Source organism: Haliotis cracherodii, unplaced genomic scaffold (genome assembly GCF_022045235.1).
Source record: "Haliotis cracherodii isolate W230 unplaced genomic scaffold, xgHalCrac1.p SCAF_4, whole genome shotgun sequence".
Taxonomy (NCBI): domain Eukaryota; kingdom Metazoa; phylum Mollusca; class Gastropoda; order Lepetellida; family Haliotidae; genus Haliotis; species Haliotis cracherodii.
The window spans coordinates 73158168-73375245 of record NW_027266297.1 but is presented as its reverse complement, the minus strand read 5'-3'; the positions used below and the strand labels follow the sequence as shown (position 1 = coordinate 73375245).

General features: G+C 41.8%; 8 protein-coding genes and 2 pseudogenes across 22 annotated transcripts; 4 read left to right on the top strand and 6 right to left on the bottom strand.

The window, feature by feature from the left end:
* Positions 1 to 893: 893 nt before the first annotated feature.
* Positions 894 to 31861, bottom strand: LOC139479683 (tartrate-resistant acid phosphatase type 5-like). The gene is made up of 7 exons (XM_071262527.1): positions 31682 to 31861; positions 30563 to 30768; positions 29482 to 29606; positions 28872 to 29072; positions 16732 to 16879; positions 1850 to 3513; positions 894 to 1705 (listed from the first exon to the last, which is right to left on the bottom strand). The coding sequence occupies exons 1-6, from the start codon at positions 31728 to 31730 to the stop codon at positions 3265 to 3267; spliced, it is 978 nt and encodes a 325-aa protein (XP_071118628.1). The 5' UTR covers positions 31731 to 31861; the 3' UTR covers positions 894 to 1705; positions 1850 to 3264.
* A 3990-nt stretch (positions 31862 to 35851) lies between these two features.
* Positions 35852 to 37265, bottom strand: LOC139479655 (uncharacterized protein KIAA1958-like; annotated as a pseudogene).
* A 7796-nt stretch (positions 37266 to 45061) lies between these two features.
* LOC139479654 (uncharacterized) lies at positions 45062 to 46237 on the top strand. Its single transcript, XM_071262494.1, has one exon. The coding sequence runs from the start codon at positions 45062 to 45064 to the stop codon at positions 46235 to 46237; it is 1176 nt and encodes a 391-aa protein (XP_071118595.1).
* An 8130-nt stretch (positions 46238 to 54367) lies between these two features.
* On the top strand, positions 54368 to 55543 carry LOC139479653 (uncharacterized). Its single transcript, XM_071262492.1, has one exon. It carries the CDS (start codon positions 54368 to 54370, stop codon positions 55541 to 55543), a length of 1176 nt encoding a protein of 391 aa, XP_071118593.1.
* Positions 55544 to 63667: 8124 nt separating this feature from the next.
* LOC139479652 (uncharacterized) lies at positions 63668 to 64843 on the top strand. Its single transcript, XM_071262491.1, has one exon. It carries the CDS (start codon positions 63668 to 63670, stop codon positions 64841 to 64843), a length of 1176 nt encoding a protein of 391 aa, XP_071118592.1.
* Positions 64844 to 71011: 6168 nt separating this feature from the next.
* Positions 71012 to 105509, bottom strand: LOC139479814 (uncharacterized). Of its 4 annotated transcripts, none has more exons than XM_071262697.1 (18): positions 105493 to 105509; positions 86113 to 86171; positions 84525 to 84715; positions 84056 to 84232; positions 82980 to 83617; positions 82148 to 82298; positions 80728 to 81543; positions 80361 to 80539; positions 79741 to 79909; positions 77879 to 77979; positions 77228 to 77261; positions 76834 to 76937; positions 76591 to 76746; positions 75783 to 75995; positions 75321 to 75409; positions 74628 to 74793; positions 73839 to 73984; positions 71012 to 72763 (listed from the first exon to the last, which is right to left on the bottom strand). In XM_071262697.1, the coding sequence occupies exons 2-18, from the start codon at positions 86118 to 86120 to the stop codon at positions 71857 to 71859; spliced, it is 4245 nt and encodes a 1414-aa protein (XP_071118798.1). In that variant the 5' UTR covers positions 86121 to 86171; positions 105493 to 105509; the 3' UTR covers positions 71012 to 71856. The 4 variants fall into 4 exon arrangements, with proteins under 4 accessions (XP_071118798.1, XP_071118796.1, XP_071118797.1 ...); XM_071262695.1 differs by lacking the exon at positions 105493 to 105509 and adding an exon at positions 104867 to 104957; XM_071262696.1 differs by lacking the exon at positions 105493 to 105509 and adding an exon at positions 89017 to 89112.
* Positions 105510 to 114377: 8868 nt separating this feature from the next.
* On the bottom strand, positions 114378 to 132375 carry LOC139479651 (uncharacterized; annotated as a pseudogene).
* Positions 132376 to 133106: 731 nt separating this feature from the next.
* Positions 133107 to 141855, bottom strand: LOC139480291 (putative methyltransferase DDB_G0268948). The gene is made up of 4 exons (XM_071263343.1): positions 141325 to 141855; positions 136553 to 136647; positions 133655 to 133786; positions 133107 to 133316 (listed from the first exon to the last, which is right to left on the bottom strand). Exons 1-4 carry the CDS (start codon positions 141796 to 141798, stop codon positions 133208 to 133210), a joined length of 810 nt encoding a protein of 269 aa, XP_071119444.1. The 5' UTR covers positions 141799 to 141855; the 3' UTR covers positions 133107 to 133207.
* Positions 141856 to 154956: 13101 nt separating this feature from the next.
* LOC139479649 (low-density lipoprotein receptor-related protein 6-like) lies at positions 154957 to 177000 on the bottom strand. The gene is made up of 18 exons (XM_071262490.1): positions 176919 to 177000; positions 174878 to 175046; positions 174426 to 174548; positions 173499 to 173622; positions 173057 to 173192; positions 172151 to 172374; positions 170635 to 170731; positions 169063 to 169216; positions 168397 to 168522; positions 167653 to 167767; positions 166195 to 166336; positions 165061 to 165183; positions 161249 to 161397; positions 160354 to 160441; positions 159097 to 159256; positions 158221 to 158378; positions 155742 to 155904; positions 154957 to 155137 (listed from the first exon to the last, which is right to left on the bottom strand). Exons 1-18 carry the CDS (start codon positions 176998 to 177000, stop codon positions 154957 to 154959), a joined length of 2514 nt encoding a protein of 837 aa, XP_071118591.1.
* Positions 177001 to 190769: 13769 nt separating this feature from the next.
* On the top strand, positions 190770 to 205470 carry LOC139478556 (uncharacterized). 12 transcript variants are annotated; one of them, XM_071261075.1, is made up of 3 exons: positions 195606 to 195681; positions 196272 to 196589; positions 202304 to 205470. In XM_071261075.1, the coding sequence occupies exon 3, from the start codon at positions 202340 to 202342 to the stop codon at positions 203441 to 203443; it is 1104 nt and encodes a 367-aa protein (XP_071117176.1). In that variant the 5' UTR covers positions 195606 to 195681; positions 196272 to 196589; positions 202304 to 202339; the 3' UTR covers positions 203444 to 205470. The 12 variants fall into 12 exon arrangements, with proteins under 12 accessions (XP_071117169.1, XP_071117177.1, XP_071117170.1 ...); XM_071261068.1 differs by lacking the exons at positions 195606 to 195681; positions 196272 to 196589 and adding an exon at positions 190770 to 190898; XM_071261076.1 differs by lacking the exons at positions 195606 to 195681; positions 196272 to 196589 and adding an exon at positions 190950 to 191261.
* Positions 205471 to 217078: the final 11608 nt, after the last annotated feature.

Sequence of the window (217078 nt, the reverse complement as noted above, 5' to 3'; positions counted from 1 at the left end):
ACCCTAACCCTAACCTAACCCTAACCCTCACCCTAACCCGCAATTTCGACCAAAATGGTCAAATCGCCGTAGGAGTCTCAGACTTTGCAGGACGACTCCTCAGGTCACGTTGAGCATTCTGAACTGAACATTTTTCGATTTGGAGCCAATGTTACGGTTGACTTTGGTGGCCCATAGCTCCGCCCCCAGAAGTGATGAGGGGTCAAGGACGGTGTAACCTTAACATGGACCATGGAAAGAGGAGCTGAAAATGAAATTTGAAAACCAGCGAGTTGAAGGAAAAATATCCACCACTGCCTTTAATAATCACTATCATGCATCATCCCTTCTGGTTATTACACTAAACTTGGCCCAAATCTAATGTATCCGGTTTAACTTCCTAACTGATGATCTCTGGCCCATTTTTATATTGTGATGTTAACTAATACTTTCTGTTTTTAAATATTCTCAACTAGTTTTAAATCGAATCTGTGATACTCTAGTTACTGTACTGTATTTGTTGACAGCTTTTTATTTAGGCTAAATATATGTATTATTAATGTATAACTTCTCGTCATGATATGGCTGAAATACTGCCCATGTGATGTTACATATTAACTCACCTTACACACTAACTCACCATCTCACACAAAGACAAACCATACTTGCTTTAAAAGGCAACTATGCTTGTGGTAAAAGGCAACCATGCTTGTGGTAAGAGGCAACTAACGGGATCGGGTGGTCAAGCTCGTTGACTTGGTTGATGCATGCCATCTATCCCAATTGCATTGATTGATGCTCATGATATCAATCACTGGATTGTCTGGTCCAGACTCGATTATTTACAGAAAGCCATTATATTGCTAGAATATTGCTGAGTGCAGCGTTAAACAACAAACCACCCAACAAAGACGAACCTAAATGCACATAAAATCTTTCTTTATTTCAACTTTTGAAAATATTACAAATTCATGAAAATAATAAATATGCTGCACCATCCCGATTCTAAGTATCTATTCTACAACTTGAATATAACTTACAGTCACTGATGAGGTATATTGTACAACTTCATGGAGTGTCAACAGAGAAACAAGCAATCAAACACACAATCTTCACAGCAGACATCCAGCCCCATCTTTGAACTTCCATGTATCCCCCTGTATTTGAAGCCTCATTGAGGTGTAGGATCAGATAGTTATTTCTTCACTATAGTAAAACGAAACACTTTGCTACATACATTTGTATTTCATATAAGCAAATTATTACAGTTATTTATTTGGTTTCTAACATGGGTGTAGTAAATTGGAAATATATAAAAAATGTCATGTTATTTATATTTTGCTATTTTGATGTCGGCAAATCCATAAAAAGTTAATCACCTGATGCAATACCAATATTCCAGATAATAATTGCATTAGTTGAATCCAACCAAGAATTTCTTTCCGAAATCAAATGCTAACTGAAAATAGTTACTTTGCCTGTGAGAGCTATATGAATGGAATGTCTACGAAAAAATAATATTCAAAATAATAATCATTATTGATTAAACTTTACTTGTTCATTGTCTTGTTTATTCACATGCAGAATGATAACAATTATTACCATATGACGAGGATATTTCCTTCTTCCCCCCCAGAGAGTGGAGGCAAGTCTACACCCTGCCTGCTGACAACTTCCCCCTAGAGAGTGGAGGCAAGTCTACACCCTGCCTGCTGACAACTTCCCCCTAGAGAGTGGAGGCAAGTCTACAACCTGCCTGCTGACAGCTTCCTCCTGAAGAGTGGAGGTAAGTCTACATCCCCTGCCTGCTGACAGCTTCGTCCTGAAGAGTGGAGGCAAGTCTACACCCTGCCTGCTGACAAATTCCCACCTGGAGAGTGGAGGCAAGTCTACACCCTGCCTGCTGACAACTTCCTCATGGGAAGTAAGGTTGAAACAATACATCTGTGCACTGGTGCATTGTGGGTTTTCATGCAATGATACGACACATGATACATTTTTTACTGTATCAATACAAGACAATACACTTGTTAAGATAAATTATTTACTACTCTTTTAATTACATCGTTTCACCTCTAATGGAAGACAAAAACAGTTATCAGCTGTCTACTTATGTATCATAAAGTCATTGTATATGTCAGTAATCTATTTCTTGTAACATAAAAACAAATCAAGTGAGTAGGATAAATCATTCTTATATAATTACTGTCTTCTCCAGTGTGATTGCAAAATCGCAATGCACAGGTCGACGTTAGATCATTTCCTGACTTCTGCGGTGAACAGGCTTGAGTGTATACCGGTAAGTTCAGGGTTACATCACGTTTCAGTCAATCTGTTTTATGACCTTTTGTGAATATATTATGTTGTGAACCAAACAAAATTGTTCTCATTGTCTGTCTGTCTGTCTGTCTGTCTGTCTGAGCCATCAGACTTGGGTCAGTTTAGTCTGGTACATACTATAGTCTTAAATCCCATTGCTCTAGGATTTAACTTGGCCTGGTGATCTATAGTTCCGAACAACACCTGCCAGCAAAGAGAGAACACCCCGTTGATAAATCCCTGTGGTGATAGTGAAATACCAAGGCAGTTTCAATACAACAATTTCCTGCCCGATATAATTAAACTTGCAGTCTAAAATCAACTCAGTACTCACCAATACTTTCATTTAAGTACAATAACAATAATTGTTTTTAAAAGCAATATTTTTCTCATCAAATAAATAAAAGCATGGGAAACTTAAATCTCCCCACATTCTCGATAATACAGAGTATTTTATCTCCATTCTGTTATGATATATATCTAAGACACATTCACCATCATAGCTTTATTTTGAACCATATTTGCGTCATTCAAACAGATTGCACTCACATGCGGCAATTTCCGCCGACCTCCCACACCATGAATTTCAAGACACGATTCACACAAAAGAATATGTATCCTTTCAGAGAGAAACTGGACCGAAATTAGAAACAGTTGACAAAATTGATCATAAGATCAGCGCAAAGACCGATATCCCTGAGGAAAAATGACATGGTTCACAGATTCGTTTTTCAGAGAATGTCAATTAAAAAGTGTAAATCTAACGTGAAATCCCGGGTTGCAAACATATTTTTTTTAAATTGTTACCTTTCACAAAGATCAAAATGAAAAGATACCAAAATTCTTATATAAATCCTCTGCAAAATTAGCACTGGGGATGGTAACAAGGCTTTAATGACAAATGGGTCGACGGTATTTATCAGAACAGAACAGAGATATGACAGACTGGATGATCCAGATTGACAGTTACTGTTTCCTGGGGAGTACAACAGTCTGGTACAGGACATCCCCATTGGCCTGGATGTAGGTCACAGTCATGTTCTGTGGGGTGGCCTCGGCGTACACAAACCCCCCCTTGGAGAAGGCATCAGCCCAGTGGAACTTGGAGGTGCTGGGGGGTACGGCATCCTTGTGGGCGGTGCTGGGGTCCACAAAGTTGGCGGAACCGGACAGGATGTAGTCCAGCGTCAGACCGTTCCTTGTCTCCTGAAGGTGCTGGAGTGAAGAGATTGGCAACATCAACCTCCACACAACATATATTGATAATGAGTAATAAAAAGCAGATTTTGTACAGGTGCTCAATCTATGTAAGCAAATGCAATTTATTGTGCAGATTTATGTCCCTTGCTTTGCCAGAATCTAGAAATAATAAAACATGTGCTTGTGTGTCTCATCCAAGCTGTAAACGTCTCAGACCTGTTCTACCGCTATTGTATTTTTCATCTTTCACTGGAATAGATCTGAGCAGAGTTGAAGGACTTTCTAGCTGAATATTATCCGTCGTACTGATCTGATCAAGATGGATGCACAACTCTTTAGAGCGAACTAAATCGGGTAATTTATCTCCATGTATTGTTATGTTGGATTGTATAAATACGGCGCGTGGATATCCAAGTGTAATTGCTAATTTATTGTAAAGAATTACACCTTTTTCTCCAGCGCTTAAAATCAGCATCCCATTTGACTCATTTTGTGTGAGACTAATTCCATTAGGCTTAAAAATTTCATTATTGAGTGAGCATATACTGTAATACCCATCAGGTATAATAATGGTTTTTTTCTACTTAATATAGACATCTCATTATTACCTCTCACAGTATTTATGTTGGTCCACCTCGGGTAATACGTTACATCACATAGGGCGACTTCGAGTTGACCAGCCGAGTTATCGATAGTATGAAGCAGTTGAATAGACTGACCATTTGTTATTCCCGGGAGTGTAACATACATATTAAATATACAATGATACTATATCATAACGTAAATATGGAATCGAGATACATTACTAACCAATCGATTATAGTAACTGCCTCTGGTTATGATTTTATCGTTAAATTCCCTGATATCTTTGAAAAATAAAGAGTCACTGCAACTAGCGATAAAATGGTGCATGATTGGTTTCACAATCCGATGCAATTTTGGCAGAATCAGTTAAACTTTGCCATATGGTGTGCCACAACGGGATGTGGCGTATCTCTTTATTCTCCAGTATTTGAACTAAATAAGTCTGTTATAACATTTCAGGTGTACTATCAGATTAGGCGTATACTTTAAGAAATTAGTGCTCCATTACCGCAGGATCGAGCATGGAATTCCACAAATAAACCGTACAATAGGTTCGCGTATGAGCGTATTTGTCAGGAATTTAATATTTCTAAGAGTAAAGATTGGCGTATTTAAGGAATTAACCATGGTCTAGGTGTTCCGTACAGCGGACAAAGAACTGTTAAAGAAATCAGCGATGATTTAATTAAAAAAACTCATCAACCATTCGATCCATTTAAGTTGTTACAGAAAAACATCTTTTTGTAAGATTGCATAATCTTAATCATGGCTGGGAACTTTCGAGTAACGATTGGAGAGGTTCTCTTATGAGTTTTAAGGGTGGTTTGGCTTATATTGTTACAAAATTTATACAAATGAACGATACCGCAAACGCTTGGAATGAATTTCTTAATGATAAAACGGAAAATAATTTTACTAACCCAGGAGTTGTAAGAGTTAATGAATCCATAAGAACTTATGTATGGGCAATTCTCTGTGCACAATCGTAAACCCGAACGTCCATTATCGGTTCTGGGACGGCGCTCGATGCGCAAAAACAGTTTGTCGCAAACGTGGAGGCCGCCATTAATTCACCAGTTGACATACCATTGTCTATAAAACGTTATCAAGATGTATTACAGTGCGCTCAATCCAAAGTGGACTACGTTTATGCACCAGGACTATACATGTCTCCGAGTAATATGGAACTTAAGATCGGTCAAGAATTAATAAAGCAAACAAACACAGGCGAAACGGGAATAGTCAAGCCACAGTAACCACAACCATCTACTAACGCACAACCACAAGTGCCACCGCATATTGCAGCTAAAAATCAACAACATATCGATGAAAAAACAGCGCTTGTATTAGGTGGAGTCGCGGCTGGTTTACTCATGATTTGGTTAGCGAACAGATTTGGTTAAATAGTTCTTAGCGGATACGTACAACAGACCTGCAATTGCTACGATCAGTGCCCACAAGTTTTGACTAAGCCAAGTGGTGGTCTTAGCTAATAAATTCAATAGCCAGGAAACTATACTCCCTATTATACCGGGAAGTGCAGCCGCGGCTTTCTCAGCCAGCTTTCCCAGTGCTGAACCTAATGCTTTTAAATGCTTTTTTATCCACTCTTTTATACCATCCCTATTAGTAGGTGGTGCACTACCACCTGTACTGCCACCGGTTAACGCGAGAGTCAAAGTCGATATAATAAATCCCAACACGGTTAAAATACTGGCAACGGTTATTCCCTGTTCTCTGAACAATGTTTTAATTTTATCGGCCAGTGTAGTGTCATCGTTGAGAAATTGATCGATGGTTTCTAGAATTTGACTGATTTGTGAACGAAGTGCCTTTCTATTACTGGAAGCAGCCTCTAGGCGGGGCGATCTTTCCTCTTCTAAGTTACGCAATCTTTCCGCTACGCGGCGTCTACTGAATTCATCGCCCGCCTGTTCAAGTTTTGTTTTCTCATAAGCTATATGCTTGTCGATCTCGGATAGCTTGGCTATATTATTGATGAGTTCTCCCCGCATTGTTCGCATTGCCTTGTCAAGACCTCGTAATTCCCTAATACTGAACTCCGAATACGTGGAATTATCATAATAGGTATCCAAGATTTCTCCGAGTCCGTCCGAGGCCACCTTCGAGGAAGCTTCCAAATTATCTATGTTACTGAGTTCAGTACGCACAGTACTAAGAACCTTAGTAGTCTTCGCGGAAAGTTTTGCTTCTCGTGAGTAGTCCACAAAACCTAATTCATCACGAACAGTGCTGATACCGTGTTTAGCGGCTATCGTAGGCAAGGCTAGGGGCTTACGAGTACGAGAATTCATAAGATCAATATCCGGAGCGCCACGCAGTCGCAATATTCCTTTTCTATCTATCTCAAACTTTGAATAGTCACAATCAATAGGACTATCATCTTTAAAGGTATCGTAATAATCATTGACGGTTGATTGTAAAAGTTCATCGTTAAGTTTCATGCCACCAAAGCTGGTTTCATCAGTACCCTATCGTAGGCAAGGCTAGGGGCTTACGAGTACGAGAATTCATAAGATCAATATCCGGAGCGCCACGCAGTCGCAATATTCCTTTTCTATCTATCTCAAACTTTGAATAGTCACAATCAATAGGACTATCATCTTTAAAGGTATCGTAATAATCATTGACGGTTGATTGTAAAAGTTCATCGTTAAGTTTCATGCCACCAAAGCTGGTTTCATCAGTACCCTATCGTAGGCAAGGCTAGGGGCTTACGAGTACGAGAATTCATAAGATCAATATCCGGAGCGCCAGGCAGTCGCAATATTCGTTTTCTATCTATCTCAAACTTTGAATAGTCACAAACAATAGGACTAACATCTTTGAAGTTATCGTAATAATCATTGACGGTTGATTGTAAAAGTTCATTGTTAAGATTCATAAAGCTGGTTTCATGAGTACCCTCTTCGATTGTACTAGGGTTATCAAAATCATCTAGATTGATATCATCCATTTTTATATTAAACATATGGTTATATAATTTCAATATAACAATGTCTTCGCAATACGGACGCAAGTTAAACCCACAACGTAGACTTCGAGATCCATTAGGGGTCAAAGCAATTCGTCAGTCTGTAACTATAACTAATAACCCGAGTACCATCGATCAGAATCAAAGGCTTCTGGTTCGCTTTCCTAATCTGGGCGCACACGATGTGTTAGTTCCAGGAACTGTCCGACTAGCATTTACGATTATTTTTACTTCTACCAACGTTAACAGGGAGCCCGTTTAGAACATAGGTCGTGCTAGCGTTAAGAAAATTGCCATTAAAATTAGCGGTAATGAGGTTTTGAGTATCGACGATAGCCATGTATACTATTGTTACATGGATCTCTGGAGAACGGATAAAGAGCGGGAAAAATTACAATACCAAGGTATTTGTAATCGGAACACATTAAGACTGCGTGTAGATGCTTCTAGTGGTGATGGTACCGTCGTAAAAGATCAGGCCGTTGCCGACGCATTACGTAACCGATTCTATATTCCCCTAGACTTTGAATTACAAGATTCCCACATGCCTTTTTATCAAGCATCCCTAGGCGATAGGTTAGAATACGAACTCACTTTTAATGACTACGGTAGAGTAATCAAAACCGATGGTGAAGATGCTAGCTATTCCATTGACAATATCTCGCTGGAGTACCATATGATAACAGATCCTGAATTAGCCAGACAAATTCGTAACCAGTATACCGGAAGTTTAGCCATTTTGTACGATCACGTGCTGCGACACCGAAAGATCACGAGGGACAAAAAAGATACGATGTGGAATATGAATCTAAACATCCCTACGAGGTCGTTGAAGGGTATTTTAATGTTGTTTTAGGACCCCTCCGATGCATTTAAAAGAAATACCGAGAAGTTCTACAATCCCAAGATTACAAAAGTAGAATTGACTATCGAGGGTGTTCCTAATCAACTATATAGCCAAGGAATGCTAGCGTATCACCAGTGGGATGAGATTAAAAAACTTCCTTCTATAAAACGAAGCTCAGAAGTTATCGCGGTCGTGAAAGATCTGTCTCTCGGGAGTGTATCGATGGGTGAATACCTCACCACGAAGTACGCGCTATGGCTCGACATGCGAACAACGGATGATGACCAACTACACGGCAGTGGTAGGAGAATAGAAAATGCCAGCGAGGGTGTCACTATAGAGAAAACGAAGCTCCAGGAATCAGCTGGTAAATTAAACTTACATTTGTACGTGATTATGGATGAGCAACTTAATATACAGAATGGACGATTCGTGCAAGCAATCTATTAATAATCTTTTACCTAAAAAACCACACTGCGCTATCATATGCGGGCAAACGGGTTGTGGAAAAACAGCTTTTACTCTAGATATTTTACAAAGTCATTATCGGAATGTTTTCGATCATATTATTATTCTGTGCCCGACTATAAGCGTAAATAAAACATACCTATCAAGAGATTCGGTAATGAATGACCACGGGGTACACAGAGTCGATCCGGGCGATCGTTTACAAGACTGTTTACGAGTATGTCACGAAAAATACAAAGGAGAATCAACCCTTTTCGTAATAGACGATTGTAGCGCGAGTAAAGACATCACAAAAAAGAAAGATATGCTTTCGTATTTAGCATTCTCCGGTCGGCATACTCAACATAGCGTTTGGGTACTTACTCAAAATTCAACTCTGTCCTGAAAGATCTAAGAGAGCAGACCAAATGGGTAGCACTGTTTCATTGCAAAGACTTAGATTCATTCGAGGAATGTTTACGCAAAAATGATGTCATTTATACCAAGCTCGAACGAGATAAGGTCAGAAAACTGTTAGTGGCAACGAAGCACTGTAAACTCGTATTAAAAAACGATCAACCAGCTGCTTATGCAATTGCTTAGCAAAATGTGGCAAAATTATAGCAAAACGTAGCAAAAAAGTAGCAAAATGTAGTAAAGTGTGGCAAAAATGTAGCAAAATTATAGCAAAATGTGGCAAAATTATAGCAAATATAGCGAAAAAATACGATAAATTGAACATTAGCGGTTAATATGACATAATGTGGTTTGAAATTCTCATTCTTTCACAACAGTTTATTATTACGGGATGTATTGGATATGCCATATTATATTATGTTAGACTTAAATATCTCCTTAGGTATTACATTATGGAATGCGACGAACTCATCTAACAAATGCTCAAAGATGAGCCTGATGAACATGCTGAAGTAGTTACAGATAAATCTTTAGATAAACATAGAGAAAGACTCGCCGCTTTGGTAGCCGGTGGAAAATGTTCCCAATATTTTGGGGAAAATTATACCAACGAAAAAATTTATAACATGACCGACGAAGAAATTAAAAAACTGTACGAGCGTTACGAGTCTAGACTGGGAGCTACCATGACTAAAACAATAGGTTCGGCTATATTACAACTATACACAGGCGTAGCTAGTACGTTTCTCCCTATCCCGGCAGAACATCGCATGTATTTATGCGAATCTCTCGAGAAAAACCCATTCATCGAACACGCTATAAGCTCAGTGAGCTGTGAGTTTTATCATAGATACGGAATGTTCATAGCTCCACTCACCACAGCCTTAATAACGGCTTGGTATTGTCAATTTAAACCTACGTGCCCACTTAATAATAATGGAGACTCAACAGGTGACACCACAACAGATTGCGGAAACGCAACAACAAGTGAACAAGGAAATAATAACCCCGACTGCACAACAGATAGTGAATGAGGAACCACAGATTGTGAATGCACCACAACCACAAACAAAAAAACAACCCAGAGTTACTAGGAAAAACCAAAGGATGGGAGGACTCGCGTGCAAAGCGAAACTAATAATAATTCAAATATTGATCCGATTAAAACATGGGCACTAATAGGAGTTGCTGGTATAGCTGCTGTATGGTTGTTTTATAAGACCGGAAAAGAGAAAACGTCATCCCCGATGCCGAACAACAAGTTCAATTAGAGGTTAGCCCCCATATGATGCTATAAGAAGCATGACTACTCCAGTTACAGACAGTAAAATGTTGGTAAACGCAACGTATCATTCAGTGGTGGTCACCGGCTTGGCCATTGGCTATGCCCGTATGGCTAAAATGATTACTAAAGCCACACCTCCCAAGCTAGATTTTAATGGTTATGATATCAGTATGTCCGTTCTTCATATAGGATTGGCTATGGCTACAAAGGATATGCTCATCAAGCAAGGGCTTATCCCAGAAGACATAATGAAGTAATTAAACATTTGAATATTTTATATTCATATAATATGGCATCAATTGCGATGATGGTCGGTGGAGCTATTGTTAATGCTCTTGCTTTTTCGGGGAGTAATTTTTTATTTTCTAGTATGAGAGGTTCGGAGCAGAAAAGACATAATAAAGCTTCAGAACAACAAGTATTTGTCACAAAGTGACGAAATGTCCCCCGCCTGTATATACACCATAGTACCAAATATGAAGACAATCCAGTGTTTAGTTCTTGAGATATCGCGGCAATAACGTTTTCCAACTCCAAAAGCAGATTTGCCTGCGGTGACCTTGAAAATGGGGTCAAGGTCACCAAAAGCGACCCAATACCGAGACCAACAATGAGTCAGTTTTATACACCGTCAGAGGCTCAAAAGAACCGCAAGGTCATATTCATCATAATCGGGTTGACTGGTGTCTGCAGAGTCTGTATATACACCATAGTTCCAAATATGAAAACAATCCAGTGTTTAGTTCTTGAGATATCACGGCAATACTGTTTTCCAACTCCAAAAGCAGATTTGCCTGCTGTGACCTTGAAAATGGGGTCAAGGTCACCAAAACCGACTGGTGTCTGCAGAGTCTGTATATACACCATAGTTCCAAATATGAAAACAATCCAGTGTTTAGTTCTTGAGATATCGCGGCAACAAACAGGTGGGACGTACGGACGTACGGACGTACGGTCGTGACTACTATATCCCCCGCTTCACGCTTTCGCGCGGCGGGGGACAACTAGAAAAAGCTCAGTCACAATGGGCCAGAAATAGGACATTAAGATTAGATTTTATTCATGAAGAACTGCGTAAGGAAGGACATTCAATTCAAACGTTTAAGGATGTCGAATCTGCCATGCATGACTACTTCCTCGTTTATGGGAAAAAACTTGACCCAATACGGAGACCAACAATGAGTCAGTTTTATACACCGTCAGAGGCTCAAAAGAACCGCAAGGTCATATTCATCATAATCGGGTTGACTGCTGTGGCTATTTATAGCTACACAATAACTACGCATAAACCATGACCTAGTTAGGAGAGTCAGAGTGACAGCTAATCAATAAATAACGTTGACTGCTTATGTTAGGCTTGGCATGCATTTAGACAAATTATACTAGAAGTGTATATTTATCTCAGAATGGCGAGAGGCACATCAACATGTAAATTCATACGCATTGGCCGATCACAAATTTGTAGAAAGAGCTGTATGTCGGATTTCCATTGCAATTAGAAAAGGGCACATTAATTATTCGTGTTCTGAATGTGGGATTGGGGTTAAAGGTAGTTACTGTTTATCTAAGAGTCACGGTGCTGACAAGAAACGGTTTCAAATTATTTATGAGAGGAAACAGGCTTACCGAAATGAGATAAACAGATTGAGTAAAATTCAAACCAATTAGACATTAGTTCACATGTACATGTATTTATATATCACAATGACTTATGTTGTCAGAGAGCTGAAAGCTTTAGCAAAGAAACGTGGTCTACGTGGATATTCTCGAATGAGAAAAGCTGAATTGATCGATTTACTCAGTTTGGAATACAACAAACCCCAGACTGTTAGAGAACTCAAAGCTCAAGCAAAAAACAGTGGGCTGAGAGGTTATTCTCGAATGAGAAGAGCTGAATTGATTGCTTTACTAGATAATAATGATGTTGATAATAAATCAGTTGACGATGTTGATAAAAAACAACAAGAATTAATATTTGTACCAACATCCGCCGCGTTGGTAAATATCTAAGAGGTTGGCAGATGGATATTAATTCCAACATGGATGTTAATGATGTTAAGCCCATCATATCGAGCATAATTAACGAGGAGTTAGATGATTTACATAGTATAAAATACCAGCTGACGATTAAAATGTCATTGAGTAAAAGTATCACAGACGATAACACCGAATATACCGAACCATATTTCCGAAGCAATCAAGAAGTTATAACCGAATCCGATACTATAAACACATCATTGGATACATCAATTCAGAGGATACAGGAAACTGGACTAATAGAGGTTCGGGTTGGGGTGTGGATAAAATCGATAGTTTATATTTAGATATAGCAAATTATATGCCCTTCAAAGGTGGACACCAATATCACAAATTGAAAAGGTGGAAAAGCAAAATAATTTGGCAAAAAATGTTTTCGGACATTCTAAAGGAATTGTTGTACACAGGATAAGCTCCGCTCCGGAACATATTCCCACAATCAATTCATTTCTGATCGAAAAAGATGGAAAATATCATTATACGTGGATAAAGAGTTTAAACAGGCTATTACACGATCAAACAAAACATGCTAGAAAGAAATATTTCTGCGAAAGATGCCTACATGGGTACAGCAGACAAGATCTATTAGAAGCGCATAAAGAAGACTGCAGAGGTGTTGGACAGACCGCTTATCAGGATCGATAGGCCTAAAGAGGGAAAAAATATATTAAGATTTGAACATTATTGTATTCAAATGCCAGTACCGTACGTAATTTACGCCAACTTCGAAGCATTATCAAACCCATAGAAAAAAATCAAGATAATAATACATACAAAACTCAAGAACATATTCCTTTTGGGTTTCGATATATAGTTGTAAGGTATGATGGGAAAACAAACCCGCCCGTGATTTACAGAGGTCGTGATGCAGCGGGAAAGTTCCTAGAATATCTACAAAATGAAGAGAGAATAATCAGGGAAAATTTATCGCGTAAGAAACCCATGCGTATGACGAGGGATGATTGGAGGGCCCACAAGAAGTCAACGAGTTGTCATGTTTGTAATAAACCCCTGAATGGGGATTCCCTAAGAGATCATTGCCACGTCACGGGTAATTATCGGGGAGCCGCGCATAACGAGTGTAACTTGAAACTAAAAATGAATTCTCAAACAATACCCATCCCCGTTGTGTTTCATAACCTTAAAGGATATGATTCTCATCTCATAATGCAAGCTATCTCAAAGACCGACAGCGGTTTAACGTGCATCCTAATAATATGGAAAAATATATATCGTTCTCGACTAAAACTATACATTATACGGACAAGGATGGGAAAGCTAGAATAAAGCAAAGTAATGGGCTTCGATTCATAGACTCCATACAGTTTCTGTTATCTTCCCTGGACAATTTAGCTAATGCAAACAATCCCGATGACTTTGCGATAACAAATCAATATACCGATAAGATAACTCGTCATTTGTTGCTGAGAAAAGGTGTATATCCTTACGAATATATGGATGATTGGTCTAGATTCCACGAAACTAAATTACCACCCCTTGAATCATTCTATAGTAACTTAACAGAATCTAAAATAACAGATGCCGATTATGAACACGCTCTAACGGTGTGGGATAAATTAGGTTGTAAGAATTTAGGCGATTATCACGATCTGTACTTAAAAACGATGTACTGTTATTCGCCGATATATTTGAGATATTTAGAAAGACATGTTTAAAACAATACAGTTTGGACCCGGCATGGTACTATTCCAGTACCGGACTATGGTGGGATGCATTGTTGAAGAAGACCGGTGTAGAACTAAAACTACTCACAGATTACGATATGCACTTGTTTATTGAGAAAGGATTAAGAGGTGGTATATCGATGGTAGTGAAAAGGTATTCTAAGGCTAATAATAAATTAGTGGAAGGATAAGATCCGAGTAAACCGCACACGCATATATTATATGTCGACGCCAACAATTTGTACGGATGGGCTATGAGTCAACCTTTACCCACGGGTGGTTTTGAGTGGGTCGATGATGTCGATGTGAATAATATTGAAGCGAATAAAAGGTAAATACTAGAAGTTGACTTGGAATATCCAAGTTCGTTACATAAAGACCATAACAGTTATCCGCTAGCTCCCGAAAGATTAATGGTTAATAAAGATTGGATGTCGGAATATCAACACTCCTTGATGGGTAATACAAGGTTAGCTAACGTAGAAAAACTTGTACCAAATTTGATGGATTAAACAAAATATATAGGTCACTACAGAAATCTCCAGTTATATCTATCGTTAGGTATGAAACTTAAGAAAATACACAGAGTTCGAAAATGATGATCAAAGCCCTTGGATGGAGCCCTATATAAGGTTGAACACAGATTTAAGAAAGATAGCTACCAGCAATTTCGAAAAGAATCTATATAAGCTCACGAATAACTCAGTATTTGGTAAAAATATGGAGAATCTAAGGAAGCGTGTTGATGTTAAATTAGTCAGATCTAATGAGGAAGAAAGACTCAGGAAACTTATAGCCAGTCCCGCTTTTAACAGAAGCAAGATATTCGATAACGACTAAGCCGTGTTTCATATGCAGAAGAGTAATATAAAATTCAACAGACCGGTGTACGTCGGTATGAGTATTCTTGACTTGTCAAAACACTTAATGTATGACTTTTATTACAACGAACTTAAGAAGCAATACGGCGATAGATGCGAGGTGTTATATACCGACACAGATTCTTTGTTGATGGAAATACAAACCGAGGATGTGTTTAAAGATATGGCAGAAAAAATAGATATGTAAGACACGAGCGATTACCCTAAAGATAATCCACTGCACAGCGTAGTAAATAAAAAGGTGTTAGGTAAGATGAAGGATGAATGTGCTGGGACTCCTATAGCCGAGTATGTTGGATTAAGACCTTAGATTTATTCTATAAGGAAGTCCGATAATGGAGAGATAAGAAAAGCTAAGGGTGTTAAAAAGTATGCGGTGAATAAGCATATCAAACACGAACAGTATAAAGAAGCATTATTCAACGGTAGAACGTTCAAACACGAGATGAACTCTTTAAGAAGTTACAATCATAGGATATATGGATTAAGAATGAACAAGACATCATTATCCCCCTCAGATACAAAGAGATGGATTGATAAGGATGGTGTAACTACCTATGCTTATGGTTATTTAGGGCGGTAATACCGTACCGTCGGGAACTATGAACAACTCTTCTCGTACAAATGCCCTGCCCGGTCCATCTTTTAGATAATAAAGAATAGGCTCTCCTTCCTTCATAACCAATCGACTAATGTTATATGTCTTAAGAGACCATATGGGATCGGTTGCGCGACGTAGGCCTCCTCTGAGTTCACCGGGCTGGTATAAATATCTTACCCTTACTCTATCCGGAAGTTTTTGTTCTTTGCCTCTCCTTGGTGCTGAAGATTCGGAAGTCACATATTTCATTTTAATCGCATCGCATGGTTTCTTCCCTATTAATCTTGTCACTTCATTATTCAGCGCTGATACAACGGCTGATAATCGTTTCACCCATTCGGTTGATCTCAATCGCTTGGATTTCATTTCGATCCCACACTGATAGCCAAACAAACGTTCCGCTAATGTCCAGTTAAATATTTCGACAATAGCTGACTACGGTGGGCCTCTCTTTCACCACGCCTGATTTTGACATCATGCTTTGTTAACAGTTTAGTTATTGATCCCATAAACTCGCAACCGGGATCTACTTGAAATAGCTTAGGCCATTTTAGTGGTTGATGTTTATATATGCGGCTCAGTGCATTAGCTACTTCTGTTGAATCTTTCGAGGTTAATGGCTCAGCCTCTTTGTATCGACTAGCCACATCCACTACGGTTAAAGCGTATTTATACGTTTTGCGTCTTACCTTATCATGGGGAAGAAACAAGAGGTCAGTCTGATGAACTTCATTCGTTGTAAAAATATCAAACTTCTTCCTCGGTATATAACGCGGTGCCGGCAAATATATTTTGCCACATCGCTTGTTTCTTTAACCAATCCTTGGCCACATCTTTAGATACATTAGCCACGACGGCTAATTTTTTTATTGCTCCTACACCTTTCCAATATCCTCGTGGGCTATAGTAAATTTTATTCATTATTAATCAATATTGTTATTTCTGTTAATATGACTTTCGTTAAATCGCATTGTCGTTTTTACATAAAAAATGCCACTTGTAGTAAGTATATAAATCCGGCTCCAGTGGAGTTGCGGCAGAACCATCATTACCTATAAAAATTTATATCCAGGTGGTGGTCAATTTCACTTAATCTCATGACTATCGTTGAATCGCATAATTATTTTGGCATAAAAAATCCCCCCTGTAGTGGTGGTATAGGTATATAAATCCGGCTCCAGTGGAAGTGAGCCAGAACCATCATTACCTATAAAAATTTATATCATAGACTCCAGGTGGTGGTGAGCTAGAGTCAATTTCACTTAATCTCCTGACTATCGTTGAATCGCATAACCATTTTGGCATAAAAAATGCCACCTGTAGTGGTAGTATTGGTATATAAATCCAGCTCCAGTGGAAGTGAGCCAGAACCATCATTACCTATACTACTCCTTATATGTCTTGTGAGTGTGTATGTGGTGTGTGTGAGTGTGAGTGTGTGTGTGTGTGTTACCTGCAGGTTGTGGTCATGCCCACACATATGTCCGTTAGCCCTGTACTTCTGTAGCATGGGCAGGAGCCCGTCAACCAGACAGCCCGTGGGGCCGTGCTCAGCGATGGAGTACACCGGGAAGTGGCCAGTAGTGAACAGGTAGGTGGCCCTGGAACACCGGCACGGTACATGATGTTCACACTTCTAACAGTCACAATATAACTGGCACATAATATTCATAAATATAATAACACATATATATATAACCCCTCTAGTCTTCCAATCAATTACATCCTAACACAAACCACCCCATGCTTGCCGTAAGAGGCAACTGTGCAAGTTGAAAGAGGCGACTAACGGGATTTGGTGGTCAGGCTTGCTGACTTGGTTCATGCATGACATAGGATCCCAATTGTGTGGATCGATTCTCATGATGTCAATCACTGAATTGTCTGGTCCAAACCGTCATATAGATGGAATATTGCTGAGTGTTGGGTTAAACAACAAACAAACCATGAAGTAATCATCCCCATGCATCCATCATAAACTGACAACATATTCCCTCACCCATGTAAGTATAATAATAATAACAACAACTGTTATAACCCCCGTCACTGGATCAGTGTGCACTCAAGTAACGTTCTCTGCTCCCTGGGGAGTATACAACCTAAGATGCCTGTTAGGCACTTAAAGTGTAACAACCACATTGCCATCTCATACTACCAAGTACCCATTCTCTGCTGTGTGAACAGAGGCACATTTCAAACAAAGTCACTTATCCAAGGAGTCTTAAACTGACAACATATCTTGTATGTTCTATGTTGTATATCACCCAGTCTTGAGTGTTCTATATTGTATATCACCCAGTCTTCTATGTTCTATATTGTATATCACCCAGTTTTGTATGTTCTATATTGTATATCACCCAGTCTTCTATGTTCTATATTGTATATCACCCAGTTTTGTATGTTCTATATTGTATATCACCCAGTCTTCTATGTTCTATATTGTACATCACCCAGTCTTGTATGTTCTATTTTGTATATCACTCAGTCTTGTATCTTCTATGTTGTACATCACCAAGTCTTGTGTGTTCTATGTTGCATATCACCCAGTCTTGTATGTTCTATGTTGCATATCACCCAGTCTTGTATTGTCTATATTGTATATCACTCAGTCTTGTATTGTGTATATTGTATATCACTCAGTCTTGTATGTTCTATGTTGCATATCACTAACTCTTGTATTGTCTATATTGTATATCACCCAGTAGTCCTGTATGTTCTGTATTGATATCACTCAGTCTTGTATGTTCTATGTTACATATCACTCAGTCTTGTATTGTCTATATTGTATATCACCCAGTAGTCGTGTATGTTCTATATTGCATATCACCCAGTATACGTAGTCGTGTATGTTCTATATTGTATATCATCCAGTAGTCGTGTATGTTCTATATAGTATATCACCCAGACTTGTATGTTCTATATTGTATATCACCCTGTAGTCGTGAATGTTCTATATTGTATATCACCCAGACTTGTAGTGTCTATATTGTATATCACCCAGTAGTCGTGTATTTTCTATATTGTATATCATCCAGACTTGTATGTTCTATATTGTATATCACCCAGTAGTCGTGTATGTTCTATATTGTATATCACTCAGTCTTGTATGTTCTATGTTGCATATCACTCAGTCTTGTATGTTCTATGTTGCATATCACTCAGTCTTGTATTGTCTATATTGTATATCACCCAGTAGTCTTGTATGTTCTATATTGTATATAACCCAGACTTGTAGCAATGCTTCACTAACTCTGCTTGGGCTGCCCATTGTTTGTTGATTAATCGGACGCTCAGTCAATCAGCACTGGTGCACTTGTGTAAGTTCTCCTTCACATTTCTACACATTTTGGACACTTGATTTTAAGCAAAACCCAATTCCATCTTTGTGATTCACTAACATGAGTCCATTGTAGGTATCCTCACAGTCACCTTACCTGATTTTTGCGTCACAATATCTGATAATGATACAGTAGTATAGGTAATGGGGGTTCTGCCGCAACTCCACTGGAGCCGGATTTATATACCTTTATCGCTACTACAGGTGGCATTTTTTATGTCAAAATGATTATGCGATTCAACGATAGTCATGAGACTAAGTTAAATTGACCACCACCTGGAGTCAATGATATAAATTTCTCTATTATTTTACAAGTAGGCCAGATTATATACTCTTCTTGGTAATTGATGATCGTATTTGTTTGGTTTACTGATATAATATTTACCTTGTGGTAATTCTCTCAATTTGATAATTTTGTCTATGAACATAAATGTTTTGTGTTCTTGATTTGTTGGTTTGACATTGCTGATATAATAATTTTGTCCATGAACATAAATGTTGTAATTCTCCATTTTTATATATTTATGTAAGCATTTGTCTAAATGTGATCTAATGATAGTAAGCAATCTATTTTTAATCTCCAACCAGTTCTTTGGTTTTGGCACGGAATAACTGACGCACTTGTTGCCTCCCCTGTTCTATGAACTTTTTTTTCTCGTCTTCGCTAATACCACTGGTCTTATGAGATTTTGATCGAATCTCCTGCTTCATTGCGTTGTATTTGGTGAGTTCCGACAACACTAAACGAAACTCCTCCTCTGATATCTTACAATCAGCCATTGCTGTTGAAATATGATCCTCAATGCTGTTCAACTTTGCTTTGGTGAGTATCCGAATACTATCGTGTTTTAATGCTTTTTTTTGCAACCTTCGAGAAATGAATTTTATCGTTATTCCTGCCAGTCCCGAGACTCCAGCCGCTATTTCCATGCCGAGCACAATAGGCGCGGCGATTATAGTTGATAATAAACCAACACCTGCTACACCGAGTCCCATGCCAGCTGCTACAAGCGCTGTGTCAACTCCGTCCAGAGCATTCACGGCTCTGCGATACTTTTTATACAATCCAAGTCTCAACTCTCCTTCTCTATTCGATGTTTTATGTCGCTTATTTGATGTAATCAAAATCCATCAACAGTATCCATCTTTTCAAATGCCTCATCGAGCGCCGGATATAAACTCATAGTGTATATTACGGTCATACAATAGTCTTTAATTGGTCTTGCTTAAATATTTTGAGAGTATACATCAACCATATCAAATTAATATTATACGGCAAGAATATCTTAGTAAGAGAAATACTACCACTTTTAATAATTTGGACCCCCTCGAGGGTTGCAACGGGTGATGCTCCAATATGAATAATACTGCAACATCGACGCTCGTGTTTCTTGATCCATTTAATCGACAGACCTGGTAATATTTTGAAGGCATCTTCCGGTGCATCTCCGAACAAGACTTCAATAATAAGCGTAGAAATATCATCGAATTCAGTAACCAAATTAAAACTAACATTTTTTAAGGCCGGACGACTATATAACATATGACCTGGGTCTTCTGGTAGGGGGGGTGACTAACAAACTTTTTCGTTTTAACGGGATATAAGCCGCGAGTATGATGCCACTATTTATTATCTTAGTTAAATTATGTGCCTTACCTGTCATCACATAAGGTGGGGTAATGACGATATTCAGTAGTTACTCGATGTTTGCTTCGACCATAGTCCATTTATCATCGCCATTGAGGATAATATTGTACGAAGTGTTTTTATGGAGTCTACTAACGTCGACATTGCTTAAATCTTCTAGATTACCCGTGAATGTAACTTCTTTCTGCTTGTATACATTATCGTGTAAGTGTAAAGCGTATAACTTACCATCAGTACCGGGTTTACCGAATCCTTCTGTGTCTCCGAGATCGGAAAGCGCAATTGTATTACATTGTCTGAGCGTTCCAGGGCCTGATGAATCAACCATTATTTATAATATGGAGTGTTACACTTAAGTATCCTATATGTACAGGTTGGTGTTTTACATCTAATACAGAAATTTTGAGGTCTGAAATAATACCCTGCTTTAATTTTTTATATTGTAATGTTGAGAAAGAGTCTGTTCTACCGCTATTGTTTTTTTCATCTTTTACTGGAACAGATCTGAGCAGAGTTGAAGGACTTTCCAGTTGAATATTATCCGTTGTACTTATTTGATCAAGATGGATGCACAACTCTTTATAGGGAACTAAATCGGGCAATTTACCTCCATGTAGCACTGTTTTGTTGGGTGGTATTACTCCTGCCCGTGCATATCCAAGTGTAATTGCTAAGTTCTCGTAAAGAGTTACACCTTTTTCTCCAGAGTCTAATTTTAGTATCCCATGCGACTCATTTTGTGTGAGACTAGTTCCATTAGGCTTAAAAATTTCATCATTGAGTGAGCATACCCTGTAATACCCATCAGGTATAATAATACCATTTTTTTCATATAATATAGACATCTTATTATTACCTCTCACAGTATTTATAATGGTCCACCTCGGGTAATACGTTACATCACATAGGGCGACTTCGAATTGACCAGCCGAGTTATCGATAGTATGAAGCAGTTGAATAGACTGACCATTTGTTATTCCCGGGAGTGTAACATACATATTAAATATACAATGATACTATATCATAACTTAAATATGGAATCGAGATACATTACTAATTAATCGATTATAGTAACTGCCCCTGGTTATGATTTTATCGTTAAATTCCCTGATATCTTTGAAAAATACAGAGTCACATCAACTAGCGATAAAATGGTACACGATTGGTTTCACAATCCGATGCAATTTTGGCAGAATCAGTTAAACTTTGCCATATGGTGTGCCACAACGGGATGTGGCGTATCTCTTTATTCCCCAGGATTTGAACTATATAAGTCTGTTATAACATTTCAGGTGTACTATCAGATTAGACGTATACTTAAAGAAATTAGTGCTCCATTACCGCAGGATCGAGCAGGGAATTCCACAAATAATCCGTACAATAGGTTCGCGTATGAGCGTATTTGTCAGGAATTTAATATTTCTAAGAGTAAAGATTGGCGTATTAAAGGAATTAACCATGGTCTAGGTGTTCCGTACAGCGGACAAAGAACTGTTAAAGAAGTCAGTGATGATTTAGTTAAAAAAACTCATCAACCATTCGATCCATTTAAGTTGTTACAGAAAAACAATCTTTTTGTAACAATGCATAATCTTTATCATGGCTGGGAACTTTCGAGTAACGATTGGAGAGGTTCTCTTATGAGTTTTAAGGGTGGTTTGGCTTATATTGTTACAAAATTTATACAAATGAACGATACCGCAAACGCTTGGAATGAATTTCTTAATGATAAAACGGAAAATGATTTTACTAACCCAGGAGTTGTAAGAGTTAATGAATCCATAAGAACTTATGTATGGGCAATTCTCTGTGCACAATCGTAAACCCGAACGTCCATTATCGGTTCTGGGACGGCGCTCGATGCGCAAAAACAGTTTGTCGAAACGTGGAGGACGCCATTAATTCACCAGCTGACATACCATCGTCTATAAAACATTATCAAGATGTATTACAGTACCCTCAATCCAAAGTGGACTACGTTTAAGCGCCGGGACTATACATGTCTCCGAGTAATATGGAACTTAAGATCGGTCAAGTGGTTATAATAATAAAATTGTTATTGCTACCGATCAACAAAATACAGGTAAAAATTCAGATATTAATGTCGATTTAATAACGCAAACAAACACAGGCAAAACGGGAATAGTCAAGCCACATTTATCTACTATCACTAAAATATCTACTGACGCACAACCACAAGTACCACCGCATATTGCGGCTAAAAATCAACAACATATCGATGAAAAAACAACGCTTGTATTAGGTAGAGTCTCGGCTGGTTTACTCATGATTTGGTTAAATAGTTCTTAGCGGATATGTACAACAGCCCTGCAATTGCTACGATCAGTGCCCACTTTTGACTTAGCCAAGTGGTGGTCTTAGCTAATAAATTCAAGAGCCAGGAAACAATACTCCCTATTATACCGGGAAGTGCAGCCGTGGCTTTCTCAGCCAGCTTTCCCAGTGCTGAACCTAATGCTTTTAAATGCTTTTTTATCCACTCTTTTATACCATCCCTATCAGTAGGCCGTGATTCGCCACTACCACCTGTACTGCCACCGGTTAACGTGAGAGTCAAAGTCGATATAATAAATCCCAACGCGGTTAAAATACTGACAATTGTTATTCCCTGTTCCCTGAACAATGTTTTAATTTTATCGGCCAGTGTAGTGTCATCGTTGAGGACTTGATCGATAGTTTCTCGAATTTGACTGATTTGTGAACGAAGTGCCTTTCTATTACTGGAAGCAGCTTCGAGGCGGGCCGATCTTTCGTCTTCTAAGTTATGTAATCTTTCCGCTACGCGGCGTCTACTGAACTCATCACCCGCCTGTTCAAGTTTTGTTTTCTCATAAGCTATATGCTTGTCGATTTCGGATAGCTTGGCTATATTATTGATGAGTTCTCCCCCCATTGTTCGCATTGCCTTGTCAAGACCTCGTAATTCCCTAATACTGAACTCTGAGGATGGTACCTGTAACGTGGAATTATCGTAATAGGTATCCAAGATTTCCCCGAGTCCGTCCGAGGCCACCTTCGAGGAAGCTTCCAAATTATCTATGTTACCGAGTTCATCACGCACATACCGAACAACCTTAGTAGTCTTCGCGGAAAGTCGTGAGTAGTCTACAAAACCTAATTCATCACGAACAGTGCTGATACCGTGTTTACCAACTATCGTAGACAAGGCTAAGGGCTTACGAGTACGAGAATTCATAAGATCAATATCCGGAGAGCCTCGCAGTCGCAATATTCCTTTTCTATCTATCTCAAACTTTGAATAGTCACAAACCATAGGACTATCATCTTTAAAGGTATCGTAATAATCATTGACGGTTGATTGTAAAAGTTCATCGTTAAGTTTCATGCCACCAAAGCTGGTTTCATCAGTACCCTCTTCGATTGTACTCGGGTTATCAAAATCATCTAGATCAATATCATCCATTTTCATATTAAACATAGGGTACATAAAAAATGTCTTCGCAATACGGACGCAAGTTAAACCCACAACCTAGATTCTTTGTTGATGGAAATACAAACCGAGGATGTGTTTAAAGATATGGCAGAAAAAATAGATATGTAAGACACGAGCGATTACCCTAAAGATAATCCACTGCACAGCGTAGTAAATAAAAAGGTGTTAGGTAAGATGAAGGATGAATGTGCTGGGACTCCTATAGCCGAGTATGTTGGATTAAGACCTTAGATTTATTCTATAAGGAAGTCCGATAATGGAGAGATAAGAAAAGCTAAGGGTGTTAAAAAGTATGCGGTGAATAAGCATATCAAACACGAACAGTATAAAGAAGCATTATTCAACGGTAGAACGTTCAAACACGAGATGAACTCTTTAAGAAGTTACAATCATAGGATATATGGATTAAGAATGAACAAGACATCATTATCCCCCTCAGATACAAAGAGATGGATTGATAAGGATGGTGTAACTACCTATGCTTATGGTTATTTAGGGCGGTAATACCGTACCGTCGGGAACTATGAACAACTCTTCTCGTACAAATGCCCTGCCCGGTCCATCTTTTAGATAATAAAGAATAGGCTCTCCTTCTTTCATAACCAATCGACTAATGTTATATGTCTTAAGAGACCATATGGGATCGGTTGCGCGACGTAGGCCTCCTTCGAGTTCACCGGGCTGGTATAAATATCTTACCCTTACTCTATCCGGAAGTTTTTGTTCTTTGCCTCTCCTTGGTGCTGAAGATTCGGAAGTCACATATTTCATTTTAATCGCATCGCATGGTTTCTTCCCTATTAATCTCGTTACTTCATTATTCAGCGCTGATACAACGGCTGATAAACGTGTCACCCATTCGGTTGATCTCAATCGTTCGGATTTCATTTCGATCCCTTACTGATAGCCAAACAAACGTTCCGCTAATGTCCGGTTAAATCTTTCAACGATAGCTTGACCACGGTGGGCCTCTCTTTCACCACGCCTGATTTCGACATCGTGCTTTGTTAACAGTTAAGTTATTGATCCCATAAACTCGCAACCGGGATTTACTTGAAATAGCTTAGGCCATTTTAGTGGTCTGCGTTTATATATGCGGCTCAGTGCATTAGCTACTTCTGTTGAATCTTTCGAGGTTAATGGCTCAGCCTCTTTGTATCGACTAGCCACATCCACTAAGGTTAAAGCGTATTTATACGTTTTGCGTCTTACCTTATCATGGGGAAGAAACAAGAGGTCAGTCTGATGAACTTCATTCGTTGTAAAAATATCAAACTTCTTCCTCGGTATATAACGCGGTGCCGGTAAATATATTTGCCACATCGCTTATTTCTTTAACCAATCCATGGCCACATCTTTAGATACATTAGCCGCGGTGGCTCATTTTTTTATTGCTCCTACACCTTTAAATATCCTCGTGGGCTATAGTAAATTTTATTCATTATTAATTAATATTGATATTTCTTTTAATATGACTCATGACTATCGTTGAATCAAATAATCATTTTGACATAAAAAATGCCACCTGTAGTAGCGGCATAGGTATATAAATCCGGCTCCAGTGGAGTTGCGGCAGAACCCCCATTACCTATAAAAATTTATATCATAGAAGCATTGATTGACTCCAGGTGGTGGTGAACTAGAGTCAATTTCACTTAATCTCATGACTATCGTTGAATCACATAGTCATTTTGGCATTTGTGTAGTGGTGGTATTGGTATATAAATCTTGCTCCAGTGGGGTTGCGGCAGAACCCCCATTACCTATACTACTTGATACAGGTATAAGATGATTTTGGTGGAGAAGACTTTTCACCGACTTGCTCTTCTGACGCCTGCACAGCTATATATATGTTCTATATTGTATATCACTCAGTCTTGTATGTTCTATATTGTATATCACCCAGCCATGTATGTTCTATATTGTATATCGCCCAGTCGTATATGTTCTACAGTGTATATCACCCAGTCATGTATGTTCTATATTGTACATCGCCCAGTCGTGTATGTTCTATAGTGTATATCACCCAGTCGTGTATGTTCTATATTATATATCATACAGTCTTGTTTGTTTTACATTGTATATCACCCAGTCTGTATGTTCTTTATCTATATCATGCAGTGTTGTATGTTCTATGTTGTATATCACCCAGTGTTGTATGTTCTATGTAACATATCACCCAGTCTTGTATGTTCTATGTTGCATATCACTCAGTCTTGTATTGTCTATATTGTATATCACCCAGTAGTCGTGTATGTTCTATATTGTATATCACTCAGACTTGTATTGTCTATATTGTATATCTCCCAGTAGTCGTGTATGTTCTATATTGTATATCACCCAGTAGTCATGTATGTTCTATATGGTATATAACCAAGACTTGTAGCAATGCTTCTCTAACTCTGCTTGGGCTGCCCATTGTTTGTTGATTAATCGGACATTTCTACACATTTTGGACACTTGATTTTAAGCAAAACCCAATTCCATCTTCGTGATTCACTAACATGAGTCCATTGTAGGTATCTTTACAGTCACCTTACCTGATTTTTGCGTCACAATATCTGATAATGATACAGGTATAAGATGATTTGGGTGGAGAAGTCTTTTCAGCGACTTGCTGTTCTGACGCATGCGAGGCTATATATATGTTCAATGTTGAATATCACGCAGTCTTGTATGTTCTATATTGTATATCGCCCAGTCGTGTTTGTTCTATAGTGTATATCACCCAGTCATGTATGTTCTATATTATATATCACCCAGTCTTGTATGTTCTATATTGTAAATCACCCAGTCTTGTATGTTCTATATTGTATATCTCTCAGTCTGGTAAGTTCTATATTGTATATCACCCAGTCTTGTATGTTCCATATTGTATATCACTCAGTCTTGTTTGTTCTATAGTGTATATCACAGAGTCTTGTGTGTTCTATATCGCATATCATGCAGTCTTGTATGTTCTATGTTGTATATCATCCAGTGTTGTATGTTCTATGTAGCATATTACCCAGTCTTGTATGTTCTATGTTGTATATCACTGTCTTGTATGATCTATATTGTAAATAACCCAGTCTTGTATGTTCTATATTGTATATCACCCAGACTTGTATGTTCTATATTGTATATCACCAAGACTTGTAGCAATGTTTCACTAACTCTGCTTGGGCTGCCCATTGTTTGTTGATTAATCGGACGCTCAGTCAATCAGCACTGGTGCACTTGTGTAAGTTCTCCTTCACATTTCTACACATTTTGGACACTTGATTTTAAGCAAAACCCAAAATCATCTTCGTGATTCACTAACATGAGTCCATTGTAGGTATCTTCACAGTCACCTTACCTGATTTTTGTGTCACAATATCTGATAATGATAAATGGTATAAGATGATTTGGGTGGAGAAGACTTTCCAGCGACTTGCTCTTCTAACGCATGCGAGGCTATATATATGTTCTATATTGTATATCACCCAGTCATGTTTGTTCTATATTGTATATCGCCCAGTCGTGTATGTTCTATATTGTATATCACCCAGTCATGTATGTTCTATATTGTATCTCACTCAGTCTTGTATGTTCTACATTGTATATCACCCAGTCTTGTATGTTCTACATTGTATATCGCCCAGTCGTGTATGTTCTATATTGTATATCACCCAGTAGTCATGTATGTTCTATATTGTAAATCGCCCAGTCGTGTATGTTCCATATTGTATATCACTCAGTCTTGTTTGTTCTATAGTGTATATCACCGAGTCTTGTGTGTTCTATATCGCATATCATGCAGTCTTGTATGTTCTATGTTGTATATCACCCAGTGTTGTATGTTCTATGTAGCATATCACCCAGTCTTGTATGTTCTATGATGTATATCACTCAGTCTTGTATGTTCTATGTTGCATATCACTCAGTCTTGTATTGTCTATATTGTGTATCACCCAGTAGTCGTGTATGTTCTATATTGTATATCACTCAGTCTTGTATGTTCTATGTTGCATATCACTCAGTGTTGTATGTTCTATGTAGCATATCACCCAGTCTTGTATGTTCTATGTTGTATATCACTCAGTCTTGTATGTTCTATGTTGTATATCACCCAGTCTTGTATGTTCTATGTTGTATATCACTCAGTGTTGTATGTTCTATGTAGCATATCACCCAGTCTTGTATGTTCTATGTTGTATATCACTCAGTGTTGTATGTTCTATGTTGCATATCACTCAGTCTTGTATTGTCTATATTGTATATCACCCAGTAGTGGTGTATGTTCTATACTGTATATCACCCAGACTTGTATGTGCTATATTGTATATCACCCAGTCTTGTATGTTCTACATTGTATATCACCCAGTCTTGTATGTTCTACATTGTATATCGCCCAGTCGTGTATGTTCTATATTGTATATCACCCAGTAGTCATGTATGTTCTATATTGTAAATCGCCCAGTCGTGTATGTTCCATATTGTATATCACTCAGTCTTGTTTGTTCTATAGTGTATATCACCGAGTCTTGTGTGTTCTATATCGCATATCATGCAGTCTTGTATGTTCTATGTCGTATATCACCCAGTGTTGTATGTTCTATGTAGCATATCACCCAGTCTTGTATGTTCTATGATGTATATCACTCAGTCTTGTATGTTCTATGTTGCATATCACTCAGTCTTGTATTGTCTATATTGTGTATCACCCAGTAGTCCTGTATGTTCTATATTGTATATCACTCAGTCTTGTATGTTCTATGTTGCATATCACTCAGTGTTGTATGTTCTATGTTGCATATCACCCAGTCTTGTATGTTCTATGTTGTATATCACTCAGTCTTGTATGTTCTATGTTGTATATCACCCAGTGTTGTATGTTCTATGTAGCATATCACCCAGTCTTGTACGTTCTATGTTGTATATCACTCAGTCTTGTATTGTCTATATTGTATATCACCCAGTAGTGGTGTATGTTCTATATTGTATATCACCCAGACTTGTATGTGCTATATTGTATATCACCCAGTAGTCGTGTATGTTCTATATTGTATATCACCCAGACTTGTATGTTCTATGTTTCATGTCATGCATTCTAACATTTCCTATGTTTTGCTTGTGTTGATGGTGCCATGCATGTTGTATTTCACCTACTTGCTGGTTGCTAGCGTCTTGTCAATCCACTGCCACTGTGTTTCCGCGAATGCAATGTCAACTGGACCCTGGGGCTGCAGTCCATGGAAGTCATCAGCGACGTTGCCGCACAGTGTCACAGTGTCGGTCATCACAAAGTCTATAGTGGCGTCACTGTTCGGGATGTTGAAACTCAGTGGGTAGTAAAAGTTGGGATAGTTCCTGAAAAGAAAACTTCATTTCAAGAGTATGATACTACCTCAGAATATTAAATTGTTACAAATATATTGATTAAGAATCATCATTATCATCATCATCATCATCATCATCATAATAGTTGATGAGATAAGATAGAAACAGTTATGGTTTGTTTTTGTTTTTTCTTGTTTAACGTCGCACTCAGCAATATTCCAGCTATATGACAGCAGTCTGTAAATCATTAAGTCTGGACCAGACAATCCAGTGACTGACGCCATGTGCATCAATCCACTCAACTAGTATATGATGACATGCATAACCAAGTCAGCAAGCCTGACCACCCGATCACGTTAGTCACCTCGTAAGACAAGCATAGTCGCCTTTTAATAGGTGTACATGTATTGCAAAGAAAGCATGACAATAATTCACACACCATCGTTTGGAGACTTGAGAGTAGGCAATCTGTGCTGACACGTTTCCATTGTGATCATGGTTTCCTGCCACAAAGTACCACGGGACTTGCAGAGATGGCGCTGTGTACACTTGCTCAAACGTGAACTGTTTCCAACAATGACATTCATGGTTATATTACTGTTTGGTCAGTGAACATTAGGCTGGCTATCGATATGTATCTTAGAGATCGGTAATTGGTAACAAAATAACGATCAATTATCAATATATATCAGAGAAGTAACTTTGAGCAAATATCCAAAAAGCTTAGAAACATAACAACATGTTTCACATCACTGGTGAATGGGGACACATTTATGCACGGATTACTTTGTGAACTATTAAGATATAACAAAATGAGTTGCTTCCCGCTTCTGGCAATGGTAAAAAATTTGTCTGCCTCGGTAAAATAAAACCTTATTTCATCACACTTTTCATATCGATAATCGTTAATATTTCTTCTCATCGACAATAATTCTGATTATCAATCTTTTTCGCCAGCCCCAGTAAACATGGTAAACATAGGACTGTTTCCTCACTTCTAAGCAAGTAAACATGTTAAATGGTGATTTGAGTGTGTCGAATATGATTTAAGATTTGTGTAAATTGTAATTAATAAAATGCTGCAGTTGCAGAAACAACTGCCCTAGACTAGGGCTGGGATGAGTAACTCAGGTACCTGGGTCAGGTGGGCATTGAGTAGGACCCGGGTACCCACAGGACTACCCAGACCCGTGGTTAGTCATGTGATGTATTTTTTTATGAGAAAAAGTATCTAGAACTCTGTGGTTACACTACAAGTCACTAATGTTCCCATTTCTTTCTGACTATGCACCCATTCCTTCTGACTTTTCATATGTTCAAATAAAGATATAACTTTAGTTAACTTCAGTGTATGCATGACCAGATTGTTTAATTCATGTATCTAACTATGTTTTGCCCATATTGGACATTTTGTACCTATCTCTTGAGACCTACAGTGGGTACACCCGGGTAGTATATTTGGACTTGTCCCAGCCCTACCCCAGACTGACAATAAGCTCGGTGCTGTGACTAAGTCTGACCTTGAACCGAGGGTCGTCAACAGTCTTCACCCCATCATAGTAGAAGTTATCGCCCAGCTCCATGATGAACGAGACTCCGTACTTGTCAGCAATAGTAGCCATCTCCACCGACGTTCCCAGTTCCACGGGAGTTACATATGGGTAGGTAGGGAGTCCCCCCATGTCACCAATCACCAGGAAGCGCAGGCTCTCAACAGCCAAGCTGCCTGTATTGTTACAAAACATCAATACACATGTTGACACAAGGACATACCTGCCATTACCATGTTGTAGTATTTCATGATCCATACATAGATAAAGCTATTTATTTACAGCACTCGTAAACATACACATAAATTAATATATGCTTTTGTTCTGTTTTTATAAAGAACTAGAGTTTGTTTATTCAACTCTCGCATGTTTGGGACTTGTGACAACACTCTCCTGTGCATTTCGATTTCCCCCTGATGCCAACACACATATTTTCAAAAAACATCATTAACAGTAATTATGTGTCCAAATTTACATTCAAACAATTTTAAACTTGTATTTCAGAACCATGACAGAATCAAAGTTGTATTTGTTGACGTTGTGAAGTGCTTCATGTTAAATTTGCTCACGTGATGCACTGTCTTCAACAGCTGAGAGACTTGTGAAATGACTAAATGCCAGCTTAAATAGACGCCAGGTCAAAATCAACATTTATTTCCCAACATAGATATTTCTTTTGGCACTCAATAAAGCTGTATTCAATCGAAAGCATTTACCTTACAAAATGCGAACCACACACGTTTTCTTCAAATTACAAGTCCCATACCATGTTATTTAAAAGGTGTTTACTGTAATCAACCAACAGACGCCAGTCTTGAATGAACGCTTGGATATTTTAAGTTGACAGATGACAAAGTAGACACAATTCATGAATAACGACTTCTTTATTTACTGTAAGGGCGATATTTCGGTAAAATATACAGTTGCCAAGCAAGGCTACTATCATTGCTAACACATCATTTCACTTTGACCAGTGCCAATTATGGGTTTGTTCCATGATACGACACACACACCCCTCGCTAAAAATAGCCACTGTCACATGTCACAGTAAAACTGTAGGCCTACATCTGAACGTCAACAAAAGCTTACCTGTGACACAGACAAAAATTATAGACACGATGCTAGTTATTCTTGCCATGGCGTCTCTTCAACTGCTTGTGTACAAGTGACACAACCCACACGCTATCACGATAACGGGCTGTCAATCAAACACTTGACCAAGTTCAAAATCCAAACTTGTTTATAGACAGTCACGTTACGTCCGCCATGTTGGACATCACATGACACGGTCACGTGGTACAGCATCACGCCATTTTTCAAACAACTTATGTTTGTGGTCGAAGAATGGATTATGTGGTTCTTGGAGTTCTCGGAAAAATTCAGTCGCTACTGATCTTCCGAGAAAATTTAATACAACTTCTACAAATAGTGCCACATAAAGGATTTAGATAAGGACAGCTTATTATACCTGTGGCGCAGCTTTTCTCCAACAAATCATTGATTGATAGAAGAATATTTTGGTGATTTTTAAGTTCGGCAATAAGGATAAAACTAAATAGGTAGGAATGTGTGATACCGTAAAAATCGTTTGGTTATTTTTATAAAATCGATTTATTTTCATATTTTGATAGGTACGTATGGGAGAATAGATCTTCCCTCTCCCGGTGTAAACATCCGTTCCGACATTTGGAAGTCCTGTTCTCAGTTATTTCATCCATACAGAGGCGAACAGTGACAACCAAAACTTTAAATAAGCCAAGTAAATAGCATCAAATGTCCGTACTTCGTGTTTTGCCTTGTAAAAGAAGCCAGATATCCACTATCAATCTATCTAGGTGGTAAGTCAGTATATGTCATTTTGAATATCGCAACGAAAATTCGTTGGATACGTCATATGTTCGCACCAGAAAGATGTCGTCAATTTTGACTTTTTAATTTTTTCGCTTTGTTAATATTAATTGTTACGCTTGTAAACGACGGAAGGTAATTTTAACTTATGCCTTTATCAATTCTGAAATGAATGTTTAAAGAAAACATACGTATATTAGTCAAATTAGCCCTGCTACTTTGGAACGTTTTACAACCACGTGGTCAAAACATGACAATGTCGTTTCTTTCTATGTACACTGGCGTTTCAAACAAATGGGAGTTAACTAAAGACTTGAGCAGCCATTGTACATGGTACAATTAATGATCTTCACGTCTTTATTTTATATCACATTTTGTTCAAATTGGGCCCCATTAAGAATCATTCGCGAAATTTCAGTAAAATGCCTGACATAGTATCTCATCTTGAAAGCAAAATACGACATTGTCGTTATATACAGATCTATAAAAGTAAATTATGCCATTCTCTCTCAGGTTTTTACGATTTGATGATTCGTTGTTAGATGAAGGAAATACAATTAATGTGCTTCATGACAAACGCTGTGACCTCTGATTGACTAATCAGAATCTAGTAATTTAAAACATCACGGTAAAATTGTTATTGAACGCCTGCTATATAATTCGGCCGCGTGTAAATAATTAAACCTGAATTCGACAATCCAGTATTGGATAGTATTAGTGACGATCCACGCAGCCGGGGCACAATTCAACCACGTCAGCGAGACGGTCACCTGATCCGGAACGTGGCCACTTTTTTCCATCATAGGCGGCCGGGACATATTGTATCCCAGAAACGCCGCGGTGTTACTGTATAATTATCATATAAGGGATAGGCTTCTCGGCAGGATAATGCCAACGGATTAAAACGATATCTGTTGGAGTCATATGCGGATAGAGATGCAAATATCAAAGGTCAAGTTGGGACTACTTTCAGTGTTTATAAACAAACATGGCGTCGCCCTTGTCATTCGGCAATCGAGTCAGAATTAACCATCGGGAATCTGGATAATCTAAATGGATAATTGCTATCATTATCAAAAGAACAGTCTTATATACTGAAAATCAGTGTCTAACTGTGACGTTGCTAAGGCATTTTATAAGTTTTAGCAACTCTGGAGATATAAATTTCGGAACAATTTTGCGAGGGCACGAGGCCTAGCTAAGCGGGATGAGTAGCTATATCTCTGCTTGTCGACCTCTGTGGCTTGAAACCTTTTCCACAAATTCAAATAGTTGATTTGGCCTAAATATATTTGAATTGTTACCTTGTTACGTTTTGTCGCTGTGTGTACATCTGACTGCAAGTAACGTTATGACCTGACAGACGTCAACAACGTCTGAACGTGGCCGTGACGACTCATAGACTAGGGTAAGAGTAGCTTCCCTTTGACAAAGGGCAGTTACTCTAGCGGACAGACCGGTTGATTGCCGCGAAAGACAAGTAAAAACAATTGTTTTGCGTATATCATGGTGCTTCGCCACTGTATAAGAAACCCATTTTAGTTGGAACTATATTGGCTACTGTCACTGTCCGACTGACACATGACTTACCCTCTGACGTAATAAATGAAACCTCGCAATGTTTCGGTAATGTTTGTGCGAGAGGGAAAGCGATTTTCAATCACAGAATTAAAGAATGACCTTATATGATAAGGACATTATCACGTTTGTGTTTTTGGGGGTGGTTACTTTCCTGTACTTGGAATAAACACTATGTATTTAGCTCGCCAAAGCTCGCTAAATACAATGTTTAGTCCTAATGCTCGCCAAAGCTCGCTAAATACAATGTTTAGTCCTAATGCAGGATATTTACCATCCCCAAACACACTCGCGTGATAACCTCTACCCACGTGGTAAAGATACAGGTGGTTGACCTTGTTTTATTCGTTTTGATTGGATAACCTTGACCTCTGTCACGCCGGGACCACTTTTTTCATTCATAAAAAATCGCCAGACGTCATTCATTTTGCAACTATAAGGCAGAACTTAAGCAATCTCATGAGTGCGAGAGGTATTTACAAACACTATATTAAACCAATTAAGTTAGTCACAGGCATCAAATTCGGTTTGCACTCTATATAGGTTATGCATAGAGCTTCTACAGACATAACATAATCGAGCTATTGCCTTCTACAATGTACGACTACCGATCCATAGATCGAGGGTCCAATGAGACTACATGATCACTCAAAGTGAACATTTCCGACACAGATCATTCGAAGTGTGCCTGACTTCTGATTATGTGGCCCAAAATATCCCAAATGTGAACATTAACATTCCCCATCTCTAGCGTAAAACGCTGTGAGTAGATTGTCTTTTCTTATTCCGGTGGTGACCTTGCCCTTAGTTTGAAGCTGTCACTGTCATGCACGCATACTTGAGTTTGTTGATTTTCACGTCTTCAGTATATAGGATGGTACAGTTAACATGAATGTCTTTGGCGAACACTCTAATTTCCCTCTTCCAAAATAGTACGGACAAGATATTAATTCAGCTGATAGATCAAGGAAACCGAACCATTTTGATTGCATTTTGAGACGGCAGTGCGAGTGACCGACTGTTGGTCCGATATTCAAATGTGACTTTTCAATTTTTCTTATAGGTGTCCTGCGTACTAACAACATGGCGCTTGAATTACCATACGTTGAAGAAATTCTTCCAAAAGGGTCTTGAGCGTCGGTGCTGTTTGCAAACACAACAGCAGGAACATAATGCATGTTGTTAATGCGTATGCACAGAAATGTCAACAATGCCCATGTTTGGCCATATATCAATATTCACGCGCAACCAGATTTTGCAACCGGTTTTAGTTTGGTCTGCTAACGAACGAGAGTTGTTATGTTTTTACACCTAAATATATATTTAACGTTGGTTATAAATAAAATACCACACTCATTCTCGTTAGATACCATAGAAAGTACACGAGTTTCGTATTATAGAATACTAAACGAGCTCCCGTGTAGTACCAATTTTATGAAACGAGTGAATAGTTCTGGTATCTGACGAGCGAAAGCGAGTCAGATACCAGAACTATTCACGAGTTTCATAAAATTGGTACTACACGGGAGCGAGTTTAGTATTTTATTTATTACTCGTCATTTGTACCTACGTAAAAATCAGCTGATTGACTCCGTACGTCGCATCCCGAGTTCAAATCAGGTCATGCGTATGAATACAAAGTCATGAAAATAGTCATCGTCAAGTGCATCTATAATATCAAAATTTTAGCAATTCCAATGGAGAAAACACCCGAACGCTCTTTTTTTCCACAATAAATCTACTTTAATGAACTTCCTGCGAAACTTCGAAACTGCGGTAATATTTCGAAAACAATAACAAAACAAGTTTAATCGTTCGTTGACAAGGCCAAGGTCACAACGTCACATGACCGCAGGCAGAGGGATTCCCCCGATGACAGTCTGTTTTCAAACTTTCTATCACTGGCGATTCATGTCTGACAGAATTGGTGATTGTACCGGCAAAGATAGAGCTGAGTGTGCGAGACTGGCTAGCTGTCACATTGAAAGTTTGGGATGGAGCAGAGACGGTCGACGGTTGGCAAGTCGGAACACAGAGCAGTGATTGTGAAGTGCAAGAATCACTAGGCCTGTCAATCAATGTACTGATGTGTTTGTGCTGCTCTTCAGAAATTTGTGAATAGTTATTGACACTCTGCACATTTCTATGGCCACTGATTTGCATTATCTGAGTAGGTGGAACATTTTTCTCAGAAAGAGTTTGGACCAGATACTTTCGGGCGGAATGATTCGTCAACCGTTTGGTAGATTCAAGTTTTGCATTCGCTGCCATGCGTTTCATTATGGACCCAAGCTTGTTGATGCCAACAGGTTGTCGCTTAAACCAAGGATGTGTCGGAGCGGGAGCAGTTTTAGAATTTGTTGCCAAGTAGAAGGGCGTGTCATGGCCACAGAAACCATTTGGTCTAAGGTTAGCATAGCGCTTATACGCAAGGACGGGGCAGCAATTGTCACCTGTCGCCCAAGCTTTCGGCGTGACAGTCCGTACATCCCGGATGTTTACACCAGTGCGTGTTTTGGTTTGCCGCTCAGCAAACTGCAGGTACTCCATTCCATTTCCATCTTGATTCAACATCACGTCTCCCCAGTGCATATTTCAATGGGGAGTAACGCTACGAAGTCCAAAATGTGTCGTGTTGTGCCACCAAAGTGTATTCAAAATGGACTCGGGAGTTTCGAGACCTAATTCCCCGGATTTCCATAATGTGTCAATTAATGTCGTTCTGACTTAATGACTGCGCACGCATAGGTAAGTTTCCGAGACCCTCTTGTTTTAGCATTTTTTGTTTGGCTTTCAGTACCTCCCTGACGTGTGTAAACTCTAAATCGTGCTTAATTGATTTCCCGTAAAATTTTGTTTTGAGGTGCCTGTCTATACTGGCAATCATCCCCCTCAAACTTGTGGGCTCATAATCGGACCCGTCTCCCTTTTTGACGTTCATAAAGAATTTGCATAAAAGTTAACAAAGTTCATGGGCAGGAATGGCTTCTAGTTGTCTGAAGTCATTCTGCTCGTGCATGAATCTAGTGATGATTTTCATGTCATACGCAGTCTTCCTGGAAGTGTTGACATTCTGATTTGTTGCAATGAAATTCGCAATTTCGGAATCGTCACAGTAGGTTGGCGGAACAGGTATTTCATCCCCCTTTAGAGGCACAGGCACAATATAAAAAAAGTCATCTTTGAATAGATCATTAAGATCGAACAAACTGTTGTCATTATCAACAAAGGTGGGTGGGGGTAACATGGCCGAAACTGTCTCCGGAATTCGTTGCGTTCGATAGCGAGGTACGTTTCATGGAACCATCATCCAGTTTAACGTTGAACATGCTGTATGTCCCTAAAGGTTGAACAACCGATAGCACCCGTCCCTTCAGCTGACCATCAATTTTGACACAAAATTACTTTTATAGCTTCGGTTGCCATTGTGATAGGATTATTCACTTGACGATAGATTCATCGTCTGCTATATGTACTTTAATTTTCATGTCGTTTATTATTTATTATTAATAAATATTTTCTCATCCATATATTTAGAACATATTATTTTTTCGATTTCATGATAATTCATCTGAAGAAAAAGTATTTGTAGTCACGCCCTGGTGAGAATCGGTACATTTTGACAGTAGCCATTTTGTTTGGTCATGTGATGTATCATATGGCCGGCCAAAAATAGTTCCGTGTGCACGTGATGTTATTAAACAATGTGTAATACCGCTGTATGTTTATTAAACGGGTGATCTCTTCACGGATGAGTAATAAAAAATGGTATCTAACGAGAATGAGTGTGGTATTCTCTACATTGTAGACATAGCAGCAATGAAATTGCATCACAATGCTAGGCAGACCATTTTGACGTCATTGTAACCATGACGTCACAATCAAATGACATCACTAATGGCTCAGCTACTGAGGCTGTCAGCAGTACTTTTTACACTTAGCCACTGCTTATTACTGTTTCCAAACTGAAATAGTTGGAAGAATGATGTTGGATGATAAATAAAATCTCACCTCATGTCTTTTGATACAAAATATAACAACACTCGTTGATAAAAGTGGGAAAACTCCCCGGCACAGCCTTGGAGTTTTTCCACTTTTATCAACTCGTGTTAATATATATATGATATCAAAAGACACTCAGATGAGATTCTCTATGTAATATAATGGTCAGCAGTGACACACAGCCCAACTGACCTAGTTGATACTGCCTGTATGTTGATGATCAATGTGTGGCAGTGTTGTATCTATGCATATTGTATGTATTTTATATATTTGTATACATATAATGTTTTGTAATGAAATGGTGTTTTAACCTTTTATTATGTTGAATTAAATTAAATAAACCTGTTTGGCTGCTGAATTTAACAGCTCTGTTTAACGACTTGTTCTCTGCGTGGAGTTTTCTTTTCTTTTAACTTCTACTGGTTGTGGGGTAGAGTAGGTAGCTTGGGTCGGTCCTTTGTTTAGTACAGCTTGCGCCTGATTGGCCTTGTTTCAAATACTAACACCCAGCATTTAACCTGCACACCAGCCACTACACCTTGCCATGCGGACAACAAATTTCTGCTCTGTGTAGTATTTTCATCTGAGACCGTCCAAATAGGTTAGTAATGTTTCTATACGTATTGTTATAATGTACTTGCATCTATTTGTGTAATCAGCTGTAGTGTTACACAGTCTTAATACATATTTAGGTAGGTCATTACATGTAGTCATATAATTGCAGCCATGTAAATGTTGTAACTAGGTTAGCACTGTATATCTTCACCTTTCCTAAATGTTTCATTTGAGAATGAATGAGCGAGTGGGTATGTATTTATGATGTATGTGTTTGCTTATGACAATGTTATTTATGTATAATGTAAAGCATTCATTGGTATGTTATGTGTAACACATAATTCATGTTTTCTACGGTAACCCGTTTTACCTAAGTAAGTATATTTGTCTTTGTATTTGTATTTAGATGCAGGCACCATAAGTCCTGTCACATTGCGTTGGTGAACACAGTTCCCGCCCCAGTTTCACCTACAGGGTATGCTTGTGTTTTCTTGTGTATTAATGAAATTAATTAATTGTATTTATCATATTATTACACATGTATAGGGATACAAATGTATATGTAGTTATTGTAAGTTATAACACATCCTTCAATGTATTTGTTGAAAGCAAGAGTTCTATCTATGTCTATGATGTCGTCGGTGTGACGATGCGAATGAATATAATGTGATGTGCTCTTATATATCTGTGTTTGTGTATATTAACATACATATATATTTACGTGTATATATATCTTTACATTTAATATGTTTCAGGGCGATTGTGTGTTCTGATAATAAATCCTCACGACAATTAACGACCTGTGTTATTCATAAACACCCCCGGTTACAAATGGAGCCCCCAGTGAGGATTTATCAGTGACGTACCACCAACGTTGGATAGAGGACGCACCTCAGATGTGATACTACAGACCTGGTCTACAGTGTACAGTACACAGCCAAGACCACATGAACTGTTGTTTGGTGTATAGACTTTGACTTCCTCTGCGGTCACAAGTGATTGACAAATCTGTAAATATTGATTTACGTAAAGGCCTATATACTGGAGAAATGCATATGCCGGCTTGTTTTTTCATGTTAGTTTAGTTTAGTTTAGTTTAGTTTAGTTTAGTTTAGTTTAGTTTAGTTCAGCTCAGCTCTGTTTAGCTTAGTTTAGTTTAGCTCAGTTTATATTTTGCGGGTACCCGTTCAAGGATAACATCAGCGCTCATCCCAGTAAACATGTATTAAGATTATTTAATAAATAAATAGGTTGTTTATATATTTTTTAGTTTGAAAGTTGTGTGTGAATCATTGATGTATGTGAAACCTTCCCCACTTGCTTATAGCACCCCCTTACCGAAAACAAACTAAAACCTTAAATTGTTAAGGCATTAAATCAATTTAGCTGACAGTTAATTTAACATATTTAACCATTAACCACACTTGGTTACCCCATTGAACCAAGTATTCTTCCAGGTCCTATTTGGTTATACCATTACCAAATACAGTTGTTACTTGTCATATAGGCAAAGTAGGATACATTTGCGTGTACTTGTAAGTTTATGACGAACTAGACGAGCACTTCACTTTGGCACCTACTATTGCATAATCCCCCTCATACTAACCAGATAAACATTTACCACTGACTCATTGCAGCGTAGCGTACCTAAGATACTTAGTCATTGTTGGGGAATAGTACAATTATCAGGTTGCTCATGTTTGTTTGTTTTTTTCTTCGTGTCCGCATTCACGCGTCCGTTACACATGTACACCGACATCCATGGCCGTAGGACAACGAGTAGTTGTCAGTATTTCTGTTGCATAACGTGCAAAGTTATTTGTCTATAGCCTCCATTTTTCCACGCTATTTTCTTCTGAATCGACATTTCTACCTTTCCCACTCAAGACAATTCGACTTCGTGGGTTTACCCATCTGCATATTTTTTTTGTACTTTATTTACTTTGCTACTCATGGTTCCTGTTCTCTGTGATCATGGAATTTAAGGAGGATGAATTGGAGCCTGTGGCTAATCTGTTCAGGAAGCTTGGTATGGAGCCCAAGGACCAATCACCAGAGGACCTGAAGGCATGGATCCAAGGAATGGCACAGCAAGGGGGGCCCTTGATAAAGGAAGAGCCAAGTCTACATGGACAGTCGGTGCCACCTCCAGGAGTGGAAGGCAAAGCCCAAGCTGTGGCTTATCACCAATTCCCAAAGTTACCTTTATTTAGTGGAGATGACACAGGAAAGGATGCTCCTTTCGACCTCTGGACCTATGAAGTTGATTGTTTATTTCAGTCCAAGTGCTATACCTCAGATGTTATAGATCAGGCTGTCCGCAGATCTCTCAAGGGGGAGGCTGCTAGAGTTGCGATGAGACTTGGATCTACAGCTTCTACCAAGGATTTACTTTCGAAGCTCCAAAGTATTTATGGCACAGTTAGGCGCAGGGAAACCCTCATGGCACAGTTCTATAGTGCAACCCAGACGGAGGATGAAGATGTTGCTAGTTGGGGCTGCCGCCTGGAACACCTCCTATCACAGATCACTGAGCACCATATAATTCCCATGAAGGAGCAGGATGAGATGCTGAGAAACATGTTCTGGAGTGGTCTGAAACCAACAATGAAGGCTATATCTGGACACAAGTTTGACTCACTAGCTAGTTTTGATGAGCTACGAATCTCCTTACGGGAATTAGAGTACGACATGAAGCGGGGACTATCCAAGTCGGAAACAAAGAAGTGCAATGTTTCAGCTAAAATGGCTATCCCAGTTGAACCAGTTTCAAAGAATGACCTTGAGACCCTGACATCCGCCATAGATCAATTACGAGTGGAAGTGTCTGACATCAGGAAACGACAGGACACAGCCCAGTTATATCAACACCAGACATTCGAACCAAGGCAAGATATGTCTTTTGGGAGCAACAGAAGAGGGAAGGGCCATGCCCGGGAGTACCCACCTCACCCAGCTCCATCAGGTAACAACGTCCATACCAGAAACACTTATGCAGGAAATGAACCACAGGATGAGTCCACGAGTGCTGCTTACCATGGAGACAGAAGGTTTCAAACAAGGTATGAGGATAGAAGAGGTTCATCCAGAGATTACCCAAGCTATGCAAAGGATACCCGCGTCGGCCAAGGAAGGACTAAGTCTACTGGAGCCTATTCCACACCACCATATTGGGATCAGGAGGACTACCAAGAACCGATATGCTATAGATGTGGGTACCCTGGCCACATAGCATCGGGATGTAGAGTCAGACTAGATCACCTTCGTCGACCTTTAAACTGGCAAGGGCCTATGGGAAGGGGTCACCATTAGGCTCATCGAAGAACCCCAAGGGACAAGCTGCCAGACGGACTTGTTGGACATGCAAATGAAGCATACATCACAGTTGATAATGTTCAGACCCGTGCCTTACTGTATACAGGAGCTACTGTCTCTGTGATATCAGAATCATTTTATGATGAACACTTAAAACACATTTCCTTGGAGCCACTTTGCGACATGTTGGATATTGAATGTGCTGGAGGAGAAAACCTACCTTACAAAGGCTTCATTGAAGTTGGGATTAAGTCTGTTGGAGGTGGAATAGATAATGCAGAACCAGTACCATGCCTTTTCCTAATAGTACCCGTCACCAGATATAATGCACATGTACCAGTACTGTTAGGAACAAACATACTGAATTGTCTGATGGAAAACTGTAAGCACACCCATGGAGTCAAGTACTTGCAAAAGGCAGCCTTACAAACGCCTTGGTACCTTACCTACAGGACCATGACCCTACAGGAACGGGAATTACTACGCAATGACTGGAGGTTAGGTCTGGTTAAGAGTGTGGAGGACAAGAATATATTGATACCGTCTAACAGCACAGCATCAATTAAAGGACAAGTTGCCAAAGGAGTTAGATCACCCAGACTTTGTGCTTTAATGCAGCCTACTCCAAAGTCAAGCATTAGCAAAGACATAGACATTGCTCCAACTGTCATTTCTTACGATGGTCGTCCGGATATTGTAGAAGTTCATCTCTTCAACGTGACCACACGTACTATAGTTGTTCCTCCCCATGCCCTATTGTCTGAGCTGCAACCTGTAACTCTTCAGGACCCACCTTGTGGTACATCTGTAGACTCTGCCTCCATATTGAAGAATATTGAGATGGAACAGGAAGGACTCTCTACTGATGAAGTTGGTTTGGGACTTGAATTAATTACAAGGTTTCAGGACATCTTCTCCAAAGATGATGAGGATCTAGGATGTACTTCTCTTGTTCGCCACCGTATAGAACTAGATGATGAACGACCATTCAAGCAAAGACATCGACGGATACCCCCAGCTATGTATGATGAAGTCCGGACTCACTTGCATCAACTGTTATCTGCAGGAGTCATCCGAAAGTCGCATAGCCCTTGGGCATCTAATGTGGTATTAGCTCGCAAAAAAGATGGAAAGCTGAGGATGTGCATCGACTTTAGACAGTTGAATAATCACACAATCAAGGATTCATATGCTCTGCCGAGAATTGAGGAGATGCTGGATTGTCTAAGGGGAATGAAATACTTTACAGTCCTGGACATGAAGAGTGGATACCATCAGGTGGAAATTGAGGAGTGCCACAAAGAACGGACAGCCTTCACAGTAGGACCTTTGGGATTCTATGAGTATAACAGAATGCCCTTTGGACTCTCCAACGCCCCGGCAACCTACCAGCGTCTTATGGAGCAGTGCTTGGATGGATTACATCTCCAAATCTGTCTCTAATACTTGGATGATCTGATCATATTTTCTCGTACATATGAAGAACACCTGGAGCGTCTTGAAAGAGTTCTAAAGCGCCTCCGTGACTGTGGATTAAAACTTGCACCCAAAAAGTGTAAGTTCTTCAAACGAAAGGTCAAGTATGTGGGCTACATTATCAGCGCTGATGGAATCGAGGCAGACCCAGATAAAGTGGAAAAAATACGAAATTGGCCAACACCTACCAATCCAGAAGATATCAGGAAGTTTCTCGGCTTCGCTGGATATTACCGGAAGTTCGTGCAAAATTTCTCTAAGATTGCAAGGCCTTTATCTATTCTGATGCCTAAGACTGCAACAAAGAAGTCCAAGAGACGGCAACATCAGCAGACCGAGTGGGAGTGGAGAGCTGCACAAGAACAGGCCTTCCAGGAAATCAAAGATCGTCTTACCATGCCGCCAGTCCTAGGATATGCCGACTTCCACCAGCCATTTGAATTGCACACAGATGCAAGCACCCAAGGTCTGGGAGCAGTTCTTTATCAACACCAGAACGATCAGCAGCGAGTCATAGCCTATGCCAGTAGAGGATTGAAGCCATCTGAAAGGAATTACTCTGCGCACAAGCTTGAGTTCCTGTGTTTGAAGTGGGCAGTATCAGAGAAATTCCATGACTACCTGTATGGCAATGACTTTGTTGTTATGACGGATAACAACCCATTAACCTACGTCCTTACATCAGCAAGACTTGATGCCACTGGTCATAGGTGGCTTGCATCTCTCTCTAATTACAACTTCTCCATCAAGTACCGGCCTGGGAAAGCTACTACTGATGCAGATACACTCTCACGACTTCCGACTCCATCAAATCCCTCACAACTGGACCAGGTCAAGTTGGACTCTGTAAAAGCCATCTGCAATGCGCTCACTACACCTAACTACATTGAGAGTCTTTGTGTCTCAGTCGATGATGATGTGGATGATGATGACAATCTGATGATCACTGATGATAAGTGTGAAGCCAATGTTAGAGAATGGAAGAGAGCTCAGGGTAAGGACCAAGCCCTGGCTACTGTCATTGGACACTTAAGGGACAAGACAAGGCGCGACAGAATACCATTTACAGATGATGCCAATCTCATAGCCCTTGTCAAGATATACCAGCAGCTAAGATTGAAGAGAGGAGTTCTTTATTGAATTACTATGAAAGATGGAGAAGAGCAGGACCAGTTGGTTCTTCCAATTCAGTGCCGCATCGCAGCATTACGATCACTCCATGACAATATTGGACATCCAGGAAGGGAAAGGACTACATCGCTGATACGTGAGAGATTTTACTGGCCTGGTATGACTCGAGATGTTGAAGCACATGTTCAGAACTGTGTATCTTGTCTACGAAGAAAGACTCCATCTGCTGGAAGATCACCATTGGTTAGCATTGTAACATCGCAACCCTTGGAGCTTGTATGCATGGATTTCCTGACCCTGGAACCGTCGAAAGGAGGCCAACAACATATTCTCGTGGTGACAGATCATTTTACCCGATATGCCCAGGCTTATCCAACAAAGAACATGACTGCAAGAACAACAGCAGAGGTCTTTTTCAACAACTTTATTGTTCACTACGGAATACCGAAACGCATACACTCAGACCAGGGAGCTAATTTCACAGGGAAGCTCATGCAGGAACTATGTCAGTTGCTCAAGATAGACAAGTCACAGACCACGCCTTACCATCCGATGGGAAATGGAATGTGTGAGCGCTTCAACCGTACTTTATGCAACATGCTCGGCACACTTGATCCTGACAGCAAAAGGAATTGGAAAGCCCATGTTGGACCACTGGTCCATGCTTATAATTGTACCCGACATGAGTCTACAGAGTTGTCTCCCTTCTTTCTGATGTATGGACGGCATCCTCGGTTGCCTGTTGATGTAGCATTTGGGTTAGACATGGAGCCAAGCAAGTCCAAGTCCATCAATAAGTACACCAAGGAACTTCGGGAAAGACTCAGTCAAGCTTACAACATTGCTTCCAGTGCAGCTACGAAGTCACGCAGTAAGCAGAAGAAGTACTATGACCTGAAGGCTAGAGCTGCTGTTTTAGCATTAGGCGACCGAGTACTTGTCAAGGTAGTGGCTTTTGATGGTAGACACAAGTTGGCCAACAAATGGGAAACAGATGTGTACATTGTGCTTGCCCAGCCGAATCCATCCATACCAGTGTATACAGTTGGTAAGGAGTGTGGAGAAGGACGGAAGCGGACATTACACAGGAACCTGTTACTTCCAATTGGATCCATCCCACAGCCTGAGAACCAAGAGCCACCCATACCGCAGCCAAGGAAAGTACATCCAGCAACTCCAACACCAACAGCAAGACCACGACAGAGGACTTTAGCACCGACTGTGACCATCCCAGTTGACGAGGCTGATGCAGACAGACCAGGATCTGATTGTGAAACAGAAAGTGAGGATGATTATATCGCATATCTCTCCCATGAATCCTCAGAATCTTCAGAGTCAGCTGTTTTTACAGCTGATAGGCCACCTGAAGCAGCAGCAGTAGAAGAGAATCAGAATGATGAGATGACTGCAGTCACTGAAGGAGATCAAGAGGAGGACACAGGGGATGCTCAGGAGGAACTACCCTCTGGTGAATCACTCGCTCATCCTGAAGATCCTAACTCTCATTCTGGTGTAAGGTCATCTACGCCACCTGTCCCCCAACCTCGACGGTCTAATCGACAGCGGACACAACCACAGTGGATGACAAGTGGAGACTATGTTCTGTCAGCCATTGCACAGCCGGACTGGCTAACGAGAGCCAATTATCTCAACACCCTCCGTGATACAGCAAGTTTTTCTGATCAGTCACATCGAGTATCTGATGCAATCCTGGATATCGTGACTGGTAGAATTAAATGATGAGGACATCATTTCGTAGTGGAGGGAAGTGTGTGGCAGTGTTGTATCTATGCATATTGTATGTACAGTGATCGCTCGCTATAACGCTACCAATGGGGTCCAAATAATTGGTGGGCGTTATAGACGATGAGCCGTTTAACCGAGGCCGAGGCGCGCGCTCGGAAAATCTCAAATCATCAATATGTGTTTATCTCACGTCACATCAAAATAGTATATATTTTTATGGACCTAGATCTACCTGTAATATCATTCATTTATTAAATCTGTCACATTTCACAATGTCTGAAATACGTATTCCATTTCAATTTATCATTTTTAATCGATAAATTAAAAAATTATTCACTATTTCCCGCGATGTTATTGAAAATAAAATTCTCGGACACACATTCGACAACGGGTCCACATCAAAGAGCAAAATAAAGACGTTTTAAACAAATCTTTAAATATATTATACAAAGTGATAAATAAAATCAACAAAAATATATCTAAAAGTTATCAAACTTACATCTAAGTTATTATTTCCATCGTTTCGTGCGATCGCGTGTAATGTAAGTCAAATGACATCTCGGCTTTCGTCGCCTTGAATTCTCGGCTCGGACAAAATATATGCATGAAAAATCTTTGTCACAGCTCGTAACCTAGCACGATACATTCGCGAAGTTCCATATTTTTAATATATATCGTGATTTCCTGCTTAAAACGTTCAGATTAACACGATTTAACAAAAAATCTTTCGCCAACTTCTGATATTTATCAAACACGAGCTTGGTATCACAGCTATAATTTGATTGGCTGCCTGAGGTCACGTGCTCAAAATTGACCAATCACGAAACTTGTAGTAGATTTCGGCAAGAAAGCGTCATTAGAAACAAATTTTAATCCAATGAAATCGCTTGTTATAACTACGGAAAAAACCAGGCGATGTTACGAAAGCGCGATTACGAAATGAATGACCGCCGTGTTGTGACAGCAACTACATGTGTGTGACAGTGTCGCCTCAAATTGGATTGCCCACTAATTAAGAATATAAACTTCGCTTGTGGTTCTCTTTTATTGCATGCATGCGCTCAAAGGTCGATAGTGTGAAAAGTTAACTAGTTGAACAATCGTATTTCCGGGACTTGCCGCGGATGTTTTCAAACAGATTATTAGAACTCCATTCAGCGATAAACGGTTGATTATGCAATGAGAAGCGTTAGGTGCAAATGAACAACGAACAACAATACAATTATGTCTGTGTAAAACTATCAGTAATAAAAGTGTACATAAATTTTGGGAGCCATGCGTTACCGCGCGTAGTAACCGAAGTAGCGCTTTATCGAAGAGCGCAATAGCGAGCGATCACTGTATTTTATATATTTGTATACATATAATGTTTTGTAATGAAATGGTGTTTTAACCTTTTATTATGTTGAATTAAATTAAATAAACCTGTTTGGCTGCTGAATTTAACAGCTCTGTTTAACGACTTGTTCTCTGCGTGGAGTTTTCTTTTCTTTTAACTTCTACTGGTTGTGGGGTAGAGTAGGTAGCTTGGGTCGGTCCTTTGTTTAGTACAGCTTGCGCCTGATTGGCCTTGTTTCAAATACTAACACCCAGCATTTAACCTGCACACCAGCCACTACACCTTGCCATGCGGACAACAAATTTCTGCTCTGTGTAGTATTTTCATCTGAGACCGTCCAAATAGGTTAGTAATGTTTCTATACGTATTGTTATAATGTACTTGCATCTATTTGTGTAATCAGCTGTAGTGTTACACAGTCTTAATACATATTTAGGTAGGTCATTACATGTAGTCATATAATTGCAGCCATGTAAATGTTGTAACTAGGTTAGCACTGTATATCTTCACCTTTCCTAAATGTTTCATTTGAGAATGAATGAGCGAGTGGGTATGTATTTATGATGTATGTGTTTGCTTATGACAATGTTATTTATGTATAATGTAAAGCATTCATTGGTATGTTATGTGTAACACATAATTCATGTTTTCTACGGTAACCCGTTTTACCTAAGTAAGTATATTTGTCTTTGTATTTGTATTTAGATGCAGGCACCATAAGTCCTGTCACATTGCGTTGGTGAACACAGTTCCCGCCCCAGTTTCACCTACAGGGTATGCTTGTGTTTTCTTGTGTATTAATGAAATTAATTAATTGTATTTATCATATTATTACACATGTATAGGGATACAAATGTATATGTAGTTATTGTAAGTTATAACACATCCTTCAATGTATTTGTTGAAAGCAAGAGTTCTATCTATGTCTATGATGTCGTCGGTGTGACGATGCGAATGAATATAATGTGATGTGCTCTTATATATCTGTGTTTGTGTATATTAACATACATATATATTTACGTGTATATATATCTTTACATTTAATATGTTTCAGGGCGATTGTGTGTTCTGATAATAAATCCTCACGACAATTAACGACCTGTGTTATTCATAAACACCCCCGGTTACAAATGGAGCCCCCAGTGAGGATTTATCAGTGACGTACCACCAACGTTGGATAGAGGACGCACCTCAGATGTGATACTACAGACCTGGTCTACAGTGTACAGTACACAGCCAAGACCACATGAACTGTTGTTTGGTGTATAGACTTTGACTTCCTCTGCGGTCACAAGTGATTGACAAATCTGTAAATATTGATTTACGTAAAGGCCTATATACTGGAGAAATGCATATGCCGGCTTGTTTTTTCATGTTAGTTTAGTTTAGTTTAGTTTAGTTTAGTTTAGTTTAGTTTAGTTTAGTTCAGCTCAGCTCTGTTTAGCTTAGTTTAGTTTAGCTCAGTTTATATTTTGCGGGTACCCGTTCAAGGATAACATCAGCGCTCATCCCAGTAAACATGTATTAAGATTATTTAATAAATAAATAGGTTGTTTATATATTTTTTAGTTTGAAAGTTGTGTGTGAATCATTGATGTATGTGAAACCTTCCCCACTTGCTTATAGCACCCCCTTACCGAAAACAAACTAAAACCTTAAATTGTTAAGGCATTAAATCAATTTAGCTGACAGTTAATTTAACATATTTAACCATTAACCACACTTGGTTACCCCATTGAACCAAGTATTCTTCCAGGTCCTATTTGGTTATACCATTACCAAATACAGTTGTTACTTGTCATATAGGCAAAGTAGGATACATTTGCGTGTACTTGTAAGTTTATGACGAACTAGACGAGCACTTCACTTTGGCACCTACTATTGCATAATCCCCCTCATACTAACCAGATAAACATTTACCACTGACTCATTGCAGCGTAGCGTACCTAAGATACTTAGTCATTGTTGGGGAATAGTACAATTATCAGGTTGCTCATGTTTGTTTGTTTTTTTCTTCGTGTCCGCATTCACGCGTCCGTTACACATGTACACCGACATCCATGGCCGTAGGACAACGAGTAGTTGTCAGTATTTCTGTTGCATAACGTGCAAAGTTATTTGTCTATAGCCTCCATTTTTCCACGCTATTTTCTTCTGAATCGACATTTCTACCTTTCCCACTCAAGACAATTCGACTTCGTGGGTTTACCCATCTGCATATTTTTTTTGTACTTTATTTACTTTGCTACTCATGGTTCCTGTTCTCTGTGATCATGGAATTTAAGGAGGATGAATTGGAGCCTGTGGCTAATCTGTTCAGGAAGCTTGGTATGGAGCCCAAGGACCAATCACCAGAGGACCTGAAGGCATGGATCCAAGGAATGGCACAGCAAGGGGGGCCCTTGATAAAGGAAGAGCCAAGTCTACATGGACAGTCGGTGCCACCTCCAGGAGTGGAAGGCAAAGCCCAAGCTGTGGCTTATCACCAATTCCCAAAGTTACCTTTATTTAGTGGAGATGACACAGGAAAGGATGCTCCTTTCGACCTCTGGACCTATGAAGTTGATTGTTTATTTCAGTCCAAGTGCTATACCTCAGATGTTATAGATCAGGCTGTCCGCAGATCTCTCAAGGGGGAGGCTGCTAGAGTTGCGATGAGACTTGGATCTACAGCTTCTACCAAGGATTTACTTTCGAAGCTCCAAAGTATTTATGGCACAGTTAGGCGCAGGGAAACCCTCATGGCACAGTTCTATAGTGCAACCCAGACGGAGGATGAAGATGTTGCTAGTTGGGGCTGCCGCCTGGAACACCTCCTATCACAGATCACTGAGCACCATATAATTCCCATGAAGGAGCAGGATGAGATGCTGAGAAACATGTTCTGGAGTGGTCTGAAACCAACAATGAAGGCTATATCTGGACACAAGTTTGACTCACTAGCTAGTTTTGATGAGCTACGAATCTCCTTACGGGAATTAGAGTACGACATGAAGCGGGGACTATCCAAGTCGGAAACAAAGAAGTGCAATGTTTCAGCTAAAATGGCTATCCCAGTTGAACCAGTTTCAAAGAATGACCTTGAGACCCTGACATCCGCCATAGATCAATTACGAGTGGAAGTGTCTGACATCAGGAAACGACAGGACACAGCCCAGTTATATCAACACCAGACATTCGAACCAAGGCAAGATATGTCTTTTGGGAGCAACAGAAGAGGGAAGGGCCATGCCCGGGAGTACCCACCTCACCCAGCTCCATCAGGTAACAACGTCCATACCAGAAACACTTATGCAGGAAATGAACCACAGGATGAGTCCACGAGTGCTGCTTACCATGGAGACAGAAGGTTTCAAACAAGGTATGAGGATAGAAGAGGTTCATCCAGAGATTACCCAAGCTATGCAAAGGATACCCGCGTCGGCCAAGGAAGGACTAAGTCTACTGGAGCCTATTCCACACCACCATATTGGGATCAGGAGGACTACCAAGAACCGATATGCTATAGATGTGGGTACCCTGGCCACATAGCATCGGGATGTAGAGTCAGACTAGATCACCTTCGTCGACCTTTAAACTGGCAAGGGCCTATGGGAAGGGGTCACCATTAGGCTCATCGAAGAACCCCAAGGGACAAGCTGCCAGACGGACTTGTTGGACATGCAAATGAAGCATACATCACAGTTGATAATGTTCAGACCCGTGCCTTACTGGATACAGGAGCTACTGTCTCTGTGATATCAGAATCATTTTATGATGAACACTTAAAACACATTTCCTTGGAGCCACTTTGCGACATGTTGGATATTGAATGTGCTGGAGGAGAAAACCTACCTTACAAAGGCTTCATTGAAGTTGGGATTAAGTCTGTTGGAGGTGGAATAGATAATGCAGAACCAGTACCATGCCTTTTCCTAATAGTACCCGTCACCAGATATAATGCACATGTACCAGTACTGTTAGGAACAAACATACTGAATTGTCTGATGGAAAACTGTAAGCACACCCATGGAGTCAAGTACTTGCAAAAGGCAGCCTTACAAACGCCTTGGTACCTTACCTACAGGACCATGACCCTACAGGAACGGGAATTACTACGCAATGACTGGAGGTTAGGTCTGGTTAAGAGTGTGGAGGACAAGAATATATTGATACCGTCTAACAGCACAGCATCAATTAAAGGACAAGTTGCCAAAGGAGTTAGATCACCCAGACTTTGTGCTTTAATGCAGCCTACTCCAAAGTCAAGCATTAGCAAAGACATAGACATTGCTCCAACTGTCATTTCTTACGATGGTCGTCCGGATATTGTAGAAGTTCATCTCTTCAACGTGACCACACGTACTATAGTTGTTCCTCCCCATGCCCTATTGTCTGAGCTGCAACCTGTAACTCTTCAGGACCCACCTTGTGGTACATCTGTAGACTCTGCCTCCATATTGAAGAATATTGAGATGGAACAGGAAGGACTCTCTACTGATGAAGTTGGTTTGGGACTTGAATTAATTACAAGGTTTCAGGACATCTTCTCCAAAGATGATGAGGATCTAGGATGTACTTCTCTTGTTCGCCACCGTATAGAACTAGATGATGAACGACCATTCAAGCAAAGACATCGACGGATACCCCCAGCTATGTATGATGAAGTCCGGACTCACTTGCATCAACTGTTATCTGCAGGAGTCATCCGAAAGTCGCATAGCCCTTGGGCATCTAATGTGGTATTAGCTCGCAAAAAAGATGGAAAGCTGAGGATGTGCATCGACTTTAGACAGTTGAATAATCACACAATCAAGGATTCATATGCTCTGCCGAGAATTGAGGAGATGCAGGATTGTCTAAGGGGAATGAAATACTTTACAGTCCTGGACATGAAGAGTGGATACCATCAGGTGGAAATTGAGGAGTGCCACAAAGAACGGACAGCCTTCACAGTAGGACCTTTGGGATTCTATGAGTATAACAGAATGCCCTTTGGACTCTCCAACGCCCCGGCAACCTACCAGCGTCTTATGGAGCAGTGCTTGGATGGATTACATCTCCAAATCTGTCTCTAATACTTGGATGATCTGATCATATTTTCTCGTACATATGAAGAACACCTGGAGCGTCTTGAAAGAGTTCTAAAGCGCCTCCGTGACTGTGGATTAAAACTTGCACCCAAAAAGTGTAAGTTCTTCAAACGAAAGGTCAAGTATGTGGGCTACATTATCAGCGCTGATGGAATCGAGGCAGACCCAGATAAAGTGGAAAAAATACGAAATTGGCCAACACCTACCAATCCAGAAGATATCAGGAAGTTTCTCGGCTTCGCTGGATATTACCGGAAGTTCGTGCAAAATTTCTCTAAGATTGCAAGGCCTTTATCTATTCTGATGCCTAAGACTGCAACAAAGAAGTCCAAGAGACGGCAACATCAGCAGACCGAGTGGGAGTGGAGAGCTGCACAAGAACAGGCCTTCCAGGAAATCAAAGATCGTCTTACCATGCCGCCAGTCCTAGGATATGCCGACTTCCACCAGCCATTTGAATTGCACACAGATGCAAGCACCCAAGGTCTGGGAGCAGTTCTTTATCAACACCAGAACGATCAGCAGCGAGTCATAGCCTATGCCAGTAGAGGATTGAAGCCATCTGAAAGGAATTACTCTGCGCACAAGCTTGAGTTCCTGTGTTTGAAGTGGGCAGTATCAGAGAAATTCCATGACTACCTGTATGGCAATGACTTTGTTGTTATGACGGATAACAACCCATTAACCTACGTCCTTACATCAGCAAGACTTGATGCCACTGGTCATAGGTGGCTTGCATCTCTCTCTAATTACAACTTCTCCATCAAGTACCGGCCTGGGAAAGCTACTACTGATGCAGATACACTCTCACGACTTCCGACTCCATCAAATCCCTCACAACTGGACCAGGTCAAGTTGGACTCTGTAAAAGCCATCTGCAATGCGCTCACTACACCTAACTACATTGAGAGTCTTTGTGTCTCAGTCGATGATGATGTGGATGATGATGACAATCTGATGATCACTGATGATAAGTGTGAAGCCAATGTTAGAGAATGGAAGAGAGCTCAGGGTAAGGACCAAGCCCTGGCTACTGTCATTGGACACTTAAGGGACAAGACAAGGCGCGACAGAATACCATTTACAGATGATGCCAATCTCATAGCCCTTGTCAAGATATACCAGCAGCTAAGATTGAAGAGAGGAGTTCTTTATTGAATTACTATGAAAGATGGAGAAGAGCAGGACCAGTTGGTTCTTCCAATTCAGTGCCGCATCGCAGCATTACGATCACTCCATGACAATATTGGACATCCAGGAAGGGAAAGGACTACATCGCTGATACGTGAGAGATTTTACTGGCCTGGTATGACTCGAGATGTTGAAGCACATGTTCAGAACTGTGTATCTTGTCTACGAAGAAAGACTCCATCTGCTGGAAGATCACCATTGGTTAGCATTGTAACATCGCAACCCTTGGAGCTTGTATGCATGGATTTCCTGACCCTGGAACCGTCGAAAGGAGGCCAACAACATATTCTCGTGGTGACAGATCATTTTACCCGATATGCCCAGGCTTATCCAACAAAGAACATGACTGCAAGAACAACAGCAGAGGTCTTTTTCAACAACTTTATTGTTCACTACGGAATACCGAAACGCATACACTCAGACCAGGGAGCTAATTTCACAGGGAAGCTCATGCAGGAACTATGTCAGTTGCTCAAGATAGACAAGTCACAGACCACGCCTTACCATCCGATGGGAAATGGAATGTGTGAGCGCTTCAACCGTACTTTATGCAACATGCTCGGCACACTTGATCCTGACAGCAAAAGGAATTGGAAAGCCCATGTTGGACCACTGGTCCATGCTTATAATTGTACCCGACATGAGTCTACAGAGTTGTCTCCCTTCTTTCTGATGTATGGACGGCATCCTCGGTTGCCTGTTGATGTAGCATTTGGGTTAGACATGGAGCCAAGCAAGTCCAAGTCCATCAATAAGTACACCAAGGAACTTCGGGAAAGACTCAGTCAAGCTTACAACATTGCTTCCAGTGCAGCTACGAAGTCACGCAGTAAGCAGAAGAAGTACTATGACCTGAAGGCTAGAGCTGCTGTTTTAGCATTAGGCGACCGAGTACTTGTCAAGGTAGTGGCTTTTGATGGTAGACACAAGTTGGCCAACAAATGGGAAACAGATGTGTACATTGTGCTTGCCCAGCCGAATCCATCCATACCAGTGTATACAGTTGGTAAGGAGTGTGGAGAAGGACGGAAGCGGACATTACACAGGAACCTGTTACTTCCAATTGGATCCATCCCACAGCCTGAGAACCAAGAGCCACCCATACCGCAGCCAAGGAAAGTACATCCAGCAACTCCAACACCAACAGCAAGACCACGACAGAGGACTTTAGCACCGACTGTGACCATCCCAGTTGACGAGGCTGATGCAGACAGACCAGGATCTGATTGTGAAACAGAAAGTGAGGATGATTATATCGCATATCTCTCCCATGAATCCTCAGAATCTTCAGAGTCAGCTGTTTTTACAGCTGATAGGCCACCTGAAGCAGCAGCAGTAGAAGAGAATCAGAATGATGAGATGACTGCAGTCACTGAAGGAGATCAAGAGGAGGACACAGGGGATGCTCAGGAGGAACTACCCTCTGGTGAATCACTCGCTCATCCTGAAGATCCTAACTCTCATTCTGGTGTAAGGTCATCTACGCCACCTGTCCCCCAACCTCGACGGTCTAATCGACAGCGGACACAACCACAGTGGATGACAAGTGGAGACTATGTTCTGTCAGCCATTGCACAGCCGGACTGGCTAACGAGAGCCAATTATCTCAACACCCTCCGTGATACAGCAAGTTTTTCTGATCAGTCACATCGAGTATCTGATGCAATCCTGGATATCGTGACTGGTAGAATTAAATGATGAGGACATCATTTCGTAGTGGAGGGAAGTGTGTGGCAGTGTTGTATCTATGCATATTGTATGTACAGTGATCGCTCGCTATAACGCTACCAATGGGGTCCAAATAATTGGTGGGCGTTATAGACGATGAGCCGTTTAACCGAGGCCGAGGCGCGCGCTCGGAAAATCTCAAATCATCAATATGTGTTTATCTCACGTCACATCAAAATAGTATATATTTTTATGGACCTAGATCTACCTGTAATATCATTCATTTATTAAATCTGTCACATTTCACAATGTCTGAAATACGTATTCCATTTCAATTTATCATTTTTAATCGATAAATTAAAAAATTATTCACTATTTCCCGCGATGTTATTGAAAATAAAATTCTCGGACACACATTCGACAACGGGTCCACATCAAAGAGCAAAATAAAGACGTTTTAAACAAATCTTTAAATATATTATACAAAGTGATAAATAAAATCAACAAAAATATATCTAAAAGTTATCAAACTTACATCTAAGTTATTATTTCCATCGTTTCGTGCGATCGCGTGTAATGTAAGTCAAATGACATCTCGGCTTTCGTCGCCTTGAATTCTCGGCTCGGACAAAATATATGCATGAAAAATCTTTGTCACAGCTCGTAACCTAGCACGATACATTCGCGAAGTTCCATATTTTTAATATATATCGTGATTTCCTGCTTAAAACGTTCAGATTAACACGATTTAACAAAAAATCTTTCGCCAACTTCTGATATTTATCAAACACGAGCTTGGTATCACAGCTATAATTTGATTGGCTGCCTGAGGTCACGTGCTCAAAATTGACCAATCACGAAACTTGTAGTAGATTTCGGCAAGAAAGCGTCATTAGAAACAAATTTTAATCCAATGAAATCGCTTGTTATAACTACGGAAAAAACCAGGCGATGTTACGAAAGCGCGATTACGAAATGAATGACCGCCGTGTTGTGACAGCAACTACATGTGTGTGACAGTGTCGCCTCAAATTGGATTGCCCACTAATTAAGAATATAAACTTCGCTTGTGGTTCTCTTTTATTGCATGCATGCGCTCAAAGGTCGATAGTGTGAAAAGTTAACTAGTTGAACAATCGTATTTCCGGGACTTGCCGCGGATGTTTTCAAACAGATTATTAGAACTCCATTCAGCGATAAACGGTTGATTATGCAATGAGAAGCGTTAGGTGCAAATGAACAACGAACAACAATACAATTATGTCTGTGTAAAACTATCAGTAATAAAAGTGTACATAAATTTTGGGAGCCATGCGTTACCGCGCGTAGTAACCGAAGTAGCGCTTTATCGAAGAGCGCAATAGCGAGCGATCACTTATTTTATATATTTGTATACATATAATGTTTTGTAATGAAATGGTGTTTTAACCTTTTATTATGTTGAATTAAATTAAATAAACCTGTTTGGCTGCTGAATTTAACAGCTCTGTTTAACGACTTGTTCTCTGCGTGGAGTTTTCTTTTCTTTTAACTTCTACTGGTTGTGGGGTAGAGTAGGTAGCTTGGGTCGGTCCTTTGTTTAGTACAGCTTGCGCCTGATTGGCCTTGTTTCAAATACTAACACCCAGCATTTAACCTGCACACCAGCCACTACACCTTGCCATGCGGACAACAAATTTCTGCTCTGTGTAGTATTTTCATCTGAGACCGTCCAAATAGGTTAGTAATGTTTCTATACGTATTGTTATAATGTACTTGCATCTATTTGTGTAATCAGCTGTAGTGTTACACAGTCTTAATACATATTTAGGTAGGTCATTACATGTAGTCATATAATTGCAGCCATGTAAATGTTGTAACTAGGTTAGCACTGTATATCTTCACCTTTCCTAAATGTTTCATTTGAGAATGAATGAGCGAGTGGGTATGTATTTATGATGTATGTGTTTGCTTATGACAATGTTATTTATGTATAATGTAAAGCATTCATTGGTATGTTATGTGTAACACATAATTCATGTTTTCTACGGTAACCCGTTTTACCTAAGTAAGTATATTTGTCTTTGTATTTGTATTTAGATGCAGGCACCATAAGTCCTGTCACATTGCGTTGGTGAACACAGTTCCCGCCCCAGTTTCACCTACAGGGTATGCTTGTGTTTTCTTGTGTATTAATGAAATTAATTAATTGTATTTATCATATTATTACACATGTATAGGGATACAAATGTATATGTAGTTATTGTAAGTTATAACACATCCTTCAATGTATTTGTTGAAAGCAAGAGTTCTATCTATGTCTATGATGTCGTCGGTGTGACGATGCGAATGAATATAATGTGATGTGCTCTTATATATCTGTGTTTGTGTATATTAACATACATATATATTTACGTGTATATATATCTTTACATTTAATATGTTTCAGGGCGATTGTGTGTTCTGATAATAAATCCTCACGACAATTAACGACCTGTGTTATTCATAAACACCCCCGGTTACAAATGGAGCCCCCAGTGAGGATTTATCAGTGACGTACCACCAACGTTGGATAGAGGACGCACCTCAGATGTGATACTACAGACCTGGTCTACAGTGTACAGTACACAGCCAAGACCACATGAACTGTTGTTTGGTGTATAGACTTTGACTTCCTCTGCGGTCACAAGTGATTGACAAATCTGTAAATATTGATTTACGTAAAGGCCTATATACTGGAGAAATGCATATGCCGGCTTGTTTTTTCATGTTAGTTTAGTTTAGTTTAGTTTAGTTTAGTTTAGTTTAGTTTAGTTCAGCTCAGCTCTGTTTAGCTTAGTTTAGTTTAGCTCAGTTTATATTTTGCGGGTACCCGTTCAAGGATAACATCAGCGCTCATCCCAGTAAACATGTATTAAGATTATTTAATAAATAAATAGGTTGTTTATATATTTTTTAGTTTGAAAGTTGTGTGTGAATCATTGATGTATGTGAAACCTTCCCCACTTGCTTATAGCACCCCCTTACCGAAAACAAACTAAAACCTTAAATTGTTAAGGCATTAAATCAATTTAGCTGACAGTTAATTTAACATATTTAACCATTAACCACACTTGGTTACCCCATTGAACCAAGTATTCTTCCAGGTCCTATTTGGTTATACCATTACCAAATACAGTTGTTACTTGTCATATAGGCAAAGTAGGATACATTTGCGTGTACTTGTAAGTTTATGACGAACTAGACGAGCACTTCACTTTGGCACCTACTATTGCATAATCCCCCTCATACTAACCAGATAAACATTTACCACTGACTCATTGCAGCGTAGCGTACCTAAGATACTTAGTCATTGTTGGGGAATAGTACAATTATCAGGTTGCTCATGTTTGTTTGTTTTTTTCTTCGTGTCCGCATTCACGCGTCCGTTACACATGTACACCGACATCCATGGCCGTAGGACAACGAGTAGTTGTCAGTATTTCTGTTGCATAACGTGCAAAGTTATTTGTCTATAGCCTCCATTTTTCCACGCTATTTTCTTCTGAATCGACATTTCTACCTTTCCCACTCAAGACAATTCGACTTCGTGGGTTTACCCATCTGCATATTTTTTTTGTACTTTATTTACTTTGCTACTCATGGTTCCTGTTCTCTGTGATCATGGAATTTAAGGAGGATGAATTGGAGCCTGTGGCTAATCTGTTCAGGAAGCTTGGTATGGAGCCCAAGGACCAATCACCAGAGGACCTGAAGGCATGGATCCAAGGAATGGCACAGCAAGGGGGGCCCTTGATAAAGGAAGAGCCAAGTCTACATGGACAGTCGGTGCCACCTCCAGGAGTGGAAGGCAAAGCCCAAGCTGTGGCTTATCACCAATTCCCAAAGTTACCTTTATTTAGTGGAGATGACACAGGAAAGGATGCTCCTTTCGACCTCTGGACCTATGAAGTTGATTGTTTATTTCAGTCCAAGTGCTATACCTCAGATGTTATAGATCAGGCTGTCCGCAGATCTCTCAAGGGGGAGGCTGCTAGAGTTGCGATGAGACTTGGATCTACAGCTTCTACCAAGGATTTACTTTCGAAGCTCCAAAGTATTTATGGCACAGTTAGGCGCAGGGAAACCCTCATGGCACAGTTCTATAGTGCAACCCAGACGGAGGATGAAGATGTTGCTAGTTGGGGCTGCCGCCTGGAACACCTCCTATCACAGATCACTGAGCACCATATAATTCCCATGAAGGAGCAGGATGAGATGCTGAGAAACATGTTCTGGAGTGGTCTGAAACCAACAATGAAGGCTATATCTGGACACAAGTTTGACTCACTAGCTAGTTTTGATGAGCTACGAATCTCCTTACGGGAATTAGAGTACGACATGAAGCGGGGACTATCCAAGTCGGAAACAAAGAAGTGCAATGTTTCAGCTAAAATGGCTATCCCAGTTGAACCAGTTTCAAAGAATGACCTTGAGACCCTGACATCCGCCATAGATCAATTACGAGTGGAAGTGTCTGACATCAGGAAACGACAGGACACAGCCCAGTTATATCAACACCAGACATTCGAACCAAGGCAAGATATGTCTTTTGGGAGCAACAGAAGAGGGAAGGGCCATGCCCGGGAGTACCCACCTCACCCAGCTCCATCAGGTAACAACGTCCATACCAGAAACACTTATGCAGGAAATGAACCACAGGATGAGTCCACGAGTGCTGCTTACCATGGAGACAGAAGGTTTCAAACAAGGTATGAGGATAGAAGAGGTTCATCCAGAGATTACCCAAGCTATGCAAAGGATACCCGCGTCGGCCAAGGAAGGACTAAGTCTACTGGAGCCTATTCCACACCACCATATTGGGATCAGGAGGACTACCAAGAACCGATATGCTATAGATGTGGGTACCCTGGCCACATAGCATCGGGATGTAGAGTCAGACTAGATCACCTTCGTCGACCTTTAAACTGGCAAGGGCCTATGGGAAGGGGTCACCATTAGGCTCATCGAAGAACCCCAAGGGACAAGCTGCCAGACGGACTTGTTGGACATGCAAATGAAGCATACATCACAGTTGATAATGTTCAGACCCGTGCCTTACTGGATACAGGAGCTACTGTCTCTGTGATATCAGAATCATTTTATGATGAACACTTAAAACACATTTCCTTGGAGCCACTTTGCGACATGTTGGATATTGAATGTGCTGGAGGAGAAAACCTACCTTACAAAGGCTTCATTGAAGTTGGGATTAAGTCTGTTGGAGGTGGAATAGATAATGCAGAACCAGTACCATGCCTTTTCCTAATAGTACCCGTCACCAGATATAATGCACATGTACCAGTACTGTTAGGAACAAACATACTGAATTGTCTGATGGAAAACTGTAAGCACACCCATGGAGTCAAGTACTTGCAAAAGGCAGCCTTACAAACGCCTTGGTACCTTACCTACAGGACCATGACCCTACAGGAACGGGAATTACTACGCAATGACTGGAGGTTAGGTCTGGTTAAGAGTGTGGAGGACAAGAATATATTGATACCGTCTAACAGCACAGCATCAATTAAAGGACAAGTTGCCAAAGGAGTTAGATCACCCAGACTTTGTGCTTTAATGCAGCCTACTCCAAAGTCAAGCATTAGCAAAGACATAGACATTGCTCCAACTGTCATTTCTTACGATGGTCGTCCGGATATTGTAGAAGTTCATCTCTTCAACGTGACCACACGTACTATAGTTGTTCCTCCCCATGCCCTATTGTCTGAGCTGCAACCTGTAACTCTTCAGGACCCACCTTGTGGTACATCTGTAGACTCTGCCTCCATATTGAAGAATATTGAGATGGAACAGGAAGGACTCTCTACTGATGAAGTTGGTTTGGGACTTGAATTAATTACAAGGTTTCAGGACATCTTCTCCAAAGATGATGAGGATCTAGGATGTACTTCTCTTGTTCGCCACCGTATAGAACTAGATGATGAACGACCATTCAAGCAAAGACATCGACGGATACCCCCAGCTATGTATGATGAAGTCCGGACTCACTTGCATCAACTGTTATCTGCAGGAGTCATCCGAAAGTCGCATAGCCCTTGGGCATCTAATGTGGTATTAGCTCGCAAAAAAGATGGAAAGCTGAGGATGTGCATCGACTTTAGACAGTTGAATAATCACACAATCAAGGATTCATATGCTCTGCCGAGAATTGAGGAGATGCTGGATTGTCTAAGGGGAATGAAATACTTTACAGTCCTGGACATGAAGAGTGGATACCATCAGGTGGAAATTGAGGAGTGCCACAAAGAACGGACAGCCTTCACAGTAGGACCTTTGGGATTCTATGAGTATAACAGAATGCCCTTTGGACTCTCCAACGCCCCGGCAACCTACCAGCGTCTTATGGAGCAGTGCTTGGATGGATTACATCTCCAAATCTGTCTCTAATACTTGGATGATCTGATCATATTTTCTCGTACATATGAAGAACACCTGGAGCGTCTTGAAAGAGTTCTAAAGCGCCTCCGTGACTGTGGATTAAAACTTGCACCCAAAAAGTGTAAGTTCTTCAAACGAAAGGTCAAGTATGTGGGCTACATTATCAGCGCTGATGGAATCGAGGCAGACCCAGATAAAGTGGAAAAAATACGAAATTGGCCAACACCTACCAATCCAGAAGATATCAGGAAGTTTCTCGGCTTCGCTGGATATTACCGGAAGTTCGTGCAAAATTTCTCTAAGATTGCAAGGCCTTTATCTATTCTGATGCCTAAGACTGCAACAAAGAAGTCCAAGAGACGGCAACATCAGCAGACCGAGTGGGAGTGGAGAGCTGCACAAGAACAGGCCTTCCAGGAAATCAAAGATCGTCTTACCATGCCGCCAGTCCTAGGATATGCCGACTTCCACCAGCCATTTGAATTGCACACAGATGCAAGCACCCAAGGTCTGGGAGCAGTTCTTTATCAACACCAGAACGATCAGCAGCGAGTCATAGCCTATGCCAGTAGAGGATTGAAGCCATCTGAAAGGAATTACTCTGCGCACAAGCTTGAGTTCCTGTGTTTGAAGTGGGCAGTATCAGAGAAATTCCATGACTACCTGTATGGCAATGACTTTGTTGTTATGACGGATAACAACCCATTAACCTACGTCCTTACATCAGCAAGACTTGATGCCACTGGTCATAGGTGGCTTGCATCTCTCTCTAATTACAACTTCTCCATCAAGTACCGGCCTGGGAAAGCTAATACTGATGCAGATACACTCTCACGACTTCCGACTCCATCAAATCCCTCACAACTGGACCAGGTCAAGTTGGACTCTGTAAAAGCCATCTGCAATGCGCTCACTACACCTAACTACATTGAGAGTCTTTGTGTCTCAGTCGATGATGATGTGGATGATGATGACAATCTGATGATCACTGATGATAAGTGTGAAGCCAATGTTAGAGAATGGAAGAGAGCTCAGGGTAAGGACCAAGCCCTGGCTACTGTCATTGGACACTTAAGGGACAAGACAAGGCGCGACAGAATACCATTTACAGATGATGCCAATCTCATAGCCCTTGTCAAGATATACCAGCAGCTAAGATTGAAGAGAGGAGTTCTTTATTGAATTACTATGAAAGATGGAGAAGAGCAGGACCAGTTGGTTCTTCCAATTCAGTGCCGCATCGCAGCATTACGATCACTCCATGACAATATTGGACATCCAGGAAGGGAAAGGACTACATCGCTGATACGTGAGAGATTTTACTGGCCTGGTATGACTCGAGATGTTGAAGCACATGTTCAGAACTGTGTATCTTGTCTACGAAGAAAGACTCCATCTGCTGGAAGATCACCATTGGTTAGCATTGTAACATCGCAACCCTTGGAGCTTGTATGCATGGATTTCCTGACCCTGGAACCGTCGAAAGGAGGCCAACAACATATTCTCGTGGTGACAGATCATTTTACCCGATATGCCCAGGCTTATCCAACAAAGAACATGACTGCAAGAACAACAGCAGAGGTCTTTTTCAACAACTTTATTGTTCACTACGGAATACCGAAACGCATACACTCAGACCAGGGAGCTAATTTCACAGGGAAGCTCATGCAGGAACTATGTCAGTTGCTCAAGATAGACAAGTCACAGACCACGCCTTACCATCCGATGGGAAATGGAATGTGTGAGCGCTTCAACCGTACTTTATGCAACATGCTCGGCACACTTGATCCTGACAGCAAAAGGAATTGGAAAGCCCATGTTGGACCACTGGTCCATGCTTATAATTGTACCCGACATGAGTCTACAGAGTTGTCTCCCTTCTTTCTGATGTATGGACGGCATCCTCGGTTGCCTGTTGATGTAGCATTTGGGTTAGACATGGAGCCAAGCAAGTCCAAGTCCATCAATAAGTACACCAAGGAACTTCGGGAAAGACTCAGTCAAGCTTACAACATTGCTTCCAGTGCAGCTACGAAGTCACGCAGTAAGCAGAAGAAGTACTATGACCTGAAGGCTAGAGCTGCTGTTTTAGCATTAGGCGACCGAGTACTTGTCAAGGTAGTGGCTTTTGATGGTAGACACAAGTTGGCCAACAAATGGGAAACAGATGTGTACATTGTGCTTGCCCAGCCGAATCCATCCATACCAGTGTATACAGTTGGTAAGGAGTGTGGAGAAGGACGGAAGCGGACATTACACAGGAACCTGTTACTTCCAATTGGATCCATCCCACAGCCTGAGAACCAAGAGCCACCCATACCGCAGCCAAGGAAAGTACATCCAGCAACTCCAACACCAACAGCAAGACCACGACAGAGGACTTTAGCACCGACTGTGACCATCCCAGTTGACGAGGCTGATGCAGACAGACCAGGATCTGATTGTGAAACAGAAAGTGAGGATGATTATATCGCATATCTCTCCCATGAATCCTCAGAATCTTCAGAGTCAGCTGTTTTTACAGCTGATAGGCCACCTGAAGCAGCAGCAGTAGAAGAGAATCAGAATGATGAGATGACTGCAGTCACTGAAGGAGATCAAGAGGAGGACACAGGGGATGCTCAGGAGGAACTACCCTCTGGTGAATCACTCACTCATCCTGAAGATCCTAACTCTCATTCTGGTGTAAGGTCATCTACGCCACCTGTCCCCCAACCTCGACGGTCTAATCGACAGCGGACACAACCACAGTGGATGACAAGTGGAGACTATGTTCTGTCAGCCATTGCACAGCCGGACTGGCTAACGAGAGCCAATTATCTCAACACCCTCCGTGATACAGCAAGTTTTTCTGATCAGTCACATCGAGTATCTGATGCAATCCTGGATATCGTGACTGGTAGAATTAAATGATGAGGACATCATTTCGTAGTGGAGGGAAGTGTGTGGCAGTGTTGTATCTATGCATATTGTATGTACAGTGATCGCTCGCTATAACGCTACCAATGGGGTCCAAATAATTGGTGGGCGTTATAGACGATGAGCCGTTTAACCGAGGCCGAGGCGCGCGCTCGGAAAATCTCAAATCATCAATATGTGTTTATCTCACGTCACATCAAAATAGTATATATTTTTATGGACCTAGATCTACCTGTAATATCATTCATTTATTAAATCTGTCACATTTCACAATGTCTGAAATACGTATTCCATTTCAATTTATCATTTTTAATCGATAAATTAAAAAATTATTCACTATTTCCCGCGATGTTATTGAAAATAAAATTCTCGGACACACATTCGACAACGGGTCCACATCAAAGAGCAAAATAAAGACGTTTTAAACAAATCTTTAAATATATTATACAAAGTGATAAATAAAATCAACAAAAATATATCTAAAAGTTATCAAACTTACATCTAAGTTATTATTTCCATCGTTTCGTGCGATCGCGTGTAATGTAAGTCAAATGACATCTCGGCTTTCGTCGCCTTGAATTCTCGGCTCGGACAAAATATATGCATGAAAAATCTTTGTCACAGCTCGTAACCTAGCACGATACATTCGCGAAGTTCCATATTTTTAATATATATCGTGATTTCCTGCTTAAAACGTTCAGATTAACACGATTTAACAAAAAATCTTTCGCCAACTTCTGATATTTATCAAACACGAGCTTGGTATCACAGCTATAATTTGATTGGCTGCCTGAGGTCACGTGCTCAAAATTGACCAATCACGAAACTTGTAGTAGATTTCGGCAAGAAAGCGTCATTAGAAACAAATTTTAATCCAATGAAATCGCTTGTTATAACTACGGAAAAAACCAGGCGATGTTACGAAAGCGCGATTACGAAATGAATGACCGCCGTGTTGTGACAGCAACTACATGTGTGTGACAGTGTCGCCTCAAATTGGATTGCCCACTAATTAAGAATATAAACTTCGCTTGTGGTTCTCTTTTATTGCATGCATGCGCTCAAAGGTCGATAGTGTGAAAAGTTAACTAGTTGAACAATCGTATTTCCGGGACTTGCCGCGGATGTTTTCAAACAGATTATTAGAACTCCATTCAGCGATAAACGGTTGATTATGCAATGAGAAGCGTTAGGTGCAAATGAACAACGAACAACAATACAATTATGTCTGTGTAAAACTATCAGTAATAAAAGTGTACATAAATTTTGGGAGCCATGCGTTACCGCGCGTAGTAACCGAAGTAGCGCTTTATCGAAGAGCGCAATAGCGAGCGATCACTGTATTTTATATATTTGTATACATATAATGTTTTGTAATGAAATGGTGTTTTAACCTTTTATTATGTTGAATTAAATTAAATAAACCTGTTTGGCTGCTGAATTTAACAGCTCTGTTTAACGACTTGTTCTCTGCGTGGAGTTTTCTTTTCTTTTAACTTCTACTGGTTGTGGGGTAGAGTAGGTAGCTTGGGTCGGTCCTTTGTTTAGTACAGCTTGCGCCTGATTGGCCTTGTTTCAAATACTAACACCCAGCATTTAACCTGCACACCAGCCACTACACCTTGCCATGCGGACAACAAATTTCTGCTCTGTGTAGTATTTTCATCTGAGACCGTCCAAATAGGTTAGTAATGTTTCTATACGTATTGTTATAATGTACTTGCATCTATTTGTGTAATCAGCTGTAGTGTTACACAGTCTTAATACATATTTAGGTAGGTCATTACATGTAGTCATATAATTGCAGCCATGTAAATGTTGTAACTAGGTTAGCACTGTATATCTTCACCTTTCCTAAATGTTTCATTTGAGAATGAATGAGCGAGTGGGTATGTATTTATGATGTATGTGTTTGCTTATGACAATGTTATTTATGTATAATGTAAAGCATTCATTGGTATGTTATGTGTAACACATAATTCATGTTTTCTACGGTAACCCGTTTTACCTAAGTAAGTATATTTGTCTTTGTATTTGTATTTAGATGCAGGCACCATAAGTCCTGTCACATTGCGTTGGTGAACACAGTTCCCGCCCCAGTTTCACCTACAGGGTATGCTTGTGTTTTCTTGTGTATTAATGAAATTAATTAATTGTATTTATCATATTATTACACATGTATAGGGATACAAATGTATATGTAGTTATTGTAAGTTATAACACATCCTTCAATGTATTTGTTGAAAGCAAGAGTTCTATCTATGTCTATGATGTCGTCGGTGTGACGATGCGAATGAATATAATGTGATGTGCTCTTATATATCTGTGTTTGTGTATATTAACATACATATATATTTACGTGTATATATATCTTTACATTTAATATGTTTCAGGGCGATTGTGTGTTCTGATAATAAATCCTCACGACAATTAACGACCTGTGTTATTCATAAACACCCCCGGTTACAAATGTGTGATATGGGAATATCGTATCTTTGTACTCGATCGGAGATGTCAGCAGTGCCTTTGGCGTGGTCCAAACGTGGCTAGATAGATACAGTACTCGTCTAAACTAACCTCCCTCGATAGTGATCCGGTCCAGACACGTCGTCACTATCCGATAGCAATACTATCCGATCATATTCACCCGATGACAAGTACCCCATCACATTGATCAGATCGCATTGGCCAGATCGCATGGTCCACATGATATGGACCGGATCAGATTTGCACCACATGATGTAGATTCGACACATGAACCCAAACACATTGATCAGAGCATATGGACCAGATGATTTAGAGCAGTTCAAATACAGCCGATTGTATGAACCTGAGTAGATGGACCACATTATGTGGTCCCGTGCACATGGACAATATACACCTGATCACATCGACCTGATCACAAGAACCCGATCACATGGACCAGACCATATACACCCGATCACAAGAACCCGATCACATGGACCAGACCATATACACCCGATCACAAGAACCCGATCACATGGACCAGACCATATACACCCGATCACAAGAACCCGATCACATGGACCAGACCATATACACCCGATCACAAGAACCCGATCACATGGACCAGACCATATACATCCGATCGCAAGGACCCGATCACAGGAATCCGCACATATACACCCAATCGCAAGGACCCGATCACATTTGGACCACATCATATAGATTCGTTCATATGAGCACAGAAGTACAGGGCTAACGGACATATGTGTGGGCATGACCACAACCTGCAGGTAACACACACACACACACACACACACACACACACACAGAGGGAGAGAGAGAGAAGTTAGAATAGATCCTCAGCAACCTGTGCTGAGAGGCGACAGCAAATAGTATCGGGTATGGTATCATGTCTTCGTACCTGCGCACAGTTCATGTTGCCATGACTACAATGCATGACTGTGGCTGTGGACACCCCCGCCTTCACTAGATTTGGCACCACACCATATTTCCACCTCAACCCAAAACTAGAAGAGAAGGATTATCCAAATGATGATGACGTCATTTCTACCGTGGAGGACTTTTTGCATTACAAGGATAAAGCGTTCTACACAAGATCCAGGCACTCCATAAATCTTGATATTAGTGCGTGGATGTCGGGGGAGGGGGGGGGGAATAATTAGCGACTTACTCCATCAAGGCAGTCCATTATAGAATTTTTCAGCTGCCCCTCGTACATTCCCACGACGTTCAATTGGGTAAATAACATCTCAGTTGTTTTCATAAAAGTCAATTTAAACAATTAACTGTGATATGGATTACATTGGGAACTTGGTATTCAGATGTTATTATCCTGTTAGAATTAAGAGTTACCGCAGAACTGATACTGTATTATCTATCAATTTCTTGTCACTGAAACCCCCCAGTGTCTAAGTGTCCAAAACAGAAGAAACAAACATGTTTCTGTGAGGGTTACAGTCAATCAGTGTAGCCAACTGGTTGTCTCTCAGGGGGGCTATGTTGGGTTTGTTGTTGCAGTTCGCTGTGACTTATCCACTTGTTTTGTGGCTACAATTAATGTCGAGGTTGGCATGTCTGTGCACAACAGAATTTCTGGAGGGTCTTTTTCTCATGAATCACACACATGACCCTTTCCGGACATATAAGCCCTTGGATTCAATTAGTTCCGAGGCATCATCTAAGTTGACCTCAGCCGCTGAACGACTAAGCTGTTGAACCCTTACTTTCAAGTGGTGTGTGCATATGCCCATTTCACCTGTGGGCACTAACTCAAAATTCAGCTGAGCTGTACTGTGGACAATTGTTTGACACAATCCTTGAATCATGTATCAATCCTCGATCTGGGGTTCAACATGATCACAGTCTAAAAATAGCAACTGCAACTATTTACCACAAGAAGAAAATCCTGGCCAACCATTAGAAACGTGTGGCAAGTACATGCTGTGATATGTACATCTATATGTCCAATGACCTCCATGTAAGAGACATGAGGATATCTAGCACCATATATTTATGAATTCGAATTATCAACTTTGACGAATGTTTAAAGGTGAAATTGTCAGTTTCTTATGGAAAGTCACAGAAGGAATGCATCAAGATCTATCAATGGAGACAAGAAGATAACTCGATAGTTGCTATTCAGTGACCGCTGAGGTGACAGAGGTCTGTCTGCCATCCACATGGTTGATACACCTACCCTTGAGACTCTCTCATTTTTTAAATATGGCCTCACACTGAATACTTTACAGAACAAATATTTCATTTATGTAGAAATAGATGTAATCTACTCTCTGTACGAACTGCAGTTTGGCCAAGATTTGAATACACAACAGTGTTTGTTGTCACCATACCCTTCCAACCAATGATCGTTGTCAAGCAGACCCATCAAATACAAATGACTTTTTAATTATTTTCCACCACAGCTAATAGAGGAGCTTGAAAACGAAAACAATAAATTCTGGTATGGTTGTTCATTTTGTTTTAATACAACGTTGAGGGCACATTAAATCAATCAATTGATAGACTGAATAACTAAAATAGAAGACTTTGCATATGATGTATATTATGTCCGATGAAGAGATAGCATGCCCTTACTTTAAACCTGAATGCTTCCAGCATATGCAGATAAACATAGCCAGCAGGGGTATCTCCCATGAACTCTCAATATATCTGTACATCATAATGGTAACATGACTTCCTCTGATATTTGAAGTTATGAACACACATAATCAATGTATACAGTATACCTATCTACTAATCACTTGAAATATCGTCAGAAACACAACTAAATAATTCATAGTTGTCAAAGACCTGTGACCTGACCTTGGTGATCATTTGTTTAATGCACCAAGTCAAAACTTTCAAATGAAAACTATATCAGCGTCTACGCTTCTGATACCCTTATAATGAAAATAGACATTGCCTATGATTGCCAGCTGAAAATAGTTGCCAAAACAATGCAAACCTGAGGCCTAAAACACAACCTGTTGGTTCAAAAGATGCATGTGCAGAATGAAAATTCGCTAAAGATTTTTTTCAGTTACCCGGGAGGAATTTGTGGTATCAAACGGCCGGAATTGTCAATAACTGTGGCAACCACAACAGTCAGATCTACAGGGATGGCGTCCCATAGTGTTACTGTGTACAGTGATCCCCATTTTCCTTTAAACGTCATGTCACCTATTGTGAGATACTCACTGATATGATGCATACATCCATATCAAATACATCACCATCGAATAACTATTTCTTGTTTATTTTAATTCCAAACACCATTAAACACCTGTGTATACTTTCTTTTGCCGCCGTGCAGGGTATTGAAAACATATTTGATTAAATGGGGTTCCTTACGCACTCTCTCTCTCTCTCTCTCTCTCTCTCTCTCTCTCTCTCTCTCTCTCTCTCTCTCTCTCTCTCTCTCTCTCTCTCTCTCTCTCTCTCTCTCTCTCTCTCTCTCTCTCTCAGAGTTCATGTCAGATACCGCTGTTGGCTATGTTTATCCAGGAAGCATACAGGTTTACAGTAAGGGCATGCTATCTCTTCACCGGACATAATATATATCATATGCAAAGTCGTGTATTTTAGTATATATATCAATGTGGACCTGGCATATTAGGCACTGATCTTATGATCATTAGTATATAACAAATGTTATATTTGGGATTACATTCTCTTTGTAAAATAGATTCTAGTACCTTTTGGGTTATTTGGTTATTAGTCCTATTCCGGACTCGAACCCACACTCTCAGAGTGAGGTAACTAATTGCCAGCACATAAAGTCATCGATCTAACCAACTTAGCCACCGAGGCTTCCACAAAAATGGTAGTCAAGATCACATACTTTGTGTACCCCTCTGACAAGTGTAAATTGGCACGGATCACATAGCCAAAAGCTATCAACCCAAAAAGTACTAGAATCTGTATTTTACAAAGAGAGTGTAAACCCAAATATAAGATTTGTTACATTTGACCACTTTCTAAATGGTATCATGTATTCATTATTAGTATGGCATGAGCAATTGATAGTGTAATACTTGGTTTGTTTATTTATACATTTTATATGCAGTGTAAATACGGGTCAACGATATACTTTATAACCTGTCAATATTACTTATTGCAGCAATTGTAGGAGCACTTGGATATTGATATTTGATATGTCATATTGCTTTGACTAATGCTATCAGGGTTAGGGTTAGGGTTAGTTTTGGGTATGTTACAATTTTTGTTGGGTTGGTGTTGACTAGGGATAGGGTTAAGGGTAGGGGTAGTGTTTGGGTTAGGGTTAGGGTAAGAGATAGTATCAGGGTAAGGGTTAGGCCTAGAGATAGGGTTATGGTTAGGGTTAAATTATAGTTATAGTTATGGTTAAAGTTAGGCAGTTCATTGATCTCCATGTCATATAGGTATGACCAATAAAGAGGACAGGGGTGAGGGTCAGTTGACAGTCACTCATGTACCAACTCCGTCCTACACAGGGAGTTTTTATGTCAATCCTGACAACTACTACAAGGCCCGTCATGTTACACATCATCTTCGTTGAATGTGGTACATTGTGCATCAACTATGGCTCGCAGATAACCATCATCTTCTTCCTCAACTCTCAGGTAGTCTGGACTCATAGGAGCTGGCTGAAACGTCCAGTTATGGTATACAGTACTTCTCTTCAAATTCACAATGCCTGTGTTCTCGTTCATTCTTGGACGTGGTGATACACCAGTGATGCTGTGGGTAGCTCCATTTGGTTTTGGAGGGTGGTTATCACCAGTATCTCCATTCACAATGTTAAGACTCAACCGCAAAGTTTCTTCTCTCCTTTGAACTGAAGAAGACAGTATCCTAGGCTCTCCAAGCTCCAAACTGTCTTCTTGACGCAAATGTTCATTTGTACCTGATACACTTTCATCTCCCGTATCATTGAAAGCCAAGTTATCTCTCCCTTCTGGCTCGACATGAAATAAACTTTTCACTTGAGTAGATGAGCTGCGTCTTTTCCGCCTCTTTTTGAGCCTTCGCGTTGTGTTTGAGGGAGTAGAAGATGAAGCACTGGTGAATGGAGAAAGTATCATCCACCTCTGAGTTCGACGTCTTGTTTTGTTCCGACCTCGATGAGACCTAAGCCGTACAACATCAGTACTCAAGTGATCATTGTGTTCAGATGTGGTAGCTTGTGGTACCTTTAGTGATTCATAAATATTTCCCTGGCTGTATAAAGGGTGTTCGCAGTCATCATAAGTATTGTCTTCTTCAGGGTTATTGCGAAGTCTATTAATGATACCTTTTACAGTTCGCCTAAATTTTCCCAACCTTTTCAAAGGTGAGACTCGAGATCTTTGACACACATTTGGTGGATCTCCTGCACGTAGAAATGGGGCCATATCCTGCTTCAATTCCATCCTTCTCTGGTGGCAAGTTATGGCATCACGGAGGCTAAAAGAGAAAAGTGAATTGAATACAAAAGCAGAAAACACAATGACAGTAGAAGTAAATAAGCATTACCTAATTACTCTTCATGTGAAGGGAACAGTCAACTTTACCTGGAGCAGAATGTCCACCTTTGGTGTCTACAGTTATTCAGGTGCAATCGAGCATGCTTTTCCCAAGAAGATTTCAAAAAGCGACTCTTGATTAATAGTCGTTTGATCAGGGTTTCAACATTTAATGACTATATAAAACTAAACAACACAACAAATGACTGTTTCAAGGCTGGATATTTCAAGACTGAGGTTTATTTGTTGTATAGATGTCACATTATACCACGCCTCACTGTTTTATAGCCTGTATGCGCTATACGCCCGTCACAACTGCAGAGAGTGTTTGTGAACAAATACAAATATTGTATCTTGGAACTCAGAAAATGTAAAATGACATTGCAATACAAACACTAATTTGGAATGGATAAATTTGAGTTTGTTGATTCAAAACTCCACTGTGCAATGTTAGAGTTATCATTAAGTTAACCCTTTGGGGTTTTGTGTTATTTATAACATATTGGAAATTGTCCATGTAACATTGTAATTTGTTTATGTAAAATATATTTAAACACAGGGGTTGTTTGTTCTGGAGAGTGATCATTCCACTGCTTTGGAGGGACTGTGAGTACACAGCCATGATACGTACTTAGCCAACGTCATGTTGGATCATTTTTCGTTTCACTTGTAACCCTGGATGGAAGTATTGATAGGTGCGCTCCTTGCTCATAGATCAGGGTTAAAACAGGGTTAAACATGTTTTTTTCAGGTGGACAAATGACTTGTCTTTGTGACTGATGCCACCGGTGGGGCAGGACACATGCTCAGTTGCTTATCATAAAGTTTCATATAATCGGAATCGTACAAATGACTCTTATGGAGATTGTGTTTTGGTTATGGAAATGGTTTTGTTGCTTTTATTTATTTGTGATAGAATATAGTTTCAGTCAGAGTTTCAAGATAAAAATGTTTCGTTCACTCTGATATTAACTGTTTCACATCATTGCCAATAGAATCCAACAAAGAAAACTCACTTTTCCCGTAGGACCTGCACCACATCTGCGATGGTTGGCCTCTGAGTTCTGTCTGGACGCCAACACTTCTGCAGGAGGTTGTACAACCACTCTGGACATATGTCTGGCTTGGTAGGAGAGTCTCCATTCTGCTTTGCCATGATAAGCTAAAACAGAAATATCATAACATGGATAGTGTTATGGTTTGGATAAACCAGCCTATAAACGTGGTATCACGATCCGATAAACATGTCCCCTAGCAGGAAATACTTCTGATAAATGTATAGAGAGATGTGCTGCTAACTTACTAAAAGATCTTTGCATGACATTCCATAAACGTTACTTTAGGTTTCCCGATGCGTGAGTGCTTATATGTAAACCAACATGGCTGCAAGTCATTTGCCACTCATGTATTTTGTTCATTCTCTATTTCTAAAAATACTTCACTTTAACGTAAACTTTGATTTGTGCAGATAAAGTTATTATTATCCTTATGTGTTTCCATTTTGTAAATTTCATATTTTGTCAGAGAAAGAAGGCATTATGCCCGACATAGACTCCCAGAATACAAGTATTATTCCTAATATATGATATTTATTGTACGACAACACACGGGGGAATTAACCTCTATCAAATCTCAAAGAATTATTATAACAAAGCTTCACCTTCCATATCACATAGACACACTAATTCAACAATAACGACAATGTTATTCAGTACACTAGCATTTAATATTTGGTAAGAAAGTTTAGAGATGGCATTGGTGCAAGATATCAAAACAATACTTGTTCCCCTGAAATCAATGCGAACCTCCTTATCCTTCAACATGCAGTAGGGCACACGGAGAACCTTCGTCCTGGATGGATTGGTGCTGTGCAGGTCATACGATTGAAGCACTTCAAACGTCATCATGGCCCACATGTAGACGTCTCCCGGAGCCGAGTAGATGTTGTCAATCAGCGTCTCTGGGGGGAGCCTATTATAGAATGAGGGATTGTTTACTTTATTTAAAAAGAGGCAACCTTGTACTTGCAATTACAATTGTTGCTACTACAACTTAATTCATTGAAATAAGTTTATGTTCAGGTTGACTGCTGAGTATTAATTTGAGGCATTCAACTGTCAAAAGTCAATAGATTGCTATTCAATGTTATAAACTGTCGAGCAAAGGAAACAATACCCATAATTTGAATCTATCATATGTTTCATTTTCAATTGAAAAGATCTTATTGAAGTTATCGAAGTCATATAAAAAACTGAACTGTACCGGTGCTTAGCCAGCACTCAAAGACATTTCATTTCTTACCCCAGTCTTCATAGAACCTTTATATTTTTGCACAAAAGTACTCAGTCTACTTCTGTGTAGGGGTATGATACCAGATACGCTGGATGCGTTGTCACATTGTCACGTTGTACAGGGGAGACAATTCGTCAGACATACCTGCCTTCGCTTTTCTTTAGCGTTTTGCTTCACAACAAATTATATTAGGAAGTTATACTTACCACCTTGTGCTCTCCTTTGAAGGGATGCTGAAGGCAATGTCCGATATTTGTGAGAGCTTCTTCATTCTGCAAACACGACTGACGTAAACCTTGAATGAAAACCAATTGGGAATCAAACACAAATGAGACATAAAACTGACATGACCATGGTACAAAAACAATATTATGAGTTAAACTTGATGTGCAAACATAATTGTGGATACAATATTGAACTTCATTGATGAAAAGTGAAACAAGTATTAAAAGTATACAATGAAAAGGCATTTATTATCATATGAAGATTTTGATATCGGTATTATTCAATAATTGCAGAGTGACCATACTTTTACTTGACCATACACTGAACAAGCCACCTAATGATTCAGGGAACCATTATTGATTTCATGTGAAACTGAAACTATGCCAATTGTCAATATAGAGTGAAATGAGAAGTACAAAGAACTTAACAAAATAGATTCTCACTTCACACGTGGACTTGTTGACCAAGAAGTTCTTTGCTCTAAGGTCTCGGTGAAGCCATTTCTTCTCATGGAAGTCCTTAAGTGCCTCTGCTACTTGCAAACATAGGTGAATGTATTTCTCTATGAATCCACTGCACCCTATTAAAAAATTGGCATCAAGTCCATGGGAACCAGCAACATCGTCAAGGGTGTCACAGTCGGGGTAAAGCCTATGCTGTTGGTGAGAACAGAAAATAGGAAATCCTGTATACACTGCATAACATTCATTTCACATAAACCTCAACTGACTCCGTGGTGTAGTGGATAGAGTGCCTGATCAGAGATCGGGAGACCCTGGCCGTGTGATTTTAACATTAACAGAAGCTACTTGTTACAGCCTGCCACTTGGCATTAGGGGGATAAATCAAGCACTGGAAAGATCGGAGTTTAATGTGTCTGAGTGGGATATCCACGTTAAACTGTGTCATGGTATCTTAGTGGTTAGCAGTGGTACAAATAATCATACACACACGTATCTTGAAGTTACGTGAAACCCCATGTCACTTCACCTCAAGTCACCTCACCTCACATAAACGATGGGTATGCTGTGTTTTTGTGACATGCCATGGAATTCCCATGTTGTCAATTACCATCAAATAAAAACAAGGGATAAGACAACTCTTCCCTTACAAGAGATAAAATCTATGCGATTTCATATTCATGGGTGTTATTGAGTATTTGACGACCAGAAATTCCATTTTGAACTGTTGACGTTAGCAGAAAGTTCAAATGTTATTAAAATAATTTGCAGGGACGTTTTGGTGTCATACTTGTATATAGAATCCAGGTCCATGAGGCTCCGTTTTGGTGTGACAATCAACTCGGATCTGGCGAAAGCCGGCAGCAGTCAAATCGGGAACTGTATGCTTCACAAATTCCTCTGTCATGATCTCTTCTACTGTGATGCCTCCTTCGGGATTCAGATTCTATAAATGAAGTAAAGACAAAACAAACAATATAATGTTTCCAAAAAGTATATAGAAGTAACAACAAATTATTTCAGGTAGACCTACCAGTCTGATGTCATCCGAAGCCATCAGTTCCGTCTGGGTCACTGCAGGTATCCTTGAAGCTATCCACGCATCGCTCCTCATGTTCACATATCCCCGTTCCTTCACTGCAATGTATTTCAGTATGTATTTATGTGCTTTCATGCACATCCTTATATAACAGACACTCGTTTTGGAAACAAAATGTAATTGTTCTTTCACACAACTAGCACTAAAACATGATATATTAATTAAGCATTGTTATTGATATGGCATATATATGTGACCCAATCATGGCATGGCCTAAGTGTGACAATTGCAGGAAGCTAATTTAGCATGACTTGGGTGTACCATCGGACAGACAATAACTTTAAAAAGAACAAAAATCGTGCCTCACGCAAATTGTAAATTTATTTACCTTTTCTAAATTCATGAATGTATCCTGGAACTCCCTGAAACACAAAACAAACAACCCCTATACAATCTCAACGTTCCTTATGAATCAGAGTGACAAAATGCTCTCCACAAGGCAAGGGATGATTTTAACTTTCCAATCTTCAACTTTCACTTTATGTCAAGCAATATGCCTGCAATTCCAGCCTTTGGTGTTTTCAATTCCACAACTTTTGAGGCACAGTCGAGCATGCTCTTTTCATAAAGACATCAAGAGCGTCATACAACTTTTGATAAAAAGTTGTTGGATCAAGGTTACATCATTCTAGGTCTCAGTAAAGCACACAAAACGTTTTATGTGAGATGTATGGATGACGCCTCGAGATTTGATGCATCAGTGACCATATTTTCGTATTTACACTTCTACCATTTGTTCCACTGTTTTATTCTATTCGTTTACTTTTTGATAGCGATTCATAAACACTAATGCTGATCATATAGTTGGAATCATGCTTTCAGCGGAGATTTTGTATGATTAAGGAAAGGAATATATGCTCTTATTATAACATACATGAGAGGTATGAAAATTGTGTAAAAGCTGTATTAGAAAACATCAAGTGGACAGTTATCATAAATTATGCCGCCCATGCAAGGTGTTGAAATGCTTGTGTTTTACCTTCTCCGGCACATGGTTCCGCATTATTTGTCGTGGACACAGCACGGGATAGAACATGTGTTTCTTCACTATCACATCAAATGACGTGTCAACTGTCTCGCCTGCAAGTATTGGAGAAGATGTCATGCATAGCCCTGTTATTTGCTGTAAGTTGTAAAGATTCCTTTCAAGCTAATTGCAATATAAACTAATGTCCAAAAGAAACGATACCACGTGTTTGAAAGGACATTCCAAAAAAACTAAACGATACAGACATTTCAAATTGGTATATGACTTGTGAGTAATGTTTTCACAGTATGTGTACAAAAATTCATTGTAATCAATCCTTTAAAATCATGAGGACAGACATGTAAAGACGCGGGGGTCAAAAATGTAAATTTCATTTGAACACAGTTGATGAGTCAAGTGTGGAAAATGTCACAACACACGTCTCAAAGTCACGTTAGTACCGGGTATGTCCACCGTGAGCGTCAATACACGCTAGTACACGTCTACGGGCTGATGACGTCAGACGTCTGATGACGTTGGGGGGGATGCGTTGCCATTCATGGAGGAGGCATTGTTCCAATTCCTGGAGGTTAACTGGAGGCACAGGGCGATTCCTGACTTTGCGGCCGAGAATGTCCCACATGTGTTCGATTGGGTTCATGTCTGGTGAACATGCCGGCCATGGTAAAACGTGAATGTTGGCGTTTGCTAGGAAGTTCTGGGTCAGCCTTGCCGTGTGAGGCCTTGCATTATCGTGCTGGAAAATGATACCATTAGGCTGTTGTTGGATGAATGGCACCACAACTGGTTGTAAGATGTCATCACAATAACGCTGCGCATCCAGGTTTCCTCGAATAACGAGGAGTCTCGTTTTGACGTCACCGCAGATTCCACCCCAAACCATTAAACCTCCGCCTCCATATGGCCTGACTTGATGGATGCAGTTCGGTGCCAAACGTTCACCTACTCTTCGGTACACACGCTGCCGGCCGTGGTTCCTGAAGATGCAAAATCTGCTTTTGTCAGAAAACATGACACGTGCCAAGTTCCACCGTTGCCACCGTCGAAGTCGCCTTGCCCATATCCGTCTGTTGAGTCGGTGTTGAGACGGTACGAGCGACGTGCTCGGATACCATGTGCCCGCAGTCTCCTGAACACGGTTTGTCGACTTATCACGTGTCCCAGTGCCGTCCGTACCGTTAACGTCGCCGTTACGAAGCGGTTCCGAAGGTGAAGTACCCGGATGTGGCGGTCTTCAATAGGCATGGTCACCCGTGGTCTCCCGGTTCTCGGCCTGTCTGATGTCCGACCTGTGTGACGCAACCGCTGCATTAACCTGGTGAAGGTTATGCGCGCATCCTAACCTTCTGGCAACGTCGCGGTGCGTAGCTCCCTGTTGGAGCATTCCTACGTCTCTCTCTCTCTCTCAATCGCTGTCAAATGTGGCATTTCTTTTGTGTGCTTTTTGTTGCTGTGATCCCAACGTGTCGGGTCAGCAGTTTTATACAGAAGATATGCAAGTGCATTTCGTGTTACGGGACGGAACGTCATTTGGGCAAATTGCACGCTTTTTTCTCAATTGATCAAATGTTCCCGGTTTTATCGACCGAATACGTTTGGTTTGGAACGTAGGATACGCAAAAGTACCTTTTCAGACGAAAATTAACTCTTCATAATAAAATATTTAGAAAAATGTGTGGTATCGTTTCTTTTGGACATTGGTTTATGTCACGCTATCAGCCAATTCTATCTAATTTGCATTTAAGTTCTAAGTAGGTCTACAATTTCAACAGGGTAATATTAACTTCATGTTTATGCGTTCACTAAAACATTATTTCATTTCCACCTTATCGCAAGAAAGCATAATATATTACTGTATGTCGGATCCGGCTTCAGTTGGTCCATATATGTCTGTAGAGTGTCCCTGAACAGACTGAGCTCAATCCTTTCAGCGGTGACCTTCCTCATGCACCGGGTCAACAAGGTGTACATCTCGTCTGGGATGCATAGCCATTGAAAGGGGAGGATGTTTTCAAACATCACCTTGAGAACAAGTGAATCATAAACAGTGAGACCAAAGACCCAGCAATGCCAAGGGTGCTCTGGGGTCCAGAGCAAATGACAAATTATTAAGTTAATGAAACCTGTCATGAGCGTCACTGGACATGTTCATGCGAATTACTTTTATTCTGTTATGGATTAATTGCATGATGAAGTAGAGAAGAAAGGCTAAAATGAGTGGGAAAAAACAATATTCTGAATTTCAAAACAAAATCTAACTGTAAGCAAGTCCTTGACCCGAGATTATTTTTTACCATATATTTATACTGTCTGCACCTATACCTATATTACAGTTACAGTCCAAAATATGTTGAACTGTTGAACTGTCCATGGTAATATTCTCATTCATATGAACACATATGATGACAGGGCGGTGGGGTAGCCTAGTGGTTAAAGTGTTTGCTCGACTTTCACTTTCAGTTATGCTTAATACCATTCTCATGATTTCTTCCGTGCTGTCTTTGTAGTATTCTGTGAAAGGGTCACAGCCATGGGTCCACAGGGTGTAGATGACGAGCCCCAGGGCCCATATGTCTGACTGGGGAGTGAACGATCCAGTCAGCCACGCCTCGTGGCATGTCCACCGGGTTGGAATGGCTCCAGGGTAGAAATCTAGACCATGGAAATAATGTTGGTAGCTAAACTAGTATTAGTATATAAAGGTTGCCAAGGGTTGGCACCATTCAAGAATATATGTATTTGATATCTCAATTGATATTCAATTATGAACAAAGATTAAATATATTGACTCTTTGGAGTCTAAAGCAGAATATTATTTGAAAGAAACAAAATCCACACACCTCTTACTTCAGGACACTGGTCTGACTGGAAACTACAAGCCACACTAAGATCTCCTATTTTCACTCTATTCCTTACAAGGAACATGTTATTCAGCGTCAGATCACGTAACAGAACCTTCTGCCTGTGGAGTGCCATCAGTCCACTTGTGATTTCCATGAGAAAGTCACACAGTTCAAGATCTGTCAGCCAGTCAATGCTCGTCCTCCGTTGTAGAACATGATGCTGAAGCGTCATCTCCAGACAGTCCTCCACGATGTAGTAGATGGGGACTGACGTCACGTTGTAGGCATACAGTTCAACCAAGTTATCATGGCTCTTCAGTTTGCGCAACATGTCAAAATTGTGCATATTATCTCTCATGTCTTGATTAATGTGTTCATAAAATGTGGGACAATAAAAGTGGTCAAAATCAGGTTTATGTGCATGAATAAGGACTTTCTGTGTCCCCATCCGTCCGTTATATGTTCGGAATTGAGATCTGTTTTCACTGACTTCGTAATCAATATGCAGTCCAGCATAAGCCTGGCCTCTCTCAATCTCCTGCTGAACTACCTTCTGCAGCAGGAGCTCGTCAATATGTTCCTGGAGGTCATGTATTTGCTCCCTTACTGACAGTCCTGGATGCCACAACAGAGGTAGTGTCTCTTGAAGGAGACACTGAAGTCGATTCTCTCGACACACTCTGTTGTTGGAGACACGGAAACAGGACAGCAGCGAGGGAAGAGATGATGTTCTCAGCTCCTCAACTGTTCTTGTGATGAACTCAGTCAGGTCGGTCTTACAGGTTTCTTTCACATCACCTATTTGAACGTCACCTACAACAATATTCAGGAGGTGATTATTTTTTTTATTCCTAATAGATCAATCGCCCTGCTTACAGACACGCATTATAATGTGCCTTTACGAAACTATGACCTAAAGCTTCAAAACCAGATACAATGATTTAAAACTATGTTTTTGGTATATCTTTTTTCAACAAGATGAAGCAAAGGTATTTTTTCAAGAGGACAATATAATTTTTTCTGCACTTGTGTGCTTGGAGTCATCTACATATCTAGATAATCGTTTCAAGATACTTAATGTTAAATTAAAATTAGTTACAAAACAAACAAAAGTATTGATCAAATTCCGATACTTACTTTCTGTTGCTAGTCAGTTTACTATCACACGGATAGTGCACACAGAGCAATGAAACACATCATGTCTGTGGCTTAGTTACCGTGAAGATCTGGGTAAGAAAGAGTAATCAGCCACCCATGCTTGTGGTAAAAGGCGACTAACGGTTGATGCATGTCATCGTATCCCAATTGGGTAGATGTCAATCACTGGATTGTCTGGTTCAGACTCGATTATTTACAGACCGCCATCAAATAGCTGGTATACTGCTGAGTGCGACGTTCAACAACAAACAAGCTTTACCTTTATTGAAAGCACTCGTCAAGGAATGGATACATCCCGTCACCAGCAACATCCTCATGGCTTGTATCCCACGTGGACATTGTCCTCCAAGCAGGGCACAATATACGAACTTCATATATGCCAGAGTCTTTTCGCAGCCAGGTACCATAGTCTTGAAAAAGAAATTTAATATATTTCTGATGTACAATTATATAATATTTTTGAATAATATTTACATTTAAATATGTAACAAAAGGTATGTTTGGGATAACACTTTAATAGTTAAGCACAGATACTAGTACATTTTTGGGTGGAGCCCAAACCGGTATTAGAAACCCATACTCCATGTTCATGCATGGAATCCTCGGTGGCTGAATGGGTTAGATCGCTGACTTTGTGTGTTGGCGATTAGGTGCCTCATTCTGGGAGTGTTGGTTCGAATCCCGGATGGGACTCAAATCAAATGTACTTATATCTGTACATTTGTTACAGACCCGTGAAGATCCAGGGTATAATAGGTCTACAGCAACCTATACTTGCCGTGAAAGGCGACTATGCTAGTCGTAAGAGGCGACTAACGGGAGCGGGTGGTCAGGTTCGCAAACTTGGTTGATGCATGTCATCGATCCCAATTGCGTGGATTGATGCTCATGATGTCAGTCACTGGATTATTTACAGACCGCCGTCACATAGCTGTGAATATTGCCGAGTGCGGCATTAAACAAACAAGCAAACAAACAAACACACATTTGTTATATTTGACTACTTTCTAATTGGCCTTGTGTGTTCATTTAAATATCATTTGTACATTTGTCATATTTTGTACATTTCAAACAGAAAACTATTCAAATACCTGTTTCAATAAGGAGAAGAGATGTGTGAATGTGTCACAGAAGTGTGCTTTTTTCACCAGGGTCAATGATTCCTGTTTATTTATATAAGAGGCATTCTTGACTTCACTGCCGAAGACCAAGCCACTCTTCCGAACTAAACGCTTAGGAAACACTTGATGGTAATGTAGCATTGCTTTTAGAAGATCATGGGCTGCTGTGCACCTCTTTTCCTTGATTAAGTCTTCAATGCTCTCCTTTCTGGTCGCTGATATCTCAGTCAGTTTCTCCACTGTTTCCTCTGATCTGTCAGGGTTACACAGCAGGCAACTGAACAGCATGAGGTTGAGGATTCCAAGGTCAAACACATGATCCTGGTACTGACTCAGACTCTTCCAGATGTTCTCTTCGACTGCAGTTATTTCTTCAACGTTGACATTGTCCTCACTGGCATACACAAACTGTCGAAGACATGTCAAGACAACTTTCCTGATATGTTCGTCATCCAGTAAAAGAAACTTAGACATTTCAGCCATTTTAGATTGTGTTTTGAGTTTGTGGATTTTCTGTGACAGAATGCATTTTTTAATTTCATCTTGCAAATTAGGAGTTTGCCATTGAGAGATAAGTTTCTGTGTACTCCACTCGCCCATGGCAGGATCTGAAAGGATTGGACAATACATTTTAATAGCAGGAGGTATTAGGAGGAAGGGGGAAGGGGTACTTGTAAATTGTTTTAGGTCACTCACGATTAATAACACTAAATATATTTTCAATATTTGAAAGTTAACATTAAGTTAAACGTTAACTCCATAATGTATTCTATGTATTAAGCTGACAATATCAACTTTAATGTGTTATATCAGATACCTACATTAGGTATTAATCATTAATCAGACAAACCAAATCAAAAATATTCAAATGCCTAAACGAATCTTTTCCTGTTTGTCCCAATGGAATATTTAATACGTAAAATTTGATCGGATTTCCTGAGTATAAGTCTTGAGAATCTGTCGAAATTGATTACGTGCCCCCTAGCATTACCAAACATATATTTTCTGCTGCAGTTTGTTGTTTAAAGAGAAGAGTATGTACTTACTGGTCGAGTGTATGTGTCGTGCCCTTACTTGGTGTCCTCTAAAATCTTTGTGCTTCATTGTTTTTGCATTTACAAAATGTCCCCCGGGTTGTACGACTAGGGCAGGCTCCTCCTCGTTAACAGAGATTATGTCCGTCTCTGTTTTCAAGCTGTATGTACTTAGCGGGTCCAGTGATCCTGGAAATATTTTAGATGCCTTTTCTAGACCCCTGAGCAAGATAAGGATTTGCACTGGACTTGCACTGAGGTCAAAACCTATGACCAGGATGAAGTGAACGAAACTGATTATCTGTTACTCGCGCTTTAACCGAGGGTGTAGCATCACACATACATTGGAAACAATGGCTTGTTGTAACCAAAAAATGTCTATTAAAAGTGAATGTGATGTTTTACAGTTGTTCATGTGATTAGAGAGAAAACTGTGAATGTTTCTTAAGCATCCAAAAACCCATAATACGGGGATAAATACCTTCGTCTTCTTCTCCATCCTGTCCAACACATTTACGTAATGTTTGTTCTGATGGGCCAGTTACATCAGCAATGGTTTGTTCAGTCCAAGTATCATTTGCCTGTGAGACAAGTGGTGTGTAGTTATGACTGCGGACAGTGTTGTGTGGTTCTTGGGGTGGAAGGAATCTGACCCTAGATTTTGACAGCTTGCTGAAAATTCACAAGTGAATATTGTTCAAACTATCTTTTATATCTTGCCTCCTTGGTATGGTGAAGATAAACACATCCACGTCCACATCCACATCCACATCCACGTCCACATCTACGTCTGCGTCCACATCCACACTCATATCCACATCTATACACGTCCACATCCATATCAACATCAATACCCACATCCACATCCATGTCCATACCCACATCCACATCCACATCCACATTCTCATCCACATTCACGTCCACATGCACGTCTACATCCGTGTCAAAATCAACGTCCACGTCCACATCCACATCCACGTCCACATCCTTGTCCATATCCATATTCACATCCACACACACGTCCACATCCTCGACTACACTCACGTTCACGTTCACGTTCACGTCCACATCCACATTTACATCTACGTACACATCAACGTCAACATCCGCGTCCACATCCACATCTAGGTCCACGTCAAAATCTACATCCACATCTACATCCAGGTCCACGTCAACGTCTATATCAACATCCACGTCCACATCAATGTCCAAATCCACACCAACATCCACATCCTCATCCAGATCAACGTCCATATCAACGTCCACACTGACGTCCACTTCCACATCCACTACCACGTCTACATCCACGTCTACATCCACGTCTACGTTCATGTTCACGTCCGCACCCACATTAAAATCCTCATCTACACCCATGTCCACATCCATGTCAATATCCACGTCCACCTCCACGTCCATGTCCACGTCCATGTCCATATCCACGTACACGTCCACAATCACATCTACATTCTTGTCCATATGTATGTCCAAACGTACGCTAACGATCATGCACACTATCGCCTTAACACCACGCTACACCATGCGTACATCCACTTCCAGATTTACATCCACAACAACATACTGATTTTTGCGCTACAATAGTAGATATTTTATATTTCGCGAATGTTTTTGCATCGTTTAATATGATCTTCATATTTCTCCTGTATATGAGGAGATATCTACTCTGACATACTCTGATTTCATATTCTGTTCCCGTTAAGGTTTCCAGAAGAGTCATTTAAAAAAATGCGCACGTCATGAACAGATTTAGTGAATCATAAGTCAGATTAAAGGCGCATAAAGACAAAATGCATGCCCAAAACGATAAAAAAAAAGGACGGTAAAATACCTTATTTTGATAAATAAGAGTAGAAACATTGTTCAATATGCTGATAAATAAAGTTTGCCCTAGCCCCTGTATATCGAGCTGTAAAAATATGAATCAAGTCTGCATGTTTATATACTAAACAAAACCCTAATCATTGTCCCTAAATGTTTTGGTAGTAAATTCTTTTTCGCTTTTACATATACATAATCATTCAAAAAGTAATACCATGCAGTGAAATACATACGCTCCCATCTTTGACAGTGTGACAAGTCTTGACACCCACGTCCTCGGCTTGCAAGGAATCTACAAATGAAAAATTATATCTTTGTTTTAGAGAAGCAGTGATCAATGATAGAGACTTAAGTTTGCATTTATCATTCTATGAATTTGCCACTCCATTTCTGTTTGGACCATGTGTTTTCCAATGCAACAGATGAAAGCATGGATGTGCCTAGGTAACGTCAATGTTAGACGACGCGTTCATCTGAGGGCGTCCTCTGTAAACTGGAGCACAGGACAGGAGTTTCACCGTAATGCTGACGGACAGGACTTCACACTGTGTACAACCCTATGGGACGGAGATCATAGTACAAATATAGAAATCTCACCCGAGTGTCTTCAAAAGACACGAGGCTGAGATTTTATTTATCATCCTACATCATTCTTCAAACTTCTTCAGTTTGTAGACAGTAATAAGTCTTAAGTGTAAAAAGTACTGCTAACAGCCTTAGTAGCAGGGCTATTATTGGTGTCATTTGATTGTTACGTCATGGTAACCAATGATCACAATGGTCTGCAAAGCATTGCGATGCAATTTCATGGCAGCAATATCTACAATGTAGATATTGTTTGATGTCACCCAAGCCAAATCTCCTGTTGGAGCCAGTTTGGGATGATAAAGTGTAGCTGCAGGCTGATGTGAAAAATCGTAAAAGAACAACAAAAATAAACTAGTAGGCTCATATTGGAAGTGCCACGTTAAATCCAATGTTTTACTTCATCCGAGATCAGCTGTTGCTGTTTTAAGTTTTAAAGATGTATATTGAGTCAAATTCAAAACTTCACATTTCTAAAAGTAATCCCATATATGATATAAAACGGACAAATGTCCAAAGAAGGATTTTAATTAACGGTGGTAACCATAATCTGTTCCAAGCACCTGCGGTAGGTATTCGGTAATAACATCAACAGTTTAAATCATCCCAAGCACGAGAATCTGATGGCACACAAGTTCAGTAGCGTGTATGGCCACCATGTGCGTTTACAACTGCCACACAACGCTTCCGCATGGACCTTGTGATGCTTGTGAACACATGATTGGGAAGACGACGCCATTGTTGCTGTAAAATGGTGCCAGGATCTTGCAAATTCTGTGGTTGGTTCTGGAGAGTGCGCAGACTTCTGCCAAGAGCGTCTCAGACGTGTTCGATGGGATTGAGGTCGGGAGACCTTGACGGCCTGTCCATGATGCTGACTCCCGCTTTCTGAAGGAAATGTCAGAATTGCTGTGTGGGGTCTGGCATTGTCGTGTTGGAAGATCAAACCGGGTCCATGTGCTGCCATAAAAGGCAGAAGTTCCAGTACCTGGTTGCGGTAAGCAGCAGCGTTGAGGGTGCCACGGATGACAAGAAGCCTGGAACGTACATTGCCACAGAAAGCACCCCACACCACGACACTTCCGCCTCGAAACACTGCGCGTAACGTTCATGACGACGCCCCCACACCCTCGCCGTACAATCAGCAAATCGAAGATTAAATCGGGATTCATCACTGAAGACGACTTGATTCCAACTCCTCTGAGTCCATCGTAAGTGTCGCTGTGCCCACAATTGACGTTGATGTCTGTGTAATTGAGTCAGAATCGGCCCGCAGTATAGCCGTCGTGCTTGAAGGTGAGCAGTTCTCAGACGGTTTCGAACAGTTTGTGCACTCAGTGTACCCCTAAACAGTTCATTTCTGGTTGATGTAGCCTTCAAAAATCGGTTACGGAGGTGACGTAAGACAATCTGACGATCCTCTGCATGTGACGTCTCACGTGGTCGACCTGACCGAGGGCTATCAGAGGTGGTACCCGTTTGTTGTAGACGCGTCTGTAAATCATAAACAGTCCGTCGACTACAACCGCCAACCTTGCGACTTCAGCTACGGGCGTTCCCGTCTGCAACATGCCGATGGCACGTTCACGTTGCACATTTGAAAGGCGTGGCATGACAAATGGCCGTAAAGACTGTTGTTTTCTTGTGTATTTCTTTTTTGTTAATGACTGCTAACAAGTATGGCTGAAAACACGTGCGGTATTATGGCCACGTGACCAGTTGCACGTGAAAAAACACTTTTGCCACTATAGTGCTGTGCACATGATTTTGGTCGATTCACCTGCACAAAAACGGATGTTATCTGAAGACAATACGTGGCCATTACTGTTTAAATAGGGGGCACGGGTGGCCCAGTCGTTTAAGGCGGCGCGATTCGCTGTGCAGAGTTGCGTCCCTTGGGCACGCCAGAAACCTATGATTGTGGGTTCGAATCCCGGTTCGCCACGATTATGCTTCTAGGTTTGTCAGCACCATACCCGTGCTCGTGGGTTTCACCGAAGTGATAAACGTCTGAGACCTGCATCACTTCGGGCTTTCCTCCCACATTAAGCTGACACGCCGCGATATAACTGGAATTCTGTTAAAAGCGGCGTTAAACCCAACTCACTCACTCACTGTTTACATACACAATAAGGGCCCACAATGATAACTGGTCAAAATGTTAAAATTTTGGGATTGTGAAGTTTTTAATTTGGTTCAGTATACAGTGAACTAAGGTTATTACGAACTCAAAGGAACTACCAATTTTAGTTCGTTATAACCGTAATTCGTTATAAGCATATATACAGCATATCTTCAGCATATAGTCGGGACTAAAAAGTTACTTCGTTATATCCGTTAGTTCGTTATAAGCGTGGTCGTCGTTATAACCGTAGTTTACTGTATATACACTTAGGTTCCACTGGTCAAACGGGCTGTTTTTTCACGACGATTGGTCATAAAAAGAAGAAATGGTGTTTTATACTATCACAGTGTTATCCAGGATGATAAGAGAAACACATATTGATCCAACATGGCGATAAACGAAGTACGTATCATGGCTATATACTCACAGTACCTCCAAAGAACTGGAATGATCACTCTCCACTACAAACAATCCCTGTGTTCAAAGATATTTTACGTGAAGAAATTACACAGTGACGTTGACAATTTCCAAACACGTTATAAATAGCATAGAACAACCGCCACCACACACACACAAAATACAACCCCCCAAAGGTTCAACTGTGTAGCCTAAACGTTAACTCTTACATGGTATAGTGGACTTTTGAATCAACAAAGTCATTTTGTATTAATTTGAATAAGTTTGTCCCTTAATTTCTTAATATGCCATTTAACATTTTCTCAATCCCAAGAAAATACACACTGTGTTTTTATTTGTTTACATACTAGTAAACTCTCTCAGCAGTTAACGGGTGTATAGCGTATTCAGGCTATGAAACAGAGCGAGACGTGGTAGAGGATGACATGTATACAGTGTGTGCACCTCAGCCTTCAGAAAGTCATCTGTTGTGTTGGGTGACACAACAATAACCTCATGGGTCAACTAAGATCAATGATAGTCTACCTGCAGTGTTGGATGACAGTATGAGAGTCTAAACATGAGAGACTCTGACATGCATTTAGAAATTGTGTAGTTCATAAACATGCAGGTCCAAAAGGAACCTGCTGTACAGATAGATAGGTAAGTGAACTTGGTTTTCTTTATACAGGAGGAAAGTCGAAGTGATAGAGGTCTACGACATTTAACACGTTGGTGAAACCCACAGCATGTGGACGGTGCTGACAAACCTGGAAACATAATCAGAGAGAACCGGGATTCGAACTCATTGTGATAGGTTTATGGCACAGCGAAGTGCGGCACCTTAGAGGACTCTGTCTCTGGTGACCCGGGTATACAGTTGAAACCAGATAAGGTGGTTCAGCATGGACTGACAACAATCGAAATTGAGACTGACTGTTTTTTTAAGAACTGACGTATGCTGTTGGTTACAAGAGGGGTAGTCACGATATGGCTGAAATATTGCCAATGTCACTTAAAATTTTAACTCACTCACTACAAGAGGGGTAGACGACACGCTCTAACAGGTGTGATGATGTAATGGTATTTCCACGATGATACTATGTATGATGATGATGTAATGGTATTTCCACGATGATACTATGTATGATGATGATGTAATGGTATTTCCACGATGATACTATGTATGATGAGGATGTAATGGTATTTCCACGATGATACTTAAATAACTACACGTGGAAGGACTACCCGCCCACATATCCAGCAGCCTTTCTATTGTCAAGTGCACTCTTAGGGTCTTACAAAGCGTCAAACGTTCTTTCACAGAAAAAAGGGACATTGGTAGAACGAATATATACTTAGTGGTATATCGGCATTATGTTTAATTATGACTTGTCGGGTGCCATAAATGGTCGTGGTTAATTGGTTACGTCCTCATATATTCTGATCTCCGGGGGTCTTTGGGATAAATGTATACATTGTACACATACGATTTGTTTGTTTGTTGGTTACGCCTCACTCAGCAATGTTGCAGCTATTGTGAATCGGGAACATTTTGAGCCATCAAATTTTGGCTGGTAGCTAACAAAAGCTGTAACTGCGTCTGGAAAGTATAGTGACACCCTGGTGTGAGATTATCAAAGATGAAAGTTGCTTTGCACTTGTTACTTTTATAAGTGGGACGCGGCGTGGCGAAATGGGAACTTAGTGTCAGCCAGTGATATAAATACTTGTAATTGACTGAACTGAACTGAACTAGAGGTACAGCGTTGATACTTAAATATATATATATGTAGTGTTATTGAGAAAATGCGAAACATGTACCATCACGTGATGTCATTGCTGGTAGAAATGTACGTACGCGTGTCACAGGGGTATAAAACTGCACAGTAGCAATGTCAAACATCCACATTGTAAAAAACACACATTTGAAATACCAAGACGAACATCAGAACAACGTGAGCGAGCAATGGGGATGGTCCAGATGGGGGCCACGCGCACCCACGTTGCAAGAACCTTTGTCTGTTCCCGTGTTGCCGTTGGAAACATGTTTCAGGGTTTCAGACAGACTGGAAGGACATCGGACATGGTCAGGACAGGGAGACCACGGGTCTCTACGCCACAGGAAGACCGGTATCTGCGACCTCCGCAACCGCTTCCTCACAGTGACGCCATGGGCAGTGAATGCTTTGGATCGGTGGGTGAGCACACACACAGTGACCAAAAGATTTCGGGCAGCAGGTATGAGGTCTATAGACCGTTCAGAGGATAGATGTTGACGAATACGATTGGCTAATACAGTGCGACGGTGGCAGCGTCGGGATTTACACTGCGTGGTCTTAACGGACGTAAGCAGGTTCTGTTTGTTTAGAGTTGATGGCAGACATCGTTGTTACCTACGCAGAGGTGAACAGAGGTGCTGCGTTCAAGAAGTCGTTCCTTACGGTGGAGATGGCATTATGGTGTGGGGAGAATACTTTTAGACCGAACAACGCCACTCGTCGTTATGAGTGGAAACCTCAATGCGCAACGCAAAATAGATAACATGCTCCGTCCAGTAGTGCTGCCCTACCTCCAGCAACAGCCCCGAAGTGTTCTGTACCAACTGGACAACGCCAGGTTCCACACTTCTCCTTTCGTAGTGGACTTACTTGCCAACAACAACGTCAACGTCTTACCGTGGCCGGCATGTTCTCCTGACTTATCACTAATACAACACATCTATGACGTTTTGGACTGTCGAGTTACACCCACCACGTACAGACAAGAGTTGATACAAGCTCTACAAGATCCTCTTGCCACGTGACTTCAGACACAGAGTCTTTGCATGTATGGAGGCACGGGATGGCCAGTCTTTGCTGTATGGAGGCACGGGGTCGCCAGTCTTTGCATGTATGGAGGCACGGGGTGGCCAGTCTTTGCATGTATGGAGGCACGTGGTGGCCAGTCTTTGCATGTATGGAGGCACGTGGTGGCCAGTCTTTGCATGTATGGAGGCACGGGGTGGCCAAATTCGGTATTAAAATGACAGATTTTGTGTCTTTGACCACTTTCCCTGTTTGAATGAATTGCAGTTAAAATCTGAACAACTGAATTTTCAACTTCCACTGATTTTGTTTGCCTGGTGTACAATATGTAAACAGAGCTCCAGATAAGCTGCGTATCTGCGTGAAATACGCATCAGAAATGCAGAAATACGCAGTAAAATATAATCCAAGCGTATCAAATACGCAACGAACATTACAGATACGCTACAAAAAATAAAACTTGTGCGTATCATCAAAATATTGTGAAGTAACCCTGCGTATTCGATTACCAAATCAGCAACTTATTTTGAATTATAAACGGGCATTCCGTCAACCTTGCCAAACTCCACGATGACAGTTACATCTTGATCATTTGCCATCACACTTTCTTGTGGAAGTATTCGTGGTATTTTTGAGTCCTATAAAGCTCTCGAACCCCCACGACACCAGTTTGCAGGGACTAGATGAATAGTGTTTTTAAATATTTAACTTAAATACCCACATCTGTAAAAACTAGTGGGTAACAGAAATTTGAATACGCAGATTGAATTACTGATACCCAATGATTTTAAAATGCATGGGTAAAATACCCACAACACCAAAAGCTTATCTGGAGCTCTGTGTAAACACAAATTGTCAAGTTTGAGTTATTCAATACTTTGTGGAATTGTTGGTTTATTAAATATACTTTACCTCAAACTATTGTTATTTTCAGTTTATTAAAGTCTCTTCAATCTGGTGTAAAGTTTCTTTTGCCGTTCAGTTTACATTGATTTGGTTGTTTGCTCTATCAGATTTTGTTTTGTAATAGTGAATTTAGAATTCTTCTAATTTTCCTAAATATCTTGACCAATATTTAATGTTTTCGAAAAATTAACCTTAAGACTCCGTTTATCATAATACTTATTAATAGAATCTAACAATTGTTTGCAAGTGTATATTTGTAGTCATAAGAACTGCATCAAGGGAGTTATTTATGTGTAGCTGGCGTCTATCTGGACTACTCCGTGTTATGTGAACAACTTGACGATGTGGCAGATTAGTGAACTTTCCTGACTCCTGAGGACACTGAGAGACAATGTGCAATCAAGGAAACAGAATGTTACGGATTATGCATTTAATCAGGTACTGTCTGGTCTGGCAAACTGTGGAGGTGAATAAAAGAAATATGCCTCCTTACATTTTGCGTTTGTTGTGGTTTACCCTAGTTACTGCGTCATAAAACTATAGTCAGTGTTGAGGTTTACCCTAGTTACTGCGTCATAAAACTATAGTCAGTGTTGAGGTTTACCCGAGTAACTGCGTCCTAAAACTATAGTCAGTGTTGAGGTTTACCCGAGTAACTGCGTCCTAAAACTATAGTGAGTGTCTGTCACTCGCAATTTTCGCAGTGCTCCAACTCGCATTTTTTTGCAGATTTATAGCTTTATGACGGCGGTCTGTAAATACTCGAGTCTGGAGCAAACAATCCAGTGATTGATATCACGAGCATCGATCCACGCAGTTGGGATACGATGACGTGCATCAACCAAGTCAGCGGGCCTGACCATCCAATCCCGTTAGTCGCCTCTTACGACTAGCAAAGTATGGGTTGCTGAAGACCTATTCTACCCCGGATCTTCACTGGCAGCTGCATGTTTGAAGTAACCATAGAACGTCAAGGCCAGAGAATACCCAGTCTCAATTATCCGACTAAACAGTTTCCAATTGGCGTAACGGGCAAAATAGCGATGAAAATAATTATTATAAGATTTATCACTGAAAATCGGTGATGACACAGGGTGTTCGCGAAAAGGGTCAGCATGTCCTGCCAAAACATCAGACAATAAAGATTCTGCTGCTTGTAAGTAACGAAAAGGGTTAAAAGAAATATATTCCTTGGATATACCTAACACTTCTTAACGTGCATAGCTAGCACCCGTGTATTCTCGGTAATGACATTAGACAACAATGTCCTTACTTGGAAGACAACACTTTCCGAGAACGATGAAAAGCGAAAATTTATGTTTATGAATTATTAGCCCCCTGTGGTATATGAATACGTTTCTGTGTCGAATGACCATAAATTGTTGACACATATAGCATGATACAGGATTGTATGTAGGTTCCACTTCTTATTTGTGACGGTGCCACCGGTTGGGCATTTCGCGAACACCTGGTATCATCACAATTTGATAGCGATTCATCAATACATGTTGATGATATAGTCTCAGTCGTACAGTGGATTTTGCTTTGAACAGAGTTTTCTTATAATTATCCTATATTTTTTCAAATGCTCGTATGGCTAGTTGGGAAAGGAAGGAACAGACCCCTTGTGTACACATAAGTGTATTGTGTTGACATAAGTTTAATGCAAAGAAATAACTGTAATGATTGCAATAAATTTGTCAATTACAAGCCTAGTTTAACATGTCCTGAAAGATATGAGGTATTATCATATAATGGGTAGGTTTCTCGGCAGGATAAAGCCAACGGATAAAAACGATATCCGTTGGGGTCATATGCGGATAGAGATGCAAATATCAAAGGTCAAGTAAGGACTACTTTCACTGTTTATAAACAAATATGGCGTCGCCCTCGTCATTCGGCGATCGAGTCAGAATTAACCATCGGGAATCTGGATAAACTACAGGTATAATTGCTGTCATTATCAAAAGAACAGTCTAATATACTGAAAATCAGTGTCTAACTGTGACGTAGCTAAGGCATTTGATAAGTTTTGGCAACTTTGGAGATATAAATTTCGACACAATTTTGCGAGTGCACGAGGCCTAGCCAAGCGGGATCAGTTGCCATATCTGTGCTTGTAGACCTCTGCGGCTTGAAACCTACTCCACAAATTAAAATAGTTGGATTTGGCTGAAATATGTTTGAATTGTTACCTTGTTTCGTTTTGTCGTTGTGTGTACATCTGACTACACTTCTTAACGTTATGGCAGGACAGACCGACTGTCAACAACGTCTGACCGTGGCCGTGACGTCTCATAGACTAGGGTTAGAGTAGCTTCCCTTTGACAAAGGGCAGTTACTCTAGTGGACAGACCGATGGATTGCCGCGAAAGGCAATTAAAAACAACTGTTGTTTTGCGTATATGTTGCTTCGCCACGCATAAGAAATAGATTTCAGTTGGAACTATATTGGCTACTGTCACTGTCCGACTTACTCATCACTTACCCTCTGACGTAATAGATATTAATGCGCGCATTCCAGGAAAACTCGCAATGTTTCCTTTTTGTGTGTGAGAGAGGGAAAGCGATTTTGAAGCACAGAATTAAAGAATGACATTATATGATAAAGAGGTTATCACGCCAATGCTCGCTAAATACAATGTTTATTCCTAATGCAGGATATTTACCATCCCCAAACACACTCGCGTGATAACCTCCATTTATCATTCACAGTTTGTGATCTGGGCTCTTCAGTGATGGGAAAAACAACGTTTGGCAAAGGGGTTCAGTTACCAAGTGGACGTGTCGCTATTTTTGTATCATCTCGGAAATCCCACTACCTGAGTCATTACACGCGTCATATGTGCTCCTTTCTTGGTGTCTGTCACGGTTCAAGGAGATGACAGGCTACCACCTGAGTCAATGTGATTTTGCATGCTTACTCACATACTCAGAAATTTCAAACGAGTCCCTGTAAAACTCCATTTTGTGTATGTTGTGGTCTGCCAAAGTAACTGCGTCATGAAACTATTATGAATGTGTGTCACTCGCAATTTTCGCAGTGCTTTCCAGCTCGAATTTTTTTCAAGATTTATAGCTATAGGCTGGCGATCTGTAAATACTCGTGTCGTCGATTGTACACAGTATCAGTTTAAACATTGTGCTTCTGTGTGTAAAGCGATGTCAGTGTATTTGTTTAACTTGTTTAACAGTGTTGGTGTATGACAACCACGGTGTATATAACTCCTCACAGTGTTGGTGTATGACAACCACGGTGTATATAACTCCTCACAGTGTTGGTGTGTGACAACCACGGTGTATATAACTCCACAGAGTTGTTGGTGTATGACAACCAAAGTGTATATAACTCCACGCGGTGTTGGTGTATGACAACCAAAGTGTATATAACTCCACGCGGTGTTGGGGTGTGACAACCTAGGTGTATATAACTCCACACAGTGCTGGTGTGTGACAACCAAGGTGTATATAACTCCTCACAGTGTTGGTCTGTGACAACCTAGGTGTATATAACTCCTCACAGTGTTGGTGTGTTACAACTAAGGTGTATATAACTCCTCACAGTGTTGGTCTGTGACAACCTAGGTGTATATAACTCCACACAGTGCTGGTGTGTGACAACCTAGGTGTATATAACTCCTTACAGTGTTGGTCTGTGACAACCTAGGTGTATATAACTCCACACAGTTGTGGGGTGTGACAACCTAGGTGGATATAACTCCACACAGTGCTGGTGTGTGACAACCAAGGTGTATATAACTCCTCACAGTGTTGGTCTGTGACAACCAAGGTGTATATAACTCCACACAGTTGTGGGGTGTGACACCTCAGGTGGTAGTTAATGTGGCAAGAGAAGTTTGCCCGCACATGACGTCGTTTGCATGAAGTATTAAAGTGTAATCCTAACTGTTCAGTCGTATTTTAACTGAATGACGGCTAAGTATCCTGTTTCTCCAGTCTATGTGTATCGTGCAGGCGAGATTATTTTCCTTCCTTAAACAGCAGAACAGTTGCGGTCAGTACGTATGTCCTAAATACTCCGGGCACCCACTCATAACAAGTTAAACAAATACACTGACATCGCTTTACACACAGAAGCACAATGTTTAAACTGATATTGTGAAAGGTCTGAGTGAGTGAGTGCTTTTAGCAATATTCCGGCAAAATCGCGGTGGTGACGCTAGAAATAGGATTCACGGGGTTTAGCCATCTGGGAATCGATCCCTCGTGATAAGCCAACGCTTAAACATCTAGGCCACCCGCCGCCAATATAGGGATAAGAAGGAAACATATATATGCTACGAGTATTACGAACATGCAAGCACGACTTTACACCAACAGCAATTACAAATATACACACTGAACATTAAACATTGCGTACGGGTATACAATGTGTGAGGTTATCTGCTGGACCAGGTATCAATGGTCGGCGATTACACCGTGTCAACGTTCTCAAAGCTGGGTGAAACTAGTGGATAGTTAGGGGAATCCCCTTTCATTCCAATGAGGAAGAAGGTTCTGATTGGTGCTTCTCTGGTGTCAGTGAGGACAAGTGTATCGCATCTTGGTGCTGGTTTAATCTTGTCGCAAACCCGTTGTGAAATAACTGATTAATAGGCTGAAATGTATTTATATACCATTGTGCAGATAAGATGTTATGCAGTAGGTTACACATCAACCCGAGTCGATGTGAAGAATACAGCCCTGCCCCGACTGAGGATTAGCTGGATGGAGCGTGGGATCACAGAGAGGATCCTCGGGAGACTTAGCGGATCGGCTCAGAGCACAAAGTAGCTACCTATGTGCATGAGCGTCAGTGCAAGCATTTTGCATGTTAACTGTACAGTTGAATGCACCTTAATTTTACAATCATAATTAACGCGTAATCATAAATTCTTTACTTAAACCTTCTTAAATATATAACCAATATAACCATTGCAACTAAATACAAAATAGTTTTTACTGCAGTAGACAGACACACAAAGGTGTTTATTCATGTTTCAATCGTAGATAGACTTAAAATGCAAACAAGAAAACGCCTACGTGTATGATCGCAATATCTACAACTCAAGGCACAGCCATTTATGAGACAACAACAAAAATTAATAAATACATAAACAAGGCACTTTATTGAAACTAAAACAGCTAAATATACACAATATACTGAAATACTGTGATATTTGTTTGTTGTTTTATGCCTCACTCAGCGATACTCCAGCTATATGACGGCGGTCTGTAAATAATCGAGTCTGGACCAGACAAATCCAGTTATTTACATCATGACCATCGATCTCCGCCAATGGGACACGATGACATGCATCAACCAAGTCAGCGAGCCTGACCACCTGATCCTGTTAGTCGCCTCTTACAGCAAGTATGGGTTGAGGAAACTACATATACATCTTGAGGCACTGATACAGGGGTTACAATAAGATCATTCAGTCAAGAAAAGGTTCCTCATCTTCAACAATATTTTTCAAATATGATGACTGACGATCTGTCATAGCATACGTGTCCTATCTACGCTTTCTTCTTGCAAACTATGTCTTTCACTTCTAAACCTCCTAAGCTATTTATTTGAACATCCACTCCGGATCCACAATAAAGTCATAATTCCTGTTCGTTTGTAACATGATATTTCCATCGTTAGTTTAATGTCTTATATATATATATATATATATATATATATATATATATATATATATATATATATATATATATATATATATATATATATATATATATATATATATATATCTGCCCATTTCCTCTTCACAACACAATGTCCATAGTTTTGTTTGTGTTTACCTTCACATCAAATTTCAGAACATATATTTATCGATCCCCTGGACGCGTCATATAAAAAGACTTTAAGATATGGGAACGTGTTGTTACCCTGCCTGGAGCGCGGCATGGGGATAAACGAGGTCTGGTCGCGGCATGGTATCTCAGTGGACGAGCACTAAGAAACCGGCATTAGTCCGGACTAGTACATGCAGCCACACACGTACGCGCACGCACATCGCTCTATGATCGAAATATTCGTAAAGGACACGTTAAATCCTATTTCACGAAATGTCCTTCACATAATTATGTAGATACCTCTGATTTAATATTCAAAGAATTCATTATGGAACAAGAGCAATTATGTTTGGCTGGTATCCTTTCTTGTCCCGACAGTGCAAACATCCACTAGGTCAGTGCATTTACATGTAAAAAGCAAACCTATGAAAATGAAATTTTATTAATCTTGTATGTGGCTTTGTACACAAATTGAGCGACAAATTCCTTTCACGTTGTACTGATGTTAATTTAAAACATGGGCGTTAGAGACACAGAGCACAAGAGGCTGACACTGTCTCTAGGCACGGTGTCGATGGTTGTACTCTGAGACTGACACTGTCTCTAGGCACGGTGTCGATGGTTGTACACTGAGGCTGATATTGTCTCTAGGCACGGTGTCGATGGTTGTACACTGAGACTGACACTTTCTCTAGGCACGGTGTCGATTTTTGTACACAAAGACCGACACTGTCTCCATGCACGGTATCGATGGTTGTACACAAAGACTGACACTTTCTCTGGGCACGGTGTCGATGGTTGTACACAAAGACCGACACTGTCTCTAGGCACGGTGTCGATGGTTGTACACAAAGATCGAAACTGTCTCTAAGCACGGTGTCGATGGTTGTACACAAAGACCGACACTGTCTCTAGGCACGGTGTCGATGGTTGTACACTGAGACTGCCACTGTCTCTAAGCACGGTGTCGATGGTTGTACACTAAGACTGACACTGTCTCTAGGCACGATGTCGATGGTTGTACACTGAGACTGCTACTGTCTCTAGGCACGGTGTCGATGGTTGTACACTGAGGCTGCTATTGTCTCTAGGCACGATGTCGATGGTTGTACACTGAGACTGACACTTTCTCTAGGCACGGTGTCGATGGTTGTACACAAAGACCGACACTGTCTCCAGGCACGGTGTCGATGGTTGTACACAAAGACTGACACTTTCTCTGGGCACGGTGTCGATGGTTGTACACAAAGACCGACACTTTCTCTAGGCACGGTGTCGATGGTTGTACACAAAGATCGAAACTGTCTCTAAGCACGGTGTCGATGGTTGTACACAAAGACCGACACTGTCTCTAGGCACGGTGTCGATGGTTGTACTTTGAGACTGACACTTTCGCTAGGCAGGGTGTCGATGGTTGTACACAAAGACAGACGCTGTCTCTAGGCACGGTGTCGATGGTTGTACACTAAGACTGACGCTGTCACTAGGCACGGTGTCGATGGTTGTACTCTGAGACTGACACTTTCGCTAGGCAGGGTGTCGATGGTTGTACACTAAGACTGACGCTGTCTCTTGGCACGGTGTCGATGGTTGTACACTAAGAATGACGCTGTCTCTAGGCACGGTGTCGATGGTTGTACACACAGACTGCCACTGTCTCTAGGCACGGTGTCGATGGTTGTACACACAGACTGCCACTGTCTCTAGGCACGGTGTCGATGGTTGTACACACAGACTGCCACTGTGTCTAGGCACGGTGTCGTTGGTTGTACACACAGACTGCCACTGTCTCTAGGCACGGTGTCGATGTTTGTACACACAGAATGACGCTGTCTCTAGGCACGGTCTCGATCATGGTACACTAAGACTGCGGTGAAGTGTAGTAGTTACATGTCACATCAATTTTACAAGTTCTAAGTTATGTTAATACTTGCTATACAAGTATTCAGAGACATGAGTCACGCTTACTCTACTTGAACAGCTCGTTCCGCCGCATTCACTACTGAATACATACCGGGACGCTTTTCACCAGTCAACGGTCCGTGCTACGAAGCTCTTTGAACATAGACTTTCAGAGGAAAACAGATACGTTACTGGTCAAATAGTCAGTCTCACAGTCCCTCAGACATATAACTTGCCCTACCACCCAGCCCTTGTCGTAATGATGTCGCCCTAAATGAAGTAAGTCTAGATTTCCTACAGGTCTCCATCCAATATCACTGGGGCTCCTTTTCAATTAAATGTAGTAGATTATTTCTGTAAAAATTAAATATTTTCACAGACAAAGCGTTAGTCAACTGGTCATATGTCAGATGTTTCGGAGGAGATGGAGGTGGGGTAAAGCTGAGATGGGGTGGTGTGAAGGCGAGATTGGGTGGGTTCAAGGTGGGTTAGGATGGTATGAATGTGATAAGGTGAAGGTGGGATGGGATTGGATGGAGGTGAGATGGGATGAAGGTGGGATGGGGTGAAGGTGGGATGGGTTGAAGGTGGGATGGGATGGGTTGAAGGTGGGATGGGTCGAAGGTGGGATGGGATGGGATGAAGGTGGGTTTGGATGAAGGTGGGATGGGGTGAAGGTGGGATGGGTTGAAGGTGGGATGGGTTGAAGGTGGGATTGGGTGAAGGTGAGATGGGGTGAAGGTGGGATGGATGAAGGTGGGATGGGTTGAAGGTGGGATTGGGTGAAGGTGGGATGGGATTGGATGAAGGTCGGCCTGGATGAGGTTGGGATGGGATTGGGTGGAGGCGTGATGGGATTGGGTGAAGGTGGGATTTGATTGGGTGAAGGTGGGATGGGATTGGGTGAAGGTGGGCCTGGATGAAGGTGGGATGGGGTTGGGTGGAGGCGTGATGGGATTAGGTGAAGGTGGGATGGGATTGGGTGGAGGCGTGATGGGATTGGGTGAATGTGGGATTGGGTGAAGGTGGGATTGGGTGAAGGTGGGGTTAGGTGAAGGTGGGGTAAAGGTGGGATGGGAATGAAGGTGGGATGGTATTTGGTGAAGGTGGGATTAGGTGAAGGTGGGATGGGGTGAAGTTGGGATTAGGTGAAGGTGAGATGGGATGAAGGTGGGATGGGTTGAAGGTGTGATGGTATTAGGTGAAGGTGGGATTAGGTGAAGGTGGGATTAGTTGAAGGTGGGATTGGGTGAAGGTGGGATGGGGTGAAGGTGGGGTTAGGTGAAGGTGGGGTGAAGGTGAGATGGGATGAAGGTGGGATGGGATGAAGGTTTGATGGGGCTGGGTGAAGGTGAGATTAGGTGAAGGTGCGATGGGGTGAAGGTGAGATGGGATGAAAGTGCGATGGGATAAAGGTGATATGAAATTGGGTGAAGGTGAGACGGAATGAAGGTGGGATGTCATTTGGTGAAGGTGGGACCGGATGAAGATGGGACGGCATTTGGTGAAGGTGGGTTTGGATGAAGGTGGGATGGATTGGGTGAAGGTGGGTTTGGATGAAGGTGGGATTGGATGAAGGTGGGATTGGAGTGGATGAAGGTGGGTTTGGATGAAGGTGGGTTTGGATGAAGTTGGGATTGGAGTGGATGAAGGTGGGATGGATTGGGTGAAGGTGGGTTTGGATGAAGGTGGGATTGGAGTGGATGAAGGTGGGATGGGATGAAGGTGGGATGGCATTTGGTGAAGGTGGGATAGGATGAAGGTGAGATGGGATAAAGGTCGGATGGCATTTGGTGAAGGTGGGATGGGATGAAGGTGAGATGGGTCGAGGGTGGGATGGGATGGGATGAAGGTGGGATGGGTCGAAGGTGGGATGGGATGGGATGAAGGTGGGTTTGGATGAAGGTGGGATGGGATGAAGGTGGGATGAGGTGAAGGTGGGATGGGATGAGGATGGGATGGGATGAAGGTGGGATGGCATTTGGTGAAGGTGGGATGGGATGAAGGTGAGATGGGATAAAGGTGATATGAAATTGGGTGAAGGTGAGATGGGATGAAGGTCGGATGGGTTGAAGGTGGGATGGGATGGGTTGAAGGTGGGATGGGTCGAAGGTGGGATGGGATGGGATGAAGGTGGGTTTGGATGAAGGTGGGATGGGATGAAGGTGGGATGAGGTGAAGGTGGGATGGGATGAGGATGGGATGGGGTGAAGGTGGGATGGGGTGAAGGTGGAATGAGGTGAAGGTGAGACGGGATGAGGTTGGGATGGGATTGGGTGAAGGTGGGGTTGGATGAAGGTGGGATTGGGTGAAGGTGTGATGAGATTGGGTGAAGGTGAGATTGGGTGAAGTTGGGATTGGATTGGGTGAAGGTTGGATTGGATTGGGTGAAGGTGGGATGGGATTGGTTGGAGATGTGATGGTATTGGGTGAAAGTCGGATGGGGTGAAGGTGGGATTGGATTGGTTGAAGGTTGGATTGGATTAGATGAAGGTGGGACGGGATTGGGTGAAGGTGGGATTGGATTAGGTGAAGGTGGGATTGGATTGGGTGAAGGTGGGATTGGGTGAAAGTCGGATGGGGTGAAGGTGGGATTGGATTAGGTGAAGGTGGGATGGGATTGGGTGAAGGTGGGATGGGATTGGGTGAAGGTTGGATTGGATTGGGTGAAGGTGGGATGGGATTGGGTGAAGGTGGGATTGGATTGGGTGAAGGTTGGATTGGATTAGGTGAAGGTGGGATGGGATTGGGTGAAGGTGGGATTGGATTGGGTGAAGGTCGGATGGGGTGAAGTTCGGATGGGATGGGGTGAAGTCGGGATGGGATGGGGTGAAGATGTGATGGGATTTCGTGAAGGTGGGATGGGATGAAGGTGGGATGGGATGGGGTGAAGGTGGGATTGGTGAAGGTGAGATGGGATGAAGCTTGGGTGGGGCGTATGAAGGTGGGATTGGATTGGGTGAAGGTGGGGTGGGACGTCATCACATCACAGGCAGCATTGGTTGTATACTCCCCAGGGAGCTGAGAATTTAAATCGGGTACACACTGATCCATTGAGCGGGATAATAATGTAGCGCTGTGGGCATGCATCTTGTGTATTTAACCAAACGCAATATAAGTTTGCATCATAATTATTATAGTTGTCAGTGACATAAACTACCCTGCTCTGTTCCTGAACACGGGCCACAGATTAACAGTATGTAGGGAGCTGTGTGGGCCAGGGCGAGGGTGTGTAGTGCTAGATACACGGAAGATGAGCAAATGCTCCAGGCTCTATCTGCATCACAGAACGTCGCCAACATGAATTCCAATAAAAGCTGTTTCTCTAATACATATTAAAAGATATGCAAACATTCAAATTGTTAGGTATTACAGTTTTCATTACATATTTTAACAGTTTATGCACACAAGCGATTTTACCAAACACAGATTGCCATCTCCAACGTCACTGAGAAGCCTGTAGGCCCAGCTTTGACAGTAAACACTGTTGAGGTATACGTCTAATGTTACATTATTGTACAGGTATGAATGAGGTTATATTTACATGCATAAAATCATACATATGTATTCATGCCTCATGCATTACTCTGTGTTTGTATTCTTCCAATAAAAAGGCGTATGAGGAAAGAGGTGAAAGACACATGGAACGCCTCTCACAACACAACCCCCGGTCTATTTCAGTTTAGTTCGTGGTCATGTCATTGTTTTATCAAAGGAACCTTTATTTTATTCAGGTGATTAGTTTAGAAGCAAGGAAGCAGCCAGTCTTCACTTTAAGTACAACGCGTTTCTACAACGCATGATACGCTACACTAAACAGCGTAATGACACTGTCACTGTCCACATTAAACATTCAACAGTACTGTATCCATTTCAACTGGCTTAATACCTGCAAATAGTAGCTTCTTTGAGAGGCATTTAGAAGTCGGAGTACTCAGTAAGGATAAGATATATGGATGAACAACTAACTTCTTTATTACAATTTGGAGCGATGTTTCGGTGTATGTTCTAACACCGTTATCAAGCAAGTGAAGTACAGAGTATGGTTGACAAGTATATATCCAGGATAGGAGGGAGTGTTATACAGTCGAGTAGGTTTGAGACGCAGTTACACTGGAGTGGAGAAGCCCGCTATGTACACACAAGGGTAAAACATATTGGCCGGTGAAGCCTGTAATAAACACCAAAGTTTGAAGCCAGTAATATAAACAACAAAGGGAATGTAATTGAATAAAGAAGCTGTTCATCCATATATCTTATCCTTACTTACTACAAATAGTAGAGAGCTGTTTTGGGAACCCGCTACGAGTTTCGCAAAGCCATAAAGTCTGGCTTGTGTTGAAGGCGAGTCTGACTGATAGGGCGACCCAACAGTCTATAGCAGTCCAGTAATGTGTCCAAATGATGTCCAATTGACATGACTGAAGAGAAATGAGACATTATATAAGTAAATAGATTACTCACCAAATGTAGAAGAGACGTCTTAGCACACTACATGTCTTACATACTTCCTAATATCATATTGAATAACATTTACATACTGCCTAATACAGGCTATTAATAGCGTTTGGGGAATCCTGACGTACACGTCTGTTGAAGTGTTTGTCAATGACGGGTTGGAGGTCGCTTATGGGGCCTTTAGACAGGATGGCGACCTTTGTGCCTCCCGTGTGCGACCATGAAATTTGCCAGGTCGTCGTTGGAGGCTCAAAGTAGGCAGAATGGTTGCCTAGGTCGTTCCAAGGTGGTACACGGGAGGTTCAGACATCGTGATGGACGCTATGGTCGCCGTGAATTATTGAACATGTTCAAAACAGTCGCACAAAGGTCGCCAAGGATATTGGTTGCTCAAAGGTTGCTCAAAGGAGGCACAAGCATTGCCGTTGTTGCAGAATGAAGGCACAGTGGTCATCCAATGGTCGCCAGGTAGAAGATGCGTTCTGCTGCAAATGTATTCCGTTAATCTGGGCGATGCTTGTGCCTCCTTTGGGCGACCAACAGCGTGCACTGAACGATGACTGTAGCGACCCCGGCAACCCTTGAGACACCATGGCAATGCTTCTGTCTCTTTTCTGCCTCCATTGAGCTACCTGTAGTGCCTCCTCAGCCTGCCTATAAATGGAGGGCTTTTTCCTGAAGTGTCTCACTGTGGTTGCAGACGCTGAACAGCTCGAGCAGTTACTGCTGAACGACCATTGAGCGTCCTGGCCAGTTTTTGATCGCCCTGTGTAAAGGAGGCTTTTGTTGCAAACTCAAAAGTGAGACGCAACACTACCGCGTGCACTGCTGATAACATAACACCCCCGTCACGCTTTGACTGATCTGTTTGTTTGTGGTGTAACGCCGCGCTCAGCAATATTCCAGCTATATGACGGCGGTCTGTAAATAAGTCTGGACCAGACACTCCAGTGATTCACATCATGAGCATCGATCCACGCAATTGGGATACGATGACATGCATCAACCAAGTCAACGAGCCTAATCCCCCGATCCCGTTAGACTTTTACGACAAGCACGGTCGCCTCTTCTAGCCGGATCTTCACGGGTCTACTGATATATCACAGAGGAGGTTGAGTAGCCGAGTGGTAAAACCGCTTGTTTGTCGAAACGATCACTCGGGTTCGATTTCAAACAAGAATTAAACTTGTTATATACTTCTCGTGATGTGTTTCACCACATACATATTCTGAAAAGAAATAAAGTGGCAAAACCCTTTCCATCTCCAATAGAAATCTCTGCATAAAGCAGAGTCGATTGTATGATTCCGACTCTGTCATGACCACGTGTATGAATCACTATCAAATAGAGATGATACCAGGTGTTCGCGAAAACGTTAGCGTATCCTGCCCCACCGATGGCATCCGTCACAAACACATGCAAAGGCAAGCCACTTGTTCATCTGAAAAAAACACGCGAACATAACATCATTTTTGTCACTGATGTGTTAAATTTGGAAAGGTCGTCCATGTGTAGTCCATATGCTTTTTTGAAAGTGTTCCTGATGCGTTGAATGGAGCCATTAATGAAAAACATTACTGAAACCATTAATGGAGCGAAATAATTATGAATTTGGTTTAGGTACCAAGAAGCGTGTACAGTAATGGCACAACGGATCAGGGAGTACCGCGTATAGCATCCCGTCGGTTTATAATCTGTTCAATATTCTCTCGACTAGTGAATGCATTTACGATAATAGGTGGCAATGGTCGTGCAAACCGACGATATGGTACAGTATATAACCTATACTTATTTCACAGTTATTCATCAGGGTGGATCACATTGTCTTTATACTTATATTGGTTTACAGACTATAGATAAAGAGAAGTTAGTATGAATTTTATATTCAGAGTATGAACAAGACCATTATCGAATGATATTTATATAATATATTGACTACATCCACCGATGTGTTTATAGTAAAGATGCGTCAGTATTTATTTTATACTCAAAGCGTTTACAACGCTCTATATAAGTTGCTGTGGACAAGTTATTTAATGATAACGAATGAGTATTGATAGTAAGAAACGATCACTTACCAAGTGGCAAATTTTATACCCAGATATTTATTATAACACTCTAAGCTCGGTGACTACAGAGGGCAGCAGAGCTCTCGCGGACTGTTGTCGGCGGCATATGCTTCGGGAGGAGCGATGGTCATAACTGAACTGACTGACTAAGCTCGGTATACCTATGGCATCGGTAAATTTACCACAGGTTACATTTAATCTAAATAGGATTACATTGCTCTCAAAATTATGTTTAGTCAAAACACATTGTTTGAACTTATTTACTGATTATCAAACTGAGATAACCACTCAGCCTGTTTTATATAATTAATTTAATAGAATTCCCCCCCCTTCAGCTTCAGCATCACCCATAAGTTGTAACACAGTGGACATGCTGGGACTCGTGGGTGGTGGGCTGAGGAGCCTTCAGCTTCAGCATCACCCATAAGTTGTAACACAGTGGACATGCTGGGACTCGTGGGTGGTGGGCTGAGGAGCCTTCAGCTTCAGCATCACCCATAAGTTGTAACACAGTGGACATGCTGGGACTCGTGGGTGGTGGGCTGAGGAGCCTTCAGCTTCAGCATCACCCATAAGTTGTAACACAGTGGACATGCTGGGACTCGTGGGTGGTGGGCTGAGGAGCCTTCAGCTTCAGCATCACCCATAAGTTGTAACACAGTGGACATGCTGGGACTCGTGGGTGGTGGGCTGAGGAGCCTTCAGCTTCAGCATCACCCATAAGTTGTAACACAGTGTACATGCTGGGACTCGTGGGTGGTGGGCTGAGGAGCCTTCAGCTTCAGCATCATCCATAAGTTGTAACACAGTGTACATGCTGGGACTCGTGGGTGGTGGGCTGAGGAGCCTTCAGCTTCAGCATCACCCATAAGTTGTAACACAGTGGACATGCTGGGACTCGTGGGTGGTGGGCTGAGGAGCCTTCAGCTTCAGCATCACCCATAAGTTGTAACACAGTGGACATGCTAGGACTCGTGGGTGGTGGGCGGAGGAGCCTTCAGCTTCAGCATCACCCATAAGTTGTAACACAGTGGACATGCTAGGACTCGTGGGTGGTGGGCGGAGGAGCCTTCAGCTTCAGCATCACCCATACAGCTATGTAGAGGATACTGTAATCTACGTTGAAGGTACTTTCATCTACGTCAATAATATACCAGTAATAATCTACGTTGGGTATCATCTATTGTCAAATTATCGACTTCGGTAACAATATTTTCCAGAGAAATCGACACTAGTTCCGGATCAGTTATAAGAAACTTCTTGCTTAATTAATAACAACCGATTTGTTTGACTTTCAACATGTCTTTATTAAGGTTCTATCTAAACATTACATATAAGTAAATCTTCTTTTCAAATATAACCAGTATATTCATATAGATAACCCATTTTGGTAAGATGTCTTCATGCTATCATGCCTTGTTACTCCTATTTATTCTGATGTGTACATCTCCAGGCTTCAACGTGAACCTTATCTGTCGTGTAAACATCAATCTTTCAACCTTGTAATAAAGTACTCTCTGAAATGTCTGGCTTCATTTAATAAATACGAGTTATAGGATTATAAAAAGAGCATGTATCAAAATAACGCAAATTGACCTAATCTAGCCTGTCCTAAATGACATTGTGATTACCCTTACAATGTACTTTTATAGGGTAAAATGATGATCAACTTAGAAAATATTCGCGTGTCACGCATGTTTGAAATGGCCTTTAACCTTGGGTAATTACCTGACACCTGTCCCGAGGTGATGACCTCACACCGTCCCGTGCGTACAGGTGCAAATGTCACACGAGTTGGGGTTGGTCTCAAAATATTGCTGTTATTGTACTTAATTGACATGCATTGATGGGGTAGCAATTTAGGATATATACTGCATATAATTGCATGGAAACATGATGGGATAGTTAAGAGCTATGAAACGGGATGAATATTGGAAGGTTGTGGTTTTGGAATCAAGAAGTATATGTAGTTCTAAAGATTGGTCCTTGAGGTAGCATTTATCTCCGCCACTTAAGACAACGTGACCGTGTTGGGCCGCCAGCACTTTACTGGTTTCTTATTCAGCCGAATTTTGCATATGGTCTGAAGTCGACAATGTCATATATTGTTGTATGATCGCCTTCAGACTACTCATAGGGCGACAGTATCTGATTCCCGTCCGTTATATTAACTGGGGGCCACGGGTGGCTCAGTCGTCTGTGGCGCCGCGGTTCGCTGTTCAGAGTTGCGTCCCTTGGGCACGCCAGAAATCTATGATTGTGGGTTCGAATACCGATTCTCCCCGTTTATGTTTCTAGGTTTGTCAGCACCATACCCGTGCTCGTGGGTTTCACCAAAGTGGTAAACGTCTGAGACCTGCATCATTTCGGGCTTTCCTCCCACATTAAGCTGACACGCCGTGATATGACTGGAATACTGTTAAAAGCGGCGTTAAACCCAACTCACTCACTCACTCACTCACTACAAGTCAGGGTTACATTCTGCTCATAAAGCGTATGCACTACACGCCTAATCACCCTGTATCAAAACTGTCTGATATCCTTTTACGTCCCAGTTTTGTTTTTGAGACCACCTCTATACCTGTTTTCTTTTATTTATCATACCGAAAACCCCATAGCTTGGAATAATTAATAAATGGTTTCCCTCTATCTCTCTAAAGTGTAAAGAGCTTGTATACATTTCCCAATACAGACTCCATATCGTGTACCTTGGTTATGGCTATGCAAGTGTAATGTAACATGCATCATGGGAGCAATGTTAACAAAATGTTTGTCATTTTAGAAGATGCACATCTAGAACTTTCTACAAATTATTTTTGTGTGTGGATTAGATGTTTTATGAAGACTACATTATTATCATTATAACGGAGTCACGTGCGCATATTTCTATAGTCCGTTTCAGACTGTCATCAATGGACTTAGAAAAAATGTGAACTTCCTGTTTTCGTTCGAATTTGTCTCCTGTAAACTTATCGATAAGACTCCTTGTGACTGAAATACTTCAAGCCACAGGTTACTCAATATTTCCATAACAACTGTTAAAAAGAATATCCTTTTTTAATAGACAAAATAATTTTTCTAGCATTTCCGACAGTACTTTAACATATCCATATGTATATAACCTTCCTGCTTCACATTTCTGTACATCAACTGCTGGATAACGGTGTTAGTATCGAATTCGAAACGTCGCATTCATTGTCATAGCGAAGTTGTATGTTCATAGACTTATCTCCCTTGGGTACAAATAACTTATAGTATACTTATCTGAATGCCTCGCTAACGCTAACCTGTCGGAGGTGACCTCAGACCATCAGGCAGGGAGTTATCGTATTGGAGAAAATAATCTGATATTACGAGAGTGGTGACGAAAATACACAGACAATGCAAAGGTCAGGTCATGAGAAGACAATATATCGTTGGACCAGCGTTAACATCCTTGTACGTCCATGGACGAAATGAGAGTACGGATAACGCTTTGGGGAATGTTATCCCACTCGGCCTGTTGTGCATGTGCAAGCTGTAGCAGTTCTGGGAATTTAGAAGACCTCGGGATGACCTGTATATTGTGGTCAGTCGTGTAGGGCGCCGCAATATCTTGTGAAGAGTTGCGGCCCTTGGACACGCCCGAAACCTAAGATTGTGGGTTCGAATCACGTTTCACCCAGTTTCTAGGTTTGTCAGCACCATACCTGTGCTAGTGGGTTTCACCGAAGTGGTAAACGTCTGAGACCTGCATAACTTCGAGCTTTCCTCCATCATCAAGCTGACACGCCATACTTTAACTGGAATACTGTTCAAAGCCGCGTTAAACACAACTCCCTCACTCCCTCACTCACTCACTCACTCTTGGTGTGGGTGCTCTGGGACACACACTATATTCTCTGGCCACAGTTCACGCTCATGTAATATGAACATTTATTTAGATTTTTTCTTGAGACATTTCTTGCAAATTCAATGCAATAGCGAGCATTCAGGTTCTCACAAGGACATAACTCAAAATACCTGCTATGTTCAATGTGAAACACATGTTTTAAATAAAAAAGCTGTGATATTACGTTGCTACTTAAATTGTAAAATATTTACAAGGTCTTTTTACATATATAACGCCAAGCAGTATTTGGTAAAAGCATATTTCGCAACAACGGATTTTTTTCACATTTAAATATATATAATATGACACTCATCCTCAATTTCAACACTTTCAAAATTTGTACATACATCATCAAATTCCTGATCCTCTTCCTAGGACTTCAAATTGTGCAAAGGTAATCTATACTTACAGAGTAATCGTCTTTGTAAGTAAGTAATCAACAAGGATCATCACACTCTTTGCATCGCAGAATACAGTGGTCATAACGTTCTTCACTGATCTTCAAGACTTAAATTTCGTTGGTGCCAGAGAAGGTGAATAGTGCCAATCCATGGATTAACGTGTTGACTCGGGATCATAGTGGTAGACCCATCTGTCATCATCTGTTACTGTTCTCTTTTTGAATTTGACGAAATCCTCCTCAATTGACTCTAAATATTCCCTTGAAATGTCAGTTCTTTTTTCCTTAAGATCAGAATGTAGAAACTTTGGCACCCAACAACGAGATATCTAATTCATCTGTAAATGTTCATCAATAATAGTTTCAATGGACCATTGGCTTAGACTTTTGTCTTCCTCAAGTTCAGCAATGGTAATACACCTATATTACAGTATAACTCTTTGATTGAAAAGTTGAGGGACGTCCAGACCTAGGGTCATCATCAAGGCTTATTCTCCCAGACTTAAATATAGCTGCCCAACAATGGAATAGCTAGGGCGCTTATCCCCATACACTTGTAACATGCGGTCATGAATATCCTAGGGAGTACTTTTCTCTAAAGTCACGTTTAACTGTCACTAATATACATGTACAAACAGCGTCAACAGACATAATACACTCGCAATGAACTACTCGAATAATGTAATACATTGACTAGTTCAGGTTGGTATTGCCCATAGTTGAACCTTTTGAACAGCCCTCGTGTACATGTACCTCTTCATTGACAAATACCAATCTTAGGAATACTGCATCACATCAAATGTGAGAAATGTTTCAGGAGAGATATGCGCTGATCCTACACTTAAATAAAAATTGATATACTTAAAGGAAAAGAAAGAAATCCGCCCATTATTGCTTCTAGGAGGGAGACGCACGTACACACGTACGCACGCACATACAATGGTTTTCGGTGACTAAACTTGAAATGAGGTAATGTTCTCCATGAATTCGTAGAGCAGCAAAAGATGTCTGAAGCAATCACTTTGAAGGATTATTGGTAACCACTTTTACACATGTCGTGTAGCATATGTCAGCGAATAGGTTGAGGTTTCACGCCGCTTTGAGAATAGTTTTATTTCGAGCCTATCGCAGGTTCAAGCACGGGTGTGACGTTGACAGATATCAATCACATCACCAGGACTGGCCTACCCATGACAAAAGAGACAGGCTAACCGTGTGTATCTATCGACAGATTCCTTATTGTTTGTTTTTAAGTATTTTACGTTAAAACATTCTGACAACATGGCTGATGAACTTGGCAAATTTACAAAACAGGTCATACTTTCATCACTGACGTTTTCAAAGAGTATTTGAAACCGCGCCAAGTTTCCCAGGTGATCTCTTTGTCAACGCCTGTGTTGTTGTATTCCCCATTTAGATTCGAACGCTGGCATTTTTTGTACCACCACGCTCCTGGACATTGTTGTGCACAGGAATTATCGGCAGCATCAAGGTCACAATCAAGGGCTGAAAATGCCTGACCATTGTGATAAGCCATCGAGTCCCCTGCTGAAGTCCAGACATGTAGAGCATCCTGTTCTATAAGGCCACTGCTTACCTTCACACCGCAGGCCACCTTAGCCCAGACATGTACAGCATCCTGTTCTATAAGGCCACTGCTTACCTTCACACCGCAGGCCACATTAGTCCAGACATGTAGAGCATCCTGTTCTATAAGGCCACTGCTTACCTTCACACCGCAGGCCACTGAAGTCCAGACATGTACAGCATCCTGTTCTATAAGGCCACTGCTTACCTTCATACCGCAGGCCACATTAGCCCAGACATGTACAGCATCCTGTTCTATAAGGCCACTGCTTACCTTCACACCGCAGGCCACATTAGCCCAGACATGCAGAGTATCCTGTTCTATCAGGCCACTGCTTACCTTCACACCGCAGGCCACATTAGTCCAGACATGTAGAGCATCCTGTTCTATAAGGCCACTGCTTACCTTCACACCGAAGGCCACTGAAGTCCAGACATGTAGAGCATCCTGTTCTATAAGGCCACTGCTTACCTTTACACCGCTGGCTGCTGAAGTCCAGACATGTAGAGCATCCTGTTTTATAAGGCCACTGCTTACCTTCACACCGAAGGCCACTGAAGTCCAGACATGTAGAGCATCCTGTTCTATAAGGCCACTGCTTACCTTCACACCGCAGGCCACATTAGTCCAGACTTGTAGAGCATCCTGTTCTATAAGGCCACTGCTTACCTTCACACCGCAGGCCACATTAGTCAAGACTTGTAGAGCATCCTGTTCTATAAGGCCACTGCTTACCTTCACACCGCAGGCCACATTAGTCCAGACTTGTAGAGCATCCTGTTCTATAAGGCCACTGCTTACCTTTACACCGCAGGCCACTGAAGTCCAGACATGTACAGCATCCTGTTCTATAAGGCCACTGCTTACCTTCACACCGCAGGCCACATTAGTCCAGACATGTAGAGCATCCTGTTCTATAAGGCCAATGCTTACCTTTACACCGCAGGCCACTGAAGTCCAGACATGTAGAGCATCCTGTTCTATAATGCCACTGCTTACCTTCACACCGCAGGCCACATTAGTCCAGACATGTAGAGCATCCTGTTCTATAAGGCCAATGCTTACCTTTACACCGCAGGCCACATTAGCCCAGACATGTACAGCATCCTGTTCTATAAGGCCACTGCTTACCTTCACACCGCAGGCCACATTAGTCCAGACATGTACAGCATCCTGTTCTATAAGGCCACTGCTTACCTTTACACCGCAGGCCACATTAGCCCAGACATGTACAGCATCCTGTTCTATAAGGCCACTGCTTACCTTTACACCGCAGGCCACTGAAGTCCAGACATGAACAGCATCCTGTTCTATAAGGCCACTGCTTACCTTCACACCGCAGGCCACATTAGTCCAGACTTGTAGAGCATCCTGTTCTATAAGGCCACTGCTTACCTTCACACCGCAGGCCACATTAGTCCAGACATGTAGAGCATCCTGTTCTATAAGGCCATTGCTTACCTTTACACCGAAGGCCACTGAAGTCTGAGACATGTTGAGAATAGTCTTCTGCAAGACCACTGCTTACATTTACGCCTGAGAAGCCCAAGATATGTAAGAATATCATTCTGCAGGGCCACTGCTCAATTTCAGAGCATATTGTTCTGCAGGGCCACTGGTACCTTCAAACCAATGAAGGCCGATATGACTTTTTGTGGAGCATAGGGTTCTGTAAGGCCAGCCCTCACCTTCACATCACTGTAGTCTGAGATGTGTAGAAAATAGCGTTCTGTGAGGCAACTGCTTATCTTCACACCAGAGGAACCCGATATATGTAGAGTGCAGTCTTCTGTAAGACCATTGCACATTCGCGTCACTGGCGCCACTGACGATATGTGGAGCAAATTATTCTGCAAAGCAAAAGTTTACCTTCAGGCCACTGGAGTCTGAGATATGTAGAGCACAGTGTTCTTTAAGCCCACTGCTTACCTCCACGCCAATGGCGCACAAGATATTATGAGCATAGTTTCTTACCACAGTCGCCACTGAAGCCCGATATATCTAGAGCATAGTGTTCTGCAAAGTTGCCGATGAAGAAGTTTTGGTAACGGGCATATCTGTGTTCCCCTTCAAAGTCCTCAAAGTCGATACGCAGCTCGAATTGTCGCCCTTGGATGATGCGCCGGATGTTCTCATTGCCTATATCATAAGAACATAACTGGAACAGATTAACGACAGACAAAAAAAAACTTTGTTGATAAGAAATACTTGGTAACTCCAACGACATGTGTGAACGTGTCCGTGTGCGAGTGAATGGTATAAAACTCATCTGTCCTATATAACTAAATGAGGATCGGGTGTTTGGTAGGTTCTGTTAACTATTTTGTCATTCGACAGTAATGGAAATTGGCACAGGCCCGGTATCTCAAACCAGTTGATGCCAAAAGTATCTTTTTTTTGTTTTTTGGGTTTGTTTTTTTTGGGGGGGCGAGTGTTTTTGTTTTTTGTTGTTTTTTTTAAATTTTTTAATGTTGTTTTTTTTGTTTTGTTTTTGAGGGGGGGGAGGGGGTTTTGCTATATGATTACAAACTAGGAATGGTTTTGCCAACCACGTCAACTTTCACTCACTAAATCATGAAATTCACAACAACAGTATGTAGCGGGTAACTAAATTTCAAAACATACATGCACGTGCAGCTCGGCCTTTCAAAGGACAAGGTAACAAGGATCAAGGCCCTCTTTGTTTAAAAGGATATGCAGTGAAACGTTTAGAAATTGTTATTTAAGTTTTGAGATGTGTTCATACCAATGAACTATACTTTTTTATTTGAATACATGCACATTATTGATAATGTAACTATAAGTGTATAGGTAAGGCTCTCGAAAGTGTCAAAAGTCTTTGATTTCCTTTGATTAAGATAAAAAAAATAAAAAAATGTGGTAAAACATCTTGGGTTACAGATTTGCTCATTTGCTAAGATTTTAACCTAAATTTCAAAAATTCTGTAAAATTCAAAAGCTATAATGACGGGGGAAAATATCTGTGCTTCATATCCTTGGGACAAACGGGGGTTACAACTGGGGGCTACAACCGGGGGTTACAAGGGGGGCTTACAACATTTTATGGGGAATTACAGTCGTATCGGACGTACCCAGATGAAATAGGTCAACACACTAGTTTCCGTTATGCAGTCACACAGGTAAGGGTCTCAGATTTCCAACAAGCTCCAAGCGGGGGACACCAGTAATGGGTTTTACACAGAGGCTACCCCACCACCCCTCTGAGCTTGCGGCAGGGAAAAGGCCCACCCAAATGTTGCGCGTGCTATTACAGTATTCTTGAGGCAGCACAACATAGCTGTACTGTCATCGCCGGCTGTTTCTCCAGATGTCTGCCCACAGAACATGTCTGGGATGAGATGGAACGACGCCTAAGGCAGGACCAGAACCGACAAGTAACGCTCTATCTCTTCGACCTGCGGATCTGTCAGTTGGAGAAGTTGGATCTGTGCTTGACATTTGAAACAACACACCAGGCTGTTTTCAATCATCTGGTGTAAATGCGCCACACCTGCTTCACCTGAATCAACGCAAATGGTGGTCACAGCCGATATTGATATTGTTAGCTGAGTTGTTACGCCACTCTTCTTTTAGGGCCCGCGGCTGTGTCTCCTGTGTCCAGGTGTGGGTCTTGTAAATAACATGGTAATGATAATACATTGATTAGACGAATGAGCAATAATTTTGTTATTTCCAAAACCATAACATGTACACCATTTTATATGAAGTTACCTTTTCCGTCAGTATATTTGATCATTTGAGGAGTGTAAAAAAGAAATAGTTTATTACCAATGTGTTATCATGTTCACACCACGATTAAGACTGTTCCGAAATGTTAAAATTGACATTTTCAGTGGGCCCAAAAGGGCCCTTACCCTACTTCCTCCTTTCCAAAGCTTTCAAGGCCTAAACTCTTGTTCAATATGCCCTTATTCTAAATTGCGGATATGTTATGTTTGAGGCAAGAAAAGGCGCAATGTCGGAATGTGACAGTCATACTGTCAAAATGCCATTGCAACACTGGTTTAGTGTTTTACTTCTAAATGTCCCGAGGGTCAAATCAAGCGTACGTCTATCCATATGTTTCACAGATTACTTGCACTAACTCACCCAACCAGTATTCCCTTTCAAGATCACCGAAACCGTCTTTGTACTCATCCCAAGTTCTGTAGAAATTTTGGGATCCGTCAAGTCGCCTTTGGATCACCTAAATAAAAATCAGTGTTCTGTTAATGCACATTGAATATATTGAGGTTATCACGCGAGTGTGTTTGGGGATGGTAAATATCCTGTATTAGGAATAAACATTGTACTTAGCTAGCCTTGGCGAGAGATCAGGGGAGCGAGCCGGCCAGGGGATGACATTCACGTTGTTTTGTTGAAGAGAATCCTGAACAAATCGAGCAATATGAGGCCAGGCGTTATTATGTTGAAAGGTAATGCCTGGGCCATGACGACGCAAAAACGGTAGAACAACAGGGCCGATGATCTCGTCGCGGTAGCGCTGTCCATTGAGATTCCCCCCTACCACTATCAAACGGGTCCTCTGTCTTGCTGTAATCCCATCCCATACCATAACGCTGTCGCCCCCGAACCGATCTTCTTCCATGACACAATGATTGACGTAACGTTCACCTCGACGTCGGTACATTCGAACTCGTTCATCGCTGTGGCTGAGGTGAAAACAAGACTTGTCAGTGAATAGAACTTGTCCCCACTGCAAGGCCGTCCAGCGTAGACCATGCTTGACGGTGGTTTCCTGTCAAACGGTGGTCTTCTGGCGACAATCCTTGCACATCTGAGGCGACGACGTACGGTTTGTGAAGATATTCGTCGAAGGCCAGGGATGCTTCTTGCAGTCACCGTTGCTTGCTGGAATCGATTTCGTAGGTGTGTTGTTCGAATCCAGAATCCAGTCTTGTCGATTATTTGTGACGCGTTGTCTGCCACTCCGAGGATGGTCTCTGACTGCATTCGTCTGTTGCCAACGTTGCCATAAACACCAAATGGTGTTTCTGTGGACGTTAAATTGTCTTGCAACATCACATTGACTCGATCCTGCTTCAAGCAAACCAATGGCTCGCAGACGCTCATTTTCGGACAGGCGTGGCATTTCCTAATATTGAATAATTGCGTAATTTTTTATTTTTTTTCAATGCATATGAAATCCAGTTAATGCACACGTTTTACACCCATTCTTGAGTCGTGAAATGCATGGGGCGTGCATAAAAGTCTTTTGCATGGAAGGCATGCTTTTCTGTAGCAGTTGCGTTTTTGCGACTTGACTCCATACATGTACTACAATATTGAAAACCAAACTTTACTTTTGTTGGAAAATACACTTAAATATTGGTGTCACAGGAACCTTTGTTGTTGAGTATATGATAAATATTCATTATTGTCACAGGGACGTGTGTTTGTTTCAATCGTGATGGAATCAAGTCTTGTATCTTACCGTCCATCCGCCACCGTTGTGAGTCAGATCGCAGTGAGCTAAGATTGGACTTCGCCCGTCAGGTGGAGTGATGGTGTAGGTGTCATCGGCCGTTGAAGAGATGTTGGCTTGAATCTCACTACAATCGCGGAGATCTGCACAGACAACATTAGACCCTGACCACTCAACCGGACACGAGTACAGGACAGAATATTTCAACCATGTTCGTTGTCATTTCCATTGGAAGCGTTCGTAAAAGAACATTCTTATCAAGGAACACTTAAAAGTAAGGTCGGAAATGCTAGAAAACGGTATGTTTTATAAACATGATACCCAGTTCGAATAACAGGTATATGTCGTTATTCTTAAACCGTACGTTTACAGCAACAATGACGCACATTGGGCACATTTATATGAAACAAGCTAGGACTCGGGAATCTTTGGGGATATAAAACAACTTCTGATGTATTGCATTTAGCGACGTTTTCCATGTAGCTTCTAACTGGAGTGACCACCAGGTAATGAGAGGTATATGTACAGGATATGCTGTGATAAGCAGCAGACTAACATAACCAACAACAGGAAATGGATAACAAGTTGTTATCCATAAAGTGTATGTTTCTTACTTGCTTACCAACTTCTAGAATGCCAGTCAAACAGCACGTTATAACGGGAGTACGAACTATGTTTGATTTATTTATTTATTTACAGCCAAGAATTATTTTGTTGTTTCTTTCATAAAATGAAGGCGAACTATGTTTTTAGTAATCAAATAGATATACTTCTTCAAACATATTAGTTAAGCAAAAGAGGAAAAATCCTTTGATGGCTTTCTCTTCTTGAACGTTTGTTGTAGTGGTCAAAATTTCATCGTTTTCTTTTAGCTTCTAAAAAGGGTATATTCATTTTTCGCTTCTTTGCAATTTGTAATATTCCTATTCCGTTTTAAATTCTAAATTTTGTATTAACTAGTCTTAAGCCACTACCCTTCTAAATATATAACAAGGGGAGGTAAATGCTCTGGAGTCAGTTTTTCAAGCCATGTGGTAGCCAGAAGGCACATGTCCAAGTCACCAAGTCATATTTTTGGTCTAAAACAATGGTAAGCCAGTTTCACAATTTCACACCAAGCCTCAAACACTTAATGTAAATACAATGTTACATTACATACATAATGCTAAACTTTTAGTAATTCTCTAGTGTTAGAACTGATAATTGTTTCACCTGTGTGTGTTAGTTCTTCTGTAGAAGCTCACCTTGCCTTACTTGCCCATGAAGTTCAAATGTGAGCCTAGTCCTCTTGAAGTTAATTATTGTTTAATATGTGTAGACATTTAATTGTTTGTCTTGTTAAGCACTGAGACAGCTTCTCATCTGTTTCAGTCAATCTGTATGTGGACTGTATGTGCAAAAGAGCAAAAGAAAATAGATAAGAAAGAATGAAAGAAACCAAAATAAAGAATTAAGAACACAAGAGACTTGGTTATTACATTTGTGATGATTTAAGGCTTGAAATCTTAATTGTTGACGTTCATCAGCTGATGAAGACATGGGCAAATTTCATAATGGCCGAATCGTTTTATGGTAAATTTGCTCACGTGAGGCACTGTCTTTATCAGCTGAAGAACGTCAACTTCAATGCTTATAGTTACATAAATCAGGACAAACAAAAACAATTTATTTAAACTCCAAACTTAATTATTTATGTTAACTATGAACTTTGTTAACGCGAAGAGTTGCTTTATATCACTTGGTCTTACATAAGACATAAAAATGGCAGCTTCATTCACTTGAAATAGAAGTAAAGCTGGACTTGGAATGAATTCAAGATCCGGTAGATGCTGAAAATAGATTATTATGAACGTTCTGTGAACTTTGTGCGTGTCTTTGAGTCATAATCAGGCTTGATGGGCAAAACAGCCTCTCGAAGGCTTCACTCAGCTTCACCACCGAGGATTTCTCGTCCAGCTCCAACATTCCTGGCAGGTGCTAACTGGCTTCCAGTGCAGAGTCAGAGACATCTATTGTACCATCAGTTGAATTAATAATTGAATGCCTTCTCGGTCGTTCGCCCGTATATCTAACGATCCACGTCTGAACTGAATAAAAGGACGTCTTATGTCTTTTCATGTTTATATGGATACGCATTTTTCTGGTTGAATAATTCTCTTTAAAGTTATTGACAAGTCATACTTTGAACTCTTTTCTAGAGATAAAAGGCATTCTTGGTAAAATATATTTATAGATTGTTCACGAAATTGTTTCAAAACGGGTTTAACATCACCAAGGCCCTAGCCATGAGGACACAAAAGGTATCTAATATGTGATGCCCATGTCACTGTTACGTCCAAATGTACAAGCAAGTTATAAGCAAGTTTGGGGATTTTCGGCATTCATCTCTTTCAAGAATATTTAACCAGTATTTCAAACATCTAATTTGGGAGTTGACGTGAAACGGTTATCTGACACACTCGCCATAAATCATACAGATAAAACAAATCTATAGGCTTGAGAGATGTAACTTTTCGAGACAATTATATCACTGAAACCCCATAATTCCGATTCATATAAAAGGATTGGTTGAATTTGGGAATCAGATATTTTGTTTACTATATGCGGTGTAAAAGCTCCCACTTTCTTTAAGTTCATTGTATGGATAAACATTACACCAAGATGTGTCATTATGATTCAGAACATTTACACATTAACCATCGCAAAAACATCTTTCATTCAACCCCACCTGACAGCCTCTTCTGAAAAAGACAACATTTGTTTCATCTTATTGAACTGATAATTTGCACTCTTTGGTGTAACATTCTTGAATGTTAAGTTGCTTTTGTAATCCAACTACAGATTTGATACTAATATAACATCATCGGCAAAAAGAAGCATCTGAGAACATTTGAATACCATATTTACCGTTAGCCATGTAATTTCATAATACAATTCACTGATAATAAATGATAACAATATCCGGCTCAAGATACACCCTTGTCGTAAGCCAATATGGCAGTCAAAGAAATCAGCTTCATCGTCACTACATGGTTTGATATTTGAATGTATAACATTTTATCTGGAGTACTTTTTCCCTGCAGACCTGTACTTCTAATACAGTGCGACAGTTTCGGCGTCAAAGGCTTTTTTAAAATCTACAAAGGCTACACATACTTTGTGTTCATGACATGTCCTTTTTGGGTTATTGCATATAATGTGATATATCATGACGTTGAGTCATTTTTCTGAATAGTCTCTCCCATATTAGCTCAATTCGTATCACTGTCAAACATCCCATTAAAACATTAATGAAAAAAGGCATCATTTCAAAATTGGAACATTTTATCCATTCAACCACAATATAAGGACCAGCAGCCTTTCATCTTTTAGGTGCATTATGGCGTCCTGAGTTTTGTTTTTTTATAATAGGTTCACAATCAGTGTAACATGAAGAGGAAACATCCAGAATATCGGCTAGCACGTCACTGTCAGTGTGGATAACAGTATCGTTTGAAAAAGGCTTTCATAAAATGAATAAGTCCCTCGGCTTTTGTAGAATCTTTTGAATTTTAATGCTTATTTATAAATGAACGTAATTCTTTCCAAAACTGGTATCACTGAGTTTTTTAGCCTAAACACAAGTCAGATTAATATTTCCTAGAACAGGATTTGTATTGGTTTTTCTTTTTGCAGTAGATATTTCTATCAGTCTATCGTCTACGTCCAAATGTTCTCAATGCTTTGTTAGCTTCTCGTCTTGCAATCTTACATTCGTCACTTAATGGTGCCTTAGTATGTTGATTTTAGATAAAGAATCTACGATAACATAGATGATATCATAAATAGCCCCATCCTTGTTCAAATCCAGTTTACTCAGCAGAAGTTACCAGGTTACCATCTTTTCCTTTAGACTGTTCAAACATTTTCACAAAGGGGTTCATTCCAAAAAATTGTTTCTTTAAAACAACCAAATGTCGGCTTATCAGTTGCGTTGTTCATGTTTTGGAATTTACATGTTTATTCTAATGGTAAATGATCGGACTCTATATAACCTAATATAAACAATTTTCTGGGCTAAAACACATCAGACGCCAAATTTAGTAATAGTTGATGCTTCATTATAAAAAAATATTCAAAAACGATATTTGAAAATGACAAGGTAAAAGAAAATGGACTTAAAATTCTGCAGACACGTTTATCATGGGTGTACTGTCCAGTATTCGATCACACCCGCAGAATCGACGTCGATTACTTTTGAAGTCCCGTGCTATACACATGGCTCATTACCGGATGTGACCTACTCCAGCAACGATGTAGGCCCTTACACGACGTCGAACTGAGTACACGAGTCTCCTGACATCCTGATTATACGTCATTCTTCCTGCAGGTATCCCTCGTCAATGGCGGCTGTTTCCGAATCCTGCGTCCAAGTTGGTCCCAGTTCTATGGGCGAGTGGTCCGGTGATCTGGCTGGCCATTGTAATACGGTCACGTTGTTGGCGTTCAGAAAGTCGCTAGTTACTCGAGCTGTGCGAGGGGTGGCGTTGTTCTCACAGCGTCCATGAGTGTCGATGCAGGAAAGGCAGTACCACAGGCCGCAAAACCATGTCAATGTAACGACGTGCAGTGAGATTTCCGTCGATGATGACCAGATCTGTCTTCTGTTCCCCGCAGATGCCACCCCAGACCATGACACTACCACCTCCATAAGGCTCCACTTCTTGGACGCAACAACGTGCCGACCGTTCACCATGTCGTTGGTAGATTCGAACCCGCCCATCAGACTTGATGAGGTGGCACCTACTTTTGTCGCTTGAGAGCAGTCTTCGCCAATTTCTCTGCTGCCACTGCTGAACAATCCTGGCCCATCTCTGTCTGTGACGTCGGTGTAGAAACGTTAACGTCATGCCCTTGAAATGTCAATAGGCAAGGAGACCATACAGGCGTAGTCGTCTAGCAACGGTCCTTCCGCTAACTGGATGTCCAAGGTTGTTTGCGGAAGATGTCGTCACAGTTGGGAATCTGGACATTAGGTGAAACACCCGTAAATATCGGTCTTCCTGTGGGTTCGTGACCTTGGGTCTTCCACTCCTCGGCCTGTCTGCAGTAGTGCCAGTTTGCCTGTGGCGTGTGACAAGTCTGGCGATAGTGCACTTGAAGCAGCCCATGATCTGTCAACGAGCTCCTGCATCGCTCCCATTTGCAAAACACCGATGGCCCTCTCCCTCTGCTCTGCGGTTAGTCGAGGCAAGTTCGTTGTTTTAAACGGTTTCATGTGATGAGAGAGTGTAATCCTGCTCATGCTTTAAATCAGAATTTCATGCGGGAAACATTGTGCAGATTTTGCATTATTTAGTGTTAAATTCACTTTTCTCGCAAATCACGTGAAGCGCATGCACATGTTCACAGGGAATAGGAAAGCTGCATTCCAGCTATGTGTTCCCAACTGTTTTCGTGCAGTTTTGGAAAATTGACATAGATAGATAGATACTCATGATACCTTTCTCTCTTTCTCTTGCCCGCTAGTTTATATGTCTTTTTCCTCACTAAATGGGACCCGTGAAGATCCGAGGTAGAATAGGTCTTCAGCAACCCATGCTTGCCGTAAAAGGCGACTGAATTTGTCCAAAGAGGCGACTAACGTGAGAGGCTCGCTGACTTGATGCATGTAATCGATCTCAATTGCATGGATCGTTGCTCATGATATCAACCACTGGATTGTCTGTTCCAGACTCGATTATTTACAGACCACCGTTATATAGCTGGAATATTGCTGAATGCGACGTAAAGCAACAAACCAACCAACCAACCAACTCACCAAATGGAACTTTGTATTTACCAAAACCATCATCAAAAGATCAGTTGCAGTTCAGTTCACCTGTTCATATCACCACAAAGAACTGTGTAACAATCACCAATTTCACAAATAATCAATAATCACAATTATCATGCTGAAACTGGTGGTTGCGGCGAGGTGCCAAATGAGGTATGGCATGTGGTCTCAAGACTTGATCAATGAACCGAGCTGCTGTGACAACATTGTCTCTCCCTGCACCGATGTTCTGGAAGACCACAGAGCCGAACCTCTGTGCAAGACCAATTCCACTCCACACCATGATGCTCGAAACACCCCACGAGTCTCTCAACAACACAAGCATCCGAATAACGTTCTCCACGGTGTCGCCAGACTCTCTGCCATCTGGTGTTGAGATACAGTAACGGCTCTCGTTTGAGAAGAGGAGTCATCTCCACTCCTGCTGGCGCCAATGCTGGTGCTGTGTTGCCCACTGAAGACGGTCTCGGCGATGACGTGGTGTCAGAATGGGTCCCAGTTGTGGCCTGTGACAGTGGAGGTGTCTGCTCGTCAGTCGTCGACGCTCGGTGTCCACACTAATGTGTCGCTGGCGTGTCCCCATGGTCTGGCGAGCAGCATCCACAGCAGTAACAAAGCAGTCTTGAAGATGCTGTCGCATAATCTGACGATCCTGACGTCGGGTGGTAACCGTTGGTCTTCCACTACGTGGTCGGTCATCTGTAGTTTTGGTGGTCTGGTACCGTTGCTGGAGCGTGTATATGGTCCTTACGTGGACTTGCAATGCATTGGCTACTTGCCGGGCGGTTTGACCAATTGGCAATCGTCCAAGGGCTTGGTGTCGCTGATTTCTTGTCAATCTTGGCATGTGGTAGCAATTCAATAACGAATGAATGTTATCCGATTTGGGTGGATGTTCAAAGGGCAAGAAATGGGGGAACGCATGTGCATTTCAATTTGCACGGAACTCACGTACATCGGGTTACCATGGCCGTGGCCGTGATGCGTATGGGCGATCGGTTTTATTGTCATCTGCTTTGTTTTTTTATCATCAAATTTCATTTTTCCGGACAGGGTAATGTAAAATTATAGGTAAAATTGTTCTTTCAAAAATGGTACATGCTGTGAAAAAAGACACACGACTATTTTTCCTGAATAAATTATAAAGAGGCATAATGGCTTTCGACGCCTGAACAGCTAATTGCTAGACCATGACAATCTAGAGGAGAACATCAGACTCAAATATTTATAGAAGTGACTACACTCCAGGCAGGCAAACCAAGAAACTATTTTTCATGTTTTGCAACAATACCACCTTTTCTAAAAACTATAGCATTCTTTTTATTCAGATTTACTTCAAGACCCCAATTTGAACAGTTACTCCGTAACACATTTAACTGTTTTTGCAAGCCATTTACACCAAAAAGGACAACATCATCAGCAAAGAGAAGGAGCATAATGCCCATTATATCTTGTGTTACACATATCCCATGTTGGCAACTATTTTGCAGCTCTATAGCAAGTACATTTATGAAGAATATAAACAAAGGACAAAAACACAACCTTGTCGTACACCGGAGGATGTTGTTAAGCACTCCGTACGTTCATTTTGACCTTGATATATGCGCTGACTGATGCATACATGTTTTTTAAAAGTCAAGAACTGATCTTGGTCCTCCAAGACGAATGGCGTCAAATCCCACGTGACCTCATCAGATGACCGACTTTTTCTGTGCGTCGAAGAGTTTTTTGCGTGTATTGAGGCATTTGATGGTCACACACGCTACTAATGACGTGTTATTGAACGTGAGCGATTGTTTATGTACTCTGCCTATTGTCCATGATTCTGAAAGGTCTAGTTTTGTACAGCACCCAACTTTGGGGGGCTCTGACGTCATTCTCGGTCGCGGTATGATCGTCATTTTCAGTGTTGATTTTGTTGATATATTGATCTTCTTACTTCGTGCATGTATGTTTTGTTGTTTTTGAGCAAGAGTGATTTCAAACTCTGGTAAAGTTTCTTTTGGACGTCAGTTTATAATACGGTAATAAGATATATATGTTGGTCGCCATGTCAAAAGGTCACGAAACGTGACTCCTGCCTAAAATCTTACCACCTGTCAGAAAATACACTGCAGATACCACACCAATTGGACTTTTATAATCCACATGGGTTATGATTGAAGCCAATGAGTACCCAAGTCTATTCAAAGTCTGAAAAGGGGCTTTTTTCTTTTGTGGTGTGGTACAGAACTGGTCATGAAATGTCATGTTGCGCTAAAACATGCAAAAATGTATGAAGTTGGACTGCTTGAAATAAGTCGGCATGAATCTATGACTCTTAAATTCCAAATTATATCAGTATGTCCTAGATGTATTCCGAAGTTTTTGCAGCTACATTGATTTTTTTTATTGCCGCTTTTAAAAGCTAAGTGTTCATCAAAGATTTACATCATCGTTTCCTCGCAAGCTATCGATGTCTCCTCTTCTACTTCGCCATGGAGAAGGACATTATCTCGTCGACTAAAGGACTCCAGTTCGTTCATGTCGTCACCGATCTTAGATAGACGTTGTACAGAAACAGCATCAATATCTGTATACAGCATGTCATGATTATGTTTCAAGTCGTGATATCAGGTTTGATTGGTGTTACTGTTACCTCCAGTTGACCACATTTAGAGCAGACTGCGTTCACTTCACTTTATAAAACAGTAACTTATGTGCTAAAGTCCGACATGACGTCGCGAAGATCCGTCAAATTAGTATCACTTGTTTCTTAATGTTTCTAAAAAAAAAACATTATAATTATAACCACATTTTACATTACCCAACTTAACCAGAACAAAAACCAAATGAGTTTACATACTCCGAGCAACAATCTCTAACATTTCGAAAGTAAGGCTTTCAATATCAGAAACCTATGAAATCAAGAGATGGTCAAGCCCAGACCCAGTTCCTACCCAACTTACCAGCCTGCTTGGTATATTGTACGTAGTACTTGAACCCTGGCTGGGGATCCATGTAACCCTTGCTTGTGTATGTCAACGGATGAGCTTGACAGGATCCAGTTTTGAATTGTGGAAAAATGAAGCACATCCTTTGTGTCTTTTGCACCTGGATGCACAACTAGCCAATAGGAACTCCGTCTTCATCCATATCAGACTGGAATTACGGGCAAGTACGTCTTGGAGGAGCTATAACTTCCCTGTCCACATTGACAGGTGACTCTAGCCACAAGAACAGCGGCTATGAACGTTGCATGAAGGACATGATGATTCTGGACACGACCTGCCCTCGCTAACCAGCCAGCAGACCTTACTCGTATGATGGCCAATTTAGTGAGAGTTACTTGCAACTGTCCTATCGACCAATGACGTCAATAGGTGTCTTCAGTACTGGACTATAAGTATCTATACGTTCAAGATGAGTAGGTGCACGCACTTAAGAACTGACGTTCACTTGGTGTGAGTTCATTGGAGTATGAACCTTCAAAGAGTGAGGACCAAACTTTATGAACGTCGGAGCTTGCGACGATGTTTCACAAGTTTGCATGTTCTTACGATGACATTCATAAGTTGGACATGTAACTAATGACAACATAGACTGGATAAACATAACTTCTAAAACTTCTAAAACTTCTAAAACTAATACGTACGTATACGTTTTGCATTCTCAAACAGTTTTCAGTAATAATACACAATAAGGTTGGTTTGACCTTTCTGTATTCTGTATACAGATTATTGTTTTTTTTCTCAAGTCCTTTAATCAGTGGCTGAATTAAAATATAATTTACATGTTCATTTTCTCAGTTGGTAGGATGACATATAATAATATATATTCTAATAAGTTGAAGGCAAAATAATAGCGATAAGCACCAAAAGCAGTTCCATATCCCATGCAATTAGCAAGGTAGAGACACTTTCATGTTTCGGCGGCCATCTTGAATATTATTAAATGTCAAAAGATGACGTTGTCATCAGTTAGTGTCATAACTAACACGTACATCAATACACAAACTTTATTTCCTAATTATGACATAGTTATTCTCTGCCGTGGTATATCGGACAAATGACACATTTCCTTGATTGAACGAGAACTGGCAGATTTTCCGATGTCATCGATGTCAACACTCTCCTACCCAGTGTTCCTTGCGGTCAGCCCAGTACCTCTGTCACAGGCCGGTGATTTGTGACGACTTGTCACATCTTACACAATCCACTCAAAATATTGAAGATATTTTTCATCTGTTTCATTTTTTATAAGTCATGAAATAGCATACTATTTCCATTTGCGTATTTATCCTTTGTTTACATTGGTAAACAATGCTCCACCGTGTGAGCTATCAAGCAAAAACAATAGTGGTTTCCGGTCACGTGATCGTAGGTCGTCATCTGACAGGGAGTTGACATTCGTAATGACGGGCAATATGTTTCAAACATGGCATCCACGAATACTGATTAGGTTTCCAGAAACGTTTTGAAGCTAGGTCTGATTTTAGCCTCAATTTGCATGTTTCCTCGGATTTCAATTGCCAACCGTCCTGTGCCACTCTCCCAAGAGTTGCAGTTAACCTAGTACTTCTGCCACTGACCAGCGAGATGTGATGATTCGTCATAGGTCTTCAGCAACCCATGCTTGCCGTAAAAGGCGACTATGCTTGTCGCAAGAGGCGACTAAGCTGATCGCAAGAGGCGACCATCGGGATCGGGTGGTCAGGCTCGCTGACTTGGTTGATGCATGTCATCGGTCCCAAATGCGTAGGTCGATGCTCATGATGTCAATCACTGAATTGTCTAGTCCAGACTCGATTATTTACAGACCGCCGTCATATAGGTGGAATATTGTTGTGTGCGGCGTTAAACAACAAACAAACAAACATTAAATTGTTGATTGGAATCTGGCGCATTATATAAATGGACTTCTTATGGTTAAAAGAATTCTTTACTCAGTCCATTCACGAAATTACAGAAATTACGATATTGAAAATTCTATACAATAAAATGAGCATTTGTTATGTAATGGTCAACTTTTATTGAGAAACTATGAAGAAAAGTTCAAATCTATTTCCCTTTGCGTATTTATCCTTTGTTTTCAATGTTCCACTTGGAGAAATCGAAGTCATACGGATAGCTATCGATACGGTCATTTTGATGTGTGTATGTATTGTCACTTTCATTCTCTGTTGCAGGGGCGGCCGGGTAGCCTTGTGGTTTTAGCGTTCGCCCGTTGCGCCGAAGACCCGGGCTCGATTCCCCACATAGGTACAATGTGGCCCCCGCCGTGATATTGCTAAAAGCAGCGTTAAACCATACTCACTCACTCACTCACTGTAGTTGCATATAGCAATGATTGTGGAAAACAGTATGTAGCTGACAATGCGGGGCTTCCAGTAGTCGGGCTGCTCAGGTCTTAGAATTAGTGCGTTTCATTACAATCAAGAGACGACTGGTGTACTGTGGTCTTCTCATAAGGTATCGGAAGTGCAGATGATACATTCGGAACGTGTCTGTGGTAAATCGAGAACCTACAAACAATTTTGACATTACAACGCTTTAGTTCAGTCGCACTGAATAAAAAATCTCCTCTTCTGAAGTCCAGTAGCAATGTGCAATAAAATTTGAAATTGTGCCTTGTATGATAAATAGAGGATATTATATGAGTGTTCATGTCATACTTTGCTTACGACACGGGTGTCTGGTTCCGGTATTTCACGAATGAAAGTGAGTGTGGTATGCATAGTGAGTGAGTGAGTGAGTATGGTTTTACGCCGTTTTAGCAATATTCCAGCAATATCACGGCGGGGTCACCAGAAATGGGCTTCACACATTGTACTAATGTCGGGAATCGAACCCGGGTCTTCGGCGTGACGAGCGAACCCTTTAACCACGAGGCTACCCGACCGCCCTGGTATGCATAGCATGACATGAAACATGAATATAATGTTCTAATTATTACCGAAGACGATGTCTACATACAGAGACGAATTTAGAAATAGAATCACCACCGCTGCCCTAGAAATCCACAATCTTCAGCTGAGACGTCATGTCTATTGTGACGTCATTCATGATTGATCTGAAAAAAAGATCAGTCCAAATATTCAGGAGGAATTTCAGAACTTCAGTAGCCTCTGTTAGGCAAGCAGAACATTTTAAGACACAAACAGTTCGAGTTCTAACAGGCTCTATAAGGGTGCTGGGACACACACACACACACACACACACACACACACACACACACACACACACACACACACACAACGAATTTGAACTCCAATAAATAAGAACAAGCTGTCCGTTAGAGCCATCACTCAAGATGCCTTAACTCGGCCCAAACTACAGGTGTCTTCTTTGAAAAGTGTTTACTGTTTTCCAGATTGTACATTGCTTTTCAAACACGAGATAACATTTATTTGTTAAACATGAAAACCAGACATATCCTCCGTCCTTACCTCATCATGACAAATAAAGATTTGGAATAGGTCTGATTTACTTGATTTCCTTGCCAGTCGTGACGATACAAATAGCGCTGCCCCTCAACTTGATGTCCTCATCCTCGATGGACCTGCTGTTAACATGGGGAAGCTTGTGGCGATCAAGACTTATGTGTTCTTACTGTATACTGCAAGTAGTCTACGGAAAGCCAGTCTAGTAGACAGTCTAGTAGACAGCATATCAGATGAGTACCTGACTGATGAGACTCCACAAGAACTCTTGGAACGAGAACCAATTTATCAGTATTGAGGAAAACAAAGTCGAGCTGCATTACCTTCCTTGTTCAACAACCATCAAATAGCCTTTTCTCTTCCACTGATTTACCTACCTAAGACAGAAATAAAGGAGACCAGTTTCATATTTAGATATATTCATAAAGATTCATAGGGACAGAACTGTATGACAAGTCAACTTTCCCTTTGTGTCGAGCAATATTCTTTCAGCTCCAACATTTGGTCTTTCCATTTTACAATTTTTTCTTTCATTAAACATTTACATGAAGTTAAGAGAAAATGAAATGGCATGCGTCATGGTCTGTCTGATCTATTGGACACAGCGAAGTATATTAATTTCATTGTATTACCAGCCATTCACATTGCAATCTATTATTTATATTCTGTGTACGAAATGAACAGAATCGTGACTGGACAACAATTGCCTTGTTTACTTTAACCTCTCTCTAGGCAACAAATAAACATTTACTGTTTTACCAAAATTGTGTAAGTAGTGGGCGTTACCCTTCTGATGGTACCATCACTGGTGTTCAGTGTACCATTCATACAATGTTCTGTGTCGACAGATAATCAAGACTGATTCTTCTCTTATTTATTTACTACAATACGTGCTCCAAAACGAAGAAATGCAAACATAAGCTTATAGTGCTGACCCATCTTATACCAATGAGCACTTAATTTGTCAAATTGAACTTTTTATTTGGTCATTCCTTGTAACGACTTGGTTGAGGTTGAGTGAGTGGTGGACGAGTGGATATGGCGCTGACAACAGTCCACAAAGATTTAACTTAACATACGATCAAATGATTCTGCATAGCCCATGAAACGCAAATCGGCACAGAGAATGGCGTCCCCTTTGACGACAGGGACACCCTTGCCCCCAATGTACAGACCACTGTGAGAGATACAAACTAGGAATGTTTTTGCCAACCGTATTAACCTTATCTTGCTAAATCAAGAAATTCACAACTACAACTTCAGCAGTCGAGATGGTCCTTCAGTCTCATTAACCTGTTGTCCATTTCCCGGGACACACGTTTTGGGGAAGGGATCCAAGATCCAGCTGGGCACGCTTTGCCATCTTCCAGGTACTTTATGTGGGTCACCAACAGGAAAATGTTAGGAACGGCCTTGGAGATCCTGTTTTTCAGTTGATGCTACCACCCCTCGAGGTGGATGTTGTTGAGGGGTCCAATACCTCCATAATGACTCTACACGCGCCCTTAGAACCTGGCGTCATAGTCAACCCAGTCATGACGTCATGTAGTCATTGAAGGATCTGATCTTTGACGGGGTCAGGGCCTTCCTCCATCACTGCGATCCAGGCGCCAAGAACTAGGTCAAGTTGCCGTAGAGAAGGGATGCAGTTCATCTGACATGGGCTTGCACTGACGGGTTATCCTTGTAGTGGACACTGAGGCCCCTCTCGGCTACATTCCTCCAGACAGCTTGGGTGAAGTGGAAGAAACACCCACGGATGTCAGCATCTGAATACACTTCTTCCACTCCACGGATAGCTGCCACTCCCAAGTCTGTCTGGATTGTCAGGGGTGCAAGTGTGAAGAGCCGCATACAGGTTGCTCGTGTCCGGTTAGGCAACAGTGCAAAGCCAACTGGGTACATCGTAGCATTTCCCATACAGTGAACAGGTATAACTGGTCCCTTAAACTTGGCACACACAGAACGGATGTGTGTTCGGTTCCAAATTCAATTTAGTGGGGTTAAATCTACAAGTAACCTAGCTCTACAACACAGTATGTTTATCTCCTAATTGGTTCAATGTGTTTCCAAGTGCACCGAAATTCCGTTCCCCTTGTTTAATATATTCAGCAAAACTTCGGCGTATCCCCTCTTATCATAAGCCCCCTCCCGGAAGCACCCTTAATCTACAGCCCAATCTATAAATGTCAATTAACACCTCCTTACGTCGCCGGATCTTACGTATGTACATGCACGTGGGTCAATGACGCTGCCCCACGTTATGTAATACCTCTGTCTACAAAACCTGACTGACATGGTTAGTCAGGGAGACGGGCCCAGATCATCGACTTGTGTGAGTGACAGAGGGGCTCTCCCAACCGGGAACATTGGCCGGTAGAGCATCCGCACGGAGAGTGAAAGGTCCGGGGTTCGATCCCCGGCCGCGTATTACCAAAAGACGTTAAAAGATGGTACTTGTTGTTACCCTGTCTGGCGCTCGGCATTAAGGAGCTAAAAGAAGGGCTGGTCGGCTCGGAGTCGGTGAAACAATGTGATAAAACAAATCGCATTATCAAACATAAATGTAAAGAACAAAAATGATTCAGACAGTGATAAGATGACAAGGTTTTTAATATATTTTTCAGTAACGCATGATTCAGTATAACCAGCAGAGTATAACCAACCCTTAGCAAGACATTCAACTATAAAAGCGGGATTATTGCGCACAAAACACAATGTTGTGTTGTGTAAGGAGTCAAAGATTTGGTTTCCTACACAGCAGAATATTGACGAGATATTTCACTTCCATGGAAGTTGCTGTTGCTCGTATTTCCTCTGTGTCACTGCGGAGTATACTGGTCAGTCTGCAGTAAACAAAACAACAACAATTGTCAGCTATCTTACATATACATGTATCTTGAAATGGTGGAATATATTCTGAGTTTCCAAACCACTCTTCACCCTTTGCCCCCTTACCTCATCCTTATCTGTAGTGAATTAGATGGGCATTCATCTTTAATCTCCACCAGCAATTGAATTACTTTCGTTAGTTGCACGTCTCCTCGATACTTATCGGTATGGTCGATACTTGGATACAACAAAGTTAAATGTTACATATAAATGTAATTGATTAACTGTCCGAATACGAAAAGAATATTTGCACGAAGCATTCGTAAGTGTACACCGCATAAAACTAAATTACTTTTCTCCAAATTCAGTCAGTTTTGTGGAGTGTGGGTTCGCCTTCAGATACCTCAGCCAGCAGGACATTGTGGACGTGAGGTTGACGAAGTCCTCCACTGTCCACGACTTGGTTATGATAACACTGGTGTCACTATAAAAAGAGTGAGTAAATTAATATTGTTTTATGTCGCTTTTATCAATAGTCCATCAATATCACAGCAGAATCGGGTTTCACACATTGAATGGAACACGGGCCTCCAGAGTGTCGAGCGAACACTTTAACCACGAGGCTACCCCCTAATGTCTCCACTGTAAAATAGGGGTACAGAAAGAGGGCTGCTCCCTAATGCCTCCACTGTAAAATAGGGGTACAGAAAGAGGGCTACCACCTAATGTCTCCACTGTAAAATAGGGGTACAGAAAGAGGGCTACCCCCTAATGCCTCCACTGTAAACTAGGGGTACAGAATGAGGGCTACCCCCTAATGCCTCCACTGTAAAATAGGGGTACAGAATGAGGGCTACCCTCTAATGCCTCCACTGTAAAATAGGGGTACAGAAAGAGGGCTACCCCCTAATGCCTCCACTGTAAAATAGGGGTACAGAAAGAGGGCTACCCCCTAATGCCTCCACTGTAAAATAGGGGTACAGAAAGAGGGTTATGTTTTGTATGGATGGCTTCCAGAACACATCATTGTCGTTACTAAACTAGTGTCCAAAAGAAACGATACCAACTTATTTTCAAAATTGTTTTTTATTAAGTGAATTGTCTAGTATGAAAACATGCCAATTCGTATTGCACATCCCAAACACAGCATAGTCGATAAAAAATACCGGGAACACGTGATCACTTCCGGGAAAAAACGTAAATTTCGTGAAAGTGACATTTCCCTCTCTAGCATGTTCTGCACGTGCATAAAAACTGTATAAAACGGCTGATCAGACACGTTGATATCACAGCAACAAAATGAACACAAGATATGCCACGTTTGACAGCCATCGAGAGAGAGGGAGCCGTTGGAATGGTCCAACAAGGAGCGTCACACGTCGACGTCGCCAGAAGGTTGGGTTGCGCACGCATCACTATCACCAGGTTGATGCAGCGGTTACGTCAGACAGGTCAGACGTCAGACAGGCCCAGGAGTGGAAGACCACGAGTAACCACGCCCCGTGAAGATCGTTACATCCGGGTATTACACCTGAGGAACCGCATCGTAACAGCGACGTCCACGGCGGCTACAGAACTGGGACACAGGATCAGTCGACAGACCGTCTACAGGAGACTACGGCAGTATGGTATCCGGCCACGTCATCCCTACCGCGGACCGCTCCTGACGCCTCGACACCGGAACAACAGACTGATCTGGGCCAGGCGAGTTCGACGTTGGCAACGGCGGGACTGGGCACGTGTTATGTTCTCTGATGAGAGCAGATTCCTCATGTTCAGAAACGATGGACGGCAGCTTGTATACCGACGATTTGGTGAACGTTTGGCGCCTAACTGTATCCAACAGGTCCGGCCGTTTGGAGGTGGAGGGTTAATGGTTTGTGGTGACGTCAAAACGATGCTTGTCGTAATTCGTGGAAACCTGAATGCACAGCGTTATCTTGATGACATCCTACGGCCTGTTGTGGTGCCCTTTATTCAGCAACAGCCTCGTGGACTCCTTTTCCAACATGACAATGCAAGGCCACACAGCAAGATTGACACAGAACTTCCTTGCCAACGCCAACGTACAGGTTTTGCCATGGCCCGCATGTTCACCGGACATGAATCCCATCGAGCACTTATGGGACCACCTCGATCGGCAAATCCGACGTCGCCGTGTGCCTCCAGTCAACGTCCAGGACTTGGAACGATGTCTCCTCGAGGAATGGCAACGCATCACTCCCAACGTCATCAGACGTTTGACGTCATCAGTCCGTAGGCGTGTTCTGGCATGTATTGATGCTCACGGTGGACATACCCGCTACTGACTTGACTTTGAGACGTGTGGTGTGACATTTCCCGTTGTTTCTGTGATCAGTGCTCTAACGAAATGTTCATTTTTCGACCCCACCCATCTTTAAAGGCTTGAAATGAAATTTTTGTACAGATGTTGTGAAAGGATTTCTCAAAAGCATAACTCCAATCCTAAACTTCTGCATTGTTTAGTTTTTCTTGTATGTCGTTGCAAACAGGTGGTATCGTTTCTTTTGGACACTAGTTTATATAGCGTATTGATCAATCCCTCGTTTCGAGGAAACGCTATCACTATTTCACGAGTGAACAATTCGTAACATTTCATGATCGAGGCGTTTGTCTCCAACCCATGATGGAAGTGTTTTAAAAATATCCGTAGACTGAAAGGTTGATTTACTGAAGGGTAGATGAATTTTATTTGGAGATAAACGGCGGAAAAAAACTAAACGTTGCAACGTTATATAAACATAAAAAAAACGCAGTAATGGCATTTCCGCTCCTAAGCGATAAACCGAGAAGATTAGATGTAATAATTTTGCTTGTTTGTTTGTTTAACGCCGCACTCAGCACTATTCCGGCTATATGACGGCGGTCTGTAAATATTCGAAGCTGGACCAGGCAATACAGTGATTGACATCATGAGCAATTGGGATCGATGACATGCATCAACCAAGTCAGCGATCCCGTTAGTCGCCTCTTATGACAAGCAAATTCGTCTTTTAGGCCAAGCATGGGTTTCTAAAGACCTATTCTACCCCAGATCTTCATGGGTCTGATGCAATAAATGAGAATTGAACTTCAAAACCTCTATTCTTACTGTGGTAAATATATCAGCCTTATGTTTCCATTGTGTTGAGAATAATATGCCCTAAGAAATGACTTGTCACAGCTGACACATCAGACTCAGTTGGTTGAGACAGGGAAACGTAAACCAGTGGGAGGCTGATCTACTCACTGCAGCCATGTTCCATACGGGCATTCAGGGATCTCCTTCCGGTACCATATCATTTTCACGCTGTCTGCCGTGTATTCTGACGTCGCTGCGTAGAACTAGACAAGACTCAAGCACATTAGAGAATTTATAGGTTACGATATGTTATGGCCAACAAGTTCAAATTGCACGTGCAGTACGAATGTACGGGCCAGATCAGATGCACCTCGCAAAGAAGTCAAAGCACGAAGATTCTCATGTTTTGCGAATTCACTGCTTGAAATGCCCGTGCAGTATTCTTGTGTGGTATTTATTTTTATTTATTGACTTATTTCAACTTTCAGGCTATATATTTATTTGAAGAGGCACTAATTTGTAACTTTGATGCTGTATTTTAAGTAGGATAACGCGCGCATAACTATACATTCGTTACAAATGATGAAACTCCCCAGTTTCACTTGCGCCTACATTATTTGTAACGAATTATCAGTTAACATATTCACTGTTGTTTCATGTAATGCTTGGTAACGTACACCTTGCTATGCGATAATATTTCCTGAATGCAGAATAGTTCCAAAATTGTAATTAAAACTTGATTTGGTGTCTTCAGTGAACTTCTCATTGTAAGACGCATCAGCAATGTCACTCTGGAATGTGGGCGTTTCTAATGCTGTGTAGTGTGTTTAGTAATCAGTAGTAGACTAAGAATGTGTTTTTGTCATTAAAGTAGATTTGTGAAGTCCATGGATGTTTTCAAATGAACATATGTGTACACTTCAGGCCTGACGATGTACACTGCACACGGAGTCTCCGTAAGTTTTCAAACTCACAACAGAATGAGAGTGATGTCAGTTTGATATGCTTTCACGAATGAAATGAGTTGTTGGCAATCTCATTAAATTCTGATCTTAGTTCTCGCTATGGCTAAATAAGACCTGAGGACGTCAGAACGTCCTTTCGCGAAATGTGACTCAAATAACAAAGACAATTCATCCCTCTCAAAGTACCAGTTAGATAATCATCACTACATATTGGTTAAATAGCTGGCACAATATTGATACAGAGCATAACGCCATAACCTCTGTGGCCATTCGTCACCACTCGCGCCTTTCCGTAACCTGCAAGAGAACTCGATCCCCTATCGATTAATATTATGTGCGAAAATACGACAAACCAATCAGAATGTGCGTATGATTTCAAGTTCTTCGTCAAAGAATCCCTCAGAAATAATTTTGGATTTTACATATGTCTTGCATCTAAAAATATACCAAAGACACAGTGTTGTGTTCAATCATACTGTATAATTTCGCATGTCCCCATGTGCTTTAAATTGCATCTGAAATATATATAATATATTGAGAAAGATATGTGAACAATTACGCAACGAGTTGACAATTGTTTTAGGTATGCCCGTTTGCGCTAGGACGGAACCCGGCCGCAAAAATGGCCATCAGAGGGGCATGAGTCGCTATTCGGCTTGTCCCGGTCTGGTTCACGGATCAATGCGCGCTGCGACAACTAGTGACAAGTAGAGAGGGAGCCAAGATAGTTCCCCTGTTGCACCTTCGTTTAAAAACGGTCGTTTACAACTGAATATTTTTAACTAGCACATATTTTGCAGTGATTATTACTTTATGATGTCAAAATTTGTTGAGTCTTCAACTCCAAGACGAATTGCCACTTTGGAAGATAGCGGGAAAACGTCATGAAAAACGGTATATTGCCACGATATTTTCTACGTCAGAAAACAGCGAGGCATTCTGTCAGTCTGGGCTAACATATTGCATCGATGAAATAATGCAAACTCATTTCATTAATCAGCCTTTGTGTTATTTCCCACAACAATTCGAAGCATTCAAATCTCAACAAATACTACCATGCATGGACTTCAAATTAATTAAATAAGTGATACGCCTACATTTGCAGCACACAGACATCTTTGACAGGCCCAGACCTTTACCGATGATCTATAAACTAAGTATACATCGATGCCTTTACAAATATTTTATGAAGAAATAACGTTCAAAATAATAAAATAACTGATTTTAAATGTTACTTTTTATTTCAAAATTAAAGTTGCATCTGAATATTTAAATTTAGATTATATTTTTAGAAATATGCCAAATGAAAATCTACCATGCATCTATTAAGCACTCAGTTATTCAGTTGCAATATACATATTAGTCATCATGCTTTGAAAGAAGAGATTTACCCATATTATTCTGCCCTTTATAACATGTGTCCCACCATTAAATGTTCTGAGTCATCACAGGTGTTAATTCATTGATCCATCATTTCTTACAGAATTCTGATACTCATGCTCTTCATATAGTAGTAAATAGTCCCTACAAACAACAAATCATACTGACTACCCCACAAAATGTGTATGATGCCTAAAAAGATGTAGTATTATCTTCTTGTGTTAGTAACATTATACTTATTTTAATGTTGACAAATTATTTCCCATACAAACCCACACACTATCCTGTTGTATCTAAATATCCTGATTTTCACTAAACAGTGCTTCAAGACACCTGTAGTATAAAATATATTTTGTAGATAGTATTATCATATAGGAAATATGAATTTAGAATGTTTATCAACAAATCTTCTGATGGTTAAATACATGCAAACTGAACCCCACTATCATTCCATGCAGATAAATGGATTTATTTATGTTCTTTGTTTTTGCATATACCCGTTTATACTTACATATGGTACAGTCGGTGTTTATAATTAGGCCCAATATGTACATTGACTGATTCACTCAGGCAAAGTATATTTTTTCTTTAATTTTCATTCAATTATTATTGCCTGAAAAATAGGACCGGATTTTAGACAGACTGGCTGAAATGAATTGGACTGCATAATTTAATCTCCTCATTTTAATTTGGATCTATTTGGATCTTATGAAGATCAAAGTAACTTATGTAAGAAATTAAAAATGTTTTCACAATGAATTGATTGATTCTCTAAACATGAAAGAATACCAGTGTCTTTTTTTATGTTACTTATCTTTATTGAAACAATATTCAGTTCAGAAGCAGATAACAGCTAAAAACTCATGCATGTGTAATCAAATACTAGTACACATGCACAAGTATGCCAAGACTTTAAATAATATAATAAGAGTCATTGTGCAATGAAGATACCTGTTGGTGTGAAGAGAAAGAGAATAACATTAATAATGTGTTTATGATGGAATTTGAAACATAAGTTTAGAATACGGAAACATAAAAGCAAGGCCTAATGAAGTTAAGAGTGAGCTTTATCTGTGTTAAAATCACATGATTATTGTCAAAACAAATTGGATGTAGACACTGCAATGTTAATACAATCAACATTATAGAGATTGAAAATTAGTATGAATATATTTGATAAAAATTGTAGTTGGTACAGATACTCTTGAATATGTATTCTAAATAATATATAGGGTCCTACAAATTATTTTTTTCTACTTTGTAAAATTTAAAAAAGGCCAAAATAATATATATCTATCATTGATCATATTGAAATATAATCATGGTAGAATTGGCAACAGGCACCATTCATACATAAAATCCTTTTATACAACATGCACCAATTAACCCTAAAATATCAAAACAGATTTCAGTGATTTCCATTTCGTTTATTTTGAACATTGTATTATGATATCTAGTTGATGACATAATTTTACAGTGCCTGTTTCTCTTACAATTTCTTGAAAACATTTCTCATTGCCTTCAGTTATATATCTGACAAATTCTTACATGTGTCGCTGTCATTATTTACTATTCACATTGAGGCTACGGGCAACTTTACGTTGCATAAGACCTTCACGTGTCGCGTACCGCATCGTCTTACCGCTGTACATACCGACATGTGTGTGTGCATGTGGTGTAGCCTGCTCGGCGATACTACAACATAGATATAGGAACGTATACAAAATCTACTTAATTTTTAAAAGCGTGATATTCATACATCAAGGGCAACTTTCAGTATCGATTGCAGAATGTCAACAAAGCGACCTGGAATGAACGATCAGCTGATCTCACCACATCGCTTCGAACGCCAATCTAGTGGTTAAGTATACAATATAATCTGTCGTGTCCATCCCTGATGTATAATTAAATCAAGTAACATTCATTTCCGGACATGACAATAGATAAATCATGGTTTAGGCGAATAGATATTCTGTCCACACGTGTGTGACCGCTGCCGTTGGAGGTGAAGATTATACTTGTTTAGGCGTCATAGTAACATGTAGTGCTCGTATTGCGCATACCGCCGCCGTCAGTTTAAGGTTGGACCGTTCGGGTCAGCGCACCTAGCGGGTTAGTGAAGGGAAGATAAATTGAAAAGATTGCCCATTAGACAGCATGCTTGGTGATAGGTGTTTTAACAAAAAACTGGGCCAGGCAATAACAACCGAAATGCGCAACTTAGTTTGTGCGGAAACGGAATGAGGAAAATATTATTAAAACATAGATTCCACTTGCTCACATAGACTTACGACAGTCGTACTGCTAAGGTTGTTTTGTACAACGGCACCCTGGTCTGGTAAGCGACGATTTGATTGGTTGGATGAAAGGTCGTCATAACGCGCTCCGTAATGGGATGTCTTCAGATCTTTGTTTAGCGAGATAGACACAATGTTATGAATAACAACTTCTTTAAACTGTGTTATCCATAAAATTGTGTCTATCTTGCCATCCTTCAACTTCTAAATAATGCCTATCAAACAATTTTAACTTTGTTAGCGGGAGCGAGAACTAAGATCTGATTGTAATGAGATTGAGTTGCCATTTTACTCTCACCTCCTCCACGGTTGTCTGGGCTTCCTCGTTGTCAAGTTTCTGTCTGTGCATCCAATAAACCGCCAAACACCCCCTGGGCCTCAGGACCCGATCTACCTCCTTGTAGAAAGCAGGGAGATCAAGCCAGTGTATAGCCGTTGCCACGGAAACAACATCCACGGAAGAGGATTCAAGGCATGCCATTTCTTCACCTCGCGCGACTCGGAATTCCACATTGCTCAGATATGGTGTCTGTCGTAGTTGTTCCTGACTGACGTCGACACCGATGACGTGCTTGGAGACGCGGGAAAGTGGGGTGGTGCTCTGGTGGCCTGTACCGCAGCCAATATCCACCGCCATGTTTATCTCGCAGCCGCCATCTTGAACATACCGCACTATACAATCCACGACTGCAGCGGTGAACGGTATTCGGTATTTAGCATACGCTTCGGCGTGGTCTTTATCCTCAAAATACCGATTCGGCTGTTCGGACATTTTGCGTCCCTCAAACCCGTGGATACCCTCGCTAAATACCAGCACCAGTCTATGTCCAAGTACGCCCACTGTTGAGCGAGAGGGTTTTCCAAATTTGGGTCATGTGCAGATGCTTTGACCTAAATGTTATGTAATAATGTCAAGTTGACATTTCGAGTAGCAAGAGACCGCCCGATAGTTTGCAGTGCCTGTGAGAAATATATGCTTCATATCTCATATTTATATATGTGAAGCTGAACGTTTATTCAGTTTGTTTTCCCTTACAGGGAGTCAATAGACGAGGTAAACAAACACTGCCCATTTGTATTTAGACTCACTGGCCCCTAATGTAAACAGTATTGAGCGGCCTGCCCAGGGGAGTAGCAGCGTCGGGTCTGCTCGGGAGTAATCGGGTAATTTCGCCAACATATACACTTCATACTGTACATAACGAATAGATTCTCCATCGGAACTTGATGATGTAGTATCATGATAACAAATGAATTGTTAAGTTTATTGTTGTTTTGTTTAAATTATACATCTTGCAAAATGGGTTCCAAATGACATTTATCGTGCTGTTGTTGGCTGGAGATGAACACGAGTCGATAAAAGTTTAAAACTACGAGATTTTCCACTTTTATCAACGTGTATTGATATATGTGATATCAAAAGACATGAAGTTGAGATCTTATTTATCATCCAACATCCTTCTTCGAACATTTTCAGTATATAGACGGTAATAAAAGTCCTTGAGCCAGACCCCAACATTTTATAAAGCGGTACCACCTGGGGTGGCAAAATCTCAGTATGATTTTTTTAAAGTCATATATCCATAGATGAAAAAAACCTTGAAAGCAATCCCGGGACTCACAGCTTAGTGGTCGTAATCACCACATAAAGGGGGACCCCAGAGTCGAATCCACGGGACTAGATTTCGGGCTAGGGGAAACCAGAAAGTGGAATAACTTTTAACGCAATAGTCATATGGTGAAGTATGACCACTCACAATGTTGGTAACCTGATGATCTACATGTTGGTATGTAATATAGTAAATGCAGTAGAAGTGTAGGTCACCAAAGGTCAAAAGGTCACGAAATTTGACCTCTGCTTAAAATATTACCACCTGTCAGAAAATATATTGCAGATACCACTACAATGGGATTTTCTTAACCCAAATGGGCCATTAATGAAGCCAAGAAGTACTCAAGTTTGTTAAAAGTCTGTTAAAAGTCTGAAAAAGTGAAATTTATCATCTTTTATGGTGTGGTAAAGACCGGTTTTTGATGCATTTTAAGACAAATGTCGTTTTGCGCTAAAAGTATAAAGATTTGTATGAAGTTGGACTTGTTGGAAATATGTCACTATGTTTTGACAAAAAAAACTACTCCTATTGCTCATAGTCATGCCCTATATGTATTCAGATGATCGTTAAGTTACATTTTGATGTAATTTGGTTACCACTAATCCAAGAAGAATGCCATCTAGTACCATATGGTACTAGCTTGGTTTCAACCTGAATATATTACAAAATATAACCTTTTAAGTTAGAATATGAAGGGAAGCATCTGGACCTTTATTCTGCAAAATAAAAGACAAACTCAATGTTTTGTAGTAAAGTTGAATTTTGAGACAATGACTGCTCGCTTTCAATGGCCTCCTCATGAGAACAATAACAGGGATGTTAGCCAGAAGCATAATGTGAGCATAGAAGGGATTTTTTCTCTAGGAAAACAGTTGCTAATACACTCTCTCAAAAAAGAAACGCAACCCCTATAGTTTCAAGATGTTTATCTCAATATTCAAGTTATTATAACACATTTATTATTGAAGACAACAATATGAAATTTGGCATGATGGCAGTGCAGTTATGCAAGTTTAAGTCCAGACTTCGACAGTTCTCTCACTAAGATTGACTTGACGCAATGGGGCGTCTTTCTCAGTACCTCCATTGAGCGCCACGAGCTGCGATCACAGCATTGCACCTCCTAGGAACAGAACGGATTAGACGCCGGATTCTTTCCTGAGGGATTGCTCTCCACTCCTCCTGCAGTGCAACGGCTAGTGCATCCAACGTCTGCGGCGGCGGTGAACGTGCACGTACTCGTCGGTCCAGATAATCCCAAAGATGTTCGATTGGGTTGATGTCTGGTGATCGGGAGGGCCATGGTAACACGTTGACGTTAGAATGTTGCAGTGACGGTAGGTGTGGCTAGCCGATTACGTAGGTGTGTGACCCGGATGAATCGATCCTGAGGTGGTGTGGTAACCCTTGGCCTACCACCTCTGGGGCGATCTTCAGTTGCATGAAACTGGGTGTATCGGCTCAAAAGTCGGGAAATCGTTGTTTTATGAATATTGAGGTGCCGGGCAACGTTTCCAAAGCTTTGTCCGGCCTCAATAGGACCAATGGCGATATTTCGATCTGCAGCACTCAACCGTGGCATATTCGACCTTGTCTTTCGGTGAAAATGATAGAGTGAATTGCTAATCAACACGTGCTTTTATAAACCCATACTTCTACTGCTCTTTCCATGAATTGCACTCGCATGAGGCTTTTGGCATGGGCCACGAGAAAATTTTGCTCACTATGATAAAAGTAACAAAAAAATGCCCTTGTGCACGAAAATTGGTGTGTTTGGGCGCTTACGTTAATAAACAATGTACATGGTATACGTGCATATTAGAAAAACTGTATTTACAATCAACATTTTTCTTCTTGGGGCTTTCTCACAATTTCAGACTGAGGTTGCGTTTTTTTTGAGAGATTGTATTTAACTCTACTTAACATATAGGAAAGTTTAAATGATCAAATACACGTTTTCCAAGTCACATTACTAAACTTTCTTAAAAAGGAATCCAATCAGTGTCATCTGCCTTTTAAGGGATATAACTCTCATCCATCGTTTTTAAAGGGAGCAGTTAATGTGTTTGGAGTGGCTGCTGAAGGACATTGCCATCGCTCTTGCTATACACTAAGTTTGGAAAGAGGCAGCAGCTAAATCTAGTGCTGCTGCTGCTTCCACAGCCTCTGTTTCGTGCTTCCTTGACCAAACATATACTCAAATTGGAGAGCTGTACCTGTCTTATATAAACATACCATTGCAAATTACAGACATGTAGCAATCAGCAAGTTAAGGTCGAGGTTGATATTTGAAGCCAGTGATGTTGATGGTCCTGATGATGAGTAAGCAGCGGTGTACTATATTGTAGCAGACTCATATGCAACCACCCTTGTTTTGGTCTACAATAAACAAGACTTAAGTTTCTAACACTAATGTGATAAAAAATAGTTTTTGACAGTCTAGTTGTGTGATCTTATCAAATATTTATATTCATTATGCAACAGATAACTGCATTTTATGTTTTTGCGGTAAGCATAACTAATTTGCCCCCAATTTCACCTTCTGTTTCATCTTGTGAGCCCCCCAAAAAGAACAATGTATCTTCAAAACAACTTCTGACGAAATTTAGCACACATAGCCCTTATAATTTGGAGTTGAGAGTTATAAATTCATGTGAACTTATACAATTTTACATCTTTTAAAATAAATCAAAAACCATTCTGTACCACCCCATAAAAGACAATAAAGTTCCTTTTATCAGACTTAGGTACGTCTTGGCTTCGATCATATCCCAATTGGGTTAAGAAAGTCCTATTGGTGTGGCATCTACAATATATTTTCTTGTAGGTAGTAATATTTTAAGCATAGGTCAAAACTTGTGACCTTTTGACCTCTGGTTACCATCTTAGTCCTATGTTACATACCAACATGTAGAGCATCAGGTTACCAACATTGTGAGTGGTCATACTTCACCATATGACTATTGCTTGTAAAGTTATTTCACTTTCTGGTTTCCCCTAGCCCGAAATCTAGTTCCGTGGATTCGACTCAGGAGTCCCCCTTTATGTGGTGATTACTACCACTAAGCTGTGATTTCTGGATTGCTTTCAAATATTTCTTTTCATCTATGGATATATGACTTTAAAAAAATCATACTGAGATTTTGCCACCCCAGATGGTACCAATATCTGGTCTGGCTCATGGGCTATAAGCAGTGTCTTTCTACCAAGATTTCAAAGAGCGTCATACGACTTTTGCTCGGAAGTTGTTTGATCAAGGTTACAACATTCAAGTTGTCAGTAAAGCTTTCAAAACATTTTATAGTAGACATGTTGAAGACATTTCCAAATTTGACGCATCAGTGACAAAAAATATGTCCACTGCAATTCCCTATTTTGACTTGTACCATATGTTCCCATGTTTTTTTTTCAGCTGAACAACTGACTTGTATGTGTTTGTATGTGTATATTTGATATCAGAAGACACAAGGGTGAGATTCTATTTATCATCCAACATCATTCTTTCAATTTTTTCAGTTTGCAGACAGTAATAAGCAATGTCTTCAGTGTAAAAAATACTGCTAACAGCTTCAGCAGCAGAGCCATAGTGATGTCATTTGATTGTGACGTCATGTCTGCAAAGCATTGTGATGCAATTTCATTACAGCGATATCTACAATGTATATAGAGAGAATACTTCACTCATTCTCGTCAGATACCATTTTTACGAAACGAGTGGACTTTCTATGTTATCTGACCGAGCGAAAGCGAAATATTTTAAATTTTAAAAGTCACAGAACGGCCGCGCTTGAATATCGGACCAACAGTGGGACACTCGCTGTGCAATTAAAATGGTTCGGTTTCCTTGATCAATCAGCTGAATTTATATTCATTTTGGAAGAGAGAAATTAGAGTGTTCGCCAAAGACATTCATGTTAACTGTTCCACCCTGTAGACGTGAAACTCAACACTCAAATCCGCTTGCATGTCAGTGACAGCTTCGAACAAAGAGCAAGGTCACCACCGAAATAAGAAAAGACAACCGTGATCTACTAACTGCTTTTACGCTAGAAATAGCGAATGATATTTTTCACATTTGGGATGTTTTGGGCCACATAATCAGAAGAAGTCAGACACCCTTCTAGGGAGTTTTCGAATGATTTGTATCGGAAAAGTTCACTTTTAGTGATCTGGTCGGGCAGTCGTGACCAAACAACTCGTGCCAAAAAGTACGCTTCAAAGAGGACACTGATGGCACAACCGGAGCATCCCAAGTAAGTCCAGATATCTGTCGAGATAAGTCTAAACTGACTTCATTTCACCAGGCTTATCTTTTTAGGTTAAATCAAATTGAAAGTTGCGAAAGTGGTCAGTTGCGTCACGCTCATGGGAACCCTCGATAGAAGATCGTATATTGTAAAGGGATACAGCTCGATAATATAATGTTTGTAGAAGCTCTATGAATAACTGATATAGAATGCAAACCGAATTTGATGCATGTGACTGTCTTGTTTTGGTTTGAAAAAGTGTTTGTAAATATCTCTCGCTTTTATAAGATTGCTTCAGTTCTGCCCTGTAGTTGCAAAATGAATGACGTCTCGTAATTTTTTTATGAATGGAAAAAGTAGTCCCGGTGTCACAGAGGTCACGGTTATCCAATCAAATCGAATTAAACGAGGTCAACCTTGTACGACACACGTGTGACGTACGGATTTAGTATCTTACCACCTGTATCTTCACCAGGTGGGTAATAAATCGCTTGATCCCAGCCAAGTGATATCTTCTGTGGGAGTCAGTTTTGGATGATAAATTAACATCAACAATATTTCAATTATGTAAAAGGTAATCAAAATCAAAATTTATATTGGAATCTAAATAAGAATTGACTTCAGATAGTTTGCGTTTATTGAGGTATAATCGTAAAAGCGGTGAGTGTACACAATTTTCATTGAATTACTCGATTTCTTTATCTGACTGAACCACAGAATGTTGCCTCTTACAGGGAAGGGCATTGTATCCATTACACTTAAGTGTAACTAGTTGTGACTGGATGATTGTGATTGAAGTGACTTTTGTTGTTTTGTGTTTATTGAGGTATATATAAAATTCTCCGGCTGCGATGCTGGACAGACTGCACGTGCCTGCATCAGCTCTCAACTCTATCCAGTCGCCTAAGGTGGGATGATTCGCTGTGCAGGGTTGTGTCCCTTGGGCACGCCAAAAACCTATGATTGTGAGTTCTATTCCCGATTCGCCCCGATTATGGTTCTAGATATGTCAGCACCACACACGTGCTCGTGGGTTTTTATCGAACGTCTGAGGCCTGCATCACTTCGTGCTTTCCTCCCACATTAAGCTGACACGCCGTGATTTAACTGGAATAATGTTGACTTGATGTTGATGCATGTCATTGTATCCCAATTGCGCGGATCGATACTTATGATATCAAGAACTGGATTGTCTGGTCCAGACTCGATCATTTACAGACATCCGTTATATAGCTTGAATATTGCTGAGTGCGGCGTTAAACAAACAAACAAACAACAACAATAGAAAAACGCGTGTTTCCGTTTTGCCGTTGGTGCAATCGAAGCTATATTAAGTTGATATATACATAGCAGGACGCAAAAGCAAGGAAGGAGAGCCTACATTTGGCGGAAGATGTTTGCCAACAGAGGTTTGGCGCTGACAAACCAGGAAACATACATACTTCGCACGACTCAAACCCTTGACCATCAAAAACTGGCAGCCTTGAACAGGCTTAGACAACTGGGCCCATCCATGCTCTCTATGATCTAACAAATGTATTTAAGGATCTAACAAGGGTATTAAAGAATCTACGAAGGGTGTTAAATGATCTAACAAATGTATTAAAGGATCTAACAAGGGTATTAAAGGATCTAACAAGGGTATTAAAATGTCTCAGATTGAGGTAACGTCCCTGACCTTGATCACTGACCTTGACCTTCAAAATCAGCAGATTATAGTAGGTGCAGATAAACGCCCCGTCCATCTGCTTTCTCAGACTTAAAGTACAGATAACAGAGTGGTGGTTACAAATATACAAGACGTCACAACGCGATAAACATAGCTCAAACCCTTGTTATAACAATGACACTGCTACATGATTACAAGTATCTATTGGGTTTAGCAAGTCGGTAGGTGTTCATGGTTCTCAAAACGCACGAACAACGAGGATTCAGATAATGACACGACCTTCGTTTCCATTCCTCATCTGACGGATGAAAGTTTTCTATTTTATCTCCCCACGCCACCACAACAATCCCGTCCCCAGGGGAGGCTGACGACGGGTGGCCACCCGCACCGACCGTCACATTCACAATCTCTTCTGGCTTCACGTGCATCCAGCGTCTCCTGGAATACCCCGCTGCCCCGCCGCTCCCCCCTGCCAGACTCCCAGCACCCCCGCCATAGTCCGACCCGCTCAGACTTGTCCGGGTGATGGCCCAAGGCCCAGAACACGCCCCCGAGAGCACCGTACAGTTAGTTGCCACGCAGTCCGTGGTGTTGCCGTAGCCCCCGGCGCCACAGAAGGGGCAGTCTGTAGATCCGATGACGCAGGCAAATGGATATCTCTCAATTTGTCCAGTCGCTCCGCCGAACCAGCATGTGCCATTGTCCCCGCCTCGACCACCATTGTGGCTATATCCCCAACCGCCTGTGCCGCCTGGGAAACAAACCATGTCACTTACATTACAGGCCTTAATTGCCATTAACTGAGAATGTCCTCGTACAATTTTAATGAGAAGACACTAAAGTACCAGACTTTTGCATGTCCAACATGATACAAATGGTCAAATTGAAAAGTAAGGACATTTTCTCGCGAAAGGTAGAATAGGTCTATATTACCCTGTAAAACCAGACATTAGAGTGAGTGAGTATGGTTTTACGCCGCTTTTAATAATATTCCAACAATATCACGGCGGGGGACACCAGAAATGGGCTTCACACTATGTACCCATGTGGGGATTCGAACCCGGGTCTTCGGCGTGACGACGAACGCTTTAACCACTTGGCTACCAAACAGCACCAACTGACATTAGACGTTAGACGATTACACTGAGTAACGTTTGTGAGTCAGCCTGTCTTAAATACTCCTACAACGATGCGGGATGTTGCTCATGCTAACAACCACATTCACAGATGTCTACAAATATTCTTTTGTCAACGATAATTTACCAGTTTGCACACAAATTCCTGATTTCTCAAGATCAAATTCACTTAGTCTACACTAACATGTATAAATTGATTTTCATTTTTTTGTCATGGGTATGCGTTTCAACAACTAAATTACGAAGAGAACGTAAAAAAAGGAGAAAAGTCAAAGTTTGCTGAACTGGCACTGTCATGTACATGCGCGGCCGCAAGGATATGTACATGTATCTCTGATCGAAACTTAATTTGTATCAATATGTCCGAGTGTTGTGTTATCATTTAGTCCATTTATAAGCTATGGTGACGAGGTATGACGTCATACACACTGTCTCACCATGCCGACCTGATCCGCCTCCTCCTCCGAATGCTTCCAGGCGACCAGCGAATATTGATGTCCCTCCGTCCCCTCCAGGCCTCCCCCGTGAGAACCCTCCTCCCCCACCCCCAATGCAGATCACGTCCAGAGTCCGTATCCCCGGGGGAACCAAAAATTTAGAGGTGACGTAGAACTTGACGATTCCACGAGAAAAGGTTCCATGTATTTTGTAGGGCATGTCTGGAAAACGCACAGTAAAGAGGTATCATTAACAATGATATCAGAACTAAAACCCTGGCTATCAATTATTAGTACCTTTGGGGCACAACAGGGCCCCTAGTAGAACTAGTAACTAGTAACCAAAAAGAGTAAAATTAACAAGTAAAACCTCGGCATCTTTAAAATCGATACATGTATACTATAATACTATTGATACTGTTAGAGGACAACTATAACATCTCTTCTTGTGATATTGACTCTGACAGTGTCAGTTCGTAATACAGAATACTATTGTGGTGTGACAAAATGCCCAACTGAAGAGGTTACATTCAGTCCCCCTGGACAGTACCAAACGTTGGACAATATTTCCATCCTGTCCAATATATAACATTACCATAGCTACATATAGTCCTCATCATGTCGTTCCAGTAACGGCTTTTCATCATAGTGTCAATACACTCCGGTCTGAACATTGCAAATAGTCTACCTAACTGGTCCACTTAGTGAATAATGGGAATAGAGAGTTAAATGTTTACAATTTAATGTTTTTTATGGTAGATTCTGCCATAAAAATACTTGAAAAGTCCAAAAGAGGATTCAAGGAATATATCATACTATCCTATAAAAAAATTGTATTTTTGTATTTTTGTTAAAAAAAATTGTATTTTTTTGGGGTGGTGGTGGGGGGTGGGGAGGTGGTATGGCCATCTACACAATTGAGGTTAAACGTACATTTGTATATGCGACCTTGCAATGAGCCAATCAAACTGCATGCGTGTTGTATAAACAACGTCTTCTATAGACCGGACCATGTGGTGTCTTCTCCGCGAACACCTAGTACCATCATTATTTGACATTGAATAATAAACACATGGTCATGATATAGTCCAAGTCCTATAATCGACTCTGATTTCTTATGTATATGGAAAGGGTTTTGTCGCTTTTGTTCTAATACGAATACACTGTCTGTACACAACAGAACCGAGGTCGACCACCTTACCCCACTGACACATATATTCTTCTGCCCACTTGCCGGTCGACAAGCACATGTTCTCATCGGGATGCAGTGGAATGTCGTGTTCTGAATGGTGTGTTGTTATGCCTTTCGTAAGCCTGAAACCAACGTTGCAGGTCACATGGATCTTGAACGTGATGGGCACATAAGAGCCAACGGTGACGTTGTGAACTGTGCCGTTGCCGAGGGAGGGTATTCGGCAGAAAGCTGTGGAGGGAAGATGATTTGGATACATATATGGTGTCCACTGGTGTGGTCGCTTTATAGTAAAGTTTGGGATTTGAACACAAGTTAAATAAAGAGGACCAGGGATTCATGCATGAAGGCTGCGAGAGATCTCACTCTACAGATCTCAGACTATAGGTCGAAGGAGTTGCGTCCCTTGATTGGGGTTTGGATGAGGACACACATCAAGCAGACGACACAGGACACGGGGAAGACATACACCAGGAGAGGGGGCACTAGGAAGATATATATCATATATTAAGAATTTTTCAGAATAACTACACATCAACAGAGAGACACTCAACACGAAGAAGAACCACACATATCAAGAGGAAGACACCCCAGAGGAAGAAATACACCAAGAGAGGGGGCACAGATAAACTAGGAAGATATATATCATACATCAAGAAGAGAACATAACAGGAAATGTCAGAATAACTACACATCAACATGGAGACACTCAACACGAAGAAGAGCCACACATATCAAGAGGAAGACACGCTTCAAGAAGAGGACACATATCAACAGGACAAACATTAAAAGATAGACGCACATCAAGGAGAGGACACACAACAAGACTAGAATACACATCAAGAAGAAGACACACACCAAGAGGAGGACACACATTATGTGAAAATATAAAACGTCAACGCCAGAGAAAAGTCACACATCAAGCAGACGACACATGACACTAGGGAGACATACACCAGGAGAAAGACACACATCAAGCAGACGACACAGGACACTAGGGAGACATACACAAGGAGGAAGACACACATCAAGCAGACAACACATGACACTAGGGAGACATACACCAGGAGGAAGACACACATCAAGCAGACGACACATGACACTAGGGAGACATACACCAGGAGGAAGACACACTTCAAGCAGACAACACAAGACACTAGGGAGACATACACCAGGAGGAGGACACACATCAAGCAGACGACACAAGACACTAGGGAGACATACACCAGGAGGAAGACACACATTAAGCAGACGACACAAGACACTAGGGAGACATACACCAGGAGGAAGACACACATCAAGCAGACGACACAGGACACTAGGGAGACATACACCAGGAGGAAGACACACATCAAGCAGACGACACATGACACTAGGGAGACATACACCAGGAGGAAGACACACATCAAGCAGACGACACGGGACACTAGGGAGACATACACCAGGAGGAAGACACACTTCAAGCAGACGACACATGACACTAGGGAGACATACACCAGGAGGAAGACACACATCAAGCAGACGACACAGGACACTAGGGAGACATACACCAGGAGGAAGACACACATCAAGCAGACGACACATGACACTAGGGAGACATACACCAGGAGGAAGACACACATCAAGCAGACGACACATGACACTAGGGAGACATACACCAGGAGGAAGACACACATCAAGCAGACGACACAGGACACTAGGGAGACATACACCAGGAGGAAGACACGCATCAAGAGAAGACGCTTCTCAAGAAGCGAACATTTATCAAGAAGAGAACTATTATCAAGAGGAAACGACAGAGAATAACCACGCATCAACAGGAATACACATATCAAAACAGAGAGACACATCAAGAGGGGGGCACACATCAGGAAGAGGCCACATAATGAAGTGAACACACTACATGATGGGAAGACACACACACAGAGGGGGGACACGGATAAACTATGAACACATATCAAGAGAAGACACTTATCAAGATGAGAACACATATCAAGAGGAAGTGACAGAGAATAACCAAACATCAACATGAAGCCACACAACACGGCGACACACACATCAAGAGAGAGACGCACAGCAAGGAAGACACACAACACGGCGACACACACATCAAGAGAGAGACGCACAGCAAGGAAGACACACAACACGGCGACACACACATCAAGAGAGAGACGCACATCAAGGAAGACACACATTAAATGGAAGACACATCAAGAAGAGAATACATATCAAGAGGGGGACACACATCAAGGTGAGAGACACTCACCAAGACGAGGAAACACATCTAGAGGAAACAAACATTAACAACACATCAAGCGTAAGACACAGAACACGAGGAAGACACACATAGACAGGAAGGCCAGAGATCAACATGGGGACACACTTCAAGAAGCAGACACACATGGAGAGGGGACACACATGGAGAGACACGGCTGGACAATGGGCACGACTGCGGGTAAGGACTGGATAAACCACATAAAAATACAATGCCATGATCCTACTCATTTCCATGTATTTCTCTCTTTCGGTGCAGTCCCTTCTACCAAAATGACACTCTGCACTGTCAAATCTCTCGCTAGGGGAATCACACACGGCGCCCCGAGGGGTGGGAATGCAGAGGGTATGCGTGGATAAGGTCCGGGTTCCATGGCGTGATCTGGGGTCTTGACAGCGGTGGCGTTGACATGCAGATGCTGCAACGGAAGATGGATGTGAGTGATTCTGACCAGACAGAGATGACATTAACCCTGCTGTGTATGTGCGAGTATACCACAACATGTTCTAATGCATTATCTACCAGTCCTACTATATAACGTCCGGGAACGTCCGGGCAACGCATTATTGAACTCCCGGACGTCTTATAAAACCTCCCGTACGCCGTTCCTTGACGTTTCCGTGCGTCCTCGGACGTTCCCGGGCGTTAATCCCCCTCCCAAAAGAAGTCCATTTCCAGCAGCAAGCAAAGATTGAAAGTGTAAGCATGAACGCTGGTTGTTTCTGTAGTGTTTCTTTAACAGTAACGGCTGACTGGTGTTGAGGGGATTGTTTAACTTCGCAATATCCCAGCTACAGGGGCGGTCGGGTAGCCTAGTGGTTAAAGCGTTCGCTCGTCACGCCGAAGACCCGGGTTCGATTCCCGACATGGGTACAATGTGTGAAGCCCATTTCTGGTGTCCCCCGCCGTGATATTGCTGGAATATTGCTAAAAGCGGCGTAAAAACAAACTCACTCACTCACTCACTCTTATCTCGTATAGCTTCACAAAATGGCGACTACCATAGGGGTTGACCTCGTCTATCAGATAACGAAACCATTCGCGATTTCATTCCCGACACCAAAACATAGGCAATCGTTAGGACATATTCGTGTCAACAAAGGCAAGCAGCCGTTAATGACTTTCATACGAAGGACCAGTCGTGGATGTTGATTTTGTGAAACGTTCTCTGATTGGACTATCGATATGTGCGATAGTCCAATTATATTTAGCAAAGGAAACAAGACTTAGATAAAAAGGCGAGTGGACGCTCTTGCCTCGTAAAGATGAACTGCAGATGGCCCACCAGTCTTGAATAAAGGGTGATATGCGATATACGCATTCATCTATTTCTCAGAGCCACATCCTACCACAAGCGTAGGTTACTGAGTAACAATTCCTTCCCGTAATTCCCCTGAGGCTGATGCAGGTTCGGGCTGTTTCATGATTCTATGTTGCTTACTGTAGTTGAATTCGTCCGAAGCCACGTCCAGTCCTCCCAGGTTGAAGAAGCGCGAGCTGGGCATGTACATCTCCTGCACAATGGGGTCATTCAGAGGAGTCCTGTCATCAACAGTAACGGGATCAGAGTGAGGATTCTGGGGTATGCTTTGTTTGTTTGTTTGTTTGTTTGTTTGTTTATTTGTTTGTTGTTTAACGCCGCACTCAGCAGTATTCCAGCTATATGATGTCGGTCTGTAAACAATCGAGTCTAGACGAGACAATCCAGTGATTGACATCATGAGCATCGATCCACGCAATTGGGATACTATGACATACATCATAGAAGTAAGTGAGCCTGACCACCCGATCCCGTTAGTCGCCTGTAACGGCAAGCATGGGTTGCTGAAGACCTATTCTTACCCGGATCTTCACGGGTCTTCTGGGCTATGCACTTCGAACGTATCAACTTTCTTATGTGTAAACCACACTTAAAGATGTAAATCAAGCACCCATTTGTAACCATATATTTGGGATAACACTTTCTTTGTAAAGTACAGATTCTAGTACATTTTTGGTTGAGACCCATGCGGGATTCGACCCCACATAGTGTATTCAAAGCACCCATTACGTGACACCAGATTGTCTGTCGCAGTCTGTAGTTATATCCTGTCCAGTATTCAAGGAACCTTTCTATGTGCAACTGTACAATACATTGACTCTCTACCTCAGAACATATCGGGCACCTGTCTCCGTCCAGTACAAGAAGCCCCTGTGAACGACGACGTCAATGGGAGCTTGACGCATGTTCTCCACCAACACAGTACGATTCCAGGACCCCACCCTCACCTCCTCCAACGTCTGATACTTGGCGTCCGCCCAGATGACACCTAGAAGGGAACATACAAACATCGTGTCAGCGGGGCACAGTCTGGCTGTCCAGCAAAAGCAGTAGCTTCATCATAGATAACTGCATTGATCTACTGTATAGCATCTTCCCGAGGCAAAAGAGTTAACTGACTTGAAAAGTCCAGTTTCCACCCTTGCCGAACAAGGTTGGAATTCCTGCGCTCGATCATAGCACCACCAGTGGGTATAACGAGTTATGTCCCTTCTAAGGCTCTCTTATGGACAATCAGATTCCACCTCTCGCATCACTTGCAAACAAACAAAATGGCTGCACCCAGTCTGATCTATATTATGATTAAACGGGTCTTACATCGCGAAGGGCATCAAATCACACGAGCATCTTGATTAAAAAAATGAAAAGATTTGGAAAATATCTGTTGACAATGAGTTTGCGATGCACATGCTTTGCAAATCCTGCCATCGAGCGAAATCTGCACGACAGTTTACGAACCAGATTTCGATTTCGTTGCGCTTTTTTGATTCGACTATGCATAGACTCGTTAGTCCAGCCAAAATGTAATTTCATAATACCAGCCTAGTTCAGCAAGGGTGGAAACTGGACTTTTATAGTCAGTTAACTCACTTGCCACGGGAAGACGCTGTTTCGTAGCTGTGCTGAAAAAGCTGTAGGTACAACACGCTAATCTGTGCTATAATCCTTTGTAGATCTGCTCGTTAATGTAATGGTGAAATATTTAAGAAATATACGATAAGTGGAAGTTGTTCATCATACAATAACACACTCCAGGGAGTGTTTTATCGTATCGGCCTTTCATGTCCTGCTCTATCAGTAGTACTCATTAACACCAGAGGGGCATCATATACTCTTTCAGAACTACAATGTGCTACATTCTGTTGAAGGTTGCCGAGTACCCCTTGCAGTACGTACTCTTTCAGAACTATAATGTGCTACATTCTGTTGAAGGTTGCCGAGTACCCCGTGCAGTACGTACTCTTTCAGAACTATAATGTGCTACATTCTGTTGAAGGTTGCCGAGTACCCCGTGCAGTACGTACTCTTTCAGAACTATAATGTGCTACATTCTGTTGAAGGTTGCCAAGTACCCCGTGCAGTACGTACTCTTTCAGAACTACAATGTGCTACATTCTGTTGAAGGTTGCAGTGTACCCCGTGCAGTACGTACTCTTTCAGAACTATAATGTGCTACATTCTGTTGAAGGTTGCAGTGTACCCCGTGCAGTACGTACTCTTTCAGAACTACAATGTGCTACATTCTGTTGAAGGTTGCAGTGTACCCCGTGCAGTACGTACTCTTTCAGAACTACAATGTGCTACATTCTGTTGAAGGTGTCAGTGTACCCCGTGCAGTACGTACTCTTTCAGAACTACAATGTGCTACATTCTGTTGAAGGTTGCAGTGTACCCCGTGCAGTACGTACTCTTTCAGAACTATAATGTGCTACATTCTGTTGAAGGTTGCCGAGTACCCCGTGCAGTACGTACTCTTTCAGAACTACAATGAGCTACATTCTGTTGAAGGTGTCAGTGTACCCCGTGCAGTACGTACTCTTTCAGAACTATAATGTGCTACATTCTGTTGAAGGTTGCCAAGTACCCCGTGCAGTACGTACTCTTTCAGAACTACAATGTGCTACATTCTGTTGAAGGTTGCAGTGTACCCCGTGCAGTACGTACTCTTTCAGAACTATAATGTGCTACATTCTGTTGAAGGTTGCCAAGTACCCCGTGCAGTACGTACTCTTTCAGAACTACAATGTGCTACATTCTGTTGAAGGTTGCAGTGTACCCCGTGCAGTACGTACTCTTTCAGAACTATAATGTGCTACATTCTGTTGAAGGTTGCCGAGTACCCCGTGCAGTACGTACTCTTTCAGAACTACAATGAGCTACATTCTGTTGAAGGTGTCAGTGTACCCCGTGCAGTACGTACTCTTTCAGAACTACAATGAGCTACATTCTGTTGAAGGTGTCAGTGTACCCCGTGCAGTACGTACTCTTTCAGAACTACAATGTGCTACATTCTGTTGAAGGTGTCAGTGTACCCCGTGTAGTACATACTCTTTCAGAACTACAATGTGCTACATTCTGTTGAAGGTTGCCGAGTACCCCGTGCAGTACGTACTCTTTCAGAACTACAATGAGCTACATTCTGTTGAAGGTGTCAGTGTACCCCTTGCAGTACGTACTCTTTCAGAACTACAATGTGCTACATTCTGATGAAGGTGTCAGTGTACCCCGTGCAGTACGTACTCTTTCAGAACTACAATGTGCTACATTCTGTTGAAGGTGTCAGTGTACCCCGTGCAGTACGTACGGTCTTTGTATACAGTGATGCCTCTGGGTTGGCCGAGGCCGAAAGCGACTTGTTCCAGGTTGGTACCGTCCATGTGCGACATCGTGATACACTGCAGACGTTCCGTGATGTTGGTGCTGCCGTTGCGAACCTCGGTTTGCCCCGAGATGAACATCAAGCTGTACGAGAATCGTAAATGTAACTTATAGTTTTCTGACAGTACCGTGATTAGCTTATATTTACAGCCCAATTATTGTTAGAAGTTTATATGTAGTATGGATTGTTTCTGATGTAAGCATTCAGAAGATCGGAGAAGTAAATAACTGGTGCATGATTGTTTCATTATGAAAACTAAATATGCTACATTTTTCAGACTCAACTCTTGACAAGACCCCCAGCTTACAGAATGACATACGTTCCATAAGGGTTAAATTATTACGTATTTAGAATTGGTTAATAGACATCCCTAACTATCTCTGTACTTCTCAATGTGAAAACGTTGATCATTACTTAATAGAATATCCATTTTATCAAACTGCAAGAAATTTAATGTTCCTTAGCATAACTAAAATTTGTAAAAACAGGCTAGTCCCTGATATATAATCCTTGTTAAAGGGGGGCTCCCATCTCAGCTACAAGGGAAAGGTACAGCTGTCTCGCTCTGGTTATCAGTATATCAACTGCACTAAAAGACTTAAATAAATGTATAACTCCGTTTCCTGCTGCTTGTCTCTGTATATACTCTCTCTTTTGTACATATTTAAATTGTTATATTATATATCGCTTATCAGGTAAATATGTTGGAAGGGGGTAGCTAAGTTGTAAAGGATGCACAATCCAATTCTTTTACTTAAAATGTTTAAATCAATAAGGGTTGACGCAAGTGTGACAGGTTACCCTTGTTCTGGAGACAATGCTATGTCCTGTGCCTTTATGACGTCCCGCCCCAGGAGTTGTTGGTACACGCCAGTGACTACGTGCACAACACCGATGTTGCCTCGATTATCTACAAAATACACCAGCTTGGACGCCACGTCCAGGGCAATGTTGACCGGTTCTGAAGAACAACGCCAATAATAGATATTGAGTAACTGGCAGTCAGAAGGACGATACAAGATATCAATTGTAAAGTGCATGGACATTCCAAGATATTACCACAATGTGTGTGACTCATGAGAATCGTATGAATAATATGTAACCGGTGAGAACACTATCTTCTACACCACACGATATCAACCCATACACTATGTCGGGTTAAGACGAGCACACTATCTTCTATACCACACCACGTCAGCCCATACACTGTCATCTATGCCACACCATATCAACCCACACACTATCTTCTACACCACACGATATCAACCCACACACCATGCCGGGTTAAGACGAGCACACTATCTTCTATACCACACAATATCAACCCATTCACTGTCATCTATGCCACATCATATCAACCCACACACTATCTTCTATACCACGCCACATCAACCCATACACTGTTATCTATGCCACACCATATCAACCCACACACTATCCTCGATACCACACCACATCAACCATGCACTATATCAGGTTGGGATGTGCGGGTCCAGATGCTGCAACACGGCGTGCAGAGCTGTGTCACATAGCAAATGGTTCATGGGTTCGAATCCAAGATCCTTGGTTTGTCAGCCTCGTAGGTTTAACCAATGTTGTAAACGTCTACGACCATTAAGTTAGCCTACCTGCAAAACGTTTAAATACTTAGTCAAATCAACTGACTTTCTGCAAAAGGACATTTAACATAAGAGACAAAACCCTTTTCACAATCATAAGAAATCTCTGCAGTGTACGATCCTTTGTACGATCCCCACTATATAACAAATACTATATCATAATTATATATTAATCACTATCAAATAGTGATGATGACACCAGGTGTTCGCGAAAAGGTGGCACCCGTCACAAACACATACAAAGGCAAGTCAATGGTTAGCCTGAAAAAAACACGTGAGCATAAGGTAAAAGGGAAATGCATCGGACACAAATTTGGTCACTGATGCGTTAACTTTGGCAGTCTCCTCCACATATATCCTCTACCATAAAACGTTTTGAAAGCTTTACTGATGCCTTGACTGCATACCATGCACCTGACGGTGCACTTAATGTACTTACTGACGATTTTGTCAGCATAGACGACGTGTTGATGACTGCCGTTGAAGTAGGCGCAGTTGATGATGCCGACGTAGTCAGTCCAGTAGATCTGCGAAAAGACATCGGTATAAGTATGTCTGTTGTTGCCTGATACCACATAGAAATACTCCTGCTATGAAGTAGCCATGGTTGCCGGTCATCCCTGATAGGGTTTTCTTCTACATGGGATGTTGCCTTAATATCATGTTGAAATAACATCGTGTTATGAAGCGAGGGAGGGTTTCCTTCCAATCAACACAGGACTTATGCTTCAGTCCATTATTTACTCCAGCGAACCCTTTTAACCTCTAACCTTTCCAGTTTAAGAATAGGACCTAAGCAGGTTATGCTGAGGGACGACTTGACGACTGTCTGAGGAGCTGAGTAGGAAATCAAGTGCATACTGATTTGCTTTGAGCACGCCCCTGTTTGTAGAGGAAATATAGCGCATATCATATGACAATAGTATCATCATTATATACAGATTAGAATAAAAAATGCAGCAAAGAGGTGATCCTGACACAGTCAGGCAGGTTAGGCTCATCATCAGATCAGGGCCCTTGCCCCCTCTACACGCAGCCCAGACAGCGAATGGGACTTCTCCCAGGAAGCGCTGCCTAGTCAAACCCACCCAGAACGTTTCGAAGAATGTGAAGACTCCTAAACACTACAGTTTTCTGCATTACCCAGATAGTCAGAAAGACCGTATCCCTGGCAGCAAACCTGGTACTCTCCCAATGTCGGTCAACAGATTGGGATTTATTAATATCATTGCTATTATTGCTTTTATCATTAATCACTTGATTAATCTGGTCTAAACGCTATTATTATTTTTATTTATTGCAGAGTGCGGCATTAAACAACAAAAAATTCTGACCTTATTCCCCTCTGTGTCCACTGCGACGTCCTTCGGCTTCGACAGCGACTGCAGCGTGAACATGCCGTACATGTTGAGGATAAGGGACCCCTGATAAATGTTGTCGAGGCGTTCGTCAGAGAACACGAGGTAGGGCTCCATTAGGTGCGCTAGAGTTACAATCCCAGCAGAGAGACAAAAGAATCATCAGAAAATATACCCCAGAGGACAGGCACTAGTGTCATCAGAAGATATACCCCAGGAGACAGGAACAAGTGTCATCAGAAGATATACCCCTGAAGACAGGCACAAGTGCCATCAGAAGATATACCCTTGAAGACAGGCACAAGTGTCATCAGAAGATATACCCTTGAAGACAGGCACAAGTGTCATCAGAAGATATACCCCAGAAGACAGGCACAAGTGTCATCAGAAGATATACCCCAGAAGACAGGCACTAGTGTCATCAGAAGATATACCCCAGAAGACAGGCACAAGTGTCATCAGAAGATATACCCCAGAAGACAGGAACAAGTGTCATCAGAAGATATACCCCAGAAGACAGGAACAAGTGTCATCAGAAGATATACCCCAGTAAGTAAGAAAAAGTAATTTTATGGATAACAACTTCTGGTTTATTGCATATAAGCACGTTTCCATGTAGATTATCAAGCTGTAGTTAAATCCATAAAGTTGTACGTTTTCTTACTTACTCAACAAATTCTAGGATGCCAATCAACAGTAATACCCCAGCAGACATGCTCAATGACCAACAGTAGCTACATCCCAGTAGATACACACAAGTGGCGCGGGGCGGTCGGGTAGCCTAGTGGTTAAAGCGTTCGCTCCTCACGCCGAAGACCCGGGTTCGATCCCCGACATGGGTACAATGTGTGAAGCCCATTTCTGGTGTCTTCCGCCGTGATATTGCTCGAATATTGCTAAAAGCGGCGTAAAACCATGCTCACTCACTCACTCATAATTGGCGTAAGAAGATATACAGTAAACAAATACAACTGGCTGCTATCAAAGTGTCACTGACGTTGTCATGAAGGAACAGAAATCCAACCACATTTGATTAACACCTTTCTTTGATGCAAAATCATGTCAAATCACAATATTTAAAGGCAGGCACTATGTTAACGGAAGGCTGTAAGTTTCACTGTCCAAGGGAATTCAAAATATACGGTCCACTGGTCCAGTAGCGTCTAAACCCGCGGTACGGAGTTGAATCCCTTAGATACCAGATGTGGTGATCGTTGGTTCGAATCCCAGCATTATAATTATCATCGTTGATCTTGGGTTTCAAAATGCCAGAGAATAACCATTATCTGCCCATGCCGATTCCATTGTGAGTACAAGGCAACTAGCGGTGAAAGGCGTATGACTGTATCAGTGGAAATCAGTGAAGACACCGGGTGTTCGCGAGGAAGGTAAACATGTCCTGCCCAAGTGTTGTATGTTGCCCAACACAGCACAGCAGTTCTCCCGTCACACGACGTCGGCAAAGCGCAATAAGTCTCCTGTCACACGACGTCGGCAAAGCGCAATAAGTTTCCTGTCACACGACGTCGGCAAAGCGCACTAAATCTCCTGTCACACGACGTCGGCAAAGCGCAATAAATCTCCCGTCACACGACGTCGGCAAAGCGCACTAAATCTCCTGTCACACGACGTCGGCAAAGCGCAATAAATCTCCTGTCACACGACGTCGGCAAAGCGCAATAAATCTCCTGTCACACGACGTCGGCAAAGCGCAATAAGTCTCCTGTCACACGACGTCGGCAAAGCGCAATAAATCTCCCGTCACACGACGTCGGCAAAGCGCAATAAATCTCCTGTCACACGACGTCGGCAAAGCGCAATAAATCTCCTGTCACACGACGTCGGCAAAGCGCAATAAATCTCCCGTCACACGACGTCGGCAAAGCGCAATAAGTCTCCTGTCACACGACGTCGGCAAAGCGCAATAAATCTCCTGTCACACGACGTCGGCAAAGCGCAATAAGTCTCCTGTCACACGACGTCGGCAAAGCGCACTAAATCTCCTGTCACACGACGTCGGCAAAGCGCAATAAATCTCCTGTCACACGACGTCGGCAAAGCGCAATAAATCTCCCGTCACACGACGTCGGCAAAGCGCAATAAATCTCCTGTCACACGACGTCGGCAAAGCGCAATAAATCTCCTGTCACACGACGTCGGCAAAGCGCAATAAATCTCCTGTCACACGACGTCGGCAAAGCGCAATAAATCTCCCGTCACACGACGTCGGCAAAGCGCAATAAGTCTCCTGTCACACGACGTCGGCAAAGCGCAATAAATCTCCTGTCACACGACGTCGGCAAAGCGCAATAAGTCTCCTGTCACATGACGTCGGCAAAGCGCAATAAATCTCCTGTCACACGACGTCGGCAAAGCGCAATAAGTTTCCTGTCACACGACGTCGGCAAAGCGCAATAAATCTCCTGTCACACGACGTCGGCAAAGCGCAATAAATCTCCTGTCACACGACGTCGGCAAAGCGCAATAAATCTCCTGTCACACGACGTCGGCAAAGCGCAATAAATCTCCTGTCACACGACGTCGGCAAAGCGCAATAAGTCTCCTGTCACACGACGTCGGCAAAGCGCAATAAATCTCCTGTCACACGACGTCGGCAAAGCGCAATAAATCTCCTGTCACACGACGTCGGCAAAGCGCAATAAATCTCCTGTCACACGACGTCGGCAAAGCGCAATAAATCTCCTGTCACACGACGTCGGCAAAGCGCAATAAGTCTCCTGTCACACGACGTCGGCAAAGCGCAATAAATCTCCTGTCACACGACGTCGGCAAAGCGCAATAAATCTCCTGTCACACGACGTCGGCAAAGCGCAATAAATCTCCTGTCACACGACGTCGACAAATCGCAATAAGAGCAGAAATTCTGTAGCTTTTTAGTAAGGGAAAATGTTTAAGAAATATGTTAGCTTTGCAATACAGACGGGGTGGGAGGTGGGGAGCGCTTGGCCCAAACATATTTTCGTAATTTCGTAAACGACTGACCTTATGTTGATACTCGGGGACTGTTGCCTTGCTTCCCGCCGACATTCCGTAAAAAAAGGGTAATACTGCTCACAACAGGTATAAACCACTGCCGCCAGACAAAAAATCCCCTCCCACATTTTTACCCGGCAATCAATTACAGGCAAATAGTTGCCAATGGTTGAATCTCTCATTATAGGTTTGAAAGAGGACGTTTCAGGAGAGACGTTCACAGCTATTTATGTGTTAAGGCATGAGGACTAGAATGTCACGGGAGACAACCAAGTGTTACATGATCAAGTTACGTCCCTTGGGCACGCCAGAAACCTATGATTGTCTGTTCGAATCCCGGTTCATCCCGATTACGTTTCTAAGTTTGTCAGCACCATAGCCATGCTCGTGGGTTTCACCAAAGTGGTAAACGTCTGAGACCTGCATCACTCCGGGCTTTCCCCCCACATTAAGCCGACACGCCTGATATGACTAGAATACTGTTAAAAGCGGCGTTAAACCCAAGTAACTCATTCACTCAGCACGATTCTGATGTGACCATGGCTGAAGTACGGTAGTGCGTACTCAACATAATTTTCAACGATTTGTTGGGACAAAACATTACTTCGCACAGAGTTAACGGAAAAGTGTCGGCCAATATACACTGAAGTTGAAAGGTTAAAACGTACAAGATGATACAAAACGATAAGGCTAACTGCACCAAGCGTCAGTTGAAAGGTTAAAACCTACAAGATGAGCAAAACCATAAGGCTAACTACACCAAGCGTCAATTACGCATCAAGCAAAGAACTGACCTTTCGTACATGACCCGTCTTGTTGGTCCCAGTACCCAACAGTGCACTTGCAACTACGGCCCTCATTGGTCAAGTTAGGCAGACATAATTGTTCACAGCCGCCATTGCTCTTCGTGCAGTTATCTGGAGTCAGAAATCTGGTGAGTATTTTACAAACTGGCTGCCATTACGATCATGAGAAAATCATTTACCTAATGCTATCACAGGTGGATCGTATAACGTTGCACTGTCAACATTATTAACCGTTCATAAAAGCTCAAAAGCCTCTTTAACGGACCTGCATTACACTGATAACAGCCCATACGAGTCCGCCTTTAAGGTTAAAGGTGACAACGAAACGAAAACAACGTCCTGGCGGGTAGTTTAGTACCTCTGTTACATATATCACATTCTGGTGTGTGGTGTAATATGCATTAAATATATCACATTCTAGTGTGTGCTGTAATATGCATGAAATATATCACATTTTAGTGTGTGCTGTAATATGCATTAACTATGTCACATTCTAGTGTGTGGTGTAATATGCATGAAATATATCACATTTTAGTGTGTGCTGTAATATGCATGAAATATATCACATTGTAGTGCGTGGTGTAATATGCATTAACTATATCGCATTCTAGTGTGTGCTGTAATATGCATTAACTATATCGCATTCTAGTGTGTGCTGTAATATGCATGAAATATACCACATTCTAATATGTGGTGTGATATGCATGAAATATATATCACATTCTAGTGTGTGGTGTGATATGCATGAAATATATCACATTTTAGTGTGTGCTGTAATATGCATGAAATATATCACATTCTTCTGTGTGCTGTAATATGCATGAACTATATCACATTCTAGTGTGTGGTGTAATATGCATGAAATATATCACATTCTAGTGAGTGTGGTGCAAACAATATGTGGGATATATATCATATTTTCTAATGTATGTGAAGTAATCAAATATGTCTGGGATACACATCATATTCTAGTGTGTGTGTTGTAATCCATATGTGCGAAATATATCATATTCTTGTGTCCTTGATACCAGTCACACGCACCGATACCTTTGAACCGCACTGTGTTTGACATATATCATGCTCACGTTTCTTAAATATTCCAGTATCTGATTGTGGACTTACTTATGTGCGCCGGCTGTGACGATGTGTGGTATATCGAGATGTCGTGGAACTCCTTTTCGACGTAACTCTGTCCCACGTAGGCGAACGTGTCCTTGTCCTGGGCGTACAGACCCCCGCCGGCTCTCGACCAGAGGATGTAATCCTGAGACAAACACACCTTCGTATTAGTGAGTGAGTTATAACGCCGCCTTGAACAGTGTAGGTGAGTGAGTAGCGTTATAACGCCGCCTTGAACAGTGTAGGTGAGTGGAGTTATAACACCGCCTTGAACAGTGTTGGTGAGTGAGTGGCGTTATAACACCGCCTGAAACAGTGTAGGTGAGTGAGTGGCTTTCTAACGCCGCTTTAAACAGTGTAGGTGAGTGGAGTTATAACACCGCCTTGAACAGTGTTGGTGAGTGAGTGGCCTTATAACGCCGCCTGAAACAGTGTAGGTGAGTGAGTGGCGTTATAACGCTGCCTTGAACAGTGTAGGTGAGTGAGTGGCCTTATAACGCCGCCTTGAACAGTGTTGGTGAGTGAGAGGCCTTATAACGCCGCCCTGAACAGTGTAGGTGAGTGAGTAGCGTTATAACGCCGCCTTGAACAGTGTAGGTGAGTGGAGTTATAACACCGCCTTGAACAGTGTTGGTGAGTGAGTGGCGTTATAACACCGCCTGAAACAGTGTAGGTGAGTGAGTGGCTTTCTAACGCCGCTTTAAACAGTGTAGGTGAGTGGAGTTATAACACCGCCTTGAACAGTGTTGGTGAGTGAGTGGCCTTATAACGCCGCCTGAAACAGTGTAGGTGAGTGAGTGGCGTTATAACGCTGCCTTGAACAGTGTAGGTGAGTGAGTGGCCTTATAACGCCGCCTTGAACAGTGTTGGTGAGTGAGAGGCCTTATAACGCCGCCCTGAACAGTGTAGGTGAGTGAGTGGCCTTATAACGCCGCCTTGAACAGTGTTGGTGAGTGAGTGGCGTTATAACGCCGCCTTGAACAGTGTTGGTGAGTGAGTGGAGTTATAACACCGCTTTAAACAGTGTTGGTGAGTGAGTGGCCTTATAACGCCGCCCTGAACATTGTAGGTGAGTGAGTGGCCTTATAACGCCGCCTTGAACAGTAGGTGAGTGGCGTTATAACGCCGCATTGAACAGTGTAGGTGAGTGAGTGGAGTTATAACACCGCTTTAAACAGTGTAGGTGAGCGAGTGGCGTTATAACGCCGCTTTGAACAGTATTTCAGGTATGTCACAGCAAATGTGCTTGAAGTTGGATGGAAGCCTTAAGAAACTCTGGTCGTAGACACAAACCACCTTAGTTGAAGCCTGGAACCGAGGTTAGACGTAATGAAGGATCATTGGACACGGCGACTAGCGAATCATGGCAACCGAGGGACACTAACTCTGCACAATCATTTGCATCATCGAATATCACTGGATCAACCTTGCCCCCCGCACTGTGTGGAGCTCAACACTTACGTTCATGATAGCGAGGCCGTTCACAAGAGACCTTGAGCTGGATAGAGCGCCACATTTCTTGCCCTGGCCGAGGTAGTCACCGTAGCAAAGCAGGATTTTGTCACTGAAGTAGATGCTGCGAAGATAAAGCAAATTAGCATGAGCAGTCAACAACTGTAGTAGAACTGGAGACACCAGCTGGCATTCTTAGCTGACAACTCTATAACTGTAGCACTAGAGAGTCTTTCTATAGGGAGCGCTACAGTTACATGATCTACCTGATCATAGAACAGACAGCTGTAACGGTAGAACCTTACAGGGATGCGGACACCTTATGAAATCTGTATTTTTACAGTTAGTCAAAAGTTGTTGTTTTTAGCACTAGCATATCAGTTTCCAGCCTCAAAGTGTCAGACAATCCCGTCTCTAAATATTGACAGAACCCCTTAAAACAAAACTACAATGGTAAGCTCAATAAGGTTTTTCACGTTCATCAAGTCCCGGAGTTTTTACACCGTTTTTTGCAATGTTCCAGATACATCAGGGCGGGCGACGCTAGAAATGGGCTTCACACGGTGTACCCATTTGGGGAATCGAACACGGACTTTCGCTGTGATCAGCAAACGCTATAACCACTTGGCTACCCCACTGCCCCTCATGGAAGCGTGCCATGGACGGCTTCCCACGTCAGTAACTACGGCCGTGACCTTCACATAACATATAACGTCTGGCAAGAACCATGAAAAAGAAATACTGGCCCGTTACCGAGTGGTGGTCGGATCCACTGCGATTCGATGGTTGCGGTGATTGACTTGGAAAATGTTGTACTTGACGTGAGTTCCATCCAGCCCAGCCCGCCCAATGTTCAGCTTGTCACCCCAGAATATGAACCTGTGTACAATCAGGGATTAATTCAGTAAATTGCTGTGTGTATGAATCGGGTAGACTGTTTCTTTGAATGAGTACGTAAACCCCTCCACACCAAGATTCTGAAACACGACAGGAGATACGCAACTTTAACATTTATTCATTGATTATGCAGCATTAAATATTGTCTTGGGTACGCACCACCAATTCGTTTTATGTCTGTCTGTTTGTTTGTTTGTTGTTTAACGCCGCACTCAGCAATATTCCAGCTATATGACGGCGGTCTGTAAATAATCGAATCTGGACCAGACAATCCAGTGATTCACATCATGAGCATCGATCAATTGGGATACGATGATATTTATCAACCAAGTCAGCGAGCCTGACCACCCATTAGTCGCCTCTTACGACAAGATAGTCACCCTTTACGGCAAGCATGCATATGGGTTGCTGAAGACCTATTCTATCCCGGATTTTCACGGGTCCCACCATTTCGACCAAAAGAAGGATATCTATATCACCAGTTGCAATGTTTCATGTGAGTCTTCAAAACGTTAATCTCACATGTTGAGTGGATCAACAACAACAGTTCTTGGACTCTCCAGGTGGCGCTCCACCACAACGGCTGGGAATCTGCCGTCTTCACGCGCCACAAGGATCTGGCTATTGGACTTGTCTGCCCAGTATAGGTTCCGGGTCACCCAGTCGATGGCCAAATCTGAAACAAAATTCCCAGCAATGGTGCAGTCGTTAACCCTAGCGCCATTAAACTGCATAGTTGCAGTTTGCCCAAACCTTCCCCATCTCTTTGAAAGTAAAATGGATGCATTTGCTTCATCCTTATCAGCATCATCTTGTGTCAGTAAGATGGCGCTACACATTAGGATTGGAAGGCTGCGAGTATTTAGAGTTTTTTTTCTATTCTGCTTTAAGACCAGGCAGAGGTGAGAGCAAACCTGATCCACATCATTGAATTACGAGGATTGATTGATACATTCTTAGCCTAACATGGAAGGAACTGCGTAATATTGAATTCTTTTGTGAAGGACTTTACATGATGTCATAGAGGTTTACCAACAAAGATTTAAGTCAATTGATCAAATGTTTCCACACTGACAAGACAAGTCAGTAAAAAAAGTAGGGGTCTGTGACCTTTTGAAAATGGACAAACCTGATCAAGTACTATAAAGGACGGCCTCAACTACAAGCCAAACAGGAAGATAGGAGTACAGCGCTGGGGGTGGATGCTCCTTCTAATGTCACCGTAAAGAGGGGGGGGGGGGGGGACAGAACAGTTTAATAGTGTGGCAGGGAGAGCCTTGAAGACGACCCCCGTCCTTGAAGACATGCGACGTCAGGAACACCAGAAATAACCCAGTGATCATGAATCCACGATACTGGGATGACCGACCAGCGAATGACTGAGCGTCATATTGCTAGTTCAGCAGACATGTCCCAGGAGAAAGTACATTCCATTATCACGGAAGCTGGCAATGAAGTAGGTATCAGCACTTTGGGTTCCAAACCTTCTGACATCTAATCAAAAACGCAGCTGGCATAACATGTCTCGTGATAATCTGGCTCTGTTTGAAGCTGAACCAGAATGGTTCTTGCAACGATTTGTGACCATGAATGAAACCAGTGGAACCATGTGACATCACCAACAAAGAAGGCAGTCTGTCACTTCAGCTGGAAAGGTTATGGCCTTCGTGTTCTGGGATGCCGAGGGTGTCGTCATGGTGGACCATCACAACAAACGTGGCATATTCTAATGCACTTTTGAGGCAATTATACATGAGATGAAATTAAGACTAAGAGACGTTGGAAGCTGAGAATAGGTGTGCTCCTCCATCAGAACAATGTGTCAGTGATGAAATGAACTCCTCCTGGCCCCCCTCTGGATATCCCTATGACAATCGTAGCGGTAAGATAACTCGGAACTAGTGGAATGGAGAGGAATCCCTACATGGAATACATTGTAAGAGTGTGTGAGAATAGTTTTACGCCGCTTAAGCAATATTCCAGCAATATCACGAATGGGTACACAAGAAATGGGCTTTACACATTGTATCCATGTGGGGAATCGAACCCGGGTCTTCGGCGTGACGAGCGAAACGTTGTGAGAATGGCGCTCACCTGACACCTCCTTCACGGCGGCTGTGGCAAGCGGCTCCGGTGTGAACTGGTCCTCGCTCTTCCCTCGACTTAACTTCATCTTCACCCGCAGGATTCTCTGAACAGAGGCGCAAGGAAACACTGAACTACGTTTATATAGTAAAACATCAGGAACACTTAAAAAATTAACCAACTTTTGTAACATTATAATTCTGCTATTTAACCCTATAATATATCTCGTAGCTGAACCTATCCGTGAAGATCCGGGGTAGAATAGGTCTTAAGCAATCCATGCTTGCCGTAAAAGGTGACTATGCTTGCCGTATGAGGCGACTACGGTGGTCAGACTCGCTGACTTGGTTGATGCATGTCATCGTATCCCAATTGCGTGGATCGATGCTCATTGTGTCAATCACTCGATTGTCTGGTTACAGACCGCCTTTATACAGCTGGAATATGGCTGAGTGCGGCTTTAAACAACAGACAAACAGACAGACATAAAACGAATTGGTGTCGCGTACCCATGACAATATTATCAAACAAACAAACAAACAAACCGTAGCTGAATCCCGTCCTGTATGTTTATATAGTGAAGTCACTGCTCGGTAAATCTGTATATTTGTAGGTAGTGGTGTATATATTGATGTATCAGTGCTGTACTTCTAATACCACTGATAGCGGCCTGAGTGTAATAAAATTCAGTTCGGCCCAGCATGTTTATTGTTATAGTAAGGTGGGGTGAAATGGGTATAACGTTCGAGTTCAAGATTATCAGTACCAGTGTATGAGGGTGGGGGTCGGGGGTGGGGGTGGTTGTGGGTTTGTGTGTCTTATTGATAGTACACTGAAAGCGATACCATGCCGCAGTTTAACATTGACACCAAACTCAGACACATTAAACTGACTCGAGTCGACAACACTTTGTTTTATCCCTTAATACCAAGCGCCTGGCAGGGTTACAACAAGTTTGTTTGTTTGTTGTTTAACGACGCGCTCAGCAGTAGTCCAGCTGTATGACGGCGGTCAGTATAATATTCAAATCTGGAACAGACAATCCAGTGATTGACATCATGAGCATCGATCGACACAATTGGGATATAATTACACATATCAATCGAATAATAGAGTCTGACCACCCCATCTGTAGCAATAAGTAGCATCTTTTAACGTCTTTTGACATGACGTGGCCAGGAGAATAAACCACCGACCTTCGCTCTCCGGACTGACACCCTATCCACGAGACACAAAGGCGGCCACAGACACCTATATCCGGGGGTTTGTATTAAGGAACAACATTTACTTATTTCCGAAATTTATCTTGTTGCAAATAGACGTTGATAAGTCTACAATGAAAAGCTAAGCGAATAATAATAAAAGATGAAATGTAACATAATATAATAACTATCCGTATAAAATTGCTTTCCTGCCTTTTGGAAATCCAAGTCAAATAAGGCTTATGTGCCTTTCAGAAGGTATTCTTTATAAACATAAGTTGTTGATGTTGTTATTTAAAGAACAGTGAATGAGTAAAGTATACCCCCTCCTTTCCGGCTTCCTCGTAGTAGTAGATGTAGTCGGTGTGGGCGTTCGCCGTCAAGGCGTAGATGTTCATCCGGGGATGTAGGGGAATATGGACGAGATTTTCATCGTCCTTGTTTTTCACTTCGGCGAAGTTCCGATTCAGTCGGTAGATGTCGGTAGATGTCGCCAGGAGAATGACGCCCCTGTTATAGGGCGAGCTGATCGTGCTGCGTGGAACCCCTTACAGAAATATACGTCAAGAGTGAGTGAGTGAACACAGCCGACCTCCGTATGTGCGATTGGCATCTGTTTGCGGAACATCTATACCATTACAAAAGGAGATCCTAATAGGTAAGTATGAGCCTTGTTTCATCGAATTCTTTAACTCGACATATCTTTTAAGACGAACTATATGGTCCATACAGCAATACGCATAGCCATTATCGTTCAATAGCAAGGTTCCGCTGAAACCATGGAAAACTCGATATATTTTCCAGAAATTCGACTTTCGAGTTTCACTGTCTTAATTATTGTTACATGATTAATTTAGTGTGTTTAATTGGTAGTAGAGTGGCAATGGAAAGGAATCTTAACACTATTGTATTGTCAATATATCACAGGCAATACAGCTTCTAGGTACATAAAGAGATCTAGAAAGCTATAAAGGGGTCGGAAAGTGTCTGTGTGTGAGAGAATGAGTTACGACAGCCGTAGACACTTGATAGGAAATCGCTGACTTATCTTATCGTATCATCTATATATTGTCAATATCATCACAGGCAATACAGCTTCTAGGTATATACAGAGATCTAGAAAGCCACAAAGGGGGCGGAAAGTGTCTGTGTGTAAGGAACAGGTACGTCACAACAGTCGTAGCTCTCAGATGACTTGATAGATAGCTCCAGGCGTCCAATTGACTTACCTTTCCCCGTGACGGCCTTCGCGTCAATGACGATGCCGAGCGGCTTCCCTCCCCACGCCTTCTCCAACGACCTGTTGAGAGCAACGTCGTGGATGGCGATGACTCCACGTTGTTCATCAGTCGTGACAATGAAGCCCTGAAGAATAATCTACTCTTAACAATGCGTAGCGGCCATAAAATGTCCGAGTCCCGTTGTGGGAATCGAACCATTGGCAACGGATACACTAAGTTACTATGATATAATATGATATATGGATACTATGATTTCAGATTACAAAAATATCACCAGGATCGTTTAGCAGTTAATAAAGAAGAATCATTACAACAGTTTGTGACGTATATATGTGTATGACCTGATCAACTGCGGATACATTAGGCGTTTGTTTCATATCACGATGTTCACGATGTTCCCCCTGGGGGTAATGCCTCGGGATGGACGCACCTGGTATATGTCCAGGTCAAACAGCTGACTGTTCGGGCGCCGAAGTGCTATGGTGAGATCCCGTCCCTGTAAGTCGGTTGATCGCACGACACTCTCGGAGAATTCCCACTCAATCCAATACAGTCTACAAAGTACAGTGGGTGAGTGAGTGGATGATTTGCTTTCGACAGGAATTAGTTAAACCCCAGCGTGTCAGTTTTACAAAGGAAAGACAAAAGTGATGCTGGCATGAGATGTTTAACATTGTGGTCCTGATGGAGCAAGGATCATAATCGGTATATGATTTTCGGTTTCGAACGACGACAAGCGGACAAGCCAGCTACTCTCCACAAAAGGCGCTCTGGACTCTCAGGGCCGACTGTCCACCACGTAATATAGAGTTCAAACGTATCGTAACCCACTCATTCGGGTGGGTGCCCCAGTTGTCTAAGGCGCCGCGATTCGATGTACAAAGTTGCGTCCCTTGGGCACGCCAGAAAATATGATTGTGGGTTCGAATCCCGGTTCTCACAGATTATGTTTCTAGGTTTGCCAGCACCATACCCGTGCTCGTAGATTTCACCGAAGTGGTAAACGTCTGAGACCTGTCCTCCCACATTAAGATGACACGCCGCGATATAACTGGAATCCTGTTAAAAGCGGTGTTAAACCCAACTCACTCACTCACTCATTCGGGAACACAATGTCCAAAGTCTAGAACAAGGGGAAGATATATTTTCCTGAATGAACTACAGAATTACTTCATCTCCAAATGTACAGCACTTATGACTGTGACTTTAGACCGAGTCCATAAACATTGGTCATCATGTCATACATTTCTTTGTAACATGGAAATCATTGTTTTCTGTTGTGTAATGCAAAAAATAAAAAAATATGAAAAAAAGATATTTTGTCAGGAAAGGCATCTCTGCCTTGGCATCAACTGACCTGTTGAAGTGGTAGTCAATGCACATGCCCTTCGGTCGCAAGAGGTCAATCCTCATCAGTGTCCGGTTTGTCCCGTCCAGGCGGGCTGATTCCAGCCGATGTCCGTCTGACCAGAAGATGCGACTGAAGCGATAGTGCACTTTATGCAATAGCAGTATCCTATCAGTGAAACGGCTTCATAAATAATAACCAAAAATCTATTAGACCACTGACCACATAGGCGGATCGAGATGGGTGGGAGGAGTCCAGGATGTCGGGACCCTCACCCCTTCTTTTGAACACCAAATGAAGTATGTTGTAGACACACACACCCCAAATAATAATAATAATAATAATAATGACCGCCTCAATGTTTTTACTGGAGAGTAACCCTTGAATCATTTCGATATGGGAGGTGTCGCTCACTGCAAGATTTGTAAACTAAGATAGGCATGAACGGGTGAAATATGTACCCAATATACGGTTGTACAGCAAGTCCAGCTGGAGTGTCCAGTTCGCTTCCGACAACAACAGTGGCGTTCTGGAACAGCTGCCCGCTGCCGTCAGTGGCTGTCATCAAGATGGCGTCGTAGGCAGGATCTGCCCAGTAGATGTTGTTGTTGATCCAGTCCACAGCAATACCTGTTATATTCATGGGAAAATAGTTGTAGGTATGTACATAGTAAACAGTCTTAAGTATACATAGTGCCCTTATCGCATGGGTAAACACTCGTACTAATAAACAATGTGTCCACATCACATGGGGAAACAGTCCTAAGTATATACACTGCGTCCACATCACACGTGTAAACTGTCGTAAGTATATACACTCTGTCCATGTCACATGGGTAAACAGTCGTAAGTATATACACTGCGTCCACATCACACGGGTAAACAGTCGTAAGTAGATACACTGTGTCCATATCACACGGGTAAACTATTGTAAGTATATACACTGTGTCCATATCACATGGGTAAACTATCGTAAGTAGATACACTGTGTCCATATCACATGGGTAAACTATTGTAAGTATATACACTGTGTCCATATCACATGGGTAAACTATTGTAAGTATATACACTGTGTCCATATCACATGGGTAAACTATTGTAAGTATACACACTGTGTCCATATCACATGGGTAAACTATTGTAAGTATATACACTGTGTCCATATCATATGGGTAAACTATTGTAAGTATATACACTGTGTCCATATCACATGGGTAAACTATTGTAAGTATATACACTGTGTCCATATCACACGGGTAAACTATCGTAAGTATATACACTGTGTCCATATCATATGGGTAAACTATTGTAAGTATATACACTGTGTCCATATCATATGGGTAAACAGTCGTAAGTAAACAATGTGTCCATATCACATGGGTAAACTATCGTAAGTAGATACACTGTGTCCATATCACATGGGTAAACTATTGTAAGTATATACACTGTGTCCATATCACACGGGTAAACTATTGTAAGTATATACACTGTGTCCATATCACATGGGTAAACTATTGTAAGTATATACACTGTGTCCATATCACATGGGTAAACTATTGTAAGTATATACACTGTGTCCATATCACATGGGTAAACTATTGTAAGTATATACACTGTGTCCATATCACATGGGTAAACTATTGTAAGTATATACACTGTGTCCATATCACATGGGTAAACTATCGTAAGTAGATACACTGTGTCCATATCACATGGGTAAACTATTGTAAGTATATACACTGTGTCCATATCACACGGGTAAACTATCGTAAGTATATACACTGTGTCCATATCATATGGGTAACCTATTGTAAGTATATACACTGTGTCCATATCATATGGGTAAACTATCGTAAGTATATACACTGTGTCCATATCATATGGGTAAACTATTGTAAGTATATACACTGTGTCCATATCATATGGGTAAACTATTGTAAGTATATACACTGTGTCCATATCACATGGGTAAACTATTGTAAGTATATACACTGTGTCCATATCACATGGGTAAACTATTGTAAGTATATACACTGTGTCCATATCACATGGGTAAACTATTGTAAGTATATACACTGTGTCCATATCACATGGGTAAACTATTGTAAGTATATACACTGTGTCCATATCATATGGGTAAACAGTCGTAAGTAAACAATGTGTCCATATCACATGGGTAAACTATCGTTAGTACACTCTTCAAAAATAGAAACGCACAGGTATATGCAAAATATAAACATCTGACACTCATTTTCAAGTTATGTATGTCCTGTGCTGTTTTAGTGTCACGTACATATGAATGGGATAAGCTTCTTGATTTTATACTGATTGCTTAGGATAAAACCCTACCAGTATTAAGTTATTGCCAGGTTATAGATGCCGGAATAGAAAGAGGCTGTGACATATCTTACACGTTGGGGTAATGTTTACAACATTCACCAGGGTAATCTACAATAACACATGCAAACCGTAATTGAAGATACAGTTCAATGTTCAGGAGACCTGTGGTCTTCTTTGAGATGCCCTTGAACACCGGCCGCTTCCGGTACTTGTTGGCATCCTTGATGTCATACGCCTGCAACATACGTACAGGTAACAATCACCATACCGGCCTCATGAACACCGTTAGGTTGCGTACTGTGCATACATCACCGAATTCATATTTCATCCTCGTCCAAACCATGGAGAAGGTTTGTCTGTGTTTCATAGCACTGCTGTTGTTATCACATGCCTACCATCATTCTCTGAAACTCCTAATAATCTGTTAAATGTCATTTGTTATATGCCATTTAATTCCTGAACTGTATGTGTCTGGTAAATCAAGGCACTATGCTTCTTCCTTAGCGAGGCAGGGTAGCGCTGTTGATAAGGCGTTCGGCTTCCAACCGAAAACCGAGCTCGAACCCCAAGTTGGTGCACTGTGTGAAGCCTATCTTTGGGCCTTAGCTGCAATAGTGATCAAATATTATTAAACGCCGCAAAACCATACTCACTAGCTGATCCATCCTTATGATGCGTTTATCGCCGTTGTGTAAGCCGACCAATTATAGAATACCCATTGGAAACAGTTAACACGCACACGCACACGCACACGCACACGAACACGCACACGCACACGCACACGAACACGCACACGAACACGGTTGTATGAGAACGGCTGGAGACCACCTACCTCAATGATACGCTGGCCGACGTTGGTCATATAGAAGGTCCTGGTGAGGTAATGGTAGTCAATGGTGACATACTGGTCAGCACTCGCACCACAGTTGCCGTGGCCAGTGATAAACTTGTTCTGAAACAGGGGATGCGCTGTGAGAACTGAGGGCTTATTAACAAAATCAATACAGCAGGATCAGTGATTTTACCGACGTTTCTGCTGGGAACGTCACGCCATGTCAGGACTTCGCCTAAAATGTTTCCGTCGTCGACTTGTTTTTCAGAACTCATCGTTGTATGAGAAGATGTACCACGCCTAAACATGTCGTCTGTAGAGGACGCTATGCACAGTTTACTCAACTTTTTTCTTTTTTTTTTGTTCTTGTTTAACGCCTCACCCATTCATATTACTATGTGATTACTGTGATCATAATAAATATTATTGTACTTTTTTTGTTGGTTGGTTGGTTGTTTAACGCCGCACTCTGACGGCGTTCTGTAAATAATCGAGTCTGGACCAGACAATCCAGAGATTGACCCCATTAGCATCAATCAATGCAACTGGGATACGATGACATGCATCAACCAAGTCAGCGAGCCTGACCACCCGATTCCGCTAGTCGCCTCTGACGACAATCATGGGTTGCTGAAGGCCTATTCTACCCCGGATCTTCACGGGTGGTCATTATAATGTGTTCGGGGTCCTTGTGATCATGTTCAAACTATCAGTTATTGATTGTTCTTCGTTGTTCTTAGACTTTTGTTTGGTTTAGAAAAAAATAAATGCGATCCTTGTTTTATTTCTTCTGCTTGAATTTGTGCGAACGTTTTTCACTGACACAATGTAGCCATGCACGACAATGCACATGCATGTAAAGCTTGCATACGTATGATACACTTTCAGGAAACGTGTCAATAGTGAACTTCACAAGGTATCTCCTGTCTGCCTTCCTATCCGTCACAGGAAAGGGTGATGTTTACTAAACATTAAACCTGACATTAACTAAACTAAATAGATCTGAAACAAACCAATAACTATATCAACAAGAATATAATCAACAATTATATTTCTATATTTACAGATGGATTCAAGGATGGTGACGCAATTGCTAGCGCCACTGTCATTGGACCCAAAACATCTCAGCAAGTTTACCAGACACACTTTCCATTTTCTCAGCAGAATCAAATGCCATTTAACAGCTCTAAAATATACTGAGTCAAATTAAAAACTTCATTTTTAAAAGTAATCCCATATATGATATACAACGGACAAATGTATCAGAGAAGGTAATTTTTAATCATTAATGTCCAAAGAAGGATTTTAATTAACGGTGGTAACCATAATTTGTTCCAAGCACCTGCGGTATTCGGTAATAACATCAACAGTTTAAATCATAAGTCCCAAGCACGAGAATCTGATGGCACACAAGTTCAGTAGCGTGTATGGCCACCATGTGAGTTGACAACTGCCACACAACGCCTCCGAATGGACCTTGTGACGCTTGTGAACACATGATTGGGAAGACGACGCCATTGTTGCTGCAAAATGGTGCCAAGATCTTACAAATTCTGTGGTTGGTTCTGGAGAGTATACCAGACGTGTTCGATGGGATTGAGGTCGGGAGACCTTGACGGCCAGTCCATGACGTTGACTCCCGCATTCTGAAGGAAATTCCTTGTCAAAATTGCTGTGTGGGGTCTGGCATTGTCGTGTTGGAAGATCAAACCGGGTCCATGTGCTGCCCTAAAAAGCAGAAGTTCTGGTGCCAGTGCCTGGTCGCGGTAAGCAGCAGCGTTGAGGTTGCCACGGATGACAAGAAGCCTGGAACGTGCATTGCCACATAAAGCACCCCCACACCATGACACTTGCGCCTCGAAAGCTATCAACTTCCTGTACACAACACTGGGCGTAACGTTCATGACGGCGCCTCCACATCCTCGCCCTACATCAGCAAATCGAAGATTAAATCGGGATTCATCACTGAAGACGCTGAGTCGCTGTGCCCACAATTGACGTTGACGTCTGTGTAATTGAGTCAGAATCGGCCCGCAGTATGGCCGTCGTGCTTGAAGATGAGCAGTTCTCAGACGGTTTCGAACAGTTTGCGCACTCAGTCTACCCCTAAACAGTTCATTTCGGGTTGATGTAGCCGTCGAAAATCGGTTACGGAGGTGACGTCAGACAATCTGACGATCCTCTGCATGTGACGTCACACATGGTCGACCTGGCCGAGGGCGATCAGCGGTGGAACCTGTTTGCTGTAGACGCGTCTGTAAATCATAAACAGTCCGTCGACTACAACCCATCGTCCTTGCGACTTCAGCTACGGACGTTCCCGTCTGCAACATGCCGATGGCACGTTCACGTTGCACATTTGAAAGGCGTGGCATGACAAATGGCCGTAAAGACCTTTGTTTTCTTGTGTTTTTCTTTTTTTGTTAATGACTGCTAACAAGTTTGGCTGAAAACACGTGCGGTATTATGGCCACGTGACCAGTTGCACGTAAAAAAACACTTTTGCCACTATGGTGCTGTGCACATGATTTTGATCGATTCACCTGCACAAAAACGGGTGTTATCTGAAGACAATACGTGGCCATTACTGTTTAAATACACAATAAGGGACCACAATGATAACTGGTCAAAATGTTAAAATTTTAGGATTGTGAAGTTTTTAATTTGGTTCAATATATATCAAATCTTATATTTGTGCTAACACTTTCTTTGTGGGTTCGAATCCTGCACGAGAATCTGTACTTTACAAAGAAAGTGTTATCCCAAATATAAAAAACATTTGTTACTTCTGACCATTTCTAAAGGGCATTGTGTGTTCATAGCTCTAATATAGACTCTTCAAAAATAGAAACGCACAAGTAGTATGTAGTTCATTGAACCTGACTACACAAAAAATCCGATATATAAATTGGATATATGTTATTGGAAAATGTTGGTGGCCTGATATCCGACAAACGGTGCGTCAAAATGTAGCTATTGTCGATTTGCAATGTCTTAAACGGCATTGTTTTCACACTTGTTCAAAAATGTCATGGAGGAAAACAGTAAAGCAAAATTCACGTGCAAGTTATGGCATTGTTAACTCTCGGTAGTGGCTATAAAAAAAGGAAACATAAGCCAATAATTTGTCATTCAATTGTCAACATTTTTCATGTTCGAAAATGCCGAGACTCAGCGCTGCCGCTCTAAAGAGAAGAATCGCAGTCCTCTGTTGCACGCCACTTCAACGTCCACCACAGAACCATTTGCCGCTTTTGGGATTAATACACACAGTTCAATTCCACTGCAGACCGTCCGAGAACCGGCCGACCAAGAGTTACCATTCCTGCACAGGATCGCTACATTCGACTGTTCCACGTCATTGCAATGCCACAGCTACGGAGACTGCAGGACGCATCCCTGGTTTGAGAACTGTCAGGAACCATCTTCGCGAGGCTGGAATCCGACCCAGAAGACCAGTTATCGTCCCTGTTTTGCAACAGATTCATCGACAGCGACGCTTGCGTTGGTGCCATACATTACAGCCTTGGAATTAGAGAAATTGGAGACGAGTGTAGTTTAGCGATGAATCACGATTTCTTCTTCACCGGCGAGATGGAAGACAACGTGTTTATCGTCGTCGAAATGAGCGCTTTGCCCCACATTGTGTACGTGAATTCGACAATTTCGGTGGCGGTAGTGTCATGGTGTGGGGTTGTGGTTCAGGGAAATTCGAAAGCAAATCGCTACATTGATCAAATTCTTCAACCTCACCTTCTTCCAATCATTGACCGCCAGAGGGAGCTGTTTCTACAGAAGAACACCGCACACAGCTTGTGTCGCGGTAGACTATCCTCATAATGCCAACATCAACTGCTTGCCTTGGCATGTGGAGATCAAGAGATCTCAACCAAATCGAACACCTCTGGGATGAACTCGACCGACGTGGACATTCAATGTCAGAACACGCCGCAGACACTCACACAACTGGCCAGCGCCGTTACAAGCAGAATGGCGCAGAATTTCGCAGGACAGAATTCGTACACTTATCCAGTCAGTGCCGAGGAGATGCAGAGCCGTGATTGCTGCCTGGGACGGTCACACGAGATACTGAGTTCAGCGCAACCGTTTTGCCTTATGTTACATGACAATGAACAGTTTTCAATGCCTTTGTACCACGACAACATGTGACTATCGAGCTCCCAAATTTCATATTTGTATCTATGGTATTAAATTATAAATTAATATATCGACTTTATTTGGTACAATAAATTTAATAAAAATCTACCTGTGCGTTTCTTTTTTGGAAGAGTGTATATCAATAACCAGTCGAAATATGATAGTTTATAATATTTTAAAAAAAATTTCATGCTAGATTATGTCACGTTAACTAAGCATTCACATTTATTTGAAATTGTTGAATTATATATGATCTTGTTACTGGCCATTACATCGTTTGTGTTTATGGTTACCAGCAGGGTTGGATCAGGATGCAGCACGTGCGCCCCTGAGAAATGTGTGATACCTCATCTGATTCCATACAGCGAGGGGCGGTGGGGTAGCCTTGTGGTTAAAGCGTTCGCTCGTCAAGCTGAAGACCCAGGTTCGATTCCCCACATGGGCACAATATGTGAACCCCATTTATGGTGTCCCTGGCGTGATATTGCTGGAATATTGCAGCAACATAAATCCAAACTCACTCACTCACTCCATACAGTGATTATGAGCCTGTGATCAGATCATTTATCACTGATATAATGCAAAACACTTCACATTGCACTTTAAGACGAATAGCATTGACAGAAAATATTTGATTTATGGATGAAAATATAACTCGGGGTATAAAGCACTGTAAAAGTATAGTCGTCCTGCCAGCAGCACGCAATTCCATCCTTGATCAACTTATATAAGATTGACTTTGTATATTGGCTTGCATAACGTACCCCATCTTCCCGAGGAAAGTGAGTTAACTGACTTTAAAAGTCCAGTTTCCACCCTTGCCGAACTAAGCTGGTATTATGGAGTCACATTTCGGCTATGCTTAGTCCAGTCAAAATCGCACAAAGAAATCGACATCCTGTCCGTAAACTGTCGTGCAGATTTCGGTCGATTGCAGGATTTGCAAAGCATGTGCACCGCCAACTCGGCGTTATCAGATATTTTCCAAATCTTTTCATGTTTTTAATCAGGTGCTCATGTGATTTGAGGCACTTTGCGATGTAAGACCCGTTTAATCACAGCATAGATCTTGATTATTGATCAGATCGTCTTGAGTGGGCGCAAATGCAAGTGATACAAGAGGTGGAATCTGATTGGTCAATATGAGAGGCATAGGAGGGACATAACTCGTAATACCCACTGGTGGTGCTACGATCGAGCCCAGAAACTCCAGTCTAGTTCGTCAAGGGTGCAAGCTGGACTAGTCACTTAACTCTCTTGCCTCGGGAAGATGACCGTGCATCCACTGCTGACCTTAGTGATGGCTTAAACCCTGCTGGGGAATCCTGCAGGAAGCAGAGATACGGAAACTCCCCATGGTTCCCAGTAAGATGCTCTGACTTTGGTTGCAATATCCTTGTTTTAATTGATAAAACTTGAATATGGGAAATTATTTGTTTCAATTTTGACATGTTTGTTTTATCCAAAAATGTGATATTTACCTGACTGTTGTACTGCCCTCTGTGGGCAGACATTTTATTATGATTGTTGTTGTTGTTGTTATCGCTATGAGGCTGAAATATTTCAGATGCGATGTAAAATTTTAACTCTCTCATGCCCTCAGGAATTATAGAATTGGATGAAGCACGAGTAAATGTTTCTTGCACATCGCTAATTGTGACTGATCGTGGAGAAAGACTTACTATATTCTGATTAGCGCGCTTGTCGTGCTGCCACATCTGGAACACGCCCTTGGGACTGGCGAGTGTGTGTCTGGCGCGGGAGCATCTCGTTGTGTTCAGGATGACTGCGATGTTGGGGCCAACACGACCTGTGGAACCCAGGACATTCGATTATTTGTGTTTGTTTGTTGTTTAACGCCGAATCAGACAATCCAGTGGTCGACATCATGAGGATCGATTGGGATATGATGACATGCATCAATAAAGTCAGCGAGTCTGACCACCCGATCCCGTTAGTCGCCTCTTACAGCAAGTATTGTTACCCGTATGTTCAAGGGGAAGTAACATACGAACTACATTCGTCACCACTCGTCCCTTTCCGTAACTTGTCCCGGATTACGCCGAGTTGGTCACGAATGATACGAACTACAGTCCGTTTTGCTCCAAATGAGAACGATGGATTGCAAAATAACTCAAAATCGGGAATAGTCTATTAACTGTCAATACGATACACGGCAATGAATACCCTGTACCCAACAATTACTGCTGTTTATTCTAATGACTTGAAAAACCATCATGTTGTTTTGTGTACAAGTTGACATGTTGAACGGAGGGGACACAGCAGTAGCGGGAACAGCACAAGCACGTGCTACACGTGCTACATAGTATACGTCATTGTTGACTGACAATATCCGCTTCTCAGTTGGTTCTTAAGGTGTATGATTTCTTTCAGTGTGAAGCAGAAAGATGTAAACCATTTTATGCCATTGTCTGACTCGGTTTGTCGTTCATTTCACTACAACCCGAATCGCAGAGTAGCATAAAGTCTCACATGATGGGGTAGCCTAGTGGTAAGTGGTCGCCCGAGATCTAAACACGAGATCGATTCCCATGTGTGTCAGCATGTGAAAGGCCAGGAGACCCAAGCACAACAGAAATGAATATAAAGAACTGCGCCTGTAAAACATTGTATCAGACCAAACACTAAAAACGTTCTTTTGGGGTTTTAGATTATATTTTAAAAGCCAAGGTGAGGTGAAGTGAAATTTGGTTTAACGTCGCGTCCAAGATCATTGCACTTATATAGCGACGTGCATGCACGTGTGTGTGTGTGGCTGCTTGTACTAGTCCGGACTAATGCCGATTTATAGTGCTAGCTCACTGAGATACCATGCCGCAGTTTAACATGAATACCCCACTCAGACACAGTATACTGACTCCGAGCCGACCAGTCCTTGTTTTAGACCCTTTATGCCGAGCACCAGACAGGGTAACAACAAGTACCATATTTTAACGTCTTTTGGTATGACGCGGCCGGGATTGAACCCCGGAACTTCCGCTCTCCGGGCGGACGCTCTACCACTAGACCACGGAGGCGGTCATTTTACAAGCCAAGAACTGCAAGACATCCACAACAAGTTTGAGCCATTGGCTGAATTCTAAACGAGCACATAGTCTGCAGATAAACTACTATAGCCTACCTTTGACTGAGTCGGGAACACAGCCTAGTGGTCAGAGCGCCCGCTCCTAAAGCCGAGGGCCCGAGTTCGATTGTCCAGGGATACAATGTGTGAAGCCAAGTTGGGTTTCATCAATGTGATAATGCTGGAATATTGTTAAAAGCGTCGTAAAATGCCCCTTAACTCCCTCACTGACCTACCTGAGTGTATGTGCCAGGAGAAGCAGCCCCACAGTAGAAACAGCAAGCCTCTCATCCTCCCTGCACAGCGTCCGCACACAGTATGCACGCTCCACGACCAGTGCAGGCCGGTCTCCTGGGGTCCGCCACCGCTGGTTGCCGTAGTTACCAACCAGTGCACACCGGAGCAGGATTCACAAGCACGTAATGTGTCTGATTGTGCGATTCTGTCATTAAATATTGATAGACCCTTTCTGTTTTATATAATAAAACCTAATAAAGTGATCACCCGCAAAATGTTTGACCCCGAGAAATGTCATGGTTAATTACATACATAAATCGTTTATAAAAAGACAGTTGCTTGATATTTGGTTTCATATTTTACTGAAAAACGTGTATATTGAAGTTACTTTATTTTCGCATTGACTCTGAGTTATGCAGAACATATACAGTGCCTGCCCCAGGGAAACGAATGTATGCTTATTGATATAAGAGATTGGGATCTGCGGCCGTCCCGGGCGAAGGGCTTGCTTCCAGGCTCTCGTTACTGTCACACTGTCCCCATATTGTGGTGGTCATACTCACATATTGATAAAAAAAAAGACACACTCTTCATATGTTCTGATTGACTAATGTTTCACGGTCGTGTGTCAATGTTTCTTGGACAAGTTCAAGGAAGAAGTTAGCGTGTCTTGTAATTATGTGGATAGGTCATTCATGGCGAACTCAAGTACAAGACACACCACGGTAGATAGACATAGCATTGTACGCACTTCTGTACAATGTTAACATGGATAGGATAGCTACAACACACGTGGCATTGTTTTTGCATGAGTTTACGGACGAGGGTGTGTGGGTTGGTTGTCTTGATAACGGGGTATACACGTACAGATGGAGTGGGGTGGATGTGTGGGTTGTCTTGATATAGGGGTACACACGTTGTACAGATGGAGAGGGGTGGATGTGCTGGTTGTCTTGATATAGGGGTACACACGTTGTACAGATGGAGTGGGGTGGGTGTGTGGGTTGTCTTGATATAGGGGTACACACGTTGTACAGATGGAGAGGGGTGGATGTGTGGGTTGTCTTGATATAGGGGTACACACGTTGTACAGATGGAGAGGGGTGGGTGTGTGGGTTGTCTTGATATAGGGGTACACACGTTGTACAGATGGAGAGGGGTGGGTGTGTGGGTTGTCTTGATATAGGGGTACACACGTTGTACAGATGGAGTGGGGTGGATGTGTGGGTTGTCTTGATATAGGAGTACACACGTTGTACAGATGGAGTGGGGTGGGTGTGTGGGTTGTCTTGATATAGGGGTACACACGTTGTACAGATGGAGAGGGGTGGATGTGTGGGTTGTCTTGATATAGGGGTACACACGTTGTACAGATGGAGTGGGGTGGGTGTGTGGGTTGTCTTGATATAGGGGTACACACGTTGTACAGATGGAGTGGGGTGGATGTGTGGGTTGTCTTGATATAGGGGTACACACGTTGTACAGATGGAGTGGGGTGGGTGTGTGGGTTGTCTTGATATAGGGGTACACACGTTGTACAGATGGAGAGGGGTGGATGTGTGGGTTGTCTTGATATAGGGGTACACACGTTGTACAGATGGAGTGGGGTGGATGTGTGGGTTGTCTTGATATAGGGGTACACACGTTGTACAGATGGAGTGGGGTGGGTGTGTGGGTTGTCTTGATATAGGGGTACACACGTTGTACAGATGGAGTGGGGTGGGTGAGTGGGTTGTCTTGATATAGGGGTACACACGTTGTACAGATGGAGTGGGGTGGATATATGGGTTGTCTTGATATAGGGGTACACACGTTGTACAGATGGAGTGGGGTGGATGTGTGGGTTGTCTTGATATAGGGGTACACACGTTGTACAGATGGAGTGGGGTGGATGTGTGGGTTGTCTTGATATAGGGGTACACACGTTGTACCGATGGAGTGGGGTGGATGTGCGGGTTGTCTTGATATAGGGGTGTACCTCGCTTTTGGCTCAATGATTACACATCCCTATCAAGAGACAATCTCCCAGGCTGGGAGTTTATCCTGATAATAGTCAGGTCACATGACCTAGGAACATGTTTAGTGTCTGTTCACATCCTGTCTGTATCATATCATATGACCATAGGTCTGTACGCCTACGACACATTTTATATGTTGAATTAAATGCTACAGACTTTGACTTTAAGATATTGTGACCGTATTCGACTTAATAAGCGCCTCGCTCTAATAAGAGCCCACGGCGATATTTGCTAATATATTGGCTAGTAAACAATCCCAATTAGCACCTCTTCCGATTGATCAATGTACACGAGACTTATTTATTCGTGTATACGCACTTGTGTGTTATATGCACCCTTAATTATGGGCAATTACATTCTGGACAAACTTTTCTTTTGTATCATTTCAGGTACACAGACGTAGAAATTTACGATCTTTCAACTTCAACTTCAAACTTATATTCTCATAATAGCCCCCTATTTCTTATTTTGAGAGCGCCCTGTGCGCTCATTACGTCAGATACGGTAATAGATTATAGGGTGGTGGGGATGGCAGAGAGAATTAGTGAGTGAGTGAGTGAGTTGGGTTTAACGCCGCTTTTAACAATATTCCAGTTATATCGCGGCGTGTCAGCTTAATGTGGGAGGAAAGCCCGAAGTGATGCAGGTCTCAGACGTTTACCACTTCGGTGAAACCCACGAGCACGGGTATGGTGCTGACAAACCTAGAAACATAATTGGGGCGAACCGGGATTCGAACCCTCAATCATAGGTTTCTGGCGTGCCCAAGGGACGCAACTCTGCACAGTGAATCGCGGCGCCTTAGACGACTGGGCCACCCGTGCCCCCGCAGAGAGAATTAGTTGAGGGTCACCAGTACATTGGTGCATCAAAAACCTCTGACAACCCACCCACCCCTATCTTCACACCCCAAACACACCCACCCTGTAATAAATGGCCGGTCCCTAAGACGCAACCTATGTTTGCAGTAAATGGCGATTATGCTTGACGTAAAAGGCGCTTAGGGGATCGGGTGGTCAGGCTCGCTGACTTGGTTGATGCATGTCATCGTATCCCAATTGCGTTGATCGATGTTCTGGATTGTCTGGTCCAGATTCGATTATTTACAGACCGCCGTCATATAGCTGGAATATTGCTGAGTGCGGCGTGTCACAACAAACAAACAAACAAACAAACAAAATCTAACAAATGCCTTTTGCATATTCTAATACCACACTGCCAACCTTCATACTCATATCCATAAACGTTACTGATGTTTTGAATTTTATCATAGTCTGTAACTGAATACGGAATTACGTGCGTTAGTGAGTGAGTGAGTTGGTATTAACGCCGCTTTAAATTCCAGTTACATCACGGCGCGTCAGCTTGATGTGGGAGGGAAAAATAGAGACGATGCATGACACCGATGTTTACAACTTCAGTTTACACGTGTGGGCGGACAACGGATTCAAGTAAAGGGTGAATCTGGGCCTCGAACCTTGGATCAGAGAAACCTGACACGCAAGAGCCAGGACGCAATGCTGCAAGGACATATCCGGCGCCGTAGACGACCGAGTGACACGTGCCTCCATGCCCCTGTGACTCGCTGCCTGTCGGCTATAATACGGTGATTGTAAGAGGAAAACGCGAAATACGCTGCAGTCGGAAAGCGCACGTAAAATCTCCAATATCAGTAAGTAAGTAAGGAAAACTAACGGATATTCCAGTGTTAACAATAGGAGGCTGTGGATAGAGGAGTACCTGAGTGACACACACTTTAACACGTACTACTAACATGTATACAACATTACTTGTGAAATAAATACCAGTGACAAGTACAGTTAGAGAATGAACACCACCCAATATTCAATCCCCGACATGTATGTTATATCACAGTGGAAGGGTTGCGGGGAGCACAAACGCCTACATTGACCACACCCAATACGCCGACAGAGACGGGGACACGAGTCATGGTGGTTTTGTAGTTGACGTAACGCTCTGTAAAGAAACCTGGGCCACACAGCGCCATCTTGACACCCAGAGAACCGGTTCACTTACCCTCAATTGACAAATATGTTGCGTTTGAGCGAATGTTTCGAGTTAAAGTTTTGCTATTTGTATTGCCGGGGGTGAGGTGAAATGGGGTTTAACGTCGCGTCCTAATTTTTACATTTATATAGCGACGTGTGTGTGTGTGTGTGTGTGTGTGTGTGTGTGTGTGTGTGTGTGTGTGTGTGTGTGTGTGTGTGTGTGTGTGTGTGTGTTGCTGCTTGCACTAATCCGGACTACTGGTGATTTATAGTGCTATCCCACTAAGATACCATGCCACAATTTAACATAAATACCCCACTCGGACAAAAAATACTGACCTCCAAGCCGACCAGTCGTTGTTTTAGAACCTTAATGCCGAGCGTCGGGCAGGGTAACAACAAGTACCATCTTTAAACGTCTATGGGATGTCACGTCCGGGGACCGAACCCCGGAGCTTTCGCTTTCCGGGAGGACGCTATACTATTAGACCACGACCGCGGTCTATTTATACTGACACCCAGGAGAATATCATTGAAAATATAATTTTACCCCTGAATGCAAAGAAATGTCTCCCTCCGAGTGCCAGTCAGGTTACCAATGCACCGTATGTTAAGAGGGAGGGTCTTTGAGATACATACTACATAGTTCAATGGTTGAACATGTCGGTGAGTGAGTGAGTAGCTTTTAACAATGATCCATCATGGCGGGCATCTCGGTAACGGCTTCACACATTTACCAGTGTGGGATTCGAACCTGGAACGTCAGTGCTTTTCTCATTGGTCTATATCTCACAACCTAAGAACCAATTAACCAACACATCCACTCACTCACTCATTCACCTCACATGTTCTCTCGTCCACTCACTCACTCACTCACCCATTTCACGCGATCACTCACTCGCCCACCTCACAAGCTCACTCACACTGCACATCAACTTGCAGATTTAAACCCTTTGTCCTTTAAACTATCAAAACCCCTGTACATCTGACAGGACCCGTGAAGATCCGGGGTAGAATAGGTCTTCAGCAACACATGCTTACCATAAAAGGCGACTATGCTTGTCGTTAAAGGCGACTAACGGGATCGGGTGGTCAGGCACGCTGCCTTGGTTGATGCAGGTCATCGATCCCAATTACGTGGATCGATGCTCGTGATATCAATCACTGGATTGTCTGGTACAGACTCGATTATTTACAGACCGCCGTCATATAGCTGGAATATTGCTGAGTGCGGCGTTAAACAACAAAACAACCAAACAACCATCTGGTCTAGTGGTAGAGAGTCCGCCCGGAGAGCAGAAGGTCCTGGGTTCGATCCCCGCCGCGTCATACAAAAAGACGTTAAAAGATTATACTTGTTGTTACCCTGTCTGCCACTCGGCATGAAGGGGCTAAAACACGGACTGGACTGCGTCTGGGTGGGGTATTCATGTTAAACTGTGGCATGTCAGTGGGCTAGCACTATAAATCGGCATCAGTCCGAACTAGTACAAGCAGCCACACAAACACACACGTGCATGCACGTCGTTATGTAAGTAAATGTACAATAATCTTGGACGCGGCGTTAGACCCATTTTCACGTCACCGCATCTGCATGTCTAAATGAGTGTTAGAGAGAATCCACCAGAGCCAGGAACAACTGAACATTCGCCTGAACGGAACCGAGCTACCCGAGGGACGGTTTTCCGAGACATCCCGAACACTGCGCGACGAGTAAGGCAGACGACAATATCAGCTAAAGAAATAACAGGACTACCCACAGTTGAGGAAGAATGGTGGACTTTCGACAACTACTGTGACAAGGTGGGTGACGTCTCGACATACTGTCAACACGCTGTCTAGATGGAATATCGAAGGATAGTTCAGTAATGTAGGATTGTTGAATGTCGTTCAATCAGCGGGCAAACGAATGCGTTGGTATTGATCGGCGTCTCTCATGCATAGCGGACTAGCTGCTCTAACGTGGCCTGTGATGTTTTACTTCCACTAAGTCACAGAGAAAATCGCCTAAACTAGTTTAATGTTCTCAAGGCTGTTTAAGGTGCAATTAAAGTATATCTGGCGTCAGGATAACGTTGCACCTTGAACACAACGCGGTAGACAGCGGATCGCTTGAACCTGCCTGCTTGAAGTGGCTGGGAGTGTCGACAGTGAGTGTAAATACAGGTATGTGGCTGTAAGAGACGGAGTGGTGGCAGATTCTGGGATACACAACAAACAGACAAACATTATCAATAGCTGTCTTGCAGTAGGAGTGAGGGTTTAACCAACAGCAGTTGTGTGGATCTTACAAACAGTAGCTGTGTCTTACCCCCAGTAGTTGTAAGTATATTGAAGTCGGAGTAAGGGTTTATCACCAGTAGCTGTGTCTTACCCCCAGTAGTTGTAAGTATATTGAAGTCGGAGTAAGGGTTTATCACCAGTAGCTGTGTCTTACCACCAGTAGTTGTAAGTATATTGAAGGCGGAGTAAGGGTTTATCACCAGTAGCTGTGTCTTACCACAAGTAGCTGTAAGTATATTGAAGTCGGAGTAAGGGTTTATCACCAGTAGCTGTGTCTTACCACCAGTAGCTATAAGTATATTGAAGGCGGAGTAAGGGTTTATCACCAGTAGCTGTGTCTTACCACCAGTAGCTATAAGTATATTGAAGGCGGAGTAAGGGTTTATCACCAGTAGCTGTGTCTTACCACCAGTAGCTGTAAGTATATTGAAGGCGGAGTAAGGGTTTATCACCAGTAGCTGTGTCTTACCACCAGTAGCTATAAGTATATTGAAGGCGGAGTAAGGGTTTATCACCAGTAGCTGTGTCTTACCACAAGTAGCTGTAAGTATATTGAAGTCGGAGTAAGGGTTTATCACCAGTAGCTGTGTCTTACCCCCAGTAGTTGTAAGTATATTGAAGGCGGAGAAAGGGTTTATCACCAGTAGCTGTGTCTTACCACCAGTAGCTGTAAGTATATTGAAGGCGGAGTAAGGGTTTATCACCAGTAGCTGTGTCTTACCACCAGTAGCTGTAAGTATATTGAAGGCGGAGTAAGGGTTTATCACCAGTAGCTGTGTCTTATCACAAGTAGCTGTAAGTATATTGAAGGCGGAGTAAGGGTTTATCACCAGTAGCTGTGTCTTATCACAAGTAGCTGTAAGTATATTGAAGGCGGAGTAAGGGTTTATCACCAGTAGCTGTGTCTTACCACCAGTAGCTGTAAGTATATTGAAGTCGGAGTAAGGGTTTATCACCAGTAGCTGTGTCTTACCACCAGTAGTTGTAAGTATATTGAAGGCGGAGTATGTTATTATCACCAGTAGCTGTGTCTTACCACCAGTAGCTGTAAGTATATTGAAGGCGGAGTAAGGGTTTATCACCAGTAGCTGTGTCTTATCACAAGTAGCTGTAAGTATATTGAAGGCGGAGTAAGGGTTTATCACCAGTAGCTGTGTCTTATCACAAGTAGCTGTAAGTATATTGAAGGCGGAGTAAGGGTTTATCACCAGTAGCTGTGTCTTACCACCAGTAGCTGTAAGTATATTGAAGTCGGAGTAAGGGTTTATCACCAGTAGCTGTGTCTTACCACCAGTAGTTGTAAGTATATTGAAGGCGGAGTATGTTATTATCACCAGTAGCTGTGTCTTACCACCAGTAGTTGTAAGTATATTGAAGGCGGAGTATGTTATTATCACCAGTAGCTGTGTCTTACCACCAGTAGCTGTAAGTATATTGAAGGCGGAGTAAGGGTTTATCACCAGTAGCTGTGTCTTACCACCAGTAGCTATAAGTATATTGAAGGCGGAGTAAGGGTTTATCACCAGTAGCTGTGTCTTACCCCCAGTAGCTGTAAGTATATTGAAGTCGGAGTAAGGGTTTATCACCAGTAGCTGTGTCTTACCCCCAGTAGTTGTAAGTATATTGAAGTCGGAGTAAGGGTTTATCACCAGTAGCTGTGTCTTACCCCCAGTAGCTGTAAGTATATTGAAGTCGGAGTAAGGGTTTATCACCAGTAGCTGTGTCTTACCACCAGTAGTTGTAAGTATATTGAAGGCGGAGTAAGGGTTTATCACCAGTAGCTGTGTTTTACCACCAGTAGCTGTAAGTATATTGAAGGCGGAGTAAGGGTTTATCACCAGTAGCTGTGTTTTACCACCAGTAGCTATAAGTATATCAAAGTCGGAGTAAGGGTTTATCACCAGTAGCTATGTTTTACAACCAGTAGCTGTGTCTTACCACCAGTAGCTGTAAGTATATTGAAGTCGGAGTAAGGGTTTATCACCAGTAGCTATGTTTTACAACCAGTAGCTGTAAGTATATTGAAGTCGGAGTAAGGGTTTATCACCAGTAGTTGTGGGGATCTCACCAACAGTAGCTTTAAGGATTTTACATAGGGACCAAAATATGTAACAAGAAAATAGATCACAAATTCTAAATTAAGATCTAATTGCAATATAAAGAATATATTTGTAGACAATATGCTTAAATATTAATATTAAATAATAACGATATCACTTAGCAAAGAATAATAGAATTATCCGTACAAATTGTACGGTTAGAACACTCTGATATTGCAAGACTATCATTATGTGACTTTGTAGAATAACACAAAAATATCCACACATAAAATGTACATTGAGATAAAACGTAGTAGATATTGTTTCCTTGGTTATGTAAATAACCAACTCCCGTCACAAGTGTTTATAACCATTCCTGCCACCAAGACTGTCCAAGGGATTCTCTGAACCTTCAGTTCGTTGTATCCCCATTTTCTATTCACTTAACGCCGCCTTGAGCATCATCTCATTGATGTCATGGGAGAGGAAAGTTCGAATTCGAAGTGATGCAGGTCTTAGACGGTTACGACTTTGGTGATACCCATGTGCACGTGTATGGTGCTGACAAACCCAAAAAGAATCAGGGCGAAGCTGAATTCGAACCAATGATCATAGGTTTCTGACACGCCTAAGGAACGCAACTCTGCACAGTGAATTGCGACGCCTTAGACCTCTGAAACGTTTATTACTTTGTCGTAAGGATTAACATGGCGTTGTAACCGGCTGTCTGTTATACCCACAGCTGCATCAGCTCATTTTATAAATCTCACACGTAATTGTGTAACTCCGTGAGGGTTCTTTTAAATGGTTGAAAACTCCCTTAGAGTGCATTAGTTTAAATGTAATCCCTTGCAGTCTGGCTCACATTTTTTGTAATCCCAATGATTGATTGTAAACCCTCCTACGTACAAGGAGTTACAAAGACTCATAAATTTGTACATGGTGTTTCAAACGTCCAATGTTCTAAAATCGAAGATAGATCATGAAAGTTTTCATTAAAGATGACGGGAATCCGACCTGCAACCTCACATTTCGTGTTCAATTTTGTAACACACTGTTTTCCCCCTGAGCCATCGGGGCAGGTGATGAAAAGTTGTTCAATTTTATATGTCATGAATCCAATTGGTCCATGCTGCACGTGCTTTTTCTCTCTCACGCTTTGATTGAATTCCGTCTATACGGCAACACACTATACTGTTTCACTAAAATGTATCTCGATGTTTTCTTATTATCTGAGATGAGTAGCTTTATAAGTTTTATAAGGACAAACCACTTCTCGTAGGCCTCCTCAGAGTTTACAATCTCAAATAATGCCTAGGAGAAATGGTTTAACCTTTACATATAACATGCTATAGTACAACCTCCAGACAGTGTAGCGTGTTGTTGCCAGTTCGGGCTCATACCTCCACCACCTCTATTCTACAGTGACAGGGACATCATCCACAGGTCGAGAATAACATTAGGAATTCCATCTATTCACGATTGATACAGCTGTTTTATTCACGGGCACACATGCACAAGCGTTGTAGCAGCCAGAAACCTCAAGGCTCCCATAAGCTACTACAGTAACCCGATACATTGTACCAAACAAAGAGGAAGGAGGCACCTGATGGTATCTGCAATGTCCTTACTGACTTAATATTACAAAAGAACTGGTGCGTGTTATAGACAAGCATATACTGACGTAGACATGTACTTATCCGGTGTATATCGCTATATCTCACGGCATGACATAAACAATGTTATAGCCCGGTAGCCCGGGTGGGGTTCGTATCACTGTATTCTCAACACAGGCACGCCTTAGGCCAGGAATTCTTGACGGGATATAATAAAGGTCATGCTCCATTGGCTACAGCCTGGCAGGGGAACATAACGGCTTCTCCGGAATGACACAGAAGATATAATGTCGGGCTCATAACTAATATTATGAAACGATGTGCCTCCGGTGTTTGCGATAATGTTCAAGTGCACGGTGACAGGTGATACACTTCGTGATAATTATGCAACTTCGTGATGTTAGTCGTGATAACCCCCATGGGGTGTATGTCATTACAAGCCGGACTCTGCTTCTCAGTTTAATGTTTGTCAATTGTTTTGTTTCGTATTAAGGAAAAAACGTGGAGGAACATTGAGTAATCTCTACTGTTATCACAATGGCGTCTGGGCTAAAGTTCTCCTCGCCGGCTAGAGAATGACACTGAGATAGGTTAATCGACATGCACACTCGAAACTAATCCCTGGAGCGAACACGCAATGAACTGAAGGTATTCCTTTAGGCCCTCGGGCTTTTTGAGTGGCTGCTTAAAGGGACTATTCTTCTATAAATGTAAACTCGGGAACATACTCTGTATTGTGATAACTCTATTTATATCTATATGCATTTTATTTATTTATTTCTATATGCAGTTGATTTATTTGTTTCTTTCTGTCTTTATGCTTGTATTGTTTCTCTATTGACGCATTGTTATTACGGTCTTGGAGGAGTACGCGACTATGCTTGTCGCGAGAGGCGACTAACGGGATTGGATGGTCAGGCTCGCTGACTTGGTTGATGCATGTCATCGTATCCCATTTGCGTGGATCAATGCTCCTGAAGTCAATCACTGGATTGTCTGCTCCAGACTCGATTATTTACAGACCGCCGTCATATATAGCTGGAATATTGCTGAGTGTGGCGTTAAACAACAAACGAACATAAATACTTTAGGCATGGCAGGCTTTTTCCTTGTAAGGTCGCCTATTCTATCAAACATTAATTGCCCACTATAACGTCAAATACAGAAGGTAATCTATTGTTTAGTTATATATTTGAATGTAATGAAATACTGAAGATAAAATGTTCATAAACTTTCAGGGAAACTGTACACCTCGTTCCACTGCGCTCAATCTGCCTCTGTAATGTCAAAAAGTCATTCCACTCGACAACCTGCGCACGTTCGACCCTTGCAATATGAGATACAATAGCTGCTGTAATCTATTGACGTACAGCCGAGGCATGAATGTTTCATCACAAATGTATACCTGCATAACACCTGCAATTTACTACAAGACGCCACAGTAAGATTACATGGCAAGAAGAGCACGTGGCGCAATGAAACGTGACGGTTTACGATGGATCAATGTGCAATGGATGCTGTACATGCTGTAGGTGTTTACAATAGCCACATTTAAGGTAATAATGTCTTCTGTCAGTTGTGCATTTCCAAGTTCTCTAAACGAAACTTGCGTGTTTATGTACGTTTCTTGGATCGGCGGGGTCCTTATTTCACACTGGAAAAAAAAGACAACAAATGGTTAATAGATTCTGAACTTGTGTGCAGACATCAGAAGAAGTTTCAGACAACCCGATTCTTCCATATTACTATAGTTAATCTGCGATGCTATCCTATAGGTACCTAGTTTGTTACTTTGGTGGTTGTTTATCACCGCTCTCAAAACTATTCCAGCTATATGACGGTGGTCTGTAAATAATCGAGTCGGGACTAAACAATCCAGTGACTGACATCCTGAGCTTGGATCCATGCAATTGGGATAACATGACATGCATCAAAGAAATCAGCGAGCTTGACCACCAGATCCCATTAGTCGCCTCTAACGACAAGCATAGTCGCCGCCTTTGTCAAGCACGTGTTCTAGTGAGTGGGTTAAAATTTAACGTCCCACCGGCATTGTTTCAGCCATTAGCATCTTAGGCCTATACTTCGACGGAGCTTCGCAAGTATAGTCATATAGAAGAATCGGGTGTTCCTTAACTTCTTTAAAGTAGTATATAGTTTCAGATAGACAAGTAAATGATTCCTTGTAGTAAATGAGTGTTAAATGAGACGTTCTTAAGACATTGTGTATTATTAGATTCAAGCTATTTAGCTGACCCAAAACGGGGTCAAAACAGGTTGATTTACAGTGAACGTAGATGTATACTTATAAGAAGAGGGAACCATAGGATAAATATTTTCATATACTAACAGTAACCTACTTTAATGAAAATCTGTTTTTAGTAGGTGTATGAACTGTTTAATGCATAAGTACATATTACAGAAGCTAATCGGAATTGCTTAATGATTGTATTACTCCACTATCTTTAGGCATCGTATCACAGTTGCGTGGATCGATGCTCATGACATCAATCACTGAATTGTCTGGCCCAGACGTGATTATTTACAGACCGCCGTCATATAGCTGGAATACTGCTGAGTGTGGCGTTAAACAAAACAAAACAAAACAAACAAAACAACAAACCATCAATAGGAATATGCGTCTGTAATCCTTTATTTCTCTATACTTTCGTATGCACAAGAAGAACCGAGGGGTAGTGTACACAGCCTACCGTTTTAGCCATGTGTTTGGTGGCGCAAGTTAACTTAATTGATAGTTAAGCCGATCGGTATCTAACGAGGAACAGCCAATAATAGTCCTATAAAATATGTTGTGTGATTTCTGTATGAAAGACTTAACGACGTTTTTGTCAAGCCGTCACCTCAATAACCCACAACTGCATATTGATTGTGACTTTGAATGTATGTCTCTCTACTGTAGTGTTGTATATATATTGACTTTTTGTTATATGCATATCGTATAGGTTTATTAGGTAATATAAAGACAGATTGCCGATCGGGTGTGTTCATATGCATTTATTCATGAAGGTTTTTAAAATAATGTAGTCATATTAATGGCTGGGGTTACGTAATGTAGTAAAGATATCTCTGGATCTGCTGTGCACTTGTTTGGGGATATTTAAACTTTAAAGGAGTGTAACACACAAATTGTATGCACAACCTATTGAAACCTGTGTGGTATTTGATATTATTTTTGTTGTTCGGGGTTTAAAGGTATATACACGTCATGATGCTGGTAGAACGCGATCACAACAACATGTGAAGATGACGCACTTCAGAATCAGTCATGTATTCACCTACAAAATATTGTTTCATGTACACCCCACGCCCATCTGAGCCACTCCCACACCTTAATAACATTCAGCCATGTGATCACACATACACAATACGTAGCGCTTTTACGATGATGCGCCGTGAAGAGCGCCGTCCGCTCATTCACCGAGGCCCGAGATGCAGCCTGTTGCCGCCGCCATCAAACCGCAGCCTTCTGACATCGCGCTGGAAGACACGCCGTATATATACCGGTTATTTATAGCTGATATTTCCCCACCAATGGCTCTGTATGAAAATCCTGTTCGTGAGGGATCCCATGCTGGCTGTTTGCTGGTGTGGCGGGTGGACGGGTAGCCAGTGAGGTAAAGAGCTTCTTTGTTGCAGAACCGCTTAGTCTCCCGGTAGTTAGGCCAGGCACATGATCTTCAGTGAAAGGCATTCACCATTCACCATTCAACATGTCACCGCGCGGCGACAGTAGGTTAGCAATACGACATTGCCATGTAGATATTAGTATTTATACAACGTCATAGAGAACACAGATTGTGAAGGTATTGACTGATAATATTTGAGACTTTAAGTTTGTGTTGAATAGTATGTCTTAAAAACCATGGGGAAATACACAACGATTCTTTAAATAGACATTACGACGTCATTAGAAAGATCAACCATTTGATCTGGTGCGTTGACATTTTTCTAAACTGAAGTTCTTGGAGTGATTCCTCATGCTATTGTATTAACCTGTTCTACGTTAGCTTGTTCATCTACGTCTATGTTTATGTTCTGTTTCAGTGTCATTCAATTATCAAAATGTTCAATATATTTATTTTTTTAGTCAGTATTGATGTACTTTAGACACGCCCACAATGGCAACCACATGGCCAAGATGTTTGTTTATACAGTATACAGGCAGGGTTGGGTAATGCACCATTCATGTATGAATTGTACGAGGTTAGAGTCCACAACGGTTGAAAATGTCTTCAATAGTGTGTTTGCCTGATGTATTTCTGGGTTGTCTAAAGGACGTAATGCACTGCATTGTCACCGTGTAAGTACAAACTATAAACATCTATTTAAACCTTGCCATGTCTGTACAAGATCGGACTGTGCCAACTGCCGTGAAAATGGTGTGTGGGTCTAGGTTCACGCACATTAGAAAGTTTTATGGAGGACGTTAGAACATCATTCAAGTTATATCAAATGTTACTATTGATCTAATAAAGAGTACCCCTATACGTGGTACCAATGACACCATCTAGACCTCGACTGGATTTGAGCCAGTCTCACTTCAAGATTGATATATTGTTTAGTCTTACACACTTACAGTGCTTGAAAAGTAAATGTGTTTTTTAATTATTATTCAGTAATAAATAGGAACGTCTTCATTTTATAATCAGATTCTACAATTGCAGGATGTCAGGACGAGGCCGCGTAATGAAGCAAACCAATTGAAGCTTCTGTTGAGTTGTGTATTGACTGTATCATTCACAAGTATTGTAACAAGCCATTGTACTATATAGATCTTTAAAAGAATTTCTAATGACTCGGACTCGAAAGCGTAAACTGTTGTATTATCAAGAGTTGATCCATAAAACTCAAAGTCTGCAGTGTATTGGGAAATTCCGCCTCGAATTTGCCTCAGTTCAGTGATTCCCTACAAATAAGAAAGCAGCTAAATTCTGACATTCCAGCATCGTGTAGTTCACGTCAGTTGTTATCTGGCCGCACCCAGGATACTCAGTTACTTCTCCCCAGGGGACTATAGCGTGAATAACACAGGGATATGGGCTATATCTGCTGATATCGACACAAAGACGGTACGTGTTTTCACTGATGTTATCGGACAACAAGTTGGCACGTCAATAGGATATGAATCAGTATGGCTTACGGTTGTTGTAGGGATTCACAACAGTTTTGGTACCCTAAGTCATATTGTCATGAAGTAGCGTATATGATGCTCGAGTAAGTAATTCAAGTCGTGTTATTTCGCAATGGAAAAGGAAATACACATGGCTAAATGTTATATACATGTATTGTGCTGTGGGATGTCAACTTGGCTGAGATACCAGTATCTCTGAGGGACTAACGTTTTCATTCCAGGTAACTTGAACTGCTGTGTTTCGTTTTGTCAAAACCTCAGTCTAGGTACAATATTAGTCACAAGATCACAGTGTATTCATAACATGTTCAGTTGACATCTTTAGTTTCGTAGTCAAGCCAATTGTTCTAAAAATGTTACCGTGTGAATGTTGACTGTTTACCCGGTAACAAACTAGTATTGTCCTTTTCGTCTTTTATATGTCAGCGATCACGTTAAATAAAATATTATGATCACAACATTATACTGTCGTATCTTAATATTGATGCAATGTCCGTTATCCAGTGTATTACAATATCACGTATATATTTTGTTGAAAAAGGGGGCAAAAGGAATGTGAAAAGTTTGTTTCATACCACATAATTTAGTTACATAACTGAATACAACCTGAGTGGGTTTGTCAGTGTGGTGGGTATATATTGAACACAGCAGTGTGTGGTGTGTATATTCCCTTGGTGTTTCTGCGCTCAGTATATATGTGTTGGTCCGTGTTAGTCCTTGGCGTCAGCACCGTTTGGCAGGTAAAGTGACTATAACAGTGTGTATAAAACAACCTTGCTGTAAGCTTGACAAGTGAACTATGGAGCCACGTCTACCGTGGCAGCCTCGCCACGCTCTACTTCAGTTTCTCCTATAGTCCGCCTCTCCCGAGGTCATAATAACAACTTGTATTCCTTCTTTGATAGGCTACCGTCCAACTAACTTGTATTCCATTCTTACAAATGTAATGACATCACAGTAGCACACTGTTTCACGATGTATACGACAGAAAAACTTGAAACCGAGCCAAAGCAGGATGTTTATGTTGTTATTCAATGTCTGTTTAACAAATTTATGTAGGTTAGTTTTTATTATATCCCTGCCGTGGGATTTAATAGTTATACCTTAATATAATAGGGAACAGGTAACCGCTTGTTTGTTTGCTTATTGAACGCCGCACTCAGCAATATTCCAGCTATATGACGGCGGTCTGTAAATAATCGAGTCTGGACCAGACAATCCAGTGATTGATATCATGAGCATCGATCCACGTAATTGGGATCAATGACATGCATCAACCAAGTCAGCGAGCCTGACCACCCGATCCCGTTAGTCGCCTCATACGACAAGCATAGTCGCCTTTTACGGCATGCACGGGTTCCTGAAGACCTATTCAACCCCGGATCTTCACGGGTGAGACAAATTAATTTATTTGTCAGATGTCTAGAGACGGATGGATACCCTCCTAGCTGCATGTGCACTTGTTAATCTACAAGTCGGTTATCCTTTGCACATCGGGACTGCACCCGGATGCCCTGACTTATGAGTAGACTATCTTACACCCTCCTGTACGAGGCGTGATGATGTAGTTTTAAAAATGTTGCCATGATGTCATGATTGTATGGGAAGTCCTACCCTGAATGGACTCAAACAGGAAGACAATACACGTGAGCCCGTTGTAGTGACACACACAGATGCATGATTGTACAGGTTATCAGAGGACGCAGCCGAGGGAGTCAAGATCAGACAATTGCTGCTTGGTCATGACTACGACCAACTGAAAGCAGGTGAAGCTACCTGCAGTTGTGCATTTTCTCGGAGTCTGTTGATCTTGTGCTTGTGGATGTGCATGTTGAGGTGACTCGAACGTATGTCAACATTTGCCATTGTTGTTTATATGCCTGTGGGGTGTTGTGCACTTATAAGGCGTTTCAAGGGGACATTAAGGATTTCAGTATATATGTAAAACACTTTGTAGTCGCGATTGATGATGGGGGAGTAGTTGTCCTCTTTCAGCCATTTCTCTACCTTCACTGATGTAAGTTTCTGCCATAAAGATATGCTGAATCTGGTGAACTTAAGGCAGACTTGGTCGTATGTTATTTGAAAATTAAGTGTTTATTTTCTTTATCTTTCCAGGTATTTGTGAATAAGTGAGTCGACCACAACTTCAAGATGGCGATGAACCGTGGTCCGCACGTGCGGGACTTATTTATTGGACAGTCGTCTGCTGGCTTTGAGTACGAAGGTAAAGAAGGTAAAAAGAAATACAACTTGAACGGCAAAGGAAAAAGTGGTGGGTTCTCCCAACTGGGAGCCTACAAACCTAAAATACTGTCCAATGATGGGATTGGGAATATTGCGATTGACAACAGCCCTAAACCTGAGCATAGCGATAGAGACAAAGTTGGAAAGGTGAACAAAGCTTTCATCATCGGTGACAAAGATATTCCAATGACAATTGAACCATCTGAGAACATTTACTCAGAAATACAGGAAACATACACTGCCTCGTCCTCGGATGCTGGCGACCAGTTCCGTTCCAACCCCATCTTTAACGACTCTGCGACATCACCGACGTTGCACCATGGAAACGTGTACCGAGAGCAAAGGTCCCAATCTAGACCAAGCGTTCCGTCGGAGAGGATTGGCGGCATGGAGATCCCTGCTCCTGATTACGAAGAGGAAGAAATGACTCTGGACTTTGAGGGTGATGATCTAGCCAACGACAAGAGAAGGAGCAGTATATATAAGGAGTTTCCTGGGGAGGACTTCTCTCGGTACCTCTCCGACGAGGAGGAGGAATATGAATTCGATCGCCCCATCCACACAGTTAGATCAAAACCACCAGTTTCACGAAAGGTTCTTCAGAAGAAGGAGAGCAATAAGTCTCGGACAGAGGCACGGAGAGTCGAGAAGCCTAAACGAGATTCAACAAAGACGTTGTTCAAACAAAATGCGAAGAACAGCGGGAAGACGACATTGAGGTATTATAGCGTAAATGATACCAAGCTGGGTATCGGGGTTGATGGTACGGTACGCAAACAACAGAAGAAGTCCTTACGTGACGGCGTGCCCTACGAGTCCTCCTACGAGTCCTTCTTGCAGTCCCGGAATGGCGGCCCGCGGTGGGGAAGCCTAGAGAGCGCGAGCAGCGACAGCGGGCACGAAACCGGAGATGACATTAAACATGGTGTTAAAGGTCGCGATAAGAACGGAACATTCTGGAAGAAACTCACGATAAAGTTCAAACAAACTGGATATAATCTTAAACATTGATAGTTTGTGATTCGATGTATTGTTTCAGGGAGTAGAACGTCACGGTTACAACTTGAACCCCTTCGTGGATGATTCCAGCACTGCTACCTCCGTGGCGTCGTGGCGTATAGTCAGGTACGCTGTTGCAGTGAATGATGTTGCTGCACATGTACAACGGCATTGACAGTGCATATCAGTGTACTGTACGTGAGGGATGATGTTGTGGTGTCTCAGAACTTCACCATGTGATCAGCTTGGACAATTGTTGAAGGAATGGGTAGCCACTCGTCCTGTCTCAAAACTTGTGATACCTTGGAGTCAGACGGTTCCAGTTGTTACACCCGCTGCTGCATTCACGGATGTTGAATAACCACAACATGCCATATAGTATGTGATTGTCGTAGGATATTAGGCATTTAGATCCATGCTTTGAAGTAATCATACGAAGCCTCATCTCATGGTTTCGTCAAGCAGAATTTATCAATTTCATCAGCAGGCTTGGTGCGGACACAGAGATATCACAATCATGGTCATAATAAAGTTAAAAGCAGCATTACTTCCCAAGTAAGACGTTAGAACTATGAATAACGAGTGTTTTCATTTCAACGCATATCCTGACTAAGAGACAGTGTTGTATTCATAATACAAATGTTCATATTCATCTCATTAACGTACAGTCTATATGGGGATTCATATTCATCTCATTAACGTACAGTCTATACATAATAAATACTTCTATACAGTCGGTATCTGGTTGTGTGTCATATAGAAGAGAGTTCCGCCAGTGTAGTCCCCAGTCGTCTGCTTCCTGTTCATGGAATGCAATGTCATCTAACTTGTCATATCAGTGTCATATACCCTTGCTTCTTGTCAGACCCGACAGCACTGATCATTGCTCATGTTTTTCATGAACCAGACTATTTTTTCAACGATGTGTGAATAGGATAGTGCCTGACTGCGATGTAATTATAAATTGTCAATGCAAGAGAATAGCCTAGATTTTCTGCCGAAACATATTCCACTTGGCGTAACGGGCAAATAGATGTGGAGTTATATGAATGGACCACTGAAAATCAGTGATGACGCCAGGTGTTCGCAAAAAGGGTAAGCAAGCATGGTCACTCTTTCACTAATGACAGTCGCATGGACGCCCTTGTGACATATATTTTTATGTACGCCATAAGGTCATTAGAAATGACAAGTGAATTATATGTTGAACGGAAACCAATAAGGGAGTGTCCAAGTCATAGGACAGTTGCATAATATTTGCGTCAATAACTATTCTATAACAATTGGGTCAATATGAAACACTTTGACATGGTGTGTTCACAACAAGACCACAAACCCAACAATTACATGATGACAAAGCAAACATATCGTAGACGAACCCTTACTTTTTTTTCTATCAGTATATATTCACAGATTCCACGATGATCCAAAACAGCGGAACATGCGTTTAGCGTTTAAGCCTATTAGATATGTCTTGATTTGTGTATTCTTCAATTCATTAATTTTGTTTATTTTTCAAAATTCAGAACTCTGATCCGTATTGTTAGCGTTGTGAATGAGAAGCGTGTTTGACCCTAGACCCATGTCCACGGTGATGTTGGGTCCGCAGGACACCAGTATGAGAGGAGCAGCACGTATTGACTAATGCCCCAACTCAGTTGTCATCTTTCGTTTTCGACCTTCATATGACAATTGCCTTTCCCTGGCGTTTACAAACACGTGGTGTTCCTTTTGAGTGAGTTAATGCTTCACGTCACATCGGCAGTGCTCTGGGTAATCACTAGCCTAGAAACCAAGTATATAATATGTATAGTAATGACACTAATCAAAGTGGATAAACCATTGTGTGAGGTTTTTACGACGAACAGTATATCTGTACTCAATCTATGGTGGGGATTTATTGATGAGGGAGACATTGAATGTGAGGTCGTTATGATTGTTTTTATATGTGTTTCATATATTTGTACATTGCCACTTGTTGTCCCGAGTTGTAAATAATGTACATGCTACCATGCAATAAATTGACCATTTCTATCCAACCATTTGTTTATGTTTCTGAATATGCTACTCCAAAATTTATTCTACTGAATTGCACTGTTGCCTAAGTTACAACTCACATACATATGAATGAATACCTTGGCAATATTGGCAGTGCTAATAGTAAACATCATCTCTACCAACTGTATTAGTTTGAAGGTTTGTTGTTTACCGCCGCAATATCCCAGCCGTATGACGGCGGTCTGTCAATAATCGAGTCTGGACCAAACAATCCAATGACTGAAATCATGAGCATCGAACCACTTAATTAGGATACGCTAACACGAATCAACCAAGTCAACGAGCACCCGATCCAGTTAATCGCCTCTTACAAGCATGGGGTGCTGAAGACCTATTCTAACCCGGATGTTCGCGGATCTAGCCTGACTTTGATAAAGACACCAAGGATAATGATACTTGTTCGACAACTCCATGAGATAAGCCGGTTAGGTGTCCTCGAGGACTTTCGCTCAATGACATCGGCAGGAGATCCTCCTGCCTGATGGACTCAAGTGTATATTATATCAACGGTTGATTAGTATTTTAAATGCGTTAATTAAGTGTATATGGAAGATTATCCCGCCCCCACTATGTATGGCAACGATCTTGTTTTCCATAAACAAGGCAGATATGTTTGAGTAACCTGATTGTAAATCCTTGTGTTAATGGTCAATGTGCAATGAAGGATTTTACAACTTGGGTAGTGTCCAAACGCTTTTATCATACTTTTGAATGATCACTTTCCTCGGACCCCCGGGATGACGTAGATGTCCCACACCAGATATGGAGGGATCGGATAGTTCACTATGCAGCTAAGTCCTTTCGTGCGCTAGTCGTGGGTTCGAACCCCATAGAAACCCAGGCGATGATCCTGTGTCAGGACCCTACCCGTGCTCCTGCACTCTCACAATAGTGCCGTACATCTTATACCGGTGACATCTTGTGTCTTTCTCCCAACATGCTGATAGAGTGAAGTGCTGCCCAAAGCAGCGTTTCAAACCCGCAGTACTCGCGTTCAGCGAGCATTGGGTATACGCAAGTTTATCTATATCGTATACAAATAGTTAACAATAGTAAATTATTATGATTAGAAAACTATATGTTTATGACAGAATTAGTGACTAATCGCATCACATAATGTTAATCCAGACTGCTTACTTTCCAGTTTAGCGGTTTTCTGGTATATAACGTATAATATTGTACAGTAGCCAAAAGGGCTAGGGAGGATAACTCCGGTACCCGGGTCGGGTGGGTACTGAGTAGGACCCGGGTACCCACAGGACTACCCGGGCCCGTGGTTAGTCACAATGTCATGATATATTGTTTAATGACAAAAAGTATCTAGAACTCTATGGTTACACTACAAGTCACAAATGTTCGCATTATTTTCTGACTATGCGCCCATTTCTTCTGACTTTTCATATCTTTGAATAAAGATTTTACTTGAGTCAACTTCAGTGTATGCATGACCAGAATATTTAATACATGTATCTAAATACGTTTTGCCAGTGCTATGTTAAAAAATGCACAATCGGACATTTTGTACCAATCTCTTGAGACCTACAGTAGGTACCCGGGTTAGGTCGGGTAATAGGGGGGTGGGTACCCGGGTTAGGTCGGGTAATAGGGGGGTGGGTACCCGGGTAGTAAAATCGGACTCGTCCCAGCCCTACTAGCCTATATCGCAGAACAAAGATATATCCAGGATAATGGCCTCGAACCAACAGAATTCGGGTGTCTACATGACTCGGGTGGACACTGTATTTGATGGACGATATATGCATGTCTGCTAGAAGATTTCTTGTGCCAGTGGGGATTTGGGGTTAGTACGTGAATCCAGCGACCTATACTCGTCGTACGAGGTGACTAAATGGATTGGGCGGTCAGGCTCGGTGTGCCATCGTACTTCCACGGCGTGGAGCGTTGCTCATATCAGTCACTGAATTGTCTGGTCCAGACTTGATTATTTACAGGTCGTTGTCACATTGTTGTAATATTGCAGCGTTAAACAAGACACAAACAAACAAGATTTATAGATAACTATTTGATTAGGGTTTAAGAGCATGTACAGACACGTGACTTACAGTAGACAAATAATCCTACCTTAATGTACTAAGGTCTTGTTATTATTTAATTTTTTTCCCCGAAATGTCAAAGCAAGTATACTTTATCTTACGGAAGCCTTTTAGGGCCATTTGGAATTTTTATATATTTTCTGAAATGTCAAGATACTAACTTGAAATTTCAACTTTATTATCTTGAAATTTCCAGTTAGTATGTTGTAATATCAACTTAGTATCTTAAAATATCAAGACAAAATTAATGAACAAATGGCCCTAAAAGGCTTCCGTTTTATCTACCAATAGATTGTCAATAAATGGGGTATAAAACCACTCGTACCATAACAATCGCTCGCGCATGATTGCATACGTCGGTTTTCATTCAACTGTGGTGGTATCTCCACTGTCATGCACAAGTTACACCGTCGACACTCGTATTAGACGAGTATTCGTGTTGCCTTCACATTCTTCCACCCGTGTTCTATCACCTGATGTTTCACTCCGTCGTGTCCCTCAACAAGCAGTACCGCCCTGTGCGAGGACGTCGAACAATAACATGTAGGCTACATCTATGTACACTGAAACATACCCAGAGAGAAACCAACGGCATCCATGACATCATGGTAGTTGGAGTGCTGAGCAAACACAGTCTCACTACCGCCATATAACGCGGTGTAAATTGAATTATTATTCCAGGACAGGGTGAGTCATGGTGGCGGTACAACTCAAAGTGTGACTTAGCCATTAGGTACATTTAGAGAAAATCGATTTTCACCAAAAGTGTTTTAACATTAATTCACTCGGGACAGAATTCTTCTTTTTTTATATTACCCATCGTCCTTTTTCAGAGAACATGAAGGAAAATGTATTACCTGATTTCAGAGGGATACATCAGCTGAGCTGGCCTGTTGTTGAATGACGTCACATAAACTCGTTTGTTCCGTCATCTACAATCAGATGCCATCTTCAAATAATTTTTTAATTTGACGTTTACACGATATGCGACTTTTCCATTGGACGAGAGGTCGGTCACATGACCGCGAAATTGACGTTCATAAGTGTATGAACGACACAATTTGACGTTCATACGTTTTTCACGAGACCGTGTTCTTGAAATGACGTAAACACTGACGGACTACTTCCACATTCTTGGGGAAACCCCTGGGAATTCCCTACCACGAAAACATACATTAGCATTATTTCTGATCATTTAGAACCTTTTATCTTGGTCACAGCATTTCAGTATACATTGAGAAACGTAAGAGAGCTTGAATGCATGATTGTTCAAACGGAAAAATGCACATCCAAACTATCGTCAGTATCGACTCGATCTGTGTCTAGGCTGACAGTGACCGCCTCCAGCAATCTACGAATTTACCTTGGTGTCTGTTTGACGCATCTTTAATCACCTTTCAATAATCGGTCAGTTGATCAGTTATGACTAACACATGTAACCGCCACAGGTTCATTAAAAACTTCGGAAATCCTCCCGTTACGTTTATCGTGTCGGCCATTTTGACGTCTTGTACTTGATGTAATTTATGTATTACGACGCGCTGTCATTGTGCCTGACTTACTGAGGTAGTCCATTACAGACCTTTCTCATCTAATGGGGATATTATATGAAGACATGTGTTGCGTAAGATGTTTCTGAAGAGCAAGTTCTGCATCCATACGCTCATGTCACCTCTCTTTTGGGGGATCTATTTTATTCCGCGATATAGCTGGTTGTTGTTTGGCTGTCAGTGTAAACATGAAGTCACACGTACTAAATATAATTGTGTTTAGATCTTGGCCTACGTCCTTTGAGGAAAGAAATTGTGATAAAAAATTATAAGAATTGACTTTCACTTTGTGTGAGTTCATTGGAGTATGAACCTGCATAGAGTGAGGGCCAAACTGTATGAACGTCGTCGCAAGCTCCGACGTTCATACAGTTTGGCCCTCACTCTATGCAGGTTCATACTCCAATGAACTCACACAAAGTGAAGGTCAATTCTTAAATGAACGACACAATTTCTTTCCTCAAAGGACGTAGGCCAAGATCTAAACACAATTATATTTAGTACGTGTGACTTCATGTTTACACTGAGCCAAGGCTCGCTAAATACAATGTTTATTCCTAATACAGGATATTTACCATCCCCAAACACACAAGCGTGATAACCTCTATTTATGAGAATATTTTTTAGTGTCGCAAGCTCCGACGTTCATACACTTTGGCCCCCACTCTATGAAGGTTCCAATGCACGCACACAAAGTGAAAGTCAATTCTTAATTGACAGAAGCTGGTGAGATCGCTCAGGTGAACACTACCAAGTTAACTGTTCTTTATTTCCCGATGAGCTTCAATATGTCACGTGATTACCATGAAGTGATTCGCACATCATGGAATTTGTTCACGTGAGGCACAGTCTTCATCAGCTGATGAACGTCAACAATTACAACTTCAGTCCTTAAATAGACCTTTTCGAAAACAATGGAAAGATCAAGTCAATCAGCATGAAGGAAACAAATATGGCTCAGCGCGAATTATTGAAAATAGATTCATCTATATCTGACGCAGTGGGTAATATAGTACCAGGGAGTGAGTCAGTGTGGCGGTATAATAAATAGTTATTCTCATATATGTACATATACATGTATAATACTGTGGGTCATTATAGCCAGAAGCAGTTTTGTTTGTTTGTTGTATAACGCCGCACTCAGCAATATTCCAGCGATATGACAGCGGCCTGTAAATAATCAAGTCTGGACCAGACAATCCAGTGGTTGGCATCATGAGCCTCGATCCACACAATCAGCGAGCCTGACCACCCGATCCCGCTAGTCGCCTCTTACGACAAGCTTATATTAGTCGCCTTTTTACGGCAAGCACGGGTTGCTGAAGACCTATTCTACACCGGATCTTCAGGGGTCGAATAGCCAGTCGCAACGGTGAGTAATTAATGGTGAAGGTTGTAAGTATGTACCTTTGGTTACTTGCTTTGATCTGTGTTTCAGTTATATGACGGCGTGTCAGCTTGTTATTAGCGGGACGTGCCAGGCGGTGCGTGACATCAATGTTTACGGCGTCGGTGTACACAGTACGGGACTGGTGCTGACAATAGAGCATGGTATGGCGCTCACAAATCTGGAAACATTATAACGTGTAGGTTTATCATTTTACGAGTCCTGCTGTCATTATACCGTAATATGAGGCTTAGTCACCGATTTGTGTGTTATACCAGGGAGTCGCAGTGGCATAATAACGAGTGGTAAATCGTATGAGTCAATGTCAATGTAGCGTTTAGCAATAGATGTATTCATATATTCCAGTGACTTCGGTGTGCCGTCTCATTCTCATTACAATCAGATCTTAGTTCTCGCTACCGTTAAACTAAGTTTGTTTGGCGGTAGCGAGACGTAAGATCTGATTTTGAAGAGATTGTGTGACGTTTCTATGTTCGAAACTTTCGTAAAACCACGTTGGTCCAGACATTTCACCTTGGAGTGAGGGAGTGGGGAAAAGACAAGAAATTTGTGTTTGCGAACGTCAGAGGCCATGAACGTGATCTTCCCATACATGGCCGATTGAATGAGTGTACAGCCATCGACAACCGAGGGTTCCCCATTGTAGGCCGCATGGCGAGCTTTGTATGGTAATGTTTGACTGTCAACAACCGCACCGCCGGCATTTCCCTGCTCTATTGCAGCTGATATGGACTTGTTTTTTGTGCCACTATTGCAGTCCAATTATAGTGTTCCGCGGTTGTGAAGATCAGAAACTTGAGGATGAGTCACTTGCCAGCAATTAGCTCAGCTGGAAGTATACACCTGGGAAGAATTTAACCACACCAAGAAACATTTCATTGACTAACGAAACAAGTCGGGAAATGAAAGTATTTAACAAATATTATAGTTGGGATAACACGGATACTCGTTCTTTTTTGCACTTGTCAGAGGGGTACACAAAGTAAGTGGTCTAGACTACCAGTTGTCAGTGGCTGAGTGGGTTGGATGAGTTTGTGTTCTGGCGATTAGATGCCTCATTCTGGCAGTGTGGGTTCGAATCCCGGACGAGACTCAACCCCCAAACGTTCGAGAATCTGTACTTTACAAATAAAAGTGTTATCCCAAATATAACATTTGTTACATTTGACCACTTTCCAAATACTATTGTGTGTTCAAAATTAAAGTATTGACAAGATCAGCTCGGATTAACGAATGTGATCTGTAAGAACATCTCTCTGACAATAGGCAACCTCTGTCATTGTAAGCTGGGGTCGATTTTAATCACGATATTGTAGCACAACCTAAGGTGATGTTTTCATCCCAAGACTATCCACCACGTATGGAGCTGCAGTTCATACGACAATTTGATGTGGCTATTTCTGGATAAAAATGTCATTTTGAGTCCTAGATAATACCCGTAGTACAAAGATTTAGCAGTGAATAAACCCTCCAGGTGCCCCGATGACGGTCTCCACCCTGCGTCTCATCGCTTCAGTCGGACGTTTGATTTGTGGAAGGTCAAGGTCAGCCACTCCCCATACAAAGCTGCTTCCAGTTCCGGTAGATTGTGTACAGGTGACGCCAGTGCCTGCACACGACGCCCGAGGACAACCGAAATATGCTCCAGCGGATACACGTCTGGACTCGTGGCGAGCCAAGGCAGAGTCGTCACAGCGTTGGTCTCGATGTATGCTATCACTGCCCTGGAACAATGGGGAATGACGTTATCATCCACGAAATGAGGTATTGCGGGGAATGGGTGGATGTCGAAATGGGGGACAACAACTGGTTCCTAAACATCTCGGATGTACTCATCACCTACGAGGCTGTCTTGTGTGGTGACCAGGCCCAGCTGGCAGTCGTGTGAGATCCGTACTCAACCCCCCCCCCCCCCCCCATTACACAACTGCCCTGATATCCCTTGCCTTGTGCCTCCAAACCAACCCTCGGTCGTCCATCCGTCACATGGAGCGGGAACCTGCTGTCGTCCGAACAATGAATTCTCCGCCAAGTTCTCAGATTCCAAGCCCGCCGTGCTAAACACCATTCCAAACGGAATATCTGATGGTGAAATGTCAGCAGTGGGCGTATGATGACTCTCCTGGACGTCTGCCGATGATGTCCTATGCGTGTTCATCTCGCCAGGGCTCACGATAGGGTGTCCCAGTATGGTGTCACGGTAGTACTGTCCCTTGCCCCTCCCATGGCCGATGGATCACGGCGTTCTGTCCGTCAGTGTGGTTCGACACAATCACCGAAACACCACCAGGTCAAGGTGCCTGATGGCGGACATTGGATGTTGGTGACATGGTCCTTGGCACTCCACCAAACACTACCACTCAGATCAAGGTAAGCTAGGGTGAATCTGGATTCCTTGGAGAACCTTACGCGTCTAACACTGAATTAATCGTGGCCGTCGAGCCAGCCTGGTTCCCTGGGCATGGGTATGCTGTGTTATGATGGCTTGCATCAACCAAGTCAGCGAGCCTGACACCCGATCCCGTTAGACGCCTCTTACAACAAGCATGGTCGTCTTTTACGGCAAGCATGGGTTGCTAAAGACCTATTCTACACCGGATCTTCGGTAGTGTTAGAGAAAAATAATGGACTCATTTGATTGTGGTCGAAGGAAACCTGAACGTGATCAAGATGAGATCATTCAGCCTGTCATCTCGTTCCTACATCAACGTCCCGTGGTATGATGTTTCAACACAACTCCAGGCCACACACTGAATGTTTTGTCCAACAACCAGTTGTGCAGAATATTGTAAATGTGTTGCCCTGGTCTGCTCGATCTCCCGATCTTTCCACAACAGACAGAGCAAGTATCAGATGAAATGGATCGACTTCTGCCACGAGCCCCAGAATTTTGGGGGGAATTCGCGGATCGGTGACTCGCTAGGCAGGATCTGGACTGACATTCCACAAGTCTCCATCCAACGTTGGGTTGCTTCTATGACGCAAAGATGTTGAGCTTGCATGCAGGCTCACAGGGTATACGTCATTAAAAGTTGAAATCTGGGTTCTTCTGTCAATCCCCATAGTTCAGTCTTCATGCTAGATAAGTCAGTGTCTCGCACCGAGTCAGAAGCGCGACACAGTAACCGTTATTGTTGAGTGTATATTACTAGACTCAGACAATTGAGCGCGACACGGTAACCGTTATTGTTGAGTGTATATCACTAGACTCAGACAATTGAGCGCGACACAGTAACCGTTATTGTTGAGTGTATATTACTAGACTCAGACAATTGAGCGCGACACAGTAACCGTTATTGTTGAGTGTATATTACTAGACTCAGACAATTGAGCGCGACACAGTAACCGTTATTGTTGAGTGTATATTACTAGACTCAGACAATTGAGCGCGACACAGTAACCGTTATTGTTGAGTGTATATCACTAGACTCAGACAATTGAGCGCGACACAGTAACCGTTATTGTTGAGTGTATATTACTAGACTCAGACAATTGAGCGCGACACAGTAACCGTTATTGTTGAGTGTATATTACTAGACTCAGACAATTGAGCGCGACACAGTAACCGTTATTGTTGAGTGTATATTACTAGACTCAGACAATTGAGCGCGACACAGTAACCGTTATTGTTGAGTGTATATTACTAGACTCAGACAACTGAGCGCGACACAGTAACCGTTATTGTTGAGTGTATATTACTAGACTCAGACAAACTGAGCGCGACACAGTAACCGTTATTGTTGAGTGTATATTACTAGACTCAGACAAACTGAGCGCGACACAGTAACCGTTATTGTTGAGTGTATATTACTAGACTCAGACAATTGAGCGCGACACAGTAACCGTTATTGTTGAGTGTATATTACTAGACTCAGACAAACTGAGCGCGACACAGTAACCGTTATTGTTGAGTGTATATTACTAGACTCAGACAATTGAGCGCGACACAGTAACCGTTATTGTTGAGTGTATATTACTAGACTCAGACAATTGAGCGCGACACGGTAACCGTTATTGTTGAGTGTATATTACTAGACTCAGACAACTGAGCGCGACACAGTAACCGTTATTGTTGAGTGTATATTACTAGACTCAGACAATTGAGCGCGACACAGTAACCATTATTGTTGAGTGTATATTACTAGACTCAGACAATTGAGCGCGACACAGTAACCGTTATTGTTGAGTGTATATTACTAGACTCAGACAATTGAGCGCGACACGGTAACCGTTATTGTTGAGTGTATATTACTAGACTCAGACAATTGAGCGCGACACGGTAACCGTTATTGTTGAGTGTATATTACTAGACTCAAACAATTGAGCGCGACACGGTAACCGTTATTGTTGAGTGTATATTACTAGACTCAGACAATTGAGCGCGACACGGTAACCGTTATTGTTGAGTGTATATTACTAGACTCAGACAATTGAGCGCGACACGGTAACCGTTATTGTTGAGTGTATATTACTAGACTCAGACAATTGAGCGTGGTTGTGCAGTGATGGGTGATGGGGAAGGAATTTCAATATTGGATTACTTGTCTGAGTGTAATCGGTGCTTTAACTGAAGCATTCTTCTGTAAGAGACAACCCACGTACAGACGGCTCATGTCATTTGAATGTGTGGACAGCATTCTTGTAATGGGATTTGTGGCTTCTGCACTTAAATAAACCCAATAGAAGTGTCGTGTGTGAAATAGTGAGTGAGTGAGTATGGTTTTACGCCGCTTTTAGCAATAATCCAGCAAAATCACGGCGGGGGACACCAGACATGGGCTTCACACGTTGTACCCATGTCGGAATCGAACCCGGGTCTTCGGCGTGACGAGCGAACGCTTTAACCACTAGGCTACCCGACCGCCCTCGTGTGCCGTTGTATGTCCGGCAGTGACAGGGTCTTTGTCCCTTTGCTACTTGCTGTCTCACAAACTCTTCGGTAATTGGACATTGACGGACAGTGTGAATGACTTCAAGATCACCGTCACGTCATTAATCTGTCTGTCACCGTTCACTCAACCGAACCACGGCATGGGCCGGGGTTGACCACAACGCGCAAACGCCAAACTTGTGCCATGTTGCCTGGCAACTGTCCATCAACCCGCGCAACAATCCCGTCATCATGTGTGGGGTCGTGTGGTTGTCCCGCTCCTGGATGCGTGTCATTGTTCTTTACTGTCTCCACATGTCACATACTTCCTTAAGTTACCATTGTTTCAAGCTTATAACGCCTTGTTCAAGATGTGTTTCGGCGCTCAGTTATATGTGGGCAGAGTTTATGACCATCGTTCTTGTTTTGTCACTGTCTTTTAGTCTGTGTGTTTGTTGTTTAACGCCGCACTCAGCAATATTCCAGCCATATGACGGACCAGACAATCCAGTGATTGACATCATGAGCTGGTAATGTTTAGAGTTGCCAGTTGACAAGGAGTCAGCGAGCCTGACCACCGAATCCCTTTGGTCGCCTCTCTCGACAAACATGAGTTTCTGAAGATCTATTCTAACCCTGTTCCTCAATGGTTGTCCCTGTCTTCTGTTGAGACTGAGTGAGTTACATCGAAGTGTTTGTTCGTTGTCAGCAATATGTCAGCTATGTCACGGTGGTTGGTAAATAATCGTGTCTGGACCAGACAATCCAGTGATTGACATCACGGGCATCGATATTCGGAATTGGGATACGATGACATGCATAAACCGTGTCAGCGAGCCTGGCCACCCGATCCCTTTAGTTGCTTCAAACCACAAGTGTACTGGTAATCCAGGATAAGTGGAACCAACTCACAAAACGCGTTTGAGACAAGTAGGCTGAGCACAGAAGTTGGGCCAACATTTGGTTTGTTAGAGTAGAGGTAGAGTGTATATACGCATGTTGTGTGTGTGTGCAGGTCACGACGAGGAAACCGTCTACGCTCCCGTGGACACGCGTGTTGCTCATAAGACTATTAAGTCGGCGTGACAAGTCTATACCAGAATACTCTAAAAGCGGTTAGATAGAAGTTAATTACAAACAAAAAAAACATGCCAAAGCTAGGCAAGCATGCCCATAACATGCATTATCCTACTCGATCATTGTCCTATAATGTCATAAATTACATGGAGAAAGAATGCTTGAATAAATAATCTCAAGCATTGTATAAAGCTAGCATTACCATTATCTGTCTGTATCTCCGCTACTGCGCATCAGAGCAGACGGTATCACACGTGGCAAAGGCGAGAGTAGTTTCATTAGCCCAAGTAAGTCGCGAAATCGTCCAGTGATCAAATCCCAAGTTGACGATTTAGACCAGTTTGCGCAGTTTGCAATTTGTACACATTTCGTATGTAGTGCGAAAACAACTGCCAACTCTAGACGGTGTCTATGACATGATCAATATTGATTTGAATTATGGGGTTCTACAGAAAGCTTATGGTTATCTCTTAAACACATGGGATTTAGATGGCGTGAAACGCTGTCAAGTCACAAGGTGTTAGTGGAACGGAAAGATATTGTTGCAGAGCACATGCAGTATTTATGAGAACCGACCAATCATCTTTTTAATGAAATATGGCTGCGAGCGAACCACGCTGCCCCAAAATG

Bases quoted from the DNA above. Each gene is read 5' to 3' on its own strand.
- LOC139479814 (XM_071262697.1), bottom strand. The intron at 80,540-80,727 runs GTGTGTGGATTT...TCCATGGTCTAG, and splicing joins CCAGTGTCCTGAAGTAAGAG to ATTTCTACCCTGGAGCCATT. The intron at 75,410-75,782 runs GTGAGAATCTAT...TTTTCATTCAAG, and splicing joins TCAACAAGTCCACGTGTGAA to GTTTACGTCAGTCGTGTTTG.
- LOC139478556 (XM_071261068.1), top strand. From the start codon at position 202,340: ATGGCGATGAACCGTGGTCCGCACGTGCGGGACTTATTTATTGGACAG.
- LOC139480291 (XM_071263343.1), bottom strand. From the start codon at position 141,798: ATGTCCGAACAGCCGAATCGGTATTTTGAGGATAAAGACCACGCCGAA. The intron at 133,787-136,552 runs GTGAGTAGATCA...CTCTTTTTATAG, and splicing joins CCGTATGGAACATGGCTGCA to TGACACCAGTGTTATCATAA. The intron at 133,317-133,654 runs GTAATTTAGTTT...TGTTTACTGCAG, and splicing joins CTGACTGAATTTGGAGAAAA to ACTGACCAGTATACTCCGCA.
- LOC139479653 (XM_071262492.1), top strand. From the start codon at position 54,368: ATGTGTGAGCGCTTCAACCGTACTTTATGCAACATGCTCGGCACACTT.
- LOC139479652 (XM_071262491.1), top strand. From the start codon at position 63,668: ATGTGTGAGCGCTTCAACCGTACTTTATGCAACATGCTCGGCACACTT.
- LOC139479649 (XM_071262490.1), bottom strand. From the start codon at position 177,000: ATGTTGCAGGCGTATGACATCAAGGATGCCAACAAGTACCGGAAGCGG. The intron at 173,193-173,498 runs GTGCGTCCATCC...ATTATTCTTCAG, and splicing joins TTGACCTGGACATATACCAG to GGCTTCATTGTCACGACTGA. The intron at 166,337-167,652 runs GTAAGTGTTGAG...TGTTTGTCTCAG, and splicing joins ACGGCCTCGCTATCATGAAC to GATTACATCCTCTGGTCGAG.
- LOC139479654 (XM_071262494.1), top strand. From the start codon at position 45,062: ATGTGTGAGCGCTTCAACCGTACTTTATGCAACATGCTCGGCACACTT.
- LOC139479683 (XM_071262527.1), bottom strand. From the start codon at position 31,730: ATGGCAAGAATAACTAGCATCGTGTCTATAATTTTTGTCTGTGTCACA. The intron at 29,607-30,562 runs GTCAGACTTAGT...TGTTGGAAACAG, and splicing joins TTGACGACCCTCGGTTCAAG to TTCACGTTTGAGCAAGTGTA. The intron at 3,514-16,731 runs GTAACACACACA...TCTTCACTCCAG, and splicing joins GGCATGACCACAACCTGCAG to CACCTTCAGGAGACAAGGAA.